Source organism: Apteryx mantelli, chromosome 3, assembly GCF_036417845.1.
Source record: "Apteryx mantelli isolate bAptMan1 chromosome 3, bAptMan1.hap1, whole genome shotgun sequence".
NCBI classification, from domain to species: domain Eukaryota; kingdom Metazoa; phylum Chordata; class Aves; order Apterygiformes; family Apterygidae; genus Apteryx; species Apteryx mantelli.
Genome location: NC_089980.1, coordinates 71351141 through 71582410, shown reverse-complemented (window position 1 = coordinate 71582410; position 231270 = coordinate 71351141). Strand labels below are relative to the sequence as shown.

Sequence of the window (231270 nt, the reverse complement as noted above, 5' to 3'; positions counted from 1 at the left end):
TTATCTGGCTCTTCTGACCCATCTCCTACTCCCCAACATCTCCAGCAGTAGACTCAGGTAAAGAATTCACTGAGCTTCTCTGCTATGGCCTTATCAACCTTGACTGTCCTTTTTACACCTTTATTCATCAAGTGGTCCCACTGATTCCTTATCTGGCTTCCTGTTTTCAATATATTTAAAGAGCTTTTTACTATCAGCTTGAGCATCCTTTCCAAGCCACTCCTAAAACTCTTTTTTAATCCCCTTATTTTTCTGTTTATATTTACACTTCTTGTTTTATGTTTACACAAATGCAAATGCATTTGACTGAAGTTTTCCATGGCAAAAGGAAAAAAAGACATTTCTGAAGACTCCAGAAAGAAGCGGTCTTTTTCTTTTAACTAACTATCCTTGCCTTTTGGTATGCCTCCTTATGTACTTCTGGCATATGTTATGATTTTAATATTTTTGCTATCCATATAAAATAGGGCAATTATATCTGAAACAGAAAATACAGTAATTCTGTTACCAGTCAACCAGATATAATTAGCATACATTTAATTAAAGTGACCGCAGTGAACAGAGGCAGCGAACAGATGCAGCAGTTTGTGCAGCAGTTTGCGCAGCAGTTCACGCAGAAGGGCGCACAAAGGTACCTTCGTTTCTGATCCCTGTGGTGTACGCTTCCTCAAGTATGGTCGTGACACGCCGCAGAGCACATTCCCCAGTGGCTGTTGGAGTTGCTGTGTCAGAGGCTGCAACCCAGACCGACCCTCTGACAGTAGATGCAGCCCTACAGGTCTCAGGCTGCAGGGAGTGCTTGGGGCCTCTCCGGGAGGCCTGGGCTGGCAGCCAGCTCTCCTGCAGGAGGTGTGCTGCTGTTGGCGAGTTGTGTCGTCAGGTAAGGGAGTTACGGGAGGAGGTCAGTAGGCTGCGCAGCATCCGAGAAGCAGAGCAAGGGATAGACAGGGTATTCTCGGAGACTGTGCAGCTCCGGGAGTCCCAACCCCCTGCAGCAGTGGAGTTGCCAGAGGGCTCTGTGCCGTGTGAAACGGTACATCATAACACCGTAGAAGAAGGCTGGAAACTGGTCACTGCTCGTGGGAGGAGAAAGGCTCCTACTCCTCCCGAAGACTTGAGGCTGAAGAACAGGTTTAGTGCCCTCCAGGATGAGGAGGAGATGGGCATGGCTGCAAGGGAAGTACCTGGGACAACACACCCTGTGCCTTGCCGGAACGCCCGGAAGAAGCGGCGGGTGATTGTTGTGGGGGACTCCCTGCTGCAGGGGACGGAAGCATCTATCTGCCGACCTGACCTCTTGTCTAGAGAGGTTTGTGGCCTGCCGGGGGCTCGTGTGCGAGACGTCATGGAAAGACTGCCAAGGCTTATCCACGCTTTGGACTATTACCCACTGCTGCTCTTCCGTGAGGGCTCTAATGACACCAAGGGCAAACTGGAGACCATCAAGCAGGATTTCAGAGCTCTGGGGATGGTGGTCAAGGGTCTGGGAGCCCAGGTCATCTTCTCCTCAATCCTGCCAGTGAGGGGGATGGATGAGAGGAGGAGGAGACAGACTTTCCAAGTTAAGGACTGGCTGCGCCGCTGGTGTTGGCAACGGGGTTTTGGTTTCTACGACCATGGGACCCTGTTTGAAGATCGACAACTGATGGCGAGAGATGGGATCCACCTCACGAGGCAGGGCACGCGGGTCTTTGCCAACAGGTTGGCCAACCTGGTAAGGAGGGCTTTAAACTAGGAAGGATGGGGGAAGGGGAGAGTTATAGTGCCAGGGTAGTTGGCAAAAGACTGCTCAAGTCGGGATGCCTCCAGCAAGTGAATGCAGCCAGGGAAGTGCGCATGGGATGTGGCTATGGAGGATCCTCTTGTATCCCTCCTGGGAAATCTGCATGCTCGATCACCTCGCTGAAATGCCTGTACACCAATGCACGCAGCATGGGGAACAAACAGGAAGAACTAGAGATCTGTGTGCGGTCGCAGGGCCATGATCTCATTGCCATTACAGAGACATGGTGGGATAGCTCGCATGACTGGAGTGCTGTCACGGATGGCTATGTGCTTTTTAGGAAAGACAGGCCAGGAAAGCGAGGTGGTGGAGTTGCTCTTTATGTGAGAGAGCAACTGGAATGTATTGAGCTGTGCCTAGGGGTGGATGAAGAGCGAGTCGAGAACTTATGGGTAAGGATTAAAGGGCAGGCTAGCATGGGTGACACTGTTGTGGGTGTTTACTACAGGCCACCTGATCAGGATGAGGAAGTCGATGAGGCCTTCTACAGACAGCTGGAAGTAGCCTCACGATCCCAGGCCCTGGTTCTCATGGGGGACTTCAACCACCCCGATATCTGCTGGAGAGACAACACAGCTAGGCACAAACAGTCCTGGAGGTTCCTGCAGAGCATTGGTGACAACTTCTTGACACAGGTGGTGGAGGAGCCAACAAGGAGAGGTGTGCTGCTGGACCTCGTACTAACAAACAAAGAAGGACTGGTGGAAGATGTGAAGGTCGGGGGCAGCCTTGGCTGCAGTGACCATGAGATGGTGGAGTTCAGGATCCTGCGAGGAGGCAGCAGGGCACTAAGTAGTATCGCAACCCTGGACTTCAGGAGAGCAAACTTTGGCCTCTTCAGGGACCTACTTGGAGGAATCCCATGGGTTAGAGCCCTAGAAGGAAGGGGCGTTCAAGAGAGCTGGTTAATATTCAAACATCACCTCCTCCAGGCTCAAGAGCGGTGCATCCCTATGAGTAGGAAGTCAAGCAAAGGAGGCAGGAGACCTGCATGGATGAGCAAGGAGCTCCTGGCAAAACTCAACCAGAAGAGGGAAGTATACAGAAAGTGGAAAGGGGGACAGGCCACTTGGGAGGAATATAGGAACGTTGTCAGAGTATGCAGGGATGCGACGAGGAAGGCTAAGGCCTGTTTGGAATTAAATCTGGCGAGAGATGTCAAGGACAGCAAGAAGGGCTTCTTCAAATACATCAGTAGCAAGAGGAAGACTAGGGAAAATGTGGGCCCTTTGCTGAATGGGGTGGGTGCCCTGGTGACGAAGGATGCAGAGAAGGCAGAGTTACTGAATGCCTTCTTTGCTTCAGTCTTCACTGCTCAGGCCAGCCCTCAGGAACCCCAGACCCTGGAGGCAAGAGAGAAAGTCTGGAGAAAGGAAGACTTTCCCTTGGTGGAGGAGGATTGGGTTAGAGATCATTTAAGCAAACTTGACACCCACAAATCCATGGGCCCTGATGGGATGCACCCACGAGTGCTGAGGGAGCTGGCGGATGTCATTGCTAAGCCACTCTCCATCATCTTTGAAAGGTCATGGAGGACAGGAGAGGTGCCTGAGGACTGGAAGAAAGCCAATGTCACCCCAGTCTTCAAAAAGGGCAAGAAGGAGGACCCAGGGAACTACAGGCCAGTCAGCCTCACCTCCATCCCTGGAAAGGTGATGGAGCAGCTCATCCTGGAGGCCATCTCCAAGCATGTGGAGGACAAGAAAGTGATCAGGAGTAGTCAGCATGGCTTCACCAAGGGGAAGTCATGCCTAACCAATCTGATAGCCTTCTATGATGGAATGACTGGCTGGGTAGATGAGGGGAGAGCAGTAGATGTTGTCTACCTTGACTTCAGCAAGGCTTTTGACACTGTCTCCCATAACATCGTCATAGACAAGCTCAGGAAGTGTGGGCTAGATGAGTGGACAGTGAGGTGGATTGAGAACTGGCTGAATGGCAGAGCTCAGAGAGTTGTGATCAGTGACACAGAGTCTAGTTGGAGGCCTGTAGCTAGCGGTGTCCGCCAAGGGTCAGTACTGGGTCCAGTCTTGTTCAACTTCTTCATCAACGACCTGGATGAAGGGACAGAGTGCACCCTCAGCAAGTTTGCTGACGATACAAAACTGGGAGGAGTGGCTGATACGCCAGAGGTCTGTGCTGCCATTCAGAGAGACCTGGACAGGCTGGAGAGGTGGGCGGAGAGGAACCTCATGAAGTTCAACAAAGGCAAGGGCAGGGTCCTGCACCTGGGGAGGAATAACCCCCTGCACCAGTACAGGTTGGGTGTTGACCTGCTGGAGAGCAGCTCTGCGGAGAAGGACCTGGGAGTGCTGGTGGACACCAAGTTAAGCATGAGGCAGCAATGTGCCCTTGTGGCCAAGAAGGCCAATGGCATCCTGGGGTGCATCAGGAAGAGTGTTGCCAGCAGGTCGAGGGAGGTGATCCTCCCCCTCTACTCAGCCCTGGTGAGGCCACAGCTGCAGTACTGCGTCCAGTTCTGGGCTCTCCAGTACAAGAGGGATGTGGCACTACTGGAGCAAGACCAGCAAAGGGCTACAAAGATGATTAGGGGACTGGAGCATCTCTCTTATGAGGAAAGACTGAGAGAGCTGGGCTTGTTTAGCCTAGAGAAGAGAAGGCTGAGAGGAGATCTTATTAACGTGTACAAGTATCTGAAGGGAGGGTGTCGAGAGGATGGGACCAGACTCTTTTCAGTGGTGCCGAGTGACAGGACGCGAGGCAACGGGCACAAACTGAAACACAGATGCTTCCATCTGAACATGAGGAAAAACTTTTTCACTGTGAGGGTGACAGAGCACTGGAACAGGTTGCCCAGAGAGGTTGTGGAGTCTCCTTCTCTGGAGATATTCAAAACGCGCCTGGACGTGATCCTGTGCAATGTGCTCTAGGTGATGCTGCTTGAGCAGGGGGGTTGGACTAGATGATCTCCAGAGGTCCCTTCCAACCTCAACCATTCTGTGATTCTGTTTACATTCTCTTAGATATTAAGTGTGTGCATATGCATGTGTGTGTGACAGAGAGAGGCAAAGCAAGGGATCATGCACTCTAATGAACAGGATTCTCTTTCTAGAGGCCCAGACTTAATCCCAGTGCAGACAAAAGGAGTACTGCCATTTACACAGTGCGAGTTTGATTAGTCTTGGAGAGAGAGACCAAAGAGATGCCCGCCACATATTTCTGCTTTGAGGAGGTAATGTGTCCCTGGTACCTTTCCCTTTTTCCTCTACTTTTGCAGATATCTGTTGTTGTAAAGTGGAGAGTGGAAAGCCAATAACTTCACTTTGAATCCCTGTTTCTACACCAGAAGGCAATGGGAAGAGATACTTTAAATAACTTCTGTTTGTCCCAGCCACTTGGCCAAAAGAATGGCAATATATGAAAATGGAAATCTGAGAAAAGAAACAAGTTCACTGATTCTGTCTGGTTATCTACAAGTAATCTGTATTGTGCTAAAACTACAGGATAGAGTAGTGATAGCAGTCACAAAGGTAGTAGTAGTACCTTTTGATTTGCCCATCTCTCTGTCATATCAGAAAGATTAGCTTTATTTTCTGTCAGCCTGTTTATGAGTGATAAAAATGAGCTAAATTAAGAATGATCAGGAAACCCCATTCCCTGCTATTGAAGCATCACGCAGTAAGTGCAAGAGACAGGTGGCATAAGTGCTGAAACAAGGATGGAGAATATGTGCTGCAGGGAATCAATCCACTGCATTAACGGCTAATGACACACTCAGTATTTATCCATTATTTATCACATAAATGAGTACGAACTGTCTAGACTACAGAGGTGCTTTCATAACAGAGTGGCACTGATTACTGAAAATTAAAAAATGAGAGCAGATCTTAATAAATTAATTGAAAATTAGCAAATGGTAACAATCTCCACATGGTATATCTGTTCAACCTAATAACACTGGGGAGGGGGCTGTTCTTTTTTAATGAAAATTAATTAATCCATTGCTATAATTGTAGAGAATAATGCAAAATCTGAAGAAAAGGTAGACGACTTAGGATGCAATCACTTCCTGCCACTATCACATACTTTCATTTGCATGCACACTTTCATTTTGAGCTGCTTTTTGTTTTCCTTTGGTATTTTGTTCATTTATTTCTTTTCCCTTTCAACTTACTGACACATCAGTGAAAACTAAGAATATCTGCTCGTGCTACTGAGAGAAGAATGATGTTACTCAAAATCTATCATGTACTGGTTGTAGCACAGAAACTACACTCTACTGTATTGGTTTAAATGTTTTAATGATGACAGAACACTGGTCTTGAATAAATAAGTTGCATGAGCTCAGTCTTGATCCTGTATCATTCTCATGCAGAAGAAAAAAAATCAAATATTCACTTCAGATTCACTAAAGATGTTAAAACTGGACACATATTTGGATGGTTAGTTGAATCAGGAAACTTTATAGATTAATTCTAATAAAAGTATGGAGCTATTTAGGCATGCTAATTTATTCATGAAGGGTAGAACAACTATATCAAATAAGTGGAAAAAACATAGTACTTAAGTGTTCCCATTATCCTAAGTACCCTAAAAAGATTACTTTTACATTAAAATTATGCAGTTCACAGGGATTTAGGTAATCATTTAAAATTTATACTAACACTGAATGTTAGTAGTTTGCATTCACCTGCAGTACATCATGTCCCCATCACAGACTAGTAATTCCCAAGAGGAGAGATATCATTATAAAACAATTAATAAGGTTTTAATTAGGCCTGTTGGCCCAGGAAGAATTAAGTTTGTGCAGTTCTTCCATCTGAATCCATTATGCTATGTTCAGTTCTATCACAGGCAACAGACTGTTGTCCCTTAGTGAATCTTTTACCAGGATAATAGACAGAGTTGGATATGTTTTCAGTGACAAGGTGAAGAATATGAAGTTTCCTCAGCTTCCACTGGAAATTCCTGAATTTAAAAAAATACCTCTCTCAAAATTGTGTTGTAAACATTCAAAATATCATTTATTCTGTTAAGAAGGACATCTCTTATATTAGGAAGCCAGCAAGAAAAATAAAGCAAAAAACCTCACAAACCCTGGACTCCTTAGGTTTAGAAAACATAAAGGGAAAGGATAGCTTTGTGATTCATCTAAACCGGCTGAAATTATATGGAATCTTTCAAGGGTTTAGATTGGGTTCTGAATCCCAGTGTGCCATCTGGGTTGCTTATAGATAATAATGGGTGCATAAGTGTATGCAAGACTTGAAGATGCTTGAAAATGGGATATATTTTTTGCAAAATGTCCATAAACATAATTTCTTCCACCCCCATTCACATAAAAATTTTGGCAAAAAAATGAAGTCTTATGCATTTTCAATTATCCCTAGCAACTGTCAGAATTTCTTTAACTATGTTAGTCTTATAATGACAGTAACTAGTCAGATTTACCAGATAACATACCAGGTAATAAACTGGCTGTGTGAAATCTTTGAGATGGGGATTTGGTTAATATTGTCGTTGCTAGCCAGCACTGTCTCTCTGCTAGTGAATGAGATGCTCTTAGTATCCTGACTGTTGCATTAGATGCATATTACTGCTATCTCTTGATCAGTTAAACCCTACTGTAGCTGAACCAGATAATTATTACCAGATTCACAATAGAAGATATCTCACATTTACTTGATTTTACAGTGCTGCCCATTAAAGTTAGTTGTTACAGAAAAGAATCTATAGCTGTTTTAAAAAAACATAGTGTTTTTTTCCTCTTAGATGTCCTCAGAAGTCCCAGGTGTAATGGAGTGATGTATAATTACATATTTATAATTTTTAAATATATGATAAAATAGTCTTTGCTGAGAAGAACTTTCAGTATGCATATAAGACAGGAAGCATTGCTAGTCCAGTCTTATGGAGAATTTGAGGCAGAGACAGGGTGCAGCTAAATAATTCTACAACTTTTGATCAGTGATTTAGGGAAGAGATTTGTTCCAACTCAATTCATAGACTACACATATTAAGTCTTCAGTACGAATTAGCAATAACATAGCTTTTTTATGTAAGCAACACTATCAAATTGGTGTAGGGCACCTATGCTACTCCTACTGCATGTTTCTTTCCCACCTCTTGCCCCTTTGCATAGGTGTTCAGGGGAGGTAGCATGGTGCTGTGCTTAGGGGATTTAAGCCATCACAGAGCTGATTTTAACAAGATCATCCAGAAAGTTGAGGCAGGCCTGGTGAGGTGTGTGTTAGTTGCATAGGTACCTCCATTTATACTAAAAAGCTATCTGGTAACAATTCTTCTGTCAGGACTGTCTTCTAAAAAGAGGGTCTAAGAGAAGGTGGACACTTAGTATACAGTTATATACAGGGTTAAATCTTCAGACTTCATAATTATTTGTGCAAATTTTGTTTGTCTTCTTTTGTGCATTTTCAATGAATAAGAAGCTGACTCATATTTCTCCATGGCAAGCAGTTCTGCTTTTTATTGTTCACTGATACTCCCAAACAATACTGTGTACCCAGCTTCTTCAAGAATTTGCTGACAGCTATCTCCAAGTGTGATGGGTAACCTCTTAAAACCGGACTTCAGGTAATTTATAACTGATAGACTACGTGTTTTGAGCACATAAACCATTTCCCAAAGGCTACATTCTTGTTAGACTGTATCCTACAACAGACGAACATTTGCACTGGTTTACAGAGGGTCACATTATCTGTGGATGGATAGAATATTCCTGATCAGTATTGCTCTTTCGCACCTCAGAGGCCCGTTAACTTAACTTTCTTTCTTGCTCTAACACTGACCTTGGTAATCATTAGAAAGCATATGAAATGAAGAAATAAAAACCTTTACAGTCAATCAGCTTTGCTGCATACAATGTATCTGACCCAAATGTGAAGAAAAGTTAAGCTGCTTACCCACTTTCTGCTTCACTTACATATTCACAACTCCTGATTTGCACAATAAGACTTTTTCTATATAAAAGCATCAGTATTGGAAATTCTAATCTAACAGGAAGGCTGAATGCAGCAAATTTTATCTGCACATTTCTCCATTACAGCAAGAAAGTTCATAGTCTTTTTTTCAGAGTAATGCAAAGTATAACTTTCAGAAAGGATGAATGGAAGATATTTCCAAGTCACCTAAATTCTGTTCCACATATCTCCTTTAAATAGTGAGGGGCTGTCTCTGGCCCACCTCTATTTCCCATTGTTAAGTATGTAGATACATACCGTGAAGTATACAGTACAAAATATGTTCAGTTAATTATCTGACTTTAAATCTTAAGCCTACACTTAAAACTAAATTGGCAATAATATTATCAGCCATCATATAAACATATAGCTGCAAAAGTATTACTAAGCACACTGTTCTTTAGACCTGGCATAAAGATGGCCTTTTCACTTTTGTTTTCTTTTTTCTCCATCCTTCTATTTTTATCCTTTATATCTGTGCAAAGTAAATTTCCTTATTTTAAGAAAATATATTGGGAATAAATAAATAAAACCTTGCCTAAAGTTTAGTATTAGTATCAACAATGGGCCCAGTTACAACAGATAAATGGCTGCCTTTACTAAATACTTTGTGTTGAATCCTCCTCTGATATGTGTGCCCACCTACTACCTTCAATGATAGTTCACCTGACTGCAGAACTATATATATTGTATATATACATTATATATAAAAAACACACATTTAAGAACAGTTCTAAAAACTCTTCTGTCTTAGGCATAGGCAGGCTTTTCTTCAGTACTTGCCTGTGGTCTTTTAAATTATAATGTTTCCAACAATTACACTTATATCTATTGCAAGAAAAGCTTAATTTTTGCATATCTGCTCAGGTAGAATCAAAGGGAATCACACTCCCACACGTCCAAGTACACTTACCTTGGCACAGTTTGTACACTCTACCTCAAATATCAGGTGCATCATTATGAACATATTGCGATGAGGCAGTACTCACCAATTTTCTCCGAGCTCAAGTGTGCATTATTATGCACTATTCTCTGGAGGCAACTGCTTGTGGCATAATTCCTTGTAAACAACTCATTTCCCTTTAAACCAACTGCTTAAGAAAAGGCACCTCCTTGCTCAGGTCTCAAAACACCTCTCAAAGACCATTCACCCAATTATTCTTTGATATTCACAAAATACAATGCTGTCCAAAAAAACAACTGTAGTTCCTTTAAAAAACAACAACAAAAACCCTCTTAAGCATTCTCATCTGCTAGCCTTCATAGAAAAGACTAAAACTTGGACTCCAAGATGTTACACTTTATTCTGTCTAACCGGCAAAACAGCAAAAACGGCATGCTTCACTGATTTATAATAACAACTGGATGGGAAACCCACCTTTTCAGTCCTTTTTTCCATTCAATCCTCTGACATATTTGCAAGCATCCTGCCTCCTCCTCCCTGTAGTAGATAGCATTTCTTAACCTCTCCCATCCGAGACATACCAGTGCTTTTGACAAGCTTTCCTTTCTAAGCCTCTCTTACATCTCCACTTTATGACAAGTATGACCTATGTCAAACTCTCAAATTTTCAAATAAACTTACAGTATGTGACTTATGAAAATTCAGTTGAGGCTTTGCACAATTTACATATATGCAAATATTTAAACATCAGGACCTGAAGAATCACAGGCTAGCCTTGAATATCATATATTAAATGTTAATAGTCTACCTTACTATGATTTATGGATTTGATCAAAAGGCTGAAATGCAAACATTTTACAAAGTACTGAAAAGTTGCAATCATATAGCAAGATAAAGAGTAAATTAGCAAAATTACTCATTTTTACTTTGCTGAAAGAATTTAAGACCAAATCCCACAGGAAAAGCAAATCCACTGCAAATGTATTTCAGCCACAGTCACAAAAGACTATGCTGCCTGTTTCTCAATAGCTGGGAAGTATAAACTCCACCGTGGCCCATAAAGGATAATGGCAGCCTACAATCTAATTAGCCCTCATTATAATACTGTCCAGAGATTCAACAGATATTCCTTTAAAAAGGACACAGGCACAAAGGACCCACCCACAAAGGGGTTAAGTTTCCTTTCAAAGGTCTAGAAATGCTAAACAAAGAGGAGCCTTTGACTAGGAAAAAGCTTGGCCGAGCCTGGCATGTTAGCTAGCCTGCCTTGAGATTTTCTTGACTGAAAGAAGAAAACGGGGAACAAAAGTGTTTACCCATTCTGCTTCACTTAAAATTTCACCTTGGCCTACACAGCTGGGTGAACATTTTTCTTTGTATGAGGCTAGGATTTTGTGTGAGCTTTACTGAAGTCTCTATGGAAGAAGAGATAGTAGAATTGAAGAAGCATTCAAAATGGGGCTCTCAAAATGGGTAGTTTTTCCCTTTTTTAAAAGTTTTAAGGATGCTGAAACCCTGGAAGATGTTTAACTGCATGTGACTAAAAGGATAACAGGGAATGGCAATTAGCAAGTGATGTTCAGTGCGCATTAATGTCTGTGGTGCCATGTTAGCAACATAGAGGTGACCCAGGAGTGAGCTCCCCTACATAGGTGCAGGAGGTTGCAGTTAGAACAGTAGAGGACATAAACTGTCTAAGCATTAGACAACTCAAAAAAACTCCATGTCAGAGGCTGATTGCAAGACATGAGCATGTACATGTATATGTTTGTAATCAGTCATGCTGTAGTGATCTGCATAGAGTACTTGCTTTTGAGAGCTTATAAAGCTCAAGTCCAGCAAGAACTGCACACTAAGAGTGCCTCTACACTAGCATTATACTTCAGATCAACAAATGCACTTTAGAAGTAAATCTGCTGATCATTTGCACTCATACTGTTGTGCTTTGGTTCATATCATGACATAGTCTTAGAATGCAAGCTGGATTCTGTTTGGATAAAAGCGAAGCAGATGTACTTGAGGCATTCACTTAAGGCACTCCAGCCATTAATGAGCATTCAGTCCACAGGTCCAGATAAGAACTCATCTGCAATAAAGCCCCATGCAATACCTACAGCACAGGCATCAAATCCCTAGCAGCAACTGGTCTACTCTATCGATCCATTTGTATTGGGGCACACTACTAACCTCATTTGTCTGGTCTTCTATGTACTGTAGACCATAACATTTTATCCAGATACCTCTTACGTTGAACCTTAAGTCTTCAATGAAACCAAACTCTTTTAATCCGTAAGACTAAAATACATACCACAGAAAACAGAAGGGTCTGATTGCCTAATGTGCTTGCTGTGGCTGTAAACTGATATGTAAGATAACCTAATGATATAGCAGGAAACTCATGCTACATGCTCCTAGTGGATTCTTTGTGCATACCTGAAATACAATTCCCCTCCATAAGCAGAGAACTTAAAATGTGCTAATTTCTTTTAGGATAAGTGCTGGCACGGGTTGCCCTAGACAATCCTTCATTTTTTCAGAATTTGAACACTGTAGATACGGAATCAAGAGGTCTTGACTCTATGTGATGAATAAAAGTAGGGAACACATTGCAGAATCATTGATTCTTTTTGCCTCCCTGTAGCATAATTATGATAAAGCAACTTATTGTTCAAATATTTATTGCAAAAGACAGATGTATGGAAATGGCGTTTACAGAAGTCATTTGTCTAATTCAAGCCCCAACGTCACTGCTACTTAGTGTTTTTCCTTCTGTGATAAATTCTCCAGCTGGTGGAGCAATTAAACTGACTCTCAAGTCAAACAGTTTAAGACCCTTTCTCTTTCAGGGTGAAGAAGTCCAAGAACAAGACCCCCTTAACCGCAACTGCTCATAACATCGATCCCTTCAGTGGTCAAATCTCTGCTGGCAGAAAAAGCTCTCATTCATTGCCCTTAGACAAAGGATGGTATCAATACTAATCCCTGAAATTGCACCAGTGCTTACTTACCGAAGATTCATCTTTCACTTGATTTGGCTCTCATGAGGTCTTTCAGTGTCTTGCTACTTATTTTATTTGCTCCTGGACTAACAGAATAGGATGTGGTCTGAAGGATCCCTCACAACATGACAGGCACCGAAATTCAAATCCTTCCTGTCACCAAGACTAGCTGATTCTGCTGGTAATTGTATTTTGTGCCTTCTCAGGGAGGAAAAAGCCATCGTGAGTCAGGGCTGAGGGCACGAACCTTCCTAATAACTTTCTGGTCACTGGGACAGTATTACAAAGAGATTAGTTATAAGCACTAACAGCACAGATACTGGACTTAACATTTTAATACTGGGATAATAAGGCCCCCGATTCGAGGCGCTTACAAGTATTAGGATGCAAACTTCTAGGAATTGTCTGTGTGCACGTGTGTTGAATATAAACAAAACAAGTGGGAGGCTTGCTGCTAAGGGACATGAAGGACTTGAGGGTTCCTCAGAAGAATACACAAAAGGACAGTGAATTGTTCTCAACATACAGTGGAGGTCATATGAACCAGCAGCCTACCGTAACTGTGGAGTTACAGCTCAACCGGCATTTATCAGGTGGGCTCGCTTGTGCGTTTGCTCCTCTACAACTGTCTGCGCTCGCCCCCACGCACGCACGCACGCACGCACGCCCTGCTGCTGCTGCCGCTGCTGCTGCTGCCGCCGCCGCCGCCGCCGCCGCCGCCGCCGCCGCCGCCGCCGCCGCCGCCGCCGCCGCCGCCGCCGCCGCCGCCGCCGCCGCCGCCGCCGCCGCCGCCGCCGCCGCCGCCGCCCGCTCGGACCGAGGGCCGTTGGGGCTGACACCTGCTCTAACCGGCGCCGCGCGCTGCCACGCCGCAGCGGATTGGCTGAGGCGCGGTCAGCTGATCGCGCCGAAGACCCGCCTGCCGCCGGCCTGATGCAACGGCCGTTGGGCCGCGCGCGGCGGGCCCCGCCCCCCGCACGGGCAGCGCCGCGCCGGGTCCCGGTGCGCCCCGCCAGACGGGGCGACCGCCGTGTCTTTGCCGTGCGGGCGGCGGCGGCCGCAGGAGCGCGTATGCGAAACAGCAGTTCATTGTACAGTAATTGCAAAACGTAATTGCAGATGGGAAGGACAGATTCTGAATTTTCTCTTACAAATTCTTTTTTCTTGTTTGAAAATGAATGCGGGCAGCCAGGTGCCGAAAATGATCTCTCTTACCACGCACAAGTTCACAAACACGCTCAATGCTTCCCGCCTGGCCGAGCACGCCCGAGGGATGCTCGTCCCCGGCGGGAGGGCCGCGGCCGCCCCCGTGCCACCTGCCAGCGCCGGGCAGAGCGGCGGGGCCGGCCTCGCGGCCCCTCGGCAGACGCGCGGCCTGCTCCCCCCGGCCCGGGGACAGCGCTGCGGCTCGGGAGCGCGCCGGCGCGCGGCAGCGCCGGCCCCGCCGCTCGCCGCCGGCACCTCGCCGCCGGCTCCGCTTCGCCCCGCCGCCGGCCGCCTCGGCCCCGGTGGACACCCGCCGCCGCCGCCGCCGCCGCCCAGCGCGGCCGCTACGCCCCGGCCGGGGCCGAGCGCGGCGCGGAGGCGTACAGGGGCCCGCCCGCACCAACACACGCACTGACACAGAGCGACACACACCGCGCGACACACACCGCCCGCCACACACACACACACGCGCGCGCGCGCGCGCGCGCTGCCTCTCAGCCCGCCGCCGCGGAGGCCGCCCCTGCGCAGCGTGCAACATGGCGCTGGTGCCCTGCCAGGTGCTGCGCGCCGCCATCCTCCTGTCCTATTGCTCCATCCTGTGCAATTACAAGGCCATTGACATGCCCGCGCATCAGACCTATGGAGGCAGCTGGAAATTTCTGACCTTCATAGACCTGGTAAGTCCCCCCTGCCCCCTCCGTCAGGCCGCCCGCGTAACGGCCGCTGCCGCCGCCGCGCGCGGGGGCGGGGACGGGCCCGGCGGCTCGCGCCCCCCGGTGCCGCGGCCCCGCTCGACGGCAGCGCCATGAGGTGACCTTAAAGCGGGACGGCGACATGTTGTGGCCCCGGGGCCAGCCGTGAGAGGAGCCAGGCGGGCGCGACGGCCGCGGAACTGGGTGGTTTGCAAGGAGACAGACACGGACAAAGCCCAGGAGCTGTCGTGCGGAAGCAGGCCACAGCGGCTCGGAGCCCTGTGGGGAAAGCGTGTCTGCCGCCCTGTCATGGCCATACTTCTGCCATGTTTCCTCTCTTTTTAAGGGCTGGCAGTAAACACCAGAACCTGCTGGTCCCAGTGTTTGCCTCCCACCTCATAAAATGTGCTGTCAAAGCAGAAAGCACGTCTTGTTCCCTTGGCCCGCCAGAGGAGTCTTTCCCCGGCAGGTGCTGGTGAGAGCGCAACACAAAACCCACTGAGCGGCTTGGCCTGCCGCATCTAGTTAGCTCTGGTTTCAAACTCATAAATCTGCCTATCAAACCAAAGATGTTTCTTTTCACCTTTCTTCATAAGGATCCAGATCGTGAGCTATTGTGTGTAAGCCCACTGGAAGCCCCCAGGTGCTGCAGCTGGCCCTTGCTGGTCAAGGGCTATTTTTGCCCCCAGTTTCATAGCCTTGCTGCCTCAGTAGCAGTGTTGTTTCTAGTGCGCTTGGGAGGAGAGGGGGTGGGAGGAAAAGGGGAGATGGGAGGAGAAAGTTGGTTTCTGATTCAGAAATAAGATAGCAACTTTCACCTAGCACCTAGATCAAAGCAAGTTTTTTTTTTTATGAATCCACAGTGTAATTAGACAATACATTTTATAGTTCCTACTGAGTTACAGAAAAGTCTGAAAAAGTCTCTATTTCAGTGTTCCCTGACGATAAAACCTTTCACAGCACCCCATTCTTGTTTCACAAGTATTGCTATATTAACTGCCTACACACTTGATACCCAGTCAGTAGGTCAAGTTTGTGAATTTGGAAACCAAACTTAGACACTTAACCTAGTAGGTCGGGGGTGCAAATTTCTATATCAGGGTTAAGATAAGGTTCATTGAGCTCCTTTTTTTTTTTTTAGAGAGAGAAAAGAAAGAACTACCATATTTTTTATTTAACCAAGACAATTTTTTTTGCTGAGTGCCAAAAATTGGCTGATCCTCTGAGGATCCATAGCCATAATGGGTGCTTTTACTGCCATTGTAAAAGGGTGTCTTAAGGCCTGGATTTTTTCCGGAATGCAAACTAATGTCTAAGTTTGGGGTTTTTTTCCTTTTGGGCTGCTGAACAGTGTCATCAGTGATACTGATTGATAGAAGTTAGAGTCAAATCCCATTAAGTTAAGGCGGAACTGTTGACTTTAGTGACAGTTGAATTGGATGTGAACCAACTAAAGCTAAAAGCTGACAACCTTGTATTTGAATCTCCTTCACCCTTTTCTCTGTTTTTATAGTTCTAAAAATCCTTGGAGTATTAAGTGAACTAAGGCTGTTTGTCATGCATTGGAAGTAACATTTGACAGTGCATGATATTCATTATTTCCCAAGAAATTACAGCGTGCTGTCTATGACAAGTTCATGTGGACTTTCCCACCAAAGCATACACATAGTTCAGGCTACTTCTGACATGGCCCAGAAGGTCAAGTAAATATGTAATGCTTTCTAAAATAAAGACTAGAACAGTTATCAACTGCAATTAGTCACTTCTGTCCTTTAGCTCATAGATGTCATGTGTTACCCATAGTCAAGTCTGATAGTCGAGAAAAGGTTAATAGTTCCTAATAGTCTTGATTCCTTCCGAATAATGGACACAACTACTTGAATGCCTTTCTTGGTGCGTAGCCAGCAGATTGCCCTCTCCACTTCTTAACAATATTTACTTATGTCCAAATACCTCTGGTAGCATCTTACCTAAGCAGACCTCTCTTTATGTCCCCTGGGACAACTGAGAGACTTCAAGAAACAAAACTCTGTTAGATTCCTGGGGAGGATTCCAGGAGGAATGGTTGGAGGATGTTAGGCATACTTCCAAAATCCTGTATGTTAACTAAGTTTTAAAAAGCTCGTCCATAAGTTTCAGTTTCCTCAGCCATGTGCTGTGTTCCTGTGTCAGTCATATTCAAAGGCTGTCTAGACAAAATATCAGCAATGCCAGAGTCTTGGCAGACGTGTTCTTGCTACAGATTGTACCTCCACAAGCAGAGATTTCATCTTTGACATCACAGAAGCATATAGAAGTTCTTTCAGTTTCCAGAAAAGGCTACCAGTTTTTGCGAAAGCAAGTTTATGAATTGAATGTGAAAACTAATTTGGAATTTTTTCCATATATCCAGTTGTAATGGGACATTTCACTCTCAGCATCAGTAAGTGCTTCAGAGATTTAGATAGCTGGCTTTGCAGAGGTGCTATTTAGTTATTTGCGTGTAGCACAATTTTGAATCAAATTATGAAAAACTACTCTAAACTCATCTGAAGTAAAAACTTTAAAATTCCTTTAAAGTAAAACACAAGACATAGCAAAATGTTCCAAATCTATGTATTAATATAAAGAGTAGATTTATAGCCCTTACACTGTTTATAGAAGTTGAGCATTAAGAGGAACTTGTTCAATACAAAGCTAAAGACTGTAGTAATCTGTATAGTATAGTATAGTAATGCTATGTTGTTTGAAAAGAGGATAAATACTTCATTTTTATCTTTTAGAGAATGCAGTGGCTTGCTGCTTCTCAAAGTTTGCATTTATCTGTTTTACCTGCCCATCCATGACATTTTAGATGTTCATGCAATAATATTTTACATGTTGATACCTAAGTAATATTTACTTAGATACCAATATTCATGCTTAATATCTCCTGTCCTTGGAGTAAAGGAGAGAATAAGCATTACTGATGACTCTTAACTGCTGTGATATACTGACTCAGTTTCCTTGGAGTTGTGAATGTGTTGGCCACTCTCCCTATGTCAGTAGAGGCCTATGTCAGAGTGGCCACTCCCCCATGTCAGTAGAGGGGGTTTTTTTGAATTGTGAAGAGATGTTCTGAAATGAAGACTGTACTGGAAATATGTTTTGTCAGTACTCTGGATGTTCCTCACTGTGGCTGCTAACAATCATTTCTCCACTTCAAACTTCTAAAATCCTTTAGAAAACAGCAGTATCCTTGTCTTCATTTTATAGGGCAGTAAACTGAGGTACACAGAGGTGACCAGTTGCTGCCAAGATCAGTCAGTGGGCCAGGCAGATCAAATTATTGAACTGAATAATCAGGCTGCTTCATAACTACAACATGATGTTTTTTTCATTCAACCTCACAACACAAAACAAGTCTCAAAGATAGTTCCTGTGAAAAAGGCAAAGAATCAGATTCAAGATATTTCAAGAGATCTGTCTAAAACCTCTTGTATAGTTGCCTTTGTTAGACTCAGATTCACCATTTACAGGTTTTGGTGCTTCAGTACTGGACTGCTGCCCTGATCCCTGCATCACAACCCATGAATTTGTTGTTGAGCCTCATAGGAAAAGTTAGGTTAGGGTGAAAATGATGACAGTATGAAAGGATTCTTTGCAACAGGTTGGTCAGCCACACAAGTCTTTCAGGAATTTAGTACTTCCCCACTTGTACCACTGTTTGTTCAGTTTTGTAAGCAGTTGAAGTAGCAAAATTAAAGATAACTGGGTCATCTGGCATACATTGCAGTCACACCCCTATCTTCATAAACATACATACATTTGTTCAGGAATCCTTTGCACCAACTTGTCTAAAATGGCAGGATTCTTACTGTTGTAAGGATTAAGTTTTGTTCTTCAGTTTCTCTTGGTTCTCTTACTGTTGTGGAGAGAAGAGGCAAAAAAATAAACAGAATTTGTATTCTGGAATGAAGTGGAGCCTGCAAGTACCAAAGGAAGACCGTATGTCTCGTTAACAAAGGGTGCCCTGGTCTAAATAGCTTCTATTTTTCATTGTGCAATTTCCATGAAAACTTTGTTCCTCAAACAATGCTAGAATAAAACAAGATACTAATGCATGTACATATACATACAGTAACAAAATACAGTTTGGATTTTTTTGACCTTAAGGGCTCTCTGACAGACTGAACAGGGCAGTTACAGAGACAAAAACCAAGGCCAGAATTTTAGAAGGAGTCTCAAGTGTTATGATTTGCTAACAGTCTTATTTTGAATAACAGAATGTTAACATGGGTATTCATACCTCTTGATTCAGGGCAGCCAAAACTAGAGAGGAATTAATTTTATTTATATACAAACTTGTCTGGCCTCATACTTTTATTATTCCTTAAAAAAGCAAAGTGTCTGTTTGCCTGCATTTACTTTTATACATGGTCTGGAAAACTGGGTTCTACAAAAAAAAATATCAGTTCTGTTCTCAGGCACAGTTTTGCTAGTACCTGCAGAAAATGCCTTTAAATTTAGTTTGATTAAGTTTAAATAAGTCATCAGAACGTAGTTTGTTTCTTCCCTTTGGAAAACTTTAGAGAGGCATATTATCAAGACTAGGACTAGAAACTAGAGTTTGTATACCTGTCATTTAAGTTTAACTTATTTAGTGTATTAGTTATATTAAATTATATGAGGTACATTTTCTAGATAAGAAAAAATCTAGCAGCTTAAAGCATGGGTAAAAATTATAGATAGGATGTGCCCAAGTTGGGTTTAGTCTTGCCGATGGGAAGTAAGATGACCAGAATATGTCAGAGGCCAGAAGATTCAGAAGTGAAGAATAAATTGGGCGTTTTTCTTAAGTAAAGGTCAAAAAGCCAGCTTGATTGCAAACAGCCAATATAGTCATTCCCTGGTGTAAAATAAGATAACCTTTGTATTAGTAATAGATTTATTGGTTACCTTATAAAATCACAATGCCTTAGTATTAATCATATGCTGTTACATTACGTAGACTGTCTTACCACTAATATTAATAAAATTATAACAATAAAAGACAGATTTTGCTCTTTACCTCTTCAAGATAAAGCTGAATTTTGAAAGTAACCTTGATTTTCTTGGTCAATCATTATCCAAATAATCAAATACCTCACAAATTTAATTCTGTTGTCACATATAAATACTTAATATCTAGTATGTGTGGTACTGTCCTTCATTTGTTCCTGTATCTGTGTTAAAGATTTTGAGATTCTCTTGACTGGCTTCTGTAAACTCTTAGTTTCTTTCACATGAGGTTCTTGAACTACTGCAGTTCCTAGCTGATGTCTGGAGATCAAAAGGCAGTTTGTGTTCTTCCAAACTGTGCCACCGACTTGGTGTCTGAAATTGAGCAAGTTTCACTGCAAAGTGTGCAGGTTAAACTTACCACAACCCAGAGGACACAAGTGAAAACAGATTGCACAGTCTGTGGAATATAATTATAAGACACTTTTCCCAGTTTTCCATTGCTGAAATTAATTTCACCTTCTGCTTTTCTCTTTCATCATCTGTAAAGTTACCCTGATACTCACGCACCTTTGTCAAGTGTTTTACTGCTTTTGTATGAAAAGATTACAGAAGTGTAAAATATTATTATTCGTTATTCCCAGAGGTAATTCATCACCATTTCTAAATATCTCAGTGTTCTCTACTATAACAGAGAATACAGTCACCAATGTTTATCAGTCTACAGGGAAAGAAACTAAGAGATTGCTCTTTGAAGAATAACAAGGTGAGGTTTCTTGATTGCGCTTAATGCATTTGAGAGAAAAGGCAATGATATACGTAAGGGAACCTTTTAAGAAGTGTGTGTTTCAGAGTTTTCTTTTTCCTTCTCAGGCTGTAAATATGTCAGAGAAACAGTTATGTATCGCGCTGTCAATGCAGTAACAAAAATGTAATAGTATCACCATTTCTTATTCGTAGACCATGTTTTCCATTTGCTTTTTGTAGTGGTGTTACAGATTGAATGGGGTTTGAGCATTACATTGAAGAGTTCCATTTCCACATTTTATTAGCATGTTTTTATTTTACAATTGGACTTAAATATGTTGAACATTTAATTTGGGAATTCTCAGGAAAATTACAGCTGTCAAGAAATGTTTGTGTTGGCAGCAGACTTGGCTGAAGAGAGGACAAATTGGGATCGCTTTCTATGATTATAGATATAACTAATGGCAGTAATATTATTTCATAACTTAGGTAATAGTGCTATATTATGAAACAATGACAAATCTGTAGAGTTTTGCCAGAACAGTTTCAAATGATGACAACTTCAAGAAGTTGCTTTAGTGGATTTTCTATTCCCCTTTGAAAAAAATCTTATATACATTGCATTGCAGTTGGAGGATTTTCTTTATAATTTTATTTTAGTGGCAGGGATAACTGAGTTATTCTTATATGCCTCCATATGGCAAAGTTCATAACAACACTGTTGTATTTTAAACAGGGGTTTAAACAATGACAACATATCTAGTGTATCTCAGGGAATTCCTATGCTGAAATTGAAATTGAAGTTTTGAGCTTCCCTGATTTGTTATGAATATAAGTCCATAATAAAATATTTAATTGATATATTTTTGACATTATAGCTGTATTTATGTTATATTAATGAGGCCATATAAGTTTATACAAGAAATAAATTTTGTGAGACGGTCCTTCTTAAGTTCTATTAAAGATTTTTATATAGCCTATTAAATCCTTAACTAGGATAGAAAATTTCAAACTTAGTGTTTTAAATTAGAATTGTTTTTAATAAAAATCAAATTTTGCTGTAATCTTTGCAGCTACAACAACCTGAGGATGTACAAAAAGATGTCGGGTAGAAGTCCACATGGGTATTTGTTTTGTCCTTAAGCTGAAAAAAGAAATTAAACTTGATCTCTATAGCTGAACGTAGGGAACCACTCAAATGATAAAACCTAAAGCTTGGAATTTTAAAACTGTAGTATCCTCAGTAATTTTTAATTATAGGTTTAATGGAAATTGAAATATGCCAATATGCCACAATACGGCAAAATGACATAAAGTTGTTTAAAGGCCTAAATAGAAAAACTATGAAATTATATAACAAAACCCTGACATTCCACTGAAGTATACAGATTGAACAAAGTGAAACCACAATAAGATTTAATCAAAGTTGAAAAAAACAGACAATTCTGCAATATATTAAATATGGTACAATGTAGATTTGTTGCAAGAGATTACGTCAAATGTGTATTTATCTAAACAAAGCAATAAAATTAAAACATCTCAGATTCCTTCCATTGCATGCAGCCATTTCTGTGCTGCAACCTTCCCTATTTAATCATTGGAGTTGTCAGTGCCTGCCTATCGTGGTATTTGGAAAGCATTTTTCTAGTGGTAGTTTAATTTAGACTCTGATGCTGAGAGGAGCTCAGCAAAGGTGGAGAATTCCTTGTTATTTGCAGTTTTAATTGCTAATGGAACTCCAATGATTAAATGTTAAAAAGACCAACATCAGTGGAAGGTTTGTATGCTTTCAGCAGAATTAGAGAGAGAAACAAGTACTGGCATGTAATAAATTCACACGATATTGCACACGTTTTTATACTTGAAAGTAAGCGATATTATTGCTTGTAATATGCACGTGTAAAACACACATCAAATTCCTCTCATGTACATTTTTTTTCTTTTAAATTGCTGAATCTGAGGCCTGGTCTTCTCACCTTGGGATATCCAAGTATATATATGGCATATAAGGTAAAAAGAAAACCGACATTGCCTAGGCTTATTTTGAGGATCTAAATGAAGCACAGACTTTTTGTTGGCTCTATGAATGGAGTGAATATATTTTTTAATGAAAGCTTTTCCAAGTTTTGCCTTATTCACCTGCATTTAATAACTACGTTTTTCCCCATACCCTATTTTCAAAAACTCTGAAATTGTTATTTGTCTTCAAAGCCTTACATCCTTTGCTTTGTTATTCTTATCATTTACTATGCAAGATTTTTTTAACTCAACGTAATAAATTTACTACGACTGAAAAAGAGTGTAATTAACTTCAGTGGATGGAAAAGTTAAATTTGAAGAAGAAAAATCAGTTGAAAGCTGAAGTAAAACTTCTGGACTTTCTGGAGAGGAAGAACCTAAACTAAATTAAAATTTTCAAGTGTGCTTTTGTAAGACTTAAATAAAGCCCTGAAAATCTGGTGATTTCCCCCCCCCCACACACCCAATTCATGGGATTAAGCATTCAGAGGGTTTTCATCATCAATTTGCCAGTCATCTCAGGGTATTTTACACTCTCTTCACATATTTGGTGGTGTTTGTTGATTTGTTTGGTTTGGGGTTGTTTTTTTTTGCAGTATACTGCAAAATTTAGAGATTCTATTGGCTAGAAACAAGCTTATGTGAAATGCTGGGAGGAAATTAGAACCTGGTTTTCATTTGTTTGAAGACAGCTTCTGGCAACTTAGGTCAGTCCATGCAATTTACCCTCTGGAGTTTGAAACAAACATTTGAATGGCTGATGCTGTGTTCCCTGAACACCTTGTCTTGCACTGTCCTTGCAAGCATCCCGTTTATAGTAGGATTTTCCATGAAAACACTTGCCAAAGGGTACAATTATATAATTTCCACTGAAATCTATGCAACTGACATAGCTCAGGTATTTTTGTTGGTGTTTGTCACATTAGTTATAAAGTGCTTGAGGACAGTCTACAGTATAGCTTAAGACAACAGTAGCACCACTGGATTTTTACCAGCTGAATATTAGGTGTCCTGGTAAAGATAAACTCGAGCAGAAGGTGCAGGAGAGCAGAAGGCCAAACCCGTTACTAATTACTTGCTAGCTTTTCTTATAAAGCAAGGTACAAGTAAACCATATCTGAATGGGTAGAAAAGGTAGTGGTGGTGGTGGGATTTGCCATGAGTTAGTTTAAGTGAAACAGCTTAACTGAAGCTTACCTGTAAACCCCTAGGAATGCTACTAGACACTTTAGATTGCTTGAGTTGGATGTATTAGGACTTAACAAGGTACTTTATTTTTACTTTGTTGGGATTTGATTGGCTCCTACATGCTTTTGAAAAGCTCTGCCTGCATTTGTATATTGCTAAAATCTTTATTTTTAAACCTAGGGGTTTTTGTACCTGAGGGTGAATTTACTTAGTTGTTTTGTGTGTGTGTGCTCCATTTGCATATACTTTAGCAGGTGTCTTGAAGCTTTCTGGTCCTGGCACCACATAAGTAACAAATTGTTATTTATTATTATTGCTATTATTATTAGAATCCGGTGGGAGTGGGAGTTCCACATGCAGAGCACAGGTGGCATACGCTCCTAAATATACTTGATCAGATGCAAGAGGAAGAAAAGAAACTGCTGACTTTTAATACTGTTATATAAATTGGTAAAATGTATGAATGCAGAAGGGATGTTTTCTCTGTGAGACACGTAAAGAGCTTGTGGCTGAAGTGCTGGAAGCATTTCATACAGCTAATGTTCAGCCTAGCATCTCTGTGATCCTGAGACACTTCAATAGGACACTTTAACCTAGAGAAGATTGGGCTTTTTATGCCCAACTACTTGTTCAGGCTCAGCTCTCTAAAGGATGCAAGTAGAGAAAGTGGGAGAGAAAAGGAAGAGCTGACAGGATGACTTTGTACCTGGGTTGAGCAGGACAAAGAGTGCACCGTGCTGATGAGCCTGGTGTTGAGACAAACTGTTATTTAGGTGTTTGGCTGGCAGCTGTGAGGATGATGTGAGGAAAAACAAAATGTGGAGATACAAAGTAGCCGGTATTTCTTGGCAAAAACAGCATTTGTTAGCTCCCTCAGACTCCCTTCCCTCTTTTGCCCCCTCCCCCATTTCTTTCTCCTACACAACCACACACACACACACACACACACACACAGAGCCACACACATATGTGACACAGTACCACTTCCCTGCACACAGCTTGTTTAGCTTAGCACTCTTCTGCACAGTGGAGGGTGCTTGCAAAACTTTTCCCTTAGTTGGAAGCCATATGCGCTGACAGATGTAGAGGTCCCCATTTGCTGTTCACTTCAGCTTACAAATTAAAACTCCATGCTGTGAAAACTTTCTTGACCTTAATTTGCTTGTTATAGCTGTGCTCCAAGAACTGAAAATCTGCATGTGCATTAGACACAATTAGCCACATTCCTGAACGTTGCAGGGGTAACTGGGGAATGCATGAATCATGAAGGAAACCTTTACCTTGTGCAACTGGTGCACAGCACTGTACTTTTAAAATGGACATTCAGGAGGCTGAAAGGGATTTGGGGTTTTTGGTAATGCATATGCATCTTTGTGTAGATTTGATATAATTGTTATTTACTCATGCTGCTCATCATATAAAAATATTAAACTGTGTTTATAAAATCCGTTCTGTCGTCTCTCCACACACTGTGCACATCTAGGAGTAAAATGGCCTTTTACTACTGAAATCAGTTCAGTTGACCAATTAATGAACCATAGTTAGAAAATTGCAGTGGTTTGAATTACAAGACACTGTTAAGTTTTTGAATGTAAAAGAACTCCAACTAACAAGAGAGAGCAGAGAGCTTTAAGGTCAGCTGTCTCATGACTTACCATGCCTAGAAAGGGATATTCCTGTATTTATTAAGGAGCTAATGATTGTTTCTAATTCTAAACATATGATTATAGAAGATTAGTATTCAAATCTCCTTAACTTCTGTGCCAACCTAATTTCAGAAGCTAAACACCTCTAAATTTTCAGGGATAATATTCTATGTTATTAGTCCTATGGTATTTCAGGCTAAGTTTTATTTTCTTTTCTCATGGTCTGAGGCAGAAGCTACTAAAATGATACTGCCAAATGAATTAAAAGTTGTTTTGTTCCCCATTAATGATGAGGCTGAATTAAAATCACAAGATTTATTTTATGTAGAGGTGTTTTAGAAAAGGATGGGGGGACCTCTTGTTACTTTTGGGGTTTGAGCCAGATTTGATCTGAACTTCTTGATTTGAATATTCAACCTGCAGCGTATAAACAAAAACATAAATGTCTTTCAGGGTGTGCAGGGGCTGATTCTGTTCATCTACTACTAGCCATGTGAATGAAGATGTTCCCCCTTTGTCCTTTTCTGCTCTTGCCCTTATCACTCAGTCAGGCTACTCAGTTACAGACAGCTGTTAGGTGTCACTGTATTTTCTGCTCTTTTTTGCTTATGGCAACTGGTGCAACATCCCCTTCCGATACCCCCATTCCTCCTAATCTCTTCTTACCCAGCACCATCTCCTTGATCTTTTAGCTGTGTCCCAGATCCAGTTGCACAACCAATCTTCTTCCAAAAGCCTGTATTTTCCTGTCTAGTGTTTCTGTTTTTTATTACCACTGTACTCCTTAGGCTCTTTTCCCACCATGCACACATCCTGTCTTTTCTCACTGTTCATTCACTGTTTTATTTTGTCTTCTGCATCCTCACCCTGTCTGTACCAAATACCTGACCTCTACAGGTTCATTGTCATGTCTTTTTAAAACACTGTGTAGCCCAGTAGCACTGAAGAATCAGTCATCTCTCTTCAGAAGAGCTTGATTTCAGTCTAGTGATAGCCTCAAAGAAACAGCTTTCGGAATCATGTTATTACGAATCTTATGTTCTTATGTTATTATGAATCTTAGGTTTGCTTTCTAGTTTTGAGTAAATTTTTAACCATCTGGGTTACAGGAAAAAACACCCATAAGTGTTCAGCATAATGGATCAAGATTGTAATGTTTATTATGGTTTTAAAATCTTGTCACTTTTTTTAGTCTGCCATGCAATTTTTTTAATGATAAATTTTCCAATTCAGAAACAGATCCTTGATAGAAATTGATGTTTCAATTGAAAAATATAAATAATGTGGAGTATGGGATAATCAGCAATCACTGTTTATTCAAACATTTTCTATCTTTTCTTTCTTTTTATTTATATATTTTTAGTGAGATGCTGAAATTATTTTAGTTGTATTTTATATTTTGTAATAAGTAAACTGATCTCATAATTGTCATTGTAAGGATGGAAATTGGCTGCATTCAGTGAAGCAAACAAAAATATTTTGAAATACTGCCTAACTTACCGATTATTATTGTTGTTAATAGAAAAAACTTTCTTTTTTCATGTGAACATATGTAAGTATTTAGTCCTTGCTTGTGTGGGTGGCTTGGGAGTGCATGCAGGTGTGTACAACAGGTGTATACCTGTTGTGATTTAGGATATAGAAGTAGGGGAAGGGGGAAATCTGCATTTCATAGTGGTAACTTCCTACTCAAACCTACATGGAAGCATTTCCATTCTTGTGATGGGTTGCTGAATCTGGTAGCCTGATAGAGATGAGCCTGCTGCAACTCCATTTCCCCAGGTCCAACCAGTAGAGAGGCGCAGCATGTGCCCAGTAGGTACACCCACAAACACACGTATACAACGCATATGTATACATGACCAGCTGTGCAGATCAACACAAACAGAAACACTCAGCACTCTTGCACACACAAACAGCACCAGTAGCCTTCGTCCTGTTCTCCTTTCTGGCTGATCAGGATGAAGGCCCATTAGTGGGAAATATATACACAAATACAGTGTGGATCCCTCCAATAACTGGCCTTAGATGGTCTTTGGCACTACCACAGGGTTTGATCTGTGTGGCATGCCATTGCAACCAACGCTCACAACTGCCTAGTGATAAGAGTCACAATCTACAGATGTATTTTGGCATTATGTCTGGCAGCCAGAGGGGAGATATTATTTCTCTGTTATCCATACCTTTCTGCTTAATTTGCACAGGAGTTGAGGTCAGACTTCCAGTTGTGTATGTTACCCAACACCCACACCATACTGCATGTGAATTAGAAATAAGAGAGTTTTCAGCACCTTGTAAGATAAGGCCCTAAATTATTGATTTTTTTAATCTATTCTGGTGTGATTGTAAGTTTAGAAATTGTGAATTTATTCAAAATTGCAAGAAAAAGTCAGTCACAATTTCTAATGGAAAAAAAATTAGAAAAAATATTTCAAATTCATGGTTTCAGTACCAAGTGAAAACAAAACACTTGGTAGTTTTCATTAAAATACTTAGACAAAATCTACATTACAAAGGAAACAGCGTTTGCAGTGGGAAATTGTTATTCAGAAACATTTTGCCAGCTGTATTCATTGAAAACCTGCTTTATTTTCCTTTAGCAAGGGCAAGACCACTGTCATGGGAGCAACGTAATCTTGAAAGTTGCATATCATTCATAGTTATCCTTATTTCACAGGAATTATATCTGTACTGAGAGATAGTGAAAGCAAAAGTGAATTTGAAATATAAAAGTGAAAGCAAGGAGAGAATACAATAACAAGTCACATCCAGAAAACATAAACTGTTGAATCTTTTTTTTTTCATTAGCTGCATCCTGTCTACAGGGGTTAGTAAGTATTTTGAAGAAGCAACCAAAGAATAATAATATGCTATAAGTTAAGCCTACTTTTGTCCAATCTTTCCCTCTCAGACCTGACATTTTTCTATATTTGGATCTTGTTCTCAATGAATATGACTACATAGAGTTCCAGATACTGTACTGTGCCAGACAAAGAAGTGCACTGATGGAGGTAAAACAGTCATATGAGATGCTTATTTGCATGGTATGCCTGTATCTCAGTGGTGTATATTCAGAGGAGGTCTTTCTGGCTGGGTAGTGGTGCAGATACCAGTTAGCACTGCTTCTCTATCACTCTAGTGTGCTCTTTATCTGCACCTTCTACACAGCTTCAAGATGCTGGCCTTGGATGTATATTTTCTGCATGAGCCTTGTGTTAGAAAAAACATATCCTTGATACTCAGAATTCCATAGAGAAAACTGGCCTTTTTAAAGGACTCTTTTAAGCCAGGTAGATGAGGATTCAGCATTATGAATCAAAGCTGGAACAGCCCCATCTTTTATTAATGTAATGTCTCCTGATTTACTGCAGGAAACTGCTGAAATGATTAAGTGTACCAGCAGTCTGCATAAAATGCCTGCGTGACCTCCAAAGCACTACAAATATAAGAGAAAAATTTTAAAGCCTGAATGATCAGGTTATAGAAATTAAGGCCATATCTCAGTTTGTTGGAAATATTGTTAAAATAGGAAGACAGGTAGTGGCTGTAAGGTGGCGAAAGGTCTAGGCTACATCTCTTCCCTAGCACCTATGAGTGCTCTGGGCTGAAAGTATGTTTCTACTAAGGTCTCCTCTGCAGTTTTCCTTCTTGGTGGTCTTCCTGAAAGAAAGCATAAGTAAATAGTGTAAATAGGTAGAAAGTGCCTATTCCAAATAGCCAACCTTGTCCATTCATTTTATAGATACCTATTTTCATATCATCTTGTTAGTCCTCCATCTTCCAAGAAAGAAGCAATGCATATGTACATGGAGAACTTCTGATTTCTCTTTCGGACAAAATAAATATATCCTGGTAGCAAGTGTCTTGTTAAGAGTACGATTGCTTTGTAGTGCTATTGCACTCAAAGCACTTATGAAATATTAGCTGACTAAGCTTCACAACATCCCTCTGCAGAGAGTTCTTAGCTAAACCAGCTGCAGGTCCAGCATGCAAGCCACTGAAATTTGCTGGATATATAGTCATTAAAACCCCTTCATAGAGTTAGCTTTGTCACATAACCTATATTTTAAAACATCCCCCATGGTCCAGAAGGTGATTTGTGAGCCAGGTGCTGCTCATGGATTACCTCCCATTCAGCCTTTCGGGTTTGGGGCAGGGTGGTGTTTTTGGCAGGATGGGATGGGGATGGAATTGAGACTGTCTCTTCAAGCAGGACTGTCCAGATAATCAAACATCACCTCCAGTCTACCCAGTCAGACACAGTGACTCACTTGCTGCTACTGCTGCCCACAGAGGGATGGGATGCGTGTGGATATTTATGGGGGGACAGTGCCATTAGGTGTGGATGAGGGAATACACTCTTCTTAGCAGCAGCTCCTACCCCTTGGCGGAGTAGGACTCCCATTCCGTCCCCACTTTCTTCTCCTCTCCGAGACAAGAACTGTATCCTTTCTTGGCCTCACCCCTTCCCAGTCTTGCTATGGACCCTGTCCTCAACTTCGATGCCTCCTCAGCTGCTGCAGAGCAAGAGATGGGGAGAAATAGGGTGCTTGTTTGCATGATAGATGTGGGAAGGCATATTTGATTATATAGGATGGGTGAGCAGTGGAAAGGCTGCTGATGAAGGAGAAAGGAATAGAAGCAGCAGCTTAAATGGCAGAATGTAGGCTGCTACCATAGGTGTTGAGAGTGGGTGATTTCCGCTGCAGGGCAGTGATGCTGGAAGGAAGAGGATGATCCTGCAGCAGGGAGAGTCTGAGATCTGGTCCTTACGTCTGCCAAATTTAGGGCATCCTCAAAGCCCGCAGTAGCCATGGGGAGTATTGCCATATTTGTGGACAGAAGTAGGTGTACCTGCACTGTGTAGCACATGCAGCACAAATCAAGAATTTCTGGGAAATGTTGAACCTACTGGATATATACTGTGAAGTTAATCCCTATGTAAGCAGTGGATGTTTATCCAAAAAAATCAGACATTCAGCAGCCTGGACAAGTACCACAAATCCTCACATTCTGCCTGGAGACAATTTCCAACTGGAAAAAGAGGAAAAAATGGATGTATGGTAGCTCTAACTACATAGTTAACATGTAGGTTAACATGGGGGCTTCCACCCACATGACCTAGTTGTGGAACACCAGTGGCAGTTTCTCTTCTGAAATAAACAGCGTGATATTGTCCAGGCATGTTTGAGTAGGACATGTATTTCTTTTGGCTGGAAGAAAGGAAGGTACAGTTGTCAAGCCCAGATGGAGGCTTTGAAATATGCATGATAGTGGCAGCTGTGTGTGGGAAGAATGACTTGAAGTGTGTTGAGGAGGAGGAGGAGGCTTGTTTACTGTGTTACTGTCTTCATGTAGCTGCAAAGTTGAATGGAGAGAGAAATGAGGAATGTATTTCATGTCCATGGATTATTGCTTCACTGCTGAACTTTTTTTTCTTAAGTAGTTGTTATTCATTATTTGTTTAAAAATGTGTAAAGGATCAGTGAGTTGAAGGAAAATGGGAAGGAGACAGTGAAGGAGACTGCAAAAAAGTATTGTCAGTATTTCCTCAGTCCCCATTCCTTATTCATTTGGTCATACTGTTGATGTCCGAGAAGGTTCCGCTTAACAAGGATTCAGGATTAGATTTGTGGAAGCTCTGCTTTTAAACAGAAAATCTTTGTTTTCTCCCTGTTTTTCTGAAACTGGGCCTTTATACATGAAGGTTGCTTGTTGAAAAGTGGGTTTAGATTGTCATATGCATTCTTTAGAGAGGAAACTATTGTTCTGGTGGTCTTTCCCAATTGGGAATTTCATATCTGCCTGTATTTATTAGTGTATTTTGTAGTCTGCAGTTACATAAACACTTAAGCCGATGTACAAGTTGAATTTATGTGATGGGGCCCTATTTTGTTGTTGCTGTTGTTGTTCATTAGCAGTGTTGTTCAGCTGGTGGCTCACAATCTCACAAGCCCAAGGGACAATTCCATGCAGCTCACCGTCTTTTTCTCAGGGTAGAGGAGGAGCAGTCAGGTAGGCAGATCAGAGAGTCCTTAAAGACAAGCAGTACCTGCATACACTCTGCTACTTGTTTTCTTAGCATCCGCATTCATGTGGGAGAATGGGATCAGGCTGCACACATTCTTCTTCCTGCTTATAAACTCAGCCTCCTCTTGCTGTATCAGTGCAGCCCATGAGGAGTTCCAGAAATAGGGATCCAGCCTTCATAGCTGCCGAGTAGATCACCCTGCTTCAGAAAAAAGGAACACTGGCCCTAACCCAAAAGTTTTGAGATTTAAAGAGGGAATATATACATTTTTATGAGTATAAAAGAAAGGAGGATATGGGGTACAATAAAAAGTATTGTGCTGGCATGTTAAAGTAGTACATGTGTCAAGTTAATTCACAAACTCTTTGGGTTTTATGTTGTTTTAGATTTATGTTTTATGTTTACAGTTTTCAGTCATGTCATTAATTAACACTTTTCTTTGGGGAGAATAAGGGTTTATGATTTACTCTTTCTCTTACAAGAATGTTTTCCAAGGGTGTTTTATAATGAGTACATTTTTCACATTCCCATCCCAGAGCATGAAATTCATATTTTCTGAATAATTTCCTAGTATCCTTTTCAGCTCAGTAGCCTAAAAAGGTCTTTGACTCAATTAAAGAAAATTGGTTTAAAAAGAAAATCTGAAGATTCAAAATTGTGTACTAAAAGAAGAATATCAGAAAGATGCAGCTGAACCCTGCTAACAGAAACCTTTAACATGACAGAGCAAGGTTTAGTGTCAGTTGTTTTACTGTGCACTAGTCTTTGGTTCATACTGCACTGGACCCCAAAATTGGAAGACCTTACGCTTTGGATTCAGATAAGGTTGTGCATCTGTTGCCACAGGATCTCAGTTAAACATGGTGGATAGCTTCCAGATGCACTTCATTTTGAGAGTAGCTGCCCTTTTAATCCGTAATCACATGACAACAGCTTGCAAATTTTTATCATTTGAAAATCTAAATCCTAAATAATTTATCTGATTTGAGCTTTAAGCTTACAGTAATCAGACTTACTCCAATTCTAAACATCCTTCCTTCCCTCATGATTTTCTGGCAGATTTTTAGCTCTGTGGACAAACCCTGCTTCAGACCTTTTCCATACACCAAGTACACCAAAATATTTTATAAAGAATCACAGCAACAAAAGGATGCAATATTGATCTTTATACTTAGTCTGACTTCTTCACAGCTTAATATTTATCTTTCCTGCACAATGACACAGAATAACAATGTAAAGAGCCAAAGTTAATGATTATCAAGCATTTCATATGGCCATTTCTCACTGTGCTTAAGACCAGGAAATTGAATAAATATCTAACAGCCAGTTTCCCTGAAGTCATAAAAGGAACTGAATCGATCAAAGTGCGGAGCCATCAAAGGGGGAAATTAACAAGTGTTTGTTTCTGTATTGGACCGACACAACATCTTTACAACACTTCAAACAGAAGATGTTGCTGCAAATGGAGTGTGAAAAAAATTACCCGTTTAATTAGTAGTAAACAACCATGGCAGTTGAAGAATTTTAGGTGTTTATATTCTTGATTAATCATAGTCCCAATTTGCTTCTGAGAATATTACTTTGAGAATTACGCTAGTTTTATTGCTGTTCTACTCTCTTCAAAAAAGTTGTGAATCTAAGCTTTGTTAGTGCTTGAAGTTCTGTGCATTCTTCATCCAGTTTTAAGGCCTCTGGTTTGCACTCTGTATTGCCGTTTACATCTTTGTAAAATGAATGTACATTATTATCTTTTGATTTTGCTAGTATCTTATCCTCATTTTGTATGCAGATGTAGATGAGACTGAAGGTTCAAGGCAATAGAATATTAGACCCATGATGGATGAAGGCTCTTTCTTCTGTAAAGTTGATGCCAATTAGAGTAAAGGTTTAATCTGATAAATAGACAAACTGAAGCACAGAGGAGACTTTCTTACATTTGTGTTGCAATGTTTAGAATTGTTCCTAGGGTCTGTAACTACGCACTCTAGCGCCAGAAAATGCTTTTTTTTCCCATGATAGGTAGTTAAAAGATTATCCTATGGGGGTAGCTTTGTAGGCAAGAGCACAAAGCAAGCAGTGTTTATTTAAGTGTGTATATCTATATTTAAGTATGACCTTTCAAAGATGTCTAAGGGAGGTAGGTATTCAAATCTTGAAGAATTTCTGCCAACTGTCTTCTATCAAGGCCAGAAGGATTATTCAGAGATTCTAGTTCAGTCAGGAGTTTTGTTCCACTCTCTTGTGCCTTAACATGTCATCTCAGGAAAATTAGTAAATTCTGAGTGCTTCACTTGTCTATAAAATGTGACAACAAAATTAACTATTATTGCTTCACTGAGCAATGTTACAAGGTTTAACAAGATTCAATTCTCCAATGCTTTGTACCTTGTGTTGTCATGAATTTCAGGTTTCAAACTCAATTTCGCTGGAAGTCCAAGCCATTATGTAAGCCTTAGTGGTTAAAAGAATGTGTAAATTTTGCTGTAACACTTAAGAGCTATAATTTTGCTTCACAGTTTCTTCACATGAAACAGTAATACAATATTGTATAACAGCACTAGAAGCTATTTCTCATCTTAATATGTAGAATATGGAGCTAGTATCCACATATTTTTTCAAATGTTCTGAACATCAAGGAAAAAAATATTTTAAAAAAACGAACAAACAAAAATTTCACCTGATGGTGCATATAATACTTGGTTATGGACTTAAGTGTGACTTATCTGGAAGCCCTTCATATGGTATTTGCATATTCATTGCCTGCCATATATGTTTATAAAATGTGAGATTTTTCTAAAACTTTGCTGCAGTTAAAGTTAGGCACCCCCCAGCATCATCGGAGTACGATGCTCACAGAACACTACATACTTGTGAAATCCTGCCCAGAATGTACTATGGGCCCAAACAAAAGAGGAAAAACAACAAGGCATGTATTGAGAATGTGGCTGAATCTTGTTTGTAAAGTGGAATATGTGCAGGATATGTAGGGCAGAATTTTGTGTAAGGGGAGAGGGAGCAAAACTGTGTGATCAGTCCCTCCTACCATGATCTCCATGCTCTTGTTTTCTCTTCTAGCAGAATATGTCTCTACAGACCACAACAGATTTGATTCTGGTGCCATTAGAGGCATTAAAATTCAGGGTGTTCTCTCTATTGATTAGTTTTAAGGAGCAATGGTGAAGAATGGTAGACTCTTTTTGAGGCTAGTCAGTTTTTAAAGTGTGTACCTCTAAGGTGTTACACTGGAGACTGTAATATCCCAAGACAAATTGGAGCCTTGATTTCAGCCTTTACCAGCAGCTCAGAAAATAGCTCCATGGCAACATCCTCTTATGTGTATCCCTGTCTTTCCTCTTGGATTTGCAATGACAAATGATTCCACAAGGTGAAAAAAAATACATCATCCTATTTTTTTAGCATCTTGTCCACGTTGCACATAGATACCAACGACAACCCAGGGTCCACAGCAATGGAAAATCAAGTCCTTAGAGCTCGAGAATTGCCCAGTTGGCAAGCCCTTTAATAATATACCATTAGCTGTTGGAAAGGCTAGCTGTAAGATAAGCCTTTTGAAGAAAATACTTGGACTTCACATGCAAATAGTTTTACAGATACTTAAATGACAAATATTTAATCATATAGTGCATCTTGGTGAAAACTGAATTGGTGTTAGTTTGCTGCTGACACCAGGGCTTGGAAAGATCCAGGATCAAATATCGTCATGAAGATCTCAATAGAGAATGCTTAAAATAAGAGCTCTTTATATGGCTGGGAAAGTGAACTGTAAAGTTACATGAAAAAGACAAAACTATTGTTTTTTGTGTCTTTTGGTTTTATGGAGATAGAAACAGATTTTGGACAGTCACCAGCGAGGTGAGACCTCAACCTATGGTTACATTTGAAAAATCAAACAGCAGCTTTAAAAAGCAGTACTGGTATGTAAGTGTGTGAACTGTCAGAGAACACACTGACCTATTAGTCAGACAGCAAATGGTAATGAAATAACCAACCGCGTGTTTTCACTCTTTCTGAGTGTCAGTAACAGATACATGCCCAAATGTGCAAAAATAGCTTGCTTTTATTCTTATGGATGAGATGAGCCTATCTGATCTTTGCTGCCATTGCAGTCATAAAATGATCTACAGTTTTAGATGGGAGACACAGCTTGGATTTTTTTTTTATTACTGTTTCTACATGAATGTAGAAAATGGCAATCACATATACCTAGTATATACTGGTTAGTGATTATCTACTATACAAGTTTAAGCCCAGTTCTCCAGATGGTCCGGGTAAAGGAGAAACCCAGAAATTGGATAACGTTTAAAACCTCACCAGCAGGGAGACATGTCAACAAGACAGTACACTATTACTGCAGTGTCTGTGCACCAGAATCCTTATGTGAAGTTTAAACCTGTATTGACTGGAGGAGAAGTCAGTAAATTATGAAAACACTTCAGAATTGTTTAAGATGTCATGATCAGATGGAGTTGTTCTAGAGATATCTGTGTTTTGCTAAAAGGAAGAGATTTCACAGGCCTTGACAAGACTAAACACTCTCCCCTACATGAAAACCCAGACAGGATTTAATCACAGGATCATTTAGGCTGGGGTGGACCCCAGGAAGTCATCTAGTCCAACGCCTTGTTCAAATCAGGCTCCACACTGAACCAGCTTGCTTAGGAGTTTGTCCTGCTGAGTCTTGGAAACTTCCACTCTTCTGTGTGTTAATATTCTTCCCTAATATATTCATCTCTTTTCTTCTGTCGTGGTTTCGAACTGCCTGATCACATTGTCTGTTACAATCTCACTGTTGATAATCCTGTTTGCTGGATCTGGGCTAAAGTAGCACACTTACTCGTAACCCCTTGTGTATCCTGATACAGTATATTCTTGGATTCTCTTAGCATGGACTACACATGCAGGTTTTTCAGTATTTCTTCTTGTTACATCTAGCTGGAAGTAGCTCTTACAGGGCATATTATGTTCTTGTGAGCAAATCTGTAACACAGTATTGAGTCTCAGCTTCCCTAACAAGCATGCTTATGCAGCAGGATAGAAAGAAATAAGGAAATAAGAGATAGGGAGATCTCTAAAAAAGAGTCTATCCTTGTCCAGTCTTAGGAAATTGAAAACGTAGGGTAAGCCTATCTGATTCTGACTGATTCCTGCCTAATATTCCACTTTCATTTTCTTCTGTGTCAGGATTCGTGGTCTAGATGAGAGAGGAGTGATAGCAAGATTATCCTCAAGGCATTAATCCCATTGCCAGGATTTCTTCACCATCCCCAAACAGCTAGTTGTTTCTGTTCACAGGAACAGCACCAAAACAAGTTATGTTTTTATTTAAGCTGCACTAAAGGGATTCATAGTTACTGTTTTATTAGTGCAAATGGGACATGCCGTATCCCTCTGAGGGGCATCATGAGAGATCCCAAGGCTGCTTTCCACACCGCTTTGGTCCTGTAAAGTTATATATGACATAAATGTCATTAAATGTGGTTAAATTAGGTGTGGAGAGACCCCTGGAAATATAGACATGGTATAGCTAGCTTTATATTGTCTCTTTTTTGATACTGGTATGAGGAGTGTGATCCTGGGGAGAGAACAGATATGTAGCTGGTTTGTTTCCTTCATCTGTGATTATGAAATAGCCTCTTAGGAGCTAGTGTAGATAGGCAATAATTTGGAGTAGTCCTTCGGCTGCTCTAACTTATACCAGGTGGTTACCTGTTACTGCTATTCTTTTTTTCAAAGTGCTTTTGCTCACTGTCTGTAAGTGTGTTTTAGGGTGCTCTTTATTTATAGGGCAAATTTTTTTCTCCTGTAGTTATAATTCCTTTAGTTTTTTCTCCTAGCTTTTCTCCACACTCCTTCACCTCATGCTTCCTTTACAGAATTAAAAAATGTAGTAGAAAAGTTGGGTGATGGGTTCCACAAACTTCATTAGCATTTGGTTTGCCTTTAGCCTATTTCAGCATCAGAGACTGCTTTGTTTTAGCTCTGAAAATATGTAAGTTCAGTGAGGCAGAGATGTATCTCAATTTTATTTGTTTCTAGTGCAGGAAGAGACCCTACATATTACTTGCAGAACTAACAAAAAGAACAATCATCACAAGCCCTCTCTCAGCCCCTCCTGTGAGATGGCTTTTCATGACCGTCTCTTAAGTAGTTTCACTTGCTAGGAATGCCATGTATGTATTTTAAAAGTAAAACAAATACCAGTTTCTTAGAAATGCAGGCAAGGTGTTTAAAAAAACATTTTATTTGTTTTGTTTACTGAATAAATAGTATAAAACTTGCACAGCTTCCAATAGGTGAAATATAAATATATATATAACTTTACATACGGGTGCAGTAGATTCTTTATGCTGTTTTACTGTAGTGTATTGAGCACCATATAGTACAGGATACATGATCTTTAAATTTGGCTCCCAAACTGAGACTGTAACTGGAGTCTAAGGCTTAACACTTAAAGGTATTTCAAGCGGGGAGAGTTTAGAGCTTCTCAGCATTCAAACTCAGTGGGTTATTGGTTGGTCCCCTTGTGTAGCCATGTTTCACTCTTGTATATTGCTGGTCTTTGGGCTGTAGTCGTACATTGTAACTGGTAAATTCAGTGATGGGCTAGAACTGGTTGCAAGCTAGTACATAATCTCAGTCAGAGATGTTTTCTTTGTAGAGTACGTTTGTACCCTACCAGTCAAGATGATTAGCACATGCAACGGCATTAACTTGTGAAGTGAATCCAAATTAATCTCTCAGGTAATTGTCCTATTGCTTGCTACTTATTTATTGAAATCTTATCACTGTTGTCTCTCTGGGTACAGTCCTGTGTAGTGTGCATCTGCATTCTGCTGGATAGAGGTATCCTTCACACAGGTGAACTTCACATGCTCCTGCTTACAGTTAGCTATTTAATGATGATGTTGTGCTGTTAATATTTAGAGGGATGGTACTGGTGTAAAATGGATTACCCTATTTCTCAGAGATATCTCAAGATGCTGCTGGGGAGCTCTGTTTCTTTGAGGACTTTATCATATGGCGTCTAAAGATTGTGTCCCTGCTTGCAAAACAATTCACAAAGCACAAACTTTTAAAAAAGTCTGTTTAGTAAATCAGATATTTATGTATATATGATTTTAATGAGATTTTTTCTTTATAACAACCTTTCTTAAAGCCTGACTTACTCCAGGGTCTTAAAATGACTCAAGTGAAAATAATCATGTACAAAGAATAGGCATTACTCAATTTTTTAAGTGAAGTCACACCACCAAGGTATGGAAGGACGTGGTTAAGCACCAGCGCTAGCATTTGCTTCAGTATTAATTGTTTTGACAACAGTAGTCTTCTGTGCAGATGCAGAGAATTTCTTCCTGTTATTTAGTAGTTTAGTTCAATAACTATTTCATTCAGAATGAGGAGAAATCAATTCACTGAGAAACGGACTGGGAGTTAAAAAGTAGAAAACCTGTTTTTCCTCCTTCTCGTTTGTGAATAACAATGAGGTGTGGGAGGATAATATCTACTACTTCTAAAATCTTGTAGGACATGGTGAAAAAAAACCATTAAATCTGGTCTGCTCACTACAAAAAACATTTCATTTCTTCTGTATGTCAGATTTAAATACATAATGTGTTGTTATAGGCTTTTTTCTTTACATGTGCAACACATTTAAAGTAGGTTTATTTAGTTAGTTAAATCAAAATTCTTCTTGGAGCAATTTTAGCTTTTTCCAGTTTCCGTCCATATTCAGCTTGTCACCAGTCATGATAATTAGCTAGTAGAAATAAAATAAATCCACCATTTTATTCACCATGTTCTAGTATAATAAAAAATAGGCAGTGTGCAAAAAATATACCTTTATTTATTTCTTTAAGGGGAAGTGGTTTTCATTCTGTTTCTGGGTTTTGGCTTTTGAAAGTCCGGTTACATTCCCAAATACTACTGAGTCCTTTTTTCTATCTGTGGTTGACTCTGAGGTTGCATTTAGCCTAACGTTTTTGCAATGCTGACCTGGCAACAATGTTTCATGCCTTATTCACTGCAGCCTTCTTTATTAGGGGCTTCATCCAAAGACCGGAATACTGCAGAATGTAGAAGTCGACTTGCTAAGTATATCTTGCCATAAAGAAGTTACTTTTTGTTTTCGTTGTGTTGTCCAGCTACAGTAGCTTTTTCTGGATATTTTCGGGATGATTTTAAAGTGCTGATTTTGACTTAAAAAGCTGAAAATGGCTTTGGATTTGCCTGCTTGGCTGGTTATTGATCCTCCTGTGCTTTGGTGCAACCATTAAGTTAACAGATGCTCCTTTCTTGCCTTGACATAAAATGGCTGTTGATAGGGATTTCTGAGTTTTGAAACTTACTCCTTTCTTTGAGCTGGATAAACATGTTGCCCTATAAGGCACATCCCTTTTTTAGAGCTTTAAGAAAGACTGCTATTATGAAGAAATTTTGAGAGAAGCGCACTGTATTGTCTGGAGGCTGAGCCAGATTTTATTAAATATAGTCAACAGTCATTTGGTCTCTGCTTTATGATTTTCTATGTTTTTGAAAAGTACCTAAAGGTTGACTTAAATTTTACAGTATATAATCAATTTATACTGTCAAATATGTGCAATGATACCATTAAATAGGCTTGTTTATGACAGTTCCAGATAACGCTGTGAAACCCCCTTTCTGTGCAACATTTAGAATCATCTAAATAAGAGATAAGTGAGAAACAAGTAGATCATCTCTTTGATCCCTTATCAGTTTCCAGTTTCTTTAAAAGGTGAGATGGAAGATATCTGGTATTACCAAAGAGAAAGTCCCCATCTGAAGCTGGCTATCATTCCATCTAGAAGCAAAAGAAATGCAAATTGTGTAAGCGCTTTAAAATGGAGGCAGCCCTAGAATGAGGTATGGGAGATCCTTTCAGATTCTTGTTCTCATTTCTTGAGTAACAGTTTAGGGAGGCAAAAGTCCCTCTGGTGCTCTCTCCATCCTCAGTCTGAAAACCTGGGAAATATAAATTGGAAAAAAAATGCAGGTGGGAAAAATGTCAGGAAATAGAAATTCATAATGCTGTAGTACTGTTGTATTATATGGATTGTTTATTTTTTCTAAGCTGAAGATACTTACAATATGGAAATAATGGCATGATGGTTTATCTTTTAGCATACACATGATTACTAAACATATGGTTAAAATATGGGGGCTTCATTTCAGCTGCTGATTTGTTGTACTTGCTTTCAAATTCATAATCTATTGATATGTTGACCTTACCTTTGCATTAAGAATTCAAATGTTGTAACTATAGATACAAAATTCCTGAAGTTTATAGTATTTTATATCTGTGATAACCCTACTGTATTGTGATACTGCATCATATTTTGCTTTTAAATGAAGTATATGTTTTGGTTTTATATTCAACAACAGCAGCTACATCCACAATTGGATAAAACCTGCCTTTCTCATGAAGAAATCCCTTCCTGGGACAAAAGGTGCTTTCACTTTATTCAGTGCACTTGTGCATATTGATGCTTGAATGTCAAGCATTTTATAGATCAAAGCGGTATTTAATTTATATTTTCCTCCAAAAGGTTAGCTCATACAATTTCATACAATGGTAAGCTGCGATATTTTACCTTGCAGCGAATATGTCTTTTCTGGATTGTCATTTTGTTTCAGTGTTCTCATCTCAAAGGAGGGTGTTTTTCTACCTAAATTAGACTTGCCATATTTGTTGCAGGCTTTATTACAGGTTTGTTATGGTTTTATTAACCAGTATTAATCCACTTAAATGCAATTCGTTTTCTAACTTAGATGACTTGGAAGCAGTTCTAAGTAATGCCTTCACTGAGTCAAATAAAATTTCATGGGCCTCATAAAAACAGTTACTGTGTTGTAAACTGTTACTACAGTAAATACTCAGTTCTTTGAAATGCAATATTAATTTTGATCCCATTGTGGATATACATGCGCTCCCAATGTACATAAGGAAAACAATTTTCAAAGAACCAGTTCCAATAGAGTAAGTAATCACCTTTACTATTCTGAGCACACATCAGTATGGATACTTCTGGAGATCCCTGCTGAGTGGTATCTTCTTAGAATGAAGGCCATCAGCTACATTATTTGGTGAAGCATGGCTCTTCCTAACTTGGTATTAGATCTAGCAACTAAGTGCAGTTAACCAGCAGAATGATTAACAAATATACTTTGCGTCATCCATATAGTCATTTCAGCATTGTCTGTTATCAAAACATTTTTGAAGTAGATAGAAGAGTTTGCTTGAGCTATGATGGAATGGACCTTAGAAGTCAAAAGGCTAGGCACCCAGCCAGTTGGTAATTCAGTGAGACACAATACATTATCTGTTTTGACAGTCTTTGTGGTTAAATAGTCTGGCTCTTGTAATACCTAACTATGTTTATAAATAGAAACAAAGAAGTCAAAGGATCTGGTCTGGAAAGCATAATAATACAGAGCTTTGGATATGGCTAGAGCTCACACATACCTCTTTCCTTCAGTGGAATGGGAAGAACAAGGTAAATAGATTGAGTCTGAGTGGAAATTGAAAACCACTTTTGGTATGTGTTTTGCTTGAGGTTTCAATAATGCCTTAAAAAATGGGATATATTTGAGCTCTGCAGGGAGGCCTGTAAATGTATTGCTCTCCTGACCAAGAAGTTCGCTCTCAGGCAAGCTATTTTAAGAGTGAAATGGTAGGCTGAGCACTCCTAGAAAACTACAGTAGAAACATATCTCTGTCCAGTTTGCATGTTGTGTGGGACAGAACAAAGAAGTCCTGACTTCTGGTTCCTTTTTCTTGTTCCAGATGAAATTAAAGTATTTTAGCAAATAGATTTTCCATGTGAAATCTAGGAAAAGGACTGGAACCTCAAAACAAGCCTCCAAAGACATCTGCATGTTCTCTTTACAGTGGCACAACTCAACAGGAAGGATCCTAGGCTTTGGCATGGTCAGTAATATATCTCTTCTAAGGTGGGAACTCCTTTTGTGTTGAGATGGGTATGGAAGAAGGGTCCTGAGCAAGTACTCTATTCACTGTGATATCATATAAGAGTTTATACCAATAATTCCTCTTTTCCTAAACAGTCCCCATGACTCCTTTTTTAAATGTCTAACCCTTTGGGGGGCTTCAAGTAAATACCAGTCTCACACAAGTAATTGACTTAGGTTACTTCAGTGTTGCATGTACAAATCCTGCAGGAGAGAGGTGGGGTTCTAGACGTATTTCTTCCCATACTATTTCCAGGTTTTTTTGCTTAGGCATCTCCCCACTTTATGGTCTGTTTCTTGTAAACTGAGTTTTGTATACACAACTCAGGCTTCTGAATTCCACTTTGGGAGCTGGGTGTCTAAAAATCCTGTGCGGTGTCACACCTAACCACCTTGTGGATATAGGCCTAATCCATGCCAATGTTTCCTGAATGCATGAGGAACAGCCCCATTTAGTGGTTCTCAGGCTAAGCTAGTTTCAGGTCTGTGTGGGATACTTGGCCCTGCTCTTGTGACAGGAGGGCTGAGGGGCTCAGCCCCCTGGTCAGATTGTGCTGTGTGAAATTTGTAACTGGGCTGTCTGCCAGAATTCCTGGCTCATCAAAAGCTAGAGGTCAAATGTGACCTAGTCTCATCTGACCTTAGCAATAACCTTGTGGCTTAGTGAAATCAATGGAAGGGTTAAGGAAAGGTCTTGGTTTTGCTGCGGGAGAGAATTTGTAAATAATCCTGGCTCATTCCCACCAAAAATAGACATTTGGACATTGGGTATCCTTAGTGAAAAACATTTATCTCCAAAATCCCCTCTTGACTGAAAAAAAAAACATGATTTGGTGACATATTTCCATGGTGGCTTCTCACAGTGGTGACAGATTGCCTGGGATGTCTCTGAAATTGCTGCTGACTACAGGATGAAACAGCAGCCTGCCATGCATGTGGCACCAATTATCCTTCCTGTAAAGAACCACAAATATTATAAAAGAGCAAGAGTTCACTGTGTAGTGCATGGGCAACAACTGTCCGTCAGAACTGAATATGTTAGGACAGGAATCCCAAAAGAGCAGGTCAGCAGATCTGAATTCAGGGACTCTCATGTGAAGTTTCATTTTGCATATTTATAGGTGGTCTGGACCTGGGAAGTCCTTATCCTGTTCCAGTGGTGTCAGTGACTAGTGCTATAATAGATTATAGCCAGCTTATAAATAAATGGGTGATGTGTATAAACCAACAATATTTATGCACATTATCTATGTCACCAAAATTTTTGTGTTGTGAGGATGAGGCCAGAATATTGGAATGTACTTATTTATTAATTATTTTGGAAAGAGTATGTATTCTGCAAGTCAGAAGTGTAGGTAGCATATATGAAATCTGGTAGTGATATCAGATACATATCCTTGGACATATGGCCTTACTCTCTGGCATAATGTTTTGAGTCTGAGTGCGGTTTCAGCATGGACGGCATACCTGGTGGTAAGCTCTCCTTTTCATAGAGACCATTCTGGCCTATATTACACAAACACTGGTGCAAGTGTTAGCTGAAGAAACTGATTTATGTGGATCTTCTGCATGAGGTAATTACTCTTGAGGGCAATCACTCAAACAGGATGGTCAGTTGCTGCCCGGGTGGTGACAGGAGTCTCCATTGCAAACATCCTTGTAACAATATTTTCTGCTGGATCAGATCAGACTCCCTGGACTGTTGCTTGCTGAATTCTTATAACCCAGCTGGCTTGTGGTCCCATGTCACCAGTCCAGTGCATGCATGATCAGTTTCCATTGACTAGTTAAAACCATCTTAACTCTGTACAAAAATCTTCCTATCCAATCATAAACACATCTGAATATACACATAGTGTCTATCAGTTCAGCAGTTGGTTCATGCATGCAAAGCAGGAAGTGCCTGGGTTGTTCCCAGGACTGCCCGGAGTTCCCTGCCTCGCCAGGTCCTGTCACGCAGTCCATTATCTTGTTAATGCAAAGCCAGGACTGCCTGGGGACTTCTGCTATCGATCACTCCCTTCCCTGGTGGAGCTGGGCCGCCTGGGGCGGGCTCCTTTCCCTATCAGTCAGTTATCTCATCTGGACAGAAACTGTCTGGGGAGTTCCCAGGACTGCCCAGGGAGTTCCTAGTGACTCAGCTCGCCCAGCATGTTTATTGGCACAGCCCTTATACTCAGCTGCATTACAATTATAACTATGACGTTAATTAATAGTGCACCACACCTACCTGGTGCATGCAGTGATTATCAGTAGCCACTAAGAGGTTTGGCTGAGTATTGGTGATACTGTCCACTTCCTGATGTGATCTACCCCAGGACTGGTAGGCCACGTCTCTTGATAGGCATGGATGCCTTTTTTCTGTGTTGTGCTGCCACATCTACAAGCTGGTACTTTGTGCTGTTCCTGCCATGGAGAACCCAAAACACCACACCTGCTGTTAATAGCACTGGTCTCTAGTGCCACAGGTATCCAGCTTTCACAAAGATGAGGTCTTTTTTCTGGACTTATCTGGTGCTTTCTTAACTGTTTCAAGCGCTGTTGTTCTTCTGTTCAAATCCAAAACAGAACTTGAAGAACTAAGAATCGAACTCAGTGTTATGCCTGTCATTGATGTGCTGAGAGAAAGACATGTAAGTTCCCATAATAGCAGAAATGATGCTGAATATCGTCGTATTTCTCAGGCAGCTGGGGAGCTCTCTCCCAGGATCTCCACTGATGCACTTCCTGGGCTTCAGTGACTTGCTGTAGCTCTCCTTGCCCCGATTCCCTGCTGTCTCCTCCCACTCAGATACATTTGCTGTCTTTGTTTGCTTGTTCTCCAAGCATAAAGTCTGACACAAGTTATTTAAAATAATTAGGGGATTTTTGGAAAATTATTAGTCTGAAAAATAAAAGTACTTACAAGTGAAGTAAAAATTTAAAAGATTTCTTCAGTGGTAGTGTTGCTCAAAATCAGAATTTGCTGTTCAGTATTACAAACTGAGGTTATGAATGGTCAAGGTGGGAAGGATATAGTGGACAAACTCTAAAAACTGTAAAGCTTTAGAACTTGTTAATGCTAATTGGTTGGCACAGGCAGATGAGCTAGTCAGAATTAAAGTATCTATCCATTAGAAAATTTTGAAAGATACAGTAAAGCAAAAAAGGTCTTTGAAAGATACTGTACAAACAATATGAGCCGCTTAAGAAAAAACATGTTTTTATTTGTACTAATGGTAGTATGGCTGCATCTGGAGGGAAAGAAGAGGTCAGTGCTATTTCTCTAAGAAAGCTGGGAGTGTTTCCCTAGTATGCAGCTGAAATAGCTATCACTATAAGTAAGAGCACATATGCATGGAAAACAGCGTGTTCTAATGACTAGAGAACTGCCTAGAGTTAAGAGCGCTTGAGTTCATTTTCTGGATCCCCTGCCGACTTGCTGCGAGACAGTGACCGTCTCACTTCTCTGTGCTTCACTTTCACCAATGGAAAATAAGGAAACCAATTCTTAATTTCCTTTGAAACTTATTCATGAGAAAGACAATGTAAGCAGGGAAGCATTATTACTGGGGATTGAAATGCCACACACCTAGTGAAATTTAAAGATTAACCCTTCCCCATTATTTAATTTAAATTCAGTTATCTTATGTCGGGGGGGAGGGGGAGTGTTCCATGTTTTTGTTTGACATATAAGATAAGGAACACTTTTTTTCTTGAATGACATACAACTTTTTATACCATACAGTGCTTTGCTTGAAGTGTTTTGTAAATAGTCTTGCTTTTGAGTATAGTACAATAATGTCAGATCACCTTTCATTGAACCACTTGCTTTGTAATTAATGTACAAAAATGTGTCCTCTCATCCTTGTTTCAAGTGAAGCTTGAATAGCAACATCCTTTGCTATGATCTAAATACAAAACATCCTTATTTTAGTAGCAACTTTATTTATGAGTATATTTTATCTTCCCATCATAAATTATCTTTCAGCTGCTGCAGCAGTGAGCAGAGGAAGAAAAGTTGCTTTAAGCAAAAGCTGAAGATTACCATGATTGCAGACTTGAGCTGTTTTTCACAGCATGGGTTTGAGACTGACTTAGCTTGTGTGCTGTTGGTAGGTTGGATGGATGAAGAGGTGGCATTAAGCTCTCAATGTTTCCTTCCTTTGCTTTCCCTGGGGAGAGGGACAATTGCTTGACTGAAACAATGTCATTTAATAGCCTGCCTTGCTGAACTGATGTGAGGATTCATTCATTATTGTTTTTATAGTGCTCTGAAAACAGAGGAATTAAAATATTTTATTTCCTATAGACATGGTAGGGCAACCTTGAGGGTGATGTCTCAGAAGATTTTAATGCCTTTTCTATTTGCATTTCCATATCTGTCACCATATTGCTGAGATACATCAATCATTGCCATTTATAAATTCAGCAATTTAGAAGTCAGCTATTACCTTATTGATTAAAAAAGGGAAAAAATAAAAAGCAAAAGCAGTGACACTTAAAAACTTCTATGTAGTTTGGTTTTCAGATTCGATGTGTCAAAATTACTTCCCCCTAGTGGTTTTCAAACAGTATTTTTAAACATTAAAAAAAGTTGGTGCAATGCAGAAATTTTAAAATATTGAGAAAGACGTTGCTTTGAGAAAGCTCTATTTTAATCAAATTTAATTTCTTTTGGGGGTAATACACTTACAAAGTTCTAGAGACTTTCCAGCCATCAGAAACCCTATCCTAAAGCTCAGTTTAGCACAGACAGCTGCAGAACAAGTCTTAGCTTCTTTGCTAGCTATCCCAAACATTGTCTAGAGAGCTGCCATTCCTGCCTGCCTTGTTGACTGCAGGGCCACTGCAGGGCTACTGCTGAAGAGATGGTACCAATCATGCTGAAATGTATAAAATTAGAGTTTAAGCCAAAATAATGACATAACCTTCTGTGCAGTGTATAATTCTAATAAGATTAAGCTTTAGCAAAGAAAAACATAAAAGATATAACCTAATAAAATCATAATCTATTCTGAATAAACTGTATTATACATGTTTGCTGGATGGATTATATAAGTTTAATGAAGTTATACTGTCTTATAAGCAGGATACAGTAAGTAGTAATGTCAGCTTTTCATATACAATGCAAGAAAGTAAGGGAGAAAATGGACATTATTAGAAAATGAGTTTAGTCAAAACAATTTAAAATCAAAAGATAAAGATAAAAATAGAATAATAATTTATTAAATGTTGCAACAGTGAACTTAGCGCTTCTTTCAGTGTTTTAGGTAGGATTAAAATAAAAAATCCAGACATCTGTAATTCAAAAATATCCAGAAAGATACATGTAGTTTTTAGAGGAAGAAGAAAGAATGGATGGATGTGAAGTTGGAGAAGAGCGGTACAGCTGAAAATCTTAAGATCTGAGGAAATTTAACACTCTCTTAGTATCTGGTCAAATTTTTATTTATATTGCTGTAGTATATTCTGTGTTTCTCCATTCCATCTTTTCATATGATACGTGGTAGTGGATTCCATGCTGTTCGCACTTTTGAGCCAGATGGCATATACTCTGTCATGCTGATACCATGCTGGAAATGTCATCTATGCAACACAGCTGAGATATAGTAGCACTTTAAAACGAGTTTCTCAATTGTTGTCCACTACGACAATTTTTTGTCATGGGTATTTTACCCATGTAAAAAGCATACCTAAATATGCTTTTTGACTTCAAAAATTAAAGCATTTCCAAACATTTCTGATAGTTTAACAAATTTCAGCTTGGTCTGTTGTAGTAGGGAATTGTACCCGTCTTTCTAAAAATACTAATAATAGCTACTGCTTTTAAAACTACTTTAGCACAGCCACATTACCTCTCCAAGAACTGGGCTGCGTCTGTTTGAAAACAATTACCAGAGAGCCAGGAATTGTATGGTCTGAGACTTAACCTCCCCAGTAAATGTAACGTAATAAGCTTTTTTCATGGATAAGGTGGAGGGAAGATGGAGAGTGAAGGGAAGAGGTGGCTGCAGTATGGTTATAGCATGTATCAGGAATTTTTTTTATTTCATTTGCTGAAAATTGTGAAGCATAATAGACTGAAGTGCTATAAAAATTACATTTCAGGAGCCCACATTTATTTTGGTTTTCTGCTTTCTTATTTAAGTTGCTTAGTTTACAAAAAAAATTTGCTTTTCAGTCTGTCCAGATGACAACTCATCTTGTCCTCCAGCAGGCAGAATTTTAAAATGCATCTCTCCCCTTGGAAGCACAAGGTTGGATTAAAATACATAGCTTATATTCTCTTTCCATAGTTTATGGTATGTACTTACCTACTTGGGCTTAAATGATTTAATACCTGCAAAAACTAGACACAAAAATCAAACAAGTTTCTTTTCCATGTGTAATAATTCCATAGCTGACTTTATTCTTTTGTGTATCTATAAAATCTCATTGGTTTAAAACCCTGTCCTTGGTTACATTTGGACGATCCTGGTAGGCTTCAAAGAACAAGACTACAAGAGGTTAAGTAGAAAGTAGAGGATGATGTTTAAAGGAGTCCCTGGACTTACATCGTATGGCAAGGAATTAGTCATGTTTTATAAGCTCTGATTCATGTCATATGACTAGTTCATGAAAATAAAGTTAGGTCTCCTTACTAGTCCTCACATGTGACATCCTGCTTATGGGAGCCTTTCCTTCCCTCAGTGAAGGCTGTGATGGGCAAGGTGAGTTTTCATATTTGATGAGGACAGCGCTAGATATTTGTAAGGCTGTCCATCTCTGTGGAATCTGTGCACATACCAAATTTCAAACAGCTCTTCTGATAGAAAAAAATGTAATGTTTTACTGGTGGAATTTAATTTTTAATTTTGCATGGGTGAAAGAGAATGGAGACATATCTATTTCAAGATCCCTAACCAGCAGACAGTTCAAAGTCAAATGTGTTTAGTATTCCTTTGGCTTGTTCTCTTTTTGTTACCCTGTCCCTTACTTTCTACCTGTAGGTTATGTATTTGCTTTCTCAGACGCCTGGCTTTTGATGGGCAGGCTCTGTGTGCATGGTCCCAAAATACTGAGTTCAATTAATCAGTTGTGTTTACAGTGGGCAAACAGATAAAAATCTAGCATAAATTATTTCAGGGTTTCTTAAAACACAGTCACCCTAATTGCTGAAGCATAATACATTTGTATATCAGCTAATAATGTCTAGAGGCTGGCAGAATGAAAGCAGAAGTGACGCAAGGTGACAAGGAATGGTGACAGATACTCTGAGGTTATTAATCATATTCTTGCTGTTTCAAAGGAAAATCAGAACATGTTCTGTATATGGCAGATTGCAAAATATGAAATATACGGGAAATTACAGCTTTCAGCAATTTGATTTCACGTACTGGTAGAGCCGAACTTTTGTTTTTTATTGCTCCTGCCAATACCAGCGTCCTGCCCAGGGTGCTGTGGGCCCACCCCTGACACCTTAGTGGTTTCAAGTATGAATTCGTCTCCCTATAAAATAGGTTGTATCTGCAAACTCTTAAGACTTCCTTAAATGCAGTATTACCTTTTAGTAGTGGAAACTTGCCTGGGTAAGAGAGGTACAGGTACCTAATGTATACACATGCAGGCACTTTATGTGCAAACGTGAGCATTCTGAAGTGTATTAAAGTTACTTCATTTTCCATGCTGTTTTGTTGTTTTTTATTGATTTCTTGACTGTTTCTAGTATGTTTTATTCTGGCAGTCCTCTCTATTTACCAGCCTACTCAGATGCTTTATTGAAGAAAGGGGTATATGGTAATCTTTAAAATGATAATTTGAAGAACAGTGAATTGTCCATTATCAAAGGCAGATAGAGGAAAAAATACCCATGAATAATAGTGCATCCACAGCTTGTTCCAGTTCTTCTGCCCTGAGCTCTAAGGAATGCTTCTGATTACAGAAGTTAGCTTGAAAGAGTATCAGACCGCAAGCACTGAAATCCTAGATTCAATGAATTTAATGGGAGTTTTCTGCCTTGTTAAGAATAGTGACAGAATTTCCATTGACCTCAGTTGCTCAGAGATTTTACCTGCACTGTGGAGCTCTGCAGAACGAGAGAGGAAGGAGTCTCCATGGCTTGGAGAAAGGTTTACAAGGAAATATATTTTCTGTCATTCAACCTGAGAGGCTAAGACTCTAAGGAGTCAGGTTAGGGCAGGTACAGAGAGGTCATTGGCTGCTATCCTTCAGTCAGCATCTTGTGACAAAATGGCCTTCCTGAAGCAATTCTTGATTTTGCCATAGGAGACAGACATATACAATTAGTTTACTTGATTCTAATCATTCATAAGGAGCACTAAAAACTGTTCTGATATTTAATTTAAACAGATACCACTGTTTGAAAAGGTTTCTTGGTTGCTTGTTTTCATTCTTCAACTCATAACAGTTTTCTCTTGTTGCACCTTAAAAAGTTATTTCTCTGCTAAGAGTTCTGTATTACTGAAATACCTGTAGATTGTCATTGCCATTAATTTTCATTACTTATCAAAGCCTTATGGGTATTATAGTATCAACCACATTACCGTTTGCCCCTCTAAACTTCAGTGGAAAAAATGGGAGTTGCAGTAAGCTAACATTTTATGCCTGTTTTAAAGACTTACTTTTGAGGACTCTGCTTACAAACTTCTGCCTCTTTCTCACTGTTAAATGGTGTAAGGAAGGTGTGGCTGTTTTATGTCAAATTTGTATCTGTCATTTTCTAAATCACTGGTTTCCCTTCAAACTGTGCTTAGAGGCAAAAATTGGAAAGTATTTCCTCCATTGTGCTGTTATTGCTTACATTTCCAAGAAAAAATTAAGGCAATTAATTGTTTAACATGTTGGGACTGTTCCATGTATAGATTGACCACCCACAGATGTTCAAAAGGAGGTCCTTGTTTTGAAAATGGGATCCCAAATCTGAGGTAACATCAGGGTATTTTGGAGAATGTTGGTTAGAGGGAGTTTCTGCTCCCTTGCCGTGAACTTTTCACATCTGTTCTGCAGAATTCACACTAAAGAGCATGGACTTTAAAAACTTCTTTCAAACCATAAGCCACCAATAGCTGTATGTTATGCTTTTCCTGTGCCAGACCCACAAAGGATGTAAATTGTTAGTGACTCTGGCTGTTCAATTTATGCCACTGAGGCTCATGCAGTTCTGGAGGTCCTCATTTAATCCTCGATGTTGACAGTTGTCAGAAGAATATTCTTACACATTCTAGAAAGGAAATAAAGTATTATAACTAATGTATGTAAGTTATTTGTGTGAATAAGCTGGAAATATTTCTCCCTGAACACTATGGGATTTTTTCATTGGTCCTCAATGTTCAACAATTCTCAGTAAATATGTACTTTTCTCTTTCTTGTATGGATTTTTCTGGTACTTTTGGGGGGGGGGGGTTATTCTTTTCATAGAATAGTTTACTTATACCTACTCTCTAAAATCTTGGGTACTTTCTTTCCCTCTAGGAATTTTCAGTTATTCACTATGATATCATTACATTTTCCCTTGAAACGCTATGTTCATAGCAGGATAATGGGGAGAGAAGTTGTTCAGTTTATGATTGACTACTGGATGTACCATTTCAATTCCCTTGGAAAGTGGGTGTGAGACTGTTTGAGTCTATGTTACTTTGGATAGATATCATTTCAGGGAATCATAGTTAGAGCTGCAAACGGTCTATTAGTCACACGTCCAAGCCCTGTCAGTGTAATATTGTTCCCTGCAGTATGTTATTGAATGTTTTGTCCAATATCAGTTTGAATGACTCAAGCAATGAGGCTTCCACCACTTCCTCTGAGAAACTATTCCACGGTCTAATAGAATTCGCTGTTAGGAAATATTTCCTGGTACTCAGCCTAAATTTTTACACCCAGATTGATCTCATTACTGGTAGATATACTTTTTTTCCAATCCTGTCTTAAATCTTTTTCCTTCTTTGACATTGACACTCTTGAGTGAATAGTAGACGGCTATTATATCTCCTCCTAAGTAAAGCAATTACATAATTAGTTCTTCTATTCCTTCTCTTCAAATAGGTCATCTGTTTGGTAGAAAAAAGGGCTGAGTATGGGGAGATTTTTCTTCTACTAAATGCTTATTTCAAACACATAATATGAAAAAGTGCATTATGAATTCATATGATTATGTGGCTCCAAGGAGTCCCAAATTTTATTTAAAATGTCTTTCAAGAGTTATGTAGAAGCTGATAACTTTTCCAAGCAGTCTTTTGAAATAATACCTATTTCTAACTCAATATACAATTCTAACACTGGTAGTCTGCTGTGTTTCATGGCTTCAGGGAACGTTTTGTAATGTTGCTTCATCTATGCTCTGTGCTATTTATGAGGCAAAATATATGTATCTACATCGTGGAGAGGAGAGAGCACTGGCAGCAAAAGTGTAGGCAGCTCCTGTAGGATGATGGTGACACGGGATAATCAGCGGTCATCTGAAGGTCTGTCAATCGCAGCTTTACAGCCGGAGTTTACAAGTATTTGCTTGTATCGTTCTGCATCTTGGCCACATTGTTCAGGTTATATAACGGTTGTTGACGTAGAGAATGTACTTTATTGCATCCAACCATTACACTTTTCTGGATTTCTTTCTAGTAGTCAACATCTGTTTGGTATTGAAGAGTCCAATATTATGTTATTCTAACTTCCTCACTTTTTCCCTCCCTCCTCCTTCTTCCCTACCGTATTCCAAATTTGGGCCCACTAGCCTAAGGGTTTTTTTTTAGTGATACTAATTATAGTCTAAATTCTGCAAAAATATATGCACATAATAAATTGCATTTTGCCAAATGTGGGCCTGTCCTATTCTTATTTTTTACTGATGGTCTGCTGCTTGATTTGAGGTCCCAATCAGAAGAACACTTCAATTTACAATCAGACTTTTAAACTAGTACTCCATGCTTGTTTTGAAAAACATCCAGTATGTATTTTAAGCATATGTTTATGTTTTTTGATGAAGCACTGTGCAATTTGGGAACCATGTCAATGTCTTGCTGATTTCTTACCTGAGATTACCTGATGCATATGGGTTTGTGACCCAGGCTTCAATCTAAGTGAGTAAACAAGGTCTGAGCACTTTTTCTGAACTGTATTAAAAAGGATGAGCAAGTTAATATGTCCTCAGGCAAGAACATTCCTGAGCTAACTTATTACAATTTTACTAAGCTAATTAGGGAAGAAAAATGCAGTGATCAAACTAAGATCAAGTAAAGTTTGAACCAAATCAGTGGGTTCAGATTATTAAATTACTAATTTAATACCATAGATAATCTTACAACATCACAAGCAAATAGATAAACACAAAAAAGATAATGACAAGTAAATGACAGTTTTCCATCATGAAAAGAAAGTAGCTTGAATAACTCTTGCAACTTGCTTGTTTTATTGCTGTTATCTGAAATGAGCTGATGATAGATTTGTCAAAGCCTTTAATGCATGATGAATTTCAATGAAAGTCTCAAACACATTTTTCACTTCTGAGTAGACTGTCTAAGACAGGGAGAGGCCTCAGAGACTGCTCCTGACACAAGAGAAAGAGCTGCTCTTCTTTTTCTTTGGCTTTGCTTTTATAGGGAGCGTTTCTCACTTTTTCCGCCATCCAGACCGACGTTATGGCTTTGGGGCCTTGTTTTGTGAAGTTAAGGAGGGGGTAATCATTACAGTCCAGTCCTCCCTGAGGTGATGGTGGAAAGCGCCACCTTTGGAACAAGCCTTCCGTGTACGTAAGTTCTTCCAGGAAAATGAAGAACAAGATCTGTGGGGGCTTTGCCAGGATCTTCTGGCTGAGGTAATGGACAGCAAACCCACTGTCAGCAAAATCAATTTTTTAAGGCTTACTGGTTATCTAATTAACGCATTTTCTGTGCACTTACATCCTCCTCAAAGCATTTATTTCAGTGTTCTCAGAATGTGAATTTTTTGGACAAAACGTTAGAAAACTAATTTAAGTGACCATATTACTTACCCAGATAATTTTCAGTTTAAAAGCACAAGTGACTTATGTTTTATGTGAACATATTCTACTTGTATTTAAGCAATGGATATTTTCCCATTCCCCATGTCAAATCTGCGCTGGTATCTTCACGTGTGCCTACCTCTGCACCTGTTATCTACCAAATGTCTGGAGTTTTCACTGTTCAAAAGTCTTTTTTTTTTCTGTGCAGGTTATCCAGGCTGTCTTTTTTGGTATCTGTGTATTGACTGACCTTTCCAGTCTTCTCACCAAGGGAAATGACAGCCAAGAACAAGAAAGGCAGCTGAAAAAGCTCATTTCCCTCCGTGACTGGATGATGGCTGTTTTAGCTTTCCCCATTGGAGTGGTAAGTATGGTGTTAACCTGCTCATGTCTTTACTGAACTGGGAGAGCAGTTGCTATTTACTGATTGTTTTCTGGTTGCAAGGCTTTTTGCACCTCTTGGCAAAAGGCTATGCAGAAAGAGAAAAATGGTAGAGATGGTTTCACTGCTCTGTATTTATCCAGTATATAAGGGATTACTGATGTTACTAAAATTATTTTTGGTTCATTAAATAAAAAAATGTAGTTTACAATAGGAACTTGATTGTACAAGTAATTTCAAATGTGAATTTTACCAACAGAATCTTAAGAGTCAAGCTGCGCTTTTTCATGTCTTTTTTTGATGTCTCATCATCAGTAGTAATTAAAGTGCTGACTGAGATGTGTTTTCACACTGTAACAGCCTGACTGGAGTTCAGAATTTAAGCCATTCTGTCATGGAGAAGAAGGGAAACTAAAATCTAGATTGCTCCCTATTAATCCTACAGGGCATTCAGAGCTAACAGAAGAAAATGGGGGAGGAAAAGAAAGGTTTTGTCAGTAGTGTGAAAAAGCATACAGACAGAATTGAATAATATGTTTTTTACATGTCTTTTTCAAAGTAAAACTATTCTTTGGTTCAGGTTCTCCTCTCCTGGGACATTGCACTTTGGTTTCAATGGTAAAAAGTGCTCAATGTCTTAAGGTGTCTCATACCACACACTGAAAGCAGTTCAAAATTCAGGATTTCACAGGTTTTTACATGAAAGTGTGATCTGCTCAAGTTAGTTCTAAATTTAGTACATTAAAAATATGTGAACCTTTCATTGAAGTATTGTTTTATTGGAATTTGGGGTCAAACTATTTCTAATTTTTAATTTCAGTGCACAGTAGTTCAAAATACAGTCTTTGGAAATAATATTCTTTTTGTCATGGGAGGACTACTAGAAAACCATATGGGGTCTCAAATTCGTACTGTTTCACAACAGCTGAACATCCATCATCAATTAACAATTGACAACATTGTAAACTCAACATACTGATGTACCATTTATAATTTTATATACTCAGAGATGCTTCATTAAAAAGTGATTTCACCATTTATGTGGAATTTCACAATATATGAAGAAATACAGAATGCTTTAACAAAGTTAGAGAATGCAAAACATATGTGAAACAATTTTCAGGTATTTCCTTCATAAAACACCCAGTTGGTAGCTTTCACTTATTGTATGGCTTTCCTCTTGGGAGCTGCCGTAGTTCTTGTTGGGGTAATGAGCTGCTGTTCTCCAGCCATAGTAGAAGAAACACCTATGTCAATTAATACAATTTATAAAAATCTGTGAATAAACAGACTTGCAAATATGAATTTTATGTGTGCAGAGATATATGATAAATTTGTGTTTCAAGGGAAGTTGGGAATGATGAAATAGTTGTGACTGTGATTGGCAACAGATGCTTTTTGTACTGTGTTGATACTAGAAATGAAAAAAGAGAACATCACATTATTTATCTTTAAAGCTTTTAAGTGCCATTTTCAATCTGTAAGTGTAAGCCTTTACATGCATCAAAACACACATTTTCCCAACCTTTTTGGCTCTCTCACTAGTCTTCTCATGCTTGCTATGACATTCAGGATTCAGGGATTCTCCCCTACTTCTATTTTAGCTCCATACTGATGTCTGTGTACTTCTCCACCCTTGCAATGTTTCTGAACTTCAAACTTTTCAAGATCTTTGAGAATCTCAGCTTCCCTTGTCTTGGCAATACTGAGAAAAATTTTAAGCTGTGTTGTGAGCCTTTCTTTCATGCATTATGTCTTTTGCCACTGATAAACAAGGAGTACCTGCTAGTCATTTCCATCACTGGAAAATACTGTTGCAACATCTACAAGTTTGCAGTTCCCAAGAGACATTCTGCATACCTGGAAGCTAGCTCGTTTCTCAGTGGTTTACATACACAAAACAACTTCCATTTTACTCACAAATTCCAGAAAATAGTAAGAAGGGCCATGCTCATTGAACAGCTGCTCTTCATTTCTAAAGGTGACCTTCCCATGGTGAGAGGGAGCAATTGTTTACCACATATTTTTTCACTTTATTTTATATGAAAAAAAAAGCCTTGAAAAGGTTGTTTTCATTGTTGTTTCTTCTCCTGGCTACTGGAAGATAAACGAAAGAGCTTCGGAGTATATCACTGGCCTCAGTAACCTGCCTGGGGTTTACATTTCTGAACATCTGGTCCCACATGAATGCAGCTCTTTCCTGAAACTAGATCCTCTTTCACCGCACTCGTCACATCACGGTTACTACTTGCTGAAGCATTAGCCAATACCGTGGAGGGTGGCAGAAAGTGACGCAAACTGACCCACTCACTGGGGGCTTTCTGCCCTGTGATTATGGGTAGGAAAAGTCCTAGGCCCGAAGGGAGCAAATGTCTAGTGCTGGTTTTGTTCTGTAAAGAGTTATTTATATGTAAGAAAGTATACAGTCAAATCCTAATATGTTGGAGGTGCTTGTTAGGAGGAAGTTATTATACACCGGAGTGTCTGCAGAAAAAATTAAAAGTTTCCTCATTTCCCAGATTCTCTCACAGCTTCCTCACTCAAAAGCAAAACAAAACAACAAAAAACAACAAAACAAAACAAAAGAAGTTCAAATGCGGGGTTTCGGGGTTTTTTTGAGAACCCCCCACTTGGCTTTCCATGGAATTTCTCAGTGGTTTCCAGTACAAGCATACCTTGGCGATATTGCGGGTTCGGTTCCAGACCACCGCCATAAAACGAATATCGCAATAAAGCGAGTCACACAAATTTTTTGGTTTCCCAGTGCATATAAAAGTTATGTTTACACTATACTGTAGTCTGTTAAGTGTGCAATAGCATTATGTCTAAAAAAAAGAATGTACAAAATGTGACGCAGAGACACGAAGTGAGCACATGCTGTTGGAAAAACGGCGCCGATAGACTTGCTTGACACAAGTTTGCCACAAACCTTCAATTTGTAAAAAAAGCAATATCTGCAAAGCACAATAAAACGAAGCGCAATAAAATGAGGTATGCCTGTAGTGACATGATGGAATCTTGAAACAGAAAGATTAAACAGATGTGAATAAAATCCATATTGAGTTTCTAATGCAACAGCAGTGGTCATGCTTAAATAATTAAAATTACCTTAACATCTAAATTATTTTTATTACTCAGTGTTCTATACAGGGCATGTTTAGGGAAAAATGCAAATACTAGGGGAACATTTTAAAGCCTACTAACTAGTTTTTCAAGAGCTAATCAACACAGCTTTTTCTTAATTTCCTGCTTACTGAAGCCCTTGAGATGGCTTGTTCTGAAAAATAGATGAGAAAAGGGGGTTCCATTCCCAAGTCAAACAGTGATGTGTGAAAAAAAAGTAACAAAATAAAGCTTTTCATTTTTAGTGCTTCCTAAAAAAGTGCTCTATGTAAGCCACCTGGGAAGTCTGACCACCAACCTCCTTCCACCTTTGAAAGCAAAATTAAAAAAAAAACACAGCCCAAGGCACACAGTCTCCTTGGGTGGCTTTGGAACAAATCAAATCTTGCAAAATCTTTGCAGCAAATCAGATCTCTCCAGTGTTGTGTAGTGCCATGTATATCTCTAGGGCTCAGATAAAACTGTGAATTACCAACCTACTATTAGTTTTAGGAGCATCAGAAAATAAACATGAACTTCTTTGAAGGACTTGATGAATACTGTTTACCTTTTGTTGCTCTTTCTGATAAAGGTGTTAAAAAATGAAATCAGAAATGAATTTTTTCTATGCAGTGAAACATTATTCCTTGAAAATCTCTTCGGACAACACTTTCTAGCCCTTTTTTAGTTTATTATAAGCTTAGGGTACTATTCAAATGACTAAGAGATCAGAAGATGTCCACTGAAAAAAACACTTACCTAGGCATTTAAAAAGTTCGCTACTATTTCTCATCTGTCCTGGGTGCACTTACCACCCCTTTATCAATGTAAAGGAGCTTTACACTGGGAATAATTTACACTGCTATCATTGTATAAAATGCCCTTTATGGAGAAAAGATGAGCTTAAAAGTCAGAGCCTGTATCAGTGTTTTTAGACTATCCCTACTCTTTTCCGTTTGTTCAACATAGATCATGAAGTTGCCAAGTTTCCATAGCTAATTAATGTTTTGTGTAAACTGAATATAGTTTTATCAATATGTTTCTTGTAATTTTTTCAGTACAAGAGGAGGAGGAGATAAAATGGGCATTTCTAGGTGTTTAGGCCTGTATTTAGTAGAAACAAGAAGAAAGAAAATGGGTATTGTTATGTATTAAAAGAGAGGCTGCTGTCTAGAAAATCACAAACTGTGCAATTGATATTTTATATTCTGTAGCTTTAATAGCTCAGTTTGAATCTGAGTCTAAACTGGCAAGAATGCCCTCACATTCTTTATATTTTACATTTATGTTTTAAAAAATCTGTGATACAAAATAGATAAAGCCAGACATGCTTACTTATCTCTTGTTTCTATGTGGTATTTTAAGCAGGCACTGGTACAGTCAAAAGAAAAGCTGATCACCCTTCTTCAGTTGAAAATAAGTAATGCTCATCAGGGATCTTATCCCAAATACAGATGCATAGGCATTTGCTGCAGTGTCTCCTACTTATCTTATTGTTTGACCAGCCTACAAAATACTTTTATTTCCATAATGGAGGGGACCTTGCCAAAATCTTCCAAATTTAGATTCTGCCCTCATCTGGACTGAAACAGCAACTTGCAATGGAAACATGAGCTAGCAGTGGTACAAGTAACTGCTGAACTCTCTTCTGCGAGGAGAATCTTCCCTGATTTTCAGCTGCTGCTTCTTGTGACTTCCTTCACTGGCCCTTACCACATTCAGTTGGTGAGATTTGGAGCTAGCATTAGATCCCACCTAAAGCCAGCTCTGTGCCAGTTTGTACTTACCGGAGTCGGCCTTTAATAATACTTTGCTTCTATATGTAATGCCTTTAACTCTCAAAGATGCTCACAGGCAGTATATTTATACTCATGCTTAACCACAGCTGTCTTGGGAGACAGCCAGAAAGCTTACCTTTAACTGCATAACAGCGTGCTTAGAAGAAATGTTGGTCAAGGTCAAAGATTTTTTTTTCTGTCTTGAAACCATCCAGGAACTGATTGAACTTCGCTGTACAGCATAGCCAAAAACAAAAATAAATAGTGCAGGAAAACAACGTTCCACTGGGTTCGTTGTTCGTTTGCATAGGATTTCTTGGTTGGGCTCATGTAAAACAGCAGATTATGCAATTCTTTTTGCTGACTTTCCTCTGTTAGTTTTCCTTTGCTTCTATCTGTGGTATTTTGATAAAGTCACTTGTTTTTCCTTTTGAATCACCAACCATTTCCCAATTTGTCCTTTAAAGTTTCTTCTTTGGTAGTGTCACGTGTTCTTCTCATGTCCTTCTCTGAAGCTTCAAAGATAGAGGGCAAAGCTGAAGGATTTTTTTTTCCTTAAGTGGGAAAAGAGAGTGTTGTTTTTAGCCTTCCATTTTGCAGCTGTGTATTTAGTTAGTGATATTCTGTGACAGGTGACCTCTTCCATATTCTCAAACAGTTTTCAAGGCCTACTTGCAAATTTGAGGTTGTCTTTGGTCTGTAATGTGCCTAGAATAGGATAAGTAGCAAAAGAGGGTCTCTTTCGTTCTTTTGTATATTGCTTAACCTTATACTGTTTAACCAATAAGTAATTACTATCTTTGGAAAGTTGACAGTGTTAAGACACCCCTGTGCAAAGAAGCGTAAAAGCAATTGCTGTTTTCTTCCTTGAATTCCAGTCTTTGGGTTTGTCTAAAGAGGAAGTGGAAGAGTGACATTGTGTCATTTTGCCTTGGGATGAAAGAAAAGTATTGGGGTCCCTGAAAGACTCAGCATATGTATGCATATGCATGCATATGAGCAGTCTATTCAGCTGGGCATTTAAGAGTAGTACCATGATTCTGTCCACAATAGTAATGAATTGTGCCACAAGGAAGATGCATTTATAAGCACAGGAGCTGCAATTCTGAGTGGGCCTTACATAGGTAACATAAAGAAGTAGCTCACTAAATCCTGGTCATCTATTGTATGACTGTATGTGATCTAGCCAAAACCCAACACAAATAAAATTCTACTATACCAAGGTATGAGAATAGTAAAGAGGTGACTTAAAAGTACCAGTCCAACAGTTGCTTATTAATCAAAGTAAAAAAAAAATCAGGACCAGCCAAGGAAGCTAAGCAGCATGTCCTCATTAGAGTTCTTATTTTATCCAAATGAGCTAATTGTAAAAAAGTGAAAATGAACTATTCAGGCATTGGATGGGATCTTCCCCATGGCAGTTAGTCACATGTCTGAATGTCCACTGTGATAGGTTAGTTCTCTAACACTTTGTTTTTTGCGCACTTCCTTTACCTTATGTCTACCTTGTGTGCTTTGCTAAGCAGCATTTGCCGTCTGTAACTCCAGATGGTTGCAACCAACTAGGTTGATCTCATTCCATCCGTTGGCTGACGTTGGTTAAGGGACAGATGGCACGTCCCCTCTTTTCTTATGTTTACCTTCTTGGCAAAGTCTATTGTTTTATTCTGCTCCTTACAAAAATCACAGGTCAAAACATGCCAGCTTTGTTGTTTTCACTGTAATAAGGTTCAACCTAATCCTGTGTGATTTTCCTTGCTGTAAGACTTCCTTGGAAAAAAACATTACCAGTCTTGGTCTTCATGTACCTGGGAATCTGTTTTTATATCCCAGTTGGTCTTAGCAGGTTCTCAGAGACCCACTGTAATAATACATGACTTCTAGGAAGCTGATAGAGATGAGGATACTTTGCTACCATTTTCCCTGCTGTTCAGCAGGGAATAATAGCTGTTCAGCTATTCATACTTTGGCACTTGTGTGTCAGCAGGTGTGTAAAAAGCTATGCTGTGCCAGTGCCAATACTGGCCCAGAAAAGAGACTTCTTGTGGGGTACTTTACAGTTGCAATATTTTTCGGGCTGTCCATCATAACCTTTTTTTTTCCTGGCATCTGTGCACTAGTCAAAGGGTCCAAGCTTAATCTGAGCAGGCACCAGTAGCCATCATAACAGATGGACAAGTGTGTTGGAAACCAAGAAACTATGTACTGTATGCACACTGAGGGAACAGTGTAGTGGTTCAGATCGTTCACATAGCTGTCTGCCCGAGTGTGCATGTCTGTGGTTAGAACAAGGTGCCATTGATAAACTATTACCTCAATTTTAACTTTCCAAAGTCAAAAGCATATGAAACAACTTATACCTACACTATCATACATACTAGCAATTTGCTGACCTTGCTATGCTCAGCCTATGTTTCTTGCACTTTTTCTTACCGTTCCCCCGTATTAGCCCTAACACATCAGAGTAAGATAGTGGGCCGCATTGGTTCAGATGTAACTTAACACTTGTGTGCTGATTTCACTGAAAGCCATATCTGTTGTCTCTCAAACTCGGTCATGTCACTACTGTGAAAAGATCTCTTTATGCCTCCTGAAAAATGTCATTGAAAAACTCCTGGCTCACCTGGTTTTACTGCTGTAATCAACAGGCCTTTTATTACCAGGAAACTATGAGCTTAAATTCAAGGTAAAATAGCAATTGTATTTTGATTAGAAGTCTACAGTCTGTGTTTTCTCCCTAGGTAAGGTAAGCTAAAACTAGTATTTCTCTAAATTTTTGTGTTTTCATATTGCCTCTGCTTTGAACATCAGTGTATCTTTAAAGATTTTGTGCACTCTTTGGCAAAAGCTTAGGCTAGTGCACATTCTATCTGAGTCATCTTTCCTGTCCTGTCCTGTCCTCAGCTTAGAAGGAATAGTGATCTTTCTTTGGGCTCCTAGTAAATAGTCTCTGACAAGAGCCAAGACAAATTTCATATTGCAAATGAGCAGAACACTAGAACTCTTTTCTGTGGATCCCAGTCCATGAATTGTGTGCTGAATACTTCAAGGGTTAATTTTTTTTAAAATAACCCTGTTTTGATGCCTGACATGAAAAAGTGCAAAGATCAGTCTATAGGCTTCTGTTAGGGTGAACGCCTCCTATTTATATGTTCTATGAATTCTAAGTGAGATTTTACCTAATTTTCCATTTGTTTTCTCTGCTATTAGTGGTGAAAAGTTATTTATGTGCCACATCTGCTACTAAAATATAGAACTCAGTTGTAACTTGGCCACAGGCCTATAAGTCAAAAACCGATTTTTTTTTTCCAGGCTGAATGTCAAAAAAAGAAAAGAAAAATTATAACTCCTATTAACGCAAAGAATAATCCAGACCCACACTGTGGATTAAAGGAAGATTGGATTGAAGACCAGTCTGTGTCTGTTCATAGATCATTTGCTAAATGCCCAATTTTGCTATCTAAAATGTGTAGCTAATTGCTCAGAAGTGTTTGTTAAAAAAGTGTCTTTCTCTTTTCTTTTTTCCTTCTTAGTTTGTTGTGACGATGTTTTGGAGCATCTATATCTATGACAGGGAGCTGGTTTACCCGAAGCTGCTTGATAATTTTATACCAGCATGGCTAAATCATGGAATGGTGAGTAAAGTGATGCAAACACTTCCTTCCATAAACAAACACGTAAGACGCTGACTTCCCTGTGCTCGACTCTGCACACAGTTAGGGCTAATCCCCACAGAACTGATTAAGGAACATTTCTGGTAAGCAAAAATAAAACCTTTCCTTCCTTGAGTCTTTGAGTCGTGTTTGAATCTACATTAGGTTGAAACAATGTGGGGATTTGATCTTGTGCCTCCTACATCCCAGGCTAATTTGGAGAAAGGGCTGTTTTCTGTGATAGGATACCTCTCCTACAACGTCATCGTGGTCATGAGGAAATTTAATCAAAACAGACTCTATCCAACAAAACAAAAGTTCTGACTGACAAATTTGGCCCTGAAATGACTGAAAAACTTAAGTGAATGTTTCTTTACAATTCTATGTAAGTATAATTTGTAATAAAAACCTATTTGTCAAAAATGCTGAATCTTGCAGTAAGCCTGTTCAAGAAATCTTGGTATGTTTTCTGGACTTGTTTGTAGAAAAAAATCAAAATAAGTGCTGGTTACTCAAATACACCAAACTTGTGTAGCAGAACTTGCATCAGAGTATTTTTTTAAATGTGGAATTACGTGCACTAACACGAAGATGTAGCAGTTTTAAAATTGCTGGATCTGTAATCATTAAAGTAGTTTCATGAGAACAAAACGGACCTTCTCTTCCCTCTCTAGCAAGTGGCAATGATGTATCTGAGAAGTGGGACGTTCCTTCTCTCAACTATATGTTTAAATGGTAAAGGAAAATTAAGACCACACTTTGCCAACAGGTGCTCACTACTGTTTATAAAGTACTTGAAGCTGAAAAGCTTCATGCTTGCTTCACACATCTTATCTAGTTGGGTCTGTGCAAGATATTTTGTTATTACTTTGTTTTCCCTGTCAAGGCATGGCAAACCATTTGGCTCTTACAGAGCTCATCCTTCAGGGTGTAAACACTGTATCAGCACACCAGGTCAAGGTTCATCCCCTAACATTGAGCGTGATAAATTGCCATTTGTGAAGTGGGGCAGATGGCATTGCTATTTATTTATTCTCTAAATTGTGTCTCTAAATTCTCTGAAGGAGCAGGATGAAAGTTATTACTAGAAAGAGGAGCATCAGCTTTGGCTAGATACTGTACTTTTTACTGTGTTTTGAAAGGAATAGCATATTATTATGTGTGTGTGGAGCTGAGGAAAGATTCTGGTGACTCTTACTGTGCTAGTTCACACTGTCCTCCCTTGAGTTTTAAGGTCATACACTTGCACACATTGATTTTTTTTCTCACACTGCATCAGTGCCAACTCCGATGACCTTTCTTCCAGGTGACATTCCACATACTGAAAGTGCCTAACCTATAACATTTTTCGTGAATGTACATTGTGAAGCAGTTGACAACAAATGATCCTGTGTATTCAGGAAGTCTCCTCTGTGCCACAACTAAACAGCAAATCAAGCTCATGTTCTGTAGAAATGTATACCTGCTGAAATATTTGAAGGGGTCTCTTGCTTGAAATTTTTGGACATAGTAGCGTTTGCTGAAATTAATTGTGTGCAAGCATCTTAGACATTTTTATCTTCAATTTGAAATATTGTAGAAGGCATTTTTGAAAGTCTTTTGTAAAGGAATTGTTTACTGTGTCAGTCTATTTATCCAAGTGTTCCTTTCGCTCAGTCACAGGGGAGGCTTATGGCTGTTGGGCTTTTCACCACCTTTCAGTCTAATTCTTTCGGATGTTTGAGCCATCATTTTATCTTCACCAGCTTTCATGCTAATTAATTCTGATGCATTGCCCATCATAATATGAAGGGGTTTAGGGGATGAGGGTGTAAGGTTTGGGGAGAAATCTTTTCTTCTTAAACTACCGTAAGAACGCTAGCACTTCATTTATTAGTTATAATTTTGACTAGGAAATTTTAGAGAATATGTTAGAGGTGCCCTTGGTGAAAGGGTAGGACTTCTGACAGTACAGTTTTAGAAAAGTCAAAATCCATGGCTGTTGTTTTTTACTGGAATAAACATTCACTCTCCTCTTTTCTTGCACATTTTGACAGCAGTTGCACAAATTCAGTGTTAATTGTTCTGAGCACAAGAATGGTTGTGGTAGAGCCTAACCTTGTGCAACAAAACTCACCAAAAGAGGTTCATTACCTTTGGTAGAATGAAATCTGTCAGTGAGAGTTGGGTCCTTCTGTTATTGCATCGTTGCTGGTGAGTCCCTGTTCTCTGTGAGCTTCCCCAGCTGTGCCTGGTGCAGCTCCTAGTGATCTATGCTCAAATGTTCCTTCACCTGTCAACAGCCTGTCCAGGTTTTTTCACAGTGCTCTCCCTAAATACATTTTTGTTAGAAAATAAGCCAAAATAAGTGAAAAATTTCAACCAAAACAAACAATTTCCACACAGAAAAGATTCCTTACTTTAGTTGAAAAGTCATGTTTTCAGAAGTCTCTGACAGAAATATTATAACCAGCTGTAACAAGTTGCTCAGCTGTCAATATTACCCTGCAAAATCTGCAAGTAGGAAAGGAATGAAAAGCCATGAAATCTGTGTCTCTAATAGTAGCAATCATATTTTCATTAGTAATATGAGCATATATCAAAATACTCAAGAGTATTCGTACATCAAAACCATTTGTCTTGAAGGGATTGCCTTGAAGACTGTATGAAAAAATTGTTTAAATGGCCGGCCTGATTCAGTGCATTGGCCCAGGCAGAAGTGGTCTGTTCAGCACCGTGTGTGCCGCTTTGTTAGGTTATAGTAATTTATTCTCTTCCTCCTTTTTCTTCTCCCCCTTTCTTATCCCTTCACTGCCCTTAGAACATTGTCTATAATCATATAGAACTATTTTCTTGACTACACAGTAATATCTTGGTAATACTCAGAGATATGACTCTTTCTTAGGAACATTTTTTTCAACATCTAAAAAATTCCTTATTTTAAAAAGTTCCTCTCTAGAAATGGAAAACATAAGGGAAATGAACTGGTGATATCATAGTTTCCACAAGACCCAAGGGCCATGCAAGCCCATTACCAATTCAATCTTAATATTGTTTATAAAGTTTTGTAAAAACACAGAAAGCTTCATCATTGCATAGAAAGCTAAAAGTCAAAAACTATTAACCAGACTATAAAACTGGCTATCCTGTCAAGAATTGTATTTCTATTATATATACCATAGAAGTTAACAATATATAATTCCCGTCTACAGAAAGATCTGTATGTGTAAAGTGGTACCTTGTGGTACCAGATGGTACTTCATAAATACAGATTTGTGCACTTGTAAAAGTCGTCACTAATAGAATTGTACAGTGCCATAAGCTGATACATTTTTTCATCTCAGTCAGTCGATTCATTCATAACCAATGCAGCCATTCTAACGTGATTTCAATGGGCAACAATTTCAGTTCTTTCATGGTCTCACTACAACTTGAGAAATCATCAGGGCAATCAATGGCAGGGTTTCTGTTGATTTCAGTAGGGCAAGGATTTCATCCCTGTTTGTTATGTGAAGGCCACATCTATATAGCTCAGGTTAAGCTTCTATCACTAGAAATAACTACCTATCTAAAGAGAGTTATCAGAGAATAGGGCTATACCTCAACCTAGGTCTATTTCTAAAGAGTTGCATTTACTTACTTCCTGTATTTATCAGACTGTATGCAGATGAATTCATCTTTGCAATCTACAATTTACAATTTACAATTTTATCTACATCATTCATATCATTTATCTACATATTCATCTACAATTTTAGTTTCCAAATTACTGAAATGTTCCATCAAAGATGGTTCATGTTTTGAGAGCTGTCCTGCACTTTTTATCTGTATCTACCCTTAATTCCACAGGCAAATATTCTTTCCCATTTTCTGATGGCTGTCTTTTGTATTTGATCTCTAATATTAGGTATTTTTTAATTAAAGGCTAACCTAACCTTTAGTGTTTAAAACTGGTGTATTATATTAATACCATTTTTATCAGCTCCGTTCATTTCACTTCTCTGTGTTGGGACTAGGTATGATGTATGGATAGCATCTTTTTCCAAAAGTTGTGCTCTCATCAGTATTAGCATGGCCTATAAAACTAGAGGTTGCCCCTATTCTAACTGATGCCCCCATAAACAGATCTCTAGGCTGAATTAATTTAAGCTTGAGCATTGCTGATTTTGAGACAGCTTACATGGCATGAATGCATACAGTATTTGTCCAAGTTAGCATTCCATTTCAGCAAGACTCCTTTGTTTTTCATAGACAATGTCCCAAATTCTTTTTAAAAATGTGAATCATCTTATATTTGTGGCCAGGAAAGTAAAACATAGAGATAGAATTTACTTACTGAAGAGTTTAATGGCTTTGGAGGTCAGAAATGAACAATTGTCTTCATATGAAAACTCCAGAGGAGAGTTTAGGGAAGGGAAATATGGTCTGCCTCTATGGAGCTGGAAAACTGATTATTGTATGGATTACATGCCACCACAATGTATAGTAGCTCTTCCTATTTTCTAGTGTATTCTTTTTATGCTGTTTACTGAAAACAAAGGCATTGCTAGAAAGACAGGGGTCTCCTCTATCCTTGTATTCAAGAGCATGCATGAAAATTGGGACAAATAGTAGACAGGTAGACAAGTTACTGAGATGCAGGAGCCTGTCCAAATGATACATCTCTAGCTTCTTCCACAGGCTGGCTCTCTATTCTTACTGCTGGCTGCTCAGCTGAAAAGCTCAGACCACTGGAGAGTGGTGTGGATTCCCTCCTACTCTCTATCCTACTGTTGTTCTTCCTGGCTGTCTTGTCTTAGATTCAGTGGGCTTGGCTTGTTTATTCCAATGTTTTTTTCTGGTTGAAAGCTTTTTCCCTGAATAATTCAACCAGTATATAAATAGAAAAGCCATGTAAAGATCAAAAATTATTCTAACCTGGCATATACAGATTGGAAGGTCCAAAACTGGTGAGGTTTTTTGACAAACCTGTCTCTCCGTCATTAGTTGGTCAGTTGCTACACTATGCTTGCTCTGATGTACAGAGAAATGTCCTTTCTTTCAGCAAATAATGTCCATCTAGCATGTTGCCCTAAAATCCTGTTCAGAAATGATTAATTTGAAAAAGTGTATTATAGTTCTTGAGAATGCTTTCCTAATACAGCAACATCCCATTTAAGGACTATTTTTATACAATATACTGCACCTTGGTAGTGTCCCATGATGATTTCTAGAAGATACTTAGCCTTTTCCTGGATTTGCTTCTAAATCTATGTTAAGACTCTCAAGGATGTTCCAGCTTAAGTGCTCTTTTTAATTTATCTTTAATATTTTCATATGTGAGATGTGAATGAGATCTTTAATGCTCCAGCAAGTAGTTCTTACCTATGACATAAATTGCAAAGTTTTCTGATGACAATCATAGGAAATATGTAATGTAATTACAAACTTCATTTCCTGCAGAGTACCCAATACTAGATGGCTATTATCTAAACATCTATCTGATGGAAAGAATTGCAATTGGTGTAGGTCACTTGGGAACCCATAATATTTAGCAACAACAGTGAAAATAATGTTGCTGGATTTGTACACTTCTTGCATGTTCATGCTGTAGTTATGCTGCTCCTTCTGGCATCTCTCTTCATTATCTGCCATTTCCACAACTGGAACATGAATACACTAGTATCAATTATCCCCATACTCTGGGGAGAAAAACAGCAATAGTATAAAAGCCTTTTTTGATTTTCCGTTACTTATGTGAAGGGCTTGGAAATTGGTTGTATGTCAGAATTTGTGATAGCATAGTACCTGAAAATTGAGAAAGGCTTCTAGACAAAGACAACAGAATTCTCTGAGTGACATCCTCTGACGCTGTTAGGAAAACTCCTTTACCTAATACAGTAACAACACAGTGTTTTTTGTGGAGTCGAAAGTCGGCCTTAACAACATTATCTATCTGCCAGAGGCAACTCTACTCTACAGTAGGTTGAAGATAGCTTTCTAACTAAACACAGGTGCTGAATACTTCTGAATATTTGTTATTTCCAGTAATCTAGAGAAAACACGCACACAGCCTTCACACAGCCTTCTCCTTACACTTAAAAAAGAATATAAAACATGATATTGGGGGAGCTCTTTATAAAATATTTTTGAGTACCTAATAACAGCTAAACACTCCTGTGTGTGAACCTTACTCTAGAAGTGAGCATTACAAATAAAAAGTCTGAAAGGTCTCCCCAGATCAGATCTCTTTCTGAAATTTGCCTTCTGTTGTTGACAAGGTCACATAAGTCATTCTGTTTGCACAGAGGATGAAAGCATGTCGTGTCAACACCAAGTCAAGGAAGATGACTGTCAAAGGAGGAGAGAAGGAGAGAGAGAGAGAGAGAACAAAAAAGAGATCAGGGAAAGATAGTTGGATGAGAGGAAAAGACAGGCAGGAAGAAAGAGAAAAATCAAAAAGTGGTCTGATGCTGTTCCAACTTGGAAAAAAGGAAAAAAGGAAAAAAGGAAAAAAAAAACAGATGAGAAGAGAGAATAAAAAAGGAGCCACAGAATAGTGTAGACAAACTGGAAGAGACACAAAATTGATCAAGGAAGAAGGGGAAGGAGGAGGAAAGGAGAATCAAAGAAACAGGGAAAAGTAAAAAGAAGGAAATGAGGACCATGTTTTCTTGCCATATCTTTCCATCACTTGCCCCAGGGAAACTTCCCTGAGATCTATTAATTAGAGGGGTTGAGAGGAAGGAGATGTCTTAATGATGCTAGTGAGATGGATAGAAATGCTTCTGTTGCTGTTGGACATGTAAATAGGTTTACAGGGTAGACATAGTAATATTTACATGGTGACATGCCAAGAGCTTCAAATCCTTGTAAAATGCTTAGTGATAAAACTGCGTGCAACCTACTGTTAGTATGAGGCCTGTGTTCATAAAATGTGTATCTGTGAGATATCTGTAGACTGATGCTGGTGTCTCTGTATCTCTGTATTTTTATCTAGCAGTGTGGTGCATTATCTCAACTCTTTGTCTAACCCTCAAAATTTCATGTCTGCTTTTGAAAACAAGCCTATTTAGAGAGTGCCTTATTTTTTCATATCAGCTGTGAACTGTGTGCATTGCGTATCAAAACAGTCAAATGCACTGTTTGCTGAGAGTTGTGGGCGTGCTGGAAGATAACGTATTTGAAGCACCAGAGGTAAGGAAGTGTACTATCTATATCTCAGACCTTCCTGCTTTAATAGACAAAGCTATGTGAAATTAATAATAATGATAATAAAAGCTCAAAGACAGATTTGCAGATGAAGTTGTTCGTACAGATGTTTGGTAAAGTGATTTTTATAGGCACAAAAAAAATGACCACAGAAAAGCCCCAAAACAACATACAGAGGGAGTCTTAGACTTTCTCTCTTTCCCTGGGTGTGGAATACATAGTGAGCACAGTTTTCCTAGAAGGAGGGTTTGGCCCTGGAATGCTAGTTTTGTTTGTTAAATGAGCAGCAATATGGGACAGAAACTCCATATGTTCATTCCAATAATTCTGACAATATTAAGAATTCCAATTTATTTTATTTTTAAGATTCACTTAAGATTAAGATTTCAGTACAGCTTCTATTGCTCACCTAATCACTGCTAGAGTCATGCACAATTCTTCTGCAATGTTTAAGCTGGTACATTTTTGTGATGCTACTACACAATTTATCAGATTTGCAGGTTGTAAATGTAAAATAATGTTTAACCTTAAAATAAATGAAAAATGCTTTAAGAGGTGGTATGCATTTCTGAAAAGAATCTGTCTGCTCTCTCCTCTTCTTCCTCAGTCAAAATCAGACACTTGTTCTATCTTTTGACATAATGGAGTTCTGGTTCTTTCTTGTATTTTTTTCCAGAGAACATAGGCAAATAATAGAATCAAACCGTAAGTGATAGTATTATGACTTTAATAAATATATTGAAGTAGGGTCTTTTATCCAGAAAAGAGCACATTTCACTGGAAAAAAAAAAATATATAGCTTTTTGGGGGGAGGGTTGCTTATTCTGAAGAAGATTTAGTATGTGTGCTGCCTGCTATTGGTTGTGTATTCTAAAGCACTCCATATGCAAGTCATCCTAGATGTGATTGCTACAAAAAAACTTTGTCTTTCCAGCAGGCCATACAAACACAGGAAGGCATACCGGTATCTTTTTGAAAGTATATTGTTTAAAATGCATTTGTTATCTACCTCTATGTATTTAAGAGGACTATACTTTGCTTTATGATTACTTTAGCACTCAGTAAAATGCAGTGTTATGTATCCTTGGACACACTGGTTAACATTCGTTAGCACTTACTCAGATAAGAATTAGTATGTACATTCAATAAAAGTTCAGTTGTACTATATTGTACCCCACGGTACTAAATTCTGCTGTTACTATTCACACATGTGGCAAATATGACTTAATCAGACCGCAAATATTTTGCAGCATTCCATGGTATCTCATATATTTGTTTAATTTGCCGCTATAGCAACTGAATTCCATCCTTTTAGATTCTTTTTTTTACAGACCTATGATCTGCTTGGTTGAAGCTTGGCAGACAGCATTTCCATCAATTGAAGACATATGCACTAACTCAGTGACCAGATTTTTACCTATTTATCATTGCTGGAAAGTGGGTTATTTCATGTGGACACAATACCAGAAGAATCAGCAGACATGGTGAAGGGACTCTGAGCCCAAAAGCTTATATGCTTTTTCCGGCTATTGAAGTTGGTGAAATAAAAAATATTCCTTCTCCATGTATCCTGCGATCATTATAGCCACAGGAGCACTAATATAAAGAGATATTTTGACATTGTTTTTGTAACAAATTATCATTGTTCAAAAGTACATTTTTTCTTTTTAAACTGCTGTCTTTTTACATGCCTTTGTATTTGGTAACAGGCAGCCTTTCTGCAAAAACATTTCATATTTTGACGATTAATATATTGAAGTAGTGCCACAGCAGTAATGTTTTATACATGCTGATCTGCAGAAATCAAGGATTTTGGGGTGACCTTGGGAATTACTCTTGTTCGTGGTGGGCTATAAGCATTTGACAGCACTTGATTTCTGCCCTGCTGTTCAGTTCAATGCCCCTGTTTTTGCTTTCTTACATAGATTCAAATAAGTAGAAACAATGTACATTTTCAGTATCTCCTCAGATACAAGAGAGTCAGAACAAGGAAGGGGAATATGCTATTCTCTTCTTCAGTGAAACTCAGCATGTAGCGTGAGGAATGTTTTTGACAGATGTGTTAGCCATTCCCATTAGCCATGCAGGTCCAGAATTATTCCATCTGCCTTTGGGCATTTAACTCAGTCACTGAAGTCCAAGCCTAGCTGCCCTACTCAATGAAAAGAATCACCTTTCTAAGTGTTTTTTTTTCCCAGAGAGACCTTAAAGATGACTAAGGTGACTCTGTTCCTCCCTCTGACACTTCAGGAAGGAAAAACTTTCTAAGCAGGAAAAACTCAGACTATAAAGAAATAGAACTGGTTGGGGATATGTTTAAAATTGGCAAAAGGAAGACCAATGGCCAATATATCCTCTTACATCTTTTTTTTGCAATATTAACTGATATCTTCTAACTCTTCATAGCTTGCTTTCTCTTCAGAATAAGTACCACTACACATCTGAAGTGCTGTTTAAGCTCTCTTTTGAAATTTCAGTTTTATTCCTCGTTCTGCCACTATTTCACAGAAAAATCTTAGAGAAATTATGTAGTGTTTGATCAAAAACAGTTTAAAAAGTCTTAATTAGCTAATGTTTGCAGTCTGTGGGGCTCTCATGACAATTAGCAAAAAAGTACTGGCCCGTCACAGGATTCACAATACCGTGCTGGATTCTGGTTATAAAGTGTCCCAAGTAGGGCAGCTACTGCAGCAAACCAGAATTTACAAGCCTGGGTGCTGCTCTCCACTGTGCTGGTGGTTTGCTGGGAGTTCGTAGGTATTTCCCTTTAATGTGCCTCCACGTCTTGTTTGTCCGATTGGAAGGAAGAGGCTAGCTGTCTTGTACAAATTACTCTGAGGTTTATGGATGCAAATGCAACTGAGGAGCTAGGTGGTAGTGTTATCCATTCCTCTATAGAACAGAAGTGCCCTGCACTTCAAAGAATGGCATTACTTATGGGTTATATGTTAAATTTAGTGCTACTGGTATCTCAAAAAATACTCCAGGCTGACATGGTGCATGGTATAGAAAGTGCAAATATATCTAGAAAGGGAATTCTTCCTAATCAGAAATGGGCCTAAAAGGCATATCACATCCTCAAGTTCACTTCCCACAGAAAGAAATTTCATTTGCTTTGTGAGGCTTTTAGCTTTTTATTCTGTTATTCTGAGCATTACCAGCTTTCTATAAACCCTATATGCAGAGTTCCATTCTGCTGAGTCACTGCCATGCACATTTTTGTGGATTCTTTTGCAAATACAGTGTGTAATATAGAAAAATGTTATGAACTATTTATGGGAAAGATGAAATATGTATGTTGGTCTTTGTATTTTGAGCCATTTTTAAAAATGAAGAACTGGGAAGTGAAATCATTTTCTATACGGGAAACTTCCATTAAAAATCTCTTTTTACTAATACACAGATTTACTGATGTTCCTATTAACAAACAAATGTGTGCTGGCTGCAAGTCATTTAAAAATGCATACAGCTGCAAATCATTTTAGAAGGTGTGTGTATGCATATGTGCATTCTTGGATCAGAGACAAAGGTGGATGACATTTTGGCCTTTGCTCTTGAACCAGAGGAATGAAAGGTGAAAAATAAGAGGGAGTCAGACGGAGAGAGAAATGTATGTGTCAGAAGCTAAGAGAAAAAGTGATAGCCTTAGAGGGTGTTTATAGGAGAAGACAGAAAGCAAGCAAAGCAGAGGAGGAAACCAAATATTGAAATAAGGAGGTGATAATAGTAGTCAGCTGGAGAGAACCATAGAACAAGGAGGTGATAATTGTGTGTACTGTACATCACTGAGAAGAAGATTGATAGGGCTTGAAAGGGAAATGTTTAAAGTACACAGTGTATATTGAAAATCTGACCATTTATTCTAGACCAACATGCAGAAATTCAGCTTCATTTGATTTCTTGGGACCAATATGCAGAATCATGGGTTGCAAAGTGATATTCTTTTTCCAACTTTGTCTATGCAAAAGTGAAAAGATTACCCAGCTTTCTACACTTATTACCTCTAGTATCCCCAGATTTTGTGAGTCTTTAGATTAACCCTCTCACAGTTGTTTGCCCAAGCACTATCCTGCTGTGCCTTGCAGTTTTATTCTTTGCGTCATCAGTTTGACAGCATAGTAGGATATTGATATAGTAGACTAGCTATTAATATAGTAATAACAATATTAATGCCTACCATACCTTTAAAGAATATCTCACATAATTTTAAGCTGAGCACTGCTGATACAAATAAAAAGTTCAAATTGCTTGCAGTCTGAACGAGCAAGGCAGGTAAACACTGGGAGAAAAGAACTGGTATTTTCCCAGTATTACAGAGGAGAAAGTCAAACACATAGGTTGTGGTTTGCAGGAGGTTACAGGAAGTTTGTGATTGAACAGCAAAGTGAATCTGTAGTATGTCCTTCATTAGCTAGTACTTTCATCAAGAAATCATCCTTTCAGTCCAAAGCCAGCAAGGAAGACAAATCATAAGGAAAGAAAGAGCACTCACTTTTAACTCATATTCTATTGGAAAGAAAAAGTGACTTGATCTTTGCACGGAGAGATGTTGCTCTAAGTCCTACTTCACTTGGGTACAATAGGCATTTCATTATTTTCAGTTTGTTATCTTTACTGGAAGCATAGGTTCACCTCACTAACTGCATTTGTTAGTACGTTTCTTTTAGTATAGTAACTGTTACCAGCTTGTTCCAAAGAATTTTATTTTGTGCATACTTTTTTACCTGGAGAAAAATCCCTTAGGTTTCCATTCCTTTTCTGATGATAACTGATTTAAGAAGAGAGACCCTGACAGGTAAACATAAGGATGATTTAAGAAGGATAAGCTCGAAAATTCAGAAAATGTCAAAGGGGAAAAGGTTCCATCTGCCCTCTCATTTGGACTTGATTTCTCTGTTGTTGTCCTGGAATGCTATTGGGGGCATCAAAGAAGGGGATGTTACCATTAGTAAAAATCAAGGAGATATTAGAGTTTGATTGCAATTTTTTAAAGGCTTTTTAAAAGTCACTTTTATAGAGCCAAAGCTATTTCCAAAGCCTGTATGGAATTGCAATTGCAGGTATATGGCAAGAGAGTCAGAAATAAAAATATCTTTAAGATAGAAAAGATAGCTTGTGGAAGACTGTATCACTGACATTGAAGTGTAATTAGTGGTCATGAAGAATTGTATTTTGATTATTCTGAAGGAGGGAATAAGGAGGTATGTGTTTACTAGGCAAAAATTACACCAAAATCCACGGTAATATGATGTAGAGGCATGCATCCACTTTGGGAAGTACCTTTCTTCAGGCAAGAATTCAGTGTTTACTAGCCCTGTCTCAAATCTGAACTCTACCGCTTAACTGGCAATAATACAAATATTCACAGCTGTATAAAAAATGTTATTTGGTTCACAACAGTAGCCATGGTTACCTGCATACTTTCATTGCCTTATTCATGTGTAATTCTTTTTTTTTCTGGAAATACCATTACCATGTAACATAATACTGTACAGCCTTTTAGTAAGTTTTACAGTGTAAAGAAGAACATTTTGCAGTGAACCTGAAAGCAAATTGTATCAAATTGGCTTGTATATGGAACATCCCAACTATACATTGTTATATAGAGAAAAGCGAGTCTGAACACTCAAAGGGCAATATGTCTGCAATTTCAAAATCTAAATAGGAATGTGCAAAGTTCCTTGGCATTAAGAAGTCTCTGACAGTGTTTAACTAGAACTATGTCCCTGCTTAGTCCCCTCACAGATGGGGACCAAGGCAGTTATTGTCAGTACAAGTTAGAACAGAAAATTATTCTCATTTGCTCTTGCAGGAAAAGTGGGCCCTAGCAACTCTAGAGTGTCAGAAGGGTGGAAAAGTGGTATGACTTCACGCCTCTCTCTCCTTCTTCCTTTTGTCTGTACCACTCAATGTATTCAATGCAGATGTGACATACTTGAGAATCTAGTATTTTTATTATATTCATGAAAACTAGTCTTTTTAGTGTTACTGCAGCAGAATTTCCAACCATCTTCTAACCTTTGCTAAAAAAAGGAAATAGTACTTAATCTTTCCAAGTATCTCAGATTACTTTGCAAACAAATGAATTAAACTTTACAAGAGTGTTGAAGATGTTTTTACTTAGGGGTATTTTTTCCTTTTTTTTTCTTTTTTTTTTTAATTGAGAACACATGACATTCATGCTGAAGGAATAAATTATGTATATCAGTTTAAAATAACAACAACAACAACAAAAGGAATGAAGAATGTCTGCTTCTTTACTTTAATCTGGATAATTTATCTGAATTCTTTCAGTATATGGTTCTTTACTGCTGTTAGTATTGCTGTAGAGATGCCTTACTGGATGAGATATATAAACTGTATTTTAAGGAGTTGTTACTTGGCATTTTTATGTAAACAGTGAAATCTAGGAATTTTATAGGTTATTGCATAGGGGTTGAACTGAAGAAAAGGTAATGTTTTCTAAAATGATACTGAAAAATTACTGGTGTAACCTTATGAAACCTTGTTGAAAGCGTGATAGAGTTTTAATGTACTATCCAGACCTGTTTTCAATGCATCTCCCAAGGCAAGAAGCAAGATGACATTAAGATGAAAAGTTCTATAGCAAAGCCAGCTGCTACCACGGTCTGGCTTCTGTTACTGCTGTATCGCTGCCAGGTTGGAGCTATTTATAGACGTTAGCCCATATCTATCCATGTACATAGATCGACTACTCTCTTCAGAAGTAGTTGTGTTTCTAAAGAAGTTAGTCTGAGGTTTCAAGCATTTTTACTCTTTCAGAGGCCTGTTTCTCCAGCTGTCCTTATTAGCAGTTAGTGGGAATTTGGCAGGCAGGCTCTCCCTGCCAGAAGTCTTGCATCAGCTTTCTCGCACTGGCCTGCAGGTTGGAAGGTTCAAGTTCTGACATTTTCAAAATCTTTGAAGATAGTTTCTTACAGCACAGGACTCTGTCCATCATACACATCTTACCTTAGTAAGAATGGTATACAAAACTCTTTAAAAAAGATATGCTGTTTCATCATCTCAAAGCTACAACTGGTCTCAGTTTAAAAAAAAAGTTACTTCATGAGAGATCATGGGAAAACTTTTGGTTTGGCTGCAAAAAAGGGTTTTGGTGCTCTCTGTGATTTATACCAGAAATAAAAGCTGTTCTTTTTCATTTTGCTGAGTAGCTGATGATGAATGTTGGGTAGTAACCCCCTTTACAGAATGCAGTGCTCACTTGGGGCAGGAGTGGTGTTTGAGTTTGTGAAGCTACAGCACAGCCGAGGCCTCGTGCATTCTGCAGCTTGCTATTAACAATTAATACCTATACACACCCACGTGTAAATTAGATGTAAGCCTGCCAGACTCAGCTAGCCTGTATCCTGTATTACACCCCTTTATCCATGACATAAATCCCAAAATGAGATATACCTTCTGGCACAGTCTCCACGCGAGCATGCTCCCCTGACATAATAGCAGAAGCAGCAGTAAGCCTCACAGGCTGCAGCCAAGGGTGCGTTATGTCTTCTGCCACCTCGTGCAGCACAGTGTTGTCACAGTGTGGGCAGCAAACAGCTTTGACAGCTGAGTGTTCTGGTGCAGAAAGGTGCCTGAATGGTACAAAGTGCCTTCAAATTCACACAGAAACTGGACCTGTAAGTAAAAAAAAGGATGGGAACTTGGCAGCAATGGGCTCTAAAACCAGAGTAAACTGAGAAAGTGAGATAAGGCAGCAATTACTGAACTGATATAAACCATCATCTCTTTCATTCTCACATTTTCAGTTTGAAAGGTTATTCCTCTTCTGTCTGATTCAGGCACATTGGTGATTTCATAGTGGAGGGCTTTTCCTGCTTGCATAGAGTGGAAGGCAGTTCTTGAGTTGGTTCTTTTCCCTGTTACTAGTGATTTTTTTAGTAAGTATCTTTATTGTATCTTGGTTTCTGCAGTTGACTCTGGAGGTTTACTTCTGCAGAGCATTTAACTTTCCCTTCCTGCTTTCATCTAAAAGTAGCTTGAATATTCCATAAAGATAATTCTGCAGAAGCGTTTTTGCACCAAATAAGTCTGTTGGTAAATTTATATCTGGCCTTCTCCTGAAAGGACCTGGAAGGGTAGTAAATTTTACTGCCTAAGACTTGGGTAGTTTTTCTTCCATGTTAGCAGCTTAAAACCATTTTCCCAAACTCCATTCTGTGTTCCCCCAACCCTATTTATCTGGTTTCTTCTTTCTTGTAGTTGCAAAAAATATATATAATATATGTATTTTTTTCCCTCTTGGAGTATTTCTTTCCTTGAAGATTTGAAGCAATGATGTGCTTAGTTTTTGCTAATACAATTCTTTCCATGGCAGCAAATTATAACTTTGCAAAAACAGAGGTTGCTGTAAGCTGTTAGTATCCAAGGGGAAGTCACAGCCTCACAGAGTCAAGTCTGAGTTTTAGCTGGGACTTCCACTGCTCATATGTACTCAGGCTCTCCTAAACAGAAGAGATGTCATGGTTAAATTATTTTCAGCTTTCAACCTTTTCAGTTCTGAACTTCCAACTACTAAAACATGTGATTGCCTTATTATTTCATAGGACAGGTCAAGGTGAAATGTCAGAGTGAAGAGGAAGGGAGAATAAAGTCCCCGATACAGCATCATTTTGGTATCCAGTGTCCAGTTAATACAAATAAATCTATTTTACAAGAGTTTGTTGGAATGTATTTACTGCTAAAACTCAGACCACGTGGGAAACAGTTAATAGTTTCCAGATGTACAAAAAGAAAGGACCATCAGCAGCACAGATAAATTGTGTTTGCTCAGTAAAGAGGGCTACTACAGCTGTGATTCGTGGAGATGCAAAAAGAAGGTAGTTTTTCTGAGAGCATCTGAGTGTTGAAAATCGTCTTTCTCTTGCTGTGTTCATAGTGGGGCGTTTATCCTACCAGACATGCGGGGAAAGGGTTGGTGAGCTTATATCAGCTACCCAGAAAGCACTGAGCTGACCTGTCTAGCACAGATGTTGAGCCAGAGATCATTGTTTACCCAAGCTAGTGCTTGGGGAAAGGCCACGAGGTGACATTTGCTTTAGGTCTGTGTTGAGTGAAGCTTCATGGCAGTGAAGGAGACCCAGAAGCCTCCTTTATTTTGTAAGCCTATCCATAGTGAAGCCTTGGATGGCATTTTGTGCACTGTCTCACTTTTCACTTCTTCATCAAAGTCTGGCCCCATAGAGACTGCATGAGGAAACTAGGTGCTGGGACAAGGAGTGGGCTGGAATCTTTCCACTGGCCAGATACGCTATGACTAAGTACATTTCTTCATAATAGCTCAAACTTGCTGATTGAGAAATGGATAATGATGACACATAAATTCTTATACTTTCTGAATGTGTTGACTAGTTTGGAGCATCTGTGTGGCTGAATGAGATGTCCAGCTTTTAAAAGGATGTTGTTTAGTTGTACTGGTCCCTACATAAGTTCAAGGCAAATGAATGGGCATTAAATTATGACCACTGCCAAATAGCCTAAGGTGCTGTACAGAAAGTTGTACTTAGAACATATTATTATAGACATGTTGTCAGGGAGTATTCCTGTTGTGTGATGTACTGAAAACATCTCTGTTTGCCTCAGGGGAATGCCCAGCTGCCCTTCTCATGATCCATGGGGAAAAAAAAACAACAACAAAAAAAAACACTTGTGGTAAAGGCAAATGGAGAGTTTCCAATGTCTAATATCCATCCTGTTTTTGTCCCTAGCACAGCAACTGAAGTGATGTGTTCTTGAGAGTCATACTTGTGCACAATAGAGATGGAAGAAGAAGAGTTTTCAACTTTTAAGGTCCCATGATTACAGTAAAACTCAACTTTTAGGAGGTTATTATTGTCTTAAATGTTTCAGTTTTGCAACTGATAAGCCTTTTGTAAATTACCTTTGTGTTTTATACTTCATTGCAGTAGTTGAAATATTGCTAAACTCCCCTCCCCTCCATCCCTCTTTCTAAATACTCTGCTCATTCAGCTGGATATTATTCCTTCAAAGAACTGTCCGCCCACAGAAACTAACTACACAGAACACTTTAAAGAGCTGTCCTGCAGAATAAGCCGTATGTACTAGTACTGCTCAGGCACCATTCCTTCTCACTGACTGTTTCTTTATGTAGTCTCGATGTGAAACCTGTGAATAAACCCTGAGCATCCCTTGCTGATGCCAGTACTTTGAGGCTCTTTACCAGTTGTCAGTTGTCTTGAAAGTAAGCCTGCAAGCATTAACATATGAGTGGTCAGAGTTAAAAAGAGCAGAGTCTCAAAAACATGTAAGTTTTGAAAATTTGTCTTTGGGCTTTAATCCTTAGGGTCCCTTTTATAAATTCTTCTTCACAGCATGAAGGATTAGAAAGCCTTTTTTTATTAAATGAAAGCTGATATTATCAGCTAATCACTTTAACTGAGGATCTGACACCCTAAGAAAGGATGCCAAATGTCATGAAATACATGATAATGCTGTGAACGTAGGATGTGTCACTTACTCCACTACCACTGTAAGAAAATCTAAACTTTTAGTACCAAGTACTAAAATACCTGGAAATTTTTTGGTCTTTCACATTTATTAAAGCTTTAGGACTTCTTACAGAATCACAGCTGCTGCAGATTGAATAGGCTTACTGCCTTATTTCGTCTTTGGGAGCAATGCATTATTTCTTTGAATCTAGAACCAAATGATTTAAAAACCATATGATGGTCAGTCATTCCTGGAAGAGACTGTGCCTCACATTAAGTACAACCTGCTGCAAAGGAGTTTTTGCTTTAAATATTTGCTTATATTTATTGTTTTCTACTTTTGTATTTCTTTCTTTTTTTGAGTTTTGTGCACAATCTAAACTTCTCTTCTGATGCTTTTTACAAATCTTCAGATATTTTCAGAAGTGCTCTGCTATGTCCACTTTTCTGGAGAAGTGGCTAATCCTTTCTCCAGATTAATTCCTTCTTGGCAGTTATCATTTTGGGCCTGATTGGCCCAAGTGGAATAAATGTCTCCCTTTTACTTTTTAGTTTGTAGTTTATTTGCATACTTCTTCATATCATGAATTCAGTCCTGTGGCATAAGCCCTTTTGGAAAATACTCTTCCCTCAGGACTGTGCTCTACCTCTTTTATTCAAGTTGTGCTATCCTAGTCGATGTAGAATTCGCTGCTGAGAAACTGTGCTTACCAAAGTCTCAGTAAAGGTAAACCAGCTGGTGACAAAGATATTAGCATGCACGCACCTAATTTGCCTTTGCTCCAGGCTAACTCAATGGGTGCCATCTCACAGATCGCTGCACTGCATTCCAGGACATGGCATAGACATGCCTTTTGTCTCTTCATCTGTAAAAATGTAGCAGGGTGACTGGATTGCTGGGTATGCCTAGGTGTGACTGTGGTATCTTGCAGACAGATGCAACTTTATTCTGTGTTCTGAGTTGTCCGGACATCAGCCAGCTCCAAGCCAGAAGCAAGTTTATTAGGTTGTGCACCATGCTAACCACAACTACACAGCTCCTAGTTCATTATTGGCTTGGATTCATCCAGACTCAGAAAGAGAGTGAGTTTTCACCTACCAACAAAATATCATGCAGGCAAACCCAGACGTTCATGGCATTTGAGGCCAGAAAGTATATTAGATCATTTTGTCTGACCTCCTGTTTTAACACAGGCCGTAAAATTTTGCTTGCACCTGTAGTGAGCCCAGTAATTTTTGTTTCACTGAAGCTCATCTTCCAGAAAGGCATTTGGTCATGATCTGAAGAGATAAACAATCTTGTGTTTTCCTTAGCAGCTTGCTCCTGTCATTACTCATTGTCAGTGCTAATTCTTTTCCAAATTTCTAACTTGTCTGACTTCAGCTCGTTATGCTTCCCACTGCTGCATTAAAGAGCCCTTTATTCTTTGTTTTGTATCACTGTTTTCTGTACAGGGACATTTCTTCTTGTGGATAAACTGATCAGGTTAAGACTCTTAAGGGTCTCACAGTAGATCTTCTCCAATCTCCCAATAACTTCAGTGGATCTTCTTGCCCCTATTCCAGTATCCTCTTTTACCTGGGGGGCACCTCACTGTAAGCATGTTGTTATCTCTGCAGAACCATGAGTCCAGTGTCCCCTGTCTGATTATCCCTAGCGGCTCAGCACACACAGCCTTTTTGTTTCTCACAACAAAGTTCAACAGTCACCATCTACCTTTCATGAAGCACAGTGCTGCCTATTTTAGCAGGAAAGCCTGACAGAGAAAAGGCACTGTATGTAATCAACAGTCTACACACATGCTGGTTGACTAGGTGTAACACTTCAGCCACTTATGGTGCTACTAAAGACAGATGTGAGCTTGTTGCTTGTTTAACCTGCTCTATTTCTGTGTATGATTACCTGGGCTCAGACACATTTTAAAGCCCTCCCGAGCCCTCATTCTTCTTGCATTCAAACAAACCATTTTCCCCACAAAGGGCGGCGGCAAGCTCTGCAGGTTTGTTTACCTGGCTGGAAGTTTGCGTTAATTATTCCTCTTTTTCCTCCCCAGCCCCAAATAAGCCAGAAGACACAACAGTCTCTGTTTTTCTCTTTTCTTGCTAGCATGGATAGAATGATAGAAGTCTAGCAAAGATATATTCTATATACTCATAAGTACTGCACGGATAGTCCTGCCCTAGCACATAGCATTTCAGGGTCTCACATCTGACAGTCCCAAATGCACCACTACTATGTGGACATACAGTAGTCTGTATACCCATTTTTCACCTCTTTTTATTATATATCCATAGATTATATTTACTCTTTATGTCATAAGTGGAGGCAAAAAATGGTAATGTTTAGTTCTGATTTTTATTTTTTTATTTACTTATTTTGTACCAATATATTTATCCATATATATATTTCAAATATTTTAAATCTGGATATTACAAAATATTTTATTCTGAGTTAGTTCAAACCTGAACTGCATTTTCCTATTGTATTTCATGATTGCACTTGTGTTACTTCAAGCTGGTCGGTTTGAGGAGAGGGTGAACTGCATCATGAAAGCTGTTGTCTAGCCAGGAAGCTCAGTGCACAGCAGAAAACTGATTCATTAGGTGCTTGAAAACTAAAATTCCCCAAAGGCTACACTGTTCTGAAGAGGCTGCTGGAAGAAGACAGAATGCCCTGCAACACAGCTGTGTTGAAGTAGTCTGACAGACCTTTTGGGTTGTTTTGTAGGTGTAGACAAACATTGAAAAATCTTGTCAAAATCAAAATTGTCCCATGGAAAATTTCAGTTTTGCCCAAACTATGTTTTGTGCCAGAAACTCTTTTTGACAGAAATTTTCTGACTTCAGTATGCAACTGTATGGCTGTTTTAACTGCAAAGCTATTCTGGCCTGAGCTTTGGGGTTTTGTACATGAAGTATATTGAAGTTTTATTTTGGTAGCACACTACAGAATTTCTTGGCAGCCTTTAATGACGTTTTAATTTACATAAACACTTTTTACCGTCCCTTACAGCTTCAGGGTAGTTCCTGAAGATAATAGGGACATACAGGAAGGATGATGTTAAATAAGCCAGTCGAAGTAAATTGGTTACCACAATGATGTGAACCGGAATTTCGGAGGGTGTTGGGTTATTAATCCAAAATTGGGAAAAAGAAGCTTGGGGACTCATTTCAGAAATGAAGGAATCTGAAATGCTGCTTTAATTTAAGCTGTGCTGGGAAATTAATTTGGCTGCTTGTAAGCTTTCCAAGCTAGTATGAGAGAGTCCAGCTATAGAGGACTGGGAAATGGATAAGTCTTTTGCATCCACATGATGGTCTGTAGTTAAATCTTACCATGTTGAGTGCAGTGATGTACATATATTTAATAACAGTTTCCTTCAGTTGCAGGATGAAATTCTATAACCTGTGCACTGTAGGAGGTCAAATTACAATCACAGGGGGCCTTCCTGGCCTTAAGTCGGTCAGTCTGTGAGGTTATTAGTGTTGCAGCCTAGCAATGGTAGTGCATGGTGCACTTGTCTGGGGCCGCCTGCTTGGAGCTTGCATGTGTAATGTGTGTTGCATCTTCCAGTGATGCTGGGGTATCTGATTCTCATCAGCCCTCCTGAAGATGTACCCAGAGCTGGAGTGCAGCTATGCCAGTATATTTGCATGGAAGGAGGGTGGGGAGCTGAGGGCATATATTAACTAATTAATTTCCTCTTTGACTCTGCTTTAACCTTTGAATCTATTACTACCATGTTTGCTTTTCCTGCCTGTTACAGGCCAATCTTCCCTGCAGGCTTTGCCTATTAAGTTATTTTAAAAATAAAGAATACAGCTTCTCTCTGAGGAGAGTTTTCTCCCCAGAGTTCTAGTGGTAAAGTCTAAACAAACAAGCAACTAAAAACTCTTGTAATAAAGTTAAAAAAGAAAAAGAGGCATGCTCACAGAATTTAAAAATATCCCAGGTGTTTCTGTGGTAAGTTACTGGCTGCCTTCAAGGGTTTGACAGTGCAAGTCAAACAAGTAGATTTTTTCCCTGCTTACAGGAGAGACTAGCATCTTTTCCAGCTTCTTTCAGACTTTCCTAAGTTATTAGAAAGGAGGCTGCTTCTATCTTGCACTCCTTCCAAATATGCCTTTCTATGGAGGTCTGCTAATCCCAGCAGATCCTGGGATTACATTTTCCAGGATTCCTTCTAGATGAGATACAGCAAAGCCTTGTCCTGCCCACACTCAAATCCCCGCTCCCAAGCACTACACACAATCAGCAGCCTGGATGCTTTCCCAAACCACAAACTGCCACCCGAGACCACTGCCTTTTTCCTTTGTCCCACAGGTCTGCTTTATTTAAGACAACCTACGGAAAGGGTATTCCAGCCTCTGATACTCCCTGCTCTGTCTTAAAACAACAGTGTGCACTTACACAGCCTCCTAACTAGAATATGAGAGGAGACTGACTCTCTGCTTCCCTCTAGAAGGAGGATCAGAAGTGTCAGAGGCTTTCTACCTTTTTTCAGCAGTCCCTTCAGAACAGTGCAGTTTGGGTGTATAGAGCTGAAATATGTTGAAATTTCCTGGCTCTTTTTTGTCAGTTTGTTCTTAACCAAATTTTTCCTGGTTATCTAAAACTCCACCAGAACCACCAAAATTAAAATGTTATTTCCATGCCTCTTTCTTGAGTTGTTTTTGACTTGTAGCATGAACTGCTGCATAGCATATGTTTGATTCTTCCATACATTCATGTTTTTGCTTTATTTGAAAGTTCCTGGTCTGAGTTTATAAAATCTACGACCTTTCAGAAAAGCTGGATTAGGGCCTTTGCTTTTCAAAATCTCCCTCGCACATAGACATCTGTGTAGTCACAACCATACAGTTTATACTTTGTTTATAAAGAATTTATACTTTTAAAAATGTTTGTTAATGCATTTTTAAGAGAAAATTAAAGATAGCATATAGTGTCATGTGAGCTGTTAAATGCCTTCTTTATTGAAACTTGGTGATTGCTGGAAGTATGACTGGCAAATATAAAATGTGTTTGAAGTTGAGGACATGGACCCCTGGCAGACGAGAACGTTGGCTATATGGGCCTCAGCTTCTAGATAGAATGAGTCAAATGAAACTTGGCACTAGTTTCAATGTTTAGTCTTTAGACATTTTTTATAAGCCTCCCTTTCTCTCAGTGAGATTAGATCAGCCAGTGAGATGATATTCTGATCAGCATGGACTTGTGTTTGTTGCTGCAGTAGTCTGTGGAAGATAATTTTGGAAACAGTAATAAATTATATTCTGAAAGGGGAAATTTAATTAATTAAGATTTGTTAAGTTTGCCTCCCTAGACTTTTAGTTTGTTACAGAAGTTCTCAAGATTAAGGGTAGAGAATAGCCACAGATGTAAAGTTTAAAAACAATCCATCTTGCTGTTTATTTAGTTTTGTTTTCTCTTCTCTCCAAAATGCAGATTTTCTAACAAGATCAGTAACATATCTAGATGAAAATGAAAGGTGTTGCCAAAGCTAGAATCACAACAATCCTGTCCTTCCAGATTACTAGGGAAAAGGAGTCCTGGCTAGGTCTTTGGATGGAATATAGGATAACAATATGAAAAAGATGATAACCATTAACTAAAATGTGAAGAAATACTTAGTTTACAATGTTGGGGCTGTGGGCAAGGTCCTACGTTGTGCCTCTAAAAGGTGTGACACTCGTGGCCCAGAGCACAGAGGAGCAATGGAAGTGTTAAACTCTCTTAAGCTCCTCCTGAACCTTTTCTGCTCCATAGGCTGGAAAGAATTGTGCTGTAATTTATGTTGTCTAAATTACAGTGATTTGCACAAGCTACCCACTGGGCTGCAGTATGGTGTGAAATTTCAGTGGTGCTGTAAGATACACTTCTACTTTGATATGTCTGGTATGCTTGAGGATAGCCATACAGCTGTCCTCAGGAAGCACGTGCTGGAGAAATCTTTTCTCCGGTTGCTTCTAGCACCCCTTTTACTGTTTATTTCTTTTTTACATAGTGTAAAAGCACAAGAATAAATGTAAGGATGTCTTCTACATTGTCTTCCTTTTGTTGAAGTTGAGAAAACTTTGTTAGTTCTCTTGGATTCTTCTTGAAATAAAGTTCTAATAAGTCTTTTTCTCAGAGGGGTCAAATATATGTCATCAAAATTCAAGATAAAGCAGCATAATATGAAAAAACTTACAAAACATGCATGAGTTTAGTTCTTGTCTCTGAAAAGTAATTAATATTGTGTCTTTATCCTTCTCAAACTGTAAACATGCCCTGCCAACCCTGCAAAACATATTACTACTGAATTTTGTCATTTGATGTAGTTTCTTTTTTTTATATATGCAATGAAATCTTATCCCCTTAATATCAGTACAAGTTTGGTCATTCCTTTCAGTGCAGTCAGAAATTATCCAATGGTTTGCTTTTAAAGAAGCATGTTCACAGATTTTAGAAAATACATAATTAAACCTTTCCAAGGAAAATTTTAAAATGTTTTTCTCAAGTTGTTTTCAGTTGCTCTTTGATGTTTGCCTGCCTTATTAAGCTCTTTCCTCATCATATTTCATCTTATGTGCTACCACGATGCAGTGTGAATTTCTTCATGGCAGTAAACAAAATTGCAGAAATTTGCTTTCAGTCATTGAGCTTAAAAAATGAAAAAGTACTGCAATCTGAATTGCCAGATATCCCAGAAATGATGTATTTCTTCTAAGCAAGTAACTTGAACATGCTCATGAAAAAAAAAGATATCTAAGTACGTTTTCAGAAACATGGTGGAACTGGTGAGAAAGATGGTGCTTTTACACCACTGAAACTAGACTTAGGCAGTAACTCACTTAGGTAGTGAGTATACCTGCACTGCAAATTCTTTCAAGCCAGATGCCAAATAGAGTTGATCAGAGGACTATGTCTGTATAGTTAATCCTGTTTTGGCTTATATCTAGTTTCCTGATTCTGTTATCTGCTCTCTCCTTACTTAGTCACTGACTTTCTCCCTTCATTCACTTAACCCCAGTCAAATTTTATGATTTATAAACACATTGAACACCTTATTGAGACAGAACTTTCCTCAGACTACTGAGGAGAGCAATACATTTTATTTTTTGTTGAAGCAGTGCCTTTTATTTGGATGGTGTTTACTTTTCAAGGATAGTTCTTTCCTGGCTTTATCTGAAAATGAGTACACATGAGCAGACTATAATTTTTAACATACATAAATAAATTCTTATGACTTCATTCCTTGATCCAGCAGGAAGATGAAAAGATAAACCATGACAGAGAAAACTTGTGTTCATATACTAATGCAATTTCTAATTTTAGATAGCAGAATGACAGAAAATAATTAGAAACACATGCCTAAATGGCATGGGAGCTCAGTGTAATGTTTCTTTTTGATGTTACAGATTTGACACAAAAAGGAAAGGACTTTTTGGTTATTGAAATGCTAAGAAGGTCTGCACCTGCAATCTCACTGAAATATCATCTGTGAACCAGAAATAGGCAATGGCAATTTTTTGTATCTTTGATAACCTATTGGGTCCTTTCTGATAAAAGAACTGAAATTTCTCTGTGATAATGTATGAGCTAGTACAGTTCCTCGAGACTAACAAATAATTGAAAACTTAGGAAGAAGTTGCAAAAATGCCTCACCTATTGTTACCAGATACCGATAGATTGATACCTGGTACCAGTGGTACCAATTAGTTATGGTACCAGTAGATATTCAGGTGAGTACAACTTTGGAACAAGAGTTGACCAGCTGGATATAAGCAGTTTTACATGGGAAGGTAGAAGGTGACTAAGGAAGTTTCAGGATATGAACGATTTTCTGTTGCTGAAGTCAGTGGAAATGAGATTCTTACCCACCTTCTTCTCAAACAAACTTCCTTTAGATGCTGGGACCATAGTTGAAGTTTGCCTGAGAGAGCACAGAGTAAAAATAACACATGATAAAGACCTTCAGGATTTGGTCAATTGTGTATATAAAATAATATTTTCTGTTGGATGGTGTTTCAGAATTCCGCCATCTAAGAAAAAGTATACAGTCCCATGAGAGAGACTGGCCTCCCTAAACGAGCAAAGTTACATTGACATTAGATATAAATCTGGGTAGAAAATGGGACCAGACCTTGAAAGGAAATCACAGATTTCATGCCTTGCCCCATCCATGTTGTGCTGTTTGCTTGTATGAGGAAATCATAATCTTAGAAAAAGCTTATTTTCTCTCCTGTTTTAGCAGTCCTTTAAAGAGCAGCCAGAACTCCTCTTGTCATCTCATGCCTTGTCTCCATTATGCAGAAATAAATTGGGTTAACATTTTCCAAAATATGTTCCTTCCTCTTTTTCTGGGTTGTTATATTCATGAAACCAGTGGGGTTCAACAAAATTTCCAGAGTTGAAGCACTGTGAGCTTGGAGAGATCTTTCAATCTATACTGACTTTGCAGTCTCTGGTAGGTCTGCAATGTAATTTTCAAAACTAGCCAGAAAGCATGGCAAGAAAGCTTAGGAATGTAGGTTTGACAGCTTTTGCAAGGTGATTAAAAAGCCATTCTAAAAATGGAAAACAGCATGTACCATATGACACCCAACCATCCTTCTCTAGACTTGCCCCAGAAGCTTTATATTCCTCTAACAATTTTTTTTGACAGTGCTTATAGATATGTAAGTAGTACTTCTACATACCTGATGCATGGCTCTGAACTGTCCTGCTTAGCTATTTGCACTAAGGTCATGCTTTCAAGCTCCAGTTGCAGGCTAGGGCACTCCCTGCTAGCTCCCATAGAAGCACAGGACAAAAAGAAACTCCTTGCCTATGTCTTCTTCAGCTGGTTGTGCCACTTCTGTTTCAGTTCTGATGAATCAGAGAAGATTGGTATGTGAATGGTTCTCCATTCAGAGAAAGAAAGAAACAAAAATGGAGGAAGAATGGAGGCATGTGAAATCGGGGGCTGGTAAATTCTGTCAAGAATTATTCTTTTTACAGATTCAAAGTTGTAGATTTTGTCAATTTATTTTGCCTGATGATTCAGTGAGTCATTTTGGATGCTGTTGCCTATGTTGCAGTAGCTGCAACAAAAACTAAATCCTTCTGGCCTTCCATTAGCTCTTCAGTATCACCTTCACTCCAGAACTAGATTTCTTTGCTTGGAGCATGCCAGAAGTGGCAAAGGTCAATCAGTGATTGCAACCATTAGCCAGACTTGATTCTAAATGCAGTCTAAAAAATGTCCCAGGTGAGAATATATTACCCTCTCCTCTGTTAGAAAAAGCCTACCAGTATCCCAAAGTCTGTACCTCAAAAAAAAATTTTTTTAAAGGAAGAGAAAGGGAGAAACAGAAATAGAGGAAGAAGGACAGGAGGAAACGAGGCAGGGGCAAAAAAAGAGGGGAAAGGGGGGAAGGAACGGAAGGAAGAGAGAGAGAAAAAGCAAGAAAGCACAAAAGAAGAAAAAGAAAGAGGAAAGAGAAAAGGAAGGAAGGAGAAGGAAGGAAGGAAAGAGAGAAAAAAGGGAGAGAAGGAGCAAGAAGAGAGCAAGGGGAGAAGAACAGAGAAGGAGGGGGAGGGAAGGAAGGAGGAAGGGGAGGGAAGGAAGATGGGATAGATGGATGGATGGATGTACGGACAGATGGCTGGAAGGAAATGAAACTGCTTGCCATTTTTCTGCCTGTTGCATAGTTGTGGTAGTGATGGAAGTTTCCTCTGGTATACCTTTCACTAAGGACAGGAACATTTTTTCAGTTTCTGTCTTCTTTCTCTACCTTTGCTTTCCTGCTGGCCTGCTATACCTTGTCATGCAAACTGTAAAAATTATTTTTCAGGCCCCAGTTATAACAGTAGAAGGGAGACAGTGTCTCTCTAACATACAGACCTCAAGATACCAATTATTTTAATACAGCTTCTGTCAAAATTAAATGAGGAAGGGCTATTTTATTGAAAAGGAAGGTACTTTGGTATTTTATTTCTTCACTGGTCCAAGGAACAGCACCAAGTGTATGGGTCTTTGTCTTTCTCTTTTTCACAGATTATTACTGTAGAGATTTTATGTTAGGCATAACATAAAAGGTACAAACAAGTGGTTACCATGACACTGTTATAGATTAATGCTGAGCTGCATAGTTGTGACAGCTTTTTATTCTCTTTATTTAGTAATTCATAAGCTGAATGTTTTTTAAGCTTAAGTGGTGGAGTTCAGTTTAGTGATCATCACTGCTAGTAATTGCTTGGCTGCGACAAAGATCAAATAATTGTGTTCCTGAAATGAGTCTTTGTTTAGTCTTCTTTCATGCCTTTTTCTCTATAGTTCCACTTTGGAGACAGGAAGTCAGGCAGCCTTTATTTGCATTTTCTTTGCTTATTCCTCACAAACTGTTGGTGTGTATGTGTCGGCAGCATATGTAGCTTGGGTTCAGAATTTTACACTAGTAGTGGCTATTTCAGTATTTTTGCCTCATCCCGGAAGGTTCTTCTGTCTGGTGCAGTGCAGATATTGCTCTTCATTTGGAAAGATGCCACACGATGGAACAGTAAGGAAGTAAACTTCCCTATTTGCCACCCACCCCTTTCTGCTAGCTTTAATGATTTTTTTTCAACCGTGTGGAAAAACATTTTCCCTGCACTAAAAAGGGTTCATTCAGCCTTTCTGTAATAGTTCAAGTGGTTGGTTTTCTGCTGGCTTCTGAAAGACATTACAAATCACAATCTGGAAAAAGTTCTAACACAGTTCCAAGTTTCACTGCTGAATTTGGATGCATTGCTGGGTCTTACTCCGTAGCTCATCCTTAACAACTGACAAAATATTTACTCGGCACAGCACAGAAAAGGCAAACTTTCTCCAAAATATTATACAAGGTTGGAGTCAGAACACAGACAATGAGGCAAAAAATTGGACTTGCCCACCAAGCCATTAGTTGAATCATTTTCCAGAATGCCATGAGAAAGAGCTTCATCAAATTGCTGCACTGTATAACTGCTTCTTAAGGTACGAGAGTGGAGAGGGCAGCCAGGTCCCCACTAGCAAAGAAAAAATAATGCAGATACTAAGTCTTAAGTGTGTATTTGCACATGCAGTTACAATAGGGAAGTTTCTTTGCTCTTTAATAAATCTGTTTTATAAAGTGCAACTTCATAAAAAATGTTGTTTCCCTAAATTTGATCCCCTGTTTTCAAAATGAACCCCCAAATCTTTAACCTGAGGTGGATCAGAATATTGTTTCTTTTTTGATATTTTTTTCGGTGTTATTTCCCAATGGGGAAAGGATTATTAGACTGTTAGAACCGGACTGTGGTTACTAAAGTGTGACATGGTGTGCTGTTCCTCTCTTAATCCAGGATCTTAATCTAGAAAACTTGCTTTTAGTATTATTTCACCCCTTTTTTTGAGAAATCATGGAGGGAAAAAATTCATAGTAAATTGTCCTCAGCTTAAAGCAGAAAATCCCCTGGTGACAAAAATGTAATCCTAATAATAGTTTTCTTCTGCTTTTGTGTTGTCTTCACATGATCCTTTGCAAAAAAACCCTCCTCAGTAATTATATTCCATTGTCTTTTTGACAGCAGTACATTGTTGTTTTTAGACCAAATAGTACATATCTCCAGAAATAAGATCAAACCTCACTGCATACTTAAGAAATGCAGTATACTGCAGTCAATATTTCTGGCAGACCCCTTGGTTTTTGTTTGCCACACATAGTTTTCAGTATATTTTGTCCTCCCTGTAATATGTCCGAAATACTGAGGAATAATAATTCAACCCTTCTGAATCTGAGCAGAACTGTTTTCGTAAGGCAAGAGATTTTTGACAAAATGCAATCTTAGTTGCAACTGCATTTATATCCATTGATGTCATGTCACTGTTTTCCCCTTCTGGTTAAAATAATAAGAAATACATTGTCTGATCCCTCTGAGGGTTGTCTGAGAAACAGAATGACACAGCTATTATAACTACAGAGATTTGGAGGGAGGGGATAGGGGTAATGATTTTTTTCTTTTTTTGTTTTAGTAGTTTGAAATGTCTGTCCTTTTAGCAGTCATATGAGTTGGAGTTTTTGGGTGGCTGCTCCATACAAAGCAATACATACTGGTCTGTTGTCATCTTTTGTGAGCCCCTGGGGAAGCAGATTCTTTGATACGTCCTAACTGATCCAGATCAAAGGTATTTGTAAGGATAGGCATAAAATACCACATACATAGTCAGTGAAAAAGCAGAGAGCACTGGCATACACTTGTTTAGAAAAGATGTGAAGAGTGCTCACTTTTTGTTCATCCTAAGCCTCCAGAGAACTGACATGGAAGTCCTGCAACTTACTTTCTCTTGGAACTCAGAAGAAATTAAAATCAATTGTATGTTGGTTTTCAGTCTCCACTTTGCCTTCTTTTTTGAGATGTTATGTAACCTAAAGAAAATAGGGCTTTGCAGGGTTGTTATTGTAAATGTCCTATTTATATTGCAGAAAATATGACAGTCCAAGTTAATTATCTATTCAATTGCTGACAAACTGGAAGCATGAACAAAAAAAAGTAAGATAAAATAACCCTTGATAAAATTTTGTCAATTAGAAATCCTCCAGGGATACTGCTGAATTGTTACTATTTTATATATAAAACAAATGGGAGAAAGTCTATGCTGTATTTGAATATAATATTTCTTTGGTAAATAAGAACATACCCACAAACCAAATAACATTTCCAGTTGAGATGAAATAATGAAATAACTATCCAAATTTCTATTATTCCAGAAACCAAACTATCCATATTCAGGAAGCATGGAATCAGATAAAGCTTAAACATCTGAACCATTCAAGTCAATATCAACCACATTATTACTACTTTTGTTTTGGCATTCTGTTTTATCAAAGGTTGAGATTTTCAAAGAATTGCAAGAAAAGGTTTGCCCAGATCTTTTTTTTAATATATTAATGGAAGATGTGCAGCCAAACCTCTGCCAACGCTTTAAAAATCACAACAAATACAGTGTTTTTGAAGACAAATACATGGAATTTTGCCAAGAAAGAGAAGGTATTTAAGTCTTTTTAAGCAAGCATCAAAAATATTTTCTGATGTGATAGAGAAGCCCTGACCAGTTGCAGAAACACATGATTTCCTTCCCATTGTATTTAAAAACAAAAACACACAGACAACCAAAACCCAACAAGAACAAAAAAGAAATCTTTTATATAACTCTCAGTTCCTCTTGGTAATTGGTAAAAAGGTCACAATTCAAGTTTTTCCTAAAATAAACTCTTTTAGTGGATTTTGAAAATATGTAAGAATCTGGAAAAGAAGAATAAAACATATGTAGCATTGTACAAAGAAAAATCAACATATGTCAATTCTGTATCTTCTGAAGAAACACATGACTTACATGCCTATACATTGCTTTCAAACAATTTACCTGTATAATTTCATATACCATTAACACAAATTAAGGACTTTACATTGTCTCCTTGGGCTTGGTTAAGCTCAACAAGGCACAGGACTTTCAGGTGCCATAAGTAAGGGGACATATGTTAGGTGGAGGAACAACATAGCTCACCAGTTCCATTGCTGTGTTAAGTCCTATATTTGAGGCTGTGGAAAAGGAATATGAATAAGAGTGTAAAATCAGAGCTCTTTGTCTTTTCTCCTGAAGAGTTTTAAGAAAATGCTACTGTTACTATTTTGGATTTTATGATTCTTTTATTTCCTGTGAATTTATTTTTTAATGTTTGTGGAAAAGAGGGAAAGAGTGTAAGTTGCATTCTCCAGTCTGATCTCACTTTTTCAGCTGCAGTGGCAAAATAGTGGGAGAAGCAGGACGTGGGCAAGGCTGTCACAGAATTCTTCCTGCACCACGGTAGTATCTGCTAGCGAAGAGTAAACAAGGCCTCCTCTCCTGCTACAGCTGCCATTCGCCCGTCCTTCACATCAGTTTATATCTGAGATTGATTTAAAAGAAATGTGGCAGAATATGTGGCAGCTGACATATGGGAAAGCTGGATACCCTGCATTCTCTTGCTACTGTAGCAGGTTGGTCCTTTCTATACAGAAGTGGATGTGGCTATACCAGGGTTATACTTATAAAAATATTTTTGTCATTGTAGCTTATTTTGGTTGAGAAACTTTTTGCCAACATAAACCGCCTTTGCAGAGTTAGGGTTTAGTAGTGTATGTATGTAGACACATCTCTTAGTTTACATTACATTTTGGGAGCCTGACACTAGTGGCTTTAGTTAATAGCAGGTAGCACAAAAGGTCAAAAATTTGTATATTTGCTCACTAACTCTTTCTCTGCATTTATGCTGAGTAGAGCTTGAACATAATGGAGGATCGAACCCCTATTGTTGCCTCTAAATTCAGTGCAGCAGTCTTGCTTTAATATAGCTGCTTTGTCATATAGCTGCTTTGTCATGTCATGGGCAGCCCAGAAACATGTCACTCAGCCTGGTGACCATAGAAGGTTGGACATCATAATGTTTCAATCCAATGTGTCTGCTTTCCTCTCTTATATATGGCCTGCCCTCCCCTTATATTCCTATTTTGTATTGAGGGTGGCAGTACAACACCTGAAGGAGACAGTAGCTATTTTTATCCATGGAAAGTTACAATCCAAAAGAAATGAATGCCCATGTTCCAAAAGAGAAAATAATACCACATATCCATTTTCAGTTGCTTGAAGACCACTCTGCCCTGATTATGCAGTGAATTCTCTACCTTATATTGTGGAATTGAGACAGCTTTCTGATATCCATAGTTTAATTAATAATGCATTTGATTATTGTATTACTGTATGTTAATTGCTGGAGCAATCTAATAAATTCCACTTAAAGACTCAGATTTAAATATGATTGTCCATTATGAAAAATAAATCTTTTGATTATTAAGTATTCTTCATTAATTCAGAAGTTTTGTACCCCAGATTTTAGTATCTTACTGTTAATTGTTGTCATGTATAACATTTTGGTTTTACTGAGAGATACTGTAAATGTGTCTATTACAACTAGAAATTTTTTTGAATCTCTACTTGAAAAGCAAAATAGGACATAATCTTAGCAAAAAAGCAAGAGCGAACAGTGAAGACACATGCAATTGTCAGAAACTATTACTATTCAGACTGAGAAATTTTTTGACTTGTGCTTTGTTTCAATTATGGCCATGTACCAATAGCTGTTTTCTGAATTTTTAAAGTGGTGGAAATGGATAACTTTTTATATTTACATTTTTTCTATCACAGTATCTATCAACAATTCTATGCATATGTGTAGAGCTTGATTGCTTTGTTTCTGCAAGAAACTACATCCTCTTTTTACCATAGTCTTAACTGGCTGATTATGGTCTTCCACTGAGAAAGTCAGCAAAAACCACATTAAGCAACTTTTTTCTTTCTTTTTTTTTTCTCTTTCATTGGGAGGTTATGCTTGAACATCCTTTAACTATCACGTTAGTTTATGTGAGCTAAATTTGATGTGGCGTGTAGCACTGTCATCCTTAACTTCATATTATCATCTATTGTTGTAGTTAACATCAAGGTGCTTTAAATGTAGTAGTCCTTGTCTGCCCTAATCTTTTCATGTGGAGTTATTTTATACATATTAATGGAGTATAATTTTCTAGTATAGACATGGCTGACTTCAGCTGAATTTTTTTATTTCAATATAAAAAATCAGGAAAAAGAATCCTGTCTTTGCCAAGGTGTCTCTAACCTTTGCAAGCAATGACCCAGGTATCTGTTACACTTTGTACTTACTTTGGAAGCTCTCTTATTTCTATTGTACTGGGTAGCTGACCTGACACATCCGCTTCTCACTTTTACCAAAGAAATACCCGTAATTCCCTCCTTGGTCATGGACTATCATGTAGCAATATCTTAATTACTGCTTGGAACTTGATTATGTTTATGTCAGCCCATCATTTCCTATGCTTGTTTCATAATTAGGTATTTTTAGGGCATGGAGAATACTGGCAGCATAGGTGGTTCAACTTCAACCAAAGTACATTTCTATTAAATGACCCTATTTGTATAGAGATCATGCCAGTTGGGTTCTTCAGCAACAGACCTTTACATACCTGCGAGTTCTGCTTCCAGACTTCAGATGTTGTTTGCTTTTTAATTTGAAACCTAACTGGAGCCAATAATGAGTAGATAAGTATTGTAAAATTGAGCCACAAGTCTCTCAAGTTAACATGAAAAATGCTAGAAATGCTAAAAAGTGCTAGCTATGCTGTGGAAGATTCTCCATCCAATCCTCAAATTAGTAAGCGTGCTGGAAAAATAACCTTACAGGAGAAGGATGAAGGTGTGATGGGCAAACTGGTAAAAAATCCCAGTGGCCCTGTAGGCTGACTCCAAGGCTGCCTTCAGCAAAGAACTCCATTTGAAAGCCCTGTTTCCTCTTGTGACATGCAGAGGATAGATGCTGTATGAGGTTCTTAGACTGAACATTAAGTACTAAGAGATGGGTAAAGTAATGATACTGTTTGCATCCTGCTGAGCTTCAGAGACAGTTGGCATCATCAGTATCCTATACTGCAATGAGAGGAAGAGAAAAGCTCTGCTAAATCTTCTTCCACCCTCACATTTCCTCAGCACTAGTAACAATGACCTGATAAAGAGGGAGAAAAAAGTGACTACTGTGAGACAGGCTTTCTTTAATGTTGGCTTCGTGATGTTTGTATAATTTCTGCTGGCTGTTAGCCATAAGATGCAATAATAAATAACCCTTTTCAGTAGTAGCAACCTGTGCCGGAAATTCATGTCTGATAGATGTTAGAATGATGTGTGGATGGAAGGGAACCTACCCTTTCCTCTCTTAGTTGGCTGGAGGGATAAGAAATTTTCCGAATAAGCAGCAATTTCTCAGGTTCTTTGGAGAGGCCAGGAAAAACTATTTGAGTAAGACACTAAGCTAAGGTCACATAAGGAAAAGCTTTTTTTACTGTGTGTTTCAACACTGGCACAACTTGCCCAGAGAGGTTGTGGCATCTCCGTCCTTAAGATATTCAAAACCCAACTGAATACAGTCCTGGGAAACCTGCTCTAGCTGAATCTGCTTAAGCAGGGGGCTTGGACCAGAGGTCCCTTCCAGCCTCAGCAATTGTGTGATTCTGGGACTCTCTGATTTCAAAGTCACCTTTTCAAACATTGAGGGGTCTTAGGCTCATACGTACCTCCCTCGCTTAACAGTGGAGTGTAGGCTCTGGGTATGTAGATGGCTTCTGCAAAGTCTGTCCCCTGCTTAGTGACTTAGGAAATGGATCTTTCAGGAGACTTTGTAGAACAAAGAAGCTGCTAACATCAATCCTGATTCAAGGTAACTTTTGCTTAACTCCATGTGACCTAAAATGCTGTCATTTGACTTTTTGCTCTTTTCCAATATGAAGTAGAAAAGTGCTGGATATCAGCCATTGCTGCAAGCCCAGAAAAGCCAAGAAGCCAAGATGTACTGTTTTGCTCCAGTAAGGCTATTTGAGCAGAGCTTCTGCAGCAGAGCAAGGGAGGTTACAGGATGGTATGTCTGAGAGGTGTGAGGAGAAGTCCAGTCTAAGTACATAGGAAGATTACTAGTGATGTGTGTGTGGGCAGTGCAAACGCATTAGCAGATGTAGTAGCAGCATGCATTGCTGTCCGTGTGTGCCCCTGGAAAATTGTAAAATACTTCTCCATTGATTCAGCCTCTCAAGCAGGCAGATGATAAAATGTTACTATTCTTCAAGCACAACATGCAGAGCCATCATCGTAATTGCAGCTCTGGAGAGATTTACAGCCTTGAGAGTCTACTGCAACACGATAGGGAAAGGTTATCTTCATATCTCCTCTTTTGTGTCTGCTGACAGGGAATTGCTTCTCACTGGCTACACAAGAGAGATTTGTGGGTTTAGTATTCAAGAGAGAGTGTACTATGTAACCTGTCTACCTCATATTGTGAATGTTTAGCAGGTGTTTGGAGGGGCAGTTAAAGCTGTGACTGACGACTGAAGCTCACCAGTAATAAGGAGAAGAGATGGGACACTGCTTTTAGAAGCTGCAGAACTATCTGCTATCTTGTGGTCTCAGACTCACACCTGACCCCGTGAAGTTTTGTCTCAGTCAGTTGTAGGCTGTCTCTTGGCCCGTTGTCTCTGTCACTCACATCTGCGTACTGCCTGCAGCAATGAGATTCTTAATTATGATTCTTAATTTTATTGAAATTCCAGCAATAAGAATAATGATAAACTGTCTCATAGCTGAAAATTGAAGTCTAGATAAAACACTGGAAGAAGAACTGATGCAAATTATGCTTTTGCTTTCTTGTAAGTTGAAGCAGAGTTTAATTTAGAAAGCTTTCACCAGCTTTAGCTGTGGGGTTGGAAGAAGGCATTTGAAACAGTTCGTAAGTATATAATTAATTGAGGTTGTTACCCTGCCTATAACTCCTGTCAATTATAAATTACAAGATTTTGTTTCTGTGGTGTACTTTAAAAGGTGTTTCTATCTTTCTTTGGTTATTTGTACAGTTTTGAACACTTTTTAACTATCAGGAGGGGTTTGGGTTTGGTTATGGGTCTTGGATGGAGGAGAAGGGAAATATTGGAGGCTGAAGAGAGGTGAGATTTTTCCACAAACATTTTTTCGCAAGCATTATTAAAGGACAGTGCCAGGATGGGAAGAAGAGAAAAGCATGCACTGGAGGGGAATATAGGAATTATAAAGAAATCCTCTTTCAGGATGGGGAGTTGTTCAGAGAAATCAGGCTGGTTATTGAAAGGAAAAGTTTCAAAAGTTAGACTTGCATAGATATGTAAGGAGATTGTTAGCATTTAGGTAGAAGGGGCAGGCATGAAGACTATTGTTTAAAAATCTTTTCTTGTTATTTTTACTTCTTCCTCAACAATTTTTTCCTTCTGCTGAAAGAAACAATACTCTGGTATTAAGGAGGTATGTTAAGGAGGACTATCACAGCAATCATCACCTCTTGGGGGTAGTAGCTGCAAAGAGACATGCTGGAAAACCACCTGGCTAAACTCTAGATAAAAAATATATATAGTGAAACACGATAGCCCTGAGCAGCCCCAAAATTGCTGAATTCTAGTCCAGCACAGGTAAAAACACAACACCTAAAAACAGATGGAGCTGGGACAGGCAGAGATAGCTAGTGGGTAGGTCAAGTTATGACAAAAGGTAAGGGCTTATAAAGAAATAAAAAAGATGGCACTGTTCATTGTAAAAAATAAATGGTAGAGGAGTGTGGCAGAGGTGACAAGCTGTTGCTTTTTTTCCAAATGTCCCGGATAGCCACAGAGTGAGAGTCCGGATCTTGATGAGAATGTGGACAGGATGGATTAATAGAGACAAGCCTTATTAAAATGAACAAATATCTGCTTCTCCAAAATTGCTGTACTGGCAAGTGAGCCAAGGACGTGGTTTCAGAGCAGAGCAAAGGCACAGAGAACTGCTTACTACAGCATGCCCAATAGCCTCTGGGGGAGAAAGAGGAGTCTGCAGTTCTTTGCATGGGTGAGAAGGAGCAGCACAGTTTGAGGCAGTTTCCCCCCAAAAAACTGAGCTAGAGATAAGCTGCTGTACTGCAGATAAGGAGCTCTGATTTTTACTCTTCCTCTTCACCTCAAGAACATGCTGGGCAGACTGCATCCACTGACATTAAGAGCAGAGGCTGTGTTCTGCCTGAAATCCATCCTCTGAGGAGGCAGGTGTTCTTTCACCAGTATCAACAACTTAATGAAATAAGGCTTCTGACAGCTCACGGAAGCCGTTACAGACCTCAAGTGAATCGAGCCAAGTAATCGAACTAATAGTGAGGCATCAGAAAGATGAATCACTATTATTTATATTGTGTAGCACCTAGAGTCCTCCACCCCCTTGTGCTTGGCACTGTACAAGCACATAATAGAGGATGATCCTTGCCCTGAATTCTTACTCTCTAATGAGAGTTTGAACTGCCACAACTTGTAAAAATTGGAGCACAGCAGAATTTTACTAGCTGAGATCAGTAGTGCACATTCACTTCTGGAGCTAATTTGCTGTTTGCAGGTCCACAGGTTATGGTAATTGCTTACATGCCAGAGCTGTTGTGTGTGGTCTTTTGACAAACATGACACAAGAGCTTCTATCCATCCTTTAGCCTGTTAGAGCCGAAATTCTTGTTGACATGATCTGTTTGTCCTTTTCTGTGTTCCCACAGAATGGATTATCCTGCCCATTTGGATGACTTAATTTCTCCTCCTTTTTCATTCTGAAAGACTGATCAAAATTTTAGTAGTGACTTGAAATATTTGTTTTTTATGATGACTGTGACCTGGTAGTTCACAAAGAGAGTGATGTTATAGATAATGAATCACGAGACTGCAGGTTAATACCACTGAGATGACCACAGTGCAACCAAATGTTCTTCTTACTGTACATACAGAGCAGCAAATCCGTATTTGGACTTTTATAAATGCTCTTTCTAAAAAAATTCTAATAAAAACAAATCATCCCAAACATGGCTTGCTGGTACTTGTAAGTGAGGTTTTTCCTTATTTCTTTTTAATCATGCTGAAATATGCTCAAATGATCGATGATCTCTTCCAACTCTTAAAACCAAAAATTAATTAGGTATCTGTTTCAGTGACAGATCATGGTTCAGATTCAGAATGTTTCTTCTTTCTTGTTACTCTGATCATGTTCACTTGTAATGCTGCTGATAGCATTTTGAATAGCTCTGTTTCATGTAGAGTGTCATGTCGACAAATTTTTGTTCTGTTTCTGAAGTGTCCCCTCTCTAAGGGCAAGTTTCCTGTGTATCTCCATTTCTGCATCATACTCTTGGCTCTTGCCTTGTCCTTCGTTTTTGTTCTCATTGCTTCCTTCCCACACACCATCCTTGTCCCCAGTTCACAGCATTTCAGCCTAAAGCTCAGCCCTGAGTTCATGTGCAAGAGGATGGAGGGTTCATAGGGTCTTTGGATATAGTTTGCAACCGTGGAAAATTGCAGTGACTGTGGTCCAGGTTGACAGAAAGCGCAAAGCTTCTCTCTCAGTATTAATCCCTGTGAGCCAGTGAAGATTGCAAAGCAACTTCAGGGCTACCATGGGAAAAAGGTCTCTAACATATGGTCATAGCCCTAAAGGAGCCTAAAGATGCAGGCACACAGTCAAGAGTACTTCCTGCAGATCATTCAGCTGCCAAATAGGAATCTTTCCCAGTCAATCCAGGAAATTTAATGGGCAGTCATAACCTTGCCCACCCTTCCGTTTCTGTTTCCACTGCTTACACAATTTACATTTAAATAGGTACAGAATGCCCAAGGGCCTTTTAGCAACTTGTTAAAAATGGAATTCCTCTTGCAATTAATTTTTTCCTTCCCACCAAGAGCTCCACTGTGTCAGTGCAAACACCTGTGTGCCACTCCGTGCCTCTGCCCCATTCAAGGAGGCCACAGCTTTTGCTATGCACGAGCAGCCTGGCATAGACTGCACATAATACTTTCTGATATTTATTATTATTCCCTTTACTACTACAGACTGTGTGGGAGGCCAGCAAAGAGGAATGTAGCCACCAGTTCATGTTGTTAGTCCTCCAGTGGCATGCTCTCCCACTCTGTTGTCCTAGCTCTTTTAAGCCAGTTGCACCATATTTAGGGCAAGTTTGTAACTCAGCCAAACTAGCAGTCAAAGTTCCCCTCTATATAGCCTCCAACAGCAGTAGGCTCCCGATCGTGTTGTCATTCTTGTGCCTACTGCTCAGGTTTTTATTTTTTGCCCTAACCCATGGGATACGCTAAACATGAGATGGGGGAATGGGTTGGTTCTTATATATGCCTCATGAAATATGATACACATTTCAGCACTACAGATTTTGATTTTCCTTTACCAAATCACAGTAGCTGAAGCAGTGATCCCTACAGTTGAAGTTGTGTCATGGTTTCTAGTCCATTTTCCTGTTTCAAACCGCTTGTGACTTTCTGAAACTTTCACTGTTTGGATTGAAAAACTCCAAGATTTGTCTCTGCTTAACTGTAATGAAAAAAAAAAAAGAAACATTTTCACTTTTCTTTGAAAAGTTGGTGAAGAGGGAAAAATAAATGTTTCCCCAAAATAAAATCAGACAAGTTACAAATTTCACTAACCGTGCAGCTAATATGGCTTGATTTTGAAAGGTGAAATACAGCATGGAAGCAGCCTTTATTCAGAAGCTGTGCCTTTCATTGCTGTTGGCTTTCACTACATTATTCTCACCAGCAAATGATCGATGTGTGGGTTTGTTGATTGCTTTGCCAATTAAAAGAAAGAATCTGCTATTCTTTTGTAAATAGGTGAATATAGTTACATTAGGAAAACTTTGCATGGTAGTCAAGAGCACAGTTAAGGGTTGTATAGGTCAAACTTAACTTCCTTAGTCTTCAGTGGTTCTCTATAAGATGTCCATGAGCTTTTGCTGCTCCTTATGCCATAGCTATACTCAGTAATATTTCATGTGTTGAGATGGATGCAGGAATTAGCCCTTACTCCACAAGCTACCACAGAAGATGTTCTTCATGGAGCTGTATCTCAGTCCTCAGCCATGTAGAACTCAAGGAGGAGAGAGGCAGGGGCCTTTCCAGTTTCCTATGCAACTTATGCTGACTTGCAGCAGCTTGAAATTTCCCATAAAGGTATCCTGATATTGAACAGTGCTTTAACGCTGGCAGTCTAAACACTCCTCTTAAACTGCGACAAAGAGGAGATTTCAGGACTCTGAATAGAGCTGGCTTTATATCAGTGGATTCCTTCACAGTGGAGGGATCTTCTGCAGCCTGTTTATTATTGTTTCAATGGGAGGACACAAAGGGAAGTTAGTAACTCCAAGGATCTGGCTCTCAGACTTTAATGGGTGTGGGGGAAGTCTGAGGGTCAAAGGCCCAGACCCAGGCATGCCTATTTGCTCTTCCTGTCGCCTGTATCAGACTCTCATCTCCTTCCCACTTCCACAACAACTCCTGGATGTTTAGAGAATCAAGTGTACTCTGCCTGCCTGGCTATCTGCCCTGAGGGCATAGGAGATGAGGTCATGTGGGAAAACGGGGAGAGTGGAGCCAAGAGGAATGTGGAATTTGGGCAGCAGTCAAATTAAGATTACTTTTATATGGTCATCTGCACCTGTGTTTGTGGGGGTGGCGATATCTGAGGCTGTGGAACTGACTCAGCAGTTGCACATACAAAGGCTGGCAAGGATTCTCCCCACTCCTGTTGTCTGCTCAGCGTCTCTGCCAACACCCTATCATCCCCATCCAGGTGCAAGTAATCTGTATTGAGAAATCAGAAAAACTCATCCCAGGAGATGACATGAGGCTTACAGAGAAGGAACAACTGCTGAAGTACTCCATCCAGAAAATACAGGATATTTGTGAAAAACATTCCCATCCTTAAAGCTCTGTGTCCTGGAACTAGGATCTGTGAGGAACAGTGGCCACATTTTTCTGAAAGCCCTGTCCCGCTTTCAACAGAGGCCCATAAAAGGAGGGGTCTGCAGAAGCAAGGAGAATCTGCTCTCTCCACAGTGCCTGTATTGTCCTGCCCCTACTGCAGCCATGCTCACAGGAGATCTTCCTTGAGGCACAGTTGCTGGCTTGGGCCTGTAATGCAAACAGAGGAGGAGTTCGTTGTTTCTTTCTTATGTACCACCAGAAGTGTGCTTGGACCTCTAAGGACAAGAAGGCTGGATACATGCTCCCAACAGCTTGGGATCTTAAAACAAGTGAACAAAATAACACACACATGGATATAAAAGGAAAATGGGATATGGGCAAAATCAAAGCAAGAGAAATGCAATTCGGTGTATACTTTTATAAAGAGAGATTTCATACATAAAAATGGTTATAGTTAAGTTTGCCTAACAATTTCCTGTTTTAAGACTTTTAACTTTACCAAGTTTAAACTGTGTAGTCTGAAATTTTCCCTGTGAGATGTCACCTCCCTACCTGATTTTTTTCAGGAGGTAACTTCAGAAACCATAGGTCAGCTATTTATCAAAACTGCAATGAGAAAATCAAAATGAAAAAGCATATTTTTTTGACATTGGAAATGCCCCAATAATTTCATTCTTTAGAACAAGGGGCCAAATTTTGGCAGAGACAATGCTGTTAGGGATACGTCCTTCACTGTTCTTTCATATATCTACCACGATCTGACTAAATTGCAAGCTTCTAAAATCCACAGTTGATACAGACTTGGGACAGGCGTGTTAGAGCTGGACAACTGGCTCCATCAGTGCTGGGCAGGCAACATTTCCCCAAAGCTCTTAGTGAGGACCATGCTGCATCTGCACCATTTCCTCAGAAGGGCTGAACATGTTTCTGCCCACAGTGAGGAGGGGCAACCATGACTTTTCCTGACATTGCTCCTCCAGATTGCTAATGGTTTCTGTGGTAATACAGGAACTGATTAGTGAATGTGTCTATATAGGTATGCCTTTAAGTAATTGAGCTCAAACTCTGATATTAAGCAACATAGATTTGTTCTCTTTTCTTCTCTAAGTGACCAATGGTATTCTGGAGTTAATGGTCCATTTTTCCTCCCTCTTTATCTCCACGATCACAATTTTCCTGGCAGCAATTCAGAGTAGAAGAGATCAAATACATGCACAGAATTAAAAAAAAAAAAGATTTTCTAAAAAAAAAAGCTTTGTTGCAACATGCAGGCTCAGCTGTTGTAATATATGTGCAAGCAGTGAAGTTCACTGCCTGTGCAAGTGAAATAGCAACATTCAAACTGTGTTTGACTGATTCTTTGTGAACCTTGTGCAAGAGATGCTCCTTCCCAGGCAGGACACAAACCATTTTATGTGCCCTTCCAGCTCTATAAAATAATAGAGCCCTGGCTTTGAGCATTAGTCCCATGTTACTTGGGAAAGCCAGGGCTTAAGCATAGGACCCAAAATCTAAAACTTTTAGATGTGGACACGTGGCAATTTAAGGCTTTTTTGCTGCTGCAAAGATATCTCCTCTATCCTTAACATTTCCCTGCTGGTGCCCAGGGACAAGAAAGAAACAACCAGTTGGCACGCAGGCAGATGGGGCTGTGGCATGCAGAGGTGATTAAGGGGTGGGACCAGAGTCCCGGGTGGATGGTGGGTGGGTGGGTGGGAAAGGCTGCGCCAGGGAGCTGGGAACACAGCAAGGATGTAAAGGGTAGCAAGGAGGGAAGTCGATGACAGAAAGCCAAAAAGGGTGAGGACTGAAGCCTGTGAACAGAGTAATGACAAGATAGAAGGGCTCTGAGCAGAAGGGGTCAGTCTTAGGGTTTCTGTGACTGTGATATTCCTGTGAATCCCAGAATTCAGTATTTTCTTCCTGAGTCTCAGTATTCCTTGAATGTTAGCAAATGGTTGTGAATCCCAGTAGTAAAGTGTGTTTCTCCAGCTCTTTCTTGTAGCTGGCCTTTTTCACCTCTGAAAATAAAATTTCTGCATTAGATAGCCTGTGCACGCATGGTACAGAGAAATCTAGGCCCCATGTGCTACAACACAAAGGGTTAGCCAACACTGAGAAGCTGCGAGGTAGCTTTCATGCCTTCAAGGTACAGCTGACCAATGGGACTTTATGAGTTGAAATAAAATCAGGCACTCAATTTGCTTCCAGGCAGCTTTAGGGAGAGGGGCACCCTGAACTCAGACTGGCACTCCAAGCTGCTGACACCGTTTGTATTAAGATCAACTACACTAAATTCTTCCAAAGCCATAATTATTTTCTAATTCTCCGGTCAGCTGTTGGTACACAGCAGAAGTCTCCCCCCTCCTCCTCTCTCCAGAAAAGTTATATAGAGATTGAGTTGAATGTAGGGGGCAATATTGCATGTTCCCGTAAGTATGCAACACGGGAAAGGTTTTCCATGTGTATGGATGAAGCAATGGGTAGCTCGTACCCCGTTCTCAGCATTAGAATCAAGTCAGAGGGTAAGTCAGGGACAGGCAGAAATTTAGAGCCATAAGCAGCTCCCTAATGTCTCGTCTCTATTGGCTTGAGCAAAAACTTTGTACAGAGACTAATCTGACTTAGAAGCAGTGAGCCATGTATTGCTTTCACACTCTAGCTCTCTTCATTATCAAATATTAATATTGTGCTAATAAACATACTTTTTGGCCCAGAAATTTTAACTTCATGTTATTTGCCATGGGAATTCCACTATCTCAAGTGGAGTAGCTCTGTTGCCCAAAGATGAACTGCCAGAGAGAAAATAACCAAGTAAACAAACATATGCTTAGTGACCTAATTAAACAGAATGTTTATATTCCATTCAAGTATGAGACCATTTCAGTTTATTTCCTGCTCTGCATCTTAATTTTGCTGTCAGAAGTATAAACAACTGGCTATGGAATTTTTGTTTCTTAACAATTGACCCTATCAGACTTCTAAAATACCACTAAGATGTGAGATGTCATGGAAAATCAATGTACCTTTCACTTCAGAAGGTTCAAAATGAAAGTTCAAATGAAAGTTATTCCACTGATCTCATCTTAGTTCCCTCTACTATTTTTCCACATCATCTAATAACTCTGTTAAGCAGCCTGTACACTTAGGAAAAGTGAAGTGTTTTTAGTTAAGATAATTAGTCAATTCATTGTAACGTATAACAAAATTGTCACAAGATAATGCTATATCATACTTTGTTGGCTAATAACAGAACATTGTGGCATAATGTTAATCAAAAGAGAAAATTGTGTATAGAGCAAAATTATTTCAGGGCTGTTCCTTACAGGATGCAGTGTTGTCCTGCCAAACTCAGCGTGATCTCAGAAATAAGGCTGTCCGGATCTGTGACAACTGATTTGCAGAATCATGTGCATAAATAGGCACACACAATATATCTGCACACCACTTAACTCAGACTTGTGTGTCCATGAACTTAAGTTAATCAAAAAGCAAAATTCAGAGGTGGGGAGTGGAGTGTGATGTGAAAGTGACAGGGAAAGGCAGGATTTGCCAGCTACGAGGACAAAGCTGGAGAAGTTTGAAGTGGTGGGTGTATAATTAGTGCAATCTGACAAAGAAGCATTTGCAGGATGTGTTGTGTCAGTTATTTTTCTAGACAACATTTTGATTACAGAGTGTAGTAAAATAACATCTATTTATACATAAGTAATTAAGGAAGCACACAGCTTTCAGAAAAGAATATATATATGTGGTCTAATACCTTTGGTCTGTGAGCCTGCCACTAAAAAATGACTGCCGTATGAACGGCATTTCAGCTATGGTAGTCCTGCAGAAGCGGTGTAGACCATAGGGCTTCACTGAATTCATTACCATTCAAATTAAAGCTCATTGAATCAGAACTAGAAATGTCCATCAGTTATGAAGTTCAGCCCTAAGTCATAGATATTACACACTCTGGGGGGAGAGGGGGTACGTATGTACCTGTACACACATTCATATATATGAAGTAAAGATTTCTTTATTTTGTCTATTGAATTTTCTGTAAATCTCCTAAGTAGGTAGTAAAGTGTGTGCTATGTTGTAAATGTCAGAGGTAAATACTTGCCAATCATCATAAAAAAGTACTGTTTTACTGAGATAAATGACATAGGTGAGTCCATCAGTTAACCAGAAATGTGCATGAAGTAGTGTGAGTGATGGATGGTCACTTTGAGATATGGCTTATGTAAGTTATACTTCTATTTATAGAAATACAGTAGTCTTTTTAATAATATACAGGAATACAGTTAGATATATGGATACATTTATGTCTGTATACTTACAGTATTTATACTTTTATAGTTTAAAAATTAAACAAGGAATCCAACTGCCCCCCATATTCAACCCTGTATTTCCAGCCTTTCAATATGAGTAGGGTCATCTCAGCCAAATGTGAAAAAGACTCTTCCTCACAGACACTGCTGCTTACACTGAAGAAAGCTCTAGGGATGGGGGAAGTCTTTTAAATTAAATTCTTCAGGCTTCTCCCAGCCTCAATCCTTCCTCTTTTGATGTCCTCAGATGCTCCCAAGGACTTTGGGGGTTGTTTGAGCTCAGCTCTGAGCTGCCTGCCAGTCCCATTGGGTGCCATTTCCTCTTCAAAGAACTATTCTTGCAGCTGCTCAGTTCTGTGCAGGGAGCGGAAGCCTTTGAAATTGCTGCAGCTTCACTGCACAGTCTGTTGGAATAACTAGCATCAAAAAGGAGGGAAGAAAAAGTGCTTATATCTGTTTAAATTAATTATAGAGGCTCCAGCAGAAATGTAAAGGCAAACAGATAGATGAGACCTGATTTGTGGGGTACTTTTTACAAAATTGATTGCTACTCTGTACATTGGCTTTCTGCTCCCTGCACAAAATGATGCAGCCGTGCCAATAATTCATTTAACAGGAAATGTTCTCTGATGGGACAGACAGACACAACATGTGAAAAGTTCAGTAGCTGCAATGATGGTAGGGAGCAACACAGTTTAAAATCTACTACTTTAAAAATGGGAAGCTCTAAATCTGTAAACAACATGAGGAATTCACTTTTAAAATACTTCCTAGTACATCATAGCTTCACCTTCCTCCCAGGCAGTCTCTGGAGCTCGCCTAATCTGTCTCAGGGACCTGTTTGCCCTTCGGCAGCCCAGAAACTAGAAACACTGTAGATAGTCTCCTTCTCTCTAGGGGCATATCTTCCATGATGTGGGAGATGCTGCACAGACTGCTTGTCGTTGCTAGTCGATGAGCTATTCAGAAGAGAGTTTCTTGTCAGGTGAGCATGAGATGAGCTCCTCAGCCCCACTTTGGAGACGGTGGGCATTGTCAAGGAATGTGCTTAAAGCAGAAAAATTCAAAAGTTTTGACCTGCCAGTCAGCTTTACTGCTTCCAGGCATAATGAATGGGAAGACTAATCTTTTCCCGGATGAGGCACCAATCAGAGCAAGAATGTTAAACTGTGCTAACAAGGAGAACCAGAGAGGTACCTAAATACAGCAGAAAATTTGCAACCTTCACAACATATCCAGTGAGGTTCATGACAAGTGCATGCAGCTGTGCGTCTGAAATCAGGGAGAGATTACGTAGTGTCCACCCTGTGAAGAGTTTGGGCTACAGTGTCTTTGACATGTATGTATGTATAATGGTGTCAGCATCCTTCATGTGAAGTCATCAGAAACAAATGCCATGCTAGAAAGGGGGTCCACCCTTTGCTTTAAAATTTATTGAATGGGCTGCCTGAAAGTAACTAAGAATTATAGAAGGATGTCTGTTCTGAATGTCTGGTTAGAGGAAAGGGGTGGCATTTCCCCTTTTTTTTTCATTTTCCTTTAGCTTAGTTTGTGTAAATAGAATACCCTGTGGAAATTAGCTTAGCGATAGCAATGCTAGTGTCTTTTTGTACCTGCTCTCAGTAACGCAGGCAAACTTTGAAAAGAGATGGTTTTGGTTTCATTGTGTCACTCATTCCTCAACAGTAGTATGAATCTGCTGCTGCTTTGAGCTGGGGTGTTTTGGGGGCATGGTGTCAATACCAGATACTGATCTCAAATATCGGATGCAGGACTGATCTTATGGTGTGAACTTCTTAGCCAATGTCTCGTCATTCACCAGTTGTCACTTGAAAGGATGAAACAGATTTTTTAGCCTTCGGGTCTCCAACTCCTTTGTCCCAGCTTTGGAACTTGAATTACTGCTGGTTTTACAGTCAGGGTGGAGTTTAATATGAGAGAGTGCTGGAGTGTGTGCGGATCAGGGGAGGTTCAGTGAGCCCCTAAGGTGTATGTCGTTGGAAGTTTTAGGAAAAAAGACCCTAAGGAGGTTAGTAGGTAGCTGATATTTAGGAGACCAAAGGAGAGATCTGAGCTCCTTTTGTTAGAAAGAGACCAGGTTCAATATGCTGAGTTTGGATGACTCTGGAACAGCTGCTGGTTGTGGAGAAATTGCTCCTTACAGGAGGAAGGAAATTTTGTAGGCTTGCCTTGCAGAAATCTGTCATTCTTTCGTGGAGCTAGGGGAGAACAGATTAGTTTTTGAACAATGCTAGAGCTGGCTTCTCTCATTATTTACCAATCTTAATGGTATATTCTGGCTACAGTGTTTTTCTCAGCCTATTAAATTTGGCTGCACTAAATCAGAGTGAATTTATAATCCTTAACTTTTGGAGGGGGGAGAGGAGAAAGGCAGATGAGTACAGTCCTTCTTACAGAAGATTGTCATAAAAGAAGTGTGAATTACCCTCTAGCCTCTCATGCTATTGAAAATTTGATTTGAATGACATTTTCAAGGTGTTGTTTCTAAGACATTTAGCAATTACCATTCATCCATGAATGTTTAGTGAGATGAATAACAAAAGGCAGTCTAGAATTCATAGGAGGAAGTGTTTTAAATAATAACACTTGGCAAAAAACACTGTGCTAAATTCCCTTGTATGTCTAAATGGCACCTCATTAATCTAAGTGGTTTTAGGTAATCCAGTCATTGTGAAAAAGATTATTTGAGCCACAGAAGTAGTGATATCATTTCCATTTGTATATGGACTGAAGGAGTCATCTGACTATATCAAATGCAAAACCATATTATGGCAACAAAGCTTTGAAGGAAATAGAATAGGTCCTCTTTGTCTAATATTCTTTAGGTAGGTAAAATATAAGAACATTAACTCTGAGTTAACATCCTTTCAGCAAGCAAACATCAGAATTCAAACTTGATGGAGGGAGAGAGGAGGGGGAGCAAAGTGAATCTTAAAGGACTTCATCCCTGGTGTGGAAACCTTGGGAATAATTGACCTGCCAAGGGACACATATATTTGCTGAGTGGTTGTGTATAGGCTTCAATAAAAACTTACAGCAGATTTCTTTCTTAAAATATTATAAGGAGTCAGTATGCCTCTGGAATCCAAAATTCTTTATGAGGATTTTAAGATCCATAGAGCTCTCAAACATATATCCTTATGGTGAAAACAACGTGTGTTATCTTGCAGATGCATGGCACTTTAAGATTGCTAAAATTTAAGGGCCTTTAAAATGATAGGAGTTCTATATGTACAAGTTACTAATGTATCTATGCGTGGACATTATAATGGAAGTACATTATGTAACTTGTAATGAATTTTAAATTTTTGTACTGATAGCACTTTATACTTTGAAGGTATCAAGAGGCTTAATAAAGTCATTAAAAGCTATTTACAACAAAAAATACACCTTCATCTTCAGCCAGAAACTTTTCTTTTTCATATTTGCTGCTTGGTTTTTAAAATTCAAGTTTTTCGTCAAAACTAAAACTGCAGTGTTTTGGGACTTTTACCATTATGGGTTTTCTTTCTCCCATTTTATCTTTCTCCCCATGATTTCCTCTTTTTTATGTCAGCGAATACAAAAAAAGGGATATCCAGAGACTTTCCTCATCTTTTATTATTTCCTAAAAAGAGATTAAGAAAGAATGAAAAGATTAAATGGAAATGAGAAAATACATAGACAGCTTGTGTGTTACGTATTCAGCCTGTGTCAACCTCAAGGCTAAGATACATACATCCTATGCAAATATCATTATCAGTGCTGAACTTTCATCTTATAGTTCAGATATACAAAACTTACATATCTACCAAAGCAATCAGTAACATAAATACTTGTGAATTTCTTAGGATAAGGACTGTTTCCTTATGCTAAAAGAATAGGGTCCTAAGGAAATGCTAAGAACACTTAATAAAAATAGTTTTCTTCCACCTATCCTTTTCTGTAACTTCTGTTTACAGAGTGGGCTTTGACTCATATGTTCACCATCTGTTCTGTTATGTCTATCTGTATGCTTTTGCCTCACACACACTCCCGCTCTAGATGCAAAGTAAGTTGCACATCTCTCATTGAGAAGTAAGCATGGAGCATAAATGGTTTGTGCTGTATTAATAGCAAGAACTGGCACTTTTGATGTGTAATACTTTGTCTCTAATGGCTTCTGCACTTTGCCTCCCCTCCCTTCATTTTCTCTGAGCTTTGTGTATCACTGTCACTTTTTCCTTTTTGTATCCTTGCAAGACTTTGAGAAAACACAGCTTTTCTCAGCGTTAAAAATACCAGTGTTGTGGCTCATTTGCTTTTCTCCAAGTGCACATTCCAAACCTGGGCATCCTTAATCAAGAATGCTTTTCCCCAGCTCTCATGAGCTTTCCTCCTTGGAGGACTTAATAGCTGCCACTGTCTCTAGAAAGCCTGCCTGTCACTTGGGGCTGTGAATGAGGAGGTAGTTTTTGTTGTAGCTGATACTGGAATATCGCATTAAGAAGAAGGATGAGCCGGGGAATTTCTTCCCTACCAAAGGCCAGACAGGACATTCACTGATCAAGCCCTTGTCAACACTTGTCCTCACACCATACAGCAGAAGTGGGAAGTGAATGGAGGAAGTGAATGCAGCATGCATGCAATATGAGGCTGGAAGCAAGAAGGGAATGAGGAATTTTATAGAGGACAGAGAGGTAAAATGTATGAAGAGAAAGAATACTTCAGGTGGTCATGGCTCATCCCAAACAAAGTCAGGGCTGAAGATTTCCTTATTCTCAACAGAATCAACATACCAAAATGGTAGTTGAAGTGAAATAGGAGTCCATAGAGGGCACAAAGCATGGTATAATGCACTGAAGACTGTTGCCGTATTCCAATTAAACTAATTTTTGTTTTCCCACTTTCAGTCCCAAGTAGTCTGAAGACTATTAAATACATCTGGAATTGATAAATGAATGAATAGACTGCCATTTGCAAATCCTCACCCAAAGTGAAAGAATGTGGCTTCTTATTAAATGAGAGATTATTACTGTCCCAGCATAGGCAGCGATGTTAGTGATGAGTCCAGCAGAATTCAGAAGCTTTCTGAATGCTTTGATGAATAGAGTGCTAATGTCCTTGATGAAAAATGAGTTGTAGCAAGATCTTCCAAAGATTTTCTCCTCTTTCTACTATATTTCTGTCGCACTAGATGTATCTGTTCTTCACACAGGAATTCTGGTAGGCACTGAAACTTTTTTTTCAATATCATTGGTCAATTACTTTACCACCAGAGCTTGTCACATATTAAATTCAGACTACTTCTTAAGGAAATACGACTTTTCAGATGAAATCAAACACATACTTAAATTATTTTTTTATTTTTAAGGGAAAAAACAAGAAATATTTTTTGCAAATATTTTTTCTTCCAAGGTAGAGAAAAAATAAAAAGCCAAATCCACAGTTTTCATTTCTCAAAAATAGAGGCTGTTTTAATAACCTTCTCCCCCCCAAAGCAGCTGTAAACAATTGATTTTAATATCTTATCATCTGCAATTCTCAACTCTTAGACAAGCATTTATGGGTTAGAGGAGCTTTTGACCTCTCCCAGATGCAGAGTGAGACAGACTCTCCACTTTTTGGCCAAGACAGTCCATCATCTGTAAAATACACTTGGAAAAACCAATAGAGAGTTCCTTAAGACCTGCTTGGGAGAAATGACTGAAACAGTTCCAACATTATGCACTCAGGCCATCAGCACCTCACCCAGGCCCAGTCACAAGGCAGGGCTTCAGAGAGACATATTATGCACCACCATCTATTAAATCTCCTCTGAGCAGAGCAAGAGAGAACTGTTTGCCTGTGAGAAGGAGCATTTATCTCAGCCACAAGTAGAGTGATCAGTAGAGAAGGTTTCCTGAAGGATCAAGATGCAGTTCTTAGTCCTGCCACTTATGTAATGTGCATGAATAATTTACAATTTTTTTAACTCAGTTCTCTCTCTTTTTGAAATGCACACAGCACATTGCTACCTTCCAGGAATGTTAGAAGTTCATTAATGTTTGTCAGGTACTCAGCTACTGTGTGGGAGAGGTAAAATGAGTGTCTGTATAGATAGTGCTTGTGGCACAAGGGTGTGTAGCATGTCCGCAGCCATCATGAGGTCATCCACCAGTGCTACTAGAGTCATTTCTACTCCTTGATCCCATCTGAAGGCTGGCTGAGAGGAGACCAAAGTGCCAGTTTTTATTAGCTTCTGTAGACTTGTGGTCGTTCCTGTTCGCAAATATGTTGTGATTTTTCCTACGAAGGGGAGGTTGGAAACAGTACAGGAACTCCATCCCAAATATCATTGTAATGTTCCTGACTCCCTAACCTACTACTTCATCCTTTCTGCTTTCTGCTTCCCAACATGTATCTAGCTGAAGAGATGCCACGAATCCTTGAATCCAAACCATATGAGTCACTGGGCATGCATGCTGCTAACCCTGGGCTCACATTCATGGACCCTGTCTAAAGTTGCCCTGGAGCTGAAGTCCATTAGTTTTAAGTCCCAGTTGTTCTCTGCTTTCACCAGCAGAGAGGGGTCAGGACAAGGATAAATTTCTCAGGCAACAGCCCAAGTATTCCTTTGGCCTTTTTGTGTTTCCTCTAGCATGTCTATCTTGACATTTACAGAGGCAGATGCGCTCACATTTAATAAAAAGATTTTAAATAGTCTGCTTTGATTGGGTGTCTAAACTGTTGGATTTTATCCATGTAATTTTCTTCTCTTGCTGCCATGAATATATGATGTCAGTACTTTCAAGCCCTTATGTAGCTGTGGACCTCAATCCAGGAGTCTTCAGAGTTTGACCTCCTGACACTGGAGACATGGTGAAGTGGGCTAAGCCCAGTATAAGGCATTGCCAACACCTACATTCCAGTGCAAAATCTATCATTGATTTCCCATTGATTTGGTTTAGACAAGATGCTTTTACTTTCTTTGTGTGCATTTCCTCACTGATAAAGTTTTTTTATATATTTTCCTATCTCACAAAAATTTAATAAAAGTTAATTAAAGTTTTTATAAAGTTTACTGACAATCAGAAATTCTTTTAATTACTAGTAAAACTAATGGTGTACCACCATCACAAGGAATTATAATATGGTAATCCCTGCTGATCCCATGGTAACTATGAGTTATCTAGGGTCTCTTAATCTATTTTCCAGCCCTGTTTGCTAAGAATTCTGCTTTTTTTGTTTTGATTTGCTTTTTTGTTAGCAGTAAAATGGCAAAACAGTAAAATGGTAACTGTTACTCCAGATACAAGAGAGCTGTATCATGCATTAGAGCAGGTACTAGAGCTGTCTATTTAAAGTTTAGAATTTATCTAAGGACCAGAATTAAGTCCTTTTTATAGTAGCTCTGCTGGCCTTGGACAGTTCATCAGCATGGCAATTTTTTCCTTATGTTTTAATTTTTTTCAAGAGTGGATAGGTTTAAGAAGTTGGCTCAGGGCTGAAGAAAGTCCCTAGAAAAAAGACCCCACAGTTTTGTAGGCCAGTTGATTACTCAATAGGTCAAATAATTAAAATACGAATACCAGTCAACTGCCATATATCTTCTGCAGAAATGCTGTTATGAAGTCCAGTAACACAGTAAGCATGTATTATAGCAGAAGAAGAAGAGGAGAAACAAAAGGATTTAAGTTAGGAGTCAGGCATGGGTGTACATCATGTAACGTGTCTGTCAAGTGCTGTTGCCAGTAAAATGGGCCGGGTTCGATCACCTAGGTATTCTTGCTGAAAGTAACCCTGGTTCAAGACCCTGCCTAGAAACTTGCAAAAGTGAATTGCATGTTTGGGTGCCCCTAATAAGCAGTGCTTAACTACTTGCTAGCAATGACTCCATGGGCTTAAAGCAAAGAGAACCTTTTTGGTGGGGAGAAGAAACATGTAACATGGCAAAGCTGGTGATTAATAAATCAACAATATTAGGTAAGACTCTTCTCCTCTTAGCATGTCTTGGCAATAGTCTTAAGTCAGTCTTCCTTCTCAGGACTGGGGGAGTAGCATCCTTCCTTGCTTTTTCCATCATGTACTACTGGCAAAGATACGACTTTGAATAAGTCTGTCTTTCAGCTAGTGCAGCTGAGGTGACTGCAGCTCTGGAGAGAGATGCCTTAACCAGACTTTCTCAGCTAAATTGCTTTTTTCAGGAGATCTCATTCTCTTGTCTAGATTTTTGGGCCCACCTAGCAAACTTCTCTAGCTTCTACACCAGCACTCTGGATGGATACAGTTGAGGCAGTTATCCTGTCCTTCCATTATCAACAAGGATAATTTTATTGTCCCCTCCCAGTGGATAATGTTATTGCTGTGGAACCAGAGTGCTCTTAACTAAATACACATTTTTGCCTTCCTAACAGACTCCATCCTCCAGTATAAGGCCTCTGTAAATCAGATAGTCTCAAGCAACAAATGTATGTAGCGCTCTTCCTTTTTTATACAGCTTTACTCTGCAGTTCATATAAGTATTTTAGTTGCAACAGAACAGTGTTATAGCTAAGATTATGCAATGTATCTAGTTAATGGACAGTCTGTCCCAACATAAAAAGCATTTCCATAAATTTCCACCTCAAACATAGATTTACACACACTGTGTTCATTAGCAATAAGAAACTTGCTTTAGTGGTTTGCATGTAGAACTATGGCTATCCTGTCATCTCTCTGTTCCTCAGCTGCAAAATGGTGACCAGCATTATATGGCTGTTGCATTTATAAAATGCTTTGAGAATCTGAACAAAAGAGACTTCTGAAGTAAGCAGTGTCAAAATGCTACTGGTCAGGGCAGTTCAGCTGTCCTTTTCTACCCTGGCCCACGGGAGCCAAGGGGTGAGTGTCAAGACCATGTACAAAAAGCAGCAACTTTTTACGAACCTGATCTTGCTGGGCAGGGGAGAGGGAACAAGAGATATTGAAGGCTGACAGGAGTGGATATAAAGGCCAGTAACCAAATACTGAGGCATTTGGGGTCATAGGCTCATAGAATCACAGAGTCACTGAGGTGGGAAGGGACCTCTAGAGATCATCTGGTCCATCCCCTCTGCTCAGAGCAGAGTATGTTGCTCAGGACCATGTCCAGTTGGGTTTTGAGTATCTCCAAGGATGGAGACGCCACAACCCCTCTGGGAACCTATTCCAGTGTTTGATCACCCTTACAGTAAAAAGGTTTTTTCTCTTATGTTTAAAGAAAAAGTGTCATGAGCCACTTCCATGTCTGGGTGACTTCAGTCCCAATACTGGCATCCATCCCCCAACATGGAAGAGGTCAGACCAGCTGAAGGATGCATAGCAAAACTTTACAGTTGCCTCATTTTATAGCAGGTGTTGCAAAGGAAGTTCTTTATTGAATCCATGTGGTGACAGGGGAATACAGGTAAATCTTCTAATACCAGAAAAATGTATTATGTTACCACATGTATCACCAAACTAATAAATTTCTCAGACCACATTAAGCAGGGTTCTACGAAGGAGACCAAGGGATACCTCACATTAAGTACTTAAGACCTCAGCCGATTTGATATTGCTGGGAGGCCAGAACAGAAGTCATTGAGGAATTTACTCCATGGCAGGCGCTGCAAAGCCAGGCAGAGCTGGAACTCCTCCTTCCCCCAAGGCTCCCCAGGGTACAAAACCACTTGTCCCATTACAAACCTCCCTCTCACCTACAGGTTCTCCCAGGAACCACTGACCTTACATATGTGGCCACTTTGCTCCTTTACTTGCTAGGAAAAATGCAACCATGTGGCAAGAAGGAGAATTGCATCCCAGCTCCAGCTCTTCTTCCTTTTCCACTGCTGAAATAGAAAAGCTGTGCAGGCCACTGATACCTCAGTGAGATCAGGCCGACTGGGTATGGCAGTGTTAGTGAGGGAAGCAGAGACAGGCATACCAAGGCTACGGTGAGCAGAAAAAAATCAGGCCAGACTCTGCAAGACAACACAGAGCAGCCTATAGCATTATTATTGTTGGTGTCACTGCTTCACGGGACACTAACCGTGCCAGAAACCTTTGCTATCATATGTCTTCAGAGTCACAGTCCTCTTGAGATATTGATATATTGCCCATCACTGCAATCCTCAAATAGGCATTTGACAGCAGGAGATAGGAGTCTCTTTCCCATACAGAGACCTTATCAGGTTCTGCATTATCTGCATTAAGGCAAGATTACTTATGTTTGCAGAATCAAAAGTCTAAAAAAGAAAGGAAATGTAAAAGATAAATGCTGTATGGCAGTGTTAAGGCCAGTCTTATTTACATCCTGTATATTACTATTTACATCCTGTATTTAGTAAACACACGCAGAAATATGTTTAAAGATTTCTATATTGATGTCCATATTTACTCAGAAAAACAGGTAAGTAAAAATGTGTTCTATACAAGGAATATAAGAGAAAACTTAATTTCATATTTGTTGACATTTTATACTGTAGCTGTATAATCTTGAGATTACGTGATTTGTGAGTAATCTTGTAAATTTGAGAGTTTGTTTTCAGCTCTCATCTTATAGCAGGGGTGGTTCACAGAAGATATGTAATAGAGCCTTAATTCAAGCACGAATGAAAGGCAAAACACCTCTTCCTCCACCCTTCTCACCAAATGTGTTACCTTTGCATGCTTGTCCAAACCACACTTTAACCATGCAACATATTCAGAGTTTAGAAAGGTGTGACATTATCAGGATTCACACGTATCTTAGAAAAGGGCAAACACTTTCTTGCATACTATACTGGTTAACACTGAGATTTTTCTCATTCTAAGCACGTATATGAGTGATTTAATGTGATACCATTTGTAAAAAAGTATGCCACCCTCTTGAGACCCTCGTATTTATCTGCTTTCAATTACATTTGAAGTATTCAGAAAGTCTCCTATACTAATCCCATCCAACTTGGAAGCCACATAGCTCATGCATGAGGCTGTCAAACATGAGTAGTTGCAGATGTCAATGCACCAGTGGCAGGATTCCGGGAAGACAGATCAAGGCTTAGTCACTGAAAAATACATGCCAGCACATCTCAGATACATAGCATTGTAGCACCTCATAAGGAAAACGTGTCATGACAGGAAATCAATAACCTCTTGGAGGCGATCTGTTTTTGAAATATTCTTGATTAATTATGCCAGGGTGTGTTTGGCAACATTGCCTGATCCAGTATTAACCTAATGCTTTTTGCATGAACACTATTGTAACTAGCCTCATAAGTCAAAGCCGATGGTTCAAGTCAGGTTTTAAAGGGTGAGATTATAGGTTTTGTAATGTCTTTATGTCAGACAATGCTACCTTTACTATGATGTGTAGACTTTTACTGATCAATCAAAATAACAATTGTTTTAACATAAATGATAAGTTTTAGAACTAATTGCATTTGAAACGCAATGATTCACATAGGTAAAGTATGTCACAGAGTGGGTAAAATATGCAGGGAATGTCGGTGTGTTTGCATGACAGAAGATCTTAGTTCAGGGTGTTCCTCAGTTTTGTTTGCTCACATCCATTTGCAGAGGAGAAGAAGCTCTCAAAGACACGCAAGCAGAGGTAAACCTCCATCTTTCTTCCCCCACCTGCCTGCACAGCCTCATTTTACCCCTCAACAAAGTTTCCAGTTGCATCTGCTGCCCACTATGCCCGCCACAAATGCAGGGCACCAGCCCATGCCTCCTTCCTTCCTTACTCTCCCACCACATACCCGCACTTCTCAGGACCCCAGCACATGCTAACACTTGCTCACCCACCTAAAGCAAACCACTCCTGGCCCTACTGATCTTGTGCTATCTCGAGGCCCTGCTTTGGCCTGACTTCCATGTCCAGAGCAGGGAGTACAAGTCCAGGAGGGTTTTTTTCCTGCAGCAGGGACTGTCCACAATGCAGGGGTGCCAAGCTGGGAGCTGCTGCACTGCCCAGCTACAGCTTACCACTGCCATTAGGTCCATCAGCAGGAGCTGCCTAGTTACAACTGCAACTCACAGCATAGCACAGCGTGTTCACAGAGGCTGGAGGAAAGTGGAGCTGATGCAAGTGTAGTGCTCCAGCCATTGGCATGTGTACCATTGCTTGATAAGCTCTTTCCTAATGCATCTCTGTCTCGTAGTGAAATACTTGCGGTTTAGAACATATAGTGCAAGGCACATCATGCAAAATTGACTACAGACAGATTGCTGGGGGCAGTAATGAGACCATGCTCATGTTAGTCTACTACTGCTTTCTGTAATACAAGAGGGAAAAGGCTTAGGAGGTTATGTCACGTCCTAGAGTTTATTAAATTGTTTGCACGTATAATATATAGAAAGAATTAAAATAAGCATAATGACAATATCTGTGAGATAAATTGTTTGAACCAAGTTGCAGATAAGTTGCAGTCACCGTGTGATAGACCCAAATTTGACCTTTGGCTACCTTACCTGCACAACACCCAATAAATCCATCTCTTCAGTAACCACCTCCAAGATTTAAATTTCCGAGTAGCATCAAAGAGCCACCATTTGCAAAAGAAACAGCCAAAGAATGGATTCTTGATTTTCCCAAATGTGGAATTTCTTTCCCCAAATTACAGTGGCCTGAAGCCCGGGACAAGCAATATTCAATCCTGGACCTGTGACAGATTCAAAGTCCAATGTCTTCAGGTTAGAAAGAGTATCCTTTTGCTATCATAAAGCAAAAAATATCCTTCTGTGAAAGTCTCAGTGCTGCCCCTGGTAGATTGCGAGATATTAAAATTTAACATGGCACATTTTATGTATAGATAAGCTTTTCAAGTAATTTAAAAAGATTTAGAAAACATATTGATACAAATTATTTTTCCTTCTGAGGCCTGTGCAATTGGACTCATGATATGGAAGGAGCTGGCTTTTCAGGAAGAGGAGTACTGTTTTTTCCATATGAGTGAAAGTAAACCATTTTAAACCATTTCTAAAATATATTTGCAAACTTTCTTTAGTGACATTTATACTATGAATACATGAAGCTCAATGATTTTACTAGCACTCCTTCAGCATGACCTGCATAAACACACAGCAATCATGTAAATTAAATCTCTGTGATACACGTAACTGTATATGTGTAATACTGATTTTTATGGATTATTGTAAGAAACAAGGAAATATTTCTTTGGCTTGATATACCTTTCTGCAAATGGTAGTTTGAGAAGTCCTGAGGCAAATGGTTTAGCTGGTAAGAGGCAAATAAGCTGAACAAAATATGTAGAAAAAAATACTTTGCATAATATTGTGATTAATGACAGTGTTACCTTCACTGGGCATGTGTGTGCATGCGTACATTCAAAATTGTTAGTGGAGTGTTTTTCAAAGTGATTTTGTGGCAAAAATAATGACTTGAAGTTGAAAGTAAATTGGGGTTCACAGGGCTGGCTTATCTGTGATTGAGTGCACAGAACTTGAGCTTTGATAATTGCACTTGTATTGTAAAAGTCTCTTAACAGTATTGTAAAAGTCTCTTAACAGTAATGACCATGTGCATTGCTGGGAGCTGACCAGGGAGTCTGGGTACATCACTGAATCCCAGATAGTGCCAAGAACAGAAAGCCTAGCTAAAGGATCCCAGCGAAAGGAGAGAGATGACTTACATGACACTGTACTTTGCATGTGTTTAATGATGTGTTCAGTCCCATGAGAGCTGGGTATGTGACAAACATTAGAAGTAGTTATATTGAATTGAATTGATAATTGAATTATGCAGAGTTAAAGAAGATTAAACATGTGGCATGACAATGCAGTTTCGGTTGGCAACATAGGACTGGCTTTGCGTAGTTTTGCCATGCCAGCAGTTCCCCGCCTCCATCTCATTTCAAGCCCAAGTGACCAAGATTTTGCTGTGTCTCAAGTGAAGGCATTAGATGTACCTGCTACATATACTGATGGATATGAAGGGAGGACCTATGGCGACTGAAAGAGATCAAGACAGAAGCAAGAAGGCATCACCATGGGAGTTACTGAAGCAGGGCCAGGAGGACGCAGAGGGAGTCGCTCGGGCTGGCAGAGCAGGAACTGCGAGAAAGCAGCTGGAAGCAGCCAGAGCTGACTGGAGAGGGATGGCTCAGAGGGAGGCGACTGGAGAAGTCTCCAAAAACAGAGGGAACCAGAACAGAGGGTAGATCAAGGTAAAAACTGAGAGGACCAAGATGGCTCAGGGCTATAAATTCAAGTGAATAGAGGGGGTTTCTTACCAATATTTTGTTACTTTTCTATACATGCTTGCTGGTTTTAGGCTAATACACTGGCCTGGAACTGAAGATTAAAATGTGGTTCTCAGTTCCTCCATGGCTACCCTATATGACCTTTAGTGAGTCATTCCACCTCGTCTTCCCATTCTGCAGAAGGGAGATAGGGTGTCCTGTCCCTACAGTACTCCTGTGAGGGCATCTTTCATAATACTTTTGGGGTGCTGAAATGCTTCAGTGGTTGGCATTGAGGAAATTCTGTAGTAAAACACCTTTATATAACCTCCCTGATGCTAACACAGTCCCAGGGGTGAGATTAGACTGATACTGATATTTTAATATTTAGTATATAGTGCCTATATCAGAAACAAGGAGAATGAACCTGTCAACATTAGGTATGCATGGAGAAAACGATTATACAATTCCTATTAAATCAGATGTACTGTGCCCGCTATACGTATCTACAGAAAAGAAGAGAGGGAACAGCATTAAAGAGGAAGTGTTCATTTTCTTTTCAGAGAACACTACACTCTTATATTGATTGAAAATGGTTTTCTCTGGCTCGTGTGTTTTGTGGCATTGTATGGTATTGGTCTTTGTTTAGATCTTATAATACTTCTTCCTCCCTTCAACCTACAATAATAATTAATGAGCTGTCTGTGGCTGCCTTGGAGTGCATCCTGTGCTTCAACGTGTCTAAGTTAATAGTCATAATTTCTCATTTGTAAAAGGAAAAGTGCTACCAGCACTTTCAGTCTCAGAAGGGTTCAGACTCACTCAAGGATTCCAATTTATTATACACCCAGTTCTGATATCCTGCTGCTCTCTTTATGGATTAGGCTGCCTTGGTAGAAGGTATCATCCTTCAGATGACACATAAATACTCTCTTGCCAGCTGTTCCTTTCTGAGAAGTTTCTCAACAAGTAAATCATAATCATGCCTCTAGTTTTACAAGTTTGTGATCAGGTTCTCTACTTAGCTCCACTAGGAGAGTGTAGAAAATGCAGCTTTATTACTACTATTACTCTGCAGATGGTGCTGACTACAACTGGAGAGATTTTTAGGTCTGTCAGTATTGGTTTCTAAGGTGAATACAATTGTAGTGATTTTTAATTAAGAGGAATAGACATAGGTTATTTTGCTGATAGTTTCTAAAACACCTTTAAACGCAAAGTGTTATGCAAACCCCTGAGAAGTAAGAAAGAGCTGCAGATGGATTGCTTCATTCATTCTGATATGCAGCAGCTGTTTAACAACACATAATCTGCATGTGAGCTCAGAAGAAGTAGTGAAACATCACACTGATGGAACTAGAATTTAGAAATGAATTCAGAAAGACAGGAAACAATCATAAAAACTGGAATTTGGTTGTGACAGCAAGAGGTTAGGAACATAGGAATTGCTGCTCATTGTCACACCACTGGTCTGTCTAGTCCGGTAACTTGTCTCTGAGACAAACCACTATTACCTCTTTGAGAGAAGGGTAAGAGACCCACTTAAGGGATCTTAACATCCTTTATCACTTTTGCTGTCTTAGAAATGTTCTTGAGTTTATATCCTTAGTGGCCACAGGTTACCACAATGTTGGAGTTATTATTGTTGTAACTGCATTCAAAAGGTACAACCTCCAGTATCCTTGACCACTGCAGTGGGGAAGGGAAACTCAGTTTTAGCACCACAGCAGCATCCAACATATAGATCCCCTCTGAAATACTCCCATCCAACACACTGGCTACTGGAAATGGAGAAAGAAGGTCAGGTTTTCAGAGGGAGCCCAGTTGATCTCCCCTCACTGAGCCTACCAGAGGCTCCAGAGTGGACATCATGGCCAGATTGCCCTGATGCACTTCTCAGGTGTCTGGCTGGTAACTCTGGCTTCTCAGGCCATTTAATAAACATGCTGCTCTGCCACCCTCCTGTGCTACCTATCCTAGTGCAACTCTGCCAGTCACCTGCCTTCGCACTCATGTCTATGGATACCTACTTAATGGCAATAAGAACAAGCAGTTATTCCAGGGCAGTATTTTTAACTTATTCTGTGGAGACACCAGCACTTCCAGGATTCGCATGATCCGTTGGTTAAAATTCTAGTGACATCAGAGTTTCAAAGCCTCCTTTCTTGCCACTGGATTTTGCTGACTCTTAAGAGCATGGGCTGAATGGCATACTTGCGCCCTCTCAATGGAGGGAGTGGCAGGTCCACGGGATTTCCACTGTAGCCTGTAACCTGTAGGTTTTAGTCTGATCAAATTGAGTAATAAGTTGTAGTTTTCTGTTGCTTAAAGTGAATTAATCACAATCTGTGTGACTTCCCAAACAATTTCACCATCACCAAAGAACTTCTGCATACTAACTGGGAATCTCGAAGGACAGATTTTTTTTTCAGTCTGAACTCCTTGTCTTAAAAGTAATTCAGAAGAGTTCCTGCAGATCAAGACTAGGTCACAGTAGTGGAAAGATAGAACTGCCATGGTTTGTGCTAAGGACAGAAGATAACGTATACAAGCTGTCAATTTAGCACCTTTTTAAAAGCTTTAAAATTCACTTTAAAACACAGTTAAGGAAGGAAAAAGGCTAAGCAAGGTATTGATGAAAATAGTGTTAAAAAAAGCAGCACTTACTGGTTGGAAGATAAAACACATAATCAGGCTTTCAAAAGTGAGTATTTAATTTGTCTAAAGACTGTTACGGAACCCATTCTTAATGTATCTGATTTGCATAAAATCTTTTCTTCCAACTACCTGTTGGTATATACCTAAAAATGGGAAAGTGCAGTCCTCCATCAAAACTCAGTTTGTTAAGCTGACAAAGACGTGCCCATTTGTAATACAATTTTCCAGTCTAAAATTTCATTAGGCACATATGTACCATGGGACGAGTGGTACAGCTTTTAAAAATATCCTTTAAGGAACCATTAATGAATATGCCTTTTGAGCGCAGTTTCTCTCAGGAGCAATTGTAATGGTTCTAAGAACTAATCCACCTGCAGCTCTAAGGGTAGTTTATTGCAGCGTGCGCTAATTCAGCTTCACTCAGAAGTTGCTCGTTTGGATATAATCTCCTGAGTGTTTTCAGTATCAAATTATCTGTATGATATCTTGCAAATTCCATCTGGACTTCAAGAGTCAAACTGGTTTCTCTCAATCGTCATGCATCATTACCAGCATTTGAAGGTTCGGCATGTCAAATTTCCTGCCCACCTGCGGAAGCCCACTGCCTCCTAATTTGGTCTGATGCGGCCCATGAAGAAGCCCAGAGCTTTATGTACCCTTGCCCATATGTAGGTGACTGGACCTCAGGAAGCAGTGCTGTCCGGTGGACACAAAATGGGGAGGTAATTGCAGTTTGCTCCTCTGTGGAGAGCAGCATTGGCTAGCAGACCTAACAAGCTAGGGTGATTTGTATATCTTTTTATATATATACATACATACATACATGTATACACACACACACACACTGTATATATATAGCTTGCAGGTTCTCCACATAGCTGGCAGAGTTCTCCACAAGCAAAAAGAGCAGACCAGAATGATTGACCCATGACTGTGCCATTCATTTTTGACATGTCATTTTTCTTTGTAAAGAAAAATCTTTCATTGTAAAGATCTGTGATAATTAAAGTGTCCCGTTTATGTGAATGTATATTTTGGTCACATTAAGGTATTTTTGAAACTTAGCATATATCAAGTCTCAGCCCAGAAATAGGAAATTCCTTTAGTGTGTTGCTAAACAGTTTATCTGCTTGTTGAAGTGGCAGGGAGGTTCAGTGAGCTGCAGGAAATGCTGCGATGGAGGTGACAGACCCCACTGGATCACAGACTACAGGGACAGACAGTGTTTCGGGCGCAAACTGCCATGCAGGATCGGAGCAGGGCGACGCAGCAGATGGTTAATGGGAGTTTACCACAGTACTTCAGCTCACACGACAGTTCTGGCAGTCGAAACACTTCAGAGAGGGATTAAAAATGAGTAAGAGGGCCACTGCCTTTCACACGCCAGAGCAAAAGGAGTTTGAGGACTGGAGGAGAGCCTGACAGCCAGCATGATGGTCACAGCGTGAGAAGCCAACAGGGTATGTTTTCTTGCAAGCAGATACAGTTAACTGAGCCCAGGCTGGGAGGCCCTGCTAAAGGAAGGGCTCAGGAGCTTCCTCGGTGCTGCATGAACATATTGAGTACGCATGGAACGAGTTTCGCCTTCTCAACAGATAGAGAGGGTGCTCCAGTGCCTGGCTGCAAAAGGCCGTACTGATGCACCCCTGTTTTTCTCACACAAGTCTCTGGTGTCGTGCAGTGACACAGGCAAAACTGTCTTTTATGGGAGCAGCTCGTTTCAGTGGGACTAGAATAAGTTATCCAGGTAAAAATGCAGCTTTCCTTATAGATACTTAGCTCGTAGTAAAGAATGCCTTAACAATATAGCATAGTTTAACAGTACTAGCATAGTTTACTACTATTACAGCATAGTACTATACTAGTAATTATACTCTTACTATAAATGTGCCCTTTTCTTAAAGACATTAAGCTTCTGGAAAGCTACTACAGTGGCAAATCATCCCCATCAGTTAAACCTTCCTATTGTTTGAACCACCTCATTCCTAGTCTTCTCTTAAGTAAGCCGAGGGAGATACTTTGACAAAGAAAGTGAGAAATGTGGTACTGTTCTTCCCATGACTGTATCTAGCCTGCCAGTAAGTAAAGCAGATCAGTCCCAGAAACACCAACCAGCCGCCTTTGGTCAGCATAGCGCAATCTTGAACACACAGTTCAAGAAAGCATGAATGCTGTTTTCTCTCTAGGCATCAGATTCCAAATGGCCCAAGTTTATTCAGAGATCAGGTAGTAAAAAAATTAGATGGTATGGAATTTCTGGCCTTTTGCAGCTTCCCAGTCCTGTGCCTCCAAGCACATTTGACCCCTGCTCACCTTTACTAGGCACTAGTCCAAGTGCCAGTCTGATTCAAATCTGGTATTTAATAGCTCCAGAGTTTTAATTGGCACTGTTAGACAGAAGGTATCCCTGCTTACAAAATTTCATGATTTTTAAATTAAGGTTTTTGGAGGGGCTGTGTAGAAAAGGGAAATAGTATCTTTGGTGTAGTTTGGGTAAAGCATCTGAAACAGTTTTTTAAAGTGACAGTTTCACTAGAACATTTTTAACAAAAATTCATACTCTGGATTTTTAAAACTGCAGTGCTTGCAGGTAGAAGCTGCATTTGCTATAACTGATTGAAATTAAAGATATATGTTTCTGCTTTTTCTCCTTACACTTTTGATTACACTGTGCTTTTGACTAGATTTTGTACATGAACTCTTCAGTGATATAACTCATTATCTTCTTTTTCCCTTGCCTTTTAGAAAACAGCATAAGGGAGAATTTAGGAAAATAATCACCTATTTTATTGTATAACCAAAGAAACTGGGGGATGAGAAAAGGACTCAAGATTAGGGGACAGTTATTGAAATGATTTTATCTACTTTTTAATTTGAACGCTGTTGAGTTATTGTTGTCAATGAAGAGCACATCAACAAGAAATATCTAAAATGGCAAGCAGATTTCAGTTGAGAAATACAGTACACAACCTCTGTAACTATCATATTTATAGAGAACAGTTGAGACTAAGTGACTGGATCACAAGCATACATCATAGAAGAAATACCAAGGCTGGTTTTTAGAGTTAACAGTCTTTGTTGCTATCTGTTTTTTTCCCTGAAATATTATGGAGCCAGAGCAGGAGACATTTACAGAGCCTCCAGCTACGCTGCTTTTGGGGGGTATATAGAGTGAAGTACTGACCTCTGCTTAAAGACCTTTTTTGTACAGATGCAAGACTTGCAAGTGAATCTCCAGGGCTTGCCTTACTGTCAGCCCCTGTTAATGGACTCTGAAGGTATTGCTCAGTTAATAGACCTTTCAACTAATAGTGGGTGCCTCTTTCGCAGACCACATATAAAACATCTATGCATTCCCTTGATGATAATTTATACTGTTTAAAGGGATGGGGACGGAACAAGTTGTTAAAAGAGGAAGAAATTGAAAGCTCCCCTAACTGCTGTATTATCCACCTGACATTCTCCAAATGCTAGTCATTAATTACTAATGTATTGAAAATCAGAGCAGTTATCCAATTCAAATTATCTTACATTTGTGAGCCAGAGCATTTCCATTATCTTATCATTTCCCATTCAAACAATTCTTCTTTATCCACAGTTGTTAAAGGCTCAGAACCCCCGCTCTGTTTTGTCTCATTTAGACCTGTTATCCCCACAAAGATATTTCTGCTTTATGCCCATCCTACCTTCCTGTTGGCTAAAATTTGAGTGGATTTACAGTGTAATTCTTAGAAATTCAGCCCTCCAGCTCCCCCCAAACTACGCATGCACATCTGATGGCAGAATGTGGCCTTAAGCAATAACATTTTTTTCCAATTTGTGAGCCAATGTTAGGAAAGGATTGAACCTGGTTTAAGGTTTAAGCTGCTCTTGCAATCCTTGCACCTGCAGACCTCCCACTGAACACAGCAGGAGATTTGTGTGCACAGTCAGAGTAATTTCAGGGCCAAGTTCTCAACCAAACGTACTCCTTGAAAGCTAACAGAGACACACCAGTGATCATTTGGGCCCAAGCTGGCAAGGCAGTATGTGTTTCTGGAGTCACCAATAATGTCAGCTCTAGCTGAGCTGTATATGCAGAAATGATGGATTTTATTTCCTGACATGTTTGTGCTTTGCTTATGTATATTTTCATGCCTGCCAGCATTCGGAAATCTAGACATCAAGTGTTGGGGGCAGGCTAAATGCAATTTTTCATGCTGCTGACATTAATTGGATGAACAGACCTCAGAAGGGGCAGTGTAGGAAAAGTGTATGGAAAAATGACAAAATAAGGACTTTCACAGCTAAATAAAGACAAGTGGCAGAAGAGGGGTTTTACAGCCCTGGCTTTTATGTGTTTCATTTGGGAATCTAAAAGCATTTTGCACAACAATTAGCAAATTAAGATTCACAACGCCTTTCTGAGGAATATAATTGCTCCTGTCTTACAGATGGAGGAACAGAGGTATTGAGACTATCATCTGAAAATATGTCCCCTGTTTTCAGGTCCCCAGATTGAGATACATTTAAACGTAATTCTCAGAAGCATTAAATAGCTCCATTTATATTCAGTCATTTGGCTTCGTTTGTGCCTAAAGCCTTGCAAATCAGAAGTTTTGCCCCGTAACTTGTATGGTCAAAATTAAGGGTCGTGAACATAACCCAAGTGGTACGGCAAAGATTGCAGAGCAATTGCAAGGCCGAACTGGGACTGGGCCACTTGTCACCTAGTGCCACGTTCTGTTTTTACTTACAGAATACCCTCCTCGGATTCCTGGCCAAAATGAAAAGTGTGTTCTGCTTGCTTATTTTTCCTCTGCTCTCTTGAACAATTGGACAGCATAAAGGCAATATTAAGGATTTTGGTTATTGACCTGCTTTATAGACTCATTTTGCCTTTTCTTTCTAATGATCAAGAAATTGCCTTGAAATTTTTATGATTATGTTTCTTATTGTAGAACTAGCATGGATGTGCACTGAAAATTGTTTGTATCACCTGGTTTTTTTCCTGTTGTTTTGTTTTTTCAGCATACAACGGTTTTGCCCTTTATATTAATCGAGATGAGAACAACACATCATCAGTATCCCAGCAGGAGCTGTGGACTGGCTGCAGTATGCACCTTTGCTGTTGGCTATATTTTATGGTAAGGACTGTACACACTGTGTTTTCATATTGTATTGGGGGTTTTGTACTGCTAAATTTGGGCACATATTTCATTATGGATATAATCACTAACAGATCTACACTGCATGCCTCGTTTGGTCCAAGACCTGGGCTTTGTCTGGTTTCCCCAGATGCTTATATTTTTAGAAAGTATATGCCAAACCTCACACAACAGGAATTTGTTGAACAATCCCATGTAAGCAGTGGTCTTTCCAAGCATACATTTTTGAATCTTTTTTCAAGCTAAATGTTTTTCTTGGACCTTAGTTTTATTGCTTAGGGTTTTTGTTCTATCAAATAAAATTGAGAATAGGCAAATGATTTCCTGCATCAGTATTTAAGCTGCAACAGAAAAGATAGAATGCTGTCTTTTTTCTTTACTAGTTCATAAATTCTTTCTGTAAAATTGATTACAGAATAAGCCAGTAATCCAAACTCTCTGCAATTTATTTTAAAAGATGCAAATGTTTGTGAAAAATGAAACTAAAACAGAAATAACCTTTCTTATGCAACACTAAATTTGGTCTTTGGGACAGTTTCTATTCAAGCACCTGACTTATCTAACAGAGTTAATTTACTTTAGTCATTCTGGCATTTTGTTTTTTACTAAACTTTTGTTTTGTTAACAACACTCATTTGATGCCATAAATCCTTTTTTATCCTGTCTGGAAACCTTTCATGGCATCATGTTTACTTCTTCTCACATCCCTTCTTTTCACTTCACAACAACCTGCCCTCAGCTAAGATGACAGTTTCCAAAACTATGGATAATATTGCTTTTTCAAGTCAAGTGAGGTCAGACTAATGAGAGAGGAACACAGGCTCAAGGCAGTACTGTTATACTGCCTCAACTATGTGGCCTGCCCCTTTTGTCCAATGAAAGAGAGGACATTATAGATACACATCAACACACATTAAGTGATCATAAAATGATGATAATCCAGCTAAAGTCAGATGTTGTATCCCACAACACTAATCAGATTCTGCCATTTACTTCTACAAACATATATATCATTCTTAAAAAAAGAACAATATTTGCAATTACTGTTGGTAAAATAAGGACAATCTTATACATCAAGGCAAAGGAAATTTTTTTAATACATGTATAATAATGCACAACCATGATACTTCTCCACCCTCCTCTGATGGTACCTAGAGGTGGGATGGCAGAGTTATTGTAGCAGTGTTCTGACCTAGTATGGCAATTCCTGTTCTCTCAAAATCGCCTGAGTAGATCCATGAAAAAGTATTCCACAGGAATGGAACACTGAAACGTTCCAGTTATGTAAGTGAAATAAAAACAAAGGTGTCTTTAAATCTTTCTAAGAAGCTGTAATAGTATCAATGTGAGGACGGTTGTTTTAAAACTTCTCTCTCCAATGGCTTGTGCACTTATATTGATATTGACCAGCAATGCTAGGGAGTGTCTTAAATATCTCATACCATCACATCACAGGCTACAGATCAGTTGCCTTACTACGTGTAAATGGGCACATGGCATAGTGGACCATGTATACTTATTCCAAATATTAAAAAACTTCTTGCCTAAAGCAATAACTTGAAAGAAGACATAAGGCTTGATACTGCCTACTACAGTGCATCTAAATCCTACAGGTACAAGTACAATATAAAAGGAGATTGTAGGACAAATAAAAAGGGGGGAATAGAATCTGCATTAAAAAATTAGCTACTAAGTGGACACCAATTACATTCTCCTATCATCTCCCTTTGTTTTTTATTGTTCATTAGTTTTGTCTACATGTAAGATATTTCTGAAGAGGACAGAACTACTGTCAAGTGATTCACCTTCTTCCAAGCTGTGATTTCTCAAAAGATGGTCTGAGACAATTGTTTATCTGATCTGAAGATCATCCTGCTAAATTTTGCAGTTAGGGTCTATTTCTCCTTCCATTCTTATGGAAGGAGATCATTTGGTAGGACTGGAGGAAGACACAGACTCTGCCATCATCTGCAAATTCTGCATGTCTTCAGTATTCAAGTGTTATTGAAGACTCTACCTGATACTTGACTGAGGCTACATGTCAGTCATGGCTCATTATTATCACTACAGTGTATCTGATGTTCACAGGTTTGGGAAACCTACCAGAAAATACAAAAAGTGGTTTTCTTCATCTCTCTCTCTCAGTGTAAGCCTACCTTTCACAGCTAAAGTTCACTGTCTTCCTACTGCCAAGTAACCACATTGAAGTACGGATCTTACTCACTTAGAAATTTTGGAGTTATTTAATTAGGATTTGCTGCCCTTTCTGGTGTATCCTTTTGACCCTTCAAGGTTAGCACAGTGCATTAAAATTGAGACTACACCTGCAAATAACCTGGCTACATAACACCATTGTGGAACTTCCTTCCTTTGTATCTTTGGTTGTCTGTGGGTCCCCAGCTGGTGCTTAGTTCTTAGTTTTATTTTTTTTACCATGAAGAGGTGCTGCTTGGGAGTTTTTCCTTCTCCCTTTGTAATTCTTCCCTCGGCAGAAGTGTTTTCATTGAAACTATCTCTGTCTATCTAAAACCCGCCTAGACGCGATCCTGTGCAACGTGCTCTAGGTGACCCTGCTTGAGCAGAGGGGTTAGACAAGATGATCTACAGAGGTCCCTTCCAACCTCAACCATTCTGTGATTCTGTGATCTCAGTATAAAATGGAGACAATTGCTAATCAAATGTTCTCCATGTTTTGCCCATGAATTTTGAACTCACTCCCCAGTTCAGGTGAAACCTTCAGACCATTCCGGGTGATTTATGTATCAAGTCACACTTTGTACTGTAAAGGAGCATACAGGAAGGTATTGTTTAGGTTTGATTTTGTTAATGAAATTTTTTTCAACTGTGATTTGAAAAAGCTCTGAAAGCTTGTGTTTATTTCTTGTATGGCTGGTCTTTCATGTATGGAAGGGATGGTGGAACAGGGAGCTTTTGTTATATGTATTTCATAAATGAGAAAACAAGCCAACAATTCCGAATAGAATTGCTGAAGTAGGAAGAATATAGTCAAATAGTTTGATATCCCCTGAGTATTATTCAGAGACATGTTAGCTGAGATAAAGCCTTTCCTGAAGAGTAGAAGTTTTTTCTTTTCTTTCTTTTTTTTTTTTCCCTCCACATTCTCTCCCTTAGGAGAGCATTTGAGCAGGCACACTTAGCTCATTTACTCTCTGTGAGGGAGAATTCTCCCTTACTCTTAAGGAACTGTACCCAGGCAAAACATTCACAGACTTGCACTGACTGTTGCATACCATACATGGACTTTCAGGACCAAGGCAATAGGATAAGATGGGAAAGGCCAATTGGCTTTATTTAGCATGGCTTGAAAAGGTCACAATTTGTATTGAATTGTTAAGTCTAGATAGCGCTAAGAAAACCCAAGAGCTTGCCAGTACTACCAGAAAATATTGCCAATGGGTGTATGGAGTTGGTTGTCAAGGAACAGAAAAGAGCCAGAAATGTGTTGTCCTTGTGATAAGAATGACCTCATGGCAACTAATATCAGAGCCTAATATATCTCTGAAATAAACTGAGACAAATAGTTTTAGTTAAAATGGCTTTTTTGTTCCTTCTGCTTTTGAGCTCTTGAGGGTGCCAAGTAACCAGACCCTAAGAATCCAACTCAGCCACTTTAGTTGCGCTGGGCTACACATTTGGGAGCAAAAAAGCTTGATTTGCTCCCTTGTTTCTATCTCAAATCCAACAGCAGTTGCTTCTACGTGTGCCAAGCTTGGACTTGATTCATTCTTTCATTCTTTAAAAAAAACAATTTAAGCAGCTCAGGTACCCTTAAACTTTCATTTGAAAATACAATTTCTCTTATAAGTGACTTTAAAAAGGTCTGTAGATTTGCTGAGGGAAAGCATTTAAGTGGGGTAATTTGCCGAATACTTCTTGAATGAATTTAAAGAAAGAATGTAAGTTCTGGGAAAATTTGGAACAAATCTGAAATAGATGCTGTCAGCCTTGTTGTAGAATTTCCACTAGAGATTCTCCGTAGAAGGAGAAGATCAGAAAGAGCAGATGTTGGAAAAGGCATAGGGTTGTGGATTGCTAGGACAAACCTTGAAATTCAGAAGAGAAGGGTGAAGAGAGAGCGCGAAGCATGGTGAGAATTGACAGCCACTTTGATAAAGAAATCAGAAGGCTTTCTGAAATGACTGAGAACAGAAGAGAAGTGATTGATGCAGATGGAGGAGAAGACACAGAATGGCTGTGCTAGGATGTGCCATCTGTCTGTATGTAGGGAGGGGATTATAAATGCTTTTGGGAGTAACCACTGGAGAGAGAAATTCAAGAGAATCAGTGGTTGGGTGAAACCAGGTGAAAAGTTCTAAAGGCAGGTAAAAGAGATGAACTAGAACCATGGATTAAAAGAGAACGTGGGTAAGGAAATGTGCAGCTAACAGGTCAACAGCTTGAAAGCTGAAAACATGCAAGTAAGTGGGAAAAGCTAGGATGGGAGAGAGAGAGACAAACTTTGAATTCGGAGTGGAAGGCTGATGGAGAGGTGGGTGATAGATGAGACAATGCAGAGGAGGAAAAAAAAGAATTGGAGCCAGCACTACTCAGAACAGGAAAGGGTAGGAAGAGGTAGAAGCAGCAAAATTAGGCCAGGAGATGATTAGCATCCCCTGTGCTTGACCCAGGAGGAGGGTGGGAGAACAGAAGAGGTTTCAGCAAGAGAAGTCTACAGGGATCCTTAGCCTCTAGAGGCATAGCCATAATGGACCGTTACATTCTGGCTCCCCTCCACCTCCACATCTTCAAATGTTTCAGTCAAAGTAACAGTAAAATCGCAGATGACATGCATAGATAGTACATTTTCAGTTGCTTGTGCAGTTCCTTAGAATATAGCTCAAAAAGCCACAGCAACCATTACTATATTTAAAATTAAATATGATTTATCAAACAGACAACTTCCCATGATGACAACACCTTGCAATTAATCTGCAGAGTTTCTGTCATTTTAGCTACCTGTACATAAACACAAATTTCTGCTAAGCTTTGTTCATCCCAGAGGATGCTGGCACCATGTCATTCTGGGTATGTTTTGCATCTGACATTATTTGCAGCTGCAGTTTTCCAGGACTTGTCTTCTTCCAACTGCTTAAGCCATTCTGTACTGGTAGCCATTCTGTACCCGTGGCCCGGTCATATGCCCCATTTCTTGTTCAGCATCATACAGTTTGGTGGAGAAGAATACAGCAGGAGAAACTGGAATAAGATGGGGTGATTACTGTTATTTTCTAAGTGATGACTTTTTATTAAACTTATTTTTTAGTATTTAAAATTTCTAAACAATATACTTTCCTAGTATAGGTGACTTATGCCTGACTAGCTGGCATTATAAGGAGCCCAGCATCTTTTAGATGGCTGAGAACTTAACAATTCTGATTAGATGCAGAACAAACTGTCCTATATTTTTGGGAAAAAAAAAAATCAGGCTTTCTGAAAGTGTCCCTCACATTACTTCAATCAGTATTAGAAATCAAAAATAGAACAGATTTAGTGTAGGTCATTGTGCTCCTACTTCTGAAAGCTCAAGGTTGGTCTCTACTTTATAACCACAAATTATTCATTCACTTGAGTTTTTAATGACTCAGCAGCTGTAAGCCCTTCACCTCTTTTGGGGGACTTTCCACAATTTAATAGATCTCTTTCTGGGCAAAATCCTTTTCTGTGGAAAAGGAGGAGAGTATTGCTAGGAAAGATCAAGAAATCAAAGTGCAGAAAATAGCCCACATTCTATTGTTTGATAAAGAGTTGCCACAACAGGAACTGGCAGAAAAATGGCCTCAGATTTGTTTGGAGCCAAAGCAGCAGCTTTTCTTTGTCCCAGTCACTGGATACCTGAATGACATAGAGGTTGTGGGAAAGAATTTATTGCTGCAAGAAGCAACCAGAAAGGAACTGCCATAGTAGATCAGAGTAGTCATATATCTAGTTCATTGTCCAGGCTCTGACTGTAGCTAATGTCAGATGCTTCAGGAGCAGATTTAGCAGACCATTATGGAATAACCAGCTTGGAAGGGAAGTTTTCTTCCAACACGTATGTCAGCAAGTGGATGTTTGGATCTTTGAGTCGTGAAGGTTTATACGCCCTGTACTCTTTGAACTTTAACACAACTGTACGCATTCTTATTGTTTGTACAAAGTCTTCTGACTTCAGAAACTTGCTAGATGTGTGTGATACTGCCCAGAGCAGAGGAATGAACTAAACAGAAACATGAGGTCCTCCCAAACTTGCATTCTAGTATTTTTGGAGTATCTTGGTTTCAGTGATGTATCTTGGGGTAGAGAGTTCCAGAAGTTAATTAGGCATCATGCCAAAAGGTATTTCCTTTATCAGATTTGAATTTCTTGCCTCTGAGTTCCACTGAAGTGCTTCTTATGTTATGAAGAGCATTTGGAGCCCTTATGCCATTTTATGGCATTCATTATTATTCTGTTCCCTCTCGTTCGCTGCTTTCTAAAAGTTAACAGCCCCTCATCTAACAGTTCTTATCTCCAGTTTCTCTCTGTCCTCCAAGAGCAGATTAGAACTTAGAACTGATTGTTGTTTTAGTACAGATGTAGTTGAAGGACTTGGCTTGGGCAGGAAAGAGGTGGAAACTGAGTTCAGCCCACAGAGTGCCAGCAAGTTGTAATGCCTCTGCAGGTGTATTCAAAATTATATAGTTGAGAACAGCCATCATGAAGAAGCAACTGCTTTCTGCGGAATGGCTCCCATTGCAAAACTTCAGACATCATGGTTATCTACCCTGATATCTACCTGCTGAGTTTGCTTGTACCAAGGACAACACATATTGTTTTAATAGTTGCATTACTCAAAGTGGCAGGGAGAGCACACATTAACCATAAGGTTCCCACATTTCTTGAAGTAATTGCTTCCCCTCATTAACCAAAGAGCTGTAGCCAAAGAATAAATGTACAAGTATCTTCTCTGCATAGTTTTTATTTCCTCAAACAGACTTATTGCTGGAAAAAAAGACTCGTTACTTTGACAGTTGAGAAATACAAGGTCCACTGCATAGTAATAATGAAAAACAGCGATGAAGTCTGGTTTAGAAATCAGGAAAAAAAAAATGAAAACATGCTATTGCTTCTTTTTTAAAATCTCTTTTACCTTGGAAGTCCAAAATTTGACTTTGACTTGACTAGTTGAAAATTTCCAAATATCACCACTTTTTTAACCAACATTTTACTTTTGAAAATAATGCAGAAATATTTCTACTCCTTTCTCTTACTAGTTCTAATGACTGGCAAGATTATCTCTGCAACCTGTAACACATTTGCCTTTGAAAATAAACTCACTGCTGTGTCATCAGTCTACACAGGCTGTCACAGAACCAAAACATATGGAGATTCTATGTTAACTTTACCTGCTGAAAATTAGTCGTTCCAGTTTTAGTTTAAACTTTTTCTCCTTAGAATATTTTTATCTAAATGACACATTTTTTTAAACCTGCTCAATAACAGGGTCTTAAATTGGATCGAGGTTTGCACTCCAAAGTAAACCTTAGTGCATGCTCCCCTGTGCTTATCTAATAATGAGGTTGGACAAGAATAATGACTACTAGAATTGCCATGTTGAAGGCATTCATTAACATTAGTAATCAGTAGCTTTGTATGGAAGCTTTATGCTTACAGCTGATCGGCCCTTTATTGTGCAGCATTGCGTTAGCTTGTATTCAAGTAGGAATGAACTTGCTAACAAAGGCCATCAGGTAAGGTTTCCATGGTAGCAATCATACTTTTGCTGTTCCCATTTGTGATACAGACAATGCAGGAGTAGTCAGTGTGTCACTGCTCAGTGGAGAGAAGTCTAATATTAGTCTATCCAAACATAGTTTGCTGGGTGGTATAGCTCATTTAAAGGAAGATCAGGGTGGCTGGTCAGGTGGGTTTGTGACCTTTGTCTCCTGAGTGGCACTTGGTACTTTTTGTTCATGCAAGTTCCTCTACATTGTGGCTGCTCTGGTGACAGGCATACATCAGCTACTTTGAAAACATAAGCAGTATTACCAAACAAATAATGGGCTAGCATTTTGGCCACCAAAGAATAGAATTCATAAAATGTACTCAAAGATTCTGAACTAGCAAGACATAGCTGACATTCAGGAACTCATTAGTGACTCATTTGTTGGATTTAGAAAATATTTCGCCTTTCCAACATAAATGCATTCTAGTAAATGTCACTTCTACTTGGTTCATGAACTTGAGCACACAGGTGCAATTTAGAAGTTCACTTCAAAAGTCCCTCTGTAAAGGTGCCACTGGATAGTTTCATCAAGCCAAAAAAAAAAAGTGAAAAAGAAACACGGTGTGTTTTTTTTGTTGTTGTTCCAAGCTTTTTCCTTGGAGTTTGTTTATCACAAAACAATCATAAAATAAAAGCAAATGAACTGAAAAACATCAGACAATAATAGACGCTCCTAGCAAAGCCAACCTGGGAATAAAGGGCATCCCATTACCTTTACCCAGCTATCCCATTCTGTTCTATGATCAAGTGGAACATGTTAAATCCTGTTACCATGGGTCACGCAGTAACTCTATTTTTTCACAGATGCCCTTGTCAGAGATTCATTCTGGTACAGAATGATGCTGTTAAAAAAAAAAAAAAAAAAGATCTGCCATCAAGTACAGAGATCATTTTCCATATATTTCTCCTTTGGAGAAAGAGATTTTAATTGGTATTTAGATCATGCAGATCAACTTACTGACACGTGCAAATTCCTACATGAAGTGTCCAACTGTTAAGGATTTGGCTGTAATAAAAGCTTTTCTAAGGAGAAAGGAATCTATGACAACCATGTACATTTCCAGGGTAAGAGAGAATCTCTAAACGGGGATTCTGTACACCTGCTTAGTCTTCTCTCTAGCTATGCTTCACTGTGAGCTTCCTCACCAAATGACAAGATCAGAAAGGAACTGATTTACATTCTTACAAAGAGCCCAGCAGCTCACAGGCCCCAGGCTGGTCTCCACTGAACACCTTTCCCAGTTGGCCTCTGATGTTTGCTCTGTAGCGTGGCAGCTGAATCCTTTTACCTTTTATAACTTCCCATTACTGAAATGTATGGACTCTATCTACTTCTTTCTGGCATCTCCAACTCACCATTTTGGGTTTCAATGCAAAGCCCATCCTTTCAGAGAGTACAGGTGAACATGCACCACCAACCATGGACATGTCCATTGCAATCACACACAGAGAAACCACATACCTGGAGCGCTTCTTCAGACCATGTTGCATTAAAGCTGGTATGCTGTCTCTTGGATTAGTGTGCCTGCAATCTCCACTGTGTCTGAATACTAGAAATCTCTGCCACCACCAAATCAGCAACATTCTTTTTCCTTTTCTGTATATTGAGTGTGGAGTTGGGCAAAATTTCACTGAGGTGGTAGGATTTGATTTTTTTTCTTTATCCTACATAGAAGAAAATGATTAGATCCCAAATGATATCAGGTGACTGAGAGAAAAGGAGGAGCAACCTAAAACACAGGTGCTGAAGAAGTTAAATCATTCTCTTAAAGAGAAGCTGAAGCTTGTTTTTCTGGCAAACCCCAAAACTGAGGCACTTGCTAGGTGAGGAGAGGAAAAGCATCAGAAACACACAAATGTATACAAAGAGGAAACAAAGACACTCCGTAAAGCAGAGAATCTGGCTGTGTAGGAGGGCCTTGAGAACACTGAATATTCTTTGGATAAAGAACTTGCTTGGAATTGAGTGTGTTGCTGTTTCAGTGCTACTGTGTAAAACAGGAGTGTATATTCTTTGTAAATAAACATGAATGCAGCAAAAAAATACCTGCCTACGTCAGCAATTTGTCTTCATGGAAGCAAGCTGCAGAACCTGAAAATTGGCCAACTGTTCAGGTTAAATTAAAGAAAAAGCAGTAAGATTGCAGGAAATCAGTCTTTGTTTCAGCATTTTTGATCACAATTCTGGAAGGATATCGTTCCAGGTGTTCCACAAAGCCAGAATTCAATTGCAGCCTGTAGTCTTTTCAAATAATTGCATTTTAGGTACCTTTGTGTATAGCCCAAGCTACTTTTGAAAAACAGGGCTGTAACAGTCAGTACTTGTCATTTTTGTTCTGTTTCAGGGTTTGCTGGATTCACCATGTTACAGGAGTGTGGGTGTACCCACTTCTTGAGTACCTCAGCCCAGGTGTCAAAATAATCTTTTTTGCAGCTGTTACCATAATAATTAACATTTTCTACTTGCTGGGAGAGGTTCTGAACAACTACATCTGGGATACCCAAAAATGTGAGTATTGTTTTAGCAACATTAACTCATGAAAGACTGTCAGGACTTGAATATGCTCCCCTGAAAGTTTAAGTTTTTAGCAGGCTAAAACAAAGTAGAATGACAGAAGTTCCATTGAAACTTTAAGCTTGCTCTTAAAAACAGTCAAATGAATGGAATGGGTGATGGAGAACATGATTAGCTATGAATATTTATTCTTTCTTATAACTTCCAAACTAATTTAAGTGCTGTTGGCAATTACCTGAAAGATTTACAACCCACGTGGTTTTATTAGCTGATGAACCCATTAAATGCAGCTAGAATAAAGTATAGTTCTGTGGGAATGCTGTTAACGTTAAGCTTAGACTTAGAAAGAAAAAAATATTTTTTTAGTATTTGCAGATATAAGGTGTTTGCTGCTTATAAATTTACTCAAGGAAAAAAATGTTCACACCAGCAAATAGGAATGAAAGATCACTCTAGTGCAGGATAAACATAACTCTATGGACTTTACATTCTTCTACCCTATCTAGGCCACCCATTGCTGGGTAAAGGAAAAGGGATAGTAAGGCAGGCACACAATTAGAAGTAGGTTCCTTTAATCTATTAAAGATCTTTTTCATTTATACAAATGCCTGAATAAGCAAACAACATTCTTGATCATCGCAATGGCAAATCACAGATGGAGTGAAATCCTTGCTCAGTGGGAATTTTGTCATTACATTCATTGGGCCCATACCACATTGTGACCATGTGAACAGCCTGTATCCCCTTTTGGAAAACCTATTGTGAACTGGTTAATAAACCACAAATTCACATGGTAGCTTATTGCATGCCAATATCTCTTAACAAGCCCTCCAATATAATACTAAGTAGAACCTGATACCAGAAGCTTAAAAGTAGTTTTACTTGCCATTTGCTCATATAAGCACCCTAATACAAAGTATATGTTTTACTCTAGAACCAGTGATCATTTGTCACAGTACTCAAGTCTGGGTTTGAGTCCGCAGTTCAATGTCACATTTGCATCCATTTACACTATTTACAATAACACAGGAAAGAAGTTTCTAAGAAAGGCAGCCACAAAGAAGAATTTCATTTGACCTAAGTCCTGTATAAAACATAATAATGTGGTAAAGAATCACATGCTCTTAGCAAGTCCATGAATAAGTAAATTGTGGAAAATCTCCCTCACTATTCCACAGTATGCATAACAAAAAGTCTGGTTCTTGCAGGCCTCCACCCTAGAGGAGCTAAGGTTATTCAGGTCATTATTCCAATAGACTCACCTTGGCCTTATTATCCTCTCTGTTATTCCCTTGATTTGGTCCAAGAATATGGACCCAAATTCCTCTGTGGCTCAAGCACTTGCAAGCCAGCAAATGCCACGAGTCACCTGTTTTTTTGCCACACTTGAAACAATTTGCATAAACCAAACCTGAAGTGTATGACAGGCGCACCACAAACAGCAGAAAACTAAAATAATGACAATCTGTCACCATGCAAGATTTGGGAAACATTATTTGGAAACTATACATTTAAACCAGGCTTTTGAGCACTCAACTTTCAAATTAAAGGAATCTACCTTGAGAAAATTTGGGGGCTAGGGGGGTTGGCATTTGGATTTTTTTTCCTTTTCCTCTGGAGATGCATAAATAAAACCTCCTTACTGACAAAATGATTCGTAGTTAGTTTTTCCAAGTTAAACCACAAATATGGTGGGCAAGGAAAAACTTGCCCTTTCTACAAGCCAGTGCCTGTCCACAGTTTTGAGGCAATGAATATTCCAGCCAAACTATTTAATATGTTTGCAGTAGAGTACTTCAGAATAAAGGAAAGCAGCTCTTTTAAAAAGGTAAATAAAACAGTTCATTTAAAACTGCTGGAAAAGTTCCTTACAGCAAAAAGTAGGAGACTCAGGATTGGCTCTGGAGCAGGCTTGTAAACCCACTGTCATTTTTGGATCCATCCTTTTGTTTTGGTTTTAAACCTTTGACGATGGTTCTTCCATTATTTTGGTTTGCCAGCAACAGCCAGGTACATTGTACTTAGGCTGTTGGCAATGGTTAGACCCATCTGTTTCCTTGTTGCTTCTTTCAGCAAAGTCACCTCTGCAGTTGTGCTTTCTGACTGGAGATGTGTCTTGTTGTTTTCCATCTTGGAGTTAATTAGCTATGTTTTTTAAAGTGAATCTTGGTATAACTACCATCTCTGCATATATTGCATTAACAGGTGAACTTACTTGTGACTGGGTTTTCCTCTCGATATTCTCAAAAATTGCTTCTCTTTTGCCTTCAGAAGTCTTTCTTTTCCAGCATACGGCAGGCTCGAAAACCTCCAAAAGAAACATTTTTATTTGAGATGTTTGGCAGAGAGGGCTTAGTCAGAAGAACAATACTTCTGTCAGATACCGATAGTAATTCATTGTCCAGGAACAGCATATGAAATAGCTGAATGTTTTCATTGCCAGAAAAAACACAATCCACTGCCTGGCCCAGACTTCGTTCAGCATAGACAAGAGAAAAGCTCTGCAGCAAGGATAAGTTCCCTAAGGAGCCCTACACTGAACTCAGCCCTCCTGATATTACTGAAAGATGGCCACTGCAAGAGGAGAGAGGCATCCTATCAGCAGTAATTGTTTCTTCACTCACGTAATCTCAAAAAAGGGAGATCTCCTTACACATTTTAAAAAATCTTATGTTGAAGTGGGGGTGAGGGGGCCTAAACTCATTGAAATATAAGACAAAAGTTTGAGAACTTGCTTTCAAATAAAGTCAGCTGCTTAGCTTCAGCTAGTGGTAGCTATCATAACATTTACTTTAATTTGCTTGTAGGTAAGCAGAGGAGTTCAGGGAGATAACTGTTCACAGTCCCCTGCAGCAGTCAAAGGCTGAGTGTGCCACAGGGGTTCAGACTGATTTGGAAAAGGTCTGGAGGGAGAAGGGGTTTTGCAGTTCATTACTGGACAACCGCTGAAATCAGGTGTGCAGATATTCTTTTCTTTCACAGCAGGTGAGGTAACACATGAGAAGAGTGCGTGAGCAAGTAGGGGGGGAATGACACAATAAAGGGAAAAGAAAAATAAGTGCATTAGAAGAACCTCTCTAAGTAAACTCTTCATTTTTATTCACTCAGAGATTTTTAAAAGGTGTTCTCATCATTTTTTCAGGTATTGAAGAAGGAAAAGAAAAGCCTAAATTGGACTGAACATTAAATGCAACATGGAGGATTTTTTATGACTCCATGGAAGATTTTTCATCACCAACAGAGGTTGGCATGGAGAGGAATCTTTTGGAAACAAGACAGTTTAATGGGCCCTCTGCTCAATGCAAGGATATTTTGGGAGTTTCTATGGAGTAAAAATGATTTTAACTAAGAACACTAATTATATTTCAGCCTCCCTTCCTATTTCTTCATGCCTGCATGTGGCATACACATATAGGATATATATTTATCTCCACAGCATTCTCAACATGGATTACTTGCATCAGATAAGTCATTAAACCATTAATTCATTAAGTTTTTCCACTTCCACCGAGGAGTCCATTCCTTGTATCATTTGAGAAGAGCTTAGCCAGATAGGTCTAATATGGGGAAATAAAATAATGCTATACTTCAAAGTACTGTGTAAAGATATATTAGAAGTTAATTGCATGAATGTATCTGAAGAAGAATTTAATCTGACTGAAATATTAATGTAACTTTATGTAACAGTTGCCTTAAATTGGTGATGTTTATAATTTTATCAGTCCAATCAAATTTTATTTGCAGTGATAGGCTATCTGAATACGATGGAACTTTTCTTAAATATACCTAAATAAAAATCACATTATCCCTATATTTCTGTTTCTTCATGCTGATTCTTGGAGTTCTAGATGAATTGATGGTATATGAATGATATATTTGGAGGTTTTGCAGTGTCAACTGTAGATGATGTTATTTCTACATGAGGATTTTTCTTCACATTTTCCTAGTACAAGACCTGAGCCTGCATTTTCAAGTCATAAGTTCTCAATAAATGGGCTGTGTCATTAGTGCTGTACCAGAGAGAACACTTAAGCCTTACTTCAGGGAGGCACATAAGCAAATGTTAAACACTTGCCTGTATGTATTAGGAATTCAGTTGAAAAATACTAGCCATAGTCTAAATTTGACAGAGGTTTTTTTAATTATCAGACAATCAAAAAGGAACTCTAGTAGGCAGGAAAGTGTGTAGAATTAGAATAAACAAAGCGAGCAGAATAATTTTCAGCAATAAATTATTTTACAAAAAAGTAATTTAAAGATCCAAATGTCCTGATGTTTGTGTCACACATGTATTTATTAGTGTATTTAAGTATATTTATTTTAATATATGCAGAGCACTTGAAAGATGTGAAATGTTTATGTGTGATTTTTATTAAAGGGATACCAGAAGAAGTTTAATTCTGGAACAAGAGTTCAGTGGGGGAAAATGATCTAATGCAAATCATGACATGCCTCCTCCAGTATCTTTTACAATCCACTTATGTTTATGTACCTGCTATTATAGGAAACGGTGTGCTAGTGGGAGAATGTGGTTTGATTTTGGTGTTTAAGTAAAGATTAGGGCATGCTGGGACCCTTTGCTTGTTTCTTTTGGTTGGTTTCCTTAAAAAATAAGGCTTCTAAGATTACATTGCCTTTGTGTCTCTCTGCTTGACCCCTATTAATAATTTTTAAGCCATTGGCCAGACATGTAAAGGTTTCAAAGCTGAGCAAGTTCCTAGAGATTTTATGGAAGTAAGGGGCCAGATAAAGAAGGAGATCCTCCAATGGTCCCTTGGAAAGGCTATACCATGAACTCTCAGAGAATCCAGGAAAAAAGCTATGATAAAGCAAGCAAGACCCTAAACCTAAATTCGCAGCAAGACCCTAAACCTTTTTTAACATCAACATCAGCAAACTCCAGGACACACAAAAAAAGCAGAATTTCCAATTTAAGATAGGCAATTTCATGAATACTGATGTCTAGATACTCCAGGTGAAACTATGTTAAAGGACATGAGGCTAGTTTTGACTCTTGAAAATTTAAATATCTGTCCTATAAGCTTCAGAAAACAGAGAAAATTTGAGGGAATGCTCCTACAGTTGATCCTTTCCAGGCAGAATACTATGGCAAATGCTGTCCTTAATGAATGTTCTACAGAAAAAGCAATTATTTTGTCATTGCAGATGATCTAGTCTAAGGAGAAACTAATTCTTCTTGCATTTGTCTCTTGCTTTCCATTGCACAGCCAAGTCATCACTGTCGGAGGTAATGTGGTGTGAGAAGAGCCAGGTAAGAGGGAAACCTGGCTAGCATGGGGATGATGAGCTATTCTGGAAAGCAAAGTGCAGACACCTGTGGCTGTGCACAGAGCTAGATCAAGCCCAGTAAGATATATTAACTCCAACTAAGCACTGTTGCTGGTAGGTGTCTCCACACTGTGTTTCCCAGCTGATGAGCAGGGGACTTAACCACACTGGGATGAGCACTGGACCTGGGCTGACTGCATTCACTTGTGCACTGCTGTGGCTGAGCTCAGTCTCCCTCAGTGTGTGGGAGATGCAAAATGCAGCAAAACCCAAAAGCTTCTCTACACAAGTCCAGCACTGAGCTGCTACTAGCAAACCCTGGTGGACCCAGGCTGAATGAGCGGCACCTCAGAGATGGCCAGCACTCCCCAAATTAGGAGGGTACTTCAGAGAAATCTGGACCAGCTCTGCACAAAACTGGTTTGGGTCTACTCTGTTTGTTTGCCCCGGCTCCATGCCAGATAAAAACAAGTATACTGCTTATGCACTTGATCTGGCTTTGGAAGCAAATTAGCTGTAGTCACGTGGCCTTGCTTTAGAGTTATTACGCTGGTGGACCTGAGCTGACTTGGCAGATCTGCGCAATTATTCTGTGACACGATTACTACAGCCACAGATAACTAAGACTTGATTGTTAGAGATGGTTGTTACTGGAGGTGGTAAGATGTCTGTTATTTCAACAGGTTTTCAAAACTCAGCAAGGAAAGAAAACATGGATCCAGTCATGCTTCAGTGAGCTATGAGCTGTTTAAAGTCACTGTTTTTGAAAGCTTTGATAGCATGGGAAAGTAATGGTGGAAAATGAGTATGCCAAAGAATCAGGCCATACTTTTTAAGAGCAGCAGCAGCAGTGACACACATTGCACCGTGAAGAGATTATCAGCTGTGGTTTAGGGTGGGAAACCCAGAGCACATATCCTTTTGTCTTGTTTCCCATTTGGAGAACCTACATAACTCATGTTCCACTGTTAAGACTAGGATGTTTTTGCTTCTTTTTTGTGATTCCACAGGGATTGTTTCCTTCCCTGAATTCAAGAATTCTTTCTGATGAAAAGGTGTTAAATAAAAATAAGAAATGCCAAAGTGCCACACATCTGTACACCTTCTGCTAGAGCACACTCTGAATGTCACTCCTGTATTTATTGCACCACTGGTGCAAAGTGGTTGAGACCTCAAACCAGCTGTTGATGGAAAGAATCCACTTTCTCACTGAGTTTCTCACCTGCTAAAGATAAGTTTTCTTCTAATACCATGCCATTTCAAGTGATGTTGGAAATGCCATAACAATACAAAGAAAGCAAAAACATCGGAGACCAAAATTACATAGCTGAATGCATAGCTAGGTGTTCAAGTGAAGGAAGACTCCCTTTCAGAGATACAAAGTAGGGACACTCAGAATTGTCTTCCCATATATCTGCACCTTAGAACAATAGGCCAACAAGCTTAGATATCAGTTATGGGCTTAAGACCCTGAGGTTGGTAATATTAGCCAAAAGCAATATATGTGACACAAAATGTGGTAGGTGTCATTTGGTTTGATGAAATTTATAGTACTCCAAGAAGGTTTGAACTCTATTTGTCTTCCCAAATCTCAGAAAGTTCTCCACCTTCTATGAGCTTTGAATCATAGTATTTGAAGTCAAAAACATTTTAGAGCATTAAATCCAACCTATGATGTATGAACAATGGTATAAATAACTTAGGGGCCTGTGTATCTAGAAAGCACTTCTCTAGACCATGTTCATTCCCTTTAGAATTACACAATCCATCATTCTTAAGAAAGATGACGGATGAATGATGACTAAAGTAAAAGTCACTTGTAACCTTGCCAAATTTCAACCATTTTGGTTGAAATTGTCCCTGAAAGGTATTTCTCTTGGGACAACTATTTTTTTGGTGGAAAAAAATTTGTCAGACAAGTCATCTATTTCCAAGGACAAATCTGTGGAAAACAATTTTTTTTTTCCATGTCTAGCAAGCTTTTCTCTACCTTTCTCTTGCTATAGAGATAGTTCTTTGGGAGAAAGATAGTGGTTATGTTAGGAACACTTTCTACTCTATGGGAAAAATCTACTTGTCTTTGTCCAAATTTTAGAAAAAAATGCCTGCACTTCCTTGTAGTGTAGAGCTAAATTCTTCAAAGTGTTTATCAACTTTGAAAATGATCCAACCTCTGGCTGAACAGGATTTTCCCTACAGTTCCTGACCCCTTCTCAAGGCCACACAGCATCTGGGTCCTAAAGCACACACCAGAATGGGGACCACTAGTTTGTTTGTGTATTGTCAATACCTCCTCAAAGCTGATGCAAATGAAACTGCCTACATCAAATGTGAAGGGGGCAAAATCTTGAGGAAACTTAGGCAATGGGAATAGATTGTAGAGAATAAACTGAACAGAAAGACTTCTAGTCTTTCCCTTGAGGACAGCAGTAAACTTAAATTACTAATATTTGTTAAGTATGTTATAGCTGTAATGATAAACCACATAGAAAAGCCTGTGAAGGAATGATTACTTTTATTGTCAGAAAAAGATACAGCATGCAGTTAATGAAGCAGGCTGCCACACCTTGAACCTCAAAGAAAAAACAAAATAATGTTTCGTCAGTGAGCACTATCCATCATGTGTTATGAATGAGGCAGAGGAAAAAATATTGTGTGATCATCTAATTAAAGGCAGTATCATAATTCATACGCACAAGGGGCCAAATTAAGGTTGAACAGACAGCCTTAATTCTGACATTACCTCACTCTTGAATGCCTGACTTTGCAGTCTTAATAATACTCTCTTGACTTAGTATATAATAAGACAAATAAATCAGGATTTTTCAAAGATGATTAGAAAGTCTAGCCACAGAGTCCTATGAATTTCACTGCGACTATATGCCCTTTTTGGCTTTAGAAAGCTCATCCTTGCTTTCTGTATGCGTTTAGCTACCCCAAAACATATATGCATAGTTCTCATGTCATTCTGTTACTAAGAGTTTGCCATAATTTGCTAACTTTGCCACAATTCCAACATCAAATTATTTTAGTCAGTGATTTAGCTTTTGCTTGAAAAAAGCACATTTTACTCTCTCTCTGTAGTAACCATTGTCTTATTTTAAAGGAAACCATCAAACATTTTCACCAATACGAAGTTGCTTCTTTGTTTCTCAGTCCACCTGAGTAATATTAGCTAAACTGTCACCAAGGCATGTCAAAGCCTTGGACACAGCAATTAGACGGAAAAATGGCTAACCATCCCACAGGCTTCCAAATGACAGTTTGCAATGATAGTCTATGAGCCATATGTTTCTCACTTGGTTTTTCCTTTTGAATTTGCAATTAGACTATTTAAAATCCTGACAGCAATCTCTTCTTCACCTTTCATTTTCTATGAAGATTGGCCAGCCTGAGGGGCTCTAAGATAAACTTTGGTAATCTCTGAAGACTCTGACAGCATTAAACGGCATGTTGAAAGGACTTATAATCTGGAACTCAAGTTAAAATATAGCCCTGAAGAGGCTGTCAACCTCAGATATCCTGGAAACGCTACAGTGAGGTTAACGTCACTGAGGTAAGTTTGGTGTTTTTGTCCTGGGAGTAAATGAGCAAGCAGTAGGAGAGGTCCCTTCTGAATGCACCCTGGGCAGAGCTATGCTACTAATCCTGTCTTGTAATGTCCCCATCTTTAATGTGAACAGGGGCAAATATTGGGGACAAATAAATACTTTCTATCAGCAACAACAAAAGAAAGCATCCAACTAAAGCATGATGCATACTGGTATAAAAGGTCATATCCACTAGAGTATGGCAGCTGCTCTGCACTGCTGCTGTGGTTCAGAGCTGCTTAAGCCACTTTAGTCAGCCACTTAACCTGGGGTCACAGATGTTGCAGTAAAGCAAAAAAAACCCAACATGTTCGCATGTGTTGTAGAAATGCATGTGTCTTCAATAAGTCTGCTTGCAGTATTAGATCTGAGGGTTGCACGTACGACTTTGACTACTGCAGAAGTCCCAGAAAAAAGCATTTACAGGTTTGACTGCTTAACTTTCTACAGTGGCAATGATCGCTCCTTTTTGAGGCAAGGGGAGTGAAAGGGGAATGAAATTAGTCTGGAAAGTAAAATGATCTAGCTGTCAACATCTGTTTAGGAAAGTCCTTAAGCGCATGCTGAATTCAAAGCATATGCCCAGGTGCTTTTCTGAACAGAGAGGCTTTGCTGAATGAGGGTGCAAGTGGACTTCCAGGTGGGAAGCTTTCCATAGTGCTTGTAATGACGTAACAAAATGAAAGACCTTTTTTTGTTTACAGTTAAAATAGGTCTTTTGAGCACAGTGACTTCGTCTGATTTGTATTATTAAGTAACTCTAAGAAGAACAGCACATAAACAGCAAATGTATTTAACATATAGTCTCCAAAATGAGCAATTTTATTTTTATCTAAAATGCACTCTGTTTTGTTCAAGTAACAGATGGAAATCAATAATTTTAATGTAACCCAGAACAGCAAGTTGTAGACTTATTCCCTTAAGTGCCCTTTTCTTGTTCAGACCACAGCTGTAAAGGGATTTGAACCTCAACACAATAAATGCCAGCACAGAAATTTGAAAGGTAGGCCACAGACTTCTTGGCCCACCAGAGGAGGTATCGGCTGTTCCTCAGAGCTGTAAAAACATGAGAGAAGTAAAATAGCATCTTTTTCATATAATTCATATTGTAGTTAGTCATGGTGTCCAAGTCCAACACTTTAAATATAGTTTGTGTATAAAAAGTAAACATCAATCATTAGGCTGGAGAAGTTTTGTACCTCTGTAGTGTGCATTTTTGATATGGGCTTTAATTTCATTGTAACTCCAAACGTGCAGTTTCTTGTGCTCCTGCTTTTCCCACCAGTGTAAGGCTTGCAAGCTGCAGGCTATTTTGTCAGCAGCACTTGAGCCAGTTTGCATCCGCAGTATTCTGCAGGCTGTTTCTCCTGGATACGTAACATTTACAGACTGTGCAACTTGGCGCAGTTTGTGTTGCTTAAGAAATTTTTGCTTCTGCATTTCTGGATGTTTAATTTAATTTTGCAGGCAGAGCATTGCTTGGATAGCTTTCTAAATATGTGTCTTAGTTTATTATTTACTATGTAAAATCAAATAAATTATTCTTATCTAATAATGGTCCCAATTTGGCTTCTAAGTTTACACCTGGCTGATGTAATGGGACAAAAGAGGGGGGAGGTCACCCCTCTTCTGCTACTGGTATTAAGCTCCAAACCATTTTCTTTAGTGGTGGCTTAACAGGGTAGGAGTATTATTAGTGATAGAGTAGGAAAAGGCAATTAAGTGCACAATACTTAGAGAGGCAGCAAAAATTATGATAATGGAGGACTTCAACTACCCATATGTAGTCTGGCCAAGAGTCACCACGGGACAAGTTTTAAAGAAGGAATTTCTTCAATGATTATTTCTTGGAAAACCAGCTTTAGAGCAGACAAAGGAAGAGAGTGTTCTCAAACCTGAGTAAAATGCAGCAACTCATTCAAGAAGTAATTACAGCTGAACCATTAAGCAACACTGACCACAATATATTTACATTCACCCTCCCCGGGGAAGGAAAGGTACCAAAGCTTTGTACAGTGACCCTAAAGATCAGAGAGGAGTGGTGGGGAGGACGGGAATGTAAAAAAAAAATCTGATATGAGACACTAAAATATTTAGATTTGCAAGGCATATGTCCTGTAGCAATGCATGTAAATGTGCCTCTACTCAGCAGTGGGAAGCTAAAGCTTATTTGATGCTTGTAGCCTGATTTCTGCCCACACACCCTAATCTGCTGCTTAGATTTGGTTCCTTCAAATCATCTGGCCCCTGGGTCCAAGCTGAAGAAGCAACCGCTGCCCGAGCTCCTGGGTGCTTCCCAGGTGCGCAGCGCCCGCTCCGGGGAGCAGATGCTAACGTTGAACCAGCGCTGCCCACCCTGCGCAGCACGGGCTGGTGTGCCAGCAGGCTCGGGAGCATGGCCGGCTCGTGGGGCTGCCTCCCGACCAGCGCTGCACGGGGTCTGGCAGGGAACTTCCCCCAAATGTCCAGTGGCACTTCCCCAAACGCTCTCGGGGGCCTTGGCCGGGCCCTTGCTCCAGCCTGACGGTGACCGGCCCCCAGCAGAGCTGCTATACACGGGAGCTGCCCCGGCACCGAGTGGGGAGCTTCACCCGCGCAGCAGGAATAGTTGACTGTGACTCCTCCTGAGGCAGCTCTGGCGAGCTGCGCACACACACAGAAGGAGAAGAGCAAGGACCTTGGCACCACCCTGGAAATAGCTACCTGGGGAGGAACCCGCACTTATCTCCAAAGGCAAAATACATAAAGTAACCTGCTGGCTTCATCTTCAGCATCCATCTGCTCAATAAACCCATTATGAAAAGGTCACCTCACTTAGGTGTAGCCCACAGCCGAGTGCCTCTCTCATCCTGGGAGAAGCCCTCAGCCAAAGTGGGGCTTAGTCTCCCTCTGCTGAGGCCACAGAGTTACGCAGAATTTTGAGCCCATTTGCCAAGGAAGGGGCTCAAACCCGAAGGAGTTACTGAGCCCAACCCTCATGTAAAAAAGATGCCAGAGGCATCCTGCCGAGGGCACTCCAGCAGGGCATGCAAAATCCCAGGTCTGAGGGAAAGAATACGTAGGCACAACTCCATGGCAATAGCTTGTGATACCTTTAATGGCAGAACCACTGGTGAGATAGGCGTGATTACAGGTAAATATATATGCGGTGCTATGCTTTTATTCTAACTTTTTGTAGTGTTACAGAATTTTTGGAGGAGCCACGATACTGGAATAGAAGGTAAGCCCAGAAGGAGGGCCACTGGATGGCCAATGGTGGGATTAAATCCAGAACACTTGCAAAATCAAGCATCTGTCTGCCGCTGCTGCTAAGGTTGCAAAGGTGGGCATACTGCGCAGTGTTGCGGCAGCCTGTTTGTAGTGGCCCACATCTTAGTCCTGTGTGATGTGCGGCAGGGCTTTTCTTTCCGTGGGAAGTCCACGTAGCCCCAGCTATCCCACCCTCAGCCATCAGCAGCTGGGCTGGGGTTAGCCACACCATGGGTGGAAATGCACAGAGTATCGTGCTCCACTCATGAACTCGGCCCTCGCACATGATGGCACATATATATTGACATGTGCCATTGGCATATGTGTTTGGAGATTTAAGAGTAACTCAGGACAAAAAAACAAAAGAAAAAAGATGTAAGGCTTTGTTTTATAGAGCAGTAATCATGCAGGTATTGGAAGATTTTTAATTCTCTTCAGCACTTTTACTCAGAATTTAGATTCTGCTAGATATACTTAATTTTTTAAAACCCTCTGCATTTTGCAGTTTACACATTTGCATAGCGTAGGACTACTGTCAGGAACATGGATCTGGGGCATGAGCTGTTCTCATCATTTCAGTGGGATGGAGAGAAAACAGTTCAAAGGAAGAGGATGGGGGAAAGGGAGCATTTCCATCTTTTTTTAAGGAGTCATAAAAATCACAGGCAAGTGTGTCAATCATGAGACATATTTTTCTCTTTAATATTGTTAGTAATACAAAAGTTCATAGAGCACACGTGTGAGAGGGTGCTGCGCTGCCTTAACTACATGATCTGCATGATACATGTCAGAAGATGGGAATGTTGCTATGGTAATTGTTCCCTTTCTTGAATACTAAGTTGACGAATAAGCCAGTCCGCAATCAGGCAGGCTCACTTATGAACTTGCCTATTTGGAGATATTAAATAATATTTGTATTTTCTCTTTGAAGAGACACAACATTGTTCTCTGCATAGGCCTCCTAAGCCACCCTCTCCCCCCCAGATAAATTCCGAAGGTCTCCATGATTTGGAAACTGCTGTAGGCAGAGATTTAACTTAATTTTGTGCTGAGGATTTTTACTTGCAAGCTGCAAAGGAGTGACATGTTCCCCTTTACATTGCCCTCTGACAGCAGAGTGAGATGGGGCTGAAGGTCTGTCCATTCCCCCTATCAGCTTTTCAGCTATGCTACCCTGAGCACCCGGCACGTCCCTGCTTGCACAAATCCAGCCTTTCCCTTTCTGCTCACTGCCATTTGCATTCTGCTGTGTGGGTGCTGTGATAGCAAAGCAATGTCTTTAGAAATAATATTCAATTTGTTTCTTGCCCTAAAAATTTATATAGCACTGCTTGGTGGAATTAAAGCAACTGGCAGGTCCATTCCAAAGGTAGTAAACTTCAGCGGAGATGCATTATAGTGTGTTCCCATTGTCCAGGTTGTCTCATATTTTCTATTAGCAGACTCTGTGTTCGGTTATTTTCCTTTACCTAACTTTCATTATGTAGACTGGAATTTTCCCTGCTAGGAAAACTCTACATGTTTGCTTCAGGCTAAATATTGAGGGAAGTTTTTCTACTAAAATGACTCAGACATTTCCTAAAGGGAAGATAAGGAAAAATATATTGTATTGTCTGTATTAAAAAAGAGTTCCCTCAAATTAGTTAATATCACATGTTTTTGTGTTCAGCCTCTTTTTTTCTGGTCAGGATGGATACTGCTCTAGAGGTGATCAGAACTGTGCAAGAAGGGAGGGTCCCTTATCTGATGTGCAGTAAATGAGGCAGGACAGCATAGGAAGAGAAAGAGGAGGAATTTGAAAGCTGCTCTGCAGAACTGGTTGCTCTGCTTATGTATGTGATGCTGGGTAAGTTACTTAAGTTCTTACCCATTCACAGTTGGCCAGTAACTTTACCTACAATTTGAACTGTATATTTAGCACCTTCTATTGCCTCTAGAAGTACTAAAACAATTGAGTCTACAAGATCAAATGAGCAAGGCAAAAGGCATTACTGAAAATAATGGCGCTCTCTCTATATATATACACCAAATCACTCAAATGCCCATCTCAGAGAGAGAATATACCTAGCACATGGATTTATGTCATGCCTCTGTATCCAGTTATTGAGTAATAAAACCAACAAAAAATATAACAATCTGTCACTGGAAGAAACATGACCAAAACAGAAATAAAAGAGAAATTTTCTGTCAAGTATAATATATATGCACAAGTTCAAGTAAGACCTATCTAACTGTCTTGGACAAGTCACAGGCTTATGTGGGTCCAGATGAATCTGCAAATACAGGACATCTGTGGAAACTGTAGGAGCAGGTGCTCTCCACAGAAATCTGCCTTCCTCATGTAACATTCATTCATTCTCTGCAGGGACATGGAATAAAGTGGAAGAAATTCAACTTTAAGGCTTAACTCTGAAATGCGTATTCAGGCACAATTTAGACCACAAATTTCTCATTGACTTAATTATTTATTTTGTGTCTATTTTCTACTGTGCAAGTCCAGAGAGCCTTGCTCATTCCAGCTGGTCTAAGATTTTTAATACCCATCTGACTCAGAGGCAGAAGTTAACTTCAAACCACAACGGTCAGTAAAGAGACATCAAAAGTTTCCACAGCGCAAGGGACAGAGGACTGAAAAGCATTACTTGTTTATCAGGATTAACACAGTGAGGGTGCTTAGCACTTTACAACCACTCAGACCTAGGATTGTTAAACTATGCACTTGCTTTCTTTTCCATCTGAACTCATTTCGTTTCCAGAGTTTTAAAGGATGGATTTGAAAAGCCACCACTGCTGCAGGTACTTTCCGCATTTCTGAGCAAGCGAGCTAGGAAAAACAGCAGACTAAGATATTTTTCTACAGTGCTCTGCACCAGCTAGAAAAGATCATAAGTTGCAGCAGAAAATTCTCTGACAATTTTAGTATACAGCACAGCTTGCCCTGCTGAACGTGAACCTGATAAGCACCATCCGCCACACCGCTGGGCTGTGATGCTCAGCTGCAGGTTACCTAGAGCAGGTGTGCAAGTCACGTCCCACAGGACTGAGAAGCTCAGATTTCTCTTTTCAAAGAGGGGCTTCTATACTGTGCTGCCAAAAGCTGTCCGAGATTGGGAAGCGTTACCTGTGACATGACCGAGAGAGAGAGATTCCCCGGCCGCGCATGTTGTCTGTGGCTCCAGTGATCCCAGTGCTGTCCCTGCACTTTTCCCAGTGCGGTTGGGAACTGGTTGCCCACCCGTGGAAGAGTCCCTCCCCATTCCCAGTCATGCAGAACCACAAGAGCTGGAGTAAAAGGAGATTTATTCATGATGAGGGTGTGAATCCAATTAGAGCAAAACGAACAGTGTACATGACACATTTCTTTCTCGCCTCTGCAGAAGCTAATCTAGCTAATCCCTTTGTGTTGTTACAGGGAAATAATCGATATCTTGCAGCTCGGGAGCGAGCGTGTGAGGACGCAGGCAGCGCATACCAGCCGTCTGGACCTCCAGCCCATTCAGGGCTGTATTTGTTACTGTGAGCAAGCAACTGCCTCTCATGTGTCCGCACTTCTACACGCACGCACTGACTTCAGGCCACATCTTGTTGACTTCTTCCTAAATAAGCCTTCTGCTTTGCTTGCCACCGTGAGGCGAGTTTCCTAAATAAGAAGATGTTCTGGGAAGGAGATCTTCCTGTGCGCTGCTGAGGAGACACAGTCACTTGTCTCGGAAAGCCGGCTGTTCTCGCAGGCTGTGCTGACATCCTGTGGCTCGATTTCTCAGCCTGAAATGTAAGTGCACCTAGCCAAGCCAACAAGCTTTGCTCTCCTTCCCCTTCCCCTGGCATCCCTTCCCCTCCCTGCTCCTGCTGCCCCATCCAAGCGCCCCAGCACTGGCAGGAGCAAGGTGAGCCCCTCGGCTGACACCAGCCCTCTTTCTTATCCATCCACACTAAGTCACATCCTCCTGCTGTTGATTAGACACTGTATTAAATAGCACCCTACCGCACCAAAAGTCAAGTCTAATTTTACCTTCCCGTTGGGAATAACATTAATCTGTAATTTTTTTAGGCATCACTTGATCAGCTGAATAACAGCTATTAGCTTGGGACTCCAGGCATTTTTATGAGATATTAGTTCCAGGACTTGCGGTTTGGCATAAAAAGTATATTATTCACACACAAAACAACTGCATTAAAATAACATTAGGAATCTGGCTTAAACTGACAAAACCTAGGAAACCCAGAATTAAGGCTGAAAGTATGTCCTTAATTCACCCACAGTGTGCCTGGTATGGCAGTTTATGTACTATGTAAAATTCACTGGCTTTGGTCCTTGACTCCAGCTGAGCTGTGCTTAGCATGTGACTTTCAGGAAGGAAAAAGGGACTGGTCCCACAGCACCCAGGGTAGCTGGAGTAGTCTTTAGGAGCTGTTATAAATAACACTTGCACCCTTGCCTAGCCTGGGAACTGCTCCAGCTCACCCTGGAAAGGAAAAACCCTCCAAGGAACATGACACCAGCAGGCAATTGCCATTACACAACCACTTGGGCCAATCCTTTCTTCCTCCTCTCCAGATGTCGTGCCTAATCCTCCCAAACAACAGAGGCGAAAAGGAGAACAGGCATGACAGCTTGCGTGGCCCCTCCTCGTGCTGAGGCTGGCCCTGCCTCATGGGCAGCGCTGTCACTCCCAGGGCCATGCAGAAGGGCCCCACCACTCAAAGTCCTCTGGTCTGAGCACCCACCAGCTGTGACACAGTGCCAGTGGGGACAACAGAAGCAATCACAGTAAGGAGAAATAATGCCGGACTCAAAACAAAAGGGCTAGATCCACCAAGAAGCTTGGGCAGGGCTCAGTTGCCTAACTAGCAATTTCATGGTGAGATTAATTTCACCTGCCTTTAGCCATATAAAAGTTCAGTGTTGGCTCCACCTGAGTGCTATCTTCATAGTGAAGGGGAGGTGACTTCAGGTGTAATGCACTTGATCTCTCTTATATGTATATCTTGCAGGGGAATAAATCATGGGGGAATCAGTGTGGCTCACTTAAACCAGACACATGATTTTAAATGGTTGAACCCAGATGAGATGAGCCCCACCTTGAAAATGACTGTCTCTAAAACATAGATAGTCAAAATATCTGCCTTTCTCAGTTTCCCCCTAAATATGTAAGGACATCAAGGCTGTAAGAGCTTGAGTTTTTGATATAAGACTACTTAAGCACCTGAAGGCTTACATGTACACCTGCTCAAAATCACCCTAGTGAGAGGGTGCCTGACCTCTGAGCAAAAGCACCTCAGTCTGGACCTTTGAGCACCTCATTTCAGTTTCATTTCCAGGCTGTGAATGCTGCATGCAGGGAGACCATTCTTTCCAGGCCAGAATAATTCTTGGCAAGATTTCAGGATTTTGGATTATACCCTTCTCCTTAACATCTGGCATCATGGCAGGTGGTTGCTCTCAGCCCAGAAGGCTTCATACTGCTTTGCTCTCTTTCTGAATTGTAGAAGGAATCTGGGCACACAGTTGTAGTAGGATTGTAGTAGGCAGTGGGGTATATAACAGTTAGACATAATAGTCAGTGTTACAATATCTCTCCTTTCTGAGAGTCCCTGGTGAAATATCAGTAGTGCACCCATACCTTACAGCAGCCAGGGAAGGCTCACAGCACATGAGCAGAAAGGTTTTTTCAGAGAATTCCTATGACAGAAAGGGCTGTTAGGTACAATGATGAATCTTCACACCACAGAGTTTCTTGTTCTTTCAGAGATCTGGGATAAAAATGTAATGCAATCCTTTTCTGTGTGTCTATACTTACAGAGCTGGATTGCCTACCCTTTCACCAACATCACCTTGATCAGAATAAAATTTGCTAAGAAAGCAACAAGGCCTGAAAAGGAAGTGTCAGGCAGGTAGCCAGGGATGAGACATGAGACTGACCAGCAAATCAAAGTAGCTACTTGCTTTGATCTGCTTTTGAGTTGCTTTGATTGATCAAAGTAGTATAGCTAGAATGAAATGTACTTTGGAGGCAGCGGCTGCCTGGTCACTCCTGGGACTGTCAATAGCTGTGTAAGACCAGTTGGAGGTGACACAAGAGCTGAGAGAAACAGAAGGGCCTTACTGAAACCCATCAGGGGAAAATCCCTGGCCCAGAAAACATTTCTAACGTTCACTTTGTGGATCACATTACTGCTAGAGGACTGAGGCCAAGAAGTAACGCGGGGACAGAGATTGCTGTCACCTAACCTGAGGAGACAAGGGCAACTCTACACTACCAAATATCAGCTGTACTGAAGAGCTTCTGTTTCACGAGACATTTGATCGTAAGAAAACACACTGCACATGAGGACCTTAATACATTTGTGTCATAACTGCCAATGTCTGAAAAATGAGGGAAGGTCCCAGAAAGGAGCTTCCAGTGAGTCAGAAAAGAGCAATATTGGGGGCATTCTCAGTCAAAATGTCTGTCGTGCTCATATTGTTCTTGTTCCGACACATTGCCTTTCATCACAGGACACAAACACTGAAATTCTCCTCTGGCCACCAGCTTTCTAGAAGATATGTATGAGCTTTGGAAAAGATGATCTCAGATGCAACACATTCACTGTAAAAATAAATAAATAAAAGCAGTAGCCATGGCAGTATCATAGGTCACATATTCCAAGAAAAGAATTATCACGTAGGTTCCTTGAGCCCCTGGGAAGGACCAATCTGCCCACTCCCATTCCTGGTGGCAGACCAGCATGGCTGATTTTAAAAGGGGTGACTTTTTTGCTTTGGCTGAGTACTTGCCTCCAGACTGCAGCTAGATCATCTCCTCTGAAAGTGTGTTTGAAATTGGTTTCGCTTTTTTCTGCTTTTCCCTTTCCTTTTATTTATGAGCTGTGCCATTTTATAGGAAACAACCCAAGATGTTCATGTGTGAGGCATCTCTCAATGATAAATCACATGAAAAAAACAGAAGGTAACAGCCAAAAAAAAATTCTGTTCAAATTGCAAGGTTGCCATGCTGCTCAGTAAAAAGGGGTGCACCTCAACCATATTGGGTGTGATTTTTCCTCTCAGTGAGGTGAGAAAGACATTTGCTATTCACGTCTTGGAAGCAAAACAAATAGAATAATTATTTCTTTTTCTAGCAAAGGCAAATGCAGCTGAACTTAGCTTGGTGCTTTTTAACTGTATGCCATAAACCAATGCATTCCCTCGCAGACCGCAAACACAGTGCTACACCTGGCACGAAGGACTGACCATATTTGCATTTCAGGTCAGAATTGAGACATTCTGGTGATAAGGTGAAGGATGCTTGCTCTCTGGATATCCTTTTCCAAAGACTCTGTAGCTAAATTTACCATAGCAAAATTCCAGTTTAGTTCTTAAGAGGTCTTTTAACGAAAAATAATGTTTAGCTTACTGCGGGATCATTCTGTAAGCATAATTTGGGTCCCCAGCATCAGGCCTCCTAGGCCTTCTTTTAAAGTTGTCGGATACCTCTGTGCCTCCCAGGATACAGCTGCAGTCACAGGTACTCGCCACGTCTGACAGACAGATCTGAAACGAGTAGGGCATGTGTCCCGAACATGCAAGTGATGAGCAAAAGGTGTGTGAATAAACCCTAGTCCTCTGCTGTGCTTCTTAAAAAAGCTTAGCCCAAAAATGGCTAAGGAGGAAAGTTAATCCCTCTCTGTACCCCAGAATTTAAGGGTTAGTTCCAGTCTCCAGCAAAACCCTTGCAGCAATTCAAAAGCGAACCGCTGGCAATCTGGAATAGCCAGAACAGAACCTGGTCTGACTGAAATTGCCTCCTGATTAGGTCCACGTGCTATCCGCGTTGTAGGGTCCAGGAGCAAGCACAACACTGGTTTTGGTTCCTTCATTGCACTGCATAGACGCTACAGCGCGATCCAGGGCCGCTGCTATTGCAATTCTGCATGTCATTTCAATTTCACCTTCTCTGCAAGATGTCTCAAATATCTAGGAGTCTCTGTGCAAGGGGAGCTGCCACCATGCGAGACAGAATTAATGTAACATGTTCCAGAGGAAACACCTGTGCCTTCCTCTTCCTGCAGCTGCAAGGTGCGATGCAGTGCCCCCTCTGCACATGAGCATACGCTCATCCTTTGGATTTCATGAGACACAAGTTCAAAGTTGTGCCAGTGGGTGTCTGCAGAAGGGAAAATACATGCACATGCACACCCATATGCAGTGCATTTACATAAAATGAGAGAAAATAGGTCTGGATGGTTTTTGAGGGGCCACCTGGAAGGATCTGTTATTTCTCCCGTGCACTTCGTCAATCTCTGCAAATAAGTTTGTATTAGAAAACGAAGAGGATGAGACTCCAGATGCATTCATTTTCTTGAGCACACTATGCCACTTTAAAAATATGCTTTAAATGGCAGGTGATTGTTTCCATATTAAGGAAGGCTTAAGGATGACTGTCAAGATCTGCTTTTGCAGCTCTTATTTCTGCCAGTCAAATCACTGAGGACGAGAGTGAATAGTGCTTATTTAGAAAATGTATTTTTAAAGTTGGGCTTTGTCTGAACTGTAACTCCAAGCGAAAGTGAAGCCTCCTCAACCAGCTATGACTAAAATACAGCAAAAAAAAAGCGTAATAAAGAAATGCTGCTATAAAACAAAATGGTGGTTACACCAGACATGCATGCAAAACCTGCACCCTCGTCTAAGGCTTGGGACCAAAGCTGCACACTCCTGGCATGCAGCTCTGTGCAACCCCTTCTCCTGCCCTGGTTGCTGCTGCTTCGATGGTGGCCTCCCTATGATCTGCTTTTGCTGCCCGGTGGCCTGCTGTCCCCTCCCAAAGAACTCTGCGCAGCACAGGGGCCTGGGAAAGCAAAGGAGGGCACTTGCCTCCTCAGCCTGGCAAGTAGGTCCCCAGGTGCTTGTCCTTGTCACGGAGGCTGCTGGGGAGCTGGATCCAGCTGGCAAGGGTTTCTCATTAGGATGGCAAGGCTCAAAATGTGAAGCCAGAGGGAAACTATGCAGTTGCTTGAGCAAAGTTGTCCTTGAGGCTGGGGTTAAGGAGCTGGTAGTAGGCCTTCCCCCCCCCCCCCCCCAAAGTGCTTAGTGTTGTGGGATCCTGCTAGTGGAAGAAGTAGTAGCATGTTCTAGGTGTGGTAAAGTTCAGGTTTGTTTGGGGTTGGGTTTCCCCCACCCTGACTGCTCTAAAGTCATTATTTTCTTGCAAGTGTTAAATTTTGACTAGTTCTAGCATAATGGCTTGGGACAGGAAAAAGCCTGTTTGAGGGCTGCTTGAGTCTGGATCCTGTGCGGTGTGTGTGGGAGGTGTGCTCCAGCTATTTTTCTGGTGAGTATATGAGGAAAGGCAGGGAGAGTGGGAAGAGCTCAGTCTCTGCTTATTTTTGTGCTAGCAAACAGTGTAGCTCTGGCAGAGGAGTCAGGATTTAAAGTGTTGAGCTGACATGTTAAATCCATGGGTGACTCCTTACAGTGTTTTCTCTGTTAGAAATATCCCAGATGCACCAGAACGTGGTCTGGAACATGGGCTGATGTTATTGCCCTTTTGACTGGAAAATAGTTCATACCAATGAAATAAAAACAGAAGAAAGAAATAAGATGTAGGACAATTACAAAAGCTGCTGGGGTCTCGGAGTCCTTCTTGTGTTTCAGGTCTGCCAGCCCTGCAGGAACTCTGTCCTGTTTAACATCGTGGCTGCTGCAGGGACCCATCCCCTACACGACAGTTGACCTGTACTTTTGCTAGGCTGTCTGAGAAGCTTTTACAAAAATTGCTTCATGTGGCTGGTTAGAAGCTGTTCAGCCCCCCTAGAACTGCACAGCAGTTACTGGTTGAAATCACTGGGCCAGCTGGGCCATATATATACACCCATGCGTCTTCTCAGAAGTCAGCAAGGCATTTGTTTGCACATCCAAGGAAGCATTGCTTTGAATGCAACTGCAGTGTGATTATTTCAGTGGCCTCTCTCTCCGTTTACTTTGTGTCAGAAGGAGATGTGTCCTGTGTGACTCAACCAAAAAAGTCCAGACTTTGCTCTGGATGTTTTAAAGGACCAATAAGTCAACAGTTGCACCTATTTTGTTTTCTGGCTTGGAGGTGGCTTGTTTTGTTCTGTTTTTTGTTAGTGGTGATAAAACACTAGCTAAGGTTGCTGTCTTCTGTGCAGGCAACCTCCTTGTGCCCCTTGGCTCCTGTTGACTCTTATTCTGCACTTTGGACTGATGGTATCTGCCAGTTACAATGTTGTCTCATTGCCAGCTGGCTGTGTGATATATCTGTCTGATCACTTTGTAGTGATAAATTGCCATATCTGCTGCTAGCTACATATGGCAGGTCAGTGTTGTCATTGCCTGGTTGTGCGTGGTGAATCTGCATTGCAACCACTGTTTTCCTAAGAACGTACCCGGAGAGAGGGGATTGAAAAAGGCAGGGGGAATGCCCACACACCAATAAAACAACAGTGGGGAAAAACTAGAGGAGACTTTTTGTCCTCAGCTCTGTGCCTTAGTTCAGCTGAGGGCACAGGAAAGCTGGGCAAACACAAATGAAGTGCCAGACTCAAATTTAGCCCACCTCATCCATCCCTATTTCTTTCCATTGAAGGGAGATTTAAAATCCTCCATGAAGAAAAATTATTATCATTGAGTCACTCCAAAAACTGTGAGGCTGGCTGCCTGCCCCTGCCAGCCTGCTATACAACTTGTGTGCTAATGTTTGGATTTTAGTGGTGGGTAATGAATGTCAGCCTGTACTCTCTGCATGCGCCGTTGAGCTGTGCTTATGGTCGCTCTTGGCAGCACCAAATGATTAAACAGATAAACCCATCAGTCTTTTTATTTCCAAACATCAACCTAACTGCTAATAAAGCACAAGCCATGTCATCCTTATGGACTCTCCAAGTTGAGTCACATTAAAAACAAGATCTGCATGCTGGAAAAAGCCTCGTGCGTCTTTCCTGTGTTGCAAGGCAATGCTCCTTAGGCGAGGAGACCTTGCCCAAAAGAGCGTTTCCTTGGGGGTTTAGCGCCAGAGCTGGGCAGCCGGAGGGGTGCAGCAGGCTGCCCCTGTCAAGGAGCGCAAAGAGGCCGTGACCAGGGCACTGGGCCCGGGGCTGCTGCCTCCACGTCCCAGGTGGCACAGCCCTGCCCTGCTCTCCTCGTGGCCCGCGGCTGAAAACACCTCTCGGCACCCCAGGTGGGTGGGCAGGGTTTGTCAGGCCCTGAGGTGGAGGAAATGGAGCACTTCTCCCTCTCGGCGGGCTTCGCCCTCCGTGGCTGAATGTATTTTTCCCCCGAACGTCTCCAAACAAAACTTGAGGGGTTTTGCAAATTCATTATGTTGCGGAGGAATCTGTTTAATCAGCTGCCTTTCCCTAGAGGCACTTTCCACTTAATGAGAGACGTGATGGAAGGAATCAAAATTGCTTTATACGTGTTTAGCCTCAAAACCCCCATCTGATGTGTTACTGAATGCACTGTAATTTAGAGGAGTAAACGGAGACACTGAGCACTTATCACCTTATCCGCAAGGGTTAGTGGCAGAGTCAAGAAGTAAAACCTCGAGCCCTCTACTGCATCATCCCTTTCCTTGGTAGTAGCCTGATAAATAGCGAAAGTCTCCATGTTACCAGGAGCCTCATACATACTCCTGGTACAACTTGCCAAGCGCTTTTACTCCCCAGTGCAGTTTCCCACTTACATAATAAGGCGTATCCTAGTTTAGCTTGCTCATATGTGAGGGTGTCTTATTAATTGAAAAAGTAGCCAAATGAGAAATGTTGCATGTACGTGAGAAGGGTGTCAGAAACTTTGTGAACTAGATAAATAGTGGGACCATAAAGCTGGAATATGAAATAGTTTCCTCTTTAGGTTTAAAAACCATTATAATATCTTTACATCTGTTAATTTATAAAGGAAGGGCACTAATTTGCTTTCTCTGTTCACTCCCTCTGGTTGCCCTTGTTATGTCTAGTCCTTTTAATTAACTTTTAATCCACCTTCTTAGCATGATAGGACAGGCTGAAGTAGCAGCTTTCCCAGCAATTAAATATGTGTACAGGTGCAGGGTCCTCAGGAAAGCTCACTCTAAAGCTCTCTGTGGACTTGTATGCGATGTTGTGCCCTTAGACATGTGCAAAGCATTTTCTTACTGTATAGTAATTCCCTTTCGAGGCTTTAGTTAGACTTCACTTTGTAAACTTTTTTTTTTTTTTTTTTGGTGTAAATAAAGACTAAATTATTTGGGACTGGATTTTCCTGCAGGGTAATTGCTGTGCTAGAAACAGCCAAACTTTTTCCATAGAGCAATGGATCCAAGCGTCTTGCCAGAAGTAAAAAGGTGGTTTCTTCTCTGGTTATTTGGTCCTCTCAGGCAACAGCTATGTTAGTTCACCACAGGGATGTGTTTTTTGTGATAGCACCCTGCTGTGTCCTGGGGACTGCAAGGAGACCAATACTGTCTCCCCTGAATTGGCTTTCAGACGGTGTAAACCTTTGAGTTCACTGGCCACTTGTTGAACCACTCCGGACCCTAGCGGTCTTAAAGTTGACTTGTCCTATATTATGAAGGTACTGTCCAAAAATTTACCCCCGAGTCACATTTATTGAAAGAAGTGGAATTTCACAAGAATGGATCAAACAGATTCCTTCCATGGAATAGTCCAGCATCCATGATAGTCAAGTCCTTTCCCTGTGGAGTTGTATTTAGAACTAATGGCTTATTACTGATTTATGTATAGTTTATAATGCACTTCTGTTTAATTGCTCATGTTATGGATGTAGGTGTTTAGATTTTGACACAGCTAAAATACACAGTTTGTATGTGTTAACTTTGCAGCATATATAGCTTGGAATAAAAAATAGCATTTTCTCACAAAGATGAGATGTAGTGGATGATAAAATAGATGTGCATTTATAACATCACATTTATTTTACTTTTTGCTGCTATTATTGATATTCTATGTAATGCATACATATGAGGGTTTTCTTAATAAAAATATAGGTTCGTGAGAGTGCCACTCACCACCAGCCTGTAGTACATTATTTAGAGATTATTTAGGGGCAATTGGTATCTTTCCACTCTTTTGTTAAAGATTAAAAAGACTGAAGGGGGACACAATTTAGCACGGAATCGATTTTACTTCAGCTGGTCTTCCATGAGATAACATTACAATATTAAAGAATTGCATTGTCATATCTTGCTGTGAAGTTGCATTATGTTCTGTAGCCTTGGCTCACTTATTAATCCTTCAGTAATGCACACTCAATTGTTCAGCAAATGACACAACATGTGAAGAAATAATACCTAAGAGGCGATTGATATCCTTTCAGGCAAAGACACTGAGAACTGGATCATCTGCCTTTGTTTATTCATACTGGAACAGAGAAGTGGTCATAGGACTTGAAAACCGTCCTCAACTGAGACCCCAAACACACTGAAATTATGGGCAAGCTTGGAATCAAAAGGTACAACATCTGTGTCAATCAAGCACAATTCGACCCTGTGCTTAAAACTAGACACACCCAGCATGCATTAATATATACATCCTATGGAAGAGAGGTGCTCTGAGGCTCTTGGGCTCGCATACTCCAGGCAGCTTAAGCATTGGTGTGATCACTGAAGCCTAGCATGGTTGCAGTATGTTCACCATAGGAAGCCAAGGGTGTGCAGCCACATAAATACAGCCTGATCTCAGTGGGATATAGGGCCAGCCAGCCAGCAGGGCTTCTAGGGGGAAGAGGGATGAGAGAATGTGGGTAGAGAGAAGTAATTTTTTCAGCTGTTGAGGTTTCCAACCATGAGTCTACCTGGATTAGAGAAGCTACCTGCCAACCCAAGCGTTGGCTCACAGTTTTCCAGAAAGAGGGAGAAGTGGTAGAGAGGAGAGCTTACTAGAAAGAGTTTTTAACAGCCAGTTTACCACAACAGAAAGATTGCTTCTAGTCCAATCCTAAACTTTGGCATGCCAGACTTTAAGTGTCCCTAAATACAGCAGGAGTTAAGGATGGACTGCTGCAAATATCAAGTCAAAACACAGAGTATATGGATTATGTGGCTTGTTATATTTAAATCTCCTTGCATACCTGCTCTGTACATTGAAGGGTAAAGGGTATAGATCTTCTGGTTCAACATGCAACTGGGAGTAGCAACCAGTTCAGTCCATTCGTTCTCCTTCAGCCTCCAGAAATAGCCAAAGAACAAAATCCATGTCTCCACCATGTTCCCTGGGTGAATGGGTCATTTTTTTTAATTAGTTCAAACTCACAGTATTTATTTTTTCTGCAGCTCCACCTCACTCATTTCTCTTGTCTTTTCCCCAAGGTAATTAATTTAAAAACAAACATGTTTTTAGCAAAAGGAAATTAGGAGAGAAATATATTGGAAATAGGACTGTTTTCTTTTCTTATAAGCAAAACAGGCTCCACTGTATGCCCTACACATTTCACAGAATCAAGGCTTTCATGTTGTTGCATATGAGCATTCTGCATATGTTGCACTTTGACCTGCCATGTCTTCTGGGTTTATTTGAATTTTTCCCTTCCATTCTGTTTTTCTTCTAGAACAGGCACCTCCTGTTTCTCACCTTTTTCTTTTGTTATGAAGAAAATAAACACACCTCTATGGGCCAGATTGGAATATCCTCAGATTGGATGAAATACTATCCCTGAAAGGCACTACTTAGAAAGAATAAATTCAATGCCTAAGACGGCCAAGTTTCTAAATGGTAGGGTCCTCATACAGTATAGTTTAACTATCTGTTAGAGCAGTCTCAGTTCATTCACAAGTTCAAAACTTGTCTGCCACCAACACACCTAAGGCTAAGCTTTGGAGATGTCTGCAGGGAAAAGTTCAAGCATGCTCAGCACCTTAATGTGTGTCCAAGCTCTCATTTAGGTGGCCTGGATGAGTCAGGCATGGGCAGATTGTAGTTCAGCCACTAGCATATACAGCAAGCCCTGCTCGTCTTTCATAGAGTGTGGTTGGCCCAAAGCTAAGGTATTGCAAGGTACGCACTTGAGCTAAAAGCTTACAGAACAGAAGGAAGGCTGGATGAGCTAGTCACAGAACTTGCTGTGCTTTTCACCGTACGGTGCTTTGGAACATAATAGGGTTTAAAAAACAGCATACTGAAGCCAGGCATTTTTTCCAGGTCTCATTGTCTGTTAGTGAAAGTCTCTGAATCCCGCTGAGAATCCTTTACATAGCTGGTCTTGTTGATGAATTTGCTCCAGTCCCACATGCTGCTGTTCTAAGTTATCAAGATGCGAGGTTGTAAAGAAGCAATCTAGTTAGGGTCTCTTGCTTAATGGAACTCAGGCGTACAACTGCATTGTACTCACATTTGTATGGGAAATGCAAGTGGAGAATCATTTGCTTACCAAATGGTGAAAAAACAGAGACATTAAAAGCCATGAAGAAATGTCTGGGAACTGCTGGCAGTAGAGTTTGGGAAGGAAAGAACAGGGTGTTATGGTATTCCAGTGCATGGTCATCTGTTATATGAGCTACAAACCCCCTGGACCTTAGCAAAGTCACTTCTGAATTCTAAAATCCGGTAACTAATCATCTGAGCCATTTGCCACAGCCAAACAGACTCAAGGTCTCTTAAATAAATTGGAAATACCTATAATTCCACAGGAGATTAGAGAACGGTTAGGTAGTCCCAGAGCAGAGGAAGAAATAAAAAGGAGTCATAAAACCTCTGGTCTCTGAGAAAGTTCTGGGTGAAGATGACTTTCTAATAGAATTTTCTAAACTCTTTCAGTCTCACTTGGCTCCTGTCACATGGAAAAACTTTTGAACGGCCAAAGAAAAAGGGTTCCATTTCAGCATTAATTGCAGCATTGGGTTTTCTTAAGTCTCTCTCTTAGCAAATAACTCAATGATGCACCATTTGCAGTAATTAAATTACAGGCCAGTTCTTTTGACTAATGTGGCTTGGAAGACATAGGTTAAAATAGCATCTAGAAAATGTCTAAACAGCATACCTTATGGGCAATAATTTAGCATATATCTTGAGGTTCACATTAATCAAAAAGTTGCTACAGAGTCTATAGGCCTGTTATTATAATTTGCTATTTTTAAAATTCTCTGAAGTAATCAGAAAATCAACCAGCTCAACATCCCTAAAGAGAGCTGCTTCCCACCCACTAGCAGTGGCTGACTTCACTGTTGACATAAAAACCATGAAGTTCTCAGTCTAGTATTCTGCCATGTAATTGTATCCTTAATTTTGGCCTTGTTGAAAGTCTGCTGGAAAACTGAGCTTCTGTGTCCTCATTAGAAGCAATTCATATGTAAATCATTTAAGATGATTTTTTTTTTTAACTTAAAGAAAGAAAATGTCCCTGTGACTCAAACATTGTGCAGGATCTTACTCCTTTTGTGGTTCCAGTGTGGCTGTGACTCTTGGCAAATCTGATGAGGAAGGAGTGGGTTGCTGGCCATGCTCTTGCTGTTGTTGCCTTAGCAGCTGGAGAAAGCATCTGTCAAGAATTTGTCTTTTGTCACCTTGGTCTAACCATTGAAAGGATATAGAGATGTTACTACACTACTTTCTACATATCTTTGCCAATGGAAGGTGCCTCCCTCTCTTCAATCAGTAGTAGCCATCTAGTATTAACTTTAGTGCATATTGGAAAGCTTAATTTTTCCCCTTTTACCTACAAAATAGGCTGGAGCAGCAGCTGAGTAATAGTGAAAAATAGTGGAAAATCCTAGTGTTAAAACAGAATAACTTTGAAAATACATTAAATAAACAACAGTCAAATGAGTTATCTGGTCAATAAAATTGATAGAGAAGCCTCTGAGGTAATAGTCAAGCGCTTGTGTAAGAGTACAACTTTGAGAAGGTTTGGGAATTTGTTTCTTTTGAGTAATTCTGGAATTTGAAATGGAAGTATCATAAGTATGCTATTGAAAGTGTTGACAGCAATTTGAAGGTGTAAAGGAATATCAGCTCTTTCCCATGATTTCAATGCTTTTGAATTGGATGAGTGGTGTCCTTTCACACTCTTAACTGTTCCTAAAATATAATGTAACTGAGGTATTTGTTTCTAAGAAAGCCAGATCTTTGTTACTTGAAAACAAATTTCAAACTATTGCTGAAAGTGTTCAGAGCTTTCCTTTGGCACCTTCTCATTGTAGATATATAAAAATGTGGAAGAGGAGGACAAGATAGCAGATGACAAAATTCAAGCTGGTCAAAAACTGTTTGTCAATTGTTTGTTTTTGTTGTATAAGGAATTCTACAGGGAAAGGTACAAAAAAAGGTGGAATTCACAGTGATCAGTGAGGCAGGTAATCTTTCATTGGTCATGAATTGTCCAGTTCATTGCAGCACAAATCTTTTAGCTGCTAGAAATCTGACCTTGTGCCCAGAAAACGTGTAAAATCACAGCTGGCTCTGTCTGGGCTGGAAACCTGCTTTAAAGCCTATGGCAAAAACTTTATTTTGGGAGAGTATTTAGCTTTAAAAATGAATAGAACTGTATGTTCCAAATGTCATCTGTCAGTTTAACAAATGGCAGCTATTTGCACATCTTAGTGCCAGACTGCTGTTTCGTTAGGCTCCTGCACGTTATTCCTTCTCAGTAACTGGCGTTATTGTAATTGGGCCAGTGCAGGAACGGGAGGGCAGAGGCTCCTATTCACTGCTGCTCTGTAGTATGTTTCTCAGCTAAATGGTACAGATGCTCATTGTTTTTATAGGAAAAAAAGAGAGAAAAGAGGACACAATGAAAAACGCGAGGCAAGATAGATACAGAGGCACATTCCTCAGCATGGCTGGGCTGAACTCAGCACAAGAGCAGGCAAAGATGCCTTTCAGTTAGTTTTATAACTCACAGACTCAGCATAGAGGTAAGTCCTGATGAAGGCTGCTGAACAGTGCTGTCTGATGGAGACTATAAAGGTGACTTCAAACACAAAATGAACAGGAAGGTGGCTTCAAATGGAAGACTGTAACTCTGTTTTAGGATTAGGTTAGCAAGAGGATTATAGATAGACTCGCTCTACCTGGAAGAGGACTTGCAGGAATGAACTGAATAAACTTTAAGATGGCACAGTGAAATGAATGAGCGCTGAAGAAACAACCACCACACAAGATTAAGGTAAAGGGGAGGAAGGCATGAGTCTGAGTTGATCCACTTTGCCCAGCTCCAAGCCACCTATAATGCAATTCTCTAACTGCCCTTTGGTGCACAGGACAGCAACAACATTGCAAGGACTATATAAATGCAGAGCTCCCTGACTCCCTGGCAGGATAAAGAGAGTTTAATATTAAAAGGTGCACTTGACAGGTATAGTTTTGAATGATTCATTCAGATTGTGGCTGCTGCCAGTGTAAGTGCTGCAAAACATGACTGGAAATAAGTTGCAGAGAATAAGAAAATGAATTTATTAAATAAAGCAAGTATTTGCTGTCTTCAGGCACACGTACAGACTGGCCACTACAAAAGCCAAGGGTTTCCTTGCCTGGTAACTCCGAGTTTATGAGTGAGGTCAAAGCACAGGCAGGTAGCTAGGTAATTTTGTTCCAATGCCAAACTGACTTCATTTACTCATCCCACAATATTCATGATTTTACACATCTTAGAATAATGCAAATGGTTGTCTAGCCATTCAAAAGGAGTCTCACTACAAATCTGCTCCCCCTTGGGAGAGTCCCTGCTTGAAAATCCAGGCCTGCAGCTCTGGGCTGTGTGCTCCAGCACCCACCCTGCAGGAGTGGCTCAGTAAAGGAGCTGCTCTATTCTGCAAATTGCCGAGACTCTTTTGGAAAAGGAAAATTGCATTAGGTCCTCACTGTGTGCTTGTCCATATGCTGACACGTCCATGAAAAGACAGCAGGGATGACTGCTGGGATTTAGGAGGAGAATTTACTGCAAGACCAGAGTCTCCTACAACTTCTCTTCCTGCTCAAACCAGCTGATGGTCAAATCTGTCCAGCTTTCTTTTTGTTTGGTTGTTTTTTTTTAAGAGAAGCAAGATTTGCAGGGAGGTGGTATATAAATATACATATACTTATATATTTTTATTTTGCTTTGATTAGGTGAATGGAAAAAGCTGGTAAGCTTTTGAACTTGGTGTCCCCACAGCTGATTGTTTAAAAGCTTGCCTGTTTTTTCCAACTGTATCATTTGGCTTAGTAAAAGATACTGCCTCTGCCTACAAATCTTGTTTCTCTTGCTCAGTATGGCTGCACTGATAATGGCAGTTGTTTATAACCCCACAAATTAATACAGCTTTAATGGCTACCTCTCAGACTTCAAAGGAGAATGTAGGAATCAAAGTCATGGGAAGTGTCAATTTTTATTACATTGTCTCTTTTTGCATAGAGAAAGCTACGAAGATTAGAAAAGTGCCACAACAAACCATTCACCATATGTAAATGTGAAATCCTGATGCCACTAAATTCAGTGGCTGAACAATTCTCCCTGTCAATAGCACTACAATCTGAGTTAATTTCTTAATTTCAGCAACTGTCCTGACTTTATCTAATGACATTAGCAGCCCACACGAGCACCCCACACAAAACTGAGGCTGGCAAGCGTAGTCATAGCTGAGGTCACCAAGTTGCTCTGCAGCCAGAAGCAGAAAGGAACCCGAGTCGCTCCTCCTGTCTCCAGGCTATGTAGACGTAGCCTCCTCTGAGAAGGGCAGGGTTAATTATACCACTCTAATCATTCAGGTCTACAGAGTCTTTCATTTTAGTTTATCCTTCCTTTTTTTCATCACTCAGATTTTTGAAAGACAAAAGTAAGGCACTGGTGTAAAACATCTCTATGGAAACGCAGGCTCACTTGTACTCAACTGCCAAATGACTACCTAACTAAAGTTTTACATCCTATTGGATCACTGTTGGCCATCTGCTATCCTGAAAACTTCTCTGAATTCTTTATATCCCTGAAAAGTTCATTTTTAGAAAGGAGGGAGGAGGCAAGAGGAGAAACCAGCATTCTTGGCTAACACAAAGCTGTTGTGAAAAAGGAAGATAGATAAACTCATTTTGGGACAGTCCCTTAAAAAGACAAAGCTCCATGCTCTGTGAAGTCATTTCACAGAAAATACCCCATTTCTAGATGCACTTTAATGATAAGAGTGTATATTGGCAGCCACAAGGCAAAACAAATAAACAGCTATTTCTAGTACTCTAGCACTAATTGTCTTCCTCTCTCCTTCTCTCATTTAGTGTCAAATGTATTTTTTTCTAAAATGTAACAGTTACTGCCTACACTAGAGTTGTTGGCTGCAGGCTCCCCAGTCTTGCTCCAAATAAAACACAGAAAGAGATTTCCTGCCAAGCACTGGGGAAGTTTGAAGACCTCAGGTTTTAAAAATATAATCTTTTTATCAGTGCCCTAAGCCTACCAAAGGTAATGATGGGCCATGGCACATTTACATTAATGCAAAGGACCTACAGACATTTCAAAAGCTTAATGGAGAAACTCCATAAATGTATACATTGAAAAATAAATTAATTAAATTAAACCATCATGTAAAGATATCACTTAATTTCAAAGAGTGGAAGGCGCTTTTAATGGGAATGGAATGGATCAGTGAGCATTTCAAAACCCAAAGTTATAATTTAAATTCAGGCTCTCTTCTAATGTGCCAGTCACAAGACATATTTATTATAGCCTTGGATTGTCAGTTGTAATCTGGTTAGCAGAGACAAAGTCATGTTGTTTGCTTCCTTGCCCTCCTAGCTGGTTCAATATATTTTGATGTCAGACTCTATTGACAAGCAAACCAAATACTGAAATAAAATCATGTCTGTCTGTGATGAACTGGCAAAAATGCAGTCCAAGGTAAATGTAATGCTGAAGCCTATGTATTTATCAAGTAGCAAGGGAAAAGCTGTGATGTGAAGCATTTAAACTTCTTTAAATACATCAGTTGGATATATTTACTGCTGCTCTTGAGGGCTACTACATGGCAACACAGACACAAACAGACAAAAATAAGTAAAAGCATTATGAAAACGAATGGCATCATTTCTAAGACACTGCTCTGAGTTTTCCAGGTGGTATTAACAATTAAAGTTGTTGCACTTCACCCTCCTTTAGGGTTAGATCCAAAGCCTTGTAGCAAGGCTCTCAGCAGGCAGACAGCAGCCATTCTGCCGGGGTGTGGAGGCTGCCAGCTGTTTATTCCTGGGGTACCTCCTGCTTGCTCTGTTGCAAGATTTTATTTGGTAGCTATACTTACAAGCCAAGCCTATATTTCCACAGCTGTGAGTAACTGCTTCTTTCTCACTAAATAAGCATTCCAACCCGGTTTAATTCTTCTTACTAATTTTCTAAGTTCAATTTCTGATTTGGACCACTGAAGCTGACAATTGAATAGTTCAGGTTGTGCCTGTTGTGGCATCCTGCCTCCTTCCATCCCATACACTGAGGTTTGCTGCAGAGATGGTGCTCTGAGCCTGAACCTAGACTCTACTGCCTGGGATCCCAGCAGTGCTGTTGTGGAGGGTTCAGGGTTGTGAGTTTAAACGTGTTGCATGCTTTGCCTTCTTGATGCATTTTGCGTGAAGAAGTGTTTCTGACTAGAGGGAACTAGGGACAAGGGAACCACGACCCTGGGCTGGAACAAGCCATCTCAGAGTCTGTCTCCAGTCTTGAGATGTCTCTAATTGGACAGAAGTGGTCATCTGCCCCTAGAAAATAACAGAAATGACTGCCCCTACTGAAAAGTTTCTCTGTCCACTGATAGGTCGTGGTCAGGAAGAGCCCCAGCAAGCGTGAGACAAGGAGACCCTGTGAGACAAGGACACCTGCCCACACACCTTGCCAGCTGGAGGCACATGCAGTCAGTTGCTGTGGGGTGCTGCTGCCAGAATCACCACTGCTTTTGCAGAGGAAGAGGAGCTTCAGCCTCGCAGCACTGGGGAAAGATGCCAGGCAGATGGGGGCTGGCTGGCACCCAGCAGTTTGCAGGGGGACAGGACAGCACTGACCAGGCAGGCAGAGGGGAAGGAGGTGAAGGACACATGTGGGCCAGGCCCAAGATATCATGCCATGGCACTGATTGCTGGCTTAGAGCTTCAAACATGAGTTAATTTATTTCTTTTATTGAAATACCTGTATAACTGCAGTTGTTCTTATTTATGTAAGTAACAGAATTTTTTAAATGGGCTAAATTTTTGCCTTCAATATAATCTTTTAGCAGGCTGTTTCCTAAGCTAAGTATTATATTTAAAAAGACATGCATCCAAATGTGCCTTTCAATATTAGAGACTGTTCTTTTGTTCATGCATGACACAAAATGGTAAACAGAAGCATCTCTTATACCCTTTCTGTAATACACTAGCTTTTAGCTCTCTATACTATTCCTCTTCCTCACTCCTTTTCTAAGACGCGTGTTATTACCATTGATCACTCTTCAGAGAAATTTTTGTCACCCCCCCCTTCTGTCCTTCAGCTTTGAGAGGGACTTACGTTTGTTTTCTAAGTGACCAGGTTACCACGGATTCCCATTACAAAATACTTGTTATCTTGTTCTACTTTCCATTTCTACTGTTCATCAGTTGTTAAGTCTCACTTAAACATGTTCAATGAGTTGCTTGGTCAGCAATGACCAGTTTGCAGGAACACATAGGGCTCCTTATTTTCTTTAGAAAATGTGGAATTTACCAATCATAAATAGCTTAAGCTATTCCTTACGAATGTAAGCTTAAGATCGCTTTTTGCCTTCATCACTATTTTATCTGACCTGTTCACCTAATTTGCTAGCTCCTACTGAAAGACTGCCTCTTCAGAATTTCTATTTAAATTTAAAAAAAAAAAGTGTCTGATCTTCAGCTTGGAATATTATATCATGTATTTTCCTCAGCAGTAATGAAAATATTTAAAAAAATTGGCCCTGCTACCAGTTTGAGATATTATTTTGCCTTTTGAAAAATAGATATTTTTATTACTCTTTTTTTCTGAGACAGTTTATGGATTAGAACCATCTTCTTTCTGACCCTTGACTGTTCACGTTCCTTTAATATCCCCGTTAGAGGGATTTTCAGAGCTTTGTGGAAACTATTGCTAATTATGTCAGCTGTTTCCTCTTGGCCACTATATTATTATATCTTTCAAAATATTCTGGTGAAAATATTCTGATTTGATTTTCTTTCAAATTCTCTGATTTAATCTTGAGTTGCTATTTCATGCTGGTGGCTGCTTCGAAGCACAAAAGGGTTGATTCTAACTTTTATTTGGACAAAGGCCTGGAGCTTTCACACTTAATCACCAAAACTTAGTCTTAAAACTTTCCTTGGAAGGGTCTGTACTTGGTACCTAATTTTTCCATGATACCAGACATGAAACCCTAATTACCACAAGCAGCATATGAGGCACCAAAGGAAAATGTTGGATCTGTCTTCTGTACTATTTCCTAACCAATGGGACAAAGCTGTTGTAAGTTACAAATTATCTTTAATCAATATTTTTAATCAATATCCTCAGCTAGGATGTGGAGAAGGCTTCTTCAAGCCTCTGTAATTTTCTGCATGGAATAATGTGAATACCACATGCATTTTGCTTCTCCAGAGAAAAACTCGGGGCACTGCACATCACTCACGAAGGGTTCACGAGTATCTTAGAAAGGCAGCTTTGAGATTCTGAAAGACAACTGTAAGGCCCAAAACATGGCAATAGAGCATCTAATTCTCTTCCTCTTCTGTTCAACTGCAGGACAGGACAATCCATCCCAGGAACTCCTGAGAAACAGCAGCTTTAGATTCAGAGAGGATTTTTCTACCTTATTACAGCTTTGTCCTAGAGGTGGGTACTGATTAGATGAGAAAATTCCAAGTTCTGCCCACCGTGCGTATCTCAACCATGTAACAGGCTCATCATGACTTGTTAAGAGAAAAAACAATCTCCCTCTTAATGAAGCTCTAATCAAAGACTCTTATTTGCTTGTCTCTTTTTCCAGTTCAAGAGACCAGGTGTGGGCCTCTATTACCCAGCCATAGCTGTAACATCTGAAATGCATCATGCTGTTCTGCAAGGGCTTGATTCTTCTGCTCTCAGAAGTCCATCCTCCTATATCCAATTCACTGACTTTCACAGTTGCATTTCCAATTATAAGGATTGTGGAACTGGACACAGCTTTTTAAATGTCTTGTGTCCTATTACCAGTCCTTTGTCTACTTATTTACAAGGTTGCTACTGTCACGGTATCCAAATACTAACACTAGTCCTCTTTCAAACAACAAATGGGGAAGGAAAGTGTTCTTAGCCACTCTACAGAAGAATGGAAGCAGACATTTAGATTCCAGTCCAAAATAATATCTAGGTTCCCAATTCCTACTGACATTAATGTCAACAGCAAATTAGAAGAAGCCTAAAGTCTTCCTTTCATTTAGACTTTAGTGACTTCTCCAAGATGTAAGAAACCTATGGTCAAAAATGGAATATATGTGTACCTATATACATACAGCTATTTTGTATTGCCAGCCAAATAACTTAACCACAGGTGTGACCCTTTCTTTTGACTGAAGCCACTGAAGTCATTATAAAAGGTCTTTTCTTACATCACTTTTCCATCCTAGGTGTCTATTTCATGAGTCCTTGCAATTCTGAAGCTGAAGGAATCTACAAACACAGTTATAGTTCTTTTGCTTATGGAAAGGAAAAATATGTCTAAACTCTGTAAATAGCTATCATGGTAAAAATGCTTCCTTACCCTCTCACTTTGTAAACAATAAGTAAATTCATAAAAAATAAATTCTAAGCCATTAGGGGAAATGTTGAGAAAGTCACATTCTAAATGCTCTTTAAAAAAAGTTTGCAACATATTTGTTTGAAATATGTAAAATGTTTAACTGTACTCTTTTTTTAGTCACAGAATTCTAACCACTTTTCTACAATAAGAAAACAGTAAGGCATTTCTCAAATTTCTGAATCAACCAATTAAACAACAAATGGTTTCATCCTTAAGACAGATATCCACTAAGAGGAACATAATCAGACTGAACTGGGTTTGTATTCTTAATTCATTAGTGGAACTATAAGGCCCTCTTCTGGATTATAAATTACTGCACATCTAGGCGAAGTACACAGAAGTGACAAAGCTAACAATGCTCTGAAAAGACACACCGTCTCAAAGCTATTTTCTCATACTATTAACAATTCCATTTCCCTGTTTTTACATGTATCTGATCACGCATTTCAGTTGCTATGATTTAGTGACTCAGAATGAATCCCACTTATTAGCAGGTTCTTAACCATAAAGTGTTTCATATGCTAACATTCGTAAGAGTGGACATTCTAAAGAGAGATTTCACAGTCTCAACAACTTTATATGAAAATGCTGTGCAGTCAAAAGTGACACTTGCTTATGCTAATTAACACTTGCATATTCAAATAAAGAATGAGCCATGCAGCTCTGCATACATACCTGTTTACATATGTACGCAACTTTCACAAGTTATGTTTGAAAATTTGGCTTACACTAGAGAAGATAGTAAAGAGCAATGAAGAACTGTTACAATGGCCTTACCTCCAATCTTCAAGGACTGATTCCTAAATGTACAAACGTGGACTGTGAAGGGCTTATAAATGTGATCTTCCAAGTGATTTAGCTACTTGCCTAAGCAAACATTTACTGCTGAAAAGCAAGATGCCTCTCCAAAGACAGAAGGAAAGAAAACATTCTAGAATGTGTTGTACAGAATGACAGCATTTTAATGGATCCATCTAGCTGTAAACAACAATCTGAACTATAAATTTTCCCCTTCCTCCAAAACAAAACAAAAAAACCCCACTTATTCTTCAGTTTGGTCATGTATGATAACAAGAAATCACTGACATATATAAAGAGGGAGGAACAGGTAGTAAGTATCCCATTAGTAAAAACACTATACAGAACATATTTGATATAGTTTAATTTGAAAATCCATTCCGAAAAAGGAGGACACTGAAGAAATCTTTACATATCATTATTCTGTGAGTTTCTGTATCCCATCAGTGCTGGACAAACTACGATGTTTCTTTTTCCGTACTTTTGATTTTGGTGCTGCCAAGAAGAGAGAAACAGAGAGAAAACATCAGAAATGAATTACAGTAACACCTGTGCCAGCATTCTTTTCAGTTAGGTCAGGATCAAAATAAATCCATAAATGTGAAACCTACCATTGGGATTTTCTTGTCTGTAGAAAGCTTTTAACAATTCCACAGCTTCTTTGGCACGATAGCCAGCAATGCACTGTTTAAATTAGAACGAAGTTCATGAATGCATCTGAGAATAACATATTCTGTGCTTCACAGTAATGCCTCAAGTACAAAATAGTTATAAAGAACTACACTGTCTATTCTGCTCATTTAACATGTACCTCTAACTACCTGAGGTCAGAAAATCTCCTTTCCAGGTTGAAGACCTAATACATTTGAAAAACACAATGTTGAGGTTTAGTAGAGTAAATCATCTCTAGTTACTTAAGTTTAAAGTAAGTTACTAGAAAAGTTTGTTTTAAGTAAAACGATTATGCAATCTCTAATTTCTTTCTTATTAATGTGTTTTCAATTTACTCCATAAAAATCAGAAGCACCTGGAAACGCAAGGGACAGACATTTGGGTACTTGTAGATAAGATTCCTATCAGAAAACACTCCTCAACATAGCTCCTCTTTATTCCTAACAGCCACCTCTCAGACCTTTTCGACCCTTCTGAAATATTTCTCCAGGCCATGAACATTAATGACAAAGCATTTAATGCCACTAACACTAAGAGAATATCTGCCTGCATTAGAAGGTAATGAATCGTACCCATACATCCCACTGCAGTTGCCTAGAGGAACAAAGGAAGGATTTGTAGTAAAATGAATCTTTTTCTTTCTTTGTTTTGTGTACACAGGAAAATTGAATATCACCTGCCAATGTTGTTATCAAATGAACACTCCTTCAGTACTGACTGTAGAAATTAATTCAGAGAGTCTCACAAATAAACTCCCTGAGAAAAAGATGCTTAATATGTTTACACTAGACTGCCAAACAGTATAGTCTTTCTGACTGAAATGATTTCTGAGCCCCAAGCCTTCAGTGTTTATTCACAGTACTGAAATGTATTACTTATTTTTTATATTCATTAAATCAAAAATGTTAAATCTGGAAAGAACTCTAAGGGGTATCTAATCAGTCTCCTTGTACAAGGCAGGATCATCTATAACTGTGTATGATGTGATAAATATGCTATAAATAATCTCTATCTACATGTACATGTGTGTGTATATATATATTATATGTGCGTGTGTGTGTATAATTTTATAATGCTATAAAGTCTATACTGATGTATACTGTGCCTCTACTGAATGCTTGCCCAGCCTTTCTTAGAAACATTCAACGATAGAGATGCCTCATTCTCCCCAGGCACTGCGTTCCAGTGCTTCAGTATCCTTATTGTTCAGCAAGTTTCCTGATGTCTAAACTAAATCTCCTCTGCTACTTTTGCAGTCCAAATGTATTTTGGGATTTGAGCTATATGAAGTAGATCTAAGCTAATGCATTTTACCTCGTGTATGGATAGACTGAGAACACAAATACAATCAGTTCCACTGGCTCAGCTAAGAAGCAATAACTTACTAAGTTACTGTTATTTGATCTTTATTGATTACGTTTGTACATTCTGCAGTTTAAAATAATTTTTCCCTTATGTCTCCTCCTGCAGCATACACTTACTGTTTTAAGTATTGCACATCTTTTAGACATATTTATTCTTACGTCAACCCCTGAGTGCAATTCTTTCCTTTCCTCTTTGATACATCCTTTTAAATATTTGAAGATGGTTATTAGGCTTTCCCTCAATCTTCTTTACTTTAAAGAAGCTTAGTTTTTTCACATCCTTTTCTTGTTAAATCAAGTTTACTGGACTTCTGATCATCTTTCATGTGGGTCCTCTTAAACAGATACACAACATTCTCAAAGTCTGGTAACCAAACTAGACATAGTACCCCAGCTGAAAACATTTCATAGCTTACTTCAAATGGTTCTCCTGTGTCTACCAAGTCACCAGAAGCAATGTTCAAGACTGAGCCACAGCCTCCAAATCGCTCATTTTGACAGCCATATATTACTCGTGGAATTTATAAGAACGAGTTAAGGAATTAAGTTAAAGTGGAAAGAAAGCACGGGAAGTAGAGTAGCCTGATTTCAGTGGTCATTAAACTTCACTAAAATGTGCTTGTACTTTTTGAACTAAACCAGCCTGTATTACAATTCCTCCTTCCTAAAAATCACAACTCACTTCTGAATAATATAGGATGTACTGCTGAAGAAGCACATCCAGCCTTCCTCAGAAGAGGAGAAGCATGAATCCTAAAGCAGAGGCCATGTTTTACCAATTGTTAAACTGTTCTATTTATACAAAACTGAACACTGGACCAATATTTGATGATTTTACATACATATTTTCACATCCCTAACAGAAATCATTGTTTGTCATAATGGTACCTTTTATCTTTCATTCTCGAATCTCTCATTATTTACCATGCAGTAAATAGTGGTGCGTACAGTCTCTCAGACAACAGGATGGTACCTCTTTTGGCTTTGCCTGATAATGTCAAGCTCTTCTCCATTGGATCATTACCAAATAAGTAACATTCTGACATGGTTTTGCAGCATGAATAAGCACCAAAGGATACTCATCAAGCGCAGGGCAGCTGCACACATGATACAAGGCTCTACAGTTACATACAATACTGTCTTTGGAAACACTTCCTCATAAACTTTGTTGCTTTGCTGACACCATTCAAGGACCCGATCGATTGCCACCATTTCTGCATGTCGAGTAGCCTAGGAGGTAAAATACAACCATGCATTATCTGCAGCTTTAACATTCTCACTTGCGCAGATACAAATGAAATAAAATGCCATGCCATAAAATTATTCCTCTTTTAATTCAAAGGCACAATGGCCTGACATCTAATCTATTAGTAATGCAATTATTTTCACTTCTGTTAAAGTAACAATGTAATGCTTTCTTGAGAGGTCTCTTTTTAGCACATCCCTCTGCTGGTTCAGGACACAGAAGTGATCTAATGAAAACATATTTTCAGTTTCATGCAGCCCAAATTGCAGAAGAAATACTCAGTCCCCATAACCACATATTCAACTTCAATCTCATATAAAACATACACAAAATCCACAAGCTCAAACCAGTTTCTTCTACCTGCTTCTAGGCAGAGGAGTCAGCTCAGAGGTTCTCCTCTCTGTCATGCCTGCATAATCAGACAAGACACAAGGGCTCTCCTTGAGGTTTATGGGCGGCACAAACCCCACTGGAACAACCAATCTAGCCCTCAGTTTGCCTCCAAGAGCAAGAATGCAGGGCAGATGAATTTCTCTGGCAATAGTAAAAAAATGGTTCTCTTTGCTGCCATTCTTTTTCTCTAAAAATGTTACTGTGTCTGCAGAGAGTGAATATGTACTAATTTCAGCATGTTTCTGTAACCACCTCGTCTACCATGTAGGCACAGTATTTTCAATTTGTGCATGCACGTTATGTTTAATGCCATCTGAGAATACGTACATGCACAGTAAGTCCCTTATGTATTAGGCAGGGACTGCAGCATACAGTTGATTACAAAAAGACCAGAGAAACATTGATTTATCTTTGTTTTCAGGACAACTGAATGGCCAGTATCTCATAAATCACAGTGATAAGTATAGCACAAAAACCTGAACAGAATAGAGTAAGTGTTGACTTCAATTGGAGAGAGAAAAAAAGAAAAGAAAAATCAGTATCATTCCAATGCTCTGTAACGTCTGCAGCTGTATGTTTTTTTTTTTTTTAATCAAATGTCACAGAAAAAATATCACAAAATACTAGTCATGAAAGGTCTCTCCAGTCACCAAGCCTAACGCTTATTTGAATTAAGGCTGCATTTTCCTTCTTTTTAATCTTTTCTGGAAAAAGAATAGTTTTGACAGGCATTAGCCTGAGACTTTAGCAATCAAAACTGTACTTCTATCTCTGCTACATATATCTTTGTGTGACCTTAGATAACTTATTCACAATCCATGAACTTAGGGTAAGGTCTTAGTTCTGTGTAGATCTGTGGTGATAACTGTGAGATGCTCTACAATATATAGCAAAGGACCCATGTATAAGTAAGTTAGTGATAAGTTTAATATTGTTAAAAAAAACTGTTTTAAAACTCCTACAGAGATCTATGTTGGCTATGCCTGTATTAGCAAATAGTGCGGTGCAATAGGAGTGTATCTGTAGAGCAAAATAACGCTGAGGACTTGACACCAATTCAGGGGAGTTCAGTCTGGACTAGCTCTTGTTTAGTCATGTGGGCTGAACTGCCATTAGCAGTTGGAGTTCATTACATGTGCTCTCTGAGTGCATCTTTTCAGTATAGTTTCATCTGAAACGAAGACAGTTTGCTAGCTCTGAGGCCTAAACCAAAGCACGGTAAGTAGAGACAAGCAATTCATTCCAACAGTGCACTTGTGATCTGAACTAAGACAGTAACGAACCCATTCAGAATGACAATGTGGGTCTGAATCAATACACAGACATAATTCCTCCAGACTTAGTGATGAAATGCTGTCATAAAGGTTTTCTAATTGAATAAATGAAATCCCATCAGCTGAAGTCTCCGTGCATGCACCTTACAAAGCCATAAGGTGCAATGCTCTCCAGCAGAACAAGCCTCTTGAACTGCTATGGCTACTGTAACTAACAAGTATAAATTGTGGCTATTCGTGCCCCCAAAGTCAGAGGAAACAAACACTATATTGGCTTTTCAACTCCTGAGTATGAACTGAAAACATATAAGCAACGAGCCTTCATTTCTGGAACAAAAAACGTCTCTAACTATGACACTGCCTTATACTGAATATACAAAGTAGCTTTTATGCCTCTGCTGACCTTGAGAATACAAACTAGAACAGCCATGCATCTACTGTAAATCATACCGGCTTTTACAGTAATGGAAGAGAAAAGTAGACAAAAAAGATTATTACACCACAGAGTAGATCCCAGTGCATCCACCTCTTAAATAATACATACTGTATTGGTCCCTCACCTCACGAAGATATGGACACACCAAAAAAGATTTACTGTAAGGTGACAAAAGATTATCAGAGTTATAGAACAGTCCATACAAAGAGAGACTAACCAGACTGCAGCTCATAACTCATCAGAAATAGTCATTCGCTTTTCAAGTTAAGGCGGAGAAGACTATGGCAGAGGTTTATAAAAATGTGAAAAACATGGAAAAAGGAAGCAGTAAACTGTGATTTATTATTTCTCATAACAAGTGGACACCCAATGAAACTATCAGGCAGCAAATTTAAAGTAAACAAAAGGAAGTACTCTTTCACAAAGCACATAATTAAATTGTGGAACTCATTGTCACAGGATGCTATGGAAGCCAAAAGCATAAATGAGTTCAAAAAAGGTTTAGACAAATTCATGGAGGATATGTACATGGACAGCCATCAGAAAAAATTATCCCAGTGCAGTCTCGGACTTTGGAAGGCCCTAATCTGTGCGCTCCCAAAAGGGGAGAGGATATGCAAGGAGAAGGTTTACCTTACCCTTTTCTTGTGTATTGAGCTCCTTCCTTAAGCATCTGCTAATGGTCACTCTCAGAGACAAGATATGGGGGAAGACAGAGCCAGGTGGTCAGTTTTTAAGATATTATTTTCTACTGAGCTATGACTAGACTGTCATTTTTATTTGACTTCCTGTGAGTGTAAAACAACATATGAAAAAGATGTTTTTCATTTTGGATCACTGTCTCAATTCCTATTCTTCTATAAGCCTGTATTTTTATTTTTATTTTTTAATTTGCCCAGTCCTATATGTTATTTTAAAGTCAAGAAAACAACAGCAGCTAAGAGTAGCAAGGCAAAAAAAAATATTCTTGGAGAGTGGCAAATGGTGTTGCAAGAAGAAATTATTTGAAGCTGATGTCACTGGGGAAAAAGCCTTGACATTACTAGAATAGTGCCCCAAACTCTGACAAGTGCTTTACGGACAAATAAAGATACCATCCCTTCCCTGAAAAGCTCACTTTCTAAATCTTAGACAAGAATTAACAAGTGAGAGCAGAGGGAGTTAAAGCTCAAAGCTCTATATTATCTTACGGCATCACTAGTAATTTAAGAGTGGGAGCAATACTTCATTTTCAATTATCAAATATTGTACTTGCAAGATGCTCTGGGCAAAGACACTTGCTACAGTGACCCAACAGGAGATGATAAAGAGGAGAAGCCTGCATGTATCAACAAAGTACCTAAAACAGAAAACATTTTAGTGGGAAGTGTATGATTGCATCATACATGAGAATAAAGATGCCAAAAAAAAAAAATTCTTGTTGGGAACGACCACTTATATTACCATGAAGAAAATGCTAAGGTTGGTCTTTGGAAAAACTGTGAGCAAGCAAGCGTGGGAGCTACCAGAGGGAACACAGTACTGACACAAGCTTGTGAAGCTACCATCAGACCATTTAAAATGAGTATCTTACACAGGTATTTGTTGCGCTATTGCCCAATGAATATAAGTAGTGACATGCCTAACTGTTTTGAAATGCTAATGCTAGATCCATCTTCCTAAGGAAAAACAATAAAACAAACACAGCTATACATACATACACTTTCTTCAAATTTGTCTAGAAGAACATAGATCATGATCAATAATTTTGAAAATTACTCCCATAGAATGAGAAGCAGTCTCTCTGATGCTAATGTGTTTTTCTATGGACATGTGGAGCAGAAAAAGTATGCAGGGTGACAAGAGACAGACTGAAAAATCTGAAAACTTTCAGCAAGTAAACTTTTTCACCTAAATGAATAGTTTAGGAGCAAGACAAAAGAAGGGATAAAGAAGACATTATCTGCTCCTAACTCCAGTCAGTTAGATCATGGAGAAGATACAGAATTTCTTTGACACACAGCCTAGTGGCAATTTAAATTCTGAGCAAGGGGAAAAAAAATGTAGGGGAGGGCTACAGACCTAACTGGATAAACAGTTATTTTTAAAAAGTAGGAACTTTGCAAGGAATGAAAAAAAGCAAAGCATTACAATGCTATGTTTTGGAGATCAGAAAGCAAAGGCTAAAGGAAGAATCACCAAAAGTCAAGCTGAGTTAGACCCTGCAAAATAAATTACATAAACAGTGAAAACACCTTGCAACAAAATATGTGAAAAGAAGGTACAGCTATTAAGATGAGGCATACATGTAATTATAGTACTGCTCCAAAACAAAATTAATATTTTGCCTTTTCAATAAGGGTGATGCTGAAAATGGGGTAGGAAGACAGAATAAAAGTATAGAAGCAGAAATTATAGTGCATGAGATACAAACAGAATTAAGACATGAAAATGCTGAAATTAGTTCGGAGATGGAAGAGGCACAAAGGGGAAAAAACAAGGTGACAGATCACATCCATCACAGAAATACTAAAGAGCCGGCACATGAAGCTGCCAATCCCATAGCAAAGCTTTTAATACATCCAGAGAGAATATCACATGACTGAAACCCATCAGAGCAAACAGAGTCACTCTAATGAAAAACAGGAAGGAAATATGATCTGGTATCTACAGATCCAGGCTAGTCTTGGTAGCAAAACAGGCAACAGAACAAACTGTGAAGGTAAAATAAAGACAAGTATGTAAAAGGGAAATGAAATAAAACACAACATGGATTTACATAAGATATTTGACATGCCTAATAACTTTCTTGGACATTTTTTTTTTTTTTTAGGCAAGAGAAAACACCATTGATCTTTCTATCTGGACTTCTGCAATGCATCCAGCATAACACCCCACTGAAAGTTTTTAGTCAGTTTGAGGAAAACAGCATAATACAAGACACATAAGGAGGGCAAACAAAGGAGAGAAGTTGTATTGAAAGGGGAAATGTTGGTCTGGAGGGAACTTGTTAGTGATGATGCTCAAAGACCCATTTTGTTTGAATGTTTTCACTACTGACATTGGCATTAATTGGAGAAAAACCTACAGAACACAGCTAATGACATGTGATAAAAGATACCACCAGAAGAGAAAGTGTCAGAGTATCAGTCAAGATGCAGCCAGCCTTAATGATAGGATTAAAAAAAAAAAAAAAAAGTCTAATAAAATGGCATTGAAGACAGGCAGCTCAAGAAGACACAGGTAGAATTATTTCCAGGGAGAGAGGGAAATATTATTGTTATCAAACAAGGCATGGGATAAGGTCCATCTGGAATAAAGTATACAGTTCTAGTTAACTGAATTCAAGAAAGATGAATTAGAACTGGAATGGATGTAGAGAAGAATTACTAGAATGAACAGAAAGACAGAGCTTATCTTCAGAGAGAAGATTAAACAGTCGGCTTGATTAACAGAGAAAAACAAATTCCAAAAGGGGATATGACTTTGCATCCAAGCTGTTTAAAATACAGGATGATGCTAGCACAAGAGCAGAGAGATACAAACTAACCATAAAAAGTTTACATTGGAAATCAGAAGTTTTCTAACTATCTGAGAAATGATATTCTGGAGTTTTCCAATATAAGGTGGGGCAAGAAATTAGTTTTAAAATGGAACTTGATAAATTTATGAGGTCTGCTGTAATTGCCTCAATGGTTCGAGAGGTTTTTTTTTTCTTTTTTTCTAGGATTGTTCCTAAATAATGCATCTTTCAATCTCCCATTTCTTTTAGACTATATGGAGCAATTAAGTATATGATCAGAAATTTAAAAGCGCAGCATACCCAGCATTTGCAATCATTATAATATAAGCATTTATGAAAATTAAGCCACAAAAAAAAGGAACTCAGGCTAAAATAGAAATTGAAAAATAACTTCATTTTTCAAAGATATTAACAGTTTACTGTTCCCAAAAGCAGCCAGAATTTTTGAAATTACTCTACTTGGATTTAAATACATACCTTCATGAAACCCTGATATGAATATAAAAGAGGCCAGAAGCTTTCATAATACTTTTTAAGTTGAATCTGATTTTGTCATCAGCCTCTTCAGTTATGTTCTGCCCATTTGTTAACACATGATTCCTACACAGTGTTAATATCACTGGCACAATTTTCTCAAGAAGCGCCTACTTTCTCAGTGTTTACACTGATTTAACTTCAAATATCTGACTTCTATTTCATCTAACTTTCATGAGCTGTATGAAAGTTATTTTAATATGTTATGGATTCCCCTTTAAAACAAACTAATATAATGATCTACCCTTAATGTCACATTTTTGAACTCACAAGACTCATTTTCATCTTTTTTTAAATATATTTTGGGATTAGAGACATAATGTAAATTAAGGCCTGATCCTGCATGCAGATCCATTTATACAAAACCTTCAGTTGTATAAAACCCCTGTTGGCTTTAATGGGTCTCTCAGCATCTAAAACATCTAATCGAATGGCTAAAATTGCAAGTATCAGGTTGAAGTTTTAATGGCAGTAACTTTTTAGAGAGAACATCTTTGTCAAAGGAATAATTTTGGTAAACAATACATTAAACTGTGAGTCTACATATTTTGCAGCTCTGTACAATTCCCCAGCTCCTTCTCTTCTTCCTGCCCTCTCCAAAAATGAGAGGATTACTTACTCATTCATTTATTTGTAATAAAGTTTTCCTAAAAAAAGCAACAGAGTTAGATTTCCAAAGTATGTTTCATTACTTCTCAGAAAACTGTATCATATAATATGAGCAATTAGCATGTGAAATATAATAACTCAACTTTACTTCTCAAAGAGCATTTTGCCAAATAATATCCTTAGTCTACTCAGTTCCTTATATTATTATAAGGAAGGATTATGTTGTAAATTTAACATGTATCTTTGATACATGATTAGCAATTAAAAATAAATCTTTGCAGTTTAGATAGATAGCTAAGAATATCTATGCGTCAATTACCAGTTACCTTTTTTACTATGAAATATTTTACTGCATTTTTCCTGAAGGAAACTTGGATAGTACTTCAATTTTGTTCATTAGAAATAAAGCTTCCTGTATATTTCTTTGCCTTTGCCTATTTGCATAATCATTTCTTATCATAAAGAGCTCTATTCAGTGGATTTAACTCATATTTAAATAAACAGTTCTGGAAGCAAGTGTTTCCACAAAATTAATTTTTCCTTGGCAAGTGCTAGTTTACTGATAATGTAAACTTTCTCTGGAGTTTCTATGGAAAGAATTTCAATAGGGAGGCTTCGTAGGTCCAGCTCTCCAGACACAAAAGACTTTAAAGGCCTCCAAAGGAATCGTCTGAAATCTAAACGCCTTTCAGGGACTACAGCGCCTTCGATCTGCAATACGACTTTATGATCTTTCCCGTTTCCTCCTCTACTCCTTTGCTAATCATTCCTAGCAGCTGGTTGCTTTTCAACCCCGGCGGGGCCCGGGGCTGACGTTTTCGGAAAGCTGCTCCTAACCGCCCCGAAACCCCTCCGGCGGCAGCGAGGCGGGGAGCGCAGCGCAGCGCCGCCCCGGCCCGGCCCGGCCCCCACTCACGTTCTTGGTCTCGTTCACTTCGTTCCTGCCCTTCCCCAGCACCTCGTTGTCGCAGACCAAGAGGCAACCCACGGGCACCTCCCCGTGCTCCAGGGCTTCTCTGGCCTGCAGAACACACACACACACACACACACACACACACACACACACCCCAAAACAAAAACACAGAAAAACGCTAAATGACAAGGGAAACGCTCAAACAAGCGGCTCCACGAGCCACACAATTACCGGAGCCGGGTTCTCCCCCGGCCCCGCCACGCCCGGAAGCGGCGCCAACGGCCCGATCCGGCCCTTGGCCCGGCAGCCGCCAGAACCCCCCGCTCGCCCCAGCCCCCCCCCCCCCGCCGCTACCCCCGCCCTAGCGTCACCTTCCGGCTGGTGGGGGGGAGGGGGGGAAGGGGCCAACGGCCGCCGTAGCCTGAAAGCCGGGGCCGCCCCGCTCCCGGCGGCGGGGAGCGCCTGTGTGTGCCCGCCTGTCCGCGCCGCCGCCCGCACTGACCACGTCGAGGGCTTGATCCATCCAGGCCAGCGCCGCCTCCTCGTCCGCCATGGCCGGCACCCGCGCGGCCGTGCGGCGTTTCCGGCGGGGCACCGCGGCGCGGCGGGCGGGCGCCGCCGCTGCTACCGCCCCTTCCGCCGTGGCGGGGAGGCGAGCGAGCGGCAGGGCCGGGAGCGCAGGATGCTCCGGTCCCTCTGGAGTTTCCTCAAGCGGCACAAAAAGAAATGCCTCTTCCTCGGCACCTTCCTCGGCGGTGAGCGGCGCGGCGGCACGGGGGGGGGGCGGTCTCCGCGGCGGGGCAGCGGGGGCGGTTGGCCGCCGTTGGGCCGGGCCGCTGTTGGGCCGGGAGGAGGCGGCGGCGGCGGGGGAAGCCCGACTGCGCGGGCGGCCGGCGCCCCGCGGGCCCGTTCCGGCGCCGTTAGGGCCATCATGGCCATTGCTCCTGCCGCGGCGGGTGCGCGGCCTGGGCCGCTCGGGAGCTGCGGCAGGTTCCCGGCGCGGTGCCTCTACCTGCCGCCGCCGCTTCTCGCTGCGAGCCGCCGCGCGCGGAGCTCCGTGGTCGCGCGAAGCACCTGTTCCAGGTTGCTGCTAAAATAAAAAATAATAATATAATAAAATAAATGTACCCGGCTGTCCAACTTTTGGAGAGCTCAAGTAGCAGGAAAAAATTTTCCCCTGCACGAAGCGCATCATTCCTTCACTACTAAAACGCAGGGAGTCAAGTTGCGTAACCCTTCTTAGGGCCGTTGTTTATATCGATTTGAAACGACGTCCAGCGGCACTTAAGGGTAGGTAACATTTCTAAGATTATTTTTAGGGCAGAGGTTGAAAGCCAGTAGTTTCTGGCGGTCTCAGAGTGACTCATGCATAGGGATGAATTGTCAAGGATAAACCAACTGCAGATGCAAAACTTTTTTGGAGGGTGGAGAAGATTTACATTAATCATTCTGGCCATTCTTGCTCCCTTCAGGGTCTTGTCTAACCCTTAGAGTGGTTATGCTCTGGTTTATTACAGGGTTATTTTTTAGCCAGAATTATGTTTAAAAGAACAGCTTGGATCTATCTCTGTGTTTAATAGTAAAATGCACATCTGTGCAGCTGATAAAAATGGTCTTTCACGATTATTAGATACTGCTTTTCAAAAGGTACAGTTGTCTCTTTGCATGCTCGGTTATCAGCTCTGTCTGATCTTATGTTTTGCGCAAGCAATGCAATTAAATGTTATAAAGTTGCTGAGAAATTTTGTGTTTGTTTATATCCACTGAAACTTGCCTAAACAGTTAAAAATTCCGAGGGCTGAAGGGTTTCTGCAGTGCACTGACTCTTTTTCACCTTTTGGTTCAGGCAAAGTCTCTTGTGAAAGTGAATTGTATATAATTTTGACTTGCCCTATTATTTCCTCTGTATCCTTTCAGCATGAATTCCTTCTATGTTTGTTCAACAGCGTGCAGATTAACATATGATAATAGTTTAAATGATGGTTTCTGAAGTACCTGTCAAACCACTTCTCCAGTTCACTCCCTCACCTGCAGGTTTCTGACTGCAAGTATGGCAGGACGTTACGTTAACCAGTTTCTGAGCCACACAGCCTACTGTGTTAAATTAAACAGATTTACTTTAATATACCAAGCGGTAACCTGCAAGTTGTTCCCCCTCCCCTTCAACTGTCCTTGTGAGAGTAGTAGGTGGACAGATGGAGATAGTAAAAGCATCAGTTGTCCCAATTTCATCTAGCAAACACGGATCAATGTCCACATGGGAAAGCAGATATCATGGAACTCATGGCTCTTGGTAGTCCTGATAGCCTGAAATCCTGAATTCATATATAAAGGACCCTCTGCCACAATGGGGACCAGGGTGAATTTGCAGCTTTTTCCTTATGATTGCTGCTGTTTGTGTACAGTTCAGTGTCACTTTCACTGAAATGCTACTGATTGAAGTATGTTTAAAAAAAAAAAAAAGGAATTTATGGGGACTAAAATGAGGTCGTTTTAAAATGTGACTGATCAAAAAAGATGATGCTGTGTTTCTAACAAGTGGTTCAACTTTCGCTGACTGTAAATTTCAAACTATTCTGTCATTGCCTGCAGCATGGACCAAATACCTGTTTCCTCCTGCTGTGTTGTATCTGAGGACTTTGAATTGCTGTGTTGTATTTGAGGACTCTGTAGTGAATTTGGGCATCTGCAAGCCAGAGAATATCATTAGCTGCCAACAACTGCAACTTGCACCACAGTATTTTAAGGCAACTTGGGAAATGAAGAGGATTTACTCAAGATTGCTGCATTACAGTGGCTCAGCAGCTGAATCATGAGTACTTTGTCCATCCATGTATTAGTTGTAGGTCAGACCTTAAGTAACTCCAGGAGCCACGGTAAGCTGTTCTGGCACCACTAATAAATCAGAACCCTGAGATCCACAGCTGATGCTTTTCCAAAAAGTACTGCCTAATGTTGAGAGGTAGGATGCAACAAGTGGTTGAATGATTTGAGAAAACACCCAAATCTGCTTATTAAATATCAGAGACTAGGATCTGTCTCTCTCCCGTGGTTTTTAAGAGCTGTAGGTGCATCTTCTGGGAAGGGAGGACATAGCAAAGAAAAATGGAACACCTCTATTGCAGACCGTAATGATTTTAAGTCTTTGACCTGCAGGCAGTCAGAGATTGATATGAAATACTTAATGATTCATAAGATAGTACACAAGAGTCTCTACCTAATTACTGATATGATATTGTATTTATATTATATTACAGAAGAATTACTGCATCTAAATCAATTGGCACCTTTGCTTCTGTTTACTGAGATGGATTCCTTGTGCGCTATCACTGACTGTCATTCTCTGTGTTTCTGTGATTGCTAACACTACATCTTCATAAGCAGAAAAATCTGTTGCAAAAACTCTTGAAATAAGGACTCAAGCTGATGGAAAAGCAACTCAAATAGGTGCAATTTGCTTGAACTATTGAGTGAGGTTGAGACTTGAACTTAGCAAAGACCCTGTAGAAACTCTTTCTTCAGGCATCTATTCTTTTAGCAATTGAAGGTAAATTGCATACTAAGAAGACTTAAATCTCTTTAGGGTACCAAAAGCTAGAGTTTGGTCTGGGATCAAACCCACCAGAAATGTTTAAGGTAAGGAGAGGGCGCGTTTGAACTGCAAGGACATGTTAGGTCCTTACTGGATAGGTAGAATTATTTTAAAGTAACTTATATCCCAGCACTCAGCATTGAAGCCAGATTTCGATGGATGTTACAAAATGATTCACTGTGGTGAAATTCGCTTATTGCTGTAGAAGAGCAAGTTCAGGGTGTGTTTGAAATGTATGGTTCTGATTTCAATGGTGATTAAATTATTATTTAAAATTTCATCTGTTGCAACCTTCATCTTGCAGAAGGAGCATTTCAGTTCAGAAATACAGCTGCTTAGCAAAAAAATTCTGTTAGTTTCTGAGTTATCGAAGGGGTAATAAATAAATTTTGGTGGAACTGGAAGTCAGTGGTGCAAGAGAGTAAAATTTTAGTGCTTTCCTGTTTTAAATGTGGTTTTCAACTGCAGTGGGACAATTGTGTATCAATTGATCCATGATTTTATACGTACATGAGGACAAATCACAACCTGCAGAAGTAGCAGAAAAACTCGTGTCAATAAATGGTGGTAAAGATCATTATTTGGAAATATTTCACCCTAGTAAGTTATTATTTCAGGACATGAGTATAAAATAAAATTTATAACCACCTCTTACACAGTGAATACAGCTGTATCTTACCTGTGTAAAAGGAGATGCATTCCTGTTCCAAACTTTCCTTCTGTTATTATTATTTTTTAATGACATTCTTATTCTCTTTCTTTATACCTGAGCTATAGCTTGCTGTTGCTCATCAAGACTCTTCTGGCTTGATGAAGTCATGGTGCATCAGTGTGTTCTGTGTTGGGGTGTGTGACCCTGCAATGCCTGTGTTGCTTGGCAGGTGAAGTAGATGATCTGAGGCACAGGGCTTCAGGGCCGAGTTCTTCTTTCCTGAGTTTTAGTCATCTTCCTCTTTCCTGATGTTTAAGAGCTGTTGATGTGCTAGAAGGATACAGACTGCTGTGTGTTAGCATGATTTCCACATTGATGAAATTCTTAGAAGTTTTTCCACTTAAAAATTTTTATTCAAGGGCAGCATTGCAGTTACTTAAGGCTGTAAGGGGGCTTCCTGAAAACTTCTTGATGCCTCCTGGCTAACCATCCCAGCCTCTTACTCATCTTTGCATTCCACCTGTGAAGAAAGGAAAGGGCTAAGGAACAGTTAAGAAATTGGTAACTCATGTGAAGTGAGAAATATGCCAGTGGCCTCAAACAGGTGGGATGAAGGTGTAAAGAGCCTGCAGCTTTTGTAATCTTCTGTGACTTGCATTTAAATAGGAAGAAACTATACAGTGCTACAGTATAAGAGAGAAATTAGAGCATATTTATCTCAATTCACTGTTAACAGATAAATGAAATTGTCGTTTCCACAGGGTATGGGTGTGGTAGAACACTGATGTTCCCTGTTTGTAGAATAGCCAGTATAAATATATTTCACTTTGTAGGTCAGTTTTAGAGCCGTGTGAGTAGTAATATCAGATCCTTACTGGGGTTGCTCTATCTGAGTCTTCTGACATCAGCTGATATAATCCTGGTTTGCACTGCTAATCTGTGTTTGACCCTTGTGCGATTCAGAAATGTTCAGATTATAGTTGCTTGCATAGTTTATGCTTTAACAAAGGCGGAAAAAGGTTTACATAGAAATTGTCTTTTGGATTGTCTCATATGCAGTGTATTGCTGGCTTTTTTTTATTCCTGGTTTTATATGGAACATAGGGGAAAGATACTGTATGAAATTCTGTACAACTGTTTAGCTAATTAGAGGGACAGATGAGTATAATGTTGCTGCTGCCACTTTCTGCAGATCTCCTATCCCCTATTGAGAGGTAAATTTGAGATATCTCAGTTACTGTAAAAATTTGATGTTCACTTTTCTTGTTTTAGTATAAGGGATTTTCAATATGATAACTTAGTTTCTTACCATTATTTTAGTTAATGTTGACATTATGGCTGTTCCTAGGATGTGGCTTTTTCTGGTTCTACTTTGAATTCTAAGCAGCAGTAAGTACTTGCATTTTCATTTAAAATCTGTATTATTTTCTAGAGTCTTCTGAATTAACTTTATAGATGCACACACACACTAGTTCTGAAGTAAAATGCAAACACACATGCAGACTCCTGAGCTCCTTGAAATATTCCATGATCCAGAAACTTGCAGAGGCTCTGCTCCCCAATGCAGACAAGTGTGACTAGTGTGCAGAAGTTCATTGTCACAAAGCTGACAAGAACAGGACTAGAATTTCCCTGGTTCAGTGTCATGGTCTCCAAATTACTTAGAGGCACTGAGGAGAGCACTTAGGAGCTATGCAGTTAATAACAGAGTCAGTCTCCTGTACACGTGGCAGTTTTCTTTGGCTCCTTGGTTTCACTTAAGCTATGTGGATGTTATAACTTTTGCCTTATGTACCTATACCTTTTACCTGAGTTAAGTTCTAATGCATTGAATCCCCCAAAATGAAGATGATGTTGGAGTAAATAACATCTATTAGTGATGGATCAAAGTTAAGGCTTGTGGTGGGGGAGGAGGGAAGAAATAAGACAGCTAATGCTCTGATTTTGCACCATTTTTAGATGAGTGTTTTCTCTGGAAACTCCTTGTTAAACCTGGACAACTGTTAATGCGACTTTGGACCCTCATGTGGCCCAGCAATTCTTAGTGCAGAGTAATCACACTGCTTTAACAATCAACTGTTAAGCAATTAGCTGTCTCAATCTTAATTATGAAGATGCTACTCCAGCATATTACTCTAGGGCATGCACGTGATTCTTCTTGAGTTGTTTGCTTCTCATAGTCTCATGTCTGCCTGCACCATGTGTACATGCAGGAGGAGGCTCTTTTATACCTGTGAGACCTTTCTGCCATAAAACTTGGAGTAAAATGATTTATTTTTTGGAAAAAATGAAACAAAAATAATTATTTTGACAAATCACTGTATTTGAATATAATTTGAACTAAAGATTGGGATAAAATGTTTGAAAAAAATGTGTGTTCAACAGATTAATTTTTTTTAGTATAAGCAAATAATTGTTGCTATTTCAGTAAGTGAGCTGCAAAAAAAACTAAACAAACAATACCTTAAGGGTTATATTCTAAACATATATTCCTGGTTCTTGACAGGATTTGATTCTTTTTACAGAAAACTGTATTTAAATGTTAATTATGAAGTCTCATTTTGGTTAAACATTTACAGTGGTAAAATCACATTTTATGTATATGGAACCATATGGAACCAAATCATTTTTGATGAGGTGGATCTTCCATGTGTGACAAGTGATTAGGCTGCATAAAGGCTGAGACAACAGAGAATCACTCTCCATATTTTTATTTTCTGAAGCTTTTGGTAACTAAATGGAAGAGATTCATTGTTTGAAACCGGTCTCGTTTGTAGCTGTCTGTTAAAAAACCTAATGCCAATATGAATTGTCATATTTTTTGCAGCTGTAGATATTAGGGACACAAATTTTACATGTCATTTGAATACTGATGACAGTTTGGGAGAATGTATTGAAAGGTTCTGATGACCAAACTATGTAACAAATTCAAAATCTTGTTTGGTTTGGGGGATTTTTTTTTTTTTAATCCAGTGAGTTTGTCTTATAAAATTAGTTAACAACTTTTAGCATTCAGCAGTTACTGAATATCGAATTCATTCATTCCGTCAGGTATTATCTTTTGAAACGTGAAATTTTGACTTTGAAGAAAGCTTTGTAGCTCTGTGTTTACAATTTTGAAAGTGCTTGGTGGGAAGGAAAAAAAAAAGATCTGATAGGCAGATTTCTTCTTTGTACCATTGTTGACTTAACGGAGCCAGGTCTGGCACTCTTCAGAATAATTTCAGTATTTAGGGAATTGTTTGGCAATGGACAGAAGATGATTGAGGTGTAGTCTTTTCTGTGCCCTCCCCCCCTTTTTTTCTTTAGATTCTTTCTTGAGAGTGAGAACATGAGAACAGCTTGATATACAGAGAAATGACATTTCTTAGATGGGTAATTACTGCTACCAATGTGTATAGGAAACAGCAAATTAATTTGATGCATAGGATGGGTTGTTGGTAGCAGGGACTGCAGTAGGAGTAAGATCTTTCCAATGGCAGAGTGTGTGAGATGCCCTGGCTGGGAAGCGTGAAGTTCATGGAGAGGAGTTTGCAGTGGGCAAAAGTGCTGCAGGAGGTGTGGAAGACACAGTGGAGTCTTGAGGTCTGGCCTAGAAAAGGAAGAGAGATGGAGATTAGGAAAGACAAGAAGTGGCCTGCAGGCAGCCTGGAGAGGTCTGTGAACCCCTGGGGGTGTGGGCAGAGCACTTGGAGGATGCTTCAGAGGGATGTGTATATGGGGAGCAGAAGAAATACAAAGCAAGAATTTTCGGTGGGTCTTTGTGGAAACAGAGGTTTATAGTGAGGATGATGGGGGATGATTAGAGCCTCAGGGGTGGGAGGAGTGTGGAGCTGGAGAGTAGGAACCAGGCATGATAAGAAATCAGACCAGAGGATGGGAGGAGAGAATGGAGAAGCCCAGGGAGAAGGTGATGCAGCTGAGGGCCGCAGTGAAGCCCCACTGAAGCTAAGGTTCTTCCTATGCACAAGTGTCAAAACAAACAAAGGAACTGTTGGACTGTATCATTTTTCTCTTCTGTGGTTTTAGAGACTTGAGTTTTACTTCTAACTTCTCTGCTGCTAGTTCTAGAAGGATATCTTTTTAAAAAGACTTTCCATTTTTATCCTTCTCTAAACTTAATGCATGTAAGTTTTTCTTTATTCTTTCTATTATTCTGCATTCTTCTCTAAATAATCTTTGCTTCAATCTCTTCAATACTACTTGTGCACATTTCAGTAGTACCAAAAATGCCTTTTTTTGAAGGGCAAAAAATCTCATCTTAGAAAAGTTTCTTATCATGTTCTAATCATTACCCTTGACATTTTACTTCATTTTGAAGACATTGTTTTGATGATTACCATCATCCGTTCCCATTAAAATACACAAGACCCACATATCCCTTCAAAATATTATGTACTCTTCTGGTTTAAAACCAATGAAAGGCTGAAGGGGGGCTTCTTCACATTTTTAAAGCCACTTGTCATATAAAAATCTCTCTGCAGGAGTCTATTTACTGGGAAAGTATGGTCAGAAGAAAATCAGAGAAATCCAAGAACGAGAGGCAGCTGAATACATCGCCCAAGCACGAAGGCAGTATCATTTTGAAAGTAATCAGAGGACATGCAATATGACAGGTAAGATAAGGAAATACTGTTCTTGATAAGTAGAATTATTTGGGGATTTATACTACATATTGATGAGATGAGAGAAGAGTAAGAAATGTAGCAGAATTCAGAATCTTAAAAATTTTATATTATTATATAAATATAGTCAGTTTACGTAATAAAAATAGAGTCAGAAGAAAGAGGACTGAAAGGTTTTCCAGAGGTCATCTGAGCCCTTGGTTTTGAATATATCCATCCATACATGCATACATGAATACATGAAGATTACAGCTTTTGTCATTTCAGAACCGTTTCTGTATTCTTCTGAACTGCACATGGTATTCATGTGTGAAACAGCACCCAGATTCAAAAAATACTGAATTTACAGCAGGATTAATACTCTTATTCATTATAACATGTTAGTAAGCTACACAGAGAACTTGATGTGTTTCTTACTGCAAATAAAAATGACCCACCAACACATTAATTCCCTACACTTAGAACAGTTAAAAGGTACTTCACTAGCTTGGTGGCAAAAATGAAAGCAATTGTATTATGGCATTTGTCCCTGGATTGTGGAGAGGAGATAGTGGGGTAGAGTTTAACAAAATCGTCGCTCATTTAAATACATGACGTTCAAAACTATTTCTATAAAATAAATGGGGCAGTATTTCCTTCTTTTGAAATTTCTAATGGCTTCGTGGGTGGCTGAAAATGCTTTCTGTGTGCCTTTTTATCCCTGCTTAGTCTGTGTTTCCTTTTTTAATCTTTTCCATTTTGTACTGCTGGGATTGATTTTTTTCACTTCAAGAGCTAAGTTTTGTTTTGCTATTTGTTGTACCAAGTACCTTCTGTCTGGCAGGGTGCATTCCTTTTGCCCTTTTTTCATACTTTGATCTTAGCATTTATTCTGTTCTGTGCATGCTTGTTTTCCATTTCCTGTTCCCATCGTATGACAGGAGTTTGGATGTTGAATATTCAAGAAGTAAAGGATTTTTTTCCTGCAAGCTTTCCTTTGTTTAAAACATACCTTTCTCATATGTCTTTCTGGCCCTCTTATTGGAAAAGAACTCAAAACTTTTTCTTCTCCTCTGGGGAAAATTCAATAGTGTAGATTTTAACCATTTTTTCTTCTGGAAAATTGAGGACATGTACATGCAGATATGCACAGCGTGAGTATGTGACTCTAGCTAGAGCCAGCCAGAGCCATGTAGCCACATAAGAGCAGCAGTTTTCCCAAGCTGATAAGAGGCAAGCAAGTAATTGAACTGAGCACTCTCAGGATTTCCTGTGTTACTTGGCTTCCAGCTTTGCATGCTGAGCACGAGGTCTATGATATACAGTATCTATTGAGAGAGAGGAGAGGGGGAGGAGGAGAGGGGGGGAGAGGAGGGAGAAGGAGGAGAGAGGGAGGGAGGGAGAGGGGAGAGGGGGGAGAGGAGGGAGAGAGGGAAAGGAGAGAGGGAGAGGAGGGAGGGAGGGAGAGAGAGGGAGAGGAGAGCGAGTTGGGGACAGGTTTAAGATGTTTTTCTTGACATTGACCAGTTTTGTTTTTTTCTTTCAATGATAGTGCTGTCAATGCTCCCGACATTGAGGGATGCCTTAATGCATCAACTAAATTCTGAGTGTCTCACATCCGTACTTAAAAATAGGTAAGACTATTTTGTTAATTGTGTTAAGGTTATTGTCTTTTGATCCCAAGATAAAGGGTTTTGGGTTTTTTTTGATAATGTGTTTGTAATTTAGAGAACACAGGATTTTGATTCTTTGTCCCCTTGAATCACTAGTCTTAAAGTATTTTGAAATCATTATGTAAATATTTTGTGTCATGTTAGGTATAGTCTGATAGGTATGACTGTCGTTCTCCAAATATTACAAGAAATGATCAGTGCTTTGAGCTGCTGCAATGAGAGCCATAGTTTTTGGTGAGCGCTTGTAAGATACGCAGATAAAGTGCTTACGGGATCTAGTTCTCTTGTTAAACAGGGCGCAGCATCTTGGATGAATTGTTGATGTGCTTGTTAAAATTGTTTATGTAATCTTATCAAGGTCAGACATGTAAATGATACTGAAAAGTATCCAAGGTGAGATTACAAGTGGATAGCTGTCTGAAAGAAGTGAACTATGAGAAATGATTTTTTTTTTTTTTTTAAGTAGAGCAAGTAGGGGCATTTCATACATGAAGAGGAATGCATAGAGTTTTAGACACTTCTTCATCTCTGAATATCGATTACTCATATAGATTTTTTTGTTGTTGTTGAGTAACTTCACAGCAAAGAAACTTGTCTGTGATAATAACTTAGAAGCCTGTGATTGCTTGTAAGCCATCAAACAGAAAAAATACTTTGTTCTGTAGTAAAACCACTGATAAAAGTGAGTATGTACCCACTACATTCCAATTCTGACCTGTTCAAGTTTCTTATCCCTGGCAGGGTAAAAACACCTTTGCTATTTGTTCCCGCCATTATAATGAAAATATTTTTAAACACATAAAGTGCGAAATAGCATACCTTAAAAGTGGAGTAAGCTGCTTGGCATTTAGCATGGAGTAAGAGTGTTATGTAGGTGGTTAACACAGGGTTCCTGACTCACTCTAGACCGCCTCTCTAGTTTACCTCCCACTAACTTATTTATGTAGCTATAAGTTCAGCTGTCCAGCATTTAATAAATTGCTTATCCAGTCATTGTCTTTTTTTCAGTCAAAAAGCCACCCACAACCAGGCAAGAGAATGTGGTATTTATAATGGGAATTACACACTGAATAATGCATTGATAATAGCTTATCTGAGAATTGGTAACTGTAAGTGAACAATATTTACTCAAAACAATGAGGAATTGAAAATTTTTAATTTTCATGGAATATTTAATATATTTGTCATAATAAGAGTTTTACTCAATGAAAAGTTAATCTGAATGAACAAGAGATCACATGGATCACCAGATTTGTCTTCTGGACTGTATAACAAAACAGTTTACAAAGGTCTGTAAACCTGTGCTTCATGGTAAAGGTACATAATGTTTTTGTTTTTTCTCTGTAGCATGCACTCTTTCATCAAAATACATCTGGTGTCTCAACTTGTTTGACTAGTTGGAGCAGTTTACAAGTACAGGCATACCTCGTTTTATTGCGCTTTGCAGATACTGCATTTTTTACAAATTGAAGGTTTGTGGCAACCCTGTGTCGAGTAAGTCTATTGATGCCATTTTTCCAACTGTGTGTGCTCACTTTGTGTCTCTGTGTCACAATTTGGTAATTTTTGCAATATTTCAAACTTTTTCATTATTATTATTATCCATTATGGTGATCTGTGATCAATGATCTTTGATGTTACTATTGGAATTGTTTTGGGGCACCACAAACCTCACCCATATAAGACAGTGAACTTGATCGATAAATGTTGTGTGTATTCTGACTGCTCCACCAACTGGCCATTCCCCCGTCTCTCTCTCTCTTCTTGGGCCTCCCTGTTCCCTGAGACACAACAATATTGAAATTAGGATGAATAATAACCCTACCATGGCCTCTAAGTGTTCAAGTGAAAGGAAGAGTCGTACATCTCTCACTTTAAATCAAAAGCTAGAAATGATGAAGCTGAGTGAGGAAGGCATGTTGAAAGCCGAGACAGGCCGAAAGCTTGGCCTCTTGAGCCAAACAGCCAAGTTGTGAGTGGAAAGGAAAAGTTCTTGAAGGAAGTTCAAAGTGCTACTCCAGTGAACACATGAATGATAAGAAAGTGAAACAGCCTTATTGCTGATATGGAGAAAGTTTTAGTGGTCTGGATAGAAGATCAAACCAGCCACAACATTCCCTTAAGCCAGAGCCTAATTCAGAGCAAGGCCCTAACTCTCTTCAATTCTAGGAAGGCTAAGAGAGGTGAGGAAGCTGCAGGAGAAAAGTTTGAAGCTAGCAGAGGTTGGTTCATGAGGTTTAAGGAGAGAAGCCATCTCCATAACATAAAAGTGCAAGGTGAAGCAGCAAGTGCTGATGTAGAAGCTGCAGCAAGTTATGCAGAAGATCTAGCTAAGAGAATTGATGAAGGCAGCTACACTAAACAACAGTTTTTCAATGCAGACGAAACAGCCTTATATTGGAAGCAGATACCATTTAGGACTTTCATAGCTAGAGAGGAGTCAATGCCTGGCTTCAAAGCTTCAAAGGACAGGCTGACAGCAAGAGAACTAGAATGAGAAGTGGAGCCTGAAGATGTGACTGAATTGTTGCAATCTCATGATAAACTTTTAACGGATGAGGAGTTGCTTCTTATGGATGAGCAAAGAAAGTGGTTTCTTGAGATGGAATCTACTGGTGAAGATGCTGTGAACACTGTTGAAATGACAATAAAGGATTTAGAATATTACATCAATTTAGCTGATAAAGCAGCGGCAGGGTTGGAGAGGATTGACTCCAATTTGGAAAGAAGTTCTCTTGTGGGTAAAATGCTATCAAACAGCATCACATGCTACAGAGAAATCCTTCGTGAAAGGAAGAGTCAATCGATGGGGCAAACTTCATTGCTGTCTTATTTTAAGAAATTGCCACAGCCACCCCAACCTTCAGCAACCACCACCCTGATCAGTCAGCAGCCATCAACATCGAGGCAAGACCCTCCATCAGCAAAAAGATTATGACTCGCTGAAGACTCAGATAGTTAGCATTTTTTAGCAATAAGGTATTTTTTAATTAAGGTTTGTACATTGGTTTTTTAGACATAATGCTATTGCATACTTAATAGATGACAGTATAGTGTAAACATAACTTTTATATGCACTGGGAAACCAAAAAATTTGCGTGACTCGCTTTATTGCAATAGTCACTTTGTTGCAGTGGTCTGGAACCAAACCCGCAATATATCCAAGGTATGCCTGTATAATGACACACTTGCACAGCTGGTGATCGCAGTGAGAACAGAGATGCGATTTCTTTAATGTTGTAATGCAATCCTGAATCCAAATATTTTAAAAAAAATGCTGGTTCCATGCAGCTGAAGTCATGAGTGTCTTGTAAGCATGGACATCTCTTTAGACTGTATCTTACAGTAGAGTTTGTATCTTAATGCTTCCTTTTCCAACCTTCGCTGAGGGTGTTTTAACTAGATGCTTGAACTTCTTGAATTGAAATAACAGAGAGGGATTTGGGGGGCACAGATCAGGAAATAATGCATCAGAGATGGCTTTAATCTTTCAAGAAGCTCTATGTTCTTGTGCTGCAGGCAAAGGTATGGTTTTGTTTTCTTTCCACTTGGATTTGAGAAGATGAATCAAACTGCTTCAGACCTTTCCAATGCCATTGTTGTTGAGCATACCAAAGAACAGATGTAGATATTTACCTTTCTTAATGTGCCTGAAGTGCATTCTTTTTCTCATGAAATCTGTCTATGAGAAGATCTTGTTAAATTAAACTGCTTTAACTTAAAATCCTGGAAGTTTCTTTAAATTTAAAAACTTATTGCATTGTTTTAGCAATTTGAGGTGGCCAGGAATAGAAGGGGGAGGCAGGCTTCAGTCTTCCAAAGAAACATTTCAAGAGGGAGCACCACACAAGGCCACCAGTGTTTGTGCTCTCTCAGTCCTGCTCATTTCGAAGCAATGTGATTGAATGAGGTGCGGCAAAGTAGTTGCTGTTGTAGTCTTGTGAATGTTATGTATCTCCTATCTGTTCAACACCTAGCTTTATTTTAAGCCTCTATTTTATGTTTGCATTACTTTTTGCCTTGCTTCTGTGGCAGATAATGGCTTTCCAAATAAACAAATGTGAAATAAAAGTGGAGTTCTGAATAGCAGCTGAGTCCTAATAAATTGCAGCAGACAGACTGAAAAATACATTTCCCCTGTTAGACTTCATACTTGCAGACTTAAACTGATACATTGCTGTTGCCTTATGTTGTGAGAAGGAACTTCATAAGCATGAGCTCTACAAAATGTTTTGACATAATAGGTGCAAATGAATTGGCTGAAGTTGATGTATTGGCTTATCTTTCTCTCTTCTGTTGGCATGGAAACTTTCCCTTCACAAGTAACGTGGTTTTGAGTCCTGTTATGTGCATTACCTACAGAATTGTTAATCTATCTCTTTTTTTTTTAATCTTTCTTTTGTCTTGTTCTAAAATGGCTTTTAAAACTGTAGCTTATGAAAAATAGCATGTGTAAGCTGTCTTCACATGTGCTACGGATCTTCTTTGTATCCTCTTGCACCTATCCTTTCTTTAATCTGTTTCTTCACTTTCTAGAGCTGTAGGTTTAATAGTTCATTATGTCAATTCATCTGCATTATTTGATGGTGGCGAGCTAAAAAAATTCATTGTTTATGTGCAAGATGGTGTAATGGTCAGACTAATGCCAAAGTTCATATGTATGTTTCAGAAAGATGAAAACATCCCATAATGGTGAACTGTGCCTGTTCAGAGAAATTATTTCTAATGAGAAGTGTATTATTTTTATAAACTAGATTACTGTAAAATATAAGCACAGTTCAGTCTGAACTAGCTTCCCTACATATTTATTTTTGATTTTGAAAGTATTACTTTTGATTTGGCAATATTACTTTGCCAGGTGTTTCCCAGATTACTTTCACAAATTATTTCATTTATCATAGAGATACAGTAGCCATTATTTATTGACAGTTCTTTTCGAAAGAGAAAGGCTGACTAAAATTTTTGGATGGTTAACTTGCTCTCACCTCTGTTACTGCAGCTGTATTGCTAACATTACCTCTAGTTTGTAGTTTTAAATGTCATGTACTTTAAGCAGTTCAGATGCATCTGTGCAATCTACAGTCTTGCTCTTTTGACTGCAGAATATGTACAGTCTTAGGAATTGGTTAGGTCAAAAAAATAAACATGCTTCTTGACAAAAGAAAAACAAAAAGCTTGCATTTGTGTGCATGAGGCAGTACCTCTTTTTCACAGATGGTCAGGAGCTGTTTCTGGTTTTTGATCAAGTCAGTACTTTTAAGTTGAGGCAATGGTGAGTCTTATAAGAAAAGTGGGATGGTAATTCTGATCCTGCAGCTGCTATGCACAGGGGCATACAGAGAGCCCTACTGAACTGAGGTCTGCGTTAAATATATGCAAGATGAAGGCCCCAGAAAAGACTTACCACTTTGTACCATCAAAGGGCTTTTTTTCTGACTGCTTAGCATAGGAACTCAAAATTGATAATAAAGCTGTATATAGTCCACATGACTAAATACTGTGTTTATACATTAAAGTTTTATTATATTTTCTATGACTTCATAGTGCGTTGTTTATATACTATTTTCCTGAACTATACAAATCAGTGTAGACATAAACCTAATATAAATAATTTATAAAAGTTATATAAACTTGCCTTGGAGCTCTGGTGTTTCGTTTAGCTTCTATATTAATTGCCAAGGAAAATACACTTTTTAATGTTTAATATTTCTATTTATTTTTCCCACAGGCCAGCAAACAAGTTAGAAATATGGGAGGATTTAAAGATAATAAGTAAGTGTAAATGAAAGATTCCATCTACATAATCTTTAGTATAAATTTACAAATGTCTTTCAGATGTTTAAAATGCACATTGATTACCAGAGTGGGTTGTTGTTTCAGCAGATATGAAGATAGCATACCGCCCTCCTAATTAAGCATCTTTTAATATTCCTCAGGGAAATCAGAAACTCAAAGACCAAGATGAAGAGTTTTACTGCCTCTCATGTTATCCTGCTTAAGAAAACTTTGTGAAAACTTTCTGTACCCCCATAGAAAAATCAGAGTAGTTTTTTAGAAAATTACATGCTGAACCTAGCAGAAAACTTCTCTCGGAAATGTAAGCCAGCCCTTATATGGCCTTATTTCCTCTTTCAGAGCCTAAGCTTCAAGTAACCACCTTAGCAGTGGAGCCCTTTGGTTCAGTATTTGATATATTGGCTAATGGAAGAAGAGGAAGGGAAGGAGGAATAGTGAAGTCAGAAAATTATGTAGTGAAATGCCACAGAGTTGGGGTTAAATACCCGTTCTAGTTTCTTGGTACCATTTGTTATCACCCCCACCCTTTGGTTTTGTCTTTCCTTCTTTTCAGTTTTGTTTCTCCTTTTCACAACACCTTTTCAGATCCTACTTTTTATCTGGTTCCTTTCTTCCCTTGTCCTTCCTACTTGGCACTCATCCAGCTTTATTCATGTCACTTCTTCCACGTATCCTCTGTTGCCTAGTGGCTGGTAGCTGATGCTCATTTTCATCTTCTTTCTTCAGATATTAGCTGCTCCTACCTTAAGTAACCTTTGTTTTCTGTTTCCAAGCTGCTGTTATCCCTTCTGTGTCTTAACTGCATGATGAGGGCTAACCTACTGTGTGCATTTCCTGGCCTAGTGAAGAAGGCGGGTTTGACAGCACATCCATTTTCCTTAGAAAGGAATCTGTTATAGGGTACGCCTTCTGGAGCAGCTTACATAACTTTTTTTTCCAAAATACCTTGTGTAACATGTTAAATTATATTAATATAGTGCAACGCTTAAGCTATAGCTACTGTGCATCTTAGAGTTGTGATTATCTTGGGTGTGAGTTGTGAAAATGTGTTTTAGGGCAACCAATGAGAGAAGTTACTGTGTATTTAAAAATAATCAGCATTTCTTGAGTTTTGGAGAGCTCTGTTCCCTCCTTGACTTACCCTTATTTTTTTAACTTTAAAGTTATTTCTTTGTCTCTTTTCAAGGTTTCACAAGAAGCATTGTAGCTGTATATAGTACCTGTATGCTAGTAGTTCTTTTGCGAGTCCAATTAAATATTATTGGTGGTTACATCTACCTAGATAATGCTGCAGTCTGCAAAAATGGCACAGTAAGTTTTTTGTTTTGTTTCAAAGGTGTAACTTTATGGATGTGAAAGAATTATTGAGGGATAAAAAGGGTATTGCTTAGGAGTATTAGGATGAAACCAAGAGTGCTGTAAGAGTGAGAGACATGGACGTATTCCTGATAGTAAGATACACTGATGTGTTTTCACAGCCTCTAAATATGGATGATTTGGTGATCCCATTGCTTACGAAATACTAGCAATATTGCAGAATAGCTTTTGTCTGCATTTGTATGGCTTAGAGAAGGTTAATTCATATCTAGCATGTTGATTAATTCCCCCAGGTAAGTTTTCCTAGAACTAAAGAAGAAAACTGGCTTTCATATTTGACTATTTTATCTAACTCTGGTTGCTCCCAAAGCCCATTTACCTAACTGTCTATGTTGGTGGCGCCAAGCAAGGTTTTTCATTTATGTGGTATAGTTATCACTGCTCAGTGCAAAGAGATTCCACCAGCAGTAAGCGAATGCCCATTGTACAGAGGAAAATCTGAATTTGTTGGAAGGCTTATCTAAAATAATGGATGCAAACTTTGATTAGTTGTCTTATGCCTCTCTATGATTGCTCCTGCTGAAAGTCAAGAAAGAGCATGTCAAGGCACATCTGAGGGTTTTAGAAAAAGTGTTCATTGGGGGGGGGTGGAGGAGATGGAGGTCATGTTTCATTTTGTAAAATCTGAAAAAAGTTTGGGGGCGAGTTGAGTTTGGAGTATAAATGTGTTTTCTGTTACTTTTCCAATAGAGAAGAGGGTTGACAGGATTGACTCCAAGGCACTATGCTGGAGCAAACTGAGATCCTGTCCCGATTTCCGAAAGTTTATTTTCTATCAGATAGGGAGTTATATGACTTTTATTAGTCTTGAGCCTAAATATCTTATTCTGCTAGGTTAAATTTATAGGGAGATGAAGGGTCTGGTTTCACCTGCAATGCAGTTTTTCTAAGGAAGTTCCTTATATAAATGCAAACCGAAAGCAGCTTTTCTATGCCACTAAAGATAGAAGAGATACCTATATATTATGGAAAAGAAAAATGCCAGAGAATATATGAAAGATCCCTTGGGCTGATGGCAGGGAGAAAGAATCGGAAGCTACAGCCTTTGACTGGTGAGAGAGGAGAAGATTTGAGACTGTCTCCCCTGCAGATTTGACAACCTGTAATTACATATCTGGATGTTCTGGGAGGTGTCTTGCTATTCCCTCAAGTCTGTGGAAAAAAAATTGCCAGTTGACAGACAGGTGCTTGGCTGTTACAGGTTTGAGTATAATGATTTGAACACATGGTTGAAAGGGAGAAGGATGACCTTAGTAAACTGCAAAAGACCAAAGGGAAGTCATGATGTATTTTTTTCAGAACCTCTTCCTCAGCTTTTCTTTGAAGAAATTTCTGAGCTCCTTATTCTATACTTTGAAACTAATCTGATTCAGAAGTGACCTCTCTTCAGCAGAGAGCTGCTGAATGCAATTGTTTTCAAGAGGCATGAGAATGGTGGAATCTGTCTGCTCAGGATATTATAAAAATTAAGGAAATTGGTCACAAACTGCTTGAAAGGATTTTTGCATTGTTCTCTACTATTGGCATGTTACAAAACATTTTTTTTTTTCCCCCCTCAGACACCATTAGCTCCCCCTGAAGTCCAGCAGCAATATTTATCAAGTATTCAGCACCTTTTAGGAGATGGTATGGTGCTATAAGCTAAGTACACTTATAAAATACTACTTTCTTTTAGACTTGAGCAAATCATTAGAATAATTTTGACACTTTTCTTGTTCTAGGACTGACTGAGTTAATAACTGTTGTTAAACAAGCTGTGCATAAAGTTTTTGGAAGGTAAGAGTTTATATTTTTCTGTGGTTAGCTTTTTATCTTTACTGTGATGACTCATCCCAGAACAGTGACTTTTATCAGAATTGGGGGTGGGGAAGAAGGCATACTGATTTTTACTTGTGAACACATTATGAATAAATTAATGAAGTATCATTATTAATTTCTGCAATCAACATTGTAGCTTATTTCCTTTCCAGTGTTTCCCTTAAGCATACCTTGTCTCTTCTGGAGCTGGAACAGAAACTTAAAGATATCAGGAAAGTAGTGGAATATAAAGATTCAGATAAGATTGCATCTTACTCTCCCTTGTGTCATTATCTGATGCCAGATGAAGAAAACCCCTTGGCTAGCCAGGTATTTGTTCTAATTTCTTTCATCTGCTTTTTTTCATTCTGTTTTTTTTTAATTTGCTTGTTTGTTTGGGTAGCTTTTTTTTTTTTTTTTTTTTTTTTTTTTTAAATGGCAGTCCTCTTGTTGTACCATGGTAACTATCTTTGGTAAATGGCAGTGCCTCTTTCATAAATCAAGTGTCCTTATCTCTTTAATCTAGGCAAAGTAAAGTTGTACCTTCAGATTTGATTGAAAACAAGTGTCATCCTCAGAATGTCAGCTGTGAACTCAGAAGCACAACCAAATTACTGCTTTTTGCCTGTGGTGTGTGCTGTAACATAAGACAGCTTAACTCAGCCCTAAGCTATATCGTATTACCTTGCACTTGCCTACAAGCAAAGATCATGGACAATTTTAGCATCTCAGCTGATGCACAAGAAAGTGATGGTGTGCTGAAGTCCTCTCTTGATTTGGGCTGGAAAATGAATAGGAGTCAAGAGAAAGTTGTATCAAGTCTCAGTTGTAACATTAAAATAGTTTCCTAAATCTTCTGAAGGCTGTTTTGTCTCCAACCACATCATGGAGTTGGAGAAAACTCATTCTTAATTTCATGTTAAACTAGTATAAAGAAGAAATTTAGGCTTCAATAAGTGACCACATATACCTATCCCTTTAACTTAGGCAAATATGCAGGTTTTATCTCAGTTTTGGAGGTCAGAAGTGGAAAAAATACTTTGCTCAATTAGTCTGGTATTTCTTTCTAATATTTTTAATTAAAACACTTATCAGTCAAAAGGAACATGTACAAATTATAAGAAAAAAATTTTATCATGATATAAAATCTGTTTTTAAAGTTGATTTGACTCAACACATATCTTGACCTGACTCCAGGGTGCATAACTATACCATTGCTGCTATTATTCTTACAGTTGCCAATGGATTTCTTATTAAACAGTGTCTGTCTTTGCTTTTTCTAGGCCTGTGGACTCACAGAAAGAGACACTGCTACAATTAAATTACTTAATGAAACTAGAGATATGCTAGAAAGGTATAGAGAAATATCCTGTATTGAAAAAACTGGTTTCATATAAAAAGCTGGTGAAACTTTCATTTCCAAAATGTGACCATTTAACCATTGCATTGCATTAAAATTTTAAATTCATTAATCATAGGCTGGATTTTTTTTTTAATTTGAGAGGTCTGAAACTGTGGGTTTTGAGTGTCTTATTTAGATTTTTGTTCTTTAGAATATCATTTTTCCTTCTATAACAAAAACATGTTTTTTCCATGCATTTATAAACATCTATTTGATCAAAGTAATAGCAAATCAATTATAAGAAACAATCCTGCCTTGACAAGATGACCAGGATGTCTTTCTCAGCCAGATCCCCTTACTCCTTCCTCACATTTTCTGTAGTTATGTAGCAACAGAGGAGTATCTCTTCTACTTATACCACAGTAAATTGAGACTGATTTCACTGGGTTTACTTGCTTTGATAAAATAAACACCAATTTTGGCTTAGTTTCCTGTATCAGAATTTATTTTTAATGCATGGTTTTATGAGTGGCTGTATTCATCCTTTTACAAGAGAACTACCAAAGTGAGGCTTCTATAATAAGCAATGAATACAAGTGAACTAAGCTAAATGCCAAACTATTCTTATAAGTTAGCTGCTAGACATCTGGAGGATTTTAAACATGAAAAAAGCCCCTTCTATGTTAGTGCTTAATAAGAAATAGAGAAGTGATGAATGCTTTTGATTTATCTGACCTTCGTTAATCTTAGGTTGACTCGTTTGGTACAGAGTTATTTGGGGAACCACTATTTCTTGAGGTGGCTATACTAATGGCCTTTCATCTGTGTTGTACATCTTAACTTATGAGGGACATCTGTAGCACTGAGTACTTATAGGGTTTTTTGGTTTGGAAAAATAAATCCTAGAAATCAAAAACAGCATTTGTTTACTTTTTCAGTCCAGATTTTGGTACAGTTTTAAGCACATGTTTAAACAGAGGATTCAGTCGATTGCTGGACAATATGGCTGAGTTTTTTAGACCTACTGAACAGGACCTCTGTCAGAATGGCTCTGTAAATAGGTAACTCTTTTCTTTTGCTCTGATTCTTACGTGATAATACTTTTGGCTTCATAGTGAATTCCAAAAAAAAGCTATAGATTTTCCTGCCTATGTGAAGTTCTCATGCTGGACAGAATTCTGTTTCTTGCTTATCAAGAACAAATTCTGTCTCCTCATTTTGATGAAGTAGAGAGCTGTGAGTATTGCATGCTGCTTCTTGCCCATGACATTGCTAGAATTTGCCTGAGGTATCTTTCCCATCATCAGTAATAGATCCGAAAGTAGAAATCAAAAGATTTGTACTTCTGTTTTTGCCAACACTGTAGAAGTAGGCTGCCTTGCTAGCTAAGGGGGACTTACTCCGCTACTTGAAGATGTACTGCAATACTCCCGTATGAGGCTGTGAGGAACACAGCATTCTCCTACAGTTAGCAGATAAGCTCTGTATGCCCTAGGCTCTGACTGTCAATTACTGTAACTCTTAACAAAATTGGGCATTACCATGATTGTCCAGTTACATGCAGCCTAAGCATCTACAGAACATTAGGTTCTTCACTGGTATGCTGAACAAGATATTAACACTTGGGATCTTCTACCTCTTTTTCTAAAAGACTATGTAAAAATAGCTATTATTCTGAAATTAACTTGGTTTTAAAACAATGCATTGAGAGTGTAACAAATTCAAGAGCTGAGTTCTGTATGAAGCTGTTTTCCTATCAAATCCTATGTTTCTCTCAATAACTGATAATTCTCAAAGAGTAATTTTTTTTTTATTTGAATGTATACTATTTTTATTACTTATAATATCCCAAAGGTTCTAGTTTGGCTGTCTGTCCTAAGCCTAGTTTAGAAAGAGTGTGAGATTTTAGACTGATATTCCTGACAACTCTTTACCCACATGCAAACACATGTGCTCTGGCTAACCCATATTCTCTTGCATGAGAAGCAAGTGTAAAGCTGTGTAATAGGAACACCAACATATCAGATGAAGTTTGCTCTGGTAATTCTCTATAATAAATGAAAGCCTTGATAGGGAACAAACAATTTCATCTGTACATTTAAATTTGCAGTCTATGCAAAACTAAATTCTACCAACTCTTACTTAAAAGTAATAATTATTTTGAGTTGTAATAATTACAAAGTTTAATGGTTTTACCAGAATCAGAGCAGGTCAAGGTCAACATTTTATTTTCTTTCCTTCCTAGTCTTTCCAGTGTCAGTCTTCCTTTAGCCAAGATAATTCCAATAATAAATGGACAGATCCATTCAGTATGCAGTGAAACTCCCAGTCACTTTGTGCAGGTAAGAATCTTCCTTATTTTAAATATCCCAAATAAAATTTTGAAATGTAAGTTTCAGTTTAATAACATGCCTTGGTATGTTTGATTTCATTGCCTTTAAAAGAAGCAAGAGCAACTGGTACAACTTAAACTTTTTGTAGATTTTCACCCTCCAAAAAGATGCTGCTTTTCTTCCCCTAGAATCTCTTCCCTTTACTAAACTGTATAGAAACACAGAAAAGTCTCTCAACTTGATTCTATTTGCAGTTCTGCTCATAAGCATTTCTAATACAAGAAATTTGAGTTAAATCTCCGTGGGAGTGCCAGGTGCTTTTCTCATGATGAATGCAATTAAGTACTGCAGCAAAAACAGGAAAGTGGTGGGTGTGTTGCTTAAGCAAATTCTTCTTTCAATTTCTTCCAGGACCTGTTGATGATGGAACAAGTGAAAGACTTTGCTGCGAATGTGTATGAAGCTTTTAGTACCCCTCAGCAACTAGAGAAATGAACTGCACATTAATAGGAATAGATCATGTATTTATAATATATCCCTTGTGACTACTGATGAGATTTGGGTTAATTTTATAATGGTGTAGGAGTGGTAGACTAGCAGAGGGAACATACATACTGAAAAAGTTGGGAGTGACCCATATTTGTTCTATCTAATAGAATTCTGCTTAAAACACCCCTTTAAAATACTCTCACCAAAAGAATTCCTGTATGTAGAGACTTTTATATTAAAAAAGTGGCTAAACTCTTCCTTATTTATGATTATTTTTATTTCATCCAAAAGGCATCTCATGACAGTATTACAACAGTTGTTTAAAAAAAAATTGCCTGGGATATGGTAAGTTTTGGAAAAAAAATTAACAATGAGCTAAGAATAGCACAGAGCACACTCTTCTTCCCCAAAGCTTTTCTTTTTATAAAGGAAAACTCCTCTTCCTTGACTTTCTGAAGAATGAGAGACTCTTTGGATAATGTTCAGAAAGTCTTTGCCAGCTGATGCACATTCCTCACCAACATGCTGGGGGGTGGTATCCCTATTGCTTAATACTTAAAGAATGTGGATTTTTAGAAGTTCTCTTGTTTATGCTGTTCAAACAGCAACTGCTGTACACAACTTGTAAATATTTTATCTTAATTTGTATTAATTTTGAGCCCAGTTGTCTGTATTGTAATAAAATATTTTAATGTAAAGTTTGAGTGTAATAACTTTAATAGCAGAATAGGCAATACCTCACTGGCCCATCACTTAAAGCTTTGACACAGTTGAAAGGAGAATAAATGTAACTTGTAGAGTAATAGTTTTGCATTTATTTGTATTACTTAAGAAAAAGAACCTTTGATCTCTATGTTGAAATAACTTACGGTTTTTGTTATCCTACTCCTTCCCCTCTTTGCACACCTCACATTGCAGCTCTATCATTTCTAATCCTGATACATGATGAGTTTGGGAATTTTTCTAGTTGGATGTAATCCACCCTCTGCTTAAATGCTGTCTTTCTGCCAAAGTTGAAGATCCCTAGTGACTAAGTTTTTTTTTAAAAAGAAATAATCAGTTGCTGAAGACAACACTTATTTTTATAGTCCACAGAAGGCACCCCAGTAACTGCATAAAACCTTATAAAATGATACAAAGAACAGCTAAAAACCCCACCCTCACAGTTCTGATTATAAATTTTGTACTTAATCCCAGTAATGGACAGAATTATTCAAAGGTGGGAGCTTAAAAATTAATGATTCTCATGATGAGAAATTAAGATGTAAGTATGCATTGCCTCCACATTTTTGTGGTGAACTCCTAACCTTTACAGAACTCTCCATGCAAGTACATTACCCTCCTCATCTGAAACTACCAACTGCCAGTTTTTAGCAAGCAACAGGAAAGCTTATTCTCCAAAACTGTCAGTTGTTCTTTAATGTACATTTTTCTGGAAGTTATTTCTTGCTTTAAAGAAGTTGTATCACTGACAGCTATGTTTGCTTTAACATGCGCTTGAGTTAGGTTTCTTCTTTCTCATGGCTTTAAAAATGCAGCACCTCTTTTCTTCACATAATTTGGCAAGAAACTCATTCAAAAGAAGAGCGGAGAGGTCAAGGTAGGTGCTGAAACAAATTGCACAGTGATTCAGTTGTCTAGTACTAGATTCCATGAGACTCTCCATTCAATCCTTTAATATTAGTTCATCTTTCATTTAGAAAGAAGGGAAATGATTGATGTTTCTCAGGGAAGCAAGCAAGAGGTAGAAACCAGTGATGAGAGTCTGCAGGGGGACAGTGGGGGGAACAATTTGCCACCACCTGAGTAGGTGGCTCAGTTTATGTTGGTCAGTTGCAAAGCCCAGCCCCACTGACACGGCAACTGCTTAAGACTTAATTGAGGTAGAGCTATCAGCATTCCCTTTTCTCCCAGGGCAACCCATTTCAGCAGTTCCTTGTGGCCAGTCAGCCTCACCTGAAATAGAAACCAAAACTATAATCAAAATAAAGCCTTTTCAAAGTACATACAATTGCATATTTGACAAAAGCAATGTTCCTCCATGGCTACTTTACTCTCAGATTATCCTTAAATACCACTCATCAGCCAAATGGTAAGATTGATTAAAGGTTGTAGGACTTTGCAAAAATACTTGCAAAGTGGACATGTAAGTAATAAAGCTAGTAGTGTTATGTCTAAATTTGAGAAGTATTTAGGTCCATAAAAGGTATATAAACACTTTTGAACATATTTTGCATGTGATTTTGGGATTAGGCACCAGAATGTTGAGCTTCATATCACCTATGTCTTAAATGCCAGTTTCCCATTGTAGAATTTAGTTTTGAATTAGCATCAGTTTCTTACAGAGTGCAGACAGTTGTCTCTGAATAAAGCTGACCTAAACAACCCCCACAACCACCTCACAAATATGTTCTGTGGGGAGATGCTTATGCCAGCTGGTGTGAAATGCTGAAAACAGCAGAGCAGCTTAAGGCAATAGTTGAAGAAGACCAGTCTTTGTCACACAGAAACATTATTCTTCTGCACAGACAATCTAGATGCCTCTCCAAAATTCAAGATGAATCTACATTTGTGTTTTAGATCATGTTTGGAGTATGCTTTTGAAACAACTGATTGTCTTCACTTGCAATGCTTTCATCCTCATCACAGAGCTGTTTCAACTCTTTTCAGAAGAAGCTAAACCAGAAGACACAGTTCAGGAACACACAATGCACTTCAGCTACTACTGAGCATCCAGTGCATGGGACCAGAATAAAGCTAATCCAAAGTGAACCCTCCCCCCCCAGCCCATAGTGCATGTAGCGTGGATATCAAGTCCTGAGCACTAACCTTTCTGCCCTATAAATCTGCTCCTATTGGGTCACACTAATTGCAAATGTAGGTGCAGTTTCAATGTCCTCAACCTCTCAGCATGGCTTTAAGACAGATAGGTAGGGTCACAGTGACTTGCTATTTTGTATCCCTGGGCAACTAAAGTCCTTTAAAATACAACTGTGTGCTCTCCCTTTGTGCAAGGCCCTGATTGAAACTATTGCACCATTGCAACACTTACAATATAACCATGCAAAGTCATGAGAATAGACACATCTATAGAAAAATCCTGGCTTAGAATCTATACTGGGAACAGGAGGGTTGGCACAGTTTTTTTCCTGCTACTTGGCCTCTTTTTCTGATCCTCAGTTTGCAAGCTAAAACATATCCCAGCAATAACTAGGTCCAGCTTTATTTGTTAGAGAAGAAACATCCCACTGGGAAGACTATGACAAGGAAGGTCCTGGAATGAAAACTAACATTTTGCTGGGTCTCTTCTAATATTCTCTGTTCTAAGAGTTATGCATTCCCCCAAATACCAGAAGCCTAAAACAAACACTGATGGAACATGATAAATACTTGAGGTGTTTTCCACATGCCTTGAGAATATGTTCGTTTCTTGCATTATGTGTTAAAAACCTCTCTGTTTTAAAGGAGCAGGGGGAGAAGAGTCTATACCTCTGTTTCTCCAACCTTAGCCTGTGGTTCACCAAGTGCCAGAGTTCCAGAGATTGGCCAGTTAAAGAAAATGGCATAGACTTTGCCGCCCTTAGGACTGAATGTGTACCTGGTTGGAAATGGAGAACAGAAATGCATGTCAGTTTTCCCTGTAAGTCTTCCAGAGTGGTATATATCAAAGTCATATATATCAAGATAGGAAAAATAGATTTGAAAAGTTGGCATTAATTACATTTTCACATGCATATCCTTCATTTCAGATACTCCATACACTTTAATAAACTACTATTCCCTGCAAATGTGTTCCAACAAACTAGAGGCAGTAGAGACTATTAAAGAACTGAAGTTAAAGATCCTCTGTTTTATCTTTAGCAAGTATATAATACTCACTGCTGCTCAGTCATGTCGGAAGGAGGTTGTGGGGCAGAGGGACTCTGATAATTGCAGGTTATAGTCAGGAAATATGGTAATTCGCATCCATACTCAAGCATATAGTGACTCCACAGAAAAATTTAATAGGAGTTTGTGCAACAATAAAACTTTCATCCTGCACAGTTAATTTTTAAAAATTGAGTTTCAGCAGACATTATCCACAGTCTGTCCTTGGTAATCTTGTGGTACATATGTGAAACATTTCTCCTGGCTTCCTTCATTTTAATTGCAATTTTTTTTATTGTTCTCAGAAATTATTTTACTAAAGAGTCAATGTTTTAGCATTTCAAGGCTACAGCTAGATAGCCAGATCTTACTGGGAGCAAGAGTAAAAGAAAGCCCAGTGAAGCAGAGAAGAGAGTCAGACAAAAACCCTTACAGATCATTAGGTGTTACAGCAGCTGTGAGGCACAGAGGCAGAGTGGAGTTCAGAGACTGGCTGATTTAGTGACCAAGCAATTGCTATCATTTTCCCATGCCTTTTTACCTCACAAAGAAATGTGGAGTATGCTAGACAGATTTCTAGTCTCTTTCTCTCCTCTGTTTCTCTTTCAACAGTGACAACAAGTATTTCTACTGTTTAGATAAACACTTCATAGCAGTTCTATACTTTTTTTTTTTTAAACAGTTTCTGTTGTCAGCTACATTAAGAAACACAAGATCATTAAGGAAACACATGCAATCTTCCCTTCAGCCTCAGCATCATCCCAAACTATCTTCTCTGACACCCACTGTCTACTTATATCTTTATACACATCTTTATGTGCACAGCTAAACTGACAAAAGCATACTTTTCTCTCCAGTATACAGAGTAAGCTGTAAGCCATGAAGAATTTCATATAAGCTTCTGCTGCATTATATTGACTCCATTTTGATTCAGTAGCCTTACCACACTTCCGGTGTGACAGTGTCATTCTGCGCTCTCCATGGTTTAGTTCCATAGATGGCTTCTCCACTGACTTTCAGCCAGGTACCCATCTGCCTCAGGCGTTCTTCAAATATAACAGCAATGCGACCATCATGAGTGGGCCCAATATTCATCAAGAGATTACCCCCACAAGATACTGTTTCTACAAGTTGCTGAAATGTTTTTAAACACACACACACACAGAACATATGGTCAAAACAAACAAACAAGCAAACATACACTTTGAAGTACTTACTAAAGCCTGGTACATTACTTCAGAATAATGGACTGAACTGGCTATGTTACTGCTGTGTGTTTAGGCTTGGGGGGGCCATCCCAATAGTCAATGCAAAATCTAAGCTCCCATACGAGGAAGCTCTGTTGTCAATTTTTAATGACAGAAAAGAGCCCAAATACAGTCTCACGCCAATAGTTCTGACTGAATCTACATTTGATTAAGATTCTACAACTTTTTTTAACACTTTTTACTTCTGCAGGAACTTCATGAGAGTTTTACAAATAAAATGGGATTATTTCGCTATACGAGAATAGGGCCCATAGATGCCACTTCATCATTTTTATTGAAGCTGAAGCAACTTCTTCCTCTATTTAATGCTCTCCCTATTTTATGGCGACAACTGTAAAACAGTAGGAAGCTTTGGATATTTAGTATCCAGTTTTCACAAAATATTTAGAAGAAAATGAAGCACTCAATGTTTTATTTATAAAAGAAAACATCTCGTCTCTGAAGGTACTATTTATATCTCCCAAGTATTCTACCTTTTGCAAATAGAACCAACAACAGAATGAGTATTCATATATTAATAGTAGTCATAGACTTCAGGGCCTGTAAAATGCATGTAGCATATAACTGACTATTTCTGTAACAGATGCAATGTACAGATGGAGATTCAAATGAAAATTCCTACTATAAAATGAATATTTCCTGCTATAAAAATGCCAAAAGAGGATGGAAAAATGAATATGTCTTCATGTCAGTGGACATAACAGTAAAAAAATTACTCCATGTAATCTAGATGCAAAGGCTCATTCATCCTGGAATAGAGCTTTCCCTGAATCTATTAATCCAAGGAGCAACTTACAGAAAAATAGGTAAACAATTTTACTAATAAATCTTTTAATCTCAACCCTTGATGATCACAGGTTCTGGCTTCAAGAGGCTGCACCAATGCCAGGTTGTGAACTTAGTAACCTGCAAACAGGTTGCTGATCCTTTTATAGTCCATCAGCATTTGTGTTCACATCCACACTGCCCTCCAGAGATCAAGGACTGAGATGTATGAGTCTGAGGAGCAGACAGCTGGGGACAAGCTACTGAATGAATTAGTATTCCGCTTCTGAAAAGAGCTTACTTCAATTTGAAATTTTCTCTTGCAGGGAACAGATTTAGGTTAAGTAATGGTAGTAAACAGTCATCCCCTTACTAGCTGCATTTCACAATTAAATGCATTTTCTCTGAAAGATAAGTCTTCTTTTTATCCAGTTTTCTTAAGTTTCAAACCTTTTCTTTTTCAACACCTTAGACTAATACATTGAATATCTTAATACAGGATATCCTGTATCTGCTAGTGTTTACTTGTATGTCTGCAATACAAATGCATTAAAAAAAAAAAAAAGAAGTTTCTCTTTGCAAGGTAAAAGACTATTAAGAGGTATAAACTGTTTCTAGCTAGAATGGGAAAAGATGTAGCCTTCAATCAGCAGTTCCTAAATAGGAGCTGTGAAATCGCAACTGTTTGCTTCTCATCAACTTATAAGTGAAGTTACCAGAAACTAGTAAGAGAGACTTTCTAGATCAGTGAACTCTCAGTCTTTGGCCAGTTACTCAGAGGAAGTAGTTTCTAAGAAACTGACTTTATTTTTATTAGGTAACTTTTCTCATAGTCATTCCTATAAAATTAATAAGAATAACATGGATATTCCATCCTACCAATGTTAGGCTGCAAATGAACAATATGATTCATGATTTCATGGATTCATTATTTAATTAAAACAGTATTTTTTATTAAAAATATGATTGAAATATGATACCATATAATAATCAGAAGGGAGAAGCAGAAGTTGTATGAGACCCATTTGTCCTACTGTACCTTGACCAAGTCCTCAATTGTGAGGTAATCATCAAGCTTTGCGTCCCTCCTGTAGCCCCACGACCGCTTGTCAATAGTCATACAGTTCTCCCATTTGTGAGGCAGAAGGTGTCCAGGGTTATACCGGTCACTACAAGTGTAGAAGCCTCCATGTTTACAGATGCTACCAACTCCCCAGCGGTCATTTGTCACAACTGTATCTCGAACTGGACTGAAAATAGAAATATTTTATGATTTTTATTTTAAGAACTGCAGTCAAAACCAGTGGAATCCCCTTCCTCACCCCCCAGAAAATATTTAGGGTGACTTCTGCACTACTAATTTATTACAATTCAATTGAGTGCAATTTCAGGGATCCTATTCTCATCCTTTTCTAGTAAAAGGCTCAGATCAGCATTTCTTAGGGAAATATACTGAAAACTTTCCCATGAGATCTGCAAGAAAGCAGGCTGCACTGCACATCCACTGTCAGATGTCCAGTCCATGATGACAACAATATACCCATATTCTTAGGTTATTCTGCTATCCTGTTTGCCCGTGCAGTACACAATACTTATGGAAGAATATAGTTAGGTAGAATAACTGATATCATCTTAACTGATGAACTGCAGATGTGATTAAAAAAAAATAAAGGGGAGGGGGGGTTGTTTGTTTTTTTTAAAGCAAGCTTTGATTCTTCCAGGGAAGACCTGCATTCTTGACACTTTATATTCTAGAAAAACTAAGATATAGTTAAGTCCCCATGAGTAGAGGCAATAGATTCCACAAAATATACAGAAAATGAGACCAACTAGAAATGGAGCAGAGTTTCAGGTTAGGAGCTTAAGATAGCATCATTATATACCTGTCATTATACAGCCAAGCTAAGAAACCAGTGCTGTTCCAGTAAGTATCTGGTGCATTTCCATTCCCATCAGACCAAATTATTTCTGGTTGGTACTTGGTAACAATTTCATAGAGTTCTGGTAATGATTTACTGGTTGGAAACTTTCTTGTCTTGAATACATTGGTGGCATCCTCAAGAAAGAGAGGATTGAACCATTCAAATAGGGAGTGATATAAACCAAAATGCAAATCAGTCCTGTTTCTAATAGATGTTGCTAGTTCATCCACAAGGTCTCGTTTTGGTCCCACATCAATAGCATTCCAGTTCCAAGAATATTTGGATCCCCACAAAGTAAAGCCTGAAAAGAGAAAATTAAATGGTAAGAAAGGGAAGCAGAAGAGGGGAAGTTATAGTTCCTCTTCCACAGCTTGCAACTGTGTGTGTGTGTGAGATGAAAATAATATATGTAATAATATGGTTATCATGGTGTAAAGTATTTCTATAATCTCTGTCTATCCACTGTCAGTAGTCCTACAATCAGAATTCAATGCCAGATGTGTTTATGATGATGTATATGTATTTTTTTTCCTCCACACACATGCATTTATAAATGTGTTTAAAAACATGCAACTTCCAGGTCTGTGCTAAATTAGGATAATTATTCCTTCCTCCTTAGTTGTTCGCTCCATTCAGATGTCCCAATTAAATTAACCAAAAATATAGCAACTTTGGAGACATCTGGATTTCCAGAGACTGTTTCAAATATAAACTCTCAACATGCAATCAACAATAGGAAGACAAAATGCTCTTTCAGTTGCAGAATGCACTAGCTCTCATTTACATTCAAAGACTATTCTCCTCCCTTCTGTCTACATCTTATGCAAATGTTCACTTTTCATTTATCTTGACATTTATAACAGCTCAGTCAACCAGTCAGTAGATGTATATAAGCAGAGTGCAAAAACTCCTGGAATAGCTTTTAAAATATCAACATTAAGTATCAGGAGGAATTTAACTTTTCAGACATTCAGCAATCCAGCCTAAGCCCTTTAAGTTTCACCACCAGAGGAGCTCCCACCTTCAGACTGCTTTACAAGCATTGCCTAATAAATCTTACAATATCTTTGTGAAATAAATACATGTAATTGCATCTACTAGACAAACAAGTTAAAAATTCATGCCCAAGGCTACTGGACAGACTAAATCAATCTTGGTTCTTTTGAAGTCAGTGGGAATTAAGCCACAGGCATCACTAGGATCAGAATTTTGTGCATCAGAACTGGCATTAAAATTCACAAGTTACTAGTTGCCTGTCCCATACCACATCTCCCCAAACACAAGCAATGTTCACTAGATGTGCTGTCATATTGTTTCTTCATATTTTATGCTTTTCTTTGCTACCATGTTTCTTTCTAACCATGCTTTTTCCTTACTTTTGTCTGCAGAGCATCTTACAATTATGGTGTCAAAAATCAATGGTGTCTGTGAAGTTCTCCTACACCTTCATAGAAAAGGCATGCAAATTTGAAAGTTCAGTCAAATCTACCAGTCAGCTAGCTACACCACCTTATAGTATCTTAACAGGAGTTACCAAAAGCAGAAAAAAAAAAGCATGGGAGGTGTGAGCTGAGAGTTGAGAATAAATAATGGGACAATGGCTCAGGCAATCCACAAAATGATTTTCTTCATAATAAACTTCTTGCATAACCTTAGGCAAATCACTCATATCTGTGTTTTCATCCCCAGCTGTAAAGCTGTAACATTCTGCCTTATTTCTTTCGGTGCAAGTGTGACACCCGTCATCTTAGAGACCCGGTTCAGATTTTAGCTTCTACAGCATCAGGAAGAGCTACACCCTGTGTGTGTTTCTAACTCTGAAGTGAACTCCTGGAACATACTCTAAATTTCTTGGAGAAATCTGCAGAACTAGTTAACTGCCTGTACACAGCAGTGTTCTATACATAAAACAGCACAGAGTTTACTTTTGCTGGTCCCTTAGGCAATAAATTACACAACAGTTGGAAATGAACTATAGCTACTGCAGGAAGCTCAGCAGCACCCACTGCTTCAGGCAAGAGAACAATGGCACAACCAATTCCTCCTTCTGTGAAAGCTTTATGACTATAGCTATCATGTAAGGCTCAGGAAAATGAATGTATACTTCTTGGATGGGTCTTTTCCTCTTTAGCTGGGTTGGGGCAGGTAAATCAGTCTGCCTGTCTTTCTCTGCCTCTCTGTTAGCAAGCAGGAAAGTCGCCTGGGCTTTACTTCAGCTGACAGAAATGCAGCAATTACTAACATTCACATTTACCTTCATGATGTTTCGAAGTTAAGACAACATATTTTGCACCTGAAGCCTTCAGAATATCCGCCCATTGGTTGGGATCAAAGAATTCTGCTGTAAACAAGGGTCCAAAATCTTCATAACTAAACCCAGGTGGATAATTTGCTTCCATAAATTTCACGTAGGGCTCCCTCTTTTCCTTCTGCCAGTACCACCTAAAAATATACAGTAAAAATATAGCTGCTGACATATTATGAAAACAAAGAAAAGTGATTTGAAATCATCAGCTCCTATTTGCATTCACACTGAGGCACATGCTATTACATGACACTGGAAATAGAATAAAATCACTTCAGAAAGTAACAGTTTTAATTATCGAAGATTTCCTTCTCTTGGCCCTCTCTCCCCATACTCTACTTTTTTCAAGCACTCCACTTTTGAAAGGTCCTGAGATTTTATCTGGAGCTATGGCACAAAGCAGACGTACTTTAGGAATGGAAAAAATGGCAGTCTTATTCAGTACGCAGATCTGGAAAATTTACTAGAGAGCACAGATATGCAGTTCATGTAAGCAGCTCAGGTGTCAGTAGGAATGTGCTTTTTCTGGACTAATACGACTTATTATTCTTCAGTCTCACACATCAACCAGACACCCCTGCTCCGCTCCCCACACTGCAACATCTGCAGCCCACAAACATGCAAGCCAGCAGCTTTATCTCTCTCCTAGTCCAGAGTCTGCCATGCCAAATGCAGCTGATTAACCTGATACGCGAGCTCACGCTCGTAGTCCCAGAGGGGAAGAGAGGCCTGACTGCAGAGTGCCATAGCCATAGCACATGCGAGGCTGTGAACCAAAAAAGCCTGACTAGAAGGCATGTCCTCCAGCAACAACGTGCTTCCGCAAGACCCCCTCTCGTTACAAACAGGCTCTAACACGAAGACATACCTCTCCCTCAATCCAGAGGGCCAGTGCATGCAGACTTAGGAACTAGAAGAGAAGCAAGACAATGACCTCTTTTTGCAGCCCACCTCTGCAAGGCAGGGAAATTTCTGTCCTGTTTTTCCATCATATCAACACCTGATCCAGTAATGTCACTATCCCAACTGCCCCAATCCACAGCAAAGTTTTGACCTCTGCTCCATTAAGAATGGTCTCTCACCCTCACCATGGGCAGAGATCATAAATCACTGATAGAGCATTATTTATTTTCAGCCTGCTCCATTCCTTCACTGTAATGAAGGAGGCATTCCAAGAGGAGCATGCAACAGTCCTTAATGCATAAACAGCCTTACTGCTGGAAACCTTCTAACAGCAATACACATTGTGACTGCTAGTATTTATGGGAAAAGGGTCTGAAAGGATTTACCTTTCTACAGATGAAGCCAAGCAGCAAAATCCTGTCAGCAAATTTAGGCATAAATGAGTACAAATTCAAAGTGAAGGAATAAAGCAGTACAGAACCTGAATGTCTCAAATGCGTTCATATCTTTCTTCCTGAGTTGGATTCTAACTTCATTTCTGTAACACTAGGAGTTACCATATGGATATTGCTGAAACCTTCTCAAAGGCACCTCAGCATAAATGAGCACAGACTCTGGCAGCCAGTGGGTTTAGAAAATAAAAATTAAAAAAAAAAAAAAAAAGTGTGTGGGGGGGTGAGACAGTCTTCCTCCATGAAAGAACCTGAAAAAAAGACTCTCATCTGAAAGTATGCAATTGCATGAAAAAAACAGATAACATCCTTCTCTTGCTTCTTTTTTTTGTCATACTGCTTGCTAACAATGTTAAAAACTGTTGGAATAGAAGTGTTAAGTTTCAGAAACATATTGACCAAGGTTGGGTAACTCTGAGGAAAGGAAAACAGGCTGGGTGATTGCTAGAATTTATGACCTTCCATCTGAAGCTGTCAACAACAGACCAACGTTACCAACTACAAGCGCTATCAGAGGTCCCTGAAGCAGCTCCACTCCTATACATGCCAGAAGATGGGAGACAACAGGGATGTATCAAACAACTTCATCAACTACATTAAAGTGTTCTGGGGTCTTTTTAGAAGAACAGCAAAAGAATGAATGTGTGAGCCTGAATCTGCGTACAAGTATCAGAGCACAGTACTCCGAATAAGGCCTGAACCCAAAACTAACTCTTTTCCCCTCCAGAAAGTCACTAATTAGTAAATGTAACCCATGCTAAAAAACTGCTGAAACCCTTAAATGAAACTTCGAAAAGAGTAGGTCGAATTCTGTCTACAGAAAACAGTGGTTTGCTTATAGTGATGTTGGTCTGTTTTATGGACACTGCATTAACCTTTGGACATTGCATTAAGCTCTGCAAGAGATCTGTTGTCACCTTCACATTATAAAGATGACGTGACTTACTCAAAGTCACGCAGGAAGCACGTAGCAGAGCACACAAAGGAGATGGCAACACAAATGGCTACGGCCAGAAGACCTGAGCCACTGAACACTCACACAAACTAAAGGTTTTATCCAGCTTCTGAATTAAAGTTATTTGCAGGATCAGAGCTTTAGGGTCTTTTCAGGGGAAAAGGGAGCTCCCCAGTCTGTCTGACCAAGTCAGGCCTCCCTCTGCTGCTCAGTCACCTCTTGTATGAGCATCGCAGCAAATCTTTCTGCTCCCCAGTCCCTCTGCAGCATTAGTCAACACATTCAGAGGTTTTAGTTCACCTGAGGCAGGTGAAGGCCCATCTCACACACGGCCCCGCTCCAGAGGCCCCCTCCGCAGGGTCTTCAGACCTACCCATTACTGGGGGGGGGGGGGGGGGGGGAAGGGGCAAAACCGACCCAAAACCTGTCTGTCCGAGGAGCTGCTTTCCAAGAAGAGCCTAAAACCCGTGGCGCGGCTCGCCGGCGGCCGCGGGACCCCCGTTCCCATGCGCGCCCCCGCGCTGCGCGCCGCCGGGGGCCGGGGCCGCTCACCAGAACCACTCGCTGCCGAAGCTGGGCACCGAGAACACGCCCCAGTGGATGAAGACGCCCAGCTTCGCCTCGTCAAACCAGGCGGGCAGCGGCCGGGCGTCCAGCGACTGCCAGATGGGCTCGTAGCGCGGCCCGCCGCCCGCCAGCGGCAGCGCCAGCAGCAGCAGCAACAGCGGCGGCGGCGGCAGCGGGGGCGGCAGCCGCAGCGGCGCGGCGCGGGCGGGCGCGGGGGACATGGCGGCCGGCGACAGGGGAGGCTGCGCGGTGGGGCGGCCGTTACAACGCCGCGCCGGACGCGAACGGCCCCGCCCCGCCCCGCCCCGCCCCGTCCGCGCGGCGCGGACCGGGCGGGGTTGCCGCCGCCATCGTCGCCATGTTGGTGGCCGCCGGGCGGGGGGTCGAGTCGTTGTGGTGGGCGGGCGTGCCCAGACCATTTTTTGATATTTATGCGTTAAAGGCGGTGTCGCTGTTATCAACACGCTTGGCAGACTCAGCACCTCGGAGAGAAAATCCCTGGGTGGGCTTTGGTTCTACCCATCCGCTCCTACCACGAGCATCACGTGGGCAAGGCAGCCCTCACTGGACATGTCTGTGCGGCTTCCTGCTGCACCTGAGGGTGACAGCAAAGGCACTGTGCCCTTCAGCCAGGCCCTGGCTGGGGGGGCGAGGAGAGTGACAGGGTGGCTGTGGCCACAGGCACCCACAGCCGTACAGGCACTTGGGGGGGCCGGGCTTTCCCCCAGCCTCCTCACATCTCCCAAACCACAGCATGGAGCAAGCCACCAACCCAAATTTTACTTGTCTTTGCCATCTGTGGATGAATGGCACTAATTCTGCACCAGTAATTCCTGTCTTTGCCCCTCTCTGTTATCTCCCAAGTCTCACTTCTTCTGTATTTACCTCTTCTAAACTGTCATGACAGAACCTCCTAATTCCCCTGGTTTTAGATGAAAAAGTATGTAAGCCACGGATTTCATGTCAATCAGTACTGTTTTATCTAGCTGCTGTGTCACAAATAGTCAGCTGAAGAGGATTTTAGGAAAAGAAAGCGACCCCCTTCTACCTTGGACAACATCCTATCTTTCTGCTTCCACTTTCTCCTTCCCCAGGACTGTCTGTCAGGAGCTGTTAGTGCTCAGCCACGCTTAGGTACCGTCCTGTTCCTCAGAACCCAAATTCAGATCGTTCTCCATCAGTGCTGACCTGAAAAGCTGCTGGCAATTACCCAAGGTCTGGTTCTGAGGTGGCCTCAACGGGCTGCTGTTTTTGTCCTTCCTGCTTCCTTCCCACCATGGACTCAATGTCCCACCACAGAGCTTTATTTCCCTGGCAGAGCGTGAAAGGATGCAAGTTTTATGGCTCTGCAGACCTCCTTTCAGCCCACCAGGTGGTTATGGCTTCCAGGACGAAAAGGTAGCCCCAGACTCATCAAGGAGAGGTTTCTTTGTTAGAATGATTTTGGAGGAAGCCTGTACTGAAGCTCCCTTGCTTTGGTAGCTAACATTTCACATTTATGCTGCAGGTCATGGTGGCAGACACGTACTTTAAAAGATGCATCTTTTTAGCTTGGGCTACTGCTTCTTCAGTCTTTCTTGATACCTGGATTACAAACTTCTGGATCAGACCCTAGTTGTCTTTGAATGGCCTTTGTGAAATAGTTTGGTTTAATGAGCAAATACTACCTTTCCAGAATCATCAGCACAAATGGAAATTTCATTGGCAATCTCATCAGAACAGTTGAAAAATAAATGGGCAGGCAACTGAAGCAATCTCTTTCCATCTGGGAGAGGTGTACGCTTTACTGTTGAGGCTTTTCCTGATCTATAGAAGTAGAACTTCAGTTTCCAGAGCCATTAACCACAACTATTACACTTTGTCCAAAAACAGTTAAATGGCTATTAAAAAGAAATGCACATCATTTTTTAATATTTTCAGTTATATGCCTTGAAGAGTGTACTAAGTTGCAGGCTAATTAAAAAGCATTCTGGCTTCCATGGTATCATTCTTTCTGACTGACAGCTCACATTACCCTGATTTACAAATGTACTTTGAAAATCACACATATGAGCCTTTCTTTTTTTTTCTTCTTTTTTGCCTGCCTCTTCATACTTGTCTTTTATATTCCATGCTGACCTACTTTCTCTGTGTCTTCTTTTACGTTCATTCCTTTAGATGTGACTTTGCTTCTCAAAAGGTATTCCTAAACTCCTTTGACCTCTTGTTACAATGTCTTTTCTAGTTTCTCTTTGGATTTCTTAACCTTCTGCAGCCTTTTCTGTTTGATCACTGGCCAACACCAAAGGATTTCAGGCACTGAGCAGCTCCTTAATGTGTGAGTTTTGCAGCATCCTCTCTGAAGCTTATTCTGTACAGCACGCCAAAGTTACAACTGCTCTGTGACTGAAAATGCTTTGAGGGGAAAAATCATCCAAGAAAAGTTCAAGGGTCTGACCCAAAGCCTACTGACATCAGTGGACTCCCATTGACTTTGCTGAGATCTGGAGGTGGAACTACGTATTTCATTTAATTAACTTCTTTACATCCTTTGAATAAAAAAGAAAAAGAAAAAAGGAAACTGTTCAGTAAATAGGAGTCATGAGTATACCTCTGATTAAGGCTTAACCAGGTTCAGAAAATGTCACCAGCCCACACATGCTTAGCCACTGAAATCTCTATTGAGGGAAAAGGTCCTCAGTGCACAGTAATGGTGCAAGCTGTAAAGGGTAAATAGTTAAAATAGTACATTATGAGATTTTGTGTATAACATGAGACCAGTGTCAGTGTCTTTACAGGAAGCTTTCCGAACATGGGCAGAGAGTGTCTGTACAATGCAGGAGTGATCTAGCCCCCACAAGAAGGTCTGTAAGTGTGGAGCTCCTTGCTGCAACAAGTGAGGAGAAGCCTGTACAGCACAGTCCCGCTTTCTGCAGTTAAGATAGGAAATGAATGGTCTCTCAGTGGAGAGAAGAGGAAAAAATGAAGGCAATCCCCTGGGAAATGATGAACAGAACAAACCTTTTGACCTGCCTAATTGCCAACATACGAGACTTGCACACTGGATCGATTGCTTGGACAAAGGCAAACGGTGTCTCAGTTGCATGACTGCTGGGAAAACTGCGCAACGAATGCGCCAGGGGAGCTGCACGGGGTCTGGCGTTGCAGGGAGGGCACTTGGTTTCCAAGTAGGAAGTAGAGACCCATACCTGAATTTCACGTGGACAGATTTCAGACTTGATAGGATTTGATTCAGACCTGAGAAGTGGTAGACACTAGAGTCTTTTCATATAATCTGAATGGGACTTTCATCCTTGATAGTTAGATCGTGTGATATTGGATGTGTTAAAATACAGAGTGAAATCCTGTCAATCTTCGCCATTCACTTCAGTGCATCTGGGATTTTATTCAAGGCAGAATATAGAATTATTTGTGTAAAAAAAAAGCAATGAAGCCATTATATTTTCTCCTGTTGCCTTTTAAGATGATTCCTGTTAGAAAAGTACATCTGTAAAAAAACACAAAACCATGGGGCTTGATTCTGCTTTTACTGAAGTCGATGTGAGTTCTGCTTCTGATTTGAAAGGCAGAAGGAATAACTTCTTGATGGCCTTAGAAAATGTTGAGTCACGTGACTGTGACCTCGTTGTGAACAGCATGTTGCCTGTAACACCATGTAACAGCAACTGGGGAAATGCCTACCCTTTAAACATGAAAGCCTTCACCTCGGGCAGACTTGACTCACCGCAGTCCCTACCAGTTGAGCGATGCATTGTGCAACCTCTTTGTTGCGGGAGGATGGCAGGTGGAGGAAAACAGAGCTGATATTGTCAGTTGCTCCACTCACTAATGATGCTAAGTCTTTTCCTTCCGAGAGTAGAAAATGAAGCGGAGCCGAGCGATCACCGTGTCACAGCCATCGCCGGCGCCAGTAAGAGTTGCAAGATGAGGCTGAGGCACAAACGCCCTCCTCCTCCTCCTCCTCCTCCTCCTTCTCCTCCGCCCCGCCGGCTCGCCAGGGCGCCGCAGGTGCGGGCTGCCCCCCGACCCGCCCGCTGCCGCCCGACGGGGCGGGCGGCCGGGCAGTTGCGGCCCAGCGGCACAACGCGGGCCGGGGGGCACATGCAGGAGGGGGGGACGCCCCCGGCCCCTGGGCGAGCACAGCGTTTAGCTGCGGCAGGCTGCGGTCCGTCCCGTCCCCCCCGCCGTGGGTCTGCCCGCAAGTGCCCGGCCGTGCCGGCGGGGCGGCTCCGCGCCGGGCGCGCCGCGGCGGGGCGGTCGGAGCCGAGGGGCGGCTCTTCCTCCGCCAACTTTCCCTCTGCCCTCCCTCGCGGCCTCCTCCCTCGCTCCCTCCCTGCTCGGCTCCCCGCCGGGCGGCCTGGCCCGGCTCCCCGACGGCGATGGCGGGGCGGCCGGGGAGCGCCGCGGGGGCGCCGCCGCCCGCCTGGCCGCCGCCGCCCGGCCCCCGCGGCCGCTCCCAGAGCGACCTCTCCGCCGCCGCCGCCTCCCGCAGGGGCTGCGCGCTCCGCTCCGGCGTGGGCGGCTCAGGTAAGGCAGGCCGGGCGGCAGGGGCGCCCGGCGCCGCTTTCCCCCCGCCGCGAGCGCCGTCCCGTCGGGCGCCGGCGGCGCGGGGCCGCGCCCGCGCCCGCTCCCGCGCCGCTGTTCGTCGAAATTGTGGTGTTTCATTCTGTACTTGCAGGTCTGAGGGAACCCAGTCAGGACGCGGCTGGGTCACGTTAGCTGAAGCTTCTCCGACTGCTAGGGCAGAAAAGCCCCGAGAGGGCTGCAGAGCGGGTTTCGGAGCAGGCATCAAAGCTCCTCGTGCTGCTGCTGCTCCGTGCATTTCGCTTGAGTGGTGTGCTAGAATTTTTCTTCTGTACCTATATTACCTTCTAGTCCTTCCTAAAGGTGGTTTCATTAACAGGTGAGGCAAAAATTTGTAAGCCAGTATCCCTTCTTCCACTAGGAATTAACCACTGCAATTGCACTTGAGGTGCTTTTGGGGTGGAAGCTGGCCCTCTGTGACAAAGTCGGCTCTCTGCAGGATTCAGAATAACTCCTGTGTAAAATGAGAGGAAGTGAGGATTCTAGTTTACAGTACAGACATTTGAAAGTGGTCAAAGTAAAATAAATACATAATCAGCCAGGCAGTTCCTTACTGGAGCTGTTTCCTGAGGTTGAGTATTAAAGAAGATGAAACTCTGGGCTCCATATTGCTGAGCACATTTTGGAAAATAATGCTTGTCTGGTTGCAAATCAGCACTACTCTACTGACTAAAATGAGACTGTGAGCACGTGCATCCCAGGAGATGCAAATATTTTAGATACAGCCATAGGATGTGCTGCACAGAGGTGCCTAAGAAACCACAATGCTATCAGGAACTGTGTTTTTGGGAGGCGGAGCACCTCAGAGCCCTTGAGGGCACTGAGGGACCTCATCTGCTGCAACATCCATTAGGGCAGCGGCATGTTGTGTCTGCAGTGAACCACAACGTCCTCTTAGGTTTATTCCTTAGGGAT

The 231270-nt window shown here is 39.8% G+C and overlaps 4 protein-coding genes across 5 annotated transcripts; 2 read left to right on the top strand and 2 right to left on the bottom strand.

The window, feature by feature from the left end:
- The first annotated feature begins 14280 nt into the window (after positions 1-14280).
- On the top strand, positions 14281-144341 carry AIG1 (androgen induced 1). The gene is made up of 6 exons (XM_067293629.1): positions 14281-14510; positions 54287-54442; positions 62874-62975; positions 130120-130235; positions 140367-140530; positions 143679-144341. The coding sequence occupies exons 1-6, from the start codon at positions 14370-14372 to the stop codon at positions 143714-143716; spliced, it is 717 nt and encodes a 238-aa protein (XP_067149730.1). The 5' UTR covers positions 14281-14369; the 3' UTR covers positions 143717-144341.
- Positions 144342-178518: 34177 nt separating this feature from the next.
- On the bottom strand, positions 178519-189693 carry ADAT2 (adenosine deaminase tRNA specific 2). The gene is made up of 6 exons (XM_067293628.1): positions 189615-189693; positions 189116-189220; positions 181285-181435; positions 180622-180728; positions 178781-178853; positions 178519-178664 (listed from the first exon to the last, which is right to left on the bottom strand). The coding sequence occupies exons 1-6, from the start codon at positions 189663-189665 to the stop codon at positions 178588-178590; spliced, it is 564 nt and encodes a 187-aa protein (XP_067149729.1). The 5' UTR covers positions 189666-189693; the 3' UTR covers positions 178519-178587.
- A 20-nt stretch (positions 189694-189713) lies between these two features.
- Positions 189714-213146, top strand: PEX3 (peroxisomal biogenesis factor 3). 2 transcript variants are annotated; one of them, XM_067293626.1, is made up of 12 exons: positions 189714-189867; positions 197841-197972; positions 199513-199594; positions 205362-205405; positions 206616-206740; positions 208366-208432; positions 208528-208582; positions 208777-208933; positions 209887-209957; positions 210884-211006; positions 212191-212287; positions 212690-213146. In XM_067293626.1, the coding sequence occupies exons 1-12, from the start codon at positions 189795-189797 to the stop codon at positions 212771-212773; spliced, it is 1110 nt and encodes a 369-aa protein (XP_067149727.1). In that variant the 5' UTR covers positions 189714-189794; the 3' UTR covers positions 212774-213146. The 2 variants fall into 2 exon arrangements, with proteins under 2 accessions (XP_067149727.1, XP_067149725.1); XM_067293624.1 differs by lacking the exon at positions 210884-211006 and having other exon boundaries at positions 189732-189867.
- FUCA2 (alpha-L-fucosidase 2) lies at positions 213027-225992 on the bottom strand. Its single transcript, XM_067293627.1, has 7 exons — positions 225757-225992; positions 222844-223031; positions 220551-220890; positions 219707-219917; positions 217578-217768; positions 216257-216365; positions 213027-214723 (listed from the first exon to the last, which is right to left on the bottom strand). The coding sequence occupies exons 1-7, from the start codon at positions 225990-225992 to the stop codon at positions 214583-214585; spliced, it is 1416 nt and encodes a 471-aa protein (XP_067149728.1). The 3' UTR covers positions 213027-214582.
- Positions 225993-231270: the final 5278 nt, after the last annotated feature.

Bases quoted from the DNA above. Each gene is read 5' to 3' on its own strand.
- ADAT2 (XM_067293628.1), bottom strand. From the start codon at position 189,665: ATGGCGGACGAGGAGGCGGCGCTGGCCTGGATGGATCAAGCCCTCGAC. The intron at 178,854-180,621 runs GTAAGCTATGAA...TAATTTAAACAG, and splicing joins ACACAGGAGAACCATTTGAA to TGCATTGCTGGCTATCGTGC. The intron at 178,665-178,780 runs GTAGGTTTCACA...TCTTCTTGGCAG, and splicing joins CAGACAAGAAAATCCCAATG to CACCAAAATCAAAAGTACGG.
- FUCA2 (XM_067293627.1), bottom strand. From the start codon at position 225,992: ATGTCCCCCGCGCCCGCCCGCGCCGCGCCGCTGCGGCTGCCGCCCCCG. The intron at 219,918-220,550 runs GTATATAATGAT...TTCTATTTTCAG, and splicing joins GCTTGGCTGTATAATGACAG to TCCAGTTCGAGATACAGTTG. The intron at 216,366-217,577 runs GTAAGGCTACTG...ATTTCCAACCAG, and splicing joins ACTGTCACACCGGAAGTGTG to GTACACATTCAGTCCTAAGG.
- AIG1 (XM_067293629.1), top strand. From the start codon at position 14,370: ATGGCGCTGGTGCCCTGCCAGGTGCTGCGCGCCGCCATCCTCCTGTCC. The intron at 54,443-62,873 runs GTAAGTATGGTG...TTTCCTTCTTAG, and splicing joins TAGCTTTCCCCATTGGAGTG to TTTGTTGTGACGATGTTTTG. The intron at 62,976-130,119 runs GTGAGTAAAGTG...TTGTTTTTTCAG, and splicing joins CATGGCTAAATCATGGAATG to CATACAACGGTTTTGCCCTT.
- PEX3 (XM_067293626.1), top strand. From the start codon at position 189,795: ATGCTCCGGTCCCTCTGGAGTTTCCTCAAGCGGCACAAAAAGAAATGC. The intron at 208,934-209,886 runs GTATTTGTTCTA...TGCTTTTTCTAG, and splicing joins AAAACCCCTTGGCTAGCCAG to GCCTGTGGACTCACAGAAAG. The intron at 209,958-210,883 runs GTATAGAGAAAT...TTACTTTTTCAG, and splicing joins ACTAGAGATATGCTAGAAAG to TCCAGATTTTGGTACAGTTT.